We start from the raw sequence: 236,987 nt of genomic DNA, 5'->3' as shown, positions 1-236,987 counted from the left end.
GGTCAACCTACTAAAGACAAAAGAAGGTCCCATCGTCCTTGTTTGCCCTGACGTGCTATCAAAAAAACGCTAATGCACGTGAATCATTTTTGATGTCATGGTTGTCAAATGTGAGACAAATACTTTACAATTTACATTGACTTACAAACTGACATATTTTTAGGATTTTGAGGGCTCAAAGTGGACCGAAAATGCACCAAAATCCCCTTACAGAACTTATGAGTCAAGATACCTGTTCCAAAGGAATGCAACACCCCCACATAAAGTAAGCTACATTCTTTAGGGCAGTGTTTCCCAACCAGTGTGCCGCGTCACACTGGTGTGCCGTGAGAGATGTTCAGCTGTGCCGTGGGAAATTGTCCAACATTAAATACCGAGCGCATTGTAAACAGGATCGCCAAACCACAGGTCAGTTAGTGCAAGGCCTGGTCAGCCACTAGGGTCCATAAAACCATCTATATTCCATGAAATGTGAGCGAGGGTTCCATGGTGTAGTGGTTAGTGCTCTGCATTCTCAACACAGCGACCTGGGTTCGACTCCCAGCGAAACTCAACATATTTTATCATTGAAACATTTGCAACACAGTTGCTCGTGTGCTGCCCCATATAACCATTATAACTATTTGCTTGTGAGCTGGTCCATAAAATCATATTTATTCCATGCAATGCAAGCAAGGGTTCCATAGTGTAGTGGTTAGTCCTCTGGACTCTCACCCCAATGACCTGGGTTCAAATCCCATTGGGACCTCAAATGTTTTATCATAGAACATTTGCAACACAGTTGCTCGTCTGCTGCCCCATATAACCATTGTAACTATTTGCTTGTGAGCTGATCCATAAAAGCATATATATCCCAAGCAATTTTAGCGAGGCTTCCATAGTGTAGTGGTTAGTATTCTGGACTCTCACCCCAGTGACCGGGGATCAAATCCCATTGAAATCTCAAATATTTTATCATAGGGAAAAAGCTTGAGTTATCTGTGACGTCACTTGGACACTCCAAGGTACACTGTCATTTTCAAGTGTACCTAATAAAAGGCCACTTTATTTGGGAAATACCATGGTCCAAGGTCACAGGCGTCAAGCTATAGTCCTCAGGGCCGCATTCCAACATGTTTTCCAAGATTCCCTCGTTAAGTGCACCTGCGTGAAAAGTTTTAGCTCCTTTCACGTTCTGCAGGAGCTAAAACTTTTCTCGCAGGTGCACTTAACGAGGGAATCACACGGACACTCCATTAGGTACACCACCATTTTGAAGTGTACCTAATAACAGGCCACTTTATTAGGGAAATATCATGGTCAAAGGTCACAGGTGTCAAGCTTTAGTCCTCGGGGCCGGGTTCCAAAATGTTTTCCAAGATTCCCTCGTTAAGTGCACCTGCGTGAAAAGTTTTAGCTCCTTTCACGTTCTGCAGGAGCTAAAACTTTTCACGCAGGTGCACTTAACGAGGGAATCACATGGACACTCCATTAGGTACACCGCCATTTTCAAGTGTACCTAATAACAGGCCACTTTATTAGGGAAATATCATGGTCAAAGGTCACAGGTGTCAAGCTCTAGTCCTTGGGGCCGCATTAACGAAGGAATCTTGGAAAACATGTTGGAATGCGGCCCTGAGGACTAGAGCTTGACACCTGTGACCTTTGACCATGATATTTCCCTAATGAAGTGTGTACCTAATGGAGAGTCCATGTGATTCCCTCGTTAAGTGCACCTGCGTGAAAAGTTTTAGCTCCTTTCACGTTCTGCAGGAGCTAAAACTTTTCACGCAGGTGCACTTAACGAGGGAATCACATGGACACTCCATTAGGTACACCGCCATTTTCAAGTGTACCTAATAACAGGCCACTTTATTAGGGAAATATCATGGTCAAAGGTCACAGGTGTCAAGCTTTAGTCCTCGGGGCCGCGTTCCAACATGTTTTCCAAGAGTCCCTCGTTAAGTGCACCTGCGTGAAAAGTTTTAGCTCCTTTCACGTTCTGCAGGAGCTAAAACTTTTCACGCAGGTGCACTTAACGAGGGAATCACATGGACTCTCCATTAGGTACACACTTTATTAGGGAAATATCATGGTCAAAGGTCACAGGTGTCAAGCTCTAGTCCTCAGGGTTGCATTCCAACATGTTTTCCAAGATTCCTTTGTTAACCACAGCAAGAGCAAGCCTAACCCTAAGCCTCAGCACAGCAAAAGCAAGCCTAAGCCTAACACAAACCCTAACCCTAACCCTAACCACAGCAAGGGCAAGCCTAACCCTAAGCCTCAGCACAGCAAAAGCAAGCCTAAGCCTAACACAAACCCTAACCCTAACCCTAACCACAGCAAGAGCAAGCCTAACCCTAAGCCTCAGCACAGCAAAAGCATGCCTAACCCTAACACAAACCCTAACCCTAACCCTAAGCACAGCAAGAGCAAGCCTAACCCTAAACCTCAGCACAGCAAAAGCAACCCTAAGCCTAACACAAACCCTAACCCTAACCCTAACCACAGCAAGAGCAAGCCTAACCCTAAGCCTCAGCACAGCAAAAGCAACCCTAAGCCTAACACAAACCCTAACCCTAACCCTAACCACAGCAAGAGCAAGCCTAACCCTAAGCCTCAGCACAGCAAAAGCAAGCCTAAGCCTAACACAAACCCTAACCCTAACCCTAACCACAGCAAGAGCAAGCCTAACCCTAAGCCTCAGCACAGCAAAAGCAAGCCTAAGCCTAACACAAACCCTAACCCTAACCCTAACCACAGCAAGAGCAAGCCTAACCCTAAGCCTCAGCACAGCAAAAGCAACCCTAAGCCTAACACAAACCCTAACCCTAACCCTAACCCTAACCACAGCAAGAGCAAGCCTAACCCTAAGCCTCGGCACAGCAAAAGCAACCCTAAGCCTAACACAAACCCTAACCCTAACCCTAACCACAGCAAGAGCAAGCCTAACCCTAAGCCTCAGCACAGCAAAAGCAAGCCTAAGCCTAACACAAACCCTAACCCTAACCCTAACCACAGCAAGAGCAAGCCTAACCCTAAGCCTCAGCACAGCAAAAGCAAGCCTAAGCCTAACACAAACCCTAACCCTAACCCTAACCACAGCAAGAGCAAGCCTAACCCTAAGCCTCAGCACAGCAAAAGCAAGCCTAAGCCTAACACAAACCCTAACCCTAACCCTAACCACAGCAAGAGCAAGCCTAACCCTAAGCCTCAGCACAGCAAAAGCAAGCCTAAGCCTAACACAAACCCTAACCCTAACCCTAACCACAGCAAGAGCAAGCCTAACCCTAAGCCTCGGCACAGCAAAAGCAACCCTAAGCCTAACACAAACCCTAACCCTAACCCTAACCACAGCAAGAGCAAGCCTAACCCTAAGCCTCAGCACAGCAAAAGCAAGCCTAAGCCTAACACAAACCCTAACCCTAACCCTAACCACAGCAAGAGCAAGCCTAACCCTAAGCCTCAGCACAGCAAAAGCAAGCCTAAGCCTAACACAAACCCTAACCCTAACCCTAACCACAGCAAGAGCAAGCCTAACCCTAAGCCTCAGCACAGCAAAAGCAACCCTAAGCTTAACACAAACCCTAACCCTAACCCTAACCACAGCAAGAGCAAGCCTAAGCCTAACACAAACCCTAACCCTAACCCTAACCACAGCAAGAGCAAGCCTAACCCTAAGCCTCAGCACAGCAAAAGCAAGCCTAAGCCTAACACAAACCCTAACCCTAACCCTAACCACAGCAAGAGCAAGCCTAACCCTAAGCCTCAGCACAGCAAAAGCAAGCCTAAGCCTAACACAAACCCTAACCCTAACCACAGCAAGAGCAAGCCTAACCCTAAGCCTCAGCACAGCAAAAGCAAGCCTAAGCCTAACACAAACCCTAACCCTAACCCTAACCCTAACCACAGCAAGAGCAAGCCTAACCCTAAGCCTCAGCACAGCAAAAGCAACCCTAAGCCTAACACAAACCCTAACCCTAACCCTAACCCTAACCACAGCAAGAGCAAGCCGAACCCTAAGCCTCAGCACAGCAAAAGCAACCCTAAGCCTAACACAAACCCTAACCCTAACCCTAACCCTAAGCACAGCAAGAGCAAGCCTAACCCTAAGCCTCAGCACAGCAAAAGCAACCCTAAGCCTAACACAAACCCTAACCCTAACCCTAACCACAGCAAGAGCAAGCCTAACCCTAAGCCTCAGCACAGCAAAAGCAACCCTAAGCCTAACACAAACCCTAACCCTAACCCTAACCCTAACCACAGCAAGAGCAAGCCTAACCCTAAGCCTCGGCACAGCAAAAGCAACCCTAAGCCTAACACAAACCCTAACCCTAACCCTAACCACAGCAAGAGCAAGCCTAACCCTAAGCCTCAGCACAGCAAAAGCAAGCCTAAGCCTAACACAAACCCTAACCCTAACCCTAACCACAGCAAGAGCAAGCCTAACCCTAAGCCTCAGCACAGCAAAAGCAAGCCTAAGCCTAACACAAACCCTAACCCTAACCCTAACCACAGCAAGAGCAAGCCTAACCCTAAGCCTCAGCACAGCAAAAGCAACCCTAAGCCTAACACAAACCCTAACCCTAACCCTAACCACAACAAGAGCAAGCCTAACCCTAAGCCTCAGCACAGCAAAAGCAAGCCTAAGCCTAACACAAACCCTAACCCTAACCCTAACCACAGCAAGAGCAAGCCTAACCCTAAGCCTCAGCACAGCAAAAGCAAGCCTAAGCCTAACACAAACCCTAACCCTAACCCTAACCACAGCAAGAGCAAGCCTAACCCTAAGCCTCGGCACAGCAAAAGCAACCCTAAGCCTAACACAAACCCTAACCCTAACCCTAACCACAGCAAGAGCAAGCCTAACCCTAAGCCTCAGCACAGCAAAAGCAAGCCTAAGCCTAACACAAACCCTAACCCTAACCCTAACCACAGCAAGAGCAAGCCTAACCCTAAGCCTCAGCACAGCAAAAGCAAGCCTAAGCCTAACACAAACCCTAACCCTAACCCTAACCACAGCAAGAGCAAGCCTAACCCTAAGCCTCAGCACAGCAAAAGCAACCCTAAGCCTAACACAAACCCTAACCCTAACCACAGCAAGAGCAAGCCTAACCCTAAGCCTCAGCACAGCAAAAGCAACCCTAAGCTTAACACAAACCCTAACCCTAACCCTAACCACAGCAAGAGCAAGCCTAAGCTTAACACAAACCCTAACCCTAACCCTAACCACAGCAAGAGCAAGCCTAACCCTAAGCCTCAGCACAGCAAAAGCAAGCCTAAGCCTAACACAAACCCTAACCCTAACCCTAACCACAGCAAGAGCAAGCCTAACCCTAAGCCTCAGCACAGCAAAAGCAACCCTAAGCCTAACACAAACCCTAACCCTAACCCTAACCCTAACCACAGCAAGAGCAAGCCTAACCCTAAGCCTCGGCACAGCAAAAGCAACCCTAAGCCTAACACAAACCCTAACCCTAACCCTAACCACAGCAAGAGCAAGCCTAACCCTAAGCCTCAGCACAGCAAAAGCAAGCCTAAGCCTAACACAAACCCTAACCCTAACCCTAACCACAGCAAGAGCAAGCCTAACCCTAAGCCTCAGCACAGCAAAAGCAAGCCTAAGCCTAACACAAACCCTAACCCTAACCCTAACCACAGCAAGAACAGGCCTAACCCTAAGCCTCAGCACAGCAAAAGCAACCCTAAGCCTAACACAAACCCTAACCCTAACCCTAACCCTAAGCACAGCAAGAGCAAGCCTAACCCTAAGCCTCGGCACAGCAAAAGCAACCCTAAGCCTAACACAAACCCTAACCCTAACCCTAACCACAGCAAGAGCAAGCCTAACCCTAAGCCTCAGCACAGCAAAAGCAAGCCTAAGCCTAACACAAACCCTAACCCTAACCCTAACCACAGCAAGAGCAAGCCTAACCCTAAGCCTCAGCACAGCAAAAGCAAGCCTAAGCCTAACACAAACCCTAACCCTAACCACAGCAAGAGCAAGCCTAACCCTAAGCCTCAGCACAGCAAAAGCAAGCCTAAGCCTAACACAAACCCTAACCCTAACCCTAACCCTAACCCTAACCACAGCAAGAGCAAGCCTAACCCTAAGCCTCAGCACAGCAAAAGCAACCCTAAGCCTAACACAAACCCTAACCCTAACCCTAACCCTAACCACAGCAAGAGCAAGCCGAACCCTAAGCCTCAGCACAGCAAAAGCAACCCTAAGCCTAACACAAACCCTAACCCTAACCCTAACCCTAAGCACAGCAAGAGCAAGCCTAACCCTAAGCCTCAGCACAGCAAAAGCAACCCTAAGCCTAACACAAACCCTAACCCTAACCCTAACCACAGCAAGAGCAAGCCTAACCCTAAGCCTCAGCACAGCAAAAGCAACCCTAAGCCTAACACAAACCCTAACCCTAACCCTAACCCTAACCACAGCAAGAGCAAGCCTAACCCTAAGCCTCGGCACAGCAAAAGCAACCCTAAGCCTAACACAAACCCTAACCCTAACCCTAACCACAGCAAGAGCAAGCCTAACCCTAAGCCTCAGCACAGCAAAAGCAAGCCTAAGCCTAACACAAACCCTAACCCTAACCCTAACCACAGCAAGAGCAAGCCTAACCCTAAGCCTCAGCACAGCAAAAGCAAGCCTAAGCCTAACACAAACCCTAACCCTAACCCTAACCACAGCAAGAGCAAGCCTAACCCTAAGCCTCAGCACAGCAAAAGCAACCCTAAGCCTAACACAAACCCTAACCCTAACCCTAACCACAACAAGAGCAAGCCTAACCCTAAGCCTCAGCACAGCAAAAGCAAGCCTAAGCCTAACACAAACCCTAACCCTAACCCTAACCACAGCAAGAGCAAGCCTAACCCTAAGCCTCAGCACAGCAAAAGCAAGCCTAAGCCTAACACAAACCCTAACCCTAACCCTAACCACAGCAAGAGCAAGCCTAACCCTAAGCCTCGGCACAGCAAAAGCAACCCTAAGCCTAACACAAACCCTAACCCTAACCCTAACCACAGCAAGAGCAAGCCTAACCCTAAGCCTCAGCACAGCAAAAGCAAGCCTAAGCCTAACACAAACCCTAACCCTAACCCTAACCACAGCAAGAGCAAGCCTAACCCTAAGCCTCAGCACAGCAAAAGCAAGCCTAAGCCTAACACAAACCCTAACCCTAACCCTAACCACAGCAAGAGCAAGCCTAACCCTAAGCCTCAGCACAGCAAAAGCAACCCTAAGCCTAACACAAACCCTAACCCTAACCACAGCAAGAGCAAGCCTAACCCTAAGCCTCAGCACAGCAAAAGCAACCCTAAGCTTAACACAAACCCTAACCCTAACCCTAACCACAGCAAGAGCAAGCCTAAGCTTAACACAAACCCTAACCCTAACCCTAACCACAGCAAGAGCAAGCCTAACCCTAAGCCTCAGCACAGCAAAAGCAAGCCTAAGCCTAACACAAACCCTAACCCTAACCCTAACCACAGCAAGAGCAAGCCTAACCCTAAGCCTCAGCACAGCAAAAGCAACCCTAAGCCTAACACAAACCCTAACCCTAACCCTAACCACAGCAAGAGCAAGCCTAACCCTAAGCCTCAGCACAGCAAAAGCAAGCCTAAGCCTAACACAAACCCTACCCTAACCACAGCAAGAGCAAGCCTAACCCTAAGCCTCAGCACAGCAAAAGCAAGCCTAAGCCTAACACAAACCCTAACCCTAACCCTAAGCACAGCAAGAGCAAGCCTAACCCTAAGCCTCAGCACAGCAAAAGCAAGCCTAAGCCTAACACAAACCCTAACAAAAACCCTAACCCTAACCCTAACCACAGCAAGAGCAAGCCTAACCCTAAGCCTCAGCACAGCAAAAGCAAGCCTAAGCCTAACACAAACCCTAACACAAACCCTAACCCTAACCCTAACCACAGCAAGAGCAAGCCTAACCCTAAGCCTCAGCACAGCAAAAGCAAGCCTAAGCCTAACACAAACCCTAACCCTAACCCTAACCACAGCAAGGGCAAGCCTAACCCTAAGCCTCAGCACAGCAAAAGCAAGCCTAAGCCTAACCCTAACCCTAACCCTAACCCTAAGCACAGCAAGAGCAAGCCTAACCCTAAGCCTCAGCACAGCAAAAGCAAGCCAAGCCTAACACAAACCCTAACCCTAACCCTAACCACAGCAAGAGCAAGCCTAACCCTAAGCCTCAGCACAGCAAAAGCAAGCCTAAGCCTAACACAAACCCTAACCCTAACCCTAACCACAGCAAGAGCAAGCCTAACCCTAAGCCTCAGCACAGCAAAAGCAAGCCTAAGCCTAACACAAACCCTAACCCTAACCCTAACCACAGCAAGAGCAAGCCTAACCCTAAGCCTCAGCACAGCAAAAGCAACCCTAAGCCTAACACAAACCCTAACCCTAACCCTAACCCTAACCCTAACCACAGCAAGAGCAAGCCTAACCCTAAGCCTCAGCACAGCAAAAGCAACCCTAAGCCTAACACAAACCCTAACCCTAACCACAGCAAGAGCAAGCCTAACCCTAAGCCTCAGCACAGCAAAAGCATGCCTAACCCTAACACAAACCCTAACCCTAACCCTAAGCACAGCAAGAGCAAGCCTAACCCTAAACCTCAGCACAGCAAAAGCAAGCCTAAGCCTAACACAAACCCTAACCCTAACCCTAACCACAGCAAGAGCAAGCCTAACCCTAAGCCTCACCACAGCAAAAGCACGCCTAAGCCTAACACAAACCCTAACCCTAAGCACAGCAAGAGCAAGCCTAACCCTAAGCCTCAGCACAGCAAAAGCAAGCCTAAGCCTAACACAAACCCTAAACCTAAACCTAACCTTAGCTCTAACCCTAACCCTAGCACTTAACCTAACCCTGACCCTATCTTTAACCCTACCCCTAAGGTTAACCCTAGCTCTAATCCTAACCCTAGCTCTCGCCCTAACCCTAACCCCAGCCCTAAACTTTAGGGAGGTGTATGATTATATGGGGCAGCAGACGAGCAACTGTGTTGCAAATTTTCTACGATAAAACTTTTGAGTTCCCAATGGGATTTGAACCCGGGTCGCTGGGGTGAAAGTCCAGAGCACTAACCACTACAGTATGGAACCCTTGCTTACATTGAATGGAATACATATGATTTTATGGATCAGCTCACAAGCAAAATGGTTAAATGGGGCAGCACACGAGGAACTGTGTTACAAATATTTCTTTGATGAAATACTTTGTATAAATACTAAAATAGCATAAAATACTATGGAAGCCTCGCTTAAGTTATCTGGAATATGTATGGTTTTATGGAGCAGCTCACAAGCAAATAGTTAAAATGGTTATATGGGGCAGATTCCTTTGAACGAATCTTTTAAATGAACTGATTCTAAAGATTCAGTTCACTTAAAAGAACTGGAATGCACATCACTAGTTGCTGTGTGCTTTTACTAACAGTGACACTGTGACGGCTGTGGTGCGTTTTCGGTCCGATGGAAATCAGAGCAAGTAGTTCAACGGGAGGACCTGGATTGTTCAATTTTCACCAACGTAAAATACACAGTCAAGTTGAGACACCTCGACTGTGATCGCCACTCAGCCGCTGTCAGAACAGCAGAGCGTCTTTAAAAGTGATTTTGTTCTTAATGTCGCAATATTTTATAGAGCTAGTCTAAAACAGTAAACAAAGCCATATTGATTCTTTTGGATTTTGATCACAATTACTTTCAACACTGTCTAAAACCTTTTTTCAAAAACTGTCACTTTCATTTACAAAAGAAATACAATTTAAATAATATTTAGTATTCATTTTTATTCAATTATTTGACTCTCCATACAGATATAGGAATAGAACTTTACATATTTTGTTGTAATATAACTGATTTTAATATAGAAGCTGGTTTAACACTTAACAGTTTTTTGTTGGTGGTGTGCCTCTAGATTTTTTCCAATAAAAAGGTGTGCCGTGAATGAAAAAAGGTTGGGAAACACTGCTTGTGAGCATCTGGTGTGGAATTTTCAGTATCACTGCCTCGGGACTGCATTAAAGTTCACAAGTTTAGAGGTCAGACGTGCAAAGGCTTGTAAAGATACCTTATACCGAGTATAATATGTGATACTGTGCAGAAAAACACCTGCTTTCTTTCTTCTTTTTTTGTCTTCTTTTGACTGAGCCAAACGATGAGGAAACGTGTGTCACGGTCATCACATTTTATGAGCTGTTAAAGCAATGCTGCACAAGCATTTTTTTCCACCAACTTTGGGCGTGGTAGGCCACAGCAATAGTTAAGTTCAAAGTGAATGCTTAGCTTTAGAACAGAAATAATATAAATGTTGCTGAAAATTTGAGTGACCGCAATGTCTTGCTTTAATAGTACAAGTATAATCCCCTTCTGCACAGCAAACTTCAATGCATTGAATTTTACCAGACGTGACCTCTGTAAACCACCAGACGGCAAAAAGAGATTTTACTGACATCTAGCGGCGATAGAAAGCGACCTCTGCCGGGTATATGATTTTTACTTCCAGGAGCGCTGTATTCAGATTTAATCACGTACGTACTTAAGTACGACGTGAAGATACACTAATTGATAGTAACCGTATTATTTAGTAATTCTACAGCGGTTAAGACTCTGCCATAGAAACTGACCTAATTTCTTTGCGTCACGGGTTCAAGTCCCGTCGATGACTTTTCTATTCTTTCTATTTTTTTTTCAGTGTTTGCTATTTTTTGCAGCCAGTTAGAAATGCAAACGAGACGTTTCGTTGAGGAGAATTTGAAGTTTTGCAATCAGGGAAGTTCCAAGTCGCTTGTGACGAATCTGCAGCCGCGAAACACAAAGCTGCGCAACTCGCCTTACCATATCCATCGTAACATGGCGAATAAAAAAAAAAAAAACTCTTGAATCTTGAACTCGAGACGGGGAGTAAGATAACATAGGAGCAACTTGACATGTAACACCCCTTTAATTCATCATCATGGTCCCTACTCGCTCCGAGGTTTTAACAAAATGACTCAAGCTTCAAAAAGCGGCTCGGTCGTCGTCGCCGATTGGCACCGATGCAAAGACAGCAAAGAATACTTCAGCAAGATACTATACAAGAAGAAACGCAAGCATTTTGGTAACTTTCAAAAACATTGATTGATCCGCGAATGAAACGAGACTTATCATTTGTGTGGGCAGGTCTATTGGAGTCTCCGGTGATGCCGCCACACATTCCTGTGGACACGGTCCACTATAAGGTCTTCCTGTCTGGCAAGAGTGGAGTGGGTAAAAGTTCTCTTGCTGCACGTCTTGCTGGACAAACAATGCCCTGCGTGCACTACGAGACCACAGGTAGAAGCTTGTACCCAGAACATGCAGTCATTTGAGACATTCAGTTCCTCCCATAATTTCAAACAGACTTGTCAAGTTTATTTGTATAGCCCTAAATCACAAACAGTCTCAAAGGGCTTCACATAGCCAAAAATTGACAATTATTCTCAAAGCATCCCCTGATCTTAAGATCCCAAAAGGGCAAGGAAAAACTCAAAAAAACCCTGCCAGGGGAAAATGAGAAACCTTGAGAAGGGACCACAGATGGAAGGATCCCCCTTTCAGGATCACCAGGTTAACTTCATTCCATATGTATGCTGAAGCAGTCCCTTTCTCGCCAAAACATGTTGGTGTATGGGTCGGGCTTGGAACAATTACAGTACCAATATTGTCCGTTTGTGTCCAAGGCATTGAGACGGCAGTGGTTTACTGGCCAGTCAAGTTAAAAGAAAGTGGCAGAGTGCTCTTCTTCCGTTTCCAGTTGTGGGATTGCGGAGAAAATGCCTTACGACGATTCGACCATCTGCTCCCAGTATGTATGATCATCTAACAGTTTTTGTGAGGGGGAAAAAAAATCTCAAATTGATTTTCCTTTCAGTCTTGTAAGGAGAAAGTGGATGCCGTTCTCTTTCTTTTCTCCTTCACTGATAGAACATCTTTTGATGATCTTGCTAATCAAATTACAAAGTGGAAAGAATCATCTGTGGGCCCAGCTGTGACTTTGGTGGTCGGCACAAAGTATCCTTTTAAATAAATCAATCCATTTTCCATTGTGGATTACCACTCAAGTGAGCATGAGCACGTTCCAGTTGATGGCAATTTTTCCTTGATGTTTTGCTCCGATTTGACCTGTTCATGCATTGCGATGTCTCAGAGAAGGACGTGAGAAACTTCCAGGAAACGTGGCAGCTAGCAGTGTTGCGCACAGGCGGCGGGGAGGTGGGCAACGGGCTGGATGCCGCCGCACCTCTCCTCAACAGCCTGGCAGAGAATCTTTGGAATCAAGATTGCATCATGGCTGGGCACCAGATGCAGCAGCAGACAGCAAGTTCGACTTTGGAATAGTAGAACTATTAAAAAGTTGTTTTTCCTGAAGAACACTTTCTCCCTTAATGTAATTTCTTTGCCACTTTCACAATTAAAATGAATTTAATGTTTTATATGAGAACATACCATTTTATTACCAGCCAATTTGAATGTACTGTTCATTAAAATCAAACATTTAACAGTGAAAAACTGGATTATACATGCATATAAATTGTGATTTCATTTTTAAAGTTAATTCAGTCGTGATAACGATGAAGGTCTTGAAGTTGTTTTTTTTTTTTTTTTTAAGTGTGTGATTGGTCAAAGTGCACACTGGATACGTGAACAACTACAGAAAATGTGCTTCTAAATCTTTGATCTAAAAAAAATCAGCCTTCAGCACCTTCAGCCACTGCTCCTGGTCTGACCTGTGGCCAAAAGCAAACTTAAATGTACGCAGACAAACATGACAATAGTAATCTCTTGAACTATTTATGAATTCTTCTTTATGAATTCTTACTCCATCCTCTCCCTCTCATACCTGCTGTGTGCAACTAGTATCATGGCGGTCGGGTTTCCGGTGCAACTCCGAGAGAGATGTAACAGGAAGGATTCTGGCGGTAGACCAAGTTCTTCCGTCTTCAGGGGTGCGACGTGCACATACGTGGGGAACTCGGCATGGTCCTCTACCAGGAAGCGCTGCTCCCTGACATGAAAACTGAGATTTATCCTTTTGTTGTCGTGGTGTCAAGTACTTCAACAGCTACATTTGGCTAGTACTTTTTTGTAGAGAGGATCAACAAATCGTTGAAGAGGTGAAGGTGGATGTCAATGAGAAGCATTCTGGATTGAGGGCTGCTCTCCACTGTCAGGAGGCTCAAGGGGCCATTGTGCACCAAAAAACGGCCACTTACGACCAGAGGGAGTGCCTAAAATAACAACTTCAGGGTCTTCAACTTTTTTTTTCCAGTCCAAAACTGTGAAAGAAAAATCTACCTTCAGATTGCCAAAATCCAGCAACACCTCCAGGGAGATGAGTTGCTCGATGACTTTCATTTTTTTAATCCCCTCGTTGCACTCAACCACGATCTGGCCCGAACAAAATCAAAGGATGACATTTGCTTGGGATTTATTTTCATATCGCGTGGAATTAAAGCAACGGTACCTCATGTATGGCCTCCTTTGCTTTGTGAAATAATGACACGCCATCTGAATCCGCTTCAGTGAGTTTCAGGATATTCTAGGGGGACAAAATTGGACACAGATTTATTACTGTCTATTGAATTAAATCGACCTTCAAAAAAAGTGGCAATGTGACAATATAAAATTACCTCTAGAATGAGCTTAATGCGTGTGATTCTCTGGAAGGGAAGGACGAGGAAGGATTTAAGAGTCTGTCTCTGGCACACTGGCTCGCTCTCGAGCTGCTTGAGGCATGACACAAAGTCACGGTTCTGCTGCCTTGAGATGGAAGAAAAGCGGTGATGGCATTCAGATGGCAACGATAAGAAAATATGGCATGATAAGGCAGACTCACAGCAGCTGGTTGATGAGCGCCTCCTGATACATCATGTTGGTTATGTAGGGCACATAGCGGGCGCGGAAAGCGGGGCAATGGTCAAGTACAATGTCCCCAAGCTGGGATATCATCACGCATTCGCCCAGGCGCATCTCCAGGTCCATAAGAAACCTAGAAGAAGTATAAAGTTCTCTTGGATGGATATGTGCCGGCTCACTTTAATAAGGACAAGCACCAGAGAAGACAGACAAGGGGAAGAGTCAAGAAGCATCACTCTTACTTCTCACTGGTGACCTTCACGTGACGGACGTTGGAGAACAAAGTGTGGTGCTCCATTTGGGATAAGGTTTGCTTGAGCGCTTTGGATGAGAAGAAGTGATCCACTGTGACGCTCAGGCTCCTTAAGTAAGACGCCTCAGAGCTGACCAATTCAAACATGGACTATGTAAAGAAAAACAAACTTTTAAAATGACATTGGTAATATTCGGAAACAACGTTGACATTCAAGATTCCTGTAATATATTTTGCAATTTTTTATTTTATTTTAAAATATACTCATTTTTTAAAATTGATTTTGTATTCATTTATCACATTCAATAAACAACCATTGACATCTATGGAAAATTTAGAGTCATCAATCAAGTAAGAAGGCCGAAGCAGAGATTGGAACTCAGACCAGCACAACTGCGTGGCATATGTGCTGACCACTAAGACAACATACCAACACCCCCACACATCCCATTTGATCCCACCTAACTTGAGTATATCTGAGAACTAGATTGCACCTCCTGAAGTCGAATCTGTTGGACCGTCATAGTGCTGAGCAGACCGGCCGCCTTCACCTCGTCCAAGTCTTGCCACAGAGTGCAAGGTACCACGCGGATAACGTGGCAATCAGGAGGAGAGGGCGAGCTTGACCCAGAGGAGCTCTGCCGAGGCGACTCTTTGGGGCTGAGGCGAGATTGAAGACCCCGCAGATATTCGGGGGCGATCAGTTCAGACAGGAAGGTCTTAGTGTTGAGTTTCTGGAGGTCATCTCTGACTGACTGTACGCAGTAGTCCTGGTAGAGGGGGCCTGCACATTAAACAACAAAAATGAAAATAAGTCATTTAGAATTTTTTTTTTTAAAAATAAATATTGCTCAATTACCACTCACATTTGTGAATGTACTTTGACTGAAAGGTCACAATGGGCTCTCCCTCTTCATTATCCTTGTCTTCCTCTTCAGGCCTGGAAAGACAATTGGTTAAGATTCCATAGCAAATAAGTCTACTACAGGCTTTCATAGAACCTTACTCCTCTTCTGTGGTAGCCTGCGCTATTGGAGGAATCAAAGGTGTCTTGTTTTCCTCATGTCCAGGAACCCAAAACAACTTGGGCGTGGTCTGCATTTTCCCAAAATTCCACATTCCATTTGCAGCAACTGACTTGATGGCTGATGAGATGCCTAATATAGAACTAGAAAAAACACCCACAGGGAGAAAAAAAAAAAAAAACCACAAGTCATGCACATCGCATGTGCACAAAAAAGCATGTAAATAGTTCTGAATTCAATCATCATATATAGCATACATGTCCAGTGCAGCAGGTGTTGAGGTTTTATATAGCATTTTTATAAAAGCTTTTTATCTTTGCATTTTTTAAAATTTATTCTGAAAAATTGTACTATGTTTGTTTACAATACAGCACTAATTTTGCGATAGCAGAGCTCAATGTGCACAAAAATGTGACAGTGGGGTGGAAAAGTCAAGGCAACATACATCATTCAAATAAAGTTTTCTGTACAAACTAATTAAAACAAACTAATTAAAACATCACTTAAGCTCTTACTTGAGATTCTGGCTCTGGTCCACCGGGTCACTTGCTGACTCCTCCATGTTCAAGTCCAGCGTACAAGGCTGCTCCGTTGTTATAGTGGGAAGCTGAAACTTGAGGAGATTCATTCCTTCCTTACTAAGCTCTTCAAAGTACGCAAGCAATTGGGCGAAGACGTCTCCACCTATACGTCTGATGCTGCTGCTGCTGCTGCTGCTGTCAAAGTTAGCCATTTTTTCTCCAAACGACCGACGCCCGGATCCCTCTAATTTATTGCCGTCGGCATGTCAATCAAAAACAGCACAACAGGTGGGATGATGGCTTTTTCTTTTTTTTTTTTTCAAACTCTGAAAAATAAAATCACATCATCCAATAGATCTAGTTGGTATTTTCCTGCTTTCTAAACTCAACATTTAAAAAAAAAAAAAAAAAGAAAAAAAAAAGACAATTACGATTTCAATTGCACACCCGAACGCACGCATAGTATACAAATTGTAATCCCCGTTTTATTTTGCAATCTCATACAAGACAAACGTAAATAAATCATCAGAAAACATTGTATGGCAGATGACCGGATAAAGCCATGTGTTACAAGATGACGGGTAAATTTCAATTTATATTCAGAAAAGAATGAAATGAACACCCATCTTGATTTGACATACAAAAAAATTGATAAACATACATCGAACAATAACGACAACAAGAAAAGCGCAAAAATTGGATTTTTGTGTCTAACACATTTTCTTGCTCTTATTTTTGGTACAGATTTGTAAACGTGTTTAATATACTGTATCGTGGCAACTTTTAGAGAGAATTTACTTTTCCATGGGTAACATCAGAAAGATCTCATGATTGAACAATAAATGTCATTATTGACAAAAAAAATATATAAGCAGAAGCAGTGTAAATACACTGGCTGAATTTGAGCACTCTTCCCATTTTTTTCAATCAAAATCAAGCTGATTATTTGTCACAGAAAGATGATATGGATTGATAACTTCTCACCCATCTCAAAAAAAGTTCAAGACTAATTGATAACTGTGTCAAACTGGAGCATTTTCTATACTTGTGATCAGAGTCTGATTATCAGATGGCTCAAAATCACATGATTAGTTAACCCCTTCTCATCATGTCTGGTCTTTGACAATTTGAATAATTTAGATGTGTACTACGCTTACAGATAAGAAAGGTCAAATCATATATGTATTTTGCTTCAACAATAAATGACATGTATCGATATTGGATCACAAAGAAAGAAAAATCAATTTATATTAGAAAACACCCAAAAATCATTCAGATGGATGTACGCCCGAGACGTCGGTGTGCAAATATGCACCACGCATATCCGCTAATGTCAAGAAAAGGATGATCAGTACTGTGCGACAGCATATCCCTGTTAAGACACATTCCCTGCAAAGAGGGGCACGAGACATCTGGATCAAAACCCAAAAGCATAAAAAGGAAATGAGACGTTGGTGGGGGGGCAGGCTCGGAGTCTTAGGTGGGCACGGTGATGCTGCGGGCCAGGAGGGCCAGCAAAGCCAGCTCCACAACCCCATGCGCCTGCTCGAGAGCCTCTGCAGCATCGCGGGCAGAAAAACCTGCAGCCTGGATTCTCTGGATGTGTTCGGCTGGATATTGTTCTGTAAAGGTTACGGGAGGTGGGGCGGAGGTGGTACCCGAGACAAGACTGTCCGGCGTGCTTACTCGTCCGTGTGCATCCCCGCTCTCCTGGTGCCCCTCCAGGGGTTCCCTGAAGTCCCCGTCACAATTGGGGGAACTTGCTGACTCAGGATGATAAATGCTGGAGTCTCTGGCTACAGTTGGGGGTTGTGGAGGAGCCACTAACTCGGGATGATAGACATTGGGATCTCTGGCTTCAGATGGAGGCTCCAGAGGCCCTTTCGAAGAGTCTGCCCCTGCACTCTCAGAGGACACATCGCAAGCAGTAGATGGTTTGGCTTTGGCATCGCTTGGTTCTGCTCTGACTCGGGTTGGCTCCTCCTCCTGGGAATACGTTGAGGGATGGGGAGTACTGCAGTTGTTGGAGAGCAGCAGTTCATGGAGCTCCAAGAGAGCAGCGGCCAGGGACGGGATGCTGTCAGAGCTCTCGGGCTGATCCCGGCACGAGGAGTCCATTTGGACAGAGCCCAACTGGCAAGGATCTGTCGTTCCAGACTCGGCTGCCTCATGCTCCATGGCCTGACTGGGTGCTAGTTCTGGATAGGGGAGGGCTGGGCTGTTCTCTGTTTCGGATGCTTCCGTAGTCCCGTTCTCATCACCTTCTGGACAATGGAGGGCTTCAGCTGACTGACAGGGTCCTGGGGCTTCTTCTACCGAGACAGTACAATCTTCCAGAGGGGGAGGCTGGAGCTGATCCTGCTCTATAGGCAGATGAGGTTCCTGGACGCCAAGTTGGTCCGATCCTGAGGTCAGCTCCAGGGTGGACTCTGAGCAATCCGAGTCAGCTTTGTGGGGATGAGCGTTTGAGGACATTTGGTCTGCGGCTGTGGGTAGTGACAATGGCGGCGGCTGCGGTGAGGTAGTCTGTCCGTCTGCAGTGTCTTTTTGGTACAGGGAACAGATAGCACAATCGGATATCGTGAGAAGATGAAGTCTCATTGAAATCTGTGAAGTCACAGCACTTCACTTATTCCACATTTATATCTTATAGCCTTATCCCAATGGATTCATTTTTTCCTTCAAAATGCTATACAAAACACCCCATAAATTCAACATGAAAAATATTTTTGGATTTTTTTTTTTTAACAGAATTATTCACACACAATCTCTTGCCATGAGTTGTGGGGACTTACTGTATGTACATATGTGTTGGAGAGCGAAAGAGAGCAGTACAACAGTTTGTCTTTATGGGGTGTTGTGTGGAGAATTTGTTACTTTCTCAAGCTTCTCTTTTGCCATCCTCAAACACAACCTACATGCAAAAATACGCCCACAAAAAGAGTAGCAGATCCTGTGGCAAAAACCAAACCATAATCAAGGTGGTCAAAAATAATAATTAAAAAAAAAACAAAAAAAAAAAACAATGGACTTTAGCGCTGGCAATGACTGGCTTGTGATTTTTTTGCAGTACCTGATTGTATGGCCCCTCTCCAGCTGTCTCCATTTGCATCACTGCTGTTCTGCTCATGGGTTAAGGCGCACACCGCACACATCATGCAGAGGGATGGAGAAAGTTAGCAGTGGCACACAAAACATGCGGCAACCAAATCACACCTTTTTCATGTGTGTCTTTTTGGACAACATACCGTGTACTCCAGCTATTTTTGTCATTAGTTTACGCATGTACACAACATGCACACGTGACTAATTAGCACCCTGCTTATTCATTTCTCCTGAAGATGAACAACCTAAGTCCACCTACCTAACCCAAAGACCTATCCCGCTATCTACCCGTCTATCTATCCATTTTGATAACGTAAATGAAAGTAAATGGAAGCAATGTAAAGAAATGTATGGCACTCATTTACATTTACTGTAAATATCAGTAAATGAAAACAAATGCTTTGTTAAAAAATGTGTAAACATGATTCTTAATATTTTAAAATAGTAAACATCATAAGATGAGCCGTCAAACTCCGGTGGTGCTCAGCAGATCCACATCCACTTTTATCAAGGTGAAGGTATGGCATGATTATGTGACAGCATGAATAAAATGTGCGTGGCCCATGCAATTGTCATTCTAAAAGAAAGGGTGAAAGAAACCTAAAAAAAAAAGCAAGCCAATGATAACGAAGACCATACATACCACTTTCGTGTATGGACCGCTGAAGTGCCTCCGCAAGCTCCCTGTCTGCCATCTCTTCAGGGCGGGCTGCCTCGCGTCCCTCGGGCCCGTAGGCTAGCCGGGCGCATTCGGGCAGCTCGGCCTCGGACAAGAATCGAGTCTCGGTGCCCGTTGTCCCGATGACAAGGACGCTTTTCTTCAGATCGATCGAACACTACAAGTCCAAAAAGTTGAATTGATAATGCTTCTGGATTGTTTTGCATCTTAAAAATTGAAAGTGGGGAAGACAGGCAGTTCATACCTGGTGTCTCTTAAGCATGTCGAGACCGAGCAGCATGTCCATCGGCTGGTCCTCCAAGATGGAGAAAGAGCAAGGAAGAAAGTCCCCTTCGATCTGGACCTGAGCTACATGGACACAAGAGAAAGATCACGTCAGTACACGATGCAGTACTACGCCTTTTTTTTTTTTTTTTGCCAATGGTGCACGCCACAGGAGAACACCTACCCAAATGAACCCTGCCAATTATCTTCTGCGTGCCCACACCCTTGGCGATGCCCGCCCAGCGGCGATCTACTAATCGCATGATGTTGCATCGGTCTGCACAGGCTTGGCTCATGATGGTCATTTGCGCGCCTGAGAGCAAAACAAGAACAACCCTCATACATGTTGTATAAACATGCAATGATGTGTGACAGTAAATGTAAAAACAAATTTCCGAATGTGTTATTTAAATGTAAAATAGTTGTCATAGACATTGTGCAGAGCAAATTAGCTTAGCGCTTAGTGTTCACAAGCAGCCAAAGATCACAATTTCAATCAGTAAATGATAACTCGTTAGCCTTACAACCGTGTGTTCGGAGTGTACACTTTAAATTTTCTTAACAGACACTCTTATGACAAAACCATGCCATGTTGTTAAGACACCTGAGAAGTGTTTTTAAATTGTGGGGAAAAAAAAGCATACTATGTCTCCTTTAGAGTCCAATCCTCCAACAATTACCTGAGTCGACAAAAGCTTTGACAGGGTGTCCGTTGACTTTGCAATTAATGTAGAGCATAACAACCTGCCCGAAGCTTTCTGGGGCCTCCTCCATTGCAATTGTCATATTTTCTTCTACGTTGTGCTGCCTGAAACGTGTGCACATTTAAACATTAAGCGAGAATAAAAACATCTTGCATGTCACCGACGCTGGCTCGTATTCTCAAAATTAACAATGTGTAGAAAAAAACTCAAGCAAAACCTGATATCCTCCTCGATCTTTGCCTGCGCTTCCAAATCGAAAGGATCCGCAGTCAGCAGTCGGATTCGCTCTTGCTCGCGCTTGGCTCGATCCTGCTGTTGCTCCAGCAGAACTTTGGTAAAGCGCTCTGAAACCAGAACCAGACGTTTACAACCAACATCGGCTGATGTCATACACAGTAGAACGCAAAAGATATATTTGGCACTGTAAGTGAAAATGACCCATGTTAAGACAGAATAAAAAAACAATCAAATACATGAGTAATTCTGTTTCTTTTCTTCTTAGTAAGTCACAGCGTTCCATCACTCCTCAGCTCAGTACGTCAGCATATAGCTCTTTTATTTACCTAGATCTCCGCTCAGCAAGGCCTCGGCGAGCGGTGGATTTCGCTCTTTTAGGAGAGACAGCTCGTGCGGATTGGACAGGAGCATCTGCTGGAGTAAGGCGGGGTCGTCAAGCGCCTGAGAAGAGGAGCCGCGAACGGCCGGTGGGTTGATGGTGGAGGGCTGCGCGCTGAGCTGTGGTTGTTGCTGAGGGGGCAACTGCTGCTGCTGTTGCTGCTGCAGCGCCGGTGGTGCGGCCTGTTGTTGCGGCGGCCTGACAGTACTACGGGGAGCGGTTGAAGTCGAGGCGCCTGGGACTGTGATGGAGCGAAAGTCGATATGGGGCAGACCTACAGGAGTAAGGGGAGAAAAGGTTGGTAGGTTAGCGGGATATGACAACAATCAAGGCTGAATTACCAAAAATATTAGAGATAAAAAAAAAACAAAAAAAAAAAACAGGGTCTGTCTCCAATTTTATGATGGGCCCCATTCATTTTTGAGTTGATTTTCTTTTGTGGTCTCCACCTTTTTAGTCAGGAATTCCATGATGTTCTCACCTGGGAAGGCTGGCTGAGTGGGTGGCGGCCTTCTGTCGGCTTGCCTGAGGACCACCACGTCTCCATCCTTCACCCCGTAGGTTCCCAAGGCACGAGTGGGGTCTTTTAGGGGCTGCTCTACATAGGAGATCTTAAAAACAAAATGTAAAACACATCCGGTCACAACAGCACAACTAACTGCTGGTAGCATCAAATAAGCTGCATGAAACATATATTATTGTGGCTGCCCAGTTCTTCACTGTGTGGAACTGCACTGCACCATACACAGGCAGCTATGTTGACTACCTGGTCATTCAGCTAAAAGGGGTAAATATTCATTATTATCATTAGTATTTTGTTTTAACCAATATAGTTATGAATTAATTTACAAATCAAGCAGTTGTCCATTAATCGATTAAGAGTGACATGAAGACATTGTTGGTCAATATCTGATTAACAGTTTTGTATATTTGACGATGCTGCTTTGTTCTAAATACAATATTTACATCAGAGTTTACAAACCATTTGAGTACGGCATTTTCCCCCACTCATATATTTACTCAAATAATTATATGGATTACCTGTTAAATGTAACTTGACTAACATTATACTTAGGACCCACGGGTGGCCTACTACTGCTTATTACACCGTAACATGATTGTGTTGTTTGTTTAGGCGTTAGCCTTCGTAAACAGACCTAGTCTGACATGAAAATTCATTGACATCAACTGACTACGTGTTCTTACTGACGCTTAATGACGAACGGCCTGCGTATGGCGAATTTGCCCGGCGCTTGGGTCCTAAAACGCAAGCAAAAGTATGATTCATGCTAGCAAAGATGACTGGGCTAACTAGCCACGAGCTAGGTTAGCTCAACAGTGCACCGCCGCCGGGTGTCTTTACCTGAATTTCCCCCGCCGGGATTCCCGATTCCAGTTCACAAAGTGCCACAAAGTCTCTCAGCTCCAGCTCTGGGGACACATCGAGGGCGAATGTGCTTTCTGGGCGATCTCTCGGAGCGCAGAAAACGGTGACCAGCATCGCTTAATTTTGGAAGCAGAATCAGTTGGCAAACCGCTGCAACATAAAAGCACTGACTGCATTTGCTTTATTCACACACACAGAAGAACGCCTCATGCTCATGCTGGATTTGCGACACTATTCAGTCGTATTTCACGCCACGAATCCGTCAAATGGAATACGTGAAGCTTAACTGATGATAGTGAGTGTTGTGAACTTACTAGTATGCGTACGATGTGACAGAAAATCATTCAAAAAACTCCGACATCAATAAATCTAGTATTTTCCCTGCGATGCCGTACCTCGCCTAGTTGCTTTTTACGACATGTCGTTAACGGAGATTGGAGTCGTAAAAACTCATTTCCAATCTTCACCGTTTCCTATCACATTTTGTGTCATGTAATAAAATGAAAATATTAGAAATGCATAACTTCAACTGCGAAGATGTTAAAGTAACAACACGTGTGCAGTCTAGTATTATTTTTCATGTTTTTAATTTCTTCATAATAATTGAAATGCATTTTATTATTACTGTATGATTAAACCAAATGCAGATCTCATCTGCAGTTGGGGTACAATCAAGTATTTAAAAAATAGACAACTAAGCAAACATCTTCTTCTTCTTCTTTAGGCCTTTCCATTCCTTTCGGAACATAGGCCATCGATGAAGAGTTTCCACCCTCGTCTGTCTTGTGCCATTTTCTCCAGCTGTTTCCACAACAGTCCCATCTTCTTGACATCCAGCTCTGTGGTCCTTCTCCAGTTGTTTTTGGGTCTCCCTCTGCTTCTTTTGCCTTGTGGGTTCCATGTTAACGCCTGCTTGGTTATAGCCATGTTGTTTTTTCTAAGGGTATGTCCTATCCAGCTCCACTTCCTCCTCAAAACCTGTATCTCTATTGTTTCTTGTTTGGTGCGGTCCCATAGACTGGTGTTGCTGATGCGGTTGGGCCAGAAGATCCTGAGGATGCGTCTTGGGCAGTGGTTTGTGAAGGTTTGCAGTTTAGCGGTGATGTGTTTGGTGGTCCTCCATGTTTCTGATCCATATAGCAGCACTGTTTTGACGTTGGAGTTGAAGATTTTGAGTTTAGTATTGAGTGAAATGGTTTTGGTTTTCCAGATCTTATCTAATATGTTGAATGCTGTTCTTGCTTTCCCTATTCTTCAAATTAAGGTGATGATTTGATATTGGAGTTTCAAATTAGGGTTTCAAGTCTAGGTTAGAGTGACAAATTAGCATTTGAAACTAAAATAACACACACTCAACTGTGTTCCGATTTCTGTGCAGCAAGTTTAATCAGCAAATGGACACAAAAATGTGCCACTTAAAAAAAATAAGAATACCTTATGGCCTTAGAAGCAATAACTAAGACATTATTTGATGAGATTGTTCATTTTTGTTTTTACTTACCCTGAGACAATTGTAGCAGGTATGAAACAATTACAATACTCCTGATAAATTAGGGGAAAAAAAGCAAGAAAATGTTCACATAAAAACCTATGATTTGAATTAGTAGTTGTAAACATCTGTACATTGCAGAGGTCCATGTACAGAATAACACAAAAATGACTGTAGGCACTTAAAACAGTGGTCAAAATGTAAATATCTATACATTATCACACCAGAGTAATGAAAAAGCAATCATCGACAAAATAAGCAGGCACCATTTAAGAAGGCGGGGTAAAGCCCTTGTGGTAACGTACGAACAGTCACTGAACGCTTCATAATGGAAGAGGTGTTTTTTTTTTAATATCCCAATAAACGCAACCACTTCAAATTGGCTGACATTTCTCACTCACGGAAAAAAAATCGAAGTCACGGTCCAGCGGAAACCTCTCTGTTCACGTGGTAGTCATAGTGTCTCCGAGCAGACTCAGAGAAGCCCTACCATTTGATCAATTTGCCTCATGTAGACGCTCTTCAGAGGAAGCGTGTATCGACGTACATCGGGGATCCGGATGCACTGAGCGAGAGGAAAACCAAGACATGATAATGGTTTGAATCCAAATTGTTTAAAAAAAAAAAGAAAAAAAACTTAAGATGGCGATTCTTACATTGCTGCTGTTCCGGGAGGGCTGCTCAGTTATCGTCGTCTGCAACGCCGTGTCGTCTTCACGCGCACACTTGCCGTTCCACCTTTTCTCCCGGAAGCGCTTGTCGACGGGCATCACGTGACCCTCGGTGGTGAAGATGTACTTGTTGCCCGATTTGTGAAGAGGGTTGTCCTCGTCAAATAGCTGTGGTTAAACAACAGGACGTAACATTAAAGAGGATTTTGAATTATTGAATTGTCAGCGACAGCCGGTACCAGATAAAGGTATTTGCAGGTCTCGCTGAGGAAGAAACTCTCCATGCGATCTTCTTTGGATTTGTGTACAACGTGATGGAGGGTGGCATAGCCGCATCTGCAAATCACACACATCACATCAATACAGAGAAAATAAAGGAGTGGGGAAGAACTAAAATGCACGCACCTGACTTTGGCATTTGTTTCAAGGCTCTGGAGAATGTCCATTCCAACATGTAAGTAAAAAGGATTTTTGGTCGCCTGTAGAAGTGATCAAGACAATAAACACAAAGCTGAAATTTGAAAGAAAATGTAACATCACACAAATTTCAGATAAGTTGACGACAAGTCACCTGGTAGAGCAGATAAGTGGACTCCACCAACTCGGGTCTGAGTGGGTAAAAGAGAACATCGGCAGCTTGCCGCTGCCAGTTGTACCTCTCTGGTAACGCCCCAAAGCGTTTCCAGATGGCATAGTAGAAGGCGTGGAGGCAAATGGCGTTTTCTACATCACCATTTAGCACCTAAAAAAAAACCCAGTCGTTTTCTTCGGACTAGTACCACGAATTTCACAGTGATTTTATGTGACCTGCAGTCCGGGGAAAAAGGCCTGCAGGGAATCTATCCACGTGTTCATGATCTCGCCACTCATCATGTTCACATTGACGTAGATGGGAGGGTCGCCTTCTCCTTCGTTGCACGATTCTCGCCTATGGGAACGTGAAGAACGGGCTTGTAGGACAGCGAAGAATTTCAAGTGTTCTAAACGGGGGAGCCCTCACCCTCGCCTCAAGTGGTTCTGGATGCTAGCATAAGCGGCTTGGAACATGGCGTAGTCCTCCTTCTCGCCAAACAGGATGTATGACTTGAGCAGATACTCGTAGAAGGAGTCCATGCCAGCGCCCAGACCGCTCTGTTTGCCCACCCAGTGACCCGTTTGGATGTTGACGATATTGCCTGGTCAGATGATTGAAAAATATTAAATATATTACACAAAAAATATCATATATAAAATATTTTCTGCAAACCTGTCAAAAATACCATTTTAATCCATGAACATAAATTTATGAACCTGCATTGTATTCCAAACAGCTGGAAACCAGTTGGGATAGGTGAAATGCCTTCAAATAAATGTGATGAATGCTGTAGTGTACCTAGAAGACCAGTTTCACTGTTCCGCAGCTTCCAGAGGGCTCTGACCGCTCGTCGAGCCACAGACTCAAACGTGGAATCTCCGGTCAAGCGGCTCAGGATTCCAAACTCCACCAGCAGGGATCCAGCTCCTGCGGTACATGTCTCGTTAATACTGCCGTACGGGACTCCGCTTTTAAGATTCACCTGCAAAAACAAAAAGGAATCCGAAGTAAGGAAGATTGAACGTGAGTGCCCGAGTGGCGTGGAACTCACCCTGGGGTGCGGGATGCCTGTGCTGGTGTTCTCAAAGGCAGGCAGCAAGCGCACGGCCAGGTCGTGTGCCAAATGCAGCAGCTGGTTGTCGTAGCCCTCGAAGCTCACCCTTCCGAATGGATGCTTGGAGTCCGTGAGCAGAATGTGAGCTGAGATGAGGCTACCTAATATCCTGATGTTGGCCTCAAACACTTGCACCGTTGAATCCTTGTCAAATGACACAGTGTCAATGACCAGCTCGACGGCCCGCCGGAACTCCGTGACATTTCCAAGCACCTGAGGGAGAAACTCCCAGTGAGATCTTTGGCTGAACGGCATCAATCCAATTCCAAACAAAACACTTCATGTTCTGAGTGAACACTTGAATGACTTACCAGTAGGGTGTCTAAGGTGTCAATAAGTGTCAGCGAGTAGTTTCCCAGGACATCATTGATGTTGATGTTGGAACTGTAATTCAAGGCAAAATTGTCTTAACTACCAACCACAATAAAGGCACAATATACAGTATGTAGTTTTTCTTCTAAATATTTTTGCTTTCTGTGTTCTTATTTGTTTAGCTAGGTCCACCACTGACTACATATATATAAAATATGCTTAGATAGTACATTGTATGTAATATACGGAACATGAACATTGAATATAATATCATGACTTGTTAGTATTGGAAAACAAAACACCAAAGCATTTTGGGTATTGTGATAATAGAATAGATTAAAGTTCCGACTGATAAAGAAACACTTCCGCCTATTCTTCGAACATGTGTGTAAGCAAGTCATACAAAGACTGGGTTGATTACTTTTTTTACTTTGGGTTTTCTTTGACTTTTGCTTCTTTCACTTTGTATTTCTTGTTGAGCTGAGTTGAATTGAGCTTGCTAATTTGATATTTTTCCCCTCACAATTGTTTTTATAATGACACTACTTTACATGCTCAAAATAATAATGAATTTAGAAAAACTTTGGAATCCTGTACTTAATAAGCTTTCAGTAAATACATTTTGATATACATCTGGTAATTGCATTGTTGCCTTAATTCTGAACAATGTAATGCGTGGGAGCCTTTATTATTCCCTAAGACTAAGCGTGCCACCCCAAAATGACCACTGGACATAATGACAACTCACGGGTTGTGTACGTCAGGACCCCTGCCCTCGCAGTCAATTGGGTTGAGCTCGTCTTTGGGGAACGCATACTTCATGTAGTTGTCATAACCAAAGTAGAACATTTCTCTGGCCTTCTCCTTCATGGTGGCTCTCAGCGTGCCCGGGAAGGAGCTGTATCTGCGGACGTAATCGTCCTTATTGCCGTCGAAGAAGCTCAGGTAGGACCTCTTCGGAGACTCCTCCGCCAACTTGGCGCAAGTCCCGGTGGTCTCCTCATGTTTGTTACCGCTTATCTGCTTGGACCACGAGTCGCCGCATTTCTTCTCCCCGGTCGAGGGTTCCTCCTCCGTGCCGTCTCCGCCGGAGTGACTGGTGCCCAAGCTAACGTACGCTCCAAGTCCAAAGGCGAGCCACAAGCTGACAGACAGTCTCACGACGACCACACCGACTACCAACGACCGCCATTGCATCTTTGCTCTAGCTCGCTGTTAAAACGCATACTTTGAGTGTGTACGCCTGCACGAAGGAAACTAATCTGATGTCTTGGGGTTTATCTGAAATACATCATCTTGCTGGAAGTGCCTTGCATCGAATGACACGATTCCTGTCAACAAACCAGTTAGTCCCAAGAACCGCGCCTGTGATTGGATTTCACGCTATGACGTCCAAACATTTTCGTTTAATGATTTTCCTCTAAAAAATGTCAATCATGTGGGCGTTGTTTTGGGACACTGCTGACGTATTACTATGCTGGCCAATAGGAACAGCAAACCATGATGCAACAGCCCAGTCAGAATTGAAGTCACCAGCGGCCATCTTGCGTTGCCACTTGCTTAGTACGCCTTACTCCCACGAGTTCTTAACGGCATTTTCACGTTGTTTTCTGACTCCACGGCAAAAATGCCACAGTGTGTGGTGTACAACTGTAAAATATATAAGATTTCATTCCATAAACTCAAAAGCATGCTGTTGTGTATTTTGGGCTAACTCATGTTCCGTAGTAGGAAAACTCCAGAAGTGGGAGGGGGAACTTTGGGGGCGTTCTGTGTTGTGGTGAACTCACTGCGTTGAATGAATAAAGACGTCGTTGTCCGAACAATTCTTGCTACCTAAGAACCTGGAAAATAGTAAGGCTATAACATATTCATTAATCTTGTTTGTGGTAGCGTTTAACTTACTACAGGAAATATTACAGGGCTATTTATTAATGCAAATGCTCAGTGCACCAAATTAAAGAACAGATAGGGCTTTCTGTGGCCCCAGGACCATACTTTACCCACCCCCAAGTTAGCCATGCTACGCTTTAACAACAAAATAAAACTCAAGTTTAGTTCACGTATTAAAAAGCAAGCCTTTATTTGAATACATTGAAGTGATTGGTGTCTTTACTTCTTCCTTGGCACAACACCTCGCATGCAGTGTTGCTTCAGATGAAACATTTGCGCAAGGCACTTCAAATTTCGCCATTCGCGCAACACAAAACGGATTGCTAGGAGGCTTACTTTTTACAGAGCAGAGTACAGTATACACCCTACAACTCTGCAGCAGACGTCCTTTTTGATCATTCAGACTTTAAATAGAATCACATATTCATACACGCAATTGCTGTTAAAAATCATACAAGCTGGATACCTAACCTTCGTACAGACCTGCTTGACTGCATAATTATCACAAATATACAAGGTGGGAAAATGAATCAGCAACAAAAAAGAAAAGAAAAAAAAAGCTGCTTTACCATTTAAACAAAAACATTGTCAAAAGTCACATCGTACAAATTTACAGGACAAATAATGCCAATTACATGTCTTCATTTGGTATCGGGATTACATTTTGGGGTAGTGCATTCCCAAAGAGTTTGGAGATGGTTGTAGGGGTACAAATGGAAAGAGGAAAAAAAAAAAGCAGAAGAGTGCATGTGGTGAGTTAAGGACACGTCCGAAGTGGCATGATGGTTACATGGCAAACAGCTGGCAATCAACATCTGCCCTTCATCGTTTTCAGCTCCTCCGGGACTTTGAGTGCTGAATGAGCCACTGAAGGGTGATATCTGAACACAAATACAGAAAACAAACATTCTGAATGATTGTTTTATTTTGAAGAGAAGACCCCCTATTCCTCAACTCACCAATGTTGTCTTTTTCTTTGCAAGAGACGGAATAGCAGCATATCTCCCTGTCCTGAATGGCTGCCAGATTCCTAAAAACGGAAAAGAGCTCATTTGGACAAAACCCCCCCAAAAATGTGTATAATGCTTAAATGATGTACGGCAGCAGATCATAATGGTGATCTGTGACTTTGGATGAGTTTGAGCAAAATTCCATTGCAAACAGAGATGCCCTCTGTAGTGTGGACTTACATTTTCTCAATAAGCTGTTTCTCATCTAAAGCAGTAGGGAGGTCTCTTTTGTTCCCCAGCACCAAAACCTACCAAGACAGTCACTTTGTGGAACAGATTGTCACAGTTGATCACGAGGAGCCGGTGTGAAAAGGAATACTCACGGGGATCCCTTGCAGCTGAGGTTTGTCTAATAGATTGTGAAGCTCGTTCCTCGACGCTTCCACCTTGTCTCGGTCTGCCGCATCCACCATGTATCTGGAAATGAGCGCCACAGTTTTAGGTTTGAAGAAAACCCTTTAAATGCATTTTTTTTTTTTTTTAATCACACATAATAGAATTTTTAAAAAAAAGTTTTATATTTTATTTTGACACCAATATTTTCAATTTCAGCTCCAGATACCGGTTATTGGCCTCCTTGTTTGCAACTAGCATTAGCCTAGCTAAAAACATTGGTCTATCTATATGCTGTACTTACACAATAGCGTTGACACCCCTACAGTAGCGCTCCCACATGCTCCGAAACCGTGGTTGCCCTCCGATGTCCCAGATCTGCAGAGAAAATGCGTTGCCATTGAATACTCCTTCCTCTTTGTAAAATCAACACAAGGATTGATTTTCAAAAACAAAAGAAAAAAATCAGGAAGCTGGAACCACCTACCTTGATGGTGACATTTCCTTTTGTGACCTTCCTCATATTGAAGCCAACTGTGGGAATCATGTCTTCGCTGAAATGGCCTGACTGAAAGGAGACACGTTGATAGATTAAAGGCAAACTCTTTACTTTGGCTCTTTGACGGACTATGGGTGAAGTTAATCAATTGGTCATTGACTATGGCTGAAAATAAGAATCACGTAATCATACATTCATTTTGTATGGCGCTTGTCCTCATCACATTGGAAAAAAAATGTGTTGGAGCAAATTTTAAAACTTGCGATTGTTAAACTTGCTAAATTTGTAAGCACTACTTAAACTCTCACTCTTGTGTCGTCAACAGAAATGGGTCATTCGTTTGTTTTGGCCTGCATGACCACGACATCTAGTGTGTGTGCGCGCGCATACAAACACACACACACACAGCACATGACCACATGTGGTCACCTGACACAGATAAGTGGAAATGAATTCAGCGGTCTTATGACTGAAGGAAATCCCACAAGTCCTTGCAGGGTGGAACAGAACCCCAATGAGACCAACCATTTTAGGGTTGGAGTAGGCTACTTATGATGACTTGGACAAAAAGGTGCTCATCCTTGTCATTTTTTTTTTATATACAGCAGAGTGTAAATTGGACTTTCCCATGGCAGGATTATAATCAGAATAATAAATTGAATTGACATTAAAACCAACAGCATCACTTAGAATTAAAAGCAGGCCATGTCTGTTAAAAATGACTACTACTAAAAGTAAAACAATTGAGGCATCATAGAAGTTCTAACAGTGGCAAGTGGATTTGTGTCAGTTACAATAACATTACGTGTGCATCTTGCATCTTGTTTTTACTCTTGTCATTTATAATCGTCTTGTAAATGTACTACTTTATAAAAATATGTAAAACATATTGCAAGAATATTGGTTGTAAAATTAAGTATAATTTCGAAAATATTCTAATACTAGAATATTCTAATATATAATATTGTATAAATTAAGACTTGTTTTCATTGAAAAATGCATTTATCTCCTAGAAAAATTACAACTTAACTACAATTTTTTTTTGCTTCACTATATACAACCAAATATTTAATGGAAAAATATTCCATCATCTCATGACAATGACTAAATATTTAAAAGAAAATTCTGAAGAGATGTAAAGATACTTTATTCGCATAAGACTAAGCTTGAAAATAGAAAAACAATTCTTAATAATTGACATTCTTCTCATAAAATTACGACTTGTTGAATATTTACAATCGATCACTCAAAACTACGCACATTCGCAAACAAAATTAAATAAATAAACAAATAAATAAAGATAAATCTAACCGTTTACTCTCGTAAAATGAATCAACACACTACACTACTATTGGTTAAAATGTATATTAATTTTACGTTACATTCACACTTAATATGTCATAAAGTGAAAAATGTGTTTTCCCAAATAAAAATGGATAGCGATGCAGTCGTCATAAATACAAAGCCAAACACTAGCTTGATCGTGCTAGCCAGCCTTACTCATTCAACTCGTAGCAAGCAAGGATTACTTTTTTATTATTAAAATCCAGTTTTTTAAAATGACGATAGCACTACAGCGTGCTAATATTACATGATGTATGACCTGCGGAAACAAAGGTTAAAGCGATGACTTCCTCCTAGTCATCGCTCTCCCATCATTAGCGCTGATGCTATTAGCATTAGGCTAGTTAGCCCCAGCTAGCAGGTGGCGACTTACGGCGATTACGTTGACGAACGTCGTTTTTCCAGAATACTGAAGGCCGACCAGGGTCAGCTCCATCTCTTCCTTCCAAAAGAGAGACTTGAACCAGTCTAAAAGCCGGTTTATTAGCGCCAGCATCTTGGGAAGTCGTTGGTGGTTCGCCTCTTCCCTCCCTGTCAGATGTTTGGTTGGGCTTTTCCAGATAGGGAGGGGAAGGAGGGCGTGGCAATGGGAGCCGGCCAGACCGTCATGTGATCGTCGGTCTGGGGCAGAGGGTGTTTGCCAGCGCCCCTACAGGCGGAGGGTGGAAGCACCAGGGCCGAGCAGTCCACATTTCAATTTACCACAGTCAACAAATGTAAAAACATCAATAATAACAATTGTTACAGTTGTTAGAATAATTAGTTTTGCAGAAGCGCCGGTCGGCCTGAACTGGAGGTCTCATATCTTTGCTCAAGCCAACATATCTGTCTAGCTTTAAGGAGTTCTTATACTTCCTTCCTTTTCTTATCTGTGAGAGGCCCTCACTAGTTATGAACAGAACACCTTTGTTTTTTGTGTACTTCAAGAGAAGTTCTTTCTCTTTTATACCCAGTAGTTTCTATTCATAAATTGTTGTTGACCGGGACAGTTTTTAAGTTAAATGAAACTTCCGCTGCCCTTTTCGACAAGTCATGCAAAAACCAAATGTGAAATGAAGTTGAAAAAAGTGTTGATTATGTACTTGCTGAAATAAACAAAGGAAATTAAATTCCTCGTAGTCCTGACTGAATGTTACGGCAGGATGACTTTTTTTGACGTTACGACAGGATGCAGGTACCACACCATGTCCTTTTGCATCACGCCATAACTTTGTTACACATGAACATTTTTCATAAATTTCAAGTTAAAGTGATCTGTGTAACAGTAATTGCTTTTTTTGTGTTTTTCTAATTAAACCAAAATGGGCCATACCATTGACATTTGTTTTGTTCTCAAAACTTTGCTGTTCTCTGTCTTCACCACCTACTAGCCAGCTGCAACGCACATAGTATTTTCCATACATAGCAAGCATGCATCGTGTGACCACAGGAAACCATGACAACAGAAGACATCATGTTTGTGGTTGGAGAATGGAGAACATATCTCAAAAGACGAAAGAAATCCAACCACTTCCTGTCAGATGTCCCCAGCCGGTGAATGAACAGCGAGAGAGAGAAAAAGAGTAAAAAACTAAATAATATTTTCATTACATTTCTCTCTAGAATGGAGATTTCTAATATTGAAGGCCCTTCCATAAAATTCCAAATCCACCCATCCCTATGACAAATTGGTGACAATTTCCTGGAGTTGGTTCTTCGAATCAGCCTGGATGAAGAGCTGCTGCTGCTGCTGCTGCTGCTGGAGCCCCCTTTCTTCCATGATGGACAGGGGTGGGGGACATGGGGTGGCGGCAAGGGTTAGAGCTGAAGCACACGTAGAAGGAAACAGACTATAAATAGACCTCATCTCTGAATCAAAGTTACAATCATGAAAGAAAATTAGTAAAGATTTAAAAATTTCATTTAAGAAGTTCACAACTGACGAAGATTTTAAAATCAACATGAAAATTGGTTAAAATGTTAAAAGCTCAATAATTATGTTTAAAAAAATTGTAAATTTTAAAAGACTGCCAAAGTCTTAAAAAATGTTTTAAAAACTGCTACGAATATTACAAACTGGACAAAACGGTGGTAAAACTGGTAAAACATTAATTGCAATACTTAAAGAAGTAAAGATGGAAAAGTCAGTAAAGAAGTTAAAAATCCTTACAGTTACAACATAACAAACAAATCACGTCGGGTTGGATAGTCAAACATTTTAACACACAAAATAACCATAAACCCACCTGCTCTATTTTTCTTTGCAATGTTTATACAGGTGTGAAACAAGATCATCAGAAGAATTACAGCCAGAATACCATATCCGATGCCAAGGATGATACAAAATGGATCCTTTTCTGGAAAGGAATCAAGTCAAAGTTTAGCTGAAAATGCATTATCAACACCCATTTTTGCAAACCTAGACATTGTAAAAACCAAGTTGGAGAGAACATGAGATGAACCTTTACAAGATTAGAATTAAAGATTAAAGTCACTGGCTAATTTCACCGTGAAAGTGAAAGCAAGAAGAAGGAAAGAAACTACATTGTCTAATACATCTTGTTCCCACAGAGAAAAGACAAAATAGGCCTGTGAGAAAACCATATGATTTGCTTGAATGTTTTGGTGTTTGATGCTTGCGTTAAGATAGCAGATTTCCATTCAACATTTTGGTGTTTAAATATGAAACATTTTTAATTCTCGTTTTTATCCATGTACTGTATGTACTCTTTTACAATAAACCTCAACCGTGAGTGATTAAAAAAAAAAAAAAATTGGTAAAATGTTCTTTGGAAACCCCAATGTGGTGTCATATGACATTTCTTGACCGCAAGTTGCAGGTGCTCAGAATGCATTTTAAGTCATTTTCGATAAGTGTGGAAGAAGTATAACAATATATCTTAAAAATGTTTTTTTTAATATACTCTAGTATAAAATGTTTTACTCTGTTCATCTGTCACCTAATCATCACTTCAAAATAGGCCTTACCTGTTTTTTCCATCTCCTCACCAACATGACGTGAAGGTTTCACGCACTCTGAGCACGCGTCATCGGAACACAGGAAACCAGGGCGACACAAACACCTTGCGGCTGGAGAACATTTCTCTTCATATTCTGTCCAGATACAATAAATCCAACCATTTCCTGTGAGATTTTATGCACTGGTGTTTTTGATCATCGTACTGTGTTTTGTTTAATTGTCTTCTAGGACGATCTCGATAAGCTCTTACCTTGGCACAAATGACATGGAGTGCATTTGTTGAAGACATTATACTTTTCAGAGAAGGAGTTGTTAGAACATGGGCGACAGATTGTTTCTCTCGTTTCTGTGCAGAAATCCTCCAGATATTGTCCTTTGAAGCAGAAAGTGATTAAATATTTGATTCACTTTAAAGGCATCAATTAACCTGTGGAGAAAATGTTTCAAGTTGTTTTCTTACCTGGAGGGCACTGTTTGCAGCATCTCCCATTTATAAAAACAGTCTGTGATTCAGGACAGTTTGATCCAGCGACATATTTGACAACCCAAATGCACAAAGCAAAAAGAGCAGCTAAGGAGAGGTGAACAGAAACCATTATTGACAGTGCTCCACCTATGCGTGAAGTTTTTATAGTGGCGGTGGGAGGAGTCTTGGCTGTATGAGGCAAGAGATGAATCCTCTTCATATGACTGTAAAAGTATATATACAATTCTAAAATTATTTGATAATGGCATCCCTACTTAAAACCCATAATTCTATTACACTTGGCATCAAACCCCATTTCTTGTTTCTCATTGGAAAAAAAATAAACGGACACATAATTTGTTCTCTACAGAAGCTTTAATAGTGGATTTGGGCATGGGACTGTTTAACACTCAGCCTAACCCAGGCTTAAAATCCTAACTTGGAACACTAACCCTTAGGTCTGTGTCACAGAGTTTTATTTTTAAATTTAAAGTGATTGTGTCTACAAAAAAATAAATAGTAATAAATAATCATACAAAGCCATTGCTAGTCTAATAGAGGTTGAAGTGTGAATGTGCATCTGAGAGAGAAACTCGTTTGGATGTCTGCTACACGTTGCAGACGGCTCGTTAGCTCCACTACAAAAGAAAGAAATGGGGGAATTCTGATGGTTTGTAGTTTCTGTTCAGTCCACAGAAGTCAAAGCGACGACTTCTTGCTCGTGTTTTGAGAGGTTGGTTTGTTGTCCTCAGTAGGTGCCTTGGTAAACAGAGAGTATTCTTACACAATCCTAGAAAAAAAGATGAAAAATCAGTCCTAACCCAGGATTGAAACCATAATTTAAAAACCTAACCCTAATTGAAATGTGTTCCAAACCCAACCTTGCTGTAAAACCCAAATATGAAATAAAGCCTAGAATTCACATCCTAATTTCAAAGCTTAAATGTGGCTTCACACCATTTAGTAAAACCCCAACTTTAGTTTGAAACCCTAAGCCAAGCTTAAAAAAATATTTTACAAGCCTACCCAGAACCCTATTTGGACTCACGTGCGAAGCTCCTTCAGAAGAGACCGCAGTCTTTCAGGTTTTCCTTGATGATGATATCGGTGACAGCGTCAAACACAAACTTAACGTTCTCTGTATCGGTAGCGCAGGTCATGTGCGAGTAAATCTCTTTAATGTCTCGGCGCATGTTCAGGTCCAGGAACTGCACTTTGATGTAGTTGCCAGCATCCTCGTATGTATTTGGACCTCAAAGAGGTGACATGGAAGCAGAGTGTAAAACTACAGATCAAATTCAACTTTTGTAATAAAGTGAAACAGTACTAACGTTAAGGTATCGTGCAGTTTCCTGAAAAATCGACTAAAATACTATTTTTTTGTTTACCGTCATAGTCGGGGAAGCACATGCTGAGGTGAGCCTTCTTGATCTTCTCCACAAACACGTCCTTCTTGTTTAAGAAGAGGACGATGGAGGTGGTGGCAAAGTAGCGATGGTTGCAAATGCTGTTGAAGAGGTGCAGGCTCTCATGCATTCGGTTCTGTGGAGAAAATAGACTGCCTTGCGGACCCCCATTTTAATAGTTGGCTAAGATGCTAAAAGTTGCTACGTGTATATCCTGCTGTGAAGGAACACAATGTCACACATGCAATGTCCAAGCCTCTCACCACTTCATCATCCTCTACCAGCACCATGTCGTAGGCACTCAAAGCAGCGATAAAGATGATGCAGGTGACCCCTTCGAAGCAGTGGATCCATTTCTTTCTCTCCGACCTCTGACCACCCACGTCAAACATCCTGCGTAGAGACACAGAAGATGAAAAACGTATGACCATAGATGCACTTTACAGTATACTGCGACCATGCAGTCTCCATACTCGATTTGGCAGATGCGCCCTAGTACTGAGAGATGTGTCAGGTCCCCAGACAAGGTCAAATGTTCTAGTTCCCAGGGAAGGTTCTAGTATTGAAAAGGTTTAAATCCAGAGAAGGTACTAGTCACAGAGAAGGTTGTAGTCCTGAGAGAAAGTGGGAAGGCTTAAGTTCCAAGCAAAGGTTGTAACACCAAGAGTTGCAGTCCAGAAAGTAGGTTTGACTGCAAAGAGAAGTTTGTCTCGAGAGGGTACCAGTCCAGTGAAAAGGTTCGAGTATCAAGAGAGTTTTTTTGTATCAGCAGATTCTCATCCCTGGAAAAGATTCTAGTCCAGAGAGGCTTGGGAAAACCAAATCGTTCAAACAGAGTGAGGGAATTGCTGTATTTGATTTCTACGCTTTTGAAACCTCGAGTGTTCCATCCTCTCACCTGAAATTCAGATCTTTGAAGGAGAACTGGGTCTCGATAATACCGGTTGTTTTCACCCTAGATCGTAGCACATCCTGCTCAGTGGGGACATAACCTGGTTGAACCAGACGCTCCAAGTCATTCAGGTAGCTAAAGGACAGAGAAAGGTGAAATGAACTCAGTTATTTTTTCTTTTCACTACTTCCATCTTAATTTTGGGACTAGGCGTACTTACTATCCGGCCGAGTCGTTGAGTTGGTACTCGGAGGCCCGGTCAAAGCTTGCCTGGATGCCCGAGTCCTTCCACAGGCGGAGGATAATGTCGGACAGCTCCTTGGGCATGGTGCCCTCCTCGATCGTATCGGCCAGGTGCATCAGTTTCCTGGCGTCATCCTGCAAACAAACCAAATGATCAACACGGGGTATGTAGGGCACCCACGGTGCGGTACGCCTGGATTTTCTACCACCTGCTGATCTGGGTGGCCGTAGTTGATTCCGAACGTGGTCATAGCTTTCACGATTGCCATGATAGACTGAAGGGTGTTGCTGTAGATGATAGAGATGAACTCCAGGCACTCTTCAAGAGAGTAGCCATCTTGATGGATAATTCTGAAGATTAAAAAATGTGCGTGTTTATCTGTTGCCTGATAAACAATTTATTAGTGACTTCATTAGGAACATAATAGTCAACTTCTTGTCCAGCCAATTTTGTGCGCCGCGACTGAGTGAGTTTTTGGTTGTTAGGGTTTGCTAAATTAAATTAAAACAAACAAATTACAACCAATTGTGGATGTCATGATTTGGTGCGCCCAATCGACTTTGTAATGTAGTAGAAGAGTGAAATTCTTACTTCATCTGTTTGACAATTGTGCTTTTTCCTGATTCGCCAGCCCCTACAAGACACAAACATAATCACTGACAAAAAGAACACGAGACAAATGCTTCACATATTATTTTGGAAAGATGATGAGGTCATGGTATTCATACGGAGGATGCCGATGGCTCCTAATGCTTCTTATAGCACATCTAATCTGCTTCAAAGCTGATGTCAGGACAAACCTGCGTGTGTCCCTGACCTACATCGTCATGATGATCTCACTAACTATAATACAGTGGAAGGATTCAATGGTAAAACAAATATTTTAAATTATAATAATAATACATAGAAATAAAAAGAGTTTACAGTCAGAAAATTATTTTGAGAAAAAAATATGGTTTTTTTTCCCCCCATTGAAACGCTTGAGAAAAAGTTAAATGGCCAGAATTTTTGAACGTTACTACTTATTGATAGATTTTTAAAATTCCATCTTCTCACTTAAAGTATTTGATATAATGTATTAATTTTTCATAGTCAAAAGTTTTATATCAGATTCAATTCAAAAGAAATGGATGCTTCCTTGTTTTATTTTCTTTGATCTATTATAAGCATTACAATGCAAGTTGGAACATTTGACTTAAATTTTCTTAATTAAAATACTGATTGCTGCACATGATATATTGTAGTATTTTTTTTATTAACAATGCAATGCAACTTTTAATTTTGTACCCTCATTGAAATACTTCCAAAATTTAACCTGAAAATTACTGATTCATATAGTTTTACGTATTTTGATGTTAAATGTTATATTAAGTTTATTTTTGTTTGCCATTTTTTTCCTCTTCTTATCCTTTATACACATTCTAATGTCATCATCTTAACAATACTGTATGTGGCCCCAGCTCCACTGTGAGGCCTTCAGTGTGTCGACTTTACCGAGCAGAAGCAGCTTGACGGTCCTGGCGTCCTTGTCGGCGTCCTCCTTCAGCTTTTTCTCCAACTCCCTGGAGCGCTTCTCTTCTGCACTCGCTCCCGCCCCCATACTGCTTGTCCCGGCTCCGGCCCCTCTGCCAAAGCCAAAAGAGCTCAAGAGAACAAGTGAAAAGCAGATCGGCCCTGTGCTCTGACCTGGCACCGGTAAACAACTTTGCAAATGTTTTCCTTCCAAACTTAGGAGAGGATAGTGGGCGTCCTCCTGGCCCACCTGACGGGGAACCCAACCAATGGGGTGCAAGGACAGGAGTTTGGGAGGTGCGAGGGTGAGGGTCCATAGGTGAACCAGAGGGAGACGGGGACTTTGCTGCGCTCAGCGGAAGATAAACATCGGCTCAAGTGCTTATCTACGATGAGGCTGCACACAATCGCTCCCAATGAGTCCATACGTAAGCGGCGACCCTCTCTTGAAACCATCATTTGAAAACCAAAATCTAATTTGGAACTCTAACCCAGACTTGAAACCCCATTTTCTGCTTCAAACCCAGATTTGAAACCTTAACTTTTTTGTGTACCCTTAATGCTTCAATCTCATCGTGCTGCTCCTTATGGTGTGCTCAGCCACCTTGGTCACCGAGAGGGAATAAATTACAGTCATGTAGACGCGCAAAAACTTTTGTTCAATAACTACAAAATAGAGACTATTGATAAGATTAGAAAACTTTTTAGTACATGTTTAGTATGTTTGTACGGGAGATGTGAAGTGTCTAAAGAGCTTTGTGGGTTCACCTCACAGATCTTGTTGACCTTAATCTAAGGCTGGTTAAGCATCCTAATCTACTCACTTTCAATTATGTGCATCTGTATGTGTCTGAGTGTGCTTGAGTCATACCTCACACCTTTTTTTTGCTATAGCCTTAATATGACCCCCCCCTTTTAGCATTGAAATACTAACTTGTTTGAACCCCTAACCCAAAATTGAAACCATAATTTGAATCCCTACTCCTGCCACGAAAGCTTAATTTCAAACATTTGTGTGCTTCAAGCCCTAATTTATAACCCAAGCTTGAAACCCTAACTTCAAACACCGACGCCATCTTAAAAGTTCAAATTGAAATGCTAACTGTAATTTCAGACCCTAATTTGGAAACCCCCAGACTATTTTGAAACCCTCTTGAAATCCTATTTTGCACCTGAACCAGTTTTACAAAACACTTGCCGTGAAATTCTTAAATTCACAAACTATAGTTTGAACCACAAACTTGTCTTAAACTCCAAATTTGAAACCATCGTATTAAAATGAAACCCCAATTGGAAATCCAACATTGACCTTAATTTGAAGAGCGAATCTTAATTTCCAAATTTCACACTTCCTCACCAAAGGGCAAACATGAGATAGGATTTGTTATAATAAAATATAGAGCTTTTATTTATTAGTCAGCAACATTGATGGGGAAGAAGTCATTATTATTATTATCATTATTATGTTTACAAGTCATAACAAGTGTGCGTCTTATCAATGTCATACTTTACACCAATGACCCAGAGGGAAGTCTGCAAAAACACATGAAATAAGATTTCAAACATAAGTACAATCTGGACTCTGACACCCTCTTAAAAAAGCTGAGCCCATATTTATTCTTTTTTTTTTTTTTAACATTATTTTTATATTCCCGCAATGAGAAAGACATTCACCGACATCCACAGGAACAAAACCTCTTTTTAGACAAACACTTTACATACACTGTACATGCCATGCACCATGAAAAGACACCCTGTCCAAATTGCTTTGTACCTTTTCTATCAATCTGCACTCTCCCCTCGCCAATTATTGAAAAAAATTAAAGATGAATCATAACGCTGACATAATTCATTCTCAGCGACGACATCATATAGACTCAATGAAACCGAACCGTGAAAACGGCAGGAATGCAAAGTTGACCTTGTATGAAATCTTACATCTAAAATGTAAGCCGTCCATATCTAACCGCACTCTCCCTTTTTCTGACTGTGTGTGTGTTTGTATTAAAGTGCATCTGTGATTGTGTGAGCATGTGTTAGCAAGTGCTAGCGGGTGTGGTACTTGTATGAGTGTGTATGTGTGTGTAACCCTTGTCAAACTGCAGCAGCGACTATATTGCATGTGCACATGAACAAAAGTATTGGGACACAAGGTTTTTACAACGACAGTACAGGAAGCACAACAATGTGTTTGTACACCACATCATTCTTTTTGGGGACCCTTCGACAAAGTCGGATGCTTTGAAGTGTTCGAAACATCTCCAAAATATCAAAACCCCCTTTAAGCGATGTCTCACATTACGTTTAGTGACAGAAGGTGTTTTGTTTTATTTTGTACAGACTCAGTTAAAAATAGCTGCCTGCTGGAATCTGCATTTTGGGAGGTGAAATTGTCACATTTATATTCCTTAAAGTCTCCTTCAGTACAATGATCACTCGGTACTGAAGATGCAACAATTAGATGGAAAAATAACTCAAGTGGGCGACAGATAAAGTGATAATCAAAAATATTATTAGGAGTGATTATCCCGTGGTGTGGGCTGTGGTAAGAGTGATTTTTTTTGTTGTCATGAACACTCAGGCCTACTATGTGGCAGCATTTTAATGTCATGGTGGTGAGCTAAAGGCTTTTCTTTTAGGTGCTACTTGGCGTAAAAGGCTGGAGAACAACTCGTATGACAGACGTTACAAAATGCCAAACAGATTCTTTGCATCTCAGTGAAGATTTGTTGGCATTCACTAATTATTTTGCAGCGGAGTACTCTTATTTTTTTTCAGAGCTGGATAGTAGCAGCAAGAACACACTTGCCATTTTTTTCTTCGACTGTGTGGTTTTTTTCACATTTTAAAAAGTGTGCACCAGTTAGACGAATCCAGAAAAATATGGCTAGGTGGTGGAACATGAAGATAATTGATTTACGTGGTCCTGAAAAATGTTCCTTTTGTGCCGTCTTTGAAAAGCTTTTGAGAGGAGCATTTTAGTCCAAGTTCCACTTTTCAGTTGTCGTCCATGCGGCGGTGGATGCTCCCAAAACACCAAACATAAAAAAAGACAAACTGGACAAAATACACATTGTCAGTAACACTAACCAGAACATTAGAATAAAAACAACAGCATCCTATTCACAAAAAACATTTTTTTTTCTAGATAGGTACAAAGAATTACTTTTTACAACCTACAATAAATATTGTGTGTTTCATCCAAGAGTTTTTGTCTTTTCTGCTGTATTGCGTCCATTTTGAGGCACTCCTCAACACCGGAGGAATAGTGTAGCGTTTATGGAGTTGCGGTAGACTCACGACTAGTCGGTTCAGGCGCTTCATGTCTCCGCGGGACTTGTCTCGTCGTCGCGATGCCGGCGGTTCCGGGGCTTCTTCTGCTCCTTCAGCTCCTTCAGGCTCTTGGCTTTGCCGTCCCCCAGGCCGCCGCCGCTGTCTCCCAGCTGCCAGTAGTCTTGGCAGTACTGGTTGATCAGGCCCATTTCCGGTTGGCTCAGGATGGTCAGCAGGTCCTTGTACTGGCCGGCGCTCGGCGTCCAGGCGCTGGACTGCAGTGGCGCCAGGGCGAGGGAAGGCGCGCCCGTCTCCACCAGGACATTGTTGACGGTGCGGCTGGAGAGTACCACCAGCTGCAGCTTGACCAGCGTGTGTTTGAAGTTCTTCTCCGTCGATGTGCACTGGTAGATGCCGCTGTCTGATGGCTGCAGGGAGCGGATTAGGAGGCCCTGGTCCGTTTTCAGGATGCGGCCCTCGGAGCGAATCTGGGAAGTGACAGAGGTTAAAGCACAGATGGACATCACAAACGCCAGTTCCTGTTAGTATTAAAATACCTACACCCCCTCCAGAAAAAACAACAACAGCAGTATAACTAATAAGAAAAATATTACTCACCTCTTTCCTCCTGTCACTGTTCTCTTTCTGAAGATGCCACTTGAGAGAAACATGGGGGGACCTGGCCTGGCACTCCAAGAACGTGGTGCTGCCCTCTACACCATACTGAACTGTCTCCAGGGTATTCTTATTGGCTGGAAAACACAATGCAGAAATTAGTAGCTTTAGGTTTTCAATTAGATCATCAGTATACCGATGTCATTGATATAATTTCAGTAGATATAAACTTTTAGTTTGTTGATGGACCATGTGGCTCTGTATGTGTTTGGACAAGTGCATGTGTAAAGCTATTTCTAGACTCACTAATGGAATTGTAGCCTCTGCATTGGCGGATGGGGTTGCCGTACTTGACATCCTGACGGCGGCTGCGTCTAAAAGGATCAAAGTGTTTATTTAACACTTCACAGTATTGTACTTGATAGAAAACATACAATTATAACACAAATAAATACAATATGAAGAATATAGGTATTTTCTGACATCATCATGCTGCTCTTTTGATTGTACACATCCCTGCCACTCGGGGGCAGTATGAAACAGACATTGCTACACATGGAGAATATTGTATTATCCATCAATCTGATTTGCTTGTTTATATCAAAATGCCCATTACCCAAGATGTTTATATAACATACCAATTGGGTTTGTCTCTTATCTGCTTTCTTTGTTAACATTAACTAAACAAAGCGTAGCAAACTCACACAAGTTTAAAGTACAACAAATTATTTGTGCACATTCTTAAACGAACGCACCTCTTCTGCGACGCCGAGTATCTGGAACAGGATTTTCCATCCCAGGCGCAGTACGGGTCCCGAGCCAGGCAGCAGTCGGCGCACACCTCGCCGTACACGTCGCAGCGGTGGAGAGCAAGGTGCGTCACGCCCAGTACCGACGCCACGTACAGTTGTTGCTGTTGAAGGAAGCAAACGTCCGTTCAATGACACCTTCTGCGTCACGGTCACTTTGTGAGATGCTCCTCCTACTTACGCGCTTGGATGAGATCTTCATCGTGGTGATTGGGGTGGGAACCTGCCGAAAAACAATCAAGACATTGGGACCTCACACCTCAAATGAGAAATCAGAAGACGATAGGGAAAGGCAGCGAGACCAGAGCGACAAACCTTAAAGACCTCCACTTCTTCCAAAACCAGCTCCTCGGTCTGAAGGTCATCTCGCGGCAATACGATCACCTTCTGCACTGTTCCGCGATCTAACAAGCACAAATGAGGATAACATTCAGTGCTCATCAAATTTTAACATTCAGTGTTCATCAAATTTTGACGCCATCCATCATAAGATGACGTAGTAGACAGACAATTTGGTCCATCTTATAGCCAAGAATTAGACGATTTTTGTCTTAGTGGCTCAACCTGAAATCCACCCATAAATATAGCTCATTTAAATCAAAATGCCAATTTTAATGAAAAAAGGGAAGCCTTAACCCACCACTGAAACCTTAATGTAAAACCCCGACTTAAAGTTAAAGTCCCAATGGTCATCGTCACACACACATCTGGGTGTGGTGATATTTGTCCTCTGCATTTAACCCATCCCCATGTGATTTTAATCCATCCCCTAGGGGGAGAGGGGAGCAGTGAGCAGCAGCGGTGCCGCGCTCGGGAATCATTTGGTGATCTAACCCCCCAATTCCAACCTTTAATGCTCAGTGCCAAGCAGGGAGGCAATGGGTCCCATTTTTATAGTCTTTGGTATGACCCGGCCGGGGTTTGACCCACAACCTTCCAGTCTCAGGGCGGACACTCTATTACTAGGCCACTGAGCTGGCAAAGATTGTGAGCAGCAGTGGAGCCCCACGCAACCCCTTACACTGAGTGCCAAGCAGGGAAGACATGGGTACCGTTGTTATAGTCACCGGTATGACCCGGCCGGGGTTTGAACCCACGACCTCCCAATCTCAGGGCGGACACTCTCCTCTCCGGCCACTGAGCTGGTAAAGTCTAAGGCATTCAAACAAAGGCTAATTTGAAGCCCTGACCTTCCGTTGACACCTTAGTTTGGAACCTAAATTGTGTAATGAATAATAATGATAATAATAATAATAATAATAATAATAAATATGGTTGATGTCTTTCCACTGACCTGTTCCCAGGAAGAGGACCTCATAGCTTCCGTCGGCGGCCGTCACTTGGTCGACGGCGATGGTGGTGAACTCGTAGTCCACGTTGGTCCGGACCACCAGGGGCCGCTTGTGTACCGGGTACACGGCGTTGTGCATGGTGGGGTGGTTTCTCATAAAGTTGATCACCTCGTCTGGGTAATCCTTGGTGGATTTCATGTTGGGGGTGAACGTTCCTCCGGGACACTGGGTTCACAAATGGGACAGTAGAGCATGTAATGGTTTGATTGTAAAATAAGAAGCATTCAAAAAAACTCAATTCATTTGAATTTGGAATAAAAAAAATTAAATCTCATATTTCAATCATATTTAATTATTTATTGGGTGATTTTCTTTAATTGCTGGAAATGCCATTAATGTTTTCCCATCATACTAAGGCAGGGGTGTCAAACTCATTTTTTTCACGGGCCGCATTGTAGTCATAGCTTCTTTCGGAGGGCCATTTTGACTGTCAACCCTAATAAATATATGAGCACCTCATATTATATACAGTAAAAGCTACAAAACAAACTGACAAATACCTCGCTTTCAAATCAGACGAGTAAAACTGGTCAAATATAAAAAAAAAAAGATATTATTAAAAGTGAAGACAGTTTGCAATTCTAGTAATGACACGAATTTGATGCACAATTTGTCTTCGCAGGCCACATAAAATGATGTGGCGGACCATATCTGGCCCCCGGGCCTTGAGTTTGACACATGTGCTCTCGGGGGAACCCCAAAGCCAAAAATCAAACCAAAAAAATGGCCAAAATATGGCTGTATCCACTGTATATGTTTTTTTTAAGGTTGCAAGTTTTAAGTCTTGTCGTGTCTGTAATCATATTTGTATGTTCCTGCGGTCCTGGGGATATGTTTACCACTCACAGTGCCAGGCCTGGGGTAGGGAATCTTCCCCGTGTAGGCCACCCACTGGTAGTTGGGTCCTTCCTTGTGGGCGAAAGGACCGTTGAAGACCATGCGGATGTCTGCCATGGAGTAGACGCACACCGCCGAGCCTTTAAACACAGATCTGGACGGGAGAACAAGCCATTGAGTGCCGAGATAATGACAGAGGGCGCCGCATGCGATGGGTAGAAGCTACTTCCCAGGAAACGCAAACATACTCTCACAACCAAGAGCCGTCTGACACACTGACATAAAAAGACGCCCACGTGCTGCCAAAGAGTCGCCACGAGCACGGGGTTCTCGATGCTGTTTGTGTCTAGTGCGCCTCCATGATTAGCAGTGCTTTTATCATCTTGCTTTCAACATGTCTGATGCCAAACCAGAGGAACAGTATGTAACTCATACATGTCTGCCTCTGCTGTGTTTTCTCCTCAAATTTGGAGAAGTTGCTATCAGGCCCAGACAGCCACTTGTCTGTCTGGTCTTTTTGCAAATGCAATCAAGACACCCACCCCGAAACTGAGAAGACTCCATAGATGACAGGATTCTTGGTGTCTTGTGTTGGCTGGATGTAAACATCCCCTGGAAAGGAAAATAAAGGAAACTTCAACTTCGAATTTGACTAAGAGTAATTTTCTTTGACGTGGAAAAAAAAGTAAAAATAAAACAAAATTGTATTTACTGGCACAAAATAGTCTTTACACTTTTTTATTTATATTTATAGTATTGTCTCATATCTTTATCAATTAATTGATTGATTTAGAGACAATTGTACCCCTAAAATGGATCCCAACATGATGCGGCCTTTTTTGTTCTCAGGTCCAGGAAATCCTGAATCTAAACTCATTGGACACTAAAACGAGAGTTCCTACGTGTCGTCGGGGAATAAAAGTAAAACATGGATGTTGTGGTGAAACATGCCTCTAATAGGAGCCATATGCAGACTGGAGGCTCCAGGCCCTCTACATCTCCACTGATGGATTTAATGAGAGAAAAATGCAAGCCAAAACCCAAAAAGGTGCAAAAAAAATTAAACACATGAAGTTTGACATGTGGCGAGGAATGATAGGTGAACATATTCTGCTGGTCTTGTTAATATTGCGCAACAATCATTTGTTCACTTGTTTTAACTGGCCTTGAACAGTGAAGGACAGTAATTGCCCTAAGCGAAACACAAAGAAAAATAAACATGACACGCTGTCCTCTCCTCTCTAACTTGTGATCTTTATCAACAAGTCAGACATCAGTTAGCGCTTTTTTGATCTTTGCACAGATTTATCCATCCAATAACACAAACTGGAGAGTTGAACTGGATGTATTGAACTGAAGATAAATAATAAATACAACTCAGCCCTCATTTCTCATTCTACACCCTTGCTTTGATCGGAGGGAGGACAAATCCTCACACGCCGCCGAGGTATGAAAATGATGGCTGCCTTCGTTGCAAGGGAGAAATTTGTGAGTCATCTGTTTGACAGGCAGGAGAAGCGCAGGGGAAATAAATTGGAACAAGTCAGCGTAACTTATTGTTTGTCACGTGCCAGATAAGATGGCAGCGTCGCCTTCGACGCAATAGCAGAAAAAAAATATATACCCATAGTGGAAATACAATATACTGTATGACGCATGTCATGACTTATTTTGTGGTATTTTGTGAATAACGGACAGGCCACGATGATCCATTCTAGCTTTTTTTTATTTTGATGAGTGCAGAAGTACTTGGATTCAATTTCCCCTCTTGTTTTTCTTTTACAATTTAGCATTCTCTTGTTCACAGGAGAAAGATAATGGCTCAATCTGTGAAGGGCAAGATAGTGAATCCGTCAAGACCTGTTGGGACCTTTGGGCTTTGTTTTCTTACTGTTGTGGTTACAAGTCATACAACAGAGTCGTCGCTTTCCTATCAGGGTACGGGTAGGTGCAATATGCGCCAAAGGCTAAACTCTTAACAGATGCACATTTTTTTTATTTGCAGCAGGCTGATCATTCTGTTGCAGGCCATTTTATTGCTGTCATTCAGTCAACGGGTTCCTTTAGCTTAAAAAAATGCTCTAGACAATTATTCGATGATTAAAATAGGAGATGATTAATTTGATGATTGATTTGTTGTTGATGAATCAATTAATTTGACACTTCCATTTTGAACCCTGTGACTTTAAATGTGATGCAGTTTATTTAGAAATGTTAACGGACAAAATTCATGCCGCTAAAAGATTTTGTGAAGAAAATGACACTGAAGTTTTGTGTGCGCGTGCTTGTGTATGGACTCACTGAGCTCGTCAAAGTGCGTCTCGACACCGTCGGCTCCGGCCACCGAGCAGATGAGACGGGCCTTGAGAAACGTGCTCCACTTGTTCACTAGACAGCAATGGCCTCCGTCGTCATTCTGCGGGGACGTAAGGGCGCATTGGGTGATCCATCCCGACAAATCTAACACATATCTACATCGGGCTCGCAGCTGTGCGAGTCAACGCCGTTTGAGCTAATCGCACCGCTGTTGCTGTTGGCCCAGTAGAACAAAAAGAGCACCGTGCTTCAAAAGGGCCCATGTGCGCAAGGGAGGTCGGCCAACTTTTACTACTGAGAAAGGGAATCAAAATGATTCACGGGCTGGAAATTATGAACTTTATTCACGCCTTTCGCCCCATCCAAATGATTTGCACGATGTACTTGCTGTGTCTCGGTGACACTGGGATACAAAATTTCAAATCACTTTGCCTTAAAAGGGAAATTAAAGGATCCTCACACTGACACAAGTGTTTAGTCAAAGCTGTATTTCATTGCATCGTATAACTTGTCCACAAAGAGCCTTGAGAACACACGGCCAAAAACATCCCTAATAAACCATTTGTTGGACAAATACAATCATAACTTTGCTTGCTTATTACCAAGCTGCAAGTGTATGAATACACTGGGTTAGTTTACTTGTTTAAGGAATCATCGGCAAAATAAGGTTTCTTACTCACCAAGCAGATCCGCCCGATTCTGGACTGGCTCATGGGACTCTGACCCATCTCGGTGGCCTTCTCACGGAAGAAGAAATACAGCTTGTCGTCATTCTTTTCGGCGCTGTCAGGGATGAGGTGTGCATGGATGAATGTGGGGTCTAGAAAAAAAAAAAACACAACACGGACATTATTATTATCTTTGATTATCCTTGAACAGGTGGCAGATAACCAAGACCAAGATATCAATAAATGTGATGGTTCATAATTCTTCTAGGATAAAGTATCTTGCTATAATCCAAGTAAAAGGAAGTTTCTGACCAAAACATGTTTAGGAAAATGGCTCGATTTTTTATGACACAGGATACTACAAGCATCTTGGATTGGACGTCAAACAGAATCAGTAGGCTTGCTTTGACATACAATAATACAAAGATGATTGTAACCAGGAGACAACTGACAAGAAACTGACCAAACCCAAGAGCCGAGCCCAGAATAACAATTTACTGGTCCAAAGGAGGGAGGGTTGAGGTTTGGGTCGCTGTTGAAACACGCTATTTGGCCCCAATAACCATTTGTACGATTACGGAGTGCTGCGGAATCATCCGTGTTTTTGCTTTGCACTGCACCCTATGACACCAATTCAATTTGTCCCACCCAGCAGTGGTCAAAATGGCTTCCTGGTGTGCACTTACACACAGCCACTTAATGGGACGGACACCCAGGAGAAGGTGCCCCACCCATCCACCCACCTATGCCAATACAGCTAAACAGCAACGTTATAGGACAAAAAAAACCACACACACACATATTTTCCAAGCACTTTTGAGATCTATTTCCAAGCGCTTACCAACACCTTGCACAACTATAGTAAATGACATATCATTGCAGTCTGAGAAGGACGTTTAAATATTGTGGAATTGCGCCCCCCATCCTAAAAACAAAAAAACATATTTTTGGACACAGCATTGGACAATAGATGGTTTACGCTGGACAGTAACGTGACCGGTAATTAGTATTTAGTTTAGCTCTAGTGGTAAGCTGATGTTTTTTTTAATTTTTTTATTGTTTTTTTTTAGTTTAGTTTTTAGTCTATTTGGAGATGAAGTGGTGCCTCCGTGAGTGAAAATACAACTCATGCTTTTACTGTCTTTAAGGGGATTTGCATTTGAATGCATTGTTTTAATACATGTCGTGTATTGAATGAGAGAGTTGTGTTTTGAATGTATTATTTTTTTTAGAATAAATACTTTGTCGATTTAGTTGACAACATGGGACAATATGCACATTTAACCACTAAGAGGAAGTTTTGACAAATTTTCTTGAGTTCTCCTTTCAAATACTCCCACTTGTGAACAGCAAGCATCATATGACTCATGAGTGGGACTCAGGTGTAGCGATTCCATGGACGAGGTTCAAAGGAATGCTGTCGGGGGTAACGGGGTTAGGGGAAGATTTGCGAGAAGTGCGACGTCGAGGGGCGAGGCTAAAATTGATTTGGCAACAATCATGATGATGCTTTCCCAATTGTGGCTCATCAGCTCTATGTATGAGTCACTATTGATGCACTGTCAAGTTCCCATCGATGCCGACCTCGCCGTGGGCTTCTGCAGACGTGCGCTCAGCAATTAGCAAAGAACATTTAGGTACGTACACTTACATACGATAAAGACGATTAGAACTAAATTGTTTTTGTCACATTCTTCATTTTTGTTGGTGCGTGAAACTTGGCATTGAAACTTTCTCTTGGCTTATCAGTGCGGCAATAGTATTTGTTGTTCTTTGCAGAGGATAATATAAAGATATAAAAACTATTCGCCTGCGTATTCTTATATGGTCTTTCAGCAGCATCATTTGTGTTCAGATATCTGTTGGTTGCTACTCCATAGATGCTAATTGTTAACCTATGATGCTTCCCATTGTATGTAACCATTAGCATGTCACAGGCTGCGTTATGTTTTTTTTTTTTTTCTTTGACAGTATCCTTCAGGTGAGAGTGATAATAAACAGACTAAAGCTTCTTTTTTTTAAGAATATTTACAAATGTTATCTACCAAATGGTTGCTTGTTATGAAGTGATTTTCAACTAGCAGCTATTAGCCCATCGATGAAAACTGTCCACAGATGTGATTGTGTGTACCCTTATGTTCGTTTGTTCCTAGGCCAAGATTCAAACCCAGGACAATTCACCTGCAAGGCAGACATGCTAAACACTGCAGGGAACCAATTTGTTGAATTATTGCTGGCTGTGGAACAAACGTCTCGTCAGGACATTACCGTTCAACCATCTGGAGTTGTACTGATCGGTCCTCATGGCTGTCTGCTTCCCCAGCGTACGGAAGATAGCCGAGTCGGTTCCCATGAAATCAATGTAGACTCCCGCATACAGCTCTCCATCTGTCAAGGCATACACACACATAGAGAACTGAGGGCGTTGCCAAGGTGAAGTCATCACGGACACAAAAGCAAAATAACTCATCATGTGATCCGCATGCTGCAGAAAGGCTAATCACTCAAAAGTGGTGTCACACCCGCCACATTTCATTTAAATCATCTCACAACAGCGTTCCAAAATGTCCCTGGTGCATGATGGTGGTGATTTCCCCTCAAAAAGATCAGCACTAAGCCAAATTAGATTATGATCTGCCTGTAGTGCCACGTTTGGGTCAAACCTGTTGACCTGGCGATACTTCCGCCAAAAACACGCCTATCACCCCCATGAGGGTAATCAGCGATATTTGGAAGAGCAACAGGATATGTACAATCAATTGCAATCAGCGAGATTAACGAGGGTGAAGACATTAAAAGTTTGAATGGCAGCTCTAACTATCCTGTCAAATTGCGGGTCAAATTGACCCTTTAAAAATGAGGCAGATTAAATCTGTGTGTTCAACCACGATCTGATCATTGCCAAAGTTGGCGTTCGAATATTTACAAATTCTGACACCATACGAGTAAATTCCTCATGTAAAGTGATTGCGGAGTCTCTTGTGTGTTTTATAAAAGTATCAACGGAAAAAATATCATTTTCTTCAATGCTCAACAGTTTAGCCTGCCTAAGTGGCAACTGAGAACTTGCACACACGCGCAGTCACACACACAAAGGTCACCAAAGGTCATGTCCGACCACCTGCACAGTGTACACCGATGACCAGACCACCCGCAAATTGGTAAGTAGGACCTTCCATCCTCTATCCTAATCTGAGGCTTTAAAGTCAGGTCAAATCAAATTTGCGCTATTCCCACTCTGTTATTTGGATTTCCACGCCGTACTGCGGCATAAGGAGAGCAAAAGATTGTCAGTGGTGATACGGGTGTGGTCATCTCAAGTACGCCACGCTGGGTACGAACAGTAAGCACAAAAGATTTCTTTTCTTTCATTATCTGGGAATCCCGCACATTCTGAAAAGTTGTTAAAAATGTGTGCGGCAGGCTTAAGTGAAGCAAAATTCAACATTTACTTACTGATCAAAGCGGAGACGCTGTTCAATTTGGGGTCAAAAGGACATTTTCCCTTCCCTGAATCCACTTTGCCCGGCTCAAGGCGGAAAATATATTCCTGTCGGGGGAATAAGAAAAAGTAATTCTTTATTTTCTCACTTCCCTTGTGACTTGCTAATAGATTTATTGTGTTTGGAGAATAGATTTGGGACAGGGGCAAAAAAAGTTCCTCCTTGAAGTTGCTGTTAAAGGCGGAGGGTTTTGGAAACAACATGAGTATCTAACTAAACAATGTGGAGTTAAGAATGCTTGGCTGCAGCCCTGCGGGCACCACTGGATCTGCTGAGGGCAACCAAAAGCACACAAAGGCGGTTTTATCAGTGAGATGAAGGCGGCTGAGGGGAAAAATGCTGAGAGCCTTTCAAAAACCGCCCTCCACTGTGCCTGTGATGTTAGTGGCTCAAAAAAAAAGAGAACTCGTTATCCCTACAGTGAAAAGAGGACATCTTTAACATCTGTGTCAACACCGGATCCGGGTGAACCGGCACCTCGGTCGAGTCTTCAAAGCCAGTTGGCCACGCCACCAGCCATGTTATTAAAATGTATTAGGAAAGTGAAATTTGACATTCATTTTATTACGATGGTGAGTGTTGTGTGGAAATGTTATCTTCGACTTGTTAATATTGATTGCAATTAATTAATTATCTAAATAAAATAAAAACTTTATTTTGTATTTTTTTCTGGACTCTGAGGAATAGTATGCCTGTAATACTATAAAATAATGACATTAATATTAGATCTTGATTTGTTCTTTTTTAGAATGAAGACTGGTTACGGAACAGCAGTTTTCCTGCACCTTTTTGGTTGACTTCCTGTGACCTCTGTTATTTGATTTTCTCATTTTCACCCCTGAGGTAACTACGGTATGTCATGGAGGAGGCTGTTTATTTGACTTGAAGCCATGTCATCGCTACTCCGAAAGTGAGCTCTCCAGGTGGGCACCAGACTTTTAATTTGGTTTCTTTACAGAGCCCCCTTCTCAAAGCCCACCTTGGCCTCCAAAAGCTCTGACGTGGCACTCTGGTCTGCTGCCCGATTGGTTCTCCCTCCAGATTTGGGGGCCTGGAGGTAGTAGGAGCCCTAAAAGACAGACATGGCACATTTGGCCGTCTCGTTACTGACGCGTGAACAAAGACGGATTTGTCCGCTGGACGATAATGACACAAACAGAAGAGCGGAGAATAGACGAACAAAATTTGGGAACGAGGAAGGATTTAATGAAAAAAAAAGTATTGAAATGTAAAAGTGCATGTCATGCAAATTTCATGCAGAAGGCAGAGCAGAGCCTTTGTAACAGCAAGTGGATCTTAAGCATATTGTAATTCTTCACCCCTAGCATATTTCAACCAAAATTGGCCAGACTGTTTATTAAGACACAGGGGAACTGTTTTATATTGTGATAAAAGCATAATCTGTCTCCGGTAAGGGCTTACTTAAAAAGCTGAATAAAAGCAGGCCAACTGATCTTTAGAATGAAACGTGACCCCGGCCCCATTTGAAGGGTGAGCCTAAACAGGCAAGCGCAAGGCCGGCAGCTGCGTCCCGCTCGCCGTCGGTTATCGTGGCTGCGAAGTGGGCGGAGTTAAGAGGGCGATGATGGGTGAGAGGCTCCGTCGGTTGTGATGTCTTTTCAGAGGCTTTTAGCCAGATAGAAAGACAGACCTACAGAGTCTGCTCTGTATAAACAGGTGGATGGGGAGATTACGGGCAAGGAATTCGCTGCATGTCCCGTCACAGCAATCACTATTCCATAATGTGTCCCCCTTAAAATTCCTTCTTAAATTCATTTGCTGTCAACCAATAAACTAATATGATAGCACTTCTCACAATGCCAACAACTGTGTTGTTTGGTGTCTATGATGGAAGCCCAGCCATGCAGAAAATGATGGAACAAAACCACAGTGGAACCTGAGCTCCATTGACAGACAAGACTGTTAAAAGGAGAAAGCTTAAGGTGGAGTGGCACAAGGAGTTTGCGGTTACCTGCGACTTGCGTCCACGGTCCACGTATGTGCAGATGGGGTTGTACGCTCCCGTTCCGCACACGTACAGGTGAGTGCGGTTCCACGGTTCGATCAGGCGGATGAAGTTGCCGCATTCGCCCTTTGGGAGAACACAATTGTGAGCACTTTTGTTAGGATCTCTTCAGATGAAACAAATACAACTGAATTAATTGTCTACATTATTGAGTTCATTTGAAAAAAAAAGCAATTATTAAATACCAGTTTGAAATTGCCTCTTTAATTGTTATTAAATCCTGCGTGAATAGTATCGTCACCTTAAAACCTCACCGGAACCTCATTTTAGGGACATCACATCACACCCGCTTACTTATTTATTTATTTATTTATTTATGTATTTATTTATTTATTTATTCCATCTTGTTTATTTATTTAACTATGTATTTTCGAGAGTGAAAAGAAAATCGCAATTTGAAAGAAAAAAAAGCAGAAAGAAAAAGGAAATATCTGCATAATACGCAATGCCCCACTGGTGGTTAATAAGATCTCTGCCAACCTAGTAAGCCATCCATCATTTCCGCTGCTGGCTTGTTTGGCAGCTCTGTTCCATGCTCGGCCCCGGGCGGGAGCCTAGATCACTCGACGCTGTCAGAGAAAATCTAAAGAGCAGAACTGCGCAGCGTGTCAGGGTCGGGACTGTGGGGAAACCCAATTTTATTGTCCTGAAGATTTCTTTGGCACCAAATATTTGAGTACTGGCACTCGAAAACATGAGTAATGTGGCTTGTTCCGCATGCGGATGACCTCAATGGTAACGATGGCCACCACAACACTTCCACAAGCAAATAAAGAGGTGCTGCTGGCAGGTTCTTCCCTCAGTTTGCTAAGCCAGCTGTTTCCCTATGCACTCGGCCACGGGAATATTTGCAATTTGAAATTTCCTGATTAAAGTCCCAATGTTAAGTGGCCTTGAATAGCAATACATTAAAAATAATTGATGCCCCCTCTTTTATGTTTTCAAATGCCTATATTAATAGCTTACCACTAATATGCCGGACGTTGGAGGAGCATTTTTGGCAGCTCTTTGCAACACAACAGATGCATGGGATTTCCTGGGGAGTGTGTGCTAGTGTGTGGTAACGTGTGTGTCTAGTTGTGCCCCCCCCACCGAGAACACAGCAGGCTTGATTGCCTTTGACCCCCCGCCTGAACTGACATCCACTGTCAATTGCTTCTGAATTGTCATCATCTGTCTGGCCCCTAAAAAGCAGGTGAAGATTGCAGTTAAGACTCATCTCCTGCCAGCCGACGTTATTTCTTTTTTTTTTCTGATGAAATTTCAAACCTGCTCACACATACAATAAGCGATGGGAGGCTGATACCAAGTAGCCGGAGGCACACGGAGAGAGAGAGAGAGAGAGAGAGAAAGAGGGAGACGGGTCAGCGAACATGCACAAATGAACATTCCAGTTGGATAAACAGCAGGCTGCTCTCTCTACCTCTACCTCCCCTCCACTTTGCTCCTTCCGATGAAATGTGTGGGTGTACCTCAAAAGCAAAGGGATCTGCTTTTTGTATGTATTTCAATGATCAGCTACCACCCTATGCCGGAGTTGAATGCATGTGTGGATCATATTAACACTTCAGAGAAGTCTGGAAGCTTCAAAAGGCTAACACTCTTTTTGTTTTCTGTTTGCCTGTTGGTTGGAGTGTGAAAATTAAATGATTACAAGATAATAAATTGACTTCCTGTGCAGTACTGAGGTGCCTTCTAGCTAGATTTTATACAGAAATCATTCCATAACTGAGGAAGCAAAAATACACAAAAGCCAGCAAATTCTACCCCGATCGGATAAGATTTGACAGAGAAAAAGCTATCATGTAACAATGGGGAGTTTCCATGTTTTAAAGTGAAAATTGGAAGGAACTGAACTGATTTGAATCACGGCTCCATGTCCAGCATGTGCGTAGCAAACAAAGCAATAACAAATCTCCATGGGAAAATATGTTTACAAAAAGAAAACCCTTGTGGGTCGAATTGCCACATTTTAAATTCTGGTTGGGCCACATTTAGTTGAATTCCCTATACACCAAAATGACTCCTTTTAAAATTGGCATTATTGAGTGACTTTGGGTTCGGGACCCCAAAAGTATACATATACTTTTTTGCCGGATACAGGCGGTCTTGACATGTTGAGCCCACCCCAAAAAGACGATTCATTCATTGGAAGAATAATAAACCGAGATTCCAAGAGGGTCTTCACCCCGCCCGGGCCTTGAGCCCTCAAGATACACACATATGTGATATGTGGAGACCAGGAACTGCTCCCTCGAGCGTCATTGAGAGCAGCTGTTCACAATCAGCAATCAACGCTGTCGCTATCCTGGATGAGAGTGTGACAGCCAAGTGGAATTTTGGAAGAAGACCCCCTACCCTCACATTACAGATGACCTCAGCGTAGTAGCAGTCACCAATCGGTGACCCAGCGAAGCCCCGCCGAGTCACCATTCAACATTGGAAATCTCAATCGTTTGCATTTGCACCAAATTTGACAATGTTGAAAGGTCGGATTATCTGATGTCTCCAAAAGATTATTCTGAATGATTAACCTTTGGTGTGCAGTATTTTAAGCGTGATTTAGGCCAGCAGCAGAACATGATTTTTCCTGTTGTGCATTTGTAACACTCACATTGGTGTCTTTTCCAGACGAGACACATTCAGACTTCCTCTGAGGGGCGACGGGCCAGTGGATCTTTAAAAAAAACAAAAAAAAGATCAACAGATTCAAACACAGAACTTTAGCCAAACCGTCTCCGGAGTTCTTTCAATCCACGAATCCTTACAATGAGTGGTTCCTTGTTTATGTCGTGCAGATCCAGAGACAGGATGTAATCTTTGCTGCCCACATACATGCGGTCGTGGTCCTCGTCCATGCGAAGAATTCGATAGTCGCTGGAGTTTAGCAAGAAGGAGAAGTGGTGAGCAGTGCCGGTCGACTTTAACTCTGTCAGAGAGAGAACGAGAGGGAAAAGAAATGCTTTTGTTGGAGGCTGTGGTGGTGAAAAAACATAGCGTAAAATTGGGAAACACAAATCACAGTCGCGGTCATATGGGATGCTGTGCAGGCTGCTCCGTTGTGGCGCCAAATCCTGGATTTATCCTCTCATTTGGATGGGCCGTAAGGTTATCTTTACCATTCGGAACCACCCGCATGCACAAGACACATAAAATGTTGCCACATGGGCATACGCAGTAGTAATGAGGCACAGAACCCTCAGACGCCCTGAAGTTATTTTACACAATACGGTTCTTATTTTAAAACAGCTAAGCGACGACATGCGTCTTTTTTGGGTAAATATAAATAACTGCGTATTCATGCTCAGTGCAGTTGAAGGAGTCGGATATTGACCCGTCTATCCGTCACATGGAGCTGGACCTTATCCCAGCTGACTTTGGGCAAAGGATTTTTGCGTTAGAATTTTCCTCTCAAGCTGGAGTGGATGTTCTTCCCACATTCTAAGATTATATATTGTAAGGTTTGTTGAAGACTCCAGATTGTCCATAGGTGTAAATTGGAATGGTTGGTTGTGTATAATGACTGGTGACCATTCCAGGGTGTAGTCACTACCCTGCCTCTCACACAAGTCATCAATCACACACGTAATTCGATCTGCCCTTGGTGAACAGTGACAGGAAGAGTTAACATTATAAAATCCAGATAGGACTCAAGATCCTGGTTTTCCTCCGCCTCGTTTTAGCTCCGTCACAGAATGACCGGTCGTAAGAAAGTTCTCCAGACCTGCTCACTCCCTAATGTCTCTAATCATATCACGTGGAACGTTGCAACATCCGGACCCCCTCGGCAGGTGGGAGACTTGCCGGGAATAATTACGTGGCGGAAAGATAACCGGTGTCCGCCCAGTGCCTCCCAATCTCTCGCTCCCATTCATTCATTCATTCATTCATTCATTAAATTGATTTTCCAGAGAAAACCAGAGGACCTGCTCTTCAGGAGGAGCACACAAACACCCCTGCTGTTCCCTGGCTCGCTCACGAGGAATAGGATACACAAGATAAAAATCCACTTTCCTTGACCGTGAGATGCCAGAACATCTGCTTGCTTTACTTGGGACTGGTTGTTTCCACTTGCTAAAGGACATGTTCAAATGGTAAGTTGAGTGCCAGAAGGCCTGCAGGCTTCTCAACTGCTGGTGGGAGTTCTTGCAGGAGGTAAAACGATATATGTGACTGGATGCTGACTAAAAGAGAATCAATCTGTCACTTGCCATGACACCTCACACCGATCACATCTGCACGCAGCAGGGGTGCGAATGGGAACGAACCGCTACTAAATACGATCCTGTCTCAAGAGGTTTACGGGTAACTAGCTCAACTGACGTTGAACGTGTGGGCGCTTTACCAGCATCTGTTTAGTAACTGATGTTCTGGTCGGGTGGTTTTCTCACAATTTTCTTCAAGGTGGTCTTGAATGGGTTAGCTTTGGTCTGCGTCCAAGTTAAATGACCTGTGTTAATACCTGACCGGACGACTAAAAGGTGAAAGCATTACAAACACACGCGTATTTCTAAATGATCTTCATTTAAACAATGACATACTTTTCCGAATAAGTCGCTCCGGGTTTCAGCATCAAATGCAATCTACAACATATAAACAGTATAATTGCTGTTTGGACTGACTTTAATTTATATCCATTCTTTCCAGGTTTTCCTGACCCAAAGCCCCTCCGGCGAATTGTGTTAATGATGTTATGCCGTGCGTGTATGATATTAAATCATACCAAAAGCAATAAAGGACAAGGAGGTCTGCATATTTCTGATAGCTTAATGTTTAGTAAAGAAGCAAGACTGCCTGGGGTGTGAAGGAAAAAAAAAAAAGACTCAACACGTCCTGCGTGTTTGCACATGTTCCTACTACCACCCGTCTTCATTTGCAATCACGGACTCTATAAAAATACAATATACAGTAGTGTAGATGCTAATAATGTCTATGGGAAGCAAATGAAGCATAAAATGCCATGCAGGACACTCAATAATACCACTTAGGTGAAATCTCGCCTCAATAACAAAGCCTGCAGAAAGATTCATTGCGCATTTAGGTGGAATACAATAACGCTATTAAAAGACATGAATGGGTAGAACTGCATCAAGGGCATCCGAGAGACACGTAATGCTTTTGCATGTCGTGGAGACACAAAAAAAATGTCTATCAGTGCTTGTATACAAAACGCCTGGGAAACAATAAGGCTTTGATATAGTGTTAGAAAGCTCAATTCAAAAGCCACTGGTGAATTCAACAATGACAGTGTGTGTCTATGCAAACCACAGAATCTGTTGCATATTAGTGTTTCCAAAGCGGTGAGCGAGGACTTGAAAATGATTACCAGACAAATTGAAGCCAAATGCATTTTCTTTCCCTCTGATGTTTGTCTTCTATTTCATGCCTTTTGTGTTCACCTGCTGGATGGGCTCACTCTCCTTGCTAGTTAAAATCATGTTTTTCAGAGATATTAGTGGCTGAGAAAAACTTGCAGCTTCCCCACATTCTGAGTACTTCTCGTCAAGCCGCTAATAGCCTCCCAAATCGAGTCTCTGCTGAAAGATGAAAGGGGCTTTGGGGGGGGGAGGGAGAAAAATCCGACACACTTGTCCAGGCATCTGTGGCATGTTGCTTGAATTCTCCTTCGCTTGATGTCAAGGCGTGGCTCCTCCGTGCTACGGCTTGTCTGCAGCCGTGCGTGCACAAATGAAGGAAGGCCCCGATGAGTGAACCATATGTGTCGTTTTTCAGGTGGAAAATGTGAGGTAACTTTGCTAACCACTTGTACGTTCATACATATATATTTCTAAAATATGTTTTATTACAGGTTCATTAATCATAATTATTATTGACTCGGATGGATGTGCACTTTGTGCATTCAAGGCCTGAGGTTCATGTGTCGTTTTTTTTTTTTTAGAGTTGACTTTGGCTATCAGACAGTCCTGCCTGTGCTTTGTGTCGGACTCGTAATCACTCGCTGGCCTCCCTGCTGGAGGTCGGGTCTATTGACTCAGAACACGCCTCACGGGAGCTGATTGCCGCTTACCTGCGCCTGTCAAGCAGAAATAATTGCAAACAGATTACACCTTATCTCCGCGCTTCCGGATACTGTCGCTCAGATGCTCTTCACGCTCGTCTACCGCTGATGCACAGAGTGTGCGTGCGTGTGTGTGCACTAAGAAATAGAGTTCTCTGATCCCCACATCAAATCTCAGACACCTGCCTGCCTGACTGCCTACACGACTGGAAAGCAGAAGAAACATTGATTCAAGGAGCCGAGGTGACTTCCTGAGCAAAAATAGAGAGAAGAGATTAGAACAAATCTATCGCCGTCGTTGCAGATGACAGGAAAGGTTAATTAAAAGCTCAAGGGAAGATCGGATGGAGTTGAGGAGAGGGGAGGTCACCGAGTTTTGCTATCAGATCAAAACGTAGTCTTCATGATGTATTAGAGCGAATATGTAAGGATTAAAACATGAAGAGGAGTCAATGAAAAAAAAAGAATGCACAATTTCTGGGAGGTTTGTTGGGTCTCTGGAGTGTGAAATTAAATTCAATTGAAAAATCATGTCACAAAATCATAATAAAGTTTGACATTATTAAAAAAATATATACATGCAAAGGACAGCTTCTTTTCAAAGCTATGAGACTACAAAGGTTCCGGGGTGAAAGCTCATCCTCGGCCTGTCACACCCATGGACATAATCTGGATTATCTCCAGGTCAGGAGAAAACATAATGATACCTCGGAAGGAGAAACACTTGAAAGGTGCCAGATATTTTTTTATATCAAAGGTAGAAACAAACTATGGATTTTTTTTCTCTGGAGTGTTGTTGACCTTCAAGGTGGTTGCTATTTCTTTTTTTTTTTTTTCAAAGAGCTGCGTTTTGTAGCTGTCTCGGCGTGGTGGCTGTGAGCAGTCAGGCTAAAGGGGATTACTGAGAAAGTCTGAAGAATGAAAAGGAGCTGCTTTAAAAGAGTGAAAATCCTCCTCTTCCAAACTAACCTTGCACTCAGGACAAATGCTCTTCGTCTTCGTCAGCTGTGCTAACACACACACACACACACACATGCACGATACTCTCTCTCATTTCGTATTTATAGATGACTCCGAATCCCCTCTTCCACCGACTTTGATGAAGTTAGTCCCAAGAAGAGCCAAGCTATCAATAAATCAATTTCTCATTCATTTGGAGCATTTTGTCCATCAAGTTTACGTCTAGCTGGCGGCAAATGAGATGGAGGGGGGGCAATTAGGGGGTAAATTTAGCGAGACCATTAGACCCGAGTGTTGTTGATTCAAGGTCCACCAGGGACAACAGCCACCCCGACCCACTTTCCATCCACGGAACTCCCCGCGGTCATTTTTCACAAATGGTTTAGAATCTGGAGGAGTCCCACTGTCAACTTTAAGGACTTCCATTTGTCAAAAGGGCCCATAGAGAGCACCGAAAAGAAACTTTTAAACATATACGAACAGCAGCGAGGGGTGAGAGGTTCCTCAAGGTTCTCTTTCCAGTCCCCTGCACTTTTACAACAGTCGAGGTAATTCCAAGAAAATGTCAACGGTGTTAAATACCTGCACTAAGCACCACACAGGGTTTTGTTTCCATCTGTTTATGTGGAGGTGGGGCAGGGTCCTGCATCATTTTAATGATCTCATCTATGGGTTGAATTGTCTACGTTTGAACACAACTGGATAGCTAATTATGTATTGATCTGTTTTCTGAATGCTTTTCCTAATTTGGTGTGCAACTAATTTGATTGTATTAAATGTATGGCCAGTTAGCATTTTTAAATCGAGAAACTCGACGCTAAGTTTTCCTGGTTAAAACATTTAATTTATTCACTGAATCATTTTTGGGGGAGATGTGTGTGCCAAACAAAGATGTTAACTTTGTCCTCTATTTACAGAAAGATGTTTTTGGTATCTGAACAACATTCATTTTGTTTTTATTCTTTGGACTTGCTCGGAGCATTATTTCTGCCAGGCTTGCATACCAGCATTTAAAAAATGTTATGGCAACCCTTTTTTTCAAAATAATAATAAAAGAATCTTTTCACTCGGCCCCTCTCTTTGCATGTTGATTTATTACCTTGGGCTTCCTCTCCTCTTCGGCTTGCCTGATTTTATCATTTACAGCCAGTCTACATACCAGCGCGTTGAGATAACGCACCTTTTGCCGTCGGTGCCTTTACTCTTTTCTTTTAGCACCCGGCATGCCACGAGTGGGAGGGGGGGAGCGTGCAAGCATGATATACACAGTGATGACGCCTCTCTGACATTTTCATTTGTACCAAGATGTCGAAAGGGGAGTTTATAATAATGGCAAGTGGTTAAACAAAGCATCCAATTGCGTATTTTAAAAATTGAGGTTTGTATTAAACGGATGATTGATTCTGGGGGAATTTACATTACGCCCGTCACTTGCGGTGTTTGAAACCTTTCAGGAAATGAATAATGACTAATCTGTCATTTTTGTGGGTTATTCTGATCAAACATAGTTGTGTCATAGTTTGGTGGTGTAAATCATTGGCGTCAAGAGCTTCATTGACATGAACTGACTTATGAGTTACATCTTTGTAAAAAGCAAAGAGGCAAAACCTGGCAAAAGATACAAAAGTAAATAAATACTACAAATAAATCAACAAGTGGTTCCGCGTGACTCATTAGTTTACCCCCATGAAAATTAATTCCACAGCGATTCCAAATGTGAGGGAAGAGTTTGGGGAAGACCCTTTTCTCTTCCAGCATGACAAATCTAGGCAAACCTGGATGAGCTTTTTTGAAAGAATTTTAAGAAAAAATAAAAACTCCCTAATGTTCTTCTGGGGCCAAATTTGACTTCCTAAAGATATAATGAGCGATATTTTACTCCTTGTGATGTAAAGCGTGAAAATGGTGATTCATAAGAATGATACAATTACAAAATACTCTGTAGAGCTCATTTCCCGCACTAACAGTGATGCATTATTTTCACTTCTGCTAACTTCCCAGCTATGATGAAGTTTAGTGTTCAATGAATAACTCTTGTGTCCACACACACCATGTGGTGCATTCTTACCAAACCTGGAGACAAAAGGCAGGAAGACATGCACATAATTTACAGCGCTGTTTTTTTTTTTTTTAACAGTTTCCTTGTTTTCCTTTAAATGGTTTGTACACAAATATGGGGAACCGTCTAAATTTGTGGTATAAAAAATGGATAAAATAGCTGGCTAGTCCAATAGGGCTTAATGAATTCACTGGCTGTTGATGAATGTGGATGGCTCAACTTGTACCCTTGACTAACTCAATCCTGCATTGGGTGCCAAGCCTAAAGGTCACTGAGAGGTCTTCAATGTGCATCTAAGCCCAGCCTCAGTCCCAAATGACCAGCTAATAGTGCGCATAGCCTGGCGGTATCTGTGAAGTTGCCGGCCATTAATGGGCCCCTGGCAGAGACCCATCTGCCCCTGCACGGTCAACATAATACCGCTGGGTCTAATGCTGCACACGCCCACTTGACCCCACAGTAGAGGAAAAACAAAACAGGGGTCACCACGCCTCCCTCCATCTTCAACCGACCAGGTAGACATTCTAATGCTATATGACAACTGCGTAACGCTCAATTATGGTGGCTGGGTGTCTGTCCGACAGCTCTCTGTGGAGCTCATTTAGCAGCGTCCCAGTTGGAGGCCTGGGGGGGAGAAGCTGCTCATTTTTGGAGAGGAGGAGAGGGGGGGGGGGGCAATTTATGGATTCTCACCAACAAAAGACAGTAACAAGCAGAACATCCAAGGGGGCGTAGTGAACAATCTCACAGTCAAAAGTTTCACATTTGTCAGACAAGTAAGGTTGCTAGTACATGATCTTTCCATAATGAACCTAAATACAGGTAAATAGAATTTGACTTTTTCCAAACCATTTTCATTGTAAATAAAATAAATTTGTGAGAGAATCAAATCAAACCATTGTGGCCCAGCATGGGTCTTCATGCAACCCGGCCTACTGTAAAATCAGCAACCACCAGCCCAGACAGAACAAATAAATTCCCGATCAACTCAAGACTGTCTGCTCAAAGAAAAACACACAGATCTTAAATTCCCCGGAGCAACCCAGGAACAATATTATGGTTTCTGTTTAAGGCCTTGGTGAGAGCAGCTTTACATGTGCGTATTTTCTGTACCCTGAATGGGACGAGAGTCAAACATGCACATACCGACAATCAGGCCAAGTATTAGCATTTTTCCTCCCTCACAATCAGAGTCAGCAAGTATAAACATGATTCTGATGATGATCCCATGGTGTGATGTCTTTTTGGAGTGCTTATCCTGTGGTCTGATGTGTGTCAAGTGTATTGTTTTACCTTCCCTGATCTGTTCAGAAAACAGCTACGGCCCACAACTGTAATGTTAAACCTGATCACTAATTACAACCACAAATCCCCAAATGTGCATTTTTTAAAAACAAAATTCCTCTCCCTTCTGATCATAACTCAGCAATGGTGCGATTGTTGGACATCTCTAAAATCTGATGATTATCCTGATGTGGTCTACGTTGAGAGTGATTTTTATTGAAAAAAAAAATACACCCCCAAAGAGATTTGGATTATTCCAGTTGGCCACGATGTGAACACCCAGCATTCGATGGGAGAAACAGAACATCATGCTATGGCGCATTTAATCCATCCGTCAAAGTGGGGGTTGGCGGCAAAGACATCCATCATTTCTTAACGGGAGAGCGGGTGATGATGGAGCTGACGATAGTGGGAATAGTGGGAGGTGAATTGTGGGGAGCTGTGGTCAGGGGGAAGGGTGACGCCATTGGAATGCCATTATCCTTTCGTTGGGAGGTACTTTTGGATGATCAAGAATTAGGTAGTAAAGCGTAAAGTAAGGCCATGATCGCAGACTGTTGATGAATGCCATCTTGAAACAATTGGAGCAAAAATGGAATGCAGCAGGCGGCTACAAGTAGCGGAGCCGCTGATTACGGTCCAAAGAAACATGTCATGATTAAACAACTGTTTAAAAAATGTAGAATTTTGAAATTAACATAGCACGTTTTTAAAATGTTGAACTAGATGAACTCCAACCAGACCAAAGCTCCAATTCCCTTGAAAACAAACTAGTCTGGGGCTAAACGAGCGTCTGTATTTCCGACGCTTGCTTTGACTGCGAGAAAGAAAATGTCACTCAAGTTGAAGTGAGCTGGCAGCCATTACGTCTTTAATAGGAATTGTCTGCTCATCGAAGGGCCTCGCGCTCTCATCCCGGCCGGCGATTAGAGCAGAGCAAGCGCCAAGGTCAGCCTGACTGACAGACCTTTAGATTACTGTCTGTCTGTGTAATCCAGGCTCTTTTTTCACTCCCGGTGGCTGAGTGACATTCTCACCCCTCCCATTCCCCGAACCCCCCAGCGCCTGTTGATTTGCTGGCTTTCACATTTGACGGACAGATGGAACATCCTACCCTGTGACCCTCTGGTCTTTGTTTCACCCGTGACCACAAGGGTCAGTCTGAATTGGGTAAGTTGGGGGAGGAAAGGGCTTGCAAAAGGCCTTAGTTGGGAGGGAAAAAAAAGTCCAAATTAATAAGGGGAAAGAATGACTAGAAAGGGATTGCAACTGCATAAATTAGGGTTAGAAGAGGGTGATACACTTACGTGGTGTCTTGAGCAATACATTTTAGTTACGCAACGTCCTTCCTCTCAGCTGGGGAGATGCTCACGTAGGTATGACAAAACAAAGTACTAGCTGGAACTAGCTGCTTTTCATTGAAGATAAAGTGAGAGGGAAGTGTCTTATCGCTGGTGAGAAAGGAAACATGCCCGAATGATCTGGCTCACAGTTCCCTCCATCCAACTTGCCTGACAAGAAGGAGGCCAGTGAGTGCACAGACACACGGAGGCTAAAACCTTCTTATCTTACACCGTCATACCTTTTCATAAATCTGCGCTTTTCACCGATAAGACAAACAGAATGATCTTGCAGAAGTCTCTTCTATGCTACTCTCTGTTTCCATCCAATCTTATTTTTTTCATTTTGTTTTTGAACTAATCAGATGTGAAAAGTAATGATGTCTTATCCCAACTTGTGGCTGGTTTGTTTGCAGTCTGTCATTTTCAGCTCAGGCAACTTTTCAAGTGGTCAATTTGGAGTGACTCATTTGCAACATGAACGCAAAAAAATGAGCAAGACTGCAAAATGTTATCATCAGAGCTCCGCAATGAAAACAAAGTTAACAATGCTCCTTTCTTTTCAAATCCTGGATTGATTGACTTGTTTGGACTTTTTACACTTGACAATATATTCAAAAGGAAGTTAAACAATTAAGTGCACTGACATGTCTGCAGTGACATGCCCAAAAGTTGCTCTTGGGTTCACAGTCTAATTGCCCAGAACGCATTTCAAAGCTTTGTGACTAATTAATCACGCACAGATGCTTTAATAGGACAGTGTAATCCAGATACGCTATTGAAAAGCCACATTTCATGCTCTGCACCAATCCTGATGCTGGCACAATCAAAAGCCCGACCACTGAATGAATTCCCAGCGTGTAACGCTCGCTAAATGGGATTACGCATCCACAAAAGGACCATTGTCAAGTTACGTCTAAGACATTTTTCTTTACGGCATTTCTCAGCAGAATCAACAACATTAAATCCAGATATGTCAAACATTTGTTTTGTCGGGTCGTCCCGTCAGCTCTAAGGGCCAGTCGTTCATCACGGTACAGAGGAGGCCGATGTCATCAACAACGTTATTGATGATGTTTGAAGGTTTCTTGGAAGGAAGTGATGAATGAGAAGCGGGGTACACGCATAGAGACGGTCCTGGTGCGCTGGGTATTTGGTTCCCTGCAGGAACGAGAGACTTAACAATAAACTTTGAATAAAATAAACAAAAACGTCTTTGGAGAGCTTCTATAGAAAGATGAAGAAAGAAGAGATTTTAATAGGTAGTAGAAGAAGAAATAAAAAAAAAGTTTGGAAAACCTTCAGCTTGTTTGGTAACTACATTGTGCTTGCAGAACTTGTCGCAATTTGTCAGATGAGCGGGCCTAGATCGCGAGGGAGAGAAAACGCGGAAATGTATCGTGTTTGTCGGTATGCGCGTACCCCGCTTAAGATTCGGCCAATGCCAGCGTTGTAGGCCACTCCTCCTCCGCTTCCCAGGCGGCATGAATGAAGTAAATTAATGACGGTCCCAGCCTACACAAACGCCCCTCGTCTATTGAGACCATGCGGTCCATTCACGGGGATGAGTGAGGCGTCGACACAAACAACAACAATGACAATGGCGACACAGGAGGCCCTCCTTCCTCCCACTATTCATTCATCCATATGCATGCGCTCATACGCCACAGACGCCGCCGACCTGTGTTGCCAACATGCCATCGGGGACACCTAGAGAGGGTTCCTGAGAACAGGATGGGCGAACAAAGCTCGCAGGCAGAAGGGGCGTGAAGAGGGCAGGCATGGAGAAAATCTTGGCATCAAGTCTATGCCAGTGGCCACAATGACCAGGCATGAGAGGCCATCTCCTCCCCTCCGCAGTCAGAACATTATCAGGGTGCCTATCAGTGCATGAAGCCAGAAAACAAGGCCTGGAAAAGCTCACGTTCCATCGTATTCTGCCTGGAAGGGTTCAGGGGGTTCTCGCCCCTGAGGCATGACCTTCAGACTTGATCGCCGCTTGCCAGAAACCACAGCCGCTAATGCTAGACTATCTATCTGAAGCAAGAGACATTCAAATGAAGATACGGCAAGGCTAGCATGTACCTCAAAACTCGAAGGTAATGACGTTAGCATCTGACCGCGGCTCGGTTTTCAGCAATTAAAGCATCCTGTGTGGATAAAAGTCAAGGCGAGGAGTGTACTCCATACGATGAAATACAGCTCTGACAGCAAGGAGGAATGTTCCAGCTCTTTTCTAATCCAATAGTGGAGACACCAATTTTGCAAACTCCCTAAGGATCATGGTCAGGCCTCATTTCTCCCACAATCCTAAAGACAGTGTACTGGTCTTCAGCCAGGACTTTAGCACACGCCGGACATCTCTCACCTGAGACACATTTAAAGCAGCGCTTGAGGTTAGCCAGGCCCAGGCAAAACATTAAAAAGCACTGACGTCTCATTTAGGACGGAGATGTTTCCCATAAACGTGGACAAGGCTTTGAGTTTATCCAAACTGACTGCACAATTAAAGATTATGTTGCGCTTTTAAAACATAAGACGCAAAAATGTATTTGAGAAAATCCTGATGTCAGATTTAAACTTTGAGGGCTGAATGCAAAGTGGAGTGTCTGGGGATACTCTTCATCATGTCCCATAAACAAATCATAAAAATTCCAAGCAGCGTTAACCACTTGAGAATCAATATTCATAGCAGTATTTATTCTGTAATGTGGCTTTGTTCTTCATCCATATTGCTGATACCATCTTCTACGACGAGAAGCTCCTCGAGGCCATTGAAAGGGGCTACTTTGGAGCCGTGGCAAGAGTCCAAGTCCGATGAGGAAAACCATCTCGACCCAAACTCATCCACAGTTAATAGGAAACAGACGCATAATCTATCCTCAGTATTCCCACGTACGCCTACGCTCTTTCTCCAATCCCTCCATCTATTCACTCTCATAGGCTGATAGCAAAAGTGACACAGGTGCCCTGCAGTCCATTAGCGCTCTTGGAGCCCCCGCCAGCTCACCTTTTGCATTTTCCTCTGAATGCCTTCCACTCCTTAGTTTCTTACTATGTTCCGGAATATGGTTGTCTGTCCATACCAGGAACGCACAAAGGAACAAATACTGGTCATGATCCATCCTTTGTTGGCTGAACTGAATTTGCTCGGAAAGGTAGTTGATATGATTGAACTTGTTGCCAAGAACAAACAATACAGTAGATCCCGGAATTTCGATTTACAGTCAGTTGTAGAAGGCTGGTCGATGTTCAATTTGTCCACTATGTGTCCTTGTATCTTCTTCAAGTTTTGAGCTTCATATAGTTACAAGTCAAACGTGGGTGCATTAAATCTCCTCAGACAGATGCCAACAATAGCTGCACACTAAACGCTCACTGGACTCTGAAGCAACATTGCTTTCGTTCTTCACGCGCACCTGTTGTCACAAGATGACCGATGTTCCCCTCCGATGAGCTTCCGGCAAGCCGTTACAGAACCAAATACAGTACGTGACCTACTTTACGCAACAACAACGTTGACATCGAGATGAGTCAGAGAAGAAGCACATGTCTATTTTATCGGCTAATAACCTTTACGTTTGGTCTTTTAGGATATCAGGCCCGTATTTTCAGGGAGCTCGTAACTTATTTGAAAACTCGTCAACGAAGGCTCTCCAAAACACACTGTGTCCTTAACACTTAATCGCTAGTTAGGACTTCCAAATCAAGCCATCACAAACTTTTCTTTTGTGTTATTTTAAAAAGTTCCACACGCGCATGATGATCTTTTCAAACTGCTTTTATTGCCTAACTTTGACTCATACCGACATAAAATTGATGAATTCACCAGATGTTTTGTTTGACTTGGGAAATGGGAGGGGAATCCTCGTGCCTCAACTGGAGCTTTAACTGACATGTTTGACTATTCCAAAAGTGTAAACCTTCACATATTTTGTAATTTATTTTCACAATTTACAGCACTTCCTAAATGTCCAAACCCCAACACGTCACAGTTTTTTTACTCTCACTCATATTCAACATCTTTCAGTGAGTGATGCAACCTTTTTCCAAAATGGATTTAATTATTTTTTCAGAGACATCACATCCAAATATTGCCATATATATCCTTTTAATAGAGTGCAGCAACTCTAGACGTTGGGCTCATGAGTTAAAGCGACACTACTTACAAACATCCATATAACCGACAGGGCTTCCATTGCTAGTGTCGAAAAAGGTCATCGCCATCGCAGAAATAAGATCCCGACACTGACAGACAAATGATAATGAATGATCGCTGTCTGAGTAAACAAGTAGAGAAGTGCCCTTGACCTGCTGTCCACTTAATTTCAGCCCAAGCTGCAACTCCCCCTGGGACCCCTCCACCAAAAACATCTGGCTGACACCTCCTCCCGAGTAAAATACCAGGGTTAATGTCACACTTCTCGCACAAAAACTTTTCACAAATCACACCTGTCTAATAAACACTATTGTGTAGTTCCTCGGATGGTCACCCGGGGACTTTCTGTGCGAAGACATCAACGCCGGGGGAAATAAGTGTGCTATGATTACAAGCCACATCTCCTTTGGTTGCTGGGCAGTGACAGCTCACAAGTAATACAATTCAAGCGTGACTAGACCAGACTAGTGTACTCATTTTGTCTTACCAGTGACTTTTTCTTTCTACTAGAAGCACGTTTGACCTAAACTAGACCTACTACTGACCATAAGCTTGACATCCAACACAAATTTTATATATGTGTCCTCACTAGCAGTTTTATGGTAACTAAATTATCAAGGCAAAAAGACTGGAGGGCATTTTGGTGCGACTAATAGGGTAGAGTAGGTTACTAGTTGGGTCTAATAGTATTACCCGTGCAGCACAGCAAATTATTAGTAAAGTTTCATTGTGTACTGGTGGGCCCAAAATGGTACTAGTTGTGGAAAACGGACAAAGTTGTCCTCATAGTGAGGATAAAGAAGTACTAGTGGACGGCTCTTAAGATGGACCTCAAGGATATAAAAGAAATAGAAATGAATAAAATGAATGAAAATAAAAAAACAGGTTTATTCAATATCGTTGATATCGATAGATATTATTAACCGAAGGACAACTACATGTTACGCGTATGGCAAAACTGTGAACAGGTAGCTGCTGTCATGGCAACCAAGCCAAAGTCGCACCACGTGCAGTTTACGTATATAGAAAGTGCCCTGCAAACACACACATAAGCGCAAGTACTAGACATGAATATTAAAAAGACTCCCTGTTATGCTCATCTGTCACTTTGAATCTCAAGACAACCCGTTCTTCTAAAACCCATTTCCATCTCGTTCCTCACACTCACTACCGGAACCACCATCATCCTCGGCCTGTCGGCGCCTGACATTAATCGCAGGCTACGTAACAATCTGCATCAAGTAACGAGGGGCTTGGAAAAACATTCCGGCGGACTTTAGCGGTCGCTACGATCAGGTTTGAGGTAGAACAGTGTGTCCGGGGATTATTTTTATCATGTCTTCCACATATTGATCTATAAAAAGGGCTGCAGTGAGCAGACACACACCTGCCAATCACATGCCGGCACTCCGCAAAGCATCTTCTGCTCCCCTGCTGTGCCATGTCCCTCTTTACACAACACACAAGTGCTAGGATAAATCATGCCAATGGAAAACCAGGCATACACAAGCTCCACAAAAACAATAACAGACAAAGCTGGTACCCTACATACAGTGGCATAAAAGTCTACACGCCCCTGTACAAAGGCCATATTTATTTGAATAAGTATAAATGGTCATTTTTCCTTGAGCGCTTATTCAAGGAAAATGTATTTACCAACCAGATGAACCAATCTGAGCCATTGTTGCACCTAGTAACCATTTCAATCACACTCTTTGGAAATCTCCTCCTGCTAGGACAGCTCAGCTTGGCACAAAAAGCGTACCCAGGACGTGGGTGGGGCTCGCCAAGGAGCAGGAGGCGTGGGTGCACGCTGCTGACGAAGCAGTGAAAAAAAAAAAAACAGAAAGAAGCAGACAGCGAGGACACTATATTTAGCACTGTCGCCTCCTTTTTCTGTCTTGTGAATAATCATAGTTTGACAGCATGCATCCAGCAAGAGTGGAGGTTGTTGGGGATGCGGTGCTGCACTCCTCCTCCTCCTCCTCCTCCTCCTCCTCTTTTTTCTCCTCCAGCAGCATCTCCGGAGATAAAGTAGCAAAGTCTTGTGATAACTGCTGCAGGCTTGCGTGCCACAGTGTTGCTGTGTGGGAACATGTTTCAGGGCCTTGACATTCACTAATGGGGATTTAAAAGGGAAGGGAAAGCATGGACAGTTTTGGACCACCGTGTTGACGCCGACAGGTACAACGCCAGCTGGGGGGAGGATAGCAGGGGAAACTTGTCCAAAAAAACATGACGAGTTATTTGCCAAAAGCTGAATTGGAAAGGCTGACATTTGTGCTCCTGAATCCAATTGGGGGGGCGGGAGAGAAATGTAAGCTGGCAGGAGGATGGCCACAAACTACTAGACAATGCAGAGTGAGCTGAGTCATGTACCCTGTGCAATAAATAGGATTTTTTGTTTGTTTACATGTTTACTTCTCATCAAACTGATGAGGTGCAGATTAATAAATTACAAAAAAACTGGCTGGTTCAATTAAAAAAATGAAGCATTCAGATCAATTAAAAAAAATCAGGAAGCACTTTTCGAAAGGGCAATTACGACATACTTTTGTCTTTAAAATAATATCTAAATTATAATAATTACTATCTAAAATCCACATAAATGTACCATGTAACTGTCAATTCACAACTGATAATCTTGGCTATAACATTTAAAATGACATTAAAAATAAAATGATTCAATGAGACAGTACATTTAATAGCCTTCTACTCTTGCTACCGTCATAGCGCCACAGTCACTCATTGTCCTGTCTCATTAGGTTTAGCGAGGGCAATACACTTTAGCGGGCCATGCTGCCCGATGACACGGGCAATCAATTACATGACATTGCATTACTGAGTGACACGAGGATTTATGGATTAGGACGACAATGCACTGACGGAATGATCGCATTTAGCATCTCGTCAACAGTCCAGTTGCTGCGCTAATGCGCAACACATGCACATCTGCGTCTGCAATATTCCTTTGGCTTTTTAGCGACACAAAAGGGACAATAAAACGAAGTAGTGCATCACTGGAAACTGGAAAAAAATATCTGTCTCTGAAAATGTTGTATTATCATCTTTATCAAGGCAGACTTATGGACAGTACAATACAAAACAATACAACTTTATTGAAGTGTGCAAGTGTACCTAATATAAAGCTCTCGCTTGTGGAATAGAAGAGACATCGTTTATTGAACAGAACCAACAGTCAAACACACAAATCCCAAACCAAAACATTTGCAAGGAACTTCTGTAGGCTACAGCTCACACCCAGACGCTCACATATATCATGCTTTTATTTTTAAAATGTGCTATGTTTTTATTTTTAAAAAAATCGCAATTTCTTTTACGGTTTGGCCAACAAATCTGTTGCACACTTAAGTCAAAATGATCAAGTCCCATATAGTTGGATCTTTTCTCAGGCAGGCCAACCTTGTAGCCAGGTGTTCCCCTTGTCGACCAAAGACGCTGGGAGGAAAAACAAGGCTAAACACTTTCAAATGTGGCCCAAGGATTAGAGTAACAAGCTATTACTTGTTAATATGTTGCCACTCTCCCATAGTTTGAGAGCAGTTAACCTCGACTCTGACGGGCTTCTGTTCCCAGGGTCACAACCTCGGCCAATTTTTGTGCACTAAAATAGTGTGCGATTATAGAGCTGCTTTCAAGGTAAATACGGAGAAGCTAACTTAAGCCAGGATCTTTTGTTTTTGTGGTACACACCTCCATAACTGCACATCAATGTGGTTCTTCAATGTGTGATCGCTTCATGTAATCTCAAATCAACGAAGCCTGAGACCAGAGCCCGAGGGATGCATTTGCACCTTTGTTAGAACCCGCCGGGATTTGAGTTGATGATCTATCCCTGCCTTGCGCTGAATGGACATTCCTTTAGCCCTTTGTGTGGCGCTACTTAATAACAGCCTGCGCTTAAAGTTTTGCAAGCTGAGACTAAATGATCATTGTTAGTTTAAAACAAGGCCTTCAGGTTTTTACGAGCTCTCCTCATAAAGGGCCGCCAGGCTTTGGGATGGGTTTTGACTTTGAACAAGAACGTTTTTGTCCTTTTGGTTTTACTAAGGCAGGTTCAAATGGACAGTTTGGATTCACTGTCAATGTCCTTTTTTTTTTTTTTTTAGCAAATAAAAGGGACAAAGGTTTTACGATCAAAACGTTAAAAAAAATCCCACAGCAAGCTTAGTCATATTTATTGCACCCAAATATGGAACTAGCATCTAAAAGCAATTGTGAAAGCTCATGCCCCATTATTTAGTTCAGTACGCTAGCTCATTAAAAATGAATAAAAGCGCCTCTAAGAGCTATTCCCATCAGCGTGGTGCAAAAACCAATACAATTAGTCAGCGCACAGCTTATGGGCATTTCGATCTATGTGAGGTTGCTCCGCGATGCATAAAGTCTCAAACTAATTAAAAAACAAAACGGAAATTGATGATACGTAAAGGACAAATAGATGATCTCTTTCCAACTGTGTACATGCGCGAGTAGTAGCGGCACACAATAGGACGCGATGGATGAAGAGGGCAAAAACAAAGTAAGCAAAAAAATAAATAAAAATAGAGACAGGGAGGGATAACATGAGCAAAAAAAATGAATATGGTAATCAATTAATTGATTGTGACAGATTCTGTCAATTTTGGGGTATTTGACAATATGTGCATGACTTTGCAACAAGCAGCATTTGCACTGTTTATTTAGTCAAAATGAGTTTGATTGTCCTGAGGAAGAAAATAATGACCTTTCTTGCCTGCCATCTAATATTAAATGATAAAAAGACATGAATGCTTTTTAATGTCAATTTTACCCCACACTCGATCAACAAAATGCAGTCTGCCACACATCACTACAACACTGAAGCCCATTTTAACAGGAGACTTACACACACAAACACACGCACGCACACACACTCACACTGAAAGGGTCTCATGTGGCAACTGGCAAACATTCATAACATGTTGGATGTCGGCCTGAGTGAGGGCCCAGCCAAGTGTGAAATCGGACTTGATTTCAGAAGGGAGCCGAGGCCACACAAAGGCCTGTTTGGACAACTAATAGCGGTCAGGCCATTAAAAAAAAAAAAAAAAAAGAAAAAGGGAAAAAAAAAGGACGGGGTCTATACCATATTCTTTAGCTTTCAAAAGGAGCATCAACAACATCTGACTAGTCATCCAAGAACTGCACTGAAACACAAATGCTTGTCAAGCCTTCAACTCTACTGGCACCAATAACATAAACAAATACATAGAAGTGATTCTATTGTATATAAAGCTGCAAGAAGACCCTTTTTGTTTGAATTCCCTTGTAGGAGTTTTTAAAAGTAATTACCACTGCTTCAATCCAAAATGTCCAACTTCCTGTTCAATTTCACGCATGCATCCTTGGGAATTTCTGTCATGATAAACATTTTCCATTCAATTTCATGTTGACTGGTAAAACTGCTGGCAGAAATGTCTTTTTTTTTTGGTGTGGAAAGTTTTGAGTGAGGGGGCAGCATGCAAATATTTTCTATAGGTTACACTGACTTAACCATGAGTATGTTAAGGGTCCTCAAAAAGGCCATTGAATCATAAACATCACAATTCCAAGTAGGCTTTCACACCGCCTGGTGCTCAAGCCCTAAAAATAGCCCAGCGTAGCATCTCACGCCAACACAGCGATGAAGACTCACCTTTGAAGGACAGGAAGATCCTGGGGGCGGACAGAGGCTCCAGGGCCGGAGGCAGCCCCGCCGATGACAAGCCCAGCAGGGCCAGCAGACAGCACAGGCTGTCCCACAACATTGTCTCTTTCAAACCGATAGGGAGGAGAGTCCGGGAGCTGAGGGACAGAGATGGACGGACATCAGACAGCAGTAACATGACATCACTTGAAATTTCATTACTGTACATTACAGTTTAAATTTGACCGACAAATGTTTCGACTCTAGTTTCGATACGGATTTCTTTTTACGGCTTGCATATTTGTCGCTGGACACCAGTGTATTTATTTTTTATTTTTTCAAAACTTCAGGTGGAGGATTGCCAACATCTTGGGTTTCAATGGCTGCGGTTACATTCTGGGATGAAGCTCTCACTTACAAAGAGCTTCTCTCCGCTCCAACCACCCACAGCGCTTCCCGCTGCTCCCTGCACTATGTCTCGCAAACAAACCTGCTGCAATAAAGTGTGACATCATATCAAGCACCGCATTTTTGGTTGTGTTTCTTTAGCAGTTGCAAGGGCTCCAAATGTTGGCTTGGTGGACAGTGTCCAAATGCAGCGTGGCAAGTCGCTGTGGAGGACGAGGAGACAATAAAACAAGTGTACCTCGGCACTGGGAGCTATAATTTACGTTGGCACGACAGCGAGACACACAGACACTGAGACTCTTAGACATGGGTCTGCAGTCTGAGGTCAAACTGTCAGTCAGGGTTTAAGATCAAGTTCCATGCCGAAGGCCTTGAGGCAAAACTCCAAAGCAGACCTTTTAATCGAGATTATGAAAAGTGACCAGGCTTTGAACCATATGTCACCAAGTGAGGCTAATTGTTTATTTTTGTTTTTTTGTGTGTGGATGACGGACACCATTTCAACACATCAAATCAAATCAAATCAAATCAGTTATTTGTTTTATAACGCCAACTCCAAGAACACCAAATGAAGCACAGATGAGCAAGGACTTGGCAGCCCCAGGAACTGGGGGCAAATTGGTTAAGATGGGAAGAATAGTGGAGGGTAGATTGAGAGAAAACAGGATAGAGGGATTTGATGACTGGTGGAGGAATAAAAGAACAATGGGCACAACCACAGCCATTGCCTCAAACTGACAATGTGGAGCTCATTAATTCATAAAAAGAAAAACAACATTTTGGCAATGGGTGTGCAACGTCGTAAACCGAGGACCTGTGTCATTAGCTCTGGTATAGTAAATTAAGTGCACTTGAATTAATGTATAAAAACAGAGGAGCCTGTTGCTTAGGATAAACGTTGAAAGGCTTCTCCGGGACCAAGTAAAGGACTAAACTTGTAATATAAATATGATTTATGGCGTGGCGCGCATGCATACTATTTTCTCCGCACGGGCAGACGCGCGTTGATGAAAAGGGCGCATCTGCCTCAAAGCTCCACGATTCGCGACACATAACACACAAAAACGACCCACTCTTATTGTCTTTTTACCTTGCGTTTAGTTAAGTCCAATGCAGTTCGCGATAGAAGCGGTCCAAAAATTGTACAAGCATCCAGCAGCCTCCGGTGGTCCTCGGAGCGTCTGTGCGCGGGCGGGCGGGCGCACGCAGTCGTGTGCCCTCCGCAGATCGCGCTCGGTTATTCCGACTAACAAAACTCGGATGGATTCAATTGAACTTAACCGTCTTAAGTTCAAGCGCCTTCCGTTAATAGTTGTGTACTTTCCACCGCGATGCAAAAGAAAACGAATGAGTTGATCCAAAAGGAGCGAGGCTACGAGACAGACGAGCTCCCAGCGCTCAAGTGGCTGGGAAGCGGCGTGTGCAGGTGGATAGAGGAGACCCCCACCACCCTCAGGGCGTGGACACACCCATGGGGGAGTGCACCTACCATCCGCCCCAAAATTAAAAATATAACAAGACTGCAGTGTGTTTTCTTGTACTCCAGGGGGAAGAAAATTGTCAATTGTCTATTTATTGACATTTATTTATGTAAAAGCAAATCTGCATTCCAAATATTTAAAATAAACTCTTTGGGACATAAGGTAGCAATGTCAAAATCCATGGTCATATCTTCTAACCTAAAATCAGTGTTCAAACTATTTGGTGAAACTGAACCTCCCTGTGAATAACAAGTCATTATGATGTGGGCTCCAGAAGGTGGCAGAGTGTTGAAATGAGACGGCGTGGCCAAACCAGAGGCTCAAAAGCCATTTGTTCAAATTTCCTCCTGCGTTTTGTCTCTGTCATTAGCAATTAGACAGTTCAAGCGTCAACGAATGGCGTAAAAACGAGCACGGGGCATTTCAGTGTTTCAAATAACGCAACGTTTCTAATTAAAATATTCTTCTAATGACTTCATTGCAGGATAAACACGCATTTAGCGCGGAACTCGTGGGACTCGTTTGTGTTCCGGCAATGGTTTCGTTTGACTGATGCAATATTCTCACGTTCAACACAGGTCATATGCGCTGAATTATGATGTGACATGATGTCGTCCATATAAACTGTGAACACTGACCAGATGCATATGAGGTCCATTTCTTCCCAACACCTCCAGAATCTGCCTGCCATTCTCTGGCCCTGGCCTCAGATATTCATGAACAAATGGAGCCTTAAATCTTTTAATCTCACTCCATCCCTCGCCTGATCACACTGGCTTATTTTGCTTCTCAGCCCGTCAGCACACAAAGCAGATGACGCATGCTTATTATTCCATAAATGTGTCGTACTCTAGCTTGGGTTTCAAACATTTGCCATTTGGACTCGATGGATCCGATGAAAGGTTGCCGGATGCAAAGGCTAATTTGATAACTGCAAAGGACGGTGTAATGATTTTACAGTGGTGACATAATTTATACAAGTATCATTTTGAAAAATGTCTAGCAGGGACAGTGATGAAATTGTTGCTCTTCACTTTGATGCTCACAGCAGAGAATGCAAAAAAAAAAAAAAAAAAAACGAGCTCTGCATCATGTTTGCCATTAAATGTGTTAAATTTCCCTCGATGCCATCAAAGACTTGTGTGAAACACTTTCTCCAACACACACGCGCACACACTGTTTCACGCACTGGGCTCAGCAGGAGGAGGTATTGATATGTTCTCTTCTTCTTGGAATCTCGGCTGATCTTGAAAAGTCATCACGCTCGGTCGCACGCCAACACGCAAAAAAGCAGAACACATGCAGGTGGGCGTTTGCTTTTGAAGGGTGGTCCCGTCGCCCAAACAAATAGCCGCTTTCTCACATATATCCGTAACCCTGCTCGGTTCCGTCCGGATGCGAGCGGGAATAAATAACAGACAGTTCAATCTCCTTCCCAAAACTTCTCAGTTCCAGTCCTGGCTAAGTTGAAATGGTATCATTTTTTGCCTTTTTCTCAGTTTCCCCCTCTCCCTTTTCTCCCCGTGCCAACAGCTGCATGTTACTTCTTGCTGTATTTCTTTTTTAATCAACAATATTATTCCCACATTCGGTCCTCCGGTGGTCTCGCCATCTGTCACTTGCGTGAGACAAGAGGAAAGCAATTATTGCATCCTGGCTTCGAGGAGCGCCTGCCTGCCTGCCTTCTTATAAGTCCCTCATGCTTTTCCATTGTTTCCCCTTCCAGTGCTGCTCCTTTTCTTTTCTTTTTTAATACAAGGGCCATCTAAGGAGGAGGAGGAAAAATTGCTGAGATTATGTCAACGCCTCAGCGGCACAATTTTAAAAAATGATATAAAAGAGTTCCTAGTTGCCCAACATGCTTATAATAAAATGAGACAAAGATCAACTTCAGGCCTTCGTTTTGCACCCATCTATTTTCAATAGCGCTGTTTTGCTATTGGGTCAGAGGTGAGCTAGAGCCTTAGCCGAGTGACTTTGGACGGATGGTGGCTACACCCTGGAGTGGTCGTTATTTATTTATTTATTTATTTATTTATTTATTTATTTATTTATTTATTTATTTAGTCAAAGTCAGTTTTATTGTCAATTTCTCCACAAGCCAAAGACACACAAAGAAACCGAAATTTCGTTCCCCCCTATCGCACGGTGACAAGACATGGCCCACAATAGACAATCAAGTAAACAAGTCAACAACAGCGTGCTGAATAAATAATGAATAAATAACACAACAAATAAATAAATAAGAGGAGCAAAAAGGAGCAAATGAGCGTACAGCAAACAGTCCAGAAAATAGTGCAACAGTGCCGCACGCTACGCAGAAGCAGCCTGGAGAAAGAAGCTGTTGGCGAGTCTGGTGGTGCGGGAGCGCAGGCTCCTGTACCTCTTCCCAGAGGGCAGAAGGTCAAACAAAGAGTGACCTTAAAAATAAATGTATTTATTTATTTGGGCATTCCACTGAGTTTCAGAAATGGTGTGATTAAATACTGGATGGCTGCACAGGCTCCGAAAAGACCAAACTCTTTGTATACAAGTCATTTAAAATGTACATTATATCCTCCTAAAGAGCAATTGCCTGCATTCTTTTCTTTCTGGCTTAGAATTTCAAATAACCCATACTAGATATGACACTTCCACCAAGGTATGCTGATCTACATTAAAAAGGCTTTGCTTTAGGGCAAATGAGGTAAAACACTGTATAATTATTATCACTTTTACCGTATGCCCTAAAGTGGGTTGCGATTCTGTAATAAGCGCAGGATGCACTTGGGTGCTAATGTAAAGAAAATGTCATCCTATGAAATGAATGATATGATGGGGAAGCAATTAGCTGCTTGTCAAACTGAAGTGGGTGAGCTGAGCGATGCAGGTGGTGTGAAGTTACACAATGGTCTCGAATGCTGCCACGGTGTAGAAATTAATGAGAGGAACACGCATTTCTCCCTCCACCTCAGTGGTGAGTGCTGTTACCATTTTTTTTTCGCCGCGATAAGATATGAAATATTCACACGGTTTCCGCAGCACTTTGACTGTGATGGCAGCTCGCTCATTAGCATTTAAATGGGAAAAAGATAACGCCGCACTTCTGAGAAGTCTTACCTCTCTGTCAGAGTGGAGAAACTTGGGTTTGACTGAAACTTTGCTAGCTTTTAATTACTCTGGAATTGGTGACGTTGTAGTGCTTCACTTGGCACTGAGTCGCCGTGCAAATTTGATTAGGAATGGTAGTCTGTCTCTTTATATTTATCCCTCTCCTAGAATGACAAATATTAGTGTTGTACCGATGAGCTAAAAGAAGGTGATATTATGAAACCCACTCCAACATCTACATATAGACGCTTCTCCAATCATATTGTATAGTCCTGCTTGTTCTGTCTGAAACTCCAGTGGAATTGATGATAACAGAAGAATCTCAATTTAACGGACTAATTGGGCGCAGGTTTCAAATGGACTTTTTTTGTACAAAATTGCTGTTTTGTACTTTTTTTGCACGGTTTGCATTCCTAATCTGGATTTGTCTTATTGTCATACATTTCTGCTCCTATTTGTTCCCTATCGATCTCTATATGACTCAGCTGGATCTTTGCATGGTTAAAAATGAGACGGTTGTCTCATTTATTTATTTATTTATTTATTTATTCGTTGTGTTATTTATTCATTATTTATTCAGCACGCTGTTGTTTACTTGTTTACTTGATTGTCTATTGTGGGCCATGTCTTGTCACCGTGGGATAGGGGGGAACGAAATTTTGGTTTCTTTGTGTGTCTTTGGCATGTGGAGAAATTGACAATAAAGCTGACTTTGACTTTGACTTTGACTTGCCCCCACACCCCGTTTTTCTTGACTTTTGAATGACACAAGTTCATCTCTTTGTATCTGGTTTACGTCTCCTGCTCACCAGCTCAGAGAGGAAAAGGGCAGCTGTGGAGGGATGAGTTGGGATGAATTAAAGCCGTTTCCCAACAGGCTCCGTTGGGTCTGATCCCTCCTTTCGGCTCGGCTGCTGGATTTTCTCGGCGGTGATCAAACCGAGGAGGCCGTGTTTCGTGTTACATCAGCCCCCCGCCTCTCTAAAGCCTGTGCTTATTATTGCACATCCCCGCAGCAGCAATAAGAGCGACTTTGCGGATGAAGGTGCCATGCTGCCATTGAACAGTTTTCCCATGTAGCTGCAGTGTTGACATGGGGCCTCCTGAGGCAGCGGTCTGTCAGTGTCATTCTTCACGAGCATTGGACCGCAGGTTCCTGACTGAAGACAGAGCGAGGAAATGACTTTGCTTTTTGTTTAAACTGCACAGACTGGACAGGAAGGGGCACCTTTGTGAAAAACTCCAACTCGTGGAGTTAATTCTCTTCATATGTTGACCTTTTGGCTTTGCGTTATAGCTTTTAGTGAATTGAAGTGAACTGAAGTGGAAGAAAGTTTGTTGTTTTGTCACGTGTTCCCAGTCAGTAGTCTTTGCGACGAATGCTGGCAAGTATGACCCATTTGCATACATACATATGCTTAGAAATGACAAAATATTCGGCCGATTGTTCTGATTTGTTGAGGAGCTGTCCAAATCCAATTGGGTGACAACTGATTAGAGTTTTGCGACATTAAGTAACGCAAGCTGATGTGACTGTCACGAGTGCCAGTCTACAAGCATTTTGCTGGGTGGGCACGGCCCCCTATGGCCCCCTATAGGGACGGGACTGGTTACTGCCGTAATGAATGTTTTTTAATTGAATGTTTTAGATTTACTGTATGTTCTAGAAATGCATATATAAATATTTACCACTGAAAGCAACAACAGAGTCCTAAAATCTCGTGTGACCCCCACCCCATATAAAAACATCCCTGGACTGGACTGTGAACACCCCATTGTCCCACCCCCCCAAGCCCCCAGTCTCATCTTCCTGTCATCACTTGGTCGGATGAGTCCCTGAAACAGGTGGCTAGAGAATTCAAAATGACATAGGAGCGATGGAGACCAAACAGTGTATGTGTCTGTGTGTGTCTGCGTATGTGTGTAGAGAAAGTCAAGCATGCATGACAGCAAAAGCAATTAAACGAGTGACACAATGCATATTGAATCTAAAACACGTTTTATTTTTGGTAACGGTTTGATTTCTGCAACACATTTCTCTTTGAATCTTCGCGCCGAGTTATTTCGTGCAATTACAGCTTCTGCCCAGACTCCTAATCAGCTGCCAGCCGCACGCATAAATCACATTCAAACTAATCAAGTCCATCTTGCAACAAACTGGCTCGCGTGCAGTGCAGAGGAGGAGGCGAGAACATCCGGAGATGCTTCGTGCGGGCGCGAACGGGACTTTTCAAAGTACTGTCAAAGCAGCTGTAGCGACGACAACGGGCTCATTGGGGAATTTGGGAATTATTTTTTCTTCCAACTCCCATGAAATAAAAATCCTTGCACAAAATACAAAAACATACACTTGTTTGATTCCTGAATGTTATTGAAAACATCAAATAGCTTGGTCACTTATTAATATATTTACAAAAAAAAATTCTGACTCAGCAGAAATAGCATCACTAACCTATTTGTTCTTTTCGTCAAGACTTTCTAAATTCTAGAATCACCCTACAATTTAAATAACATTTCCAAACAATGGCTGTAGAGAAAGCGAGCAAATCTGCCGGGACATCTGTTCAAAGAATCCCCCGCAGACCGTCTGGAGACAGTGTGATGCATCAAACGCATCGTTTCGACAACGTCCCTCTTTGTGGCTTAGCTGTCAATTGAATTAACGCAATAAGGGGCGTCGCAACTGTTCCCTGTCAGTCCTTCGCTCTTATCACCTGCTTTCCCATCTTGCAAAACACATTTGGCAGATATTTGCTCAAATGTATATTGTTTTGCAGACATCTGATCATCGGAACTTTGGCTGAATTTGATCAGAGGAGGGTAAAAATATCACATCCATATCCTTTTTGTTCATGACATCATTAAAGGACTAGAAAGGGTAATTGAAGTTAATGAACCGTATGTTCATCATCCACGGTTCATTACTTGATTTATTCAAAGTCTTGCGTCCCGAGTCCGTCCATGTTATGGAGCTCGGGAAAAAAGTCAATGACGCACTCAGAGGTGGAAAGAGTTTTTGTTTGTTTGTGCTGTCTTTTCTTTCTTTTCCTTTCAAATGACATTGCGAACAGTATAAGCAAAATCACAATCTTCAATTTTCCACAAACACAAAGGTGGAGCTTTAAATACTCAGGATATTTTGAAAAAGTCAATGGCAGTCAATCAGAAACATGAGAATATCGTTTAGAGTCTTAACATAATTGCTCACTCTATTGCATCTTAGTGAAGGAAACCCCCAAAATGTGTTGAATTGTTTCTACAACAGTCTCTTTTGTTTGGAGGACTTCTAAAAGATGCGTGACAGAGGTTGCACAAGCTCCAAGCTCGATGTGTTTCTGATGCAAACCATCCGGTGGAAACGGCGGGGCCAAGGCTTGGATGCTTTGGCCACTTTCTTCAAGATGCATGATGGATATTGGCCCGCGCACATACGCATTCCACATCAGGACTCGCATCCCAAAGCATTCTTGACAGATTGAGCAGTTAACTAGATACTTTGGGCCACCGCAAACGTTGGGGTAAGATTTCACCGCTGTTGCACAATGATCAGCATGTTTGCTTTGTTTGTGCTACCTGTCAGCGCTTACAAACGGTACGTACAGCTGGGGTTTTTTTCACACCAAACTAGAATAGCACTTGGTAGAATGCAGACCTCCGGCAAGGTTGAACTGGTAACGAAAGATAAATTGAAAAGTAACATTGTAACTCATGCAACTGTTCAGTGTTGTTGGCCACACATAAAGATTTGTCATTTTAAATATTAAACGGGTTTGAGGTCAGCCTCAAAAAAAAAAGTCAGGCTGACCACACTCCACACCATGATGATAATCAGTCAGGATTATCGTTTAGACGTAACCGATAATCAATCCTAAAAATTGTCTTTATCAGCTCAATTATTGATATGTGGGTAACCTGCTTAGGATGTAAGCATGTACCATTCTGTTTCTGGGACAGGGCTAATAAAAACAACAACAAAAAACACTCAACACCATAGGATAATCGGGTTGGACAATCTTTTAGAGACTTTCAATTGATTGTAAATAGTGTAAAATTGCTCAAATTAAATTTATGTGACTCCAGTGGAGGGTTATATTTTTTTGCGAGCAGGCTACTTTCTGCCTCATATGGAATGACGAGGGACCTTGCACACTGATGGACTCTATAGAAACAGATGGATTGCTGTAGCAGGGGGAATCATTCCACTCACTCAGAAAAAAAGGATCAAATTCCACATTCCACACTTTTCCACAAAATATTATGACAATAGCTATATAGTTTTTTTATGCATCGTCCCGTGCGCAGAGGCGGCAAAAGTACTCATATTGTGTTTTTACTAGCGATACAGATATATCTATAAAATAGGTTGGTAAAATTCAAATACAGTGAAAGCATGCATTCAGCGCCTTATGCATTTGCACTTGCTGGCACTCAACGGTACAGTATCTCCAGCAACGGTCTTGTTCTGTTAGCGAGCTAAAGACACGGTCTAAAGCAACAACACATGCAGGCAACAACCTGACAGACAGCCCAGGGAGAGGTGGCGCCTGTCATGTGGAATGGATCTCATTAAAAGTACGCCCCGGGTCACACTTTGATGGACAGCCAGACGTCAGTCAATCTGCCAACCTGATTAGGCGGACCCAAGCTTTGGCCCCCTCGAGAGGGACAGACTGGGTGCCCTCCAGCCTCGGTCCAACCTCTCACCTCCACGGCGGGCCGGACGGAGACGGGAACGAGCACCTTCGCTCAAATGGAAAGGAAATAGCTCCGCACACCTGCTGTGTTGAGATTTCTTTGCCACCATTTTACGTTTCTCTCCGGTTCTATACGATGGAAACCTGAATTGCCAAGCCATATTCAATACAAGCTACTGAAATAGATATTTTTCAATGACAAGTTTGTTTTTAAGCAGATCAATGAGAAGGTAAAAGCAAACTCCAATGAAGCCAAACTATCATTTCTATTTTCACTCAAGGTGGCAGCGCTTCATCACTAAGATGCCAAATTAAACTTTTCAATTAGTGCATGTGTGAATTCATAGCCAAATTGCCAAACACAAATAACAATGGCCCCACAACAACAACAACAACATTGACGTATACACATGAAGACTCCACTTTGATTTTGGGTGGAGAACCTCTGCCGTGACGACCATTGTGTCAACTACTCTCGCTTTTAAGTCACAACATGACAAAATCCAGAATGACTCACTTGAAGATCCATTTTCCAAAACAAGCAGAAAACAAAGGATTTATTTAGTTGTTCATTTTCACACTCCATGGGCGGGCTGACCCAACTACTTGGATACACCACAAGCCAACTTTCTGGAATATGTTCTTGTTAAATGTTTTCTTCCTTGTATCCTCCCCTCTTGTAGTGTGACCAAGCGTTCACATCCTGACATTCCCAAGAGTTCACATCTCCAGCAATAGACCTGTGGCCCGATGCCCGGGACACCATCCATTGAGGTGGGGGCTCACTGGGACAAACGTGCGAGAATAGAATTCCAAGCAATCTGTGACGTGCTTTGACGTATGACAAGTCTTTTTTTCTTTCAATGAATAAAGGTTAAAGGCGGAGCTGGTCAAAGTCATTTAGGTCATTTATATGCTTGAGGACGGTCGTGAGGTAACATGTTTAATAACGCTCACTGGCAAGTGTGACAAGCGGGGCGAAATTTCCCGCATTGCACCCATGCTGGAGTGTGACTGGCACGCCGCGTATCATCTCGCATGCATCTGGTGGATGTTTGCTATTCCGCCATATCGAGACTCATGTCAGGCTACAAACTGCGCGCCTAGAGAGGAACCAGATACTCAAGCTGAATGGCTCTTTTTATATATTGAAGCATCAGGGAGTAGGTTAGAATGCAGCGAGACACCTCACACTTCTGAGGTCTGGGTTTGAACCCTGGCTTGTTTTTCCTCCTGGTACTTTAGGCTCCTCCCACATTCCAAATACATGTATGGATTAATTGAAGACACTGAATGACGCCTTAATAATTGAAAATAAATACTGTGCATGTGGCACAGTATTCATTCACATTATCATTCACAAATAGATATTTACCAAGCAAACCAGAAATTAGCGCTGTTTGCTATTGCTAATATAATACACACGCATCTGAAGAAAATGCAGCTTTGCTTAACAGTGGCTTTGGATCTTGGCCCAGCTTAGATGATTATATCATGAGTAAAGGAACTTCAGGTCATTAATAAAACTGTCCTTATAAGGCAAATATAAAGACATTTGTCATGGTATGTGCCCTCTTTTACAAACAGGATTATGACTTTTTGCCATCTTTGCAATATGATCAACCCCAGTGTGCCTTAGAGGGATTCCCCACCACATCGCCCCCAAGACCTGGGTCATCACTGGGCTTGGTAAATCGATACGTATGGGAAATGTTAAGTGGTGCTGGCGTTCGCTTTTAAATGTCATTTCGGAAACTCGAGGTTTGATCCTTTGTGTACGAGACGATTAGATGTGGTTATTTCTATGACAGGCTACATGTTCATGCCATCTGTGGGTGAGGCGCCTGAGGAGCCTCACCATGTACGTACATCGCATTGTGACAAGGAAAAACATACAGTACCCTCCTGAAAAGAGTTTAAGAAAGCCATGCAGATCTCCTTGTGGTATAAAAGGAGCCTGTTCGATGTGACATTTCCGCTGAAAACTTTGATCAAGTGTCGCTTATGAGATCCTAACACTGGGGGCTAATTTGTGTATCTAACAAAATTTTTAGTAATGTGAATGACAGTTTTTGGGGAATCATTTCAAAACAATGTTTTCTCAGTGTAGCATGTCTGCCATGTTGGTAGACATGTTGCTTGTGCAAAAAAAAAAGCAATCGCAGCTGCGGTCACGCTCAAGTTACATGCCGATTTATGTATCGGAGTAGATATAGGCTGCAGCAATGTGTGTATTGTTATGCACGGTACAGGTTATCAAATGTCAGACACAAATAAATATATTCTGTGTGTATTATAAATACCAAGTCAATAAATAGTCTCCAATTCCTTAGAGGTGTTTAATTTCATTGTTCTGTTCCCGGACCGCAAGATCCTAACATGGGTTAGAGAATTGAATAGTATGATAATTGCTTCAGCATTTATTGTTGACTGGCAACATGTGCATATCTTTTTTGCTCATTAGAAATCGCTGGGCAGACAGCAGGAGTCCGCCGTCGGGTAATTAAGCTCCCGCTTCTCCTTCACGTTGTTGCCTTAATTGCATTTGACTGTCACTCAGTGAGACCGTATGCTTCTCTTTGGATCTTTAATTATCCGTCGGTTCAAGCAACTGTATTGTACTGTAGGTTTAAAGAGAGCTAGATCTTCGGTATCTTGAGATTTTTTTTTTTTTTTAGTCGTGTCAATTATCAGTCAGGCAGTAGCTGAGGATTGGGAAAACCACTGGGTTGTTCTGTTCCTACATAATTTTATTGGTGGTGAAATTTTAGGGCTCTATTTTTATGTAAAATGCACGTCTGGTATTAGGTATGGTGTGAATCTGTGGAATGGCAGGCTTGACCAAGTTTAGTTATTTTCATAGAGGCACAGCTTTGTGCAGTTAAAAACAGACTCATGCGCCTTTGTGGGCGTCAATTCAGGTCGATTGATTCATTCTCGATCAAATTGTCCCCTCTCATTCCCTTGTCAGCACACGAGAGACGCACTGTCGTCGCCGGGTCGAACCCAGAACTTGAGAATTATGACTTGCTGGATCTTCCAAGTTCAAAACCCAAGCATTCCCCATCTCTCAGTCACAGCAACCTGCTGCGAGACTCAATATACATTGTTTTTTTTTTTAAATTAATGAAGCTGTAGCATGTTCCAACCTGACACTCGCTCGGTGCTTGGCTCTCAGCTCAGCATGGAGGTGGAAGCAGACTGACGGGCCTCGTCAAGCGTGCATGCTGTGCTGTATGTGTGTCAGCAGCAGGCCTGCATGTCACAGCCTCAAAGCCCCTGTGGGCTGGTGTGTGCTGGTAATCTACTGTACCCTAATGGGACTTGATCACTCCCATCTGACTTCTGTTGCCATGGCAACACAAACTATACTACATTCTGTGGTGTGCTTGTCTTGCAAACACAGCATACGATGGACTGCACTGTGTAAGTACTATATTAAAAAAAAATAGGCTTGTTGCAATACCTTAACGGTTTTAAATTGTGAAACAAATTGCATCATATCACCTTAAGATGAAATCAGTATTTACTTGACTAAATTATTTATTTTTTCAAACAACTTTTGCACCATATCTCATTGGCTTGTGCGGGTGTACCAAGCACACTAGTGTGTACTTGCAACAGGCTTTCCCAAGAGCACAAACGATGCATGTTGAACTCTGAACCCTCTCCCCTGCATGATGCCGTGCCATCCCCTCCACCACCCAGCAACCCCTCCAAACCATGCGCATGACATTAAGGCTGGCCTACATATTAAAGTGGTCACGCTCTGAATTGGGGTTATCCCCGCACCCACTCCCATAGCAGACCACCCTCTGGTTGTTTCCTGCCCTTGTGCACAAACAACACACAATGTTGCGGTAACAAGGCCACTCACAAATGGATTCATTCCTCCTGTTGTCACACAAGAGGAAATGCCTCGGGACTTTTTCTGACTCTCTTATAATACCTTCACATCCTCTCTATATTAATACACTTTTCTTGTTGTTGCTTCTTTGACTTTCCCCTCAGTCACTGCTTCAGCATGAGTTTCACAAATCCGCTCTGAGGGTTCGTGTGAACATGCTTATTGAGTTATTTTGATAATCCTTTACTCACATGACCCAGATACGACATTTCGTCAGCATTCGTACGGCTTTAATATGTTTTAACATTTCAAGTAAATGTGCTCACTTTATCTACGGCAGGGTCGTCGAACTCGTTTTTGGACGAATTTGTCTTAGTTTAATTGTAGACTGATGTATCAAAATGCCTGGCGTATAAAAAGACATCGAGTCCTTTTGTGAGACCCAAGTTCCAGTCAGAAGTTGCGCAATCGCTCCGCCAACACTTCATTGCTGCTCTCCGTATGGCCCCCAGATGCCATGAGATGAACATGTGTCTGTTTTGTTTCCTCTCTGCACTTTTAGAATCCATCTTAGATGTCGCTGTCAACGCTGCTAAGGTGACAAACTTGTGTCCTTGGCCTCATCAGCGCATTGGCGACACATCACAATGTGTGATTTAGCCGGTGACGCAAAACCGCTTGTGATTATAAATTATACAGTGAACCCCATTTTTCGAGGGGTTAATGTGTTCCAGACATTCCGTAATAGCTGAAAATTTGCGAATTGGAGAGACTATATAAAATGATGCTAAAAAAAACACAAGAACATGGTGCTCAATATGGGTTCCCTGCTGGCTTGACACAACAACCATTAAAACAATTTAAGAATAGTGGTTTGGGACTGTTTTGCTTCCTCGGGCCCTTTGATCGACAAAAGTACCCAATAGTGATGCATACATGACCTCAACAAAGATTCACATAATATTTTTCAAGAATATTGCTGAGGTCAGCAAAAATACATTTTTAGACTATATGCCTTTTAATATCAACGAGTGATGTTTTCATTTAAAAAAAATGAACAAAAACAATGCTGGCTTTTTTGGGAGCCATTAATCTCAGTGGGGAAAAAGAATTTAAATTCCACTTGAACCAGAAACAGCTGACCCTGGTCAATGGGCAGCAAAGTTTCCTTTGGCGCTCACACATTTTAATTAGCTGTTAAGGAAAATCCCCCTTAGCGACACAATGTCAGAGAAGCTGTTTTCTCCATTTACACACCTTTTATCCAGCTCGGAAACCAAGTCGAGTCATCAAAGACCTCTAAGCGGACCCAAGTCGTGCAACCAACATGAGCTCCGCCATCTGTGGAAGACTCCAAAATGGGCTGAGTGAGCCCCCTCCTTGCAGCGGTCACAATCGCTGAAAATGTCCTGTTAGTAGGAATGCGTACGTGCATGCGTGTGTGGTGAACTTCCTCTTCCCAGTCAGTCAGACACCCGAAGGATTTGTGCTCCATAAACTCTGTGGCCTTTTGCACCCAAAAGGAAGTCCATCTGTTGAGGAGAGTGTGGCGCAGGCCTGCAGGCAGTGAGGATGCGTGCTTGACTCTACGGGTCAACTGTGAACACTGCGCATGGATTTCCACCTCCTAAACTAAAGATGGGAAAAAGCTGTCCCAATGGGCTGCATGCCTCATAATATTTGTAACATGAAATTGACCATATTGTCCCTAAACAATACATCACACTACATTGTGGATGGATTACTGGAATTTATTTTGGAGTCAGCCTGCAACAATAGCGGTAAGGTGTCAGGTGGATTGCGGAGGCTTACGAGTCACAGCTGATGGTTGACCTCGGCCACATCTGCTTTTTGAATTGAAATACACGGAAGTTGACCGTGAAGAAAAGGCAAGGAAGTCCCTGCGTACCTCATAAGAAAGCGATTAGATCGCGTTAGTGATTCGCTTTTCTGACCTTTGTGCTATTTGGAAGGAAATCTTGTCATTGCAAGTATTCAATGCCAACAAAGCTAAAAGGCTTTGAGTATCTAAAACGTGTTTCTAGTTTAAAAGCTGCAGTGGTGCACAAGCCGTGCATGCCAGATTGTCATGTTTGCCGACGACTTCTCTTTTTAATTCTCTCCAGCCCGCAAAAAGCGAACGTGATCGACTGGGGCTTCACGTGCGGCGCTTACAGCCATCCATCTACGAGCCACGTAAGATGTCGAAAGCTTAACGTGGCTGTCAACACCACACCTTGTTATTTGCTGTTCCTAGCGTGGCATAATCCCTGCAGATTCTTCCACGGCCAGGTTGAGCTCATGGGAGCCGTTGTTGTTTTTATTATTAAGTTTGCTCCCAAATTGCCTTCACTATATCGTACATGTGCACGCATGACACGACAGCAGGTTCTTACCAGTGTCTCCTTCTGCTATGTAAAATTTTAAAAAATGTTCACTGAACCTGATGTTTGCCAGCATGTCACAATAAACTTGCGAGGCCTTTTTTTTGAAGATGCCACCCAGCATGTTTCCTAATTACAGAGGCTGGCCTTCCACATCTGCAACGCTCTGCTTGCCCTCGACCATACATTTAATTATGTCCCGATGCGTCATGTATTTTTATTTTGTCACGTTAGCACGTCCTCGACAAATTGTTCATAATGTATAGCAGCAGTGTTTTGACAATTTACAAACGCAATGCTAATCTCTAACAAAAACTTTAAAGCCACTGTTTCAGTATCACCATTTAATGCCCCGCTTGCTTATGTTGATAAACACCTCCTCTCTCTCTTTCCTGTGGCCCATCCTGTTATTAGCAGAGGCCCGGTCAGAAGGGTCCAATCTGTTCTACGGCGTCCTGATGACTAATGGGCAGAGACTGGGCCTGTTTCACAGCCATCAAGCTAAAAAGGGGGGGGGGTACGCTCAACAGCAGAAAGGTGAGCGCTTTAAATGCTCTCCAAGGTCCTCCCTCGCAGAACATGCGGTAAAATACATCACGGCAGCTGGAGAACTGTCATCCCGTGTCAGGGTTAATCAACCTCTGTGCACTCGGGACCCCACACACATATGCAATGGTGCGCGGTAAAGTCAAATTTCCAATGAGAGTTAAGTAGGAATAATGGCGGCCAGTGCATTTAACACAAAGGTGAGAGTCAGAAGGAAAAAGGTCTATTCTTCTGAAGTGTTTACAGAACAAGTGTAGGAGCCTCCCAGCACCAGTGGCACCATCGTGCACTGGGGGTCTCTAATTACATAGTCCTTCACATACCCTTGGCATACTGTCTACTCCGAGTCCCTTTCTTGGAGCGACCTCCGAGCTGAAAGAATAACAGGGACAGCTGTCGAGACGTCATCGTTGGCTTATACAGAAGATCATGTTAACCTGAACGTTTTCTTTTCACTTTTGGGATGTACAGCGATAAATAGCTTGGTACTATTTTCAGTTGGAAAATACAAATATTGATTTACATACAGAGTAAAACTACCCGCAAGGCCTATTCCAATTGTGCCACTTGAAAGCAAAATAAAATAAAAAATAATAGTTTGACTTGAACCATGCAGTGTAAATCTAGCCTTAGGGAATTCTACTGTGAGAATACAAAGAACAAGCAAATCCGTCATGTCAGGTCACGTATCATCTTGTTTTGCTTTAGAGGAAAAAAAAACTGCTTGGAAGACCCTGGAGCATTCTTCCCAAAACGAATAACATGTCTCTCTTGACCCCTGAACTCTCCAATCCCCCTGCCGTGCTTCCACACGATTGTTTTGCTCGCGTCGAAGAACAATTACGTAAGGCTCTTGATTTTAGCAGACCTCAGCTCGATTTTCCGGCACGTCTGCAGTAATTTACTGGACCTTGACGTACAGTTTGCAAAATGACATTAAGGAAACAATAAGCATAGCCATCTTTTTACTACTTTATGTTTTTAGAAAGTTGACTGCAGCACTCTGGTGCATTTGGATGATGGATTTGAGTCACAGGCTTGCTTGTTTGAATTTCAGCTCAGGTTTCTCACCAAATAAGGCGATTTAAAAACGAAATTTCCCATTGTTGTGAATGTGGGTGTTTGTTTCTATATATTTCCTGTGATTGACTAGCGACCTGTCAACTGTGCTTCTCTTGCCAAAATTGAGCTGGGAAAGGCTCCAGCTCACCCATGAATGTTGTCAAAAGTGTAAAGACAGAGAAGGTTCATGATCATGCAAATTGACACATGTGGACCTTTGCCTATTCAAAAGTATCATGGAATGATAGTTTGAAATCTTTACTGTAAAGAAAAAAAAATCGACAACAACAAAGTTTCCGTGCTATCCTTAGACTTGGCATCCTCCGGGGAGCCCTTAGCTCATGTTCAATCTAATTGGTCATTGCTTTAGATTGGGATGATCTGCTTCCTGCGGGCTAATTACGTCGTGTCAGTCACTAAATGAGGGCTGGAATGAGGCTACACTGTGTTGGCTCTGCTGCAGATTATGTCTGCGGCCCGGGCGTTATCTTGCTTCCTCTGTCGTCCTTATCTGCCGAGCGTGAGCTCGCCGAGAAACAACAGCCAAAGCAGGCCGATATTTGGAGTACCAGGCATGCAATGCAAAGAGGACCAGAAGCCGGTAAATATACAAGCACGCACGACTCATCCCTTTTGGCTATTGTGTAAGCCAGTAGGACAATGTTGCACAATGTTCTCGCAAGAGAAAACATTTGGTTCAGAAACTCTCAATACGTCCTTTGTCGTTATAAGATAATTATTCAATTGTGGATTTGTATTGAATCCATGTTGTGACCGCAAAACCAAATTCAAGACTATCATTGTGCCACTATTGTTTGACATTCATTTGTTGACAGAGTAATGCTTTTTAATGCATAAGGGAAAAGTGGTCAAAAACATCTTTGAAATATATGCTCAGTCTTCTTCATACATGTGGGTTTTCTATGTATACAGAAGGTCTTGTCTGGAGCCTCAAATCGCATGAGGTCTTTATTCCTAAACTGTGAATCACTATTTCGCTCATATTGTCTGTTTTTGTGGTGGCAGGATATCTTAATAAACGATGACAAAGCCAACTCTAATGTCGAGCCAATTTGGACCTGACAGACATCTTGGCATAAGACTTGATTGGCGGTGACGGCTCAGTTCCCAGTCAATGTGAATGTTTGTTTCTACACGGGCCTTATGATTGACTGGTGACCAGTCCAAAGTGTATCCCGCGGCAGACGGACGGACGGACGAACCATGGGCCGGTCGTCACTGTTTATGAGATGAATCCAACTTGCCTTCACCACACCAACAAATAAATACTTGGGAATCAACACTCCATTGTCCCATCAGTCAATGACCAATAGCTTCCAGGTTATCTCGTACAAGAGGATTGTCAGCGTCCAATTACGGGAACAGTAAATAGTGCCTTCTTGTTCAGTTCGCCCCACGTCCTAATCCGGGAACACATACAATAGAACATAATCTCGACTCATCATTTGTGGATGCGGCCTCTATCCGTCATGATGTCATGGCCTCGGGTCTTTGCACGCTATCTGCTTTACGGGTGTCGCTGGACTCTCGTGCTTTCTCATCATACTTATCGTCCCTTATCTTCCACTTCAAGCAAGAGTCACCCATCTTCGCCTGCCCTCCCCCCAATAAACATTGTCTCAGGATGCTCCTGATGCTCTCCGCTTGCTCGTAAAAGCAACCTCCTCCTTTCTTCCTCCAAAGCCGAGGCACGGAATGGAGATAACCAGCGGAACATACCTTTGTTGTCACATGGATGGGATGAGGGTATTTTGTTAGATCTTCTGGATAGCATTGCAAGCACCCAGATTTTGTTCCACGCAGAGCTCTTTCATGCTGATGTTGATATGCGTCTTCTGGTATTTGTGAAGGTTTGAGAGTATAGCTTCACACTCAAACTTCAGCATAGTTAAGGAAGCATTTTCCACCTATAGCACCTGTCGTCCTCAGGGTCATGGGTGAACTTCCAAACTCCAGAGAGGATGGGCTGGAGCTGACAACCCAACCTTGACCATGCAAGCATTTTCCACTTGGGAATACCAGCTAGTTGCCATTCACATGTTAGTGAATAGACAATTAATCCGGCATTTTAGATTTCATTTCATTCTTATTAGAATCTCCAATACTTCACTGTATGGACATCTTGACAGAGCACTCTTTTTGTTGAATGAGGGATCCTTACTTATCGGCGACCATTCAGTTAAAACTGAAGAGACGGAGATCTGATGAAGCTTTTTGTTTTGATGCGCTCAGACTTCTTATCTACCAGCGAGTTGGGTGGAATCCAACCGCAGACGTAGCAGTCCAAAGAAAGGCGACAACACAATATAGGGTAGCGGTTATCATCTCGCTGCAGTCACGCTTGTCCCACGTTTGCATCGGTTCTTGTCTCCGTCACTATAGTTACCCCTATAGACATCTTAAATGACCACATGGAGACAAATTCTGTATATGGAGGAACTCCAGGAGTTCAACGTCTGAATTGATCCCGTGGAAGAACCCCACTCGTCCTTCAGCATTCACCGATTGCTCGACATGCAGAATGTCAGAGACGGCGGTGTCCTCTTAGAAGTGCGAATGTACTCCTCTTGTCTTTCTCCCGGCCATACCACTGTCAATTCCAAGGGAATGGCCGACGTCAGGCAATCCTTCCGGGCCTGTCGTCAGAGGACTCTGGCGGCGGCGCCTGTGAAACCGGAGAGCAGCTGGACCGACTTCACACGAGGGCCAAGAGGTGACGGAGGGATGGTTTAGCAGCGCTGTAGAGGAGGTAACGCACACCCCAAGTTGTAGGGATACCGGGCCTTGGTGTCCAGCCATCGAGGCTGCCAGCGTGTTGAGGAAAGCCAACCCGCTGCTTCTGAAACGCTCGGGTTTCCTCACAACTTGTTGCCTGGTGCTATATAAACCCCGGCATGCAGTGTTGACACCTGATCTGGACTAAAAGGGCCGCTGGAGGGGTTGTTTGCGCTCACCATTCCCTTGCTCTTTCAAGTGCTCTCCCCTCTCATGCTGCCCACATAAACCCACTGGCATGGTCACCCTTCAAGGGACCCTGGGGTGAACCTCCACGCACAGCTTTCACTCATTTTCACTCATCGCTGCTCTGGTAATGAGGGGCCACCGGGGACATCATTGGGAACACTTTGGGTCCAGGGAGTTTCCTTTCGCTACTGTAAGAAGGAATATATTTTCACTCCTGGAGGTTGCACTTTTATCGTTTATTTTCGATCAATTCCTACATTGCACTTCATACTCTGGTCTGTTGATATGTTGCCAAATATAACCAGACACTTTTACAATTGGGAACAGAGATTTGTTTTCCTTCAAGTACTGCTCCATTTTCACTTGCGAGTGCAGCACTTCATGTTACTGCCAGTCAGTCACCAGAAGACCAAAAATATTTTGCAATTTGCTCCAGCCCAACCCCAACTAAGTATGATCTAAATTGAATGTGTGGAAAAATGCTAAGCAAGCTGAAAAACCTCTCGAGCTTGAAAGATTCCAACCTGTGACTACTCTCTGACTGCAGCTTGCTGCAAAGGGATTATGAGCTGCAAGCAGTACCATGTGAGTTTGTTGCTGAGTGAGGTCCACAGTTTGCCTCAAATCCATCACAACACACGTAAAGATCAATACCGCATATTTCCAGAGTAGCCAAATGCACTTGTTTATTAAGATGGGATGCGGGGGAAAAAAAGGATGTTAACCCTCTGCGTATTTTAAGAGCTTGTTTCAGGTTTGTTTGGGTGTCCCGTTTTGTCCATCTGTGATGTTTTAAGCCGTTTGGAGTGTCACTTTAGATCCGAATTGCGTGTGTGTATGGAAGAGGAATGTGGTGTTTCCAGCTCTGAAGGGAAAACTGGAAAAGGAGCACATATTTCTCAGGAGACACCACAAAGGGGGCCCTACTTCTTTTTCTCTACTCACGATGTCGTTTATGATGTCGACACGCAAGCCCTCTTATTCTCCCGAAGTCCGTCCGCCTTGCATTATTTATGAGCCTCGTTCACAATGTTGATACCTCATCATGGTGGCGCAGTAATGAGCGGGACAATGAATTGAAGCGCTGTCAACGGCCACTTAAGTGAACCGGTTGCCCCCTCCCACACCAGATCCTTCTCTGTGTGTGTTTTGGATATGTTTTTAGTTTCGAGGCCCAGTTCACAATGGAGTTTCCATTTCAAACCCCCACAGTTGAATTTCCACATTTATCTTGTGTCATTTTCATATGGCACAGTGGTGCTTGGCCGCATTATGCAATGGGTTATATATTGCCATGTGTAAATTGTAAAGAGCAGCAAATTACACTTGTTAATTTTTTTCCCTGGATTTTTTTTTTCTGCTTAGTGGTATTTCTTTTTTCTAAACAGAACCACTCACGTTTGTGTTTGTGCATGTGTTGGCTTTGAGCATGTGCAAGAACACGTCTGTGTATATATTGCACAGCCGACAAATGAACATGTTGACGAAAGAAAAGACAGGAATGTAATGAAAGGTGTGTTGGTGGTCTTACAGTTTACAGCCCAGTGCATTACACTTCATTTAATTTGGCTGACAACAAAATTTATGTAACAACAACAATTTGTCCGATGAAATGACTTTATGGGCTGAAATCGAAAGAAATCCATTGAGAAATGAGCCTTTATGCATCCACACAATTAACAATGCAGAGCGACTTGGAGACAGCTGTGCACTGGCCATGCATCAGGCCTCCTTCTTCCAGATGTGCACACTATTGGTTTCCTGTCTCGTTTCCACGCATGCGGCAAAATAGGTGCTTGGATGAAATCATAACAGGAAAGAGCAGCCGTATACAAGCTGAAGGAAAACGTTCCGCCGTGTTTCAAAGACACCTCGTTTTCTCAAATGATGTTTGGGGGGGCCCCGAGGTAAACCCAGCCGTGGGGTTCGCACCCCTTACCAACTGCAAACACTTTGAATACTACTGGTAATAAACTAAAAAATGTGAATTCACTACGAAGTGAAATTTGGATTTCTCAGCAACACTGGGTCTCAGTTAACAAACAGGAAGATGGTCTCAGAAGGGGTCGCGGTCATCCCGGTCCAGCCAAGCCCAGCCTGATTTCATTAGAAGGCTTAACCTTCAAAAACATAGCCCTACATCAAGCTTTGCCCTCAGGTCTGTTTTGACTGAAAGGAACCTGGAGAAAGGCTTGGGTATTCTGTTGAGGACCAGCAAAATCGGTTAAGTGTGTCGCTTGAACTGATTAAATGTTTACATTTGATGGAGTAAGCTAGTTAATTGCTTGCGTCAACCTTTCTTACGTACTGAAAGCAGACATATGTATTTTCTTCACAATTTTAAACACTTGCCAGATGTAAAAGGTTTTGACATTCTTTGGATAAAATACACAAAGGATAAACAATTACACTACCCATTACACATAGGTTGCATTATCATGACAACTTTGGGGACGGAGTTATCGATACAGAATATAAACTAGTTCCAAAATAATTCCTCATGTTTCCAGACGTTTAAATTGCATTCATGCGGTTGAAGTGAAAATGTAAACGAACAAGGTGAGTGTCTCATCCAGGTGTCGCACCTTTTGCGGCCCTCATTTCCTCCCAGCCGTGCCCCTGCGATCAATGCGAGGCTTTTTCACGCCTCCTCTTCCACGTCTGCTGGCTTGATGAGGGCCAGATGTGGTCCACGTGAGGGCCCGTGCCATCTGATGCTGTGTCGCCAGAGAAGCTGCGCACTCCGCGGGGGGGTGGCATCCATCAACGAGGACGTGTAAAGTACACTCTGAGAACATTTGGCCTATTAACCCTTTGTCGGACATGGATGCGACAATATTTGGTGACTGGGAAGGAGGTTCCAAATGGCCCCTCCATACCTCATTGTGTACTTCGAGGTTAAAAGCTACAAACGTAGCACGACTCCTAAAATTTTATCGGGTAAACACACGCTTGCAAAAATTGGTGAGTTTTCAAGCATTTTGATTCATTTGACAGATAAATGCCAAAATGATTGCAATAAACGACTGGTCATAACGTTTTGCTCATGTCAAAGTGCCACCATGTACATAAAGTAAGTGTGCAGGCAAAGCTGATTGCTGGCAAAGACTAAGTACAGCCGCATAGCGACAGCTGCATGATGTCATGCCTCTTGCGGAGATTGCACAGATGTGATTAAAAGCATGCCGCAGATTAAGCATGTAGTCCTTGACAGAAATTCCAAATGTTAAGTGGAGCGGTGGTCTTCAACCACCGCGACATTTGGCACTGGGCCACACAGAGTGACTGAGCAAATGATGTGACAAGTTGAATATTAAAATTCAAGTGCATCCACTTGTGCCTCTCTATGTGATGCAGTAGTAAAAAAGTACGACCAACATTTAAAAGTAAAACGTCTCAGATTGAAGACACTGACAGCAATTTTTGGCCTATAGACAGAAAATACACAAAAAGGCCAAGATTCGAAACAGTGAGGTACGCAAGATAACCGTTGCACACTAGCTAACCGTTGCCCTGTCCTTAATTTTAAACTCTGAAATCAAATCCCCACCAATGGTGTAAAGCAGCACTGTCAAATTCCAAGGCTTTCATTGTGTAAGAACACCACAAGGATGCGAGTGAAGACTAATGAATGGGCTGTCACAGAGTCGATGTCGCAGCGCCGCCGCAGACGACGTATAAATTGCTATGTAATTTCAGACCCCGACAAATGATATTCAAATAAAGGGTAAAGGGCCATGAGGCGTAGCACGCCATCGAGGAACCCATTTGACATACGTCAAAGATGTATAATGGTAGAGGACAAAGTACATCAGACCTCCCTCTTGGGTTTCACCAGAAGACAAAGGAAGATATGAGAAAAGCTGCAAATGTGGCATGAATACCAGACACAAATAAAGCCACATGGCGGGGTATTTTTTTCAGGGGTTGAGGGCGTTTGTTTCTGTAATACAATCTCTACACTCCCTCAGCTACCTTTGCTTCATTGTAATGTTTCATAGAGATATGAAGGCATGTTCAGACCACAGTGAAAAAAATCAAAACAAAAAAAAAACTGTACAAGAGTAAAGTCAGATTTTACAAAAAATAAGGTTGGAATTTTACTAGAAACATTTATAGTCATCGTTTTCAATTCCCACAAGAAGACTGTAGCATTAGGAGAATTAAGAATTAATTTGTAATTTTAGAGTAGTAAAAATAATGTAATATTTCAGACAATTGTCATCAGGAAAGAAATGCAAAAACTATGAGAATGTAGTTTGTAATACTAAGAAATGTAAATAATTACTGGAAAATTGGTTTAATTTTGTATGTCACCAGGGGGGAACTAACTATAGTGTGAGCTGCCTATTTCTCAAAATATGTATCTGTCTGTGACTTGGTTGCCATGGCAACTTGGTCTTGCAATAGAGCATACGGGCTGAGCAAGTGAATCGTATATACAAGAGGACTGACCAGGTTAAAAAAGAAATTAGTGGGTAAAAATGGGCTGTATTTGTCTTGGTCATAATTTATGACAATAAAGTTGTGATATTAGGAGAACAAAGTAATACATTTATGAGATTTTATAATCCTACGAGAAATCTTAATTTTACATGAATTGAAAAAGTAGTAAGAGGGAAAATATTTTTTCTTAATAATGAGGAATTGCCTTTCTTTGTTTTTTCTATAACCACTGCATCTACTTATTAAATAAATACATGCAATGTATGTATTTTCTTTCCATATTAGGCCATACAGTGAGTGGGAAAATGCAGGACACAATCATCCAACTTTTTCTTATGCTGCTGCTGCATTGTGCCTCCAGGACACAATGAATAACAATGAATAATTTCCAGACTATGTTTTTCATTTTCACCGCAGGAATTGGCTCCAAAGCGAGTGATTGTGTTACGGTACTTGCAAAGAAGAAAATAACCTGAAGCTACTTTTAACTGTTGGCTTGGGTTGTTAGGTGAATACAATGCCTCTGTCTTGCTCACTCCAACTTGACGCTCTTGGGACCCAACATTTCCAACCAATTGTACAGAACAACCTCCGAATTGTGACTTGAGAAACAACAGCATCATACAATAAGAAAGTAAGTAAGGACAAGTTTGTTCTTACCCTGGAAATCCCTTGAAAAAAGGCCTTGGTCCATCATTAGAACAACTCAGATGAGATCTCAGGTCACATCCTGGTCTGTAGGAAAATATGGCCATCCTTGGCACCTGACAGGAAGTTTGGTGAATTGTCCTGTTGCTGTTTTTGCTCTGCCCCCTGCAGATCTGGAGGGAGTCTATTCTAGATAGATATTTTGTCTCCTTTGGACAGGGCAAGAAATGGTTATGTTCCTGATTGAAACTGAATTCAGGTGCTGAATTTTGAGTTTTCTGGCCAACCGATACCCAAAACCAAAATAGCTGACTTCCTGTTCAATTTCAGGTATGTTGTGTCCCTGACACTTTGTCAAGCAATTCAATAAAACATGCAGCAGACCACCTACCAAATTTCATTTACATTTTGGAAGGTAATTTATCTGGTCCAAGAAAATCCATCCACACATCCAATTTCTAATAAAACAATATTAAGACATTTCAGGAGGGACTTCGCACTGCCTTCAATAATAAACAGTGGAATGATGTATTCATCATGTTAAAGCCATTACACACATTCCCACGGGTGGTCATAACCGGGGCAACGATATGTTGACAACTTTACCTCCAACAGTATGGAAATCTCATCAAAATATTCCCAGCTATGTACGCATTTACCTGGATTGACAATATATTATCGTTTCTGCCTCATTGCTCACTCCGCCTAATATTGAATTAAATATTTAATGCGGGCCATTAATAATACACAAGGGTAAATTTGAGAGTACTCAAACTTCATGAAAAATGAGATTAGTTTGACGTCATGTCATAATAATTGTACCATAGCTTTCAACACAAAGTTTTTCTCATAACTTTATGAGATGGGCTATCTTCAAGAATATTATGACTTGACCTTCATATGTCCTTGGACTAAATGGCACGCGTTCAAGACAATGGACCGTTGTCAATTTGATAGGAGCTTTCCGACACTTGTCGCTCTGAAAGGATCACAGGCCTCCATTATTTGTAGGTTGCCGTGTCCTGTGGCGACAGTCAAACAAACAAAGATTGAGACATGCGCTGTGTCTTTTGTATTTACATATAAATGAACTATTTATCGCTGACATCCACACGGGTTGAGCTCGACTTCGCTTTCCCTTCTCTAGACTTCAAATTGAATCAGTTGGGGGATGGTGAGAATTATGCTCCTCTTCTATATATACTAGATTATATACTACTTTAAGCGCAATTTAATTAATTGCAAATTAATTAATTGTAGAACCTCTATGGACAACCATTCACAGCGATGTATAATTTAGAGTCTTCAATGAACCTAAAGTATGATTCCGGAATATGGGTATTGACATTATAACCCTAACTTTGGCTTTAAATCCTGATTTGAAGCCACAACTTGAAAGCCTAACGCTGACTTGAGACGTCAATAATATGAAATCTTAAATCACACTTGAAACTGATTTTGGATTGAAACCCTAACATGGTCTGACTCCCTAATTTCAAGCTCAAAAATTGGACTCAAACACAAATTCTGATTTGAAACCGCAAGCTTGAAGCCCCCTCCCCAATTACAACCCTGATTTAGACATCAAAATTGAAATCTACCTGGATTTTTTTTAAGTGATCTAAATTGATTTTGAATTCATTTCTATTTATTTTTTCCTTTACTGTTGTGTATGAGGAAGGCCCCATCAGTCTGTGTGGAATAAACATGGATGAAAAAAAAAACTCCATGTAAAAGTATTGCCTCATAGCGCTGGCAAACCTTTGACATTCGAGGGGAGCTTAATATGCTGAGAAACTGTTGAGTCTTGTCATACTTTCCTGCAGTGTACAAGCGGTGTGAGCCGCTTCCTTGATTCATTGGAACTGGTTTAAAAAATGTGTGGGTTGTATACTCATCTAATGCTACTAATGTATACAAAAAAGCATTATTGCACACTGATATAGTATTGCCCTTGTAGGAAAGTAAAAACAGAAATATCCCTAGATAGAAACTAGAGAGGCGGAGAAAATAGGCTGAGACTGAAATATTGGATCATGCTGCCACCTTGTGATGGAGAATCAAGTCTTGCAGTACAATAACTGCCATGTGTCCCTAAGGATTGTTCTCATTTAATTCCAAGAGTGTCTGTGTTGGATGATGCAAAGCAGGCCCAGAATGATTGTCTTGACATAACATAACAGAAGCACCACAACAAAAGACTACACCTATTTTCATATTTGTGGTCTGACCCAAACCCTATCCCGTGCAAGTACACATGCTTAGTGACATGATTTTCACTGAATTCATTTTATATTGGTATTTAGTAGAAACATTTACAAAATCACGACTACTACTGTTAGTAATCGCATGCAGAAACTAACAATCTTGTGAAAACACTAAAAAAAGAGAACAAAAGTTGAGTTGTTAGTGTTTTTTTATGTAGAAAACAGTGCATATATAATACTACATCCACAGATGAAAAACGAGGAAAGGAAATAATAAAAACAAAAAAAAAGTTGAAGCTTTAAAACAAACTTTAACCGTGAGTCTGTGGGTGATTTCATATTTAACAAGTTCAAGAAACATCGCCGGCACAACATCCATCCATCACTGTCTTTGTGATGTTTTGGTTCACAATGTGTGACGGACAAGGGCGAAGGATCGGCTTTCGAATAAGGTCACTCCAGTTCCTTGAAGCGCGCAAACATGGCCTTTCGCACTGCTTGTTTGTAGGTGGCGTGGTCCCAAGCTACGTGATCTTTCTTCTGGCGTCTCTGTGGAAATGGAATCGAAATGGGTGTAAATAAAGAATCAGTGCGGGACATTAAAGTAATGGATGAGAAATAACACTTACGGGAGGTGGAGGTTCTGAGCCCAAACCAGGTCTTTCACTGACTTTCTCTCTAAGGACAAAAAAAAAAAAAAAAAAGTAAAAAAAATAAAATAATTCACAGATAGTGAGTAGAGAATGAAAGAGCCAAGTGGAGGTGGTGTTGAGTCATACCTAGATCCTCCAGCCCAGCTGTTATAATGCTGCTGCGGCTGTTGATGTTTTCTCCGCTTTTGTTCTGGTGACCTGACAACTTCCCTGGTGGTCAGCTGTGTAGGGAATGTTTGGGAGACATTCACACCCTTAACTGGTTTCTAACCAATCAAAGGGCACATATTGAAAAAACACCATTCACAGTCACATGTATCCACTGAGGGAACATCCAAACTTTACGAGACCGTGCTACATTTCACTCACTTCTTTTTCTTGGTTCTCAAGTGCCTCCAGTTCTTTCTTAGACCTCTTGATCTTCAAGTGGATCTCCATGTTTTGCTGAAAGTACAGACAACCGTCAAAAAGAAAGGACGTGTGCCATGTTAGCATTAGCAGTGCTAGCAGGCAATACTGTACTTTATGCAGATCGGACAGCTGCTGGTGGCGGACGAGTGCGTCCTTGTTGGGGAACTGTCTCCTGCACAGTAAGCAGGCCATCTTCTTCCAGTCCGTCAGCTTGTCCTCTCGTACGTTGGGCGGAGCTTTGCTGATCTGACGTGCTACCTCCTCCTTGTCCTCCTCCACCTCCTCGTCGCTTCCGGCGGCGTAGTCTGACGCCAGCATCCCCAGAGAGCCCATCAGTCGCTGACAACACAAAACCACATGCTGAGTTGTGGGAAGAACATTCGGAATAAATGGTTTACTACATTGCATTTGATCATGGAATGTATCTCTCCTGATGAGCAGGGGTTCAGTTGAACATCTTTACCTTTGATTTTTCCTCTTTTTTAACTGGAGCAAGAGGCTTCTTGAAGAGATCCTCACTGCCTGAATTCTGTGGGTGCACAACTACGTGAATGACTTGTAAATAACGAGACTTAAAGTTGGCGAAAGGCGTTCTCCTCACCTTCCTCTCGAACACTGCAAACCCTGCATCAGCCGTCTTGGATTGCTTCCTATCATCGTCCATGCCGCTTCTCAACAAAGGTGACGGGGAGCGCACGCATTCCTTTTGCCGGTTCTGGATCTTGGCCCAGCGCTCCATATCCTTCATGATCTGAACAATAAGCATTCATTCAGTCACCCATTCTCCTATACATAGACATATTTTGGAGGGGGGGCATTCATTTTGTAAACAACCTTGACAGCAGCAAGGCTTCTTGGTCTGTCGTCCCTTCTTGGCGAGTCGTCATCATCTTTCCTCTCAGGAGACAGACTTCCCTGGTTGTCAGCAGAAACAGGCGGTTTGGTGGAGGCCACTGGGGGCGCTGAGGGTTTCTTCATGTCCAGAGGAGCGTCAGCTGCCGGGTTAGAGAGAATGGCTTGGTCTTCGGCCGTCATGACCACAGGTTGGTGCCCCTGGTTGCCTCCGGGCACCGGAACGTATGCCTTTGTTGTCGTGTCCCAGTACAAATACTCTTGGTTCTGTGCGTTGTAGAAGTACTGTGAAAAAAGATGTTAGGGTATGAGATTTGATTGATACCTGGATTTGTTCCAGATCCCTGGAGGTCTCAAAAAACACAACACCTATAATACTTCAGTAGTGTCTACTGCAGGGGTCACCAACCTTTCTTACTTCCTGGGTACTGATTAAGGCAAAGGGCTACCAGTTTGACACACACTTCTGAAATAGCCAATTTGCTCAATTTGGAATTCACGGTGTTATTATTGTCATTTCTAGTTCACATGTAAGTGTGATTTTAACAAGAATAGCAAAAATACAGTCAATCCTTGGTTTTGACCACAATCCGTTCCAGAAGGTGGTTCGAGAAGCGAATTGGACGAGAAGCGAATCAGTCGAATTCCGAATCTATTTTTCCCATTATAAATAATAGAAAAAAAAAGTATCCGTTTCAAGACAAAAACACCCTTCCTTTTTTAAGCATTTTTTCATTTGCGCATATTTGTCCGATCGTGCAACTGCAGCGCACCGCCGAACGCGCAACCGTAACGTGTCGACCACCGTGCAACCTTCCCCGCGCTGGTCGCATTATTGTGCTATAATTTAGAAAACATTTTTAAAGTCCTGATGTACTTTAAAAAATTTAAGTGGACCTCAGTGCGTAGGGAGCTTAATTTGGTCCAATCGCGCAATAATAGATGCAGCTCACTGATAAGTGCCGCTATTTGAGCTAATTTTAGAACAGTCCTGCGGGCGACTCATGCGGTCCTCACGGGCGACCTGGTGCCCGCGGGCAACGTGTTGGTGACCCCTGATCTACTGTATGCTGACGCATTTGTATCATGGTGTCTTGCAAACTCACTCTTGAGGCAGGGTCATAGTACAGGGTTGTCTCAGGGTCATAGTAGAAGCCGGATGTGGCGTCGTACAAGTAACTGGACGTATCTTGCGTCTCTGCATCTGAGAGGATCATAAAGAAAAGACTTTGTAACTGATGAACATGCATTCAAACACCTACTGGTATAAAGCTGATGTTCTCACCAAACGACTCATTGGCAGTGGCTACAGTATCATCAGGCACATGTGCTCCGGTCGACTGGTAGGACGGATCCACGGCTTGACTGGCGTAGTCAACTCCCTAGATGTGATGAGATGTTACAAGAAGTCTCATGGATGGTACTTTTTTTTGAAATTTTTGAACAAAGCATCCAATCCACCTACCTGGATAATGTTGGCATCTACTGACAGAGGCGGCTCACTGCTACCAGTCGGCAAACCGGCTAGGGACAAAACGGCACTATTTCAAGTGCATTTACGCTCAAGGCTACTGAGAATCACCTTTATATGGGTAAAAAGACGAATGAGTAACTGTATGCGTAAGATGTCTCACCTTGCATTCCAGGAGGGGGCTGCACGAAAGGTTGCGGGTAGAACTGCTGCTGCTGAAACACCAGAGGCAACATCAACTGACAGGTCCGATTATTTCCGTCGGCATAAATAGGAGCGCAACTGACCTCCATTGTACTGCCTGCGGGCTGATAGCCTGGAGTCAAGCTGTTTGGTTTGTCAAGCTCTCTTCGGAAACTACACCGGACAAGAAATGAAGTCCATTTGCCATAAGAAATAGTGTGACGAAGAACAAAATCTGACCCGACGACTTACTTCTGGTGCTTTAGGGGTTTGGCAACTTCTGCATACACTCTGACTCCATCAATATAAAGGGGATTGGGTTTGTTGAGGAGTAGGTCCACCAAGCGCGTCACTTCCTACAAAACAAAATACTCGCTACACAAATTGTAGAGCCAACATGGCAAGATAAGCAATGCATGGCTAGGCACCTCGTGGGAATCCATGTCAACAAAGCAGAAGCACTTTGCTCCAGGGGTCTTGGCCTTGATCAGACGAACATTTCTCTCATCCAGATAAGCAAACGGATCCAAAGCTTTGAGAATAGCATCTACTGTTGTGGTGGGCTTTATATTTTTTATGATCATGGCTGTTCAGGGAAGCAAGGAGAATGCAGTTATTATATGAGTAATGGTGACTAACAGACGATTCTAACACTTTACGGTACATACTTTTACTGTCCTTAAAGATTGCTTTGGACTGAAGGGAATTGTGGTGATGGGTGTTTTGGTTGCCCCAAGACTCTGCTTGCGTCTCACTTTCCTGCTGCTGAAACTGCTGGTCAACCTGCTGCTGCCAGGCCTCTGGTGTCAGGTCAGAGTTGCGCTGCCACTGGGTGGAAGGCAGCGGCTTCGTGGGGCCTTTAGACGCCGACCCATTTTGGCCGGACTCAAATTCTTCTGATGGCTGATCGGGTCTGGACAACTGTGACTCCATGGGTGGAGTCAAGGTGCGATGGGATTCCTTGTTAAAAAAAAAAAAAGCGTCATTTATAAGATCGACATTAAGGCCTGGTCGTTTTAAATGACACAATTGACAGGACTTACATTAACACTTCTTTGACTGTCATCTGGATGAGAGTAGCTAAGGGAAACTGTTCTAGTGCCAACCTTGAGGGAACCCTGCAACAAGAGCACACACACGCAATCAAAACGAGCCCTTAAAAGGATGCCTAAAGTAAGACCAGTGACACCCAAAATGCACTGTGGCGGGGGCACTTGGGGTGCTACACTGGTCCAAGAACTGGTACCATCCTTCAAACGAAAATAAGCCCCACTGGCGTACACTACAGTATTGTGGTAGCTACAAGCGAAGGCTGCATGTATTGATTGTTGTTGTATTAAATGAATCCCATTAAACTGTTTATCAAATGAGCCATCTCGGATATGCCAGACAATTGAATCAACCAACACAGCCTCAAGCTGTCCTTTTCATATTGCACATTTTGTCAGTCTAAAAGTACAAAAATCAGACTCACAGAGAACATAAATTGTCACAAACAGAAACTTGTTTTGCCTATTCAGCAAGGCCACTAATTCCTCCGACTGCCAACTGAGGATTCAGGCCACGGAATACTAAAAATGTCATCCCCAAATCCTTGCTGAAGTCTCAGTCTCATACTAGCATATAAAAACAACTTTGTCTTTCTCAGGACTCGAAAATCTTGAGTCGGTCTACAAAATGTATGCATAGTAAGCCACACTACATGCTATTCCCTCAAGTTGCATCTCGAATGAATGACACCACAAACTAAGCTTTTGTGTATGTGTGCTGAACACGGCAAAAAAAAAAAAAGTTGGGAAAAACAGCAGCACCAAACAATCAGGAAAATCACTCAATCCATTCACTTGGATCCCCACTTGCTTTAGATAGGAGGGCAAGTCCCAGCCAGCGCATTCCATGTGTCACCAATTGACTTAAAATAAGCTAAGACAAACTCCAGTTTAACCATTTCCATCAAATCCTGCATAAAATAAAGAAATGGTTATACAAAAGCAAATTAGAAACTAAACACAAGAAAACAGAAGGAGTCCCCAGCCACTTCAGGGAATATTTTCAAATTTGACCGGATTTTGTGTTTGTGTGAATACGTATTTAAAAACAAATCATCTATGTACACCATCAATTCCTAAGGCTAATGGTTTGTATGGTAATGCCTCCAAAGATGCTGAGAAAATTCAATCTGAAGCACAGTTGCAACACCAATTTAGGAGAATTCCCATGGGAGCCATGGACACAAGAAACCAAAGTGCTATTTTTAGGGCAACCTTCGAAGAAGTTCATCACCAAGTCTTTAGGCCTTGCCATGAAAGATCTATTCTGAAACACCCAAAAACATCATGAACCCAGCTTGTGGTTCGGGTAATACTTCACCATTCCCAAGGCAAGACTACTTTCTACATAGCCTCTATTAAAATATAACCAATCCCCACAGACAAGAACCTAACTGCAAGGACAAAAAAAGAAGTACGCTTGTTTCTTGCTTAAATGATGGATAAGGGTCAACAGAGTGAGCACAACAACAAAGTCACTACGGACTGAGTGACTTGATCAGACGAACGTTTCTCTCATCCAGATAAGCAAACGGGTCCAAAGCTACCATGGCTGTAATCGACCTGATATCAATTAATCGATGTTATCAATATTTTTTTTCAACTGTCAACTCGCTGTGTAAGCTTTCACCTCCAAACAAGCTCACTCACATTTCCCCCATCGTCCTCGTTTGCAACGGTGGGGTGACTGCAAGAGGGAAGAGCTTGCCATGTTTCGTCGATGACAAATTTTACATTATCAACCGCCGGTTGTCTCTACAGTATATTGTCTGTCTTTGGTGATTTCGCTCACCGCTAGCCGTCACCGTCCAGAAGAGCAAAGACTTCTTCTCCAAGCAGTAATAAGACCAAGGCCAGAATCTGCTGCCTGCGCCAATAGATTTCATTTAGATATTTAAAAAAAAAATAGATTTTTATGTTTTGCGCTCTTGTTATATCTGAATGATGCCCCTGTGTTTTGCAAGTGACCGGTTTAATTTATTTTGTAAAATAGCTCCACACTCTTGTGAAACCGCTGCCGGTTTGCAGTGCCCAACCACCACTTGTTAATTTCGGATACATGTCCGGGTTGCTCTTGCAAACGCACGTGAATGGCATTACAATTTCCATTTCGCAATGACAAAGTGTACATATCAAATGATCTGAGACGTTAAGTTTACTTCATTCTGAATGTTCGACATGTCTAGAGTTTTGTGGCAACAGACTTTTTTTAGCAGTTCCCTCAACATGAAGAGCTCAATACTACATCTGGCGCTAGTAGTAATAACTTGTGCTTTGTGAAAATAGGGTTGCCATTCTTCAGTCATCATTAAAAATAACTAAGACCATTGTTGGCATGTCCCACTGGGATGAGGCCCCGGGGAAAACCCAAGACACGCTGGAGGGACTTAGGATCTTGGGATTCTCCCTGAAGAGCCAGACAAAGTGGTATTAGAGAGGGAAATCTGCCCTTCCCTGCTAAAGGCAGGGTAAGCAGAAGAAAATGGTTGGATGGATTTAAAATTCTCTAGCTATTTAAAACTTTGTCTAGCATTTGTTGAAGAAAAACAGTTACAGATTCCTCAATTTCTGACGACCTAGGAAAGTAAAGCCCACCCCCTGCCCAATTCTCTTTGTCCACAATCTACGAATTGCCCTCTCAACCCCTCGTAATCCTGTCGGGAGAGGCGGCCTTGGTCGAGTGACGAGGATAGGCCACCTTGTTGGACTCCATGAAGCGGACTGCATCCTCGAGGTTTAAAAACTCCACATAGGCCGTATCAGAGCTGTAACCTGGGGACAGCATTTGAAATACAAATGGGTTTTTGTTAGTCAGTTCCAGTAACCACAGTTAGCCCGCTATAACATGAGAAGATAGCAGTGCGTTAACACATCGAAATGAATGAACATTTCTCTGCGAGGGAGTTTTAGTTAGCCACCAAAATACTGTACCTTCTCGGGAACACTGCATGTTTATATCTCCTGATAACTGACAATCTTTGGCAGGGAAAGCTTCGATTAAAGCCTTCAAACGTTTAAAAGGGATATTTCGACAGCAGTGGTGTTTGGGTTCATTTCCTTTTGTTCAGTCAAAACAAAGAAAATATCCCTAAACAGTTCCGAGTATGCGCACAAAAAACATTTACTCTAATCTAAGGTCTGACAAAACTACATAAACGTCTTTGAAGGACACACAAACACACACATGAATCACTCCGGCTGAATGTTCTCCAATTGCTGCCCAACATCCCCAGAGATGGCAAAATTGGCTTTACAGACCACCGCCCTCCCCGCCCCGCCCCGCTTTGTAATTGATCGAGGATCACACAGGCCAAAAACAACAAAAGCAACCATGAAGATCAAATAAGGAAGCGTGCAGCGGTGCGAGCGTCGAAAGAGTGTAAAAATCGAGGGACACGTAAGCGATCGATTGCCCCAAAACAGTTCCACAAGTTCAGTCTTTACCTGGGATGTTTTTAATCTTCATCCCTGGTTGTGGCACCCCACCTGGCACTGTAATGGCACCTAGAATCTAGAAACAGAAAAATAAAGCAAAATACTCTAAGCACCTCAACACACAAATCTTCCAGTATGGTAAAAAAACAAAAATTAAGATTAAAAACAGATGAGTGTGTTTGATTACCTGCTCCATCGTCGCAGTCTTTGGAATGCCAGTTATGGATACTGTTGTGGAAACTTTGCCTTCCACTGACGAGCTTCTGTAATCTTGATCCTTTTATAGAGGTGTCCAATAAAATCCGTTATGATCAAAATAAAAGCATGAGAACTGATCTAGAACTCTGACATCTATATTGAACTGATAGTTGATGAGTCGTCTATTCATTTTAATGATTAAAAACAGACTTGCCTTAGAACCTGATGCAGTGAATTGCGGATGCTCATCTGGTTTGGATTCCTCAATCAGTGGTGTCCCCTGCAGATCCTCCTGCTTGTACTCAAACATATTTGCAGGAGCTGTCCGGTAATCAATGTCTCTGTAGTCTTGGTCCCTGCTTTGAAAATGCTCCATTTCTGCCATCTTACCCAGAGTCTGTCCTTCACTGTGTGTGATACCTTCAAGTCCTGTAAAACTATTATTTGGCTCCACAGTCTGACGAGTTGACTGGTTCTTATGGAAATTTTCACCAATTGTCGAGTTACCCTGACTCTGTTCCGTGCCTCTTTTTGCGAGCCAGCGATTACTTTCAATTCCTCTTCCCGGAGCGACAGAGGGTGGAGTTCTTTCTTGTGTAGAGTTTCGACCAAACGGAGGGCGATCCATTTCAACAAAGTGATCGGCACGAGGGAAGCAAACATCTTTGCCTGGAAAATTAATAGGCGGTCTATCCTTGTCATGAAATGCTGGTGGACCTCCACTGGTGGCATCCCTCCTAAAACTTGCTGGGTGGGTGGGCTGAGAACCACCTTTCATACCTTCATCTGAAAGAGGAGGTTTATCCTTTTGTCGGCTCTTCCATTCCTCTGCAAGAGTCATCTCTTCACCGCTCCTATAGTCCATGAGGGGACTACCACTCGATTCTGGACCCTTATTAATTCTGGGCTGGTCTTCGGGATGCTTGAAGTCGGATCTTTGTGGCCCGCTAGCATTGGCAGGTGGGCCAGCGCTCGGCCTGTCCATTGGAGGGGCGTCATTTCCAAATCTTAAAGGAGAGCGATCCCTGTCTCGAAATTCAGGCGGTGGACAAGGGCGATCTCTGAAGTCCATATCCGCCTCAAATCCACCTCTTGAATTCAAAGGCGGTCCTCCTCTTCTATCTATGTCCCCCATCCTCCGTTCATTGGGAGGCATGTCCATGTTAAAACGACTGTCATCATCAATACCCATTGGAGGCCGCATTCCCCGAAAATCACTATTGTTCTCTGTTCTGTCGACGGGAAACCCTCTTCTCCCATCCGTGTTGGGATTATTGAAGCGAGGCACATCACGAAACATGTCCCTATCCCTCATGTCCATACATCTGTTGTTTGGCCCCCATGTTGGAGGATCTCTGCCTCCTCTATCAAATCCTGAGATACCCTGTGAATTCATCATATTGTCTCTGGGGGTTCCGTCAAACTGCCCTCGGAAATTTAAATTTGGACCAGGGCCAGATCTAAAATTATCTCTGTCCAGACCTCTGCCACGCATACCGCGCGGATCCATGTCATGTCCCCACATTGGTGGACCTTCCAATCTTCTCATGTCCATCGGTGGTGGTAGATCCAAGGGACCCATTGGGCCCATGGGTCTCATATTCCTCCCATCTCTACCCCAAAAATTAGGCATGGGAGGATCTCTTCTCCCAAACATTTCTTCACGGTGATTACCTCTGCAATGAGGTTGATGATAATTAATTGGTTAACAGCAAAAAAAAAAAACTGTTTTCTGCTTAGTGCATCTTAAAAAAACTAATTCATAAGTTTGATACTAATATAATGCTTAAAAACAGCCTTTTAAGTAATTCATAGTAAAGCGCCCTCTGTTTACTTATTTATTTTTACCCCTACATGAGAACCAGAATTGAGAATCGTTAGGAACCGGAATTGGATTGAAGAACTGGAAGCGTAACCTACATCTTCCAAATTCCAACAATGCCCAACTCTATTACTTGTTACATTTCATAACCACAAAATGTCAAACGTTATAAGCCAAGGACCTCCTCTATATTTTTAATGTTTGCTTTGGAGTCATATTAATCTATATCATACAGAGCAGTGTGGCAACATGGTCAAAATTACAAAAGCAAAACTGAGACACTGGCTTTTTAAATATAGCAAAGAGCAGTTTGCTTACCTAAACGGAGGTCTTCCCCTTGGTCCTTGCCCTGGTCCATTCCACATTTTCTATAAAGGGTTTACAGATAATCTTCATTGTGGGGGTATGTTCCAAATCCTCAATACACCATTTAATAAAACAAATTCTAAAGATAAGTATTGAGCGTCCCCAAATACTTGCATTTGCTCTAAATAAATTAAAATGAACTAAAACGTAATGTTGCTAATAATGGAGTAACGTATTTAATTTTAACATGTTGCAGAACAGCCACATAATGTTTAAATCGCATATGCTATTTATACACAAAACTTAAGTGCTTGGGCATGTGGACACACAACAAGTCGACGTTCGTATGAATATGAGTGCCACGCTCCAGTGAGGCTTAAGTTGTATTTATTTGAGGGTGTCTGCTCGTGTCAATCATTGCCTGCGTGCTTTGCTAGCAGCGAGCTAAATTAGAAAGGCCCGCTAACGGTTGATAGGGCAATCAAAGCGTGGATAAACGGACTTAAACGCCACAATTTCAGACGTGATCGATATTCGCGTGGCGTACAACTACAGTATGACTATTTATTGTATATTCACGTGACGTTTGTGTGAACATATACGTCGCGAAGCGACCAGCGTTAGCATTAGCTTGGCAGCTATACCCGTTGAAACGCTCGGTCCCTTGAGCTACAATGCTCACATTTGGAAATGGAAAAGACGAACTAAAATATTTCTGCGTAACTCGACTAATTGTAATTATGTTTATTCACTCACCTCAGCCGCTCTCACGGGTCGTCGTCAATGAACTCCGCGCAGGGTTTACGGCGATAAGGTACCAAGAGCTGCGACAACCTGCAGGGAGTCACGTGACTGACAAACGCAGCGGGAGACTTCCGGTAGTCGTGTGAGTTCTTGGGTTACGTCATTAGGAGGTATCTATCTATCTATCTATCTATCTATCTATCTATCTATCTATCTATCTATCTATCTATCTATCTATCTATCTATCTATCTATCTATCTATCTATCTATCTATCTATCTATCTATCTATCTATCTATCTATCTATCTATCTATCTATCTATCTATCTATCTGTCTATCTACCAATCAATCAATCAATCATCCAAACAGCTAGCAATACATCCAGTTATCCAAATAATGAAAAGTTGGTATCCAAATATTGAAAAGAATTTAACACGACAACCGGAGAAATATTGCTAATTTTATTCTTTCATAAGCGTTGTAGCAAGTTGGTAACTCAGCTAAACGTCGCTAAGTACACACAGAAACATCAACATAATGCAGATACAGCATCAGGAATTAAGCAGCACTTAACAAAGATCGACAAACACAACTTCAGCAAAACGGCTAAAACAATACTATGCATAAATCTTAAACTGCATTGATACAAAGAAGAGGCACATTTGAAAGAAAAATACACAACACTAATAAAGTCATATTAGGAGACTTAAGTGTATTTTTGTTAGATTTGAAAGTCATACATATTACAGATTAAAGTCGTAATTTAGGAGAATAGAATTGTTCACAGTATTTGTAGAAAAAAGTGGTAATTTTACGATTAAAAAGAGTAGTGCATATTTTTTGGATTAAAGTCACAATATTATGAATGCTGTTGTGCTTTTACAATGGGAAGCAAAGGAAGGATATCATCGGACCTTTGATAAATACTGCTGTAAACTGATCTTGATTTGCCAGAATAATTGGTATTTCATTTCATTTTCATGGAAGTGTGACTAGATTCTGAAAAAATAGATCCAATTAAAAATACTTTAATTATGACTTATTCTAAACATATACAACTGTCTCAGAAATGTACCCTTTCCCCTTAAAAATATTCATCTTTAGATGAAAAAGAAATGACTTTATTCTCATGAAACTACATAAGTATTTATTGTAAAAAAAATACAATATTTTTTTGTTTTGAGAATATACCAATATCAAAAAATGTTGACTCGTAAATTTTTGACCACAATCTTTTCTGCATATTGTATGACTTTTAATCTAAAAAATATACGAAGCCTTTCCTCAAATATATGTAATTTGTTTTTGTTAGATTAAGACGTTAATCTCATGGGGTATTTTTTTTCTTTTCGGTTTGGCCCCTGTAACATTGGTAAAATGGAGGGAATTCAATATTTATTTATAAAGCGGTCTGAACGACTCTAAAAAAGAAGAGCAAGTGCAGCAGCTAAAAACATTTCAAAGAAATAATAAATAGGTTATTTAAATGGAGCTGTTTCTTCTGAAACATTTCACTACTGCAAACAATATTAAGGCACTTTAACTGAAAGGGAAAAAAAAAGCTTTCTTGCTGTCATTGTTATAAAATATTTCTCATTGCAGCTACGGTCAAACACAAATGAATAGGGCATATACTAATTTGACATAATTGCAATGAAAATTGTATTGTCTGTCTTATTGTCTGTATTATTATTGTATTTTTTTTCCACTCATTGTATTTCTAGACACAATTGTCCTGCGTTGCCGTTCCAGCCTTGAGACCCACAAGGCCACATAAACAGGTGTCTGGTTGTTATTGCAACACATAGCAAGGATAGATTTGACTTGCATAAACTGAATCAACTGATATAATTTAACGCCTTCCTGTTCCTGGGTCATATTGACCCGTAGCATCTTTAATTATCCTGAAATACTGACCAATAAATGAAATGAACCGTTACAAGCTGCATTGTATAATGATTACACTGAGCCAAGCTGACTTTTGACACAGAAAAACAAACATATGACAAATTCGAACAATCTTACTATTAGGTTTCTAACGTATTAATTTAGATAAAGTCTTTTGAAATAAAACCTCTATGGCATGAATTGTAATCTGAAGCCTACCACTAGACATTGCATTGAAACAAATGTACGCTATTTACAAATACACACAGTCAGTCCGTTGATGACTATAAATGAAATTGATTTCACTAAATTACACTTTTCATTTGTACAATTAGTCGGGCAGGGGGCACAAAAGTGGAGCTACTTCAAACTAAATGTATTTTTTTTTTAAAGGGACCTGCACACAAAGTAAGAAGAGTGTCAAATACTACAGAACAATCAGTACAGAAGGCAAAATGAATGAAATACTCAACAGGATAAATCAGCGGATTGTTGGACAACATAAACACCACAAAGTTATGCCAATCATATTGACTGTACTGCTCATGTGCTCATTAGTCATGACGAATCTTCGTCTTTGTGTACGTTATTCCCAGCTCCTTCTTTTCTTTACAGAATATCACCGTTGCACCCTTCCTCCTCCGCTCTGGCTGTGCTCGGCTGAGGGTCCGCGGGCTTGGTGGGAGTCTGTGTGTCGGCCGCGTTTGCGCTAAGAGCTGCCTTTAAGCTGGCGGCAAGGCCGAGGCCACCGGCAGCCGCTACTGGAGCAGCAGCGGTGCCTGCGGGTGCTCCGGAATCAACTCCGGAGGCTCCCGAATCCCCCTGTTCAGATGCTCGAAGTCTCTTCATGAGGGTGGTGACTCTGACAGCTTTCTGTGAGTAATCAAACACAAGGTAAATGAATGTTTCTTTGCCTTAGTTGTGCGCAAGTCTTTTACATTGGGAATTGCCGTTTTGTGACAGAATAATTCTCTGCACGTTTAGCTGAACACAAATCATGTTTTTTAACGTCAAATAAAATTTTATACATTTTAATATATGTATTGTTTCAATTAATTAAAAGAAAAATCAGGTAAACATATTTGTCAACTGTCAATTTTGAAATATTATTTTATTCTCCATTCAGAATATAAAACCTACTGCCCATAAAATCTAGGAATGTATACCTTCCACTTGGCTTTTGCAAAGTTCTTTTCTATTTGTGCACAAACACCATCTTTGATGTTCTTATCCGAAGCAGCATTCCCAGAAATCCTGAGGAAAGACAGCACAGATTAAACATGCTACACACAAAGTTAATTTATTCATGTCGTCAGATTAATCTATCGTCCCCCCTTTCAGCATTTACACTCATGAAATAAAACAAAAAAACAAAATGTTGTACCATTCATGGGCAATAGCCTCCTGTGCAGTCAGCCGCTGGTCTTGGTCCACCTCCATTAAAGACGCCACTAAGGTTTTGGCTGAAAACCCCCCCAACAACAGTGAATTATTGACAGCTCTGTGACACAAACAGACTGGAATCCCTTACCAGAATCAGAAATATCATCCCAGTACGGTGAGTCAAATTCGTAGTCGCCCGACAAAATCTTGAGGAAAAGGTTCTTGTCTCGATTGTCGGGATCGTCTTCGTCTGTGTCATCGTAAAAAGGAGGGTTCCCGGACAAGCTGTTGAGTCAGCCAAAATATTGTTTTCAACAGACGAGCATGTGATTGTTAGGCCACAAATTGATTTGAGAGTTGTTTTGACGTATTGCCCATGTGATTGTCATTCCACAAATAGCTTTGAGTTATTGTTTTGACTCGACAAGGGTTAGTGTGATTGTTATGCCGCACCTCGCAGCTTTGAGTTGTTTTGAACGGAGTGTTTATTAATTGATTAACCCTGATCGGTGGGACTCACAGTATGTACATGATGACCCCTATGGCCCAGCAATCCACAGGTCTTCCATATCTCTGCCTGCTAACAACCTCAGGAGCTGAAAGTAAGAAAGAGGCTCTCATAGTTTCTCATAATTTTTGGGGATATTGTTCCGCAAGTTAAACTTGACCCACCGAGATACTCCGGAGTCCCGCATGGATCCTTAATGTGTCTGTTTTCCAGTTTTGCAAGCTGGAAATCACTGATAACAATTTTGGAATGTTTCAAGCGGTTGAAGTACACTAAGTTCTCCAGCTGTGTGAAGAGAACAAGAATTTGTTCATAGATTGAGTTGATTTTATGAAGTTCTCCTCACTCATCACTGGATGTCAGCAGAGCGCCGTACCTTGAGATTTCTGTGGACGATATTCAGAGAGTGCAAGTATGCTACTGCCTCCAGCACTTGCCTCATCACATTGCTGGTGTCCCTCTCTGAATAGTAGCCCTGATCTAAGATCCAGTCAAATACCTCCCTCCCTGTTGCTCTGCAGATTACAAACATAATGATGAAAAGACAAGGCTCATTTTCACTCTATGAACATCAAAACTTACAGTTCCAGGAAGATGAAGTACTCTTTCTTTGTTTCAAAAGCATCAACCATCTGGAGGATATTATGATGCTTTATCCTGTGAAAGGTGGAAAGAAAAAATAGATTGGCACAAAAATGTGACCGATTCCACCACAGTAAGAATGGGGAACACAGAATAACTTATAATACTTATGATACAGTATATTATACGCATTATATTTATTATTATTATAGGGAAAATGTGGTGAACTGAGTATTTTGTCCACTTGGGGACAGCATAAGCATTGTGACAACTACTCAGCCAGGTGTGAATTTAATTTATGTGAGGTACGGTCATTGCGTCAGACTGTTACATAGCAACACTGAGGTGAACAAAAAAGTATTGTGTAACATTTCAGTAAGGACTGGCATGTCATCAGTTTTTGAGAAAGTGTTTTAATGAGCCTTGTGTCTGAGTTTTACTTACATCTTTAGGATCATTATTTCATTCTTGGCTGCTTTCCTCACATTCCTGCCATCCTTTTTGTTGAACTTTTTGCAGGTGTACATTTTCAGCGTGTTCCTATCCTTCGCCCGGAATATCTCGCAAAACTCCTCTCTGCAAAAGAAAAAGGGGTTCATATTTTTTGGGGGGCAGTATTCTCGTAAATCAGGCTTGCTTACGTTTTAACGACTTGTCCCAGGTCATATTTGTCGCTGACTTCAGCGGGATTGTTGTAATCCTTCTTCTCCCCGAGCGTCAGACAACCAAATGGCATGGCAGCTCCTGCCCTAGCCAGGGAATTTCTTGCGGAACAACAACAACAAAAAATAATGAGAAAATTTAAAGCTGGAACCAGCAATGAAAAAGCCTTCACATCGTTTTCATGGTGAATTGTCAAAAGAGTCTTTAAATTTTGTTGCCTTTCTCTACTAACATTAAATATCTTAAGCAAAACAAAATCATCAGCCATCCGACCTGGCTTTTTTTTTTTTTTTTTTTCAAAAATATAATTTTACAGATTAAATTTTTTTTATATTATCATTTTTTAGAAAAAGGTATTGAGTTTGTTTTTGTTTACATTTTTTTTTATTTTTAGAAAAAGCTATTGAATGTGTTTTTGGGGTTGCTCACTGGCCGCATAGACAAGCTAACTTATGTATTTGAGCAACAAAGCACTCCGTTTTGAATTATAGATACGTACCCAATATTGAGCATACGACTTAGTTAAAAACTAATTGCTGCTCCATGTTTTTACTATCCACTGAAAACAATGCGGTCCATCACGCCAATCTAAATATCGTATGCTTTTATGGTAAACAGGCGCTTTCTTGGCAAGCACAATGATACAAACAGCAGCCGGCAGAGAAGAGTGGGAGTCAAAAGAGAAATCCGACTGAGCTTGCCGCTGTCTGGAGCCTCGGCCGAGACCCCAACAAAAAGCAAAAGATTGCTCGTGGCTGTAAAAGCTCCGTCATATATTATGTTTCTTGACAAAAGAAAGACAAGAAATGGACTCATAGGAGTGAAGATGCGAGAAGCGGCTTGCTTTCATACTGTTTATTGCCGGCGAGCAGGTTGAGAGTCATTGGAGGGTCGGCAGGGGGGCTCATTACTGAGACTGATATTTCTGCTGATATGCTTTATTCCTTATTTTTGGAGCAGATAAAACCTTTATTAGCCTCAGTATGTTTACATTTATAATCAGAGTTGGGCCCGTACGACTGTGAACTGCAGCTATAATATAAAACAAATTGGTAAATGGATATCTATAAATAGAGTATCTATTTGCTCACTAATTGAATTCCAGAGTGATAATGCTAGTGACATTGTGACGACACCAGAGGGAATTTAGTGATTTGTAGTGTTTGATAACCACTGGAAAATTCCCTCTCTCTCTCTCTCTCTTTTTAAATTCATGGAAGCCAATATTCATATTTTTTTAACAAGTCACACTAGAATCGACATGATAGTGCTGACTTTTGTTAGCCCCATTTTGGCAGTTATCCATGGCCAATGCCTCAGAGGTTTTTCATGTTTATGCAGCAGCAATCTTTTAAAAGCACACCAGGCGCACATCATTGCTGAGAATAAAGTGCAGCTGAAGGGAGTAAGGGGCTGAGTCTCCTTGACTTTTCCACAACAACTTAGGCAGATTGACGGGGCTGTTTGTGTTCCTGATGTACTTACTATAAAGACAAGTATTCCTCAGGGTGCGTATGAGTAGACGAGCTACTCAAAAAACCCGTTCCACATTTGCCCAAAAATAATGCAAATTGTCTTTGCCCTCAAGGGGAGGGACTTTGTGTTCAACTCTAGTCTGAAGGATTGTCTGAGTCACATCCAAATATAAAACCCAGTGCCACCATTATTGTTTGGCGTCTACCCCTCATTCATCATCCATCTGTGCTGTTGGAATTATTTATTTTCATAACATGTGCCCAGATTCTTAGCCAGTGATAGTTAGTCTCCCATCCATCCATTTATTTTTACCAGATGGCCATTCCTACTCGCATTCAGTTGAAACAGAACCTGCAGGCTTCCTGCACAGAACTGTCAGTGAACAATACAAATGATGAGATAATAGATTATATTTAGAGCAGCATAAAAGGTGGTAAACAAGTCTGATTCACAGATCTGAGATTCAGGGTTCAATACCCATTTCCGACCTGCCTGGGATTCAAGGTATCTGAATGTGATTGGACGGTCAAGTCGGGGGTGGAGTCAAGTGGGTCTGTGGGCACACCATTAGTTGATTGACAGAAAAATATACTATTTTTATGACCCCATCATTGACTATCATCACTTAAGCATGGCATTGTCAGCTGGAACGGCCTCCTGCGACCCTAAATGACAATCTCTTGAATTCAACATAATGTGCATGGCCAATTATATCTCCCGTCTATCGTGATTAATCATCAGTCCCAAATGCTTTTGCCCATCTTGCAGATAAAGACAGTTCTCCTTGATAAAGACAACGGCAGAGAGCATGTAATGCTGACTCAAGACGTCTTTTATCTGTGCCTTTTGGGGAAGATCTGTATAAAGAGCTCTTCATTAATACTTCGGAATTCACTTGCAACCACTGTGGACACCCTTGAGGGGGGAAGAGATAAAGTCGTTTCCCCAAGAAGCAACTAAAACTAAATGTGTACCATGTAAGGATACTCCGAGAGTGCATGAGAAATACTAGGTGTCTGTTTTACTCAGCAACAAAAATGCAGATGGGAACGGGAATCGGCCCCTTTGACGACCATTCATGTCCGTTTCTGTCATCACCGGCTCATCTGACCAGCTTCTCTCTGATGTTGTTAGTTGCCATGGTAACCCAGCGCTACAGTATGCGGCCGCGCTGCTGTCGATACAGCATCGTGCTGATGACTGCTGCTTGATGGGACTGAAAACTGCGGCTCTCCGATGTGAGCTTTTACATAACATCAAAACAATAGGGATGCCTGGCAACTTTACACTCAGTGATTAAAGTTAAATGTCCATGCTGAATTTTGGCAGATTCGACCAACAGTCAACCCACACTGTTGTGAGGTAGTCTGTTTTTGCCTGCATGTTGAGACCATGCCAAATACAGAAGCAATGATGGCACATTTGCTTCATCAATTTTTTATAGCATCTGTCCCAAAGCTCTGGTTGGGTCATGAGCAAGCTGGAGTGTATGGATTATCAATCAAACAATCAATCAATCAATCAATCAATCAATCAATCAATCAATCAATCAATCAATCAATCAATCAATCAATCAATCAATCAATCAATCACAGGGAAAATCCATCCAGTCATTGTTTTATGGCGCTTGTTACAATTAGTGTCTCTTCTTGCTGACTTTTAACAAGAGGATCATGGTTCACCCTGGAGTGGTCACCAATCAAAGGGTCGTGGATGACCTGGAGTATTTGAAAAGAGATTTTTGACAAGAGAGGTGCGTGGGGTGCAACCTAGATTGGTCGCAATGCAGTCAATGGCAGGGCACATATATACCACTGACACTCTCATTCACACCTACGGAAAATTTCCAGTCTTGAATGAACCTAACGTGCATGTTTTTGGCTGGGTGGGTGGGTGAGGGAGGGGTGAGGATTATTCAGCGAAAACCCACACAAGTAGATTTAAACCCAGAACCTGAGAACTATGAGGCAAATGATCGATTCATCGGTTAATTGTGCTGATCATGAAATGCATGCATTATTTTGTTTATCATCAACAATATTATTATCAACAATGCAGTCGGGTCAAAATATTGCCCAACTCCCTTCAACTCTTCTCTCTCTCGCTCTCTCTCACGCTCTCGCTCCTCATCCGTGCAGCCTCTCGGGATGCATGATGACTTTTTGGGTGCGAAACGATGACGAGTCTTGCCAATGTCGCGGAGGCACGGACACTACGATACTGTGAACGCCGAGAAGGAGCCTGATGCCTCTGTGTGAAGTTTGGCCAAAGTCTAGGGCTAGAAATTATTTCTGATGAACAAAGTAAGGAAGTACATAAGCCCTGTTTGTACTTTTATGCAAAATGACACTAATATTTACAGACACTGAAATTTCATACACAAGCAGTCTTCAAATGTCTCATGGTTTTGTATAAAGGATGCTCACTTACCTTCAAAGAAGTGAATCGGTTATGTAAGAAGTATCCAACCCTCTCTCGTTTTCCTAATTTCCCTGCACGACTTTTGAGTCCACTTTTTTCCACTCAACGTAGAGGGCACCGCTCAGATATAATAGACTGCTCGCAACATTTCCAACAGGTCAGCTTGCTGGCGGGAGCGCGCACGTGTAGCAGCACACACAGTGAGACGCGGAGGGAGGAGGGGGGGGCGGTGCACGCTCGCGCAAGATGCACGACTAGTCCGTGCGTCAGAGGCTTTGCGTTGTTCCAAGTTTCACCGTCATGAATGAAAACAAGTGGAGTCCTCGGTTAACGGCGGAGCGGTGCATTAGTGGTCAACACGTCAGCGTCACAAGAGGTTCTGTGTTCGAATCTCGGCTCAGGTCCTCTTGCATCTCCGGCTTCCTCCCCCATTCTGAAGCCGTATGGCATGCTTGTGTGGGTTTTCTCTGCTTCAGCTTCCTCCCACATCCCAAAACATACATGTTCATTGAAGAAGCTCAATTATTCATAGGTGTGAATGTAACTGGTTGTTATATGTGTCCTGCAAATGCTCAATAATACATTCAATGGGAAAGTTATAATTGCCCGGGGTAAATGGAATAAAATTGGAGTGTTGGATTAGTAATATGGTGAACTACTAGCCTCACAGTAAGAATGATCTGGGTTTGATTCTCAGCTCAGCTCACGTCAGGTCGTCCTCTGTGGAGTTTTAACAACGTTTCCCTCACATATTTATCCTTGTCAATCAAACTGTGTTTTGACTTGATATTCAATTTGCAAGCCAGTGAAGTTTATATGCACGTTTCCCCTAGATCACAGTCAAGCAGTTCTGCATTTGAATTTCTATTTTGTATTTTCTGCTCGCGTTCTCCCACATCACAAAAAACTAGCACAGGGGGAAAAAAGTCTTTTAAATGTTCATACTTTGTACCCGCTCATGCTAAAACTTAGTTTGAATGGATGCCAGTTCAGTGGTGACCCAAATGAGGATAAGTGCTCTAGAAAATAGATGTATGATAAAGATCTGCAGGGATTTTTTTGGGTGGTAGTCAGACACTTAAGCCCTGCTTTATGTAACACAAGTGTTCCTGTATCTGTCCCACAATGAGTAATGCTGCAAATGCAATACAGGTAAAACAGCACAGGGAGTTTTGTGGAGCATCTTGAACCTGCTCCTCACCCATCTGCAAATCCACCTACTCTCCATTTTCTAGCTGCTCGTGCATTCATGCTACTCCAGCATTCTACTTTCTACTTATCTCTCATGTCAGCCTTCATTTTATAGAACGTTGAGTTTATATATGGCAGCTAGGAAATAATCTATCTTCTTTAAGAGTAATTTTGGAAGGAAGTGCACCCGGAAATGAAAATAAATTTACTTCCCCACAAAAAGATTCGGAAGACACAAAGCTCCATTTTAATCTTTGACCAAATAAGTATAACACATGAGCAACTGTCTATTGTTATAGAGTCGCTAATTATGATGGATTTCTGTTGAATTGTGTGGAATAAGTTCCAGGAATTGATTACCTTTCATTCCATGATTACTTTCCAGTGACTGTACTTTGTAGAACAAGACACAACTACTAATGTGTGATTTATGTCACCATAGCAACAGCAAGGGACTTGGCCATTGTTTGACATTAATTCCGTACAAGCAAAACAGTCCGTTCAGTAATTTAAAAAAAAAAAAAAAAATCAGTATGGAAAGGAAAGTGTGCTCCTTATGAAATTGTCAACCCTTGTATCAGGTGATTAACATCATGGAACGCAGAAGTCATTTTTCTTCTTCTTTCCAATTCTATACTTGCGCATGTAAGAAATAAGTCAATGTATAGTTCAATTTAGTTGTCATGGCAACCGAAAGCATGAGAGCAAGTTCTCGATTTGAAACCACTGACGAGCTCAATGTTTTATTCTCACAAGCATCAGCGAAAGACCTTGACAGTTTTTTTTTTCCTGCAGTGGAGTTTTTTTTTTCTCTCTTTTATTTATTTACTTGGGGGTAATATGAAACCAATCTTAAAGGAAACTGCATCCTGAATGATGCCAAAGGTTTCTTTAATGGACGCATCTCCAGTATTGGTTACAGCTGCAACATTCAAGTGAGGCACAGTTTTAATAAAGACAAATTATGTTTCCAGAAGCGCAACAAAAGAGAATTATTGTACTGCGTCATTCTGAGAGTTGATTTAATACTGGATTGTGCTCACCTTATTTAGTAACGGAAAAGTTTTATTAGAATCAACTCAGGGGATGACGCGGTGCGGTTGTACACCACTGCAATATCGACCACACGTAAAAAAAAGTGCAAGCAGCGAGAAATGGGCTTTTGCGCCAGATTTTTCACGCCCAATCTTGGAAATGGTCATCAATCTTTGACGCCAAGCTCCTCTCGCGTGAGATAGCGTCGGCAAAAATGCTTTGCAAATTAACGTCAGCCATCTGTACTTGAGGTCGATTGGAGCTCAATTAGGTGAATTCCCTAGTAGGAGTGTAGTAAAATACTTTACCCTAAATGACTGCTTCGAGCCAAAATGGCTGACCTGTTCAGTTTTATTGAGACTATGCTGTCATGATAGACGTCCACCTAATTTTGTGTCAATCCGTGAAACTGGTGAAATTTTTTTTTCTAACTTTCTAGGGGGAACTTATGAGTGAGTTTTAGGTGGTGTCATGTTCAGAATAATTTTGTTCCCCACAATTCAAAACTGGTGAGTTTTGAGGCATTTTTGAACAACCCCTTAGCTCAGACCCCGGTCGTCATGGCAACGAAAGCCATACTTGGCTCTACTGTCCTTGGATTTACTGTCTTTATTGGAGATCATATGTGCTTTTCAGGTAACTCTCACTTTTTATAGAAACTAGACTTAACAAGTAGTGCTGACCCTGGTTGTTATGGCGATAACAGCTCATCATTAACCTCCCAATTTTTCGAGCAGTGGCTCATTTACATGACACGACTGTCCCCTCGAAACAGGCTCTGTGAGCCTTATAAAAAAAGGAAATATAGTGCAAAAATTCCTCATCTTTGGGGTAGTTTTTATGATATAATAAAACTCCCGAGAACATTGTGGAAAATAACATACGGTAAATTCATATAAACATTGCTGTACTTATTTATACACAGTTGTAAAAGTTACATGCATTTGGATAGTTGTGCCTCTGCACAGTGTCACAAATGATACCCTCACACTTTGGAGTAGAACATTTGGTGCTCTTTGAGGTAACCATAGTTACCGCGACATTGCCAGACCGGATGTCCATAGTGTTGATCAGTGTGCATGTATGATTTCTGTTGTCAAAGCAACCACTCCATTTCATCCCGTGGATTACTGAGGGGAAACAAAACGACCTCATAAATCATGAGATATGCACTCGTGCAAACTCCAGAGCTGAACTTTGAAACATGAGACTCTCAAATCACCGGTAAAAAATCTGCACTTTAATTGGATTTTTTTGTTCACGCTCTCTGGACTGAGTCCCAAGTTTCATATGATTGTGATTACTTAATCTCTGGCCATAAATGTAATTTATCTCTGCATTCTCCTCAGCTAATTCAGAGTTTATAAGAGCTGTCTGTCTTGGTGCTGCCGGTTAACTGCTTTATTAAACAATGAAGGCGCCTTTCAAACGTTTGCTAGAAATGCCCGTTCTTCTTTGTAAATTTTCATGCATTCAGTCTAAACGTGAGTATTGTTCTATTAAAATGTTTGTTTTTGTTTTGCTTAAATTGTGTTTGTTCTTACTATCCTTTTGAGGGAAAAAGAAAAGAAACGGATTATAATAATATGCTTTAAGGCAGTCATCAACATGGTGCCCTAATGAGTAGCGCCTGCGGGGCTGTCTTAAAAATAGCTCAGCAGCCATGGCACATTATGATTTCCTAATGCACAGTTGTAGTTAAGAAAAAAAAATGTATTTTAATTTTGTATTAGTTTTTTTCCCAAACTATCCTATAAATTCTCCTTTTATGGCTCCACAAGACTTGTCATATACCGTAACAGTGTTTCGGAAGAAAAAAAAACGCATTTCTAAAAATAAATAAATAAATAAATACATAAATAAATAAATAAATAAATAAATAAATGCAACTCTTTTATCTGAAGGTTAGTATCTACACATTTTGAATATGTTTAAGCAAACCCTTTGACACAAATTTGCATGCATGGTTTCTTTATTGAAAAAGCGATTAAAATGCTTTGTATATAATTTTAGTTTTACAAAAACGGCAGGGATAATCACGATACAGCAGCTAGCGATAGTCCTTTGTTCCAAAAACCTTGGTAGTGTGCCTCCAATGCTTCACTCACCACCACCAAAGTTTGCAGTGGTGAAAGAATCTATGTGTGAGTACAGAAAATGCATTTTTAAAGTCATGTGACAGGCCTGAAATTCATTCTGGCTCAGAATGTGTTGAAACCGCTCGAAGCGGAGTTATTTCCTTTGTCAGCACCCTCCTCACTGCAAGAGTGGCAAGCTCATCTTCGAGAGGTAATACTGCAGGCATTCAAGCGTCATGTAGATCAGGTCGTCACGCTCAGCATAGATTTGGCTAAGCAATCTTCATTTTGACCAAAATGACAAAAGACAAAAATAATCATCTTCAAAGTTTTTCAGATCTTATGCGATCGCTCATCTTGAAGCTTTATGCATCCACTCACATAAAAAAATATTTTTTATACTTTCTTGCCATGAATATGAAACTTAAAATAAATTTTCTTGTTTATTCAGCTGACACAAACAACTAAAAATGCCTCAATTAAATCTAAACGCCTGCCACATTTGTCCTCATCTTCTTCTCTTTTCAGGATCTCATCATCATACAATGCGTAGTAAAATTCCTATTGCACATGCTTTTATTGGTCAAACTTGATAAACAAAAATGGCAATATCTCAAAAACTTGATGTGCTAGAAAATGAGGAAAACAATTACAAAAACACGTTTTGCTAGTATTTTATTGTTGTGTATTATTGTCTATCGCTCAGAGACCTGTTCAACTATATATCAATTTGGAACATGCAAAACCCAAAATTACTGAAGGAGCGACACTTTTTCTAATATTCACTTCAAGCTAAATGTGCTCTGAGCCAGGAGTGTGAATACGCTCCACATGACCTGAATGGATGTCACGTTCTAGATGTATTTACACACTCATCTCACTAACACGCACATATTAAATAGATAGATTATGGAGTGTGCATAAGGCAGTTTGCTAATTTTTAACCATATTTCTCTTGCCTTCCTACACACCTCTGCTATCAAATGATGGTTGCCATAGAAACAAGCGCACAAGCCACAACATGGCTTTTGGAGGACAAATACAGATCAACATAAGAGAAAGTCTCCTTTTTATTTTCAGTCTTTACCGTCACTTTTTTCCCTTCATTCCCTGTAATGAGAATAATATCAACCTGATTCAATCCAAAGTTTCCGTGATTTAAATTGTGAATTGTGTGTGTACTAAAAAAGCCATAGATCACACATAAAATGCTCGAACAGCAAAGTGGATTGAAAAACACCTTTCTATCTCCCTTTCTTTCTTGAACCACTCAATTGTATTATTCAGTTCATTCACCAAGAAACAAATCCCATCCCATGCTCGGCTGCATCCGAAGATGGAAGCTGGAGTGTAAATAACAACAAAAGGGTCCCAGTAACAGTGCAAGTGTTCTTTTTATGGCAAGTCTTATATTTATGGCAGTAAGTAAGACGTTTGTGCAATTCAGCTTTTGTGTTCGAAATAATAATAATTTCAAGCAAACCTTGCTGTATATTTGTTAACCCGTTTGGGCCCGATAGTGACTGAAAGCATCAACGTTTAAGGAGATATATTTCACATTTTGGTCACAGTTTATATGCTTTTGTCAAAATAACCCAAGGATCAAGAATTATGGCACAAATTTGTCTCGTTGAAATCGGCCATTTTGAAAAGGGTGGCCTTGTCAAACCTACCTCAGTTTTATGTCACACTCACAGAGTCTGTTGCTTGGGAAAACTAAATGTTGCCAACACACTTATGCATTTACTATCATAAATATGTCACAAGTTCAACATTTACCAATGTCAGCCAGGCCCAAATCATTTTGCAATTAGATTAAAGAGGTCAAATGACTCTAAATACACCCCACTAGAAAATCTCGGGTCTTTGTTGACCGTTTCCAGGAAACATCCCTCTTAAAATGCTCTAATTAAGCCTCATTATCTCAAGTGTTACTGTGCAGCCTACTTTACAATTGTCACTTGATCGTTTTCTGAGCAGAACAGGAAGGGAAAAAAAAAATCACTCGTACAGCCCACACAATTGGCCTTGATAATCTTTTCGAGACATCCAACGGAAAAGCTGAAATTAGACTAATCGTCATACTATGTGTGTCGCCTGATTCATGTATTGTCTCTCGTGCCTTGCGGGCATATTGCTAAGAAGATGGATGGCGATTAACAAGTACAGTTAGTAAGCGATGTGCCCGCTTGACAAACACTTTGACTGCTCTGCACATTTGTCTTTCAGCACACTCCCCATGTGTGAAGACGCTCACTCAGAGAGTGTGTTAGAGCGAGAGAACGAGAGAGTCGGGAACAAACATAACACCTCTTTCCATCTGTGACCTCCCAGCTCCTCCATCCACACTGTCAATGCAAGTGCAACAATGGAGGAAGATTGCCTCGTTATTCAGGTATGTGCGAGCTCAAGGATTCGGAGGGGGGAGGAAAAAGCGAAGCCAAGCAACTGATGCAGATGTGATCAAAGTTTTCAAAAACAGAAGCACAGCCATTCATTTCTTATGCGACATAACGCCCACATATATTGGCAGTATGAAGTCAAATCCTGGATTTGTTTCGAAGTAGATTTCATATTTGAACGTAATTGCTGAAAGATCGCTGTAGTACAGTTTCATTACGTAAGAAATAAATGGAATGATTGCTGCAAATTTGACATGCATGCCATTATAAAATAAAATAGTCTGCACCATCATGGACTTATACTTTCAATGGGTGAGCATTTGGTATGTTTAAGATTTCTGAAATGAAATTACATTTGTAATATTTATTGATATTTTCTCATGAAAGATTTTCCAACTTATTTGTGTATGTTTTTTTTTTAACTTACTGTGGATAATAATTTGGAACATTTTATTTTTCAACGTTCTTGGAATAATTGTAATTTTGTGTAATTAAGTACACCGTATTACAGATGACGGTATGATGTTATTTATTATTTTGGAAAACAAATATTTCTGTTTCTTCTTATGTATGCCAATATTTCGATTTGGACAATTTTTCAAATCAAGACCCAGAAGCAAATCTAGTCATCTTTTTTTTTTTTATGTAACAGGTGCCGCACTGCAGAAAAGCATGTGCGAGGTACAGCCTCAAAGGCCGACATGATCGAGCTGTAGTCCAAATGTGGTGGATTCCTAACACAGCTACTGGACTGATATACTGAAGTCTTTGTTAAGTGCCTGAATAAGAGAAAAGAAAAAGTAAGTTCATCTACTTTGTTGAAAAAACGTACAACAAATTGTTGTCGTGTGGTATTTACAGCATAGCGCCGTTTGTGAGTGTGTAAGTGTAAAATATTTATAAATATGTAGACTCAAAGACAACAGAATTAATATTTGAACAGGCTTTAGGGGGTTTCCTTCTATTTTTTTTCAGCTATTGCTCATTCTGGGTTGGCCCCTGGGTCCCATGTGTGTGTTTGTGTGTGTGTGAGTTGGTGTGTTCTTGCATAAGTGTGTGTCTGCGTGTGTAGTGATTTAGATATTACTGGAGTTGGGCCGAATTCTGGTATCCTCAGAGCTGTCACGTTTCATTCAGGGGAAAAAAAATATTCCACTGAGTGGCAAAAGTTTGCAAGTGTTTGCAAAGATAGTGAATGTTGATTTTTCATCAAGCTTTGTTCAAAGTTGCAAACGCTCACAAAAACATTCTCCAGATGTTCGCCAAACTTTCTATTTACAACCACTCCAACTGTTGTCAACAATGGCTTCTGTTAATAATTCCAAGGATGAATTGTGCAGACAGTAAAAGCAATTGTATCCTTGCTTGTGGATGCAGCCCTTAATCCCCAAGCCACTGAATTACATAGCCATTGAATAGTCTTCACTATTAAAACAAATACGCACGTGTATATGAAATCGATTTTGAATTGCAGCAGCAGAATTTTCACTTTGTGTTTATTCAAGATTCATGGGGGCAAATCAAAGGGAGAGAATACCAAAAAAAAAAAAAATTACAACAATGTTATTTACACTTGAACCTTTACTGAAGGGAAGAGACTGCAGTAAGAAGGGGCCTGGAAATAGTCCTTAACTTGAAAAATTAGCCTTGAAAGTCATTACTATAATAAAAAGATGAGTTGTCCAGCGGTTTAGCAGATTTTGGATGCTTGGGGGTGTTTGTGTAACACCTTTGTTGTAACGTTGACGTAGTGAGGCGCATCACTGCGGCAGCATCACAGCAGTAACGGCAAAAGACAATCTCGGGTGCCCTCTACTGCTGATTAAATATACTGGTTCAACCTCAGGCGTCGCGTATAAAGCACACCACTACAAATAGAGTTCATCTTCATCCAGTGGACTGCTTTTCACATGTAGATATGATCCCTCCATATTGCTAACTATATCCACAAAAGTTGTTCCCTGAGTTCAAGGTACTTAATGCCACCGTACTTACATAAATGGTTAAAAATCTACGTCGAGACAAAAGTTTACATTCACTTGGCCTTACTTGTATTTCACATCCGTTTTTGTTTTTTATTTCAAGCTCTATTTTGTCTCAAGACCATTTGTTGTAACAGGATGTGGAACTTTCACAGTCTTACAAATCATTTGCTGTATTTATACTGCATGTCTAAGAGGCTTATTCAAATTTGATTTAAATGTGTTTTTTGTAATGACAGGCAGAATAATTCAATGCTCTTCACTAGACGGCAGAAGGTAAAATTGTCATTCATACAGAAGAATAAAAGGTCATAAAAGAATAAAAGGTCAAAGGTTAAGTCAGGCCATTATTTTAACTACTAATTTAAATCATACAGTGTAAATCCAGTCTTAGTCCTTAGCACATACAGTGTCTTTTAATCTCGATAACACATGATAAATAAGCAAACTCCCGATAAGTCTCTTTGTAATCCCGGAGAGCTGTATTGTGTGTTCTTATCAGTTTTAAAGGTCCTTAGCTGCCATCTTGATTGCTCGTATCTGACTCCGAGCCCTCGGCCTCGTCGGCAGATGCAGTCAGTGGGGGGTAAGCCCTGGCCTGGTCTAAGTTGACATAGTTGACCTTCAGGTTGATGTAGTGCTCTCCCGTGAGACAGGACAGGATGTGCTGCACGTCCCCGACCAAGCTGTGGAACGTGGGCCTACATTCGGGCTCCGGGTCCCAACATGCCAGCATGATGGAATAACTGTGGAATGAAAGAAAGCGTTAGAGGTGATTGTGCAAAATCTTGATGCTGAGGTTATTTGGAAGAGTGTCTTACAGAGCATTAGGGCAATACTGGGGCTGAGGTAGGCGGCGGCCCCTTAGTAAATAGTGTGTGATGTCATAGGGGTCCACTTGTGGGTATGGACTAGCTCCTCTGGTCAGCAGCTCCCACATCAACACGCCATAGGACCACTGGAAGAAATGTCATAAAACCCAGCATCCAGTGCTTTCTTATTTATGATGTATATTTTTTATAAATTCGTGGATGTGGTTTGAGCTCAAGTGTGTCACAATTTTGAGGTTCCAGATTCAAATCTCAGCTTCATCTTTCCGGTGTGGTTTTTGGCTTTCCTGTTTGCGTGTTCTTTGATTAATCTGCCCTCCTTTCATATTGCGATAACATGCATGTTAGGTAAATGAAAGACTTTAAATCAATTTCCTTTGTTGTGAAAGTGAGTGGCACTGGCTGTATCTTTATGTGCCTGAGGTAACCTTCAGCTCATCCCTGATCTGAATAAATTTGTTTAGCATTGTAAATGTTTTTTTTTTTTTAATGTATTTTTGTTAGATTGGGTATCAATAAAAATTAAAAACTAGTGGACATGTAAAAATATACTCCTATGTAAAATCAAATCAATCGATTTATTTATTTATATTATGCATGTGTGATGAGTGAACTCGGGTGTCTCGTCTACTCACCACATCCGATTTGGTGGTGAACTTCTGTGTCTGCAAGCTCTCGATGGCCATCCACTTGACCGGTAACTTTGCCGTCTTGCAGTCTTGAATACTGTAGTACTCCTTGTCGTAAATGTCACGCGCCATGCCGAAGTCTGCCACCTTGACAGTGAAGGTCTCATCCAGCCTTAGGAGTGAGCCAAGACAACATAGGAGAAGTTATAAAATGTCTGGAAGATGGACAAAATGATTAGTCTCAGGGACCAAATACTCGGACATCATTTAATAACTTTTATACTGTGAGTTTTTTACGCCTTTTGGACTGATAATCCGACTGATAACAAACTGCCAAAACGTTTTTTATTACTTTGCAAGTGAGCAAACTATCAAATATTTACTAGCCCCAATGTTTGTGCAATCTAGGCTTCACACTCACATGCAGTTCCGTGCAGCCAGGTCTCTGTGCACAAATTTCTTTTGCGCTAAATACTGCATCCCCTTGGCAACCTGCAGTCCAAAGCCTATGAGGTCTTTAACGGTTGGATTCTGTGTAAGACAAATGTAAATGTCAGAGTGCACTTATCCAATAATTTAAAACGTAAACAAACCCCCACAGGTTTGCAGAGCAAACATTTACAGTCTAAGGTCCCAGGAGGTTTGATTGTGAAACATTACCCTCTGTGGCGAGCGAATAAAATGGCGAACGTCGCCATGTTTCATGTACGGCAGCACCACCAGGGGGAGCCCTTCTTTGGGTAGCGTGATGCCAAGCAGAGACAGAATGTTGGGATGGTGAAAGCCCTTCATGATGATTCCCTCTCTGAGAAATTGATCCACTTCCTTTAGATCGGTGATTCCTGTCGACACGTTAAAGCCTTAGAAAAAAAAAAAAATCTCGTTGACATATCGTATAACCCTGTTTACATACGATTTAGTGATTTAACAGCACAATGGATCTCTTGATTATTGCTGTCCTTCAGATAGCCATGATACACAGTTCCAAAGTGACCTGCATGAAAAGGAAAACAAAACCATGGGATGTGGGTAACTCTTCACTTTGAAGACTTTTTTAAGCCCCATAAGCCGTTACCTTTGCCAATGCTTTGGCTATCTTCCATCCTGAGCATCTCAGCAGGGATAAGGACATCCTTGACCTCGTCCAGCAGGTCGGAGCTGAGGCTGATCATTGAGACGCTGGATCGTGGAATCAGCGGAACAGCGAGGTGGTCATAGCTGGCGGCGTACATCGGACCTTGAAAGGCCATTCCACTCGCGGACGTTTGGTTGGAATCCACTGAAACACACACAGATGAAGGAAAGTTGTCAGGAGGAATTTGAACCCAAACTCAGTCACTATGCTGCTGACTTTTCTCTTACCCTGCCTGTAGTCGCCTGTCGAGGACATTTCCCCGTGGCTGCCCATCCGGCTTATGGACAACCTGGTGCTTAAACGATTCTCGATGGTAGCTGAAAGCACAACGACGAAACGCTTGAAGCTGAAATGATGACAAACGCTTACCAAATGCCGAAGCCTCACCTCGCTTCTTTTTCCTCAGATGAATCATAACGAATGCAATTCCGGCACCTGCCACCAAGGCGAAGATTACACCCAGTACGATGGCCGCGATGACCGAATCGGCATTGTCGTCCTCATAGCGGACAGTGCCCACGTTGTGGGGTTCGCCGTTCACTGAGACCTACAATAGTAGATAGTATCGAGTTTTCAGCTACAAAATAGTGTACACCTGCTTATGTCCATGCATTGATAGTATTACTCTCTCACTCTGACAGGCAATCCCTCGATGGGGATCACTTGGGTCTTAGGAATCCTGCAGGTCAGCTCATTCACCAGAACCTGGACGTTACAGTCCATGTCCCCGATTTCCATGGTGATCTTCATGCACTGGTCCACCATTTTCAGTTTGTCGTGCTGGTTTAAACGTGATATTTACAGATTGGTTATTATACGGTTGCCGTGCTGGCTGGGCGGAGTCCCGTAACTGCGTAAACATACGTGCAGCGAAACTTCGGTCTGTCCCGGTGTGAGGACCAATACGTTGTTTTCGTGTTCAAACGGGATGACTTTGGCATCGGGGTGGTAGGTGAATCGTCTCCTCCACAAGTTTTCCATGCCGTCCATGTGAATGAAAAGCTCCCCTGTGTCTGACCTGTCTTCCGACACATCGAACGGAAAAGTGGGAGCCTGGCACGTCATGTTGGTAGCGTTCCCTGTACCGTTACATTCCTGAAAGCAAATGATCACGTTTAAGAGACAAGAGCCACGCCAAAACAAAGAAAATTGTGAGGGCCTATTTATCATTGCTTGAAGTTAAATGATCTGATTCATCGGTGAATGGACAAAATAATCGACGCATTAATCGATGACTAAAATAATCGTTAGTTGCAGTCCTACTTACCAGTTTGTGGGGTTCCAACGGGGAGTTTTTGGAAGTGTACTGAAGCACAGTTTTGTGTGCAGAGTCAAGATTCTGACCTGTAATCACTAACTTGGAGCCACTGAAGGACAACATAAATAAGCAAATGAACAACAATTCGATTTTCAGGCTATAGATACTGTGATGTGCATTGTATCACTTCTCATCGGTTCATTCCATTGTACCTGCTGAAACTGCATTGAGGATTCACCGACGTCACAACAGGGTTTTTCTTGTAGATAAACTTCTTAGTGGTAGTGACCTCAAAGTTGTCGATGACTACTTTGACAGGAACGTGGCCAATATTTGTGGCAGCCGCTGTGAGGCACACAATTGAAGACAATGTCCCACTCTCTTCCAGAGGAACACTGGACAAAATCATTACACATTACGCTAATTGTTTTAACCTCACAACTATGATGACATTGATGCTTAGATCTTGTTTGCCTTACTCTTGAATGTGACACATTTTGTCTGCGATGAAAGCTTCCCTCCGCATACCGGAATCGAGGTTCCGGCCTGTCAGTGTTACAAGCGTACCGCCAAAAACAGGGCCATGCTCGGGTCTGATTTGATTTATGCTTGGCTCCTGATAAGACACATGAGAATTCCTTTCATTCCAATCACTGACCTTCTATTTTATAACTTTTAGTCATCTCACCACAACAGAGAAGCCAGACACCCGAGAGGTGCCTTCGATGGAGTACGCGCCCCTCGTGTTCCCCTCGTGCACTTCCAGAGTTATTGTCAGATTGTGGTTTGACACTTTTTCCTTCAGCTTGCATACGAGCCTGCATCGGAAAAGTATGGTATGACCTTAAGTCGAAGAGGGAGAATCCAAAGATTCTATACAATGGGTGCAATGAAACCTTAAGACTATGAGGTCATTCTGTAATGTGCAACCTGGTCTCAGAAAGCTTGGTCTAGGGTTACACTATGTTTTGACGCTGCTTTCCTGGAATAGCAGGTAATGTTTATTCCATTGATTTTTTCTTTGTATGTATGGTACTCACACTTGGCTCCTGCTTTTGTCAGGCAGGACAGCACACAAGGTCCCTGAGCCCACGGTGACTGTGTGGGTGACACCGTTGTTGATGGGCGGTCTCTGAGGAGATCGAAACTCTCTCCCGCAAAGCGTCAGCTCAGTTTCCCCGCCAGCCGGTGCCGTTTTGGGGAAAAACTACAGATACATAACAATCAAACTCAATTGAGCACTCCGGGGGATGTCGTCAACGCTGTCATTGTTTTGAACTACCTCTGTTATGACTGGCGCACAAGAATGCTTATTCCACAGCGAGGCGCACTCATCCTGCCTTGAGCACATTCCCGAGCACCAGCCGCAGTTCATGAAGCGCGGAGACATCAAACACATAGAGCACGTCACGAAATGCGTGCAGCCTGGTCCAATGATCGGCACCCTGAACAACTGGATAGGGGACAGTGCGAGACATGGGGAAGAGAACCTACAACCATCATCCATCCATGATGGACGGTGCAAAAATATTACCTGATTTTCAGCCACAAAAAGAAGCGAGTCATCATTAACGACAGTTGCTGTCCTAGATATTGGCATCTCTCCAAGTGAATAGTTGGCAAAAACAAAGGGTGTGTCAATTGTAAGAATGACCTAAAACCAGACAGCAATCAATTAGTACAAGCATTCAAACAGAGTCACTGTCAAATATGAAGTTCTCCACCTGGAGGATTCTTCCGTCTGAAGTCCCAAAATGCCCAAGAGTTTGTTTCCCGCTGATGGTAACCAGGATGGACGTAAAGAGGACATCCCTCATCTTACGGTTGAAGAGGTCTATTCGGTAGTATGGTTTGGAAACCAGCGTGGGTCTGTCTGTGCATGTGGCGTTGCCCAACTGGGACAAACACAAAAAGAGACAAATGACTTTTTGCTCATATTAAATTTCCTTCCTTAGACTATTTTATGATGCAATCCTCTTTGGCAAATTTTCAATTTCATCCACTGTCTCGCAACCTTCAAGCTATGTTCCTGACAGTGTTCTTCATTGATTTCACATATTTGCTCTTGTCTGTTGTGTTTATTTACAGATTCAACCTGTTTTGCCCTTTCAGGGATTTGAGGCCCACCTAGCACAACCACGGTAGGGCTTTTCACTCATTTACTTTTGTCCGTATGTTTCCCTCGGTCTGCGTCAACATTCACATACACTTGTGTATCTAAAAACATCTAAAAAGGAAGTGTTCCAGCCACAGTCAAGCATGCCATAAAAACTCATGGACACACTCATCACGTTGACTGAGTGTCCCACAGTAAGTGGACCTTTGAAGCTTTCGCACATAAACAGAGACTTAAAACAAATGACGGTTAGAAACATGAAAACATTTGAAGCTTTCCAAACAAGTTCTAGCATGCGACTCTTTTGGTCGTCTCTCCACTGTGACATTTTTGAGGGAATTAACTCACGCTATTTGAAAATCTTGAATTGAACATTACATGGAATATTTTCCATCGTCCTCCAATTTCCTGTTTGAGAGCAGTCCCTCCCTCCCTTGAAATTCCACCTTATTATCAGTAGGATTTATTGCACATTTGTTGGCAGGCATTCCCGTCTGTGTACGCACTGCTGCTCAAAGGACACGGGTTGAACTCCATAAAAAAAAAGGAAAGACCGCACCTTCAGGCAAAACCTCTGCTGGGAGATTAGATGGCAAGCTGGACACTTTACTTTCCATGTTCCCGCAAATTTAGGACAAAGGTTTTTATATCTGGTGTCTGTCCCGTCTGGTGTTTGTTGAAGAAAACCAGAGCTTGCTCATGTGACTCATGCACCTCTCCCAGCCTTGTCGTTTGCCTCGTACTCTTTCACACACCCTCATTTGTTTCTCTTTCGAAATTTACTGCATGTAATTTACACTTAGTGGCTACAACTTTAAAGTTTGATGATATTCAGCACCATGACATGTTACTACAGAAAATATACTTTTTAACTTATTGTTTACAAATGTCTGGAGTGAATCACACAATCAAATAACTATAGTGGCAAGTGCCTATTTATAGAAAAATGTACGCGTGACTGAATCACTCAGAATTTTACAGGATTGTGAAAAACAGTTTAGTTAATTTACACAATACCATCCCTCACAGAGTTTCTCAACTTCCGGGTTTGATTATTATAAATTTGATTGTTATTCAGAACTGCAGTGTTGGAAGCGTCAATTTATGATTGATGCTTGGTGATGTTTCCTCCTCAAGTGAAAATGCAACTGAGTGATTTTTGTGGTTGTTTTAATCAGCATCGTGGTAATGAAAGCTTCTCCCGCTTTGGGACACACTGAAGTAGTTGGGTGAGCTGTGAGAGGCAGAGTTTACCGTAATCTTCTCAAACCAAAACTCTTGGGACCCAATTGAAACATCTCTTTTGCACATTGTCCCCATGCTTGCAGAGAGTAAACGCAAATCCCACACAGGACACCTAGAGATTTGAACTCCAGTGTTGTCCTATTATGTCATATTTACGTGGAAAATCTGGCACGACTAAGGCTGGATTTACACAGTTCAAGGGTCAGCGTTCCAATTTTTTTGCCCTCAGGTGGCACAATGAGAATATGAATCGTGGCGGTGTAGAGCGGAAAAGAGATGTTTTTTTCGCAGGAAGTTGTTGATACGACTCATGTTTTGCATTAATCGACTCTGAAAGTACGTCAAATGTTTTGGTCATGCTTACTTCACTTGTGGTCAAGAACTGGTAACTTCCCGTCTTGGCCTTACTCACCTCATGTGGGCAGTTCTCACACGTCTGAAAGTGACACAGACCTCTGGATAATTGTTCTGGTCCGGATCTGCAGCAGTCCTCCACGCCTGTGTCAATCTTGCTGTTGACGTCGTTCAAAGAAAAGGCGCACAGGGCTGAGTTCTTTTGGGGTTCTCCCTGCAGGTTCACCTGCGCAAAGACACCATAGAGGATATCTTCTGTCTCGTCCACCCTCAGCTCCAGAGCCAGATCCTTTCCCGCGTGACCAAAGTGGGCCGCCATGAGTCCGTTGTATACGATATCCCTGTACGGCTCCCTTCGCCGCCTCTTGGGCTCGTATCTGCACTCTAGAACCAGCTCACGGTACGTCCAGACCTCGTGAGTCTCCACGGGTAGCCGCCCTAGTCGGGTCTGAAAGGCCGAATCGCCTTTGGAGGGGTTCTCCCTCTGCAGGGATAGGAAGTACACAAACTCCCGTGTCGAGAAGCTGTAGATGTAATCGATGCCGTACGAGTCCCTCAGATGGGGCAGCACCGTCAGGCCTTCCATCACCATTTGAAATCCGTCTTCGGTAGAGAGCGGTCTAACCACAGACACCGACCTACGGGGAAACTTCTGGACCACTTTGTCATTAACAGAGGCCGCCACAAAGAAGTACGATGTGGCCGCCTGTTCTACAATAGTGACCTTGGTGCCCAATGGACTGGCCAGACAGTCCGGACAGTAAGAGGGAGAATTGTTTTTTTTTTTGTATAAACACTGAGGTTCTGGCGGCAAGAGCTCAACGTCGATGAAGAAACAGATGCCGTGTTGGGTACTGCCGCATACGTACAAGTAGGGCGGGATAGCCACCCCCGCATCCAAGAGCAGCACCTCGTTATCCGTATCCACCGGCTCGCTGGGATCGACTTGAATGTCGCACAAGCGACAGGTTTGACACTCTGGACTCCCAATTGGCCCTGTTTTCACCTCCCACACTTTGCTCAGCTTGTCATCCACCGCCTCTACAATGTTCCGCGAGGCGATATAAACCTCAGGATTGAGTGGCTTGGCCACCACGTTCTGTATGGGATGCTCCGTTTGGAAACGCGGCACCGTGTATTTGACCGAGAAGTCCACCTGATGGCGGGGATCCGTAGGGCACGTGCGCTCTCCTGGGGAAATGTCGGCTCGTATCCAAGTGGAAAGTGTCAGCAGGGTGGCCGCCCATGCCAACATCTCTGCGGCACGGCCCCTCATGTTCGGTGGGGGCTACGTAGAAGAAGCCCCTTTGGACTTTGATGCCATTCTTGAGGAGTGGAGCTCTGCTGGAAGATATGTTGAAATTTTATAGGCAATGCATTTCCCCTTTCTGTGCCATAAACATTCATCCATACAGTGTCTATAATCCATTTGTCAACAATAAGATAAAAAAAAAGAATCAAATAAAGTGCATCTCTGAAGTAACTTCTATTTCACTAAAATTTCACTAATAAACCATCCATTAATGTTTCACATGATTTTTCCTCATTACAGTGGCGGGTGAGGTGGAGCCTATCTGAGCTGACTTTTGGCAATAGAAGCGGAACTTACTCTGGAATACTCATTGGATGACATCAAATAAATCATAAAAATCGATGGGAGGTGCCGGGGCGAGTCTATACCAAGTAAGTGTTTCATATTTGCATTATTCAAGCATTACTTTATTTTCTCCACGAGTCTTATAAAGTGTTTCAATGACGGGGACATATGTGACACTTCAGTTCTTGCTATAGTTATTCACATGAAATTTGACCATCCATGATGTAAATGCAGCCAAACTGAGAAGAGAGGAGAAGATATCAGGTAGCATTCTCCATGTATGCACTGACGCATGAATGTGAAGGCAATCTGAAAAACAGCAGAGCTAAGTTGTTTCGAGGCAAGCCATGACTTGCTTTGACAGTGTGATCATCAGCAACCATGGTGACTCTCGGGTCACAACCATGAGCAAATCCAAAATTTGCATTTTATTAACACGGGGGAAATGCCAGCAAGTTGTTGTTAACGGCAACCTTAAGCCTTGCATATGCCACATTGGGTATACTTTTAAAAAGTGAAACTACAATTAAAGTCATCCTAAAATTGTGTAATATTGTCTGATCATGACCAATCTGTTTCAACTTTAGTTTTAAAATAAAATATTAAAAAGTGAATGAGTTGAGGCTCACCTGACAGAGGATGTCTGGAAATGTACGTACTGTAGTCCGAGCAGAGTTCAAGCTGCCACGCAACTTTAAGTGTGTCAAGCAGGCTGTAGTGATGGTTATAAAACCTGGATGTTTACTTTGTTCACCTTCAAAATAAAATAAGACAAGGTGTACACAACTCTTGTTTGGCCACAATTCATTAAGTATCCATCCAACATTGTAGGTGTGAAAATATCATATCGGTTATATATTAAAGCTGTTGTTAATGTACAGAACATTGTATAGCTGTCATGGTAAAATTGTACTTTTTAAATTACTACTTCAACAGCTAAAGCTAGTTCAAAAATTCCTCGTATTTTTTATTGTTTATTTATTGTTATTTGAACTAATCACAATGCAATAAAGTTTCTGTTCCAATTGTTAAAATATTAACTAAACAATCCCAAAATACATACATGTTTTGATAAAACGTGAAAATACATGTTAGTTGCATTTGTAAAATATTAATTAATTAATTTAATTCAAATATTGTTAAAATATTAAATATTAGATAATACTGAAATCATTAAAAGATCATGTTCAACATTATTTCATTCCTGCTCAAATGTAGATTAAACGATCAGCTATATGGATTTTAGTAACACCAATTTAAAAAGTGTCAGAAACATCTATGATGTTCATTCAGAAATGTACAAAATGTTCTGAGATTTATTATGAAAGTTACTGACTGGAAACACTTCACTCACCATTTCACTTTATTTGATCGTTGTGTGAGCTGGTGTGTGTGTGTTGCCCAGTGTCAGGCCGCACCCGCAATGGAAACAAGACACAATTGCGCAACATGAAAACCAGCATGGTTTCGTCATGTGTGTCATTCGTTGATGTCATGTGTTTCCTGTCAGATTTGTCCTATATACATTTGATATTATTAGGGAAATAGTAGATGCTCCTCAAACACCTCTTAGGTCTATGCTTGTTTTGCCAAAAAGGAATTGTGCAAGATGAGTAATGATCTCTTTCATTTTTCTGTCTGGAAGGTATGGCAAGAATGTCTTCCTTCTCACAAACCCCGCCCATAGAAACAGACAAGAGTGTACACATTAACAACTATTTGAAGTTATTAACAGAGATGGAAGATGATTGGTATGGTCACGGAAGTACTTTATTGATTGGTGATGTGGTTGATGAAGTGATTCATGACTGGCATGGTGATTTGTTTTCTCCGTTAAGGAAAAATACAAATGATCACTTTAATATATTCTTTAAGGCATTGGATGATTCATGCACAAAATGCATTTCCGCATATTTAAAAAGTTAAACATCAACTCAATGAACATAAAGTTCACCCATTTGGCTGGAAGAACAAAGCCCTAAAGCAGTGATGTTATTAGTCATTGTGTCCACTTCAAGTTTACCTAGTGTCTTTTTAGAAGCTGCAAGAGTATTTTTTTTTTTTTTTTTTTAGAAAATGAATGCATGGCTGTTCCCTGTAATTTATGACTGGGGTCCAGAGTGGATCCCACTTCTCTCACCAGCATCAGTTGAGATAGACTTGAGCTCCCCTTTGACACTAATAAGGACAATTAAGCGCTATGGAAAATTGAGGGAAGGATGCTACCTGTGGTTTATTTATAAGGCTAATGTTTGCCAGATGATGTGATGGACATCATTTATACGACAACACCCCCTTGTGGTTTACAAACGCAAGTGATAATAATTGTCACCAGCAGATGGCTCAAAAAACTCATGATGTGTGATTACAGAGAAAATTGCAGAAATGATGTAATACATAGTTGATGCACCAGATGGCAGTATATCGGCACAAATCACATCTCCATCCAGCTACAGACGTCACGTTTAATAGAAGCGGTTGCTTAGGTCCCGTGAGTCGTCACCTTATCGTGGTGGAGGGGTTTGCGTGCCCCTATGATCCTAGGAGCCATGTTGTCTGGGGCTTCATGCCTCTGGTAGGGTCACCCATGGCAAAAGGGTCCAAGGTGAGGGGCCAGATAAAGCACGGCTCACCCAAGCCCCTTATGACGAAAAAGACATATGGCCTTCATTTTCCCTCGCCCGGACGCGGGTCACCGGGGCCCTCCTCTGGAGCCAGGCCTCGAGGTGGTGCTCGAAGGCGAGCGCCTGGTGGCCGGGCCTTCGCCCATGGGGCCCGGCTGGGCATAGCCCGAAAATAAAACGTGGGTCCCCCTTCCCATGGGCTCACCACCTGTAGGAGGGGCCAAAGGGGTCGGGTGCAAAGTGAGCTTTGCCACACCTTGGGACCCCCCGGAATGAGCTGGATGAAGTGGCTGGGGAGAGGGAAGTCTAGGAGTCCCTCCTAAAGCTGCTGCCCCCGCGACCCGACCCTGGATAAGCGGAAGAAGATGGATGGATGGATGGATGGATGGATGGATGGATGGATGGATGGATGGATGGATGGATGGATGGATGGATGGGTGGTTAGGTTAGGTTAGGTTAGGTTGATTAAGGTGATTTCTGTCTGCTATACTGGAGTCACTAACTATGCTAAACCTTGTTTCCACTCGTGAGGATTCTGATTCATGAATCCTTTTTAATTTTCCTTTGACTTTTTTTAATGTGACAAACAGGAATTGTATGATGATAATCATAGAACAGGAAATGGAACGTTTGGTAACAGGAATAGCAACACAAGTAAATAGGTGTGTTTATAAAATAATAAAATGATTATTAGTTAAAATATTGTTCAGCACTGTAAAAATCATGACCACAATAAAAATGTTTAAATATGATTTTGTAATAATTTGAAGTATAGTCATAGTTACTACTATATACATCAAAATCAAAAAATAAAACACTAGAATCAAATTATTTTCAATGTATCACAATTTGTTTGACACATTGAGTTCATTTGAACCATGTTATGCTCTTTTCATGGCTTTGTCACTCTGTATCCTCGCTCATGTCTTCATGGGGGAACATAAAGCAGAAGAGAAGGTTTTTAACGGACTTACCGCCTCACTCTTGTCCATCACTTTTATCACTGTCGGTACAGCCTCGTTGGGGCCTTTAATCCTGTTAGTAGTTGAGAACCGGTGTGACGATTTTTAGTTGTGAAATAACACGCCACCATCCTCCAGGCTGCTTCTTCTTCCCCTCTCTGTGGAGATGTAGGAAGAGAGCTTCTTATGTGCCTAGCAGGTGGGCTGGAGACACATCAAAGCTCTCGCTACATGTGGAATGTCACCTTCAAGTGTCTGGATAGATGCTTGACAAGTCCTGCCAGACATCAACCAATTAAGGAGCGAAAAGCAGGACATGTCTGAGCTAAGGTCAGAGGGTTCAAAGTCCTTTCATTACAGCAAGTGGTTGTTTTTCTCTCTGGCGACATTGACCGTGACTTCTTACCTTGAAGAAAACATATTTTTACATTTTAATTTGTAAGATTTTTTTTCCACTCATAATTTTAATAATTACATACTTGTGGAAATTTTGTTTATGAAAATAAAAAAAATTGAACCGCACATTTTTTTAAAATTGTACATATACACACACGCACATCGAAACACATAACTGTGCACATACACACATTCACACATTTTCATGGTCAGATCAATTAAGAGATTGCATGGACAAAATGGAGGGTGAGGTGCAGTGTAGGATATCAAATGTATGGCTAATGCATTCTGTGCAGAATATGAGCTTTACCATCGAGGGAATTATCGACAAATTTGTGAAGGGGGGTAGGGAGCTGATGATATCTTTAACCTCCCGCCTCCCATTTCCTTTCTCCACTGTATTGTGATACCCACATCCTCCTTGCAATGAACATCAGATGTTGAATTTCCTAAATTGGCCTCTAAATGAATATTTCTCAACAAGCCTAAAAACAAAAGACATTACTCCAGGAAATGGCTGATGCTGCCCTTATTTGGCCATGAGCATGTGTCATCATTAGAGCGGTTACACTTGATAGTAACTGTAAAAGGTACGAGGGCAATTTCACGACCAATTCCACTCCCAAGGCCTTCCTCCCCCATCTTTACTCTCACCTTGTCCTTGCCCCACTGTAATGAAGACACCGCGCCTGCCACTGGGATTCATGTTATTGATTCTTCCAGTTTCACTAGTCTACACCTACAATGTACTATGGATGGATGGATGGATGGATGGATGGATGGATGGATGGATGGATGGATGGATGGATGGATGGATGGATGGACTGACAGACGGACTGAGTAGTATAGATAGAAGTGAACATCCAAACTCCCCAATGCCTCACCTTGTATCGGATCTACTGTGCACAAAAAGTATTGATTTCTTACCCTGACAAAGGAACAGAGGGGGGCTCATATGATCACATGGATTACACACAAGCACAGACGCACATTCGCACTCATATCAAATCCCCATCTCAAAGAAGAGCCGAAGCCCCTCCACCTCCTGTGCACACATGCGCGCACACACGCAGACACACTCACACACACACTTTCATGTCTGAGGAAAAATGGCCAGTACAATGTACAAATCCATCTAGGCGATTGGTGTGTGTGTGCGTGCGTGTGCGTGTGTGTGTGTGTGCTGACTGTGAGATTTGAGGTGTAATGAATACATTGTCTGGGCTTGTGGGGGCTGCTCTGTATTCAGCTCAAGCATATCCCAGCTTCTTGATAAAAATGCATTACTGGCACGGCTACGTGGGGGGTTTACAGTGCTGTATATGGAGTTTGTGTGTTTTTAATATTAATAATAGTATTTTTCTGCATGAGTGCCCAACTGTAATAAATGGAGCCCTCCGGAAAACTCATTGGAGATGTAATTGCTTCCACATCCACTTGTCACTGGGGTTTTGATGTTTAATTACACTAGGCCTTTGCTGGAGTAAAAAAAAAAAAGACAAGCAAACAAAACCCAGTACAGTACGCCATGTTTGCACTGCACAACATTCTTTTCTCTCTCTCTCTTTCCAGGAATACTGCCATAAGAAATTTTTACCCGTTCGACAGCGCTACTATTTATATTACGTTTATTTTGTTGAAACATATTCAATAGTTCAATTATATAAATATAAATATGTATATTTTATATGCCTTTAATTGTTTGTTAGTACATATTTATTTAATTAATTATGATTTTATTGTTATTTTTTAATTCTATATTTATTCTATCTGTCATAATTTGTTAAAAATGTACGTTCATATGTAGCATAATATGGAAGTTTCACACAAACAACAAACGATACGCTCATTCGTCACCACCTGAGTCCTTCAACACGATACGTGCGTGCACACACACGTACACGCATATTACATATAAGCACTGAGGTCTGTGCTAAGCACTGAGCTGCTTATTGGAGCATGATGTCACACCAGAGGACGCAAATAAACACTTGAAATTTAACATGGATGAGGAAGTGCGTGACATCTTAACTTTAATTTGATCGTGTGCCGCTCTCACAAATAATTAACAAAGCCCCGGTAAAAACGAAAATGTCGTGTTTAAAAATATATTTGCAGCCATGCTGTTCCACTCCAGTCCTACAGGGTTTGCTAGTGATCACACACACTGTGACCTCCTCAAGCAGCCTGAGGTGCTCACTTACAGTCATAGCTAATTGCACTAGTTGGTATTTTAACACGAAATGGCATCACCCCCTTGTTGCAAACCTCGCGGGCTCTTGGTACTCTGCTTGTGCAGTGAGTCAGGAAATGTGTGTCATTTCTTCCGGGCCACATAAATGAATGATTTCGTCCACCACCGCCATCGGCGACCATCTGCAACAACTGCAAATTCGGCTCATCTGAGCCAAACGACTAACAGAAAACACAGTGGAAGCCAATGTCTATTTTTAGCATCAATCGTACTAGTGAACTGTAACCAAAATCTTGCAACATAAACCTTTAAAAAATTTAGTTTGAATCCCTCACAAATTTTCATTATTCATTGTCGGGCTTTGCTCCCTAATCCCTGAGTCCTCTTTGTAGTTCCAAAATTTAGAGCACTCCTATTTGTTTCCTGCTAATTTGCCAACATACTTAGCAAATATAGTCAAGCAAAATAATATTAGCTTGCTCCTGTTTACTGTGATTATAAAAGTACACAAAATGACACTTTTCATCATTGGTCTGAATTGGTGCTGGAGAGACTCATTGAGAAGCTAAATTTAGCAACGTTGCGTGTGTGTATGGGGTGACTGTGTGTGTTCCTGCAAATGTGTATCTACAACGCATTCCTATATCAGTCCGTGTGTGTGGGTTGTGGAATCAGTGGCCCCCTTGGGGGTCTCGTCACAGACTGTCCAACTGGTTTTAGTGGGCAGTTGCTCCTGGGCGTCTCAGAATAACACAGTGGTGGTTGTTTGTAGCAGACGGAGCCCCACGTTGTTGACCCCTGGAAAGGATCGTAACATGATTTCACATTCATTATTATCACGATTTGCTATAATTTACTTGGTACTTGCTTTGGCCAATGAGACCATTCATTGTGGGCCAGCAGACCAAAAGATTCGTTATAATACAGGCTTTGTAATTGATTATTTGCAAATCCACCCATTTTCTGTGCCGCTTATACTCACGAGGGTTGTTGCTAACCATTAATTTTTTTTTCCAATCTATGCACAAAAAAATGTTGAGAAAGCGTTGTGGTTAGGTGAAATTAAGGTTGAGCTAACTCAACTTGCTGTTTCGAAGAGCCATTGAACGCCATTATTAGAAATTGGGCAAATTAAATTATTTGCCCAATATACTTTTCAGTCATACTGCCACCCACTGGCGGGGCTTGCAAATTGCAGCTCAAGCAACACCCTCTTCTTTACTCAGCTGCACCTTTTTGTTCACGTTATATTTTAGCTAATGCTAATCTGTCAAGCGTGTAAATGCACTTATGCATTCAAGCTTGAACGTTAGTAGTCCATTTCCACACACACTAACGTTCTCCCCTGTATCAGCGATTCAAAAAGCTCTAACTGCGTGCAGACATGCAGCATAAAAGCAGTCCCCGTAAAAGTTTAATGTGTTTGTCAATATGTTATGAAAGAGCTTCACTGCTCAAGCAATACTTTTCTTCACTCCTCAAATAAATCAAGAAAAGATGGAGAAGTGACTTTTTCTAAGTCAGTCTTTTTTACCAACACACATGGGTTGGTCACCAGAAGGGGTTTGCAATGACATTTTGGTTGGGGGTGCTCATACTGTAGCGCCCTTTAATTGCCAAGCCACAAGCAGCTGCAAGTGCTTTGAGCTTCCAAATGCACGTTTCATTTTGGGACATGTTTTTAGGGGAGGGACTTAATCACAGGGTACTTCTCCTGTATCTTACATCTACATTGGTTTTGTCTCATTTGTATGCTTCATTGGCCCTAACCACTGTCTTTAAGTCACAATCAAACCTATTAGGGTGAAGCTTGTATCTGTGCAGGTGTCTTTTGTTCTTTATGACCCCATCTTTGGCCTGCAACAACTCTCAACTGATTCAAACAATTCCAGTATGAGAATCTCATTCGGAGCACTTACATTGCATGTTTCACTTCGACCCAAGATGAACTTGAATAAGCACTAAGATGAGCACTAAGTCAGCAGAATGAAAACATGCCAAAAGCTTGCCCTTAAATGGACTCAGCCAATCAGTGTGGACATTTTAATTCCAACTAACTACATATCTTCTGCCAAAGTTTTGATTTTTAAAAAAAGCCTCTGCAGCCTCTTCTGCCACACTAGTGCGCAGTATCTCCAGGACCTCATTTAGCTGTGACGCACAAGCTCACGAGAACTACACTGCTGTTCATCCTCAGGGGAAGTGCTGAGTGTCTCATCTTATCCCATCACACTCCTACTTCTCCTCCTCTTCCTCGGCCTAAAACGAAGAGCAGTGATGTATCGACTTTCTCGTCCCACTGATGCTTCCTAAAACGTACCGGACAGGAGAGATATATTTGAAGAAAACAAAATGGGTCATCTAAGGCTGACAACAATATACGTTTCAGTCAAGTGATACAGGAGAAGATGATGTCTGGTGTCTGTGGAAATGGTGTCACATTTTCCAAAAGTCGAGAATGGATGATGTTCGAGTATATTGCATTCATTCAAGTGTGCATATGCTGCATGCAGTTTTCATTTTCGTGCAAGCTTCCAGGAAATATTAAAACCCAATGTTGCAGTTTGCCAACTCAGCTCTCGTAATTTAGTCCATCTGAATTAGCATGAAAGTACATTTTAATTCATTCGCCTCAGATATTATTTAAAATTCTCGGGGGATGATGATTAGCTGACCTAGTGAGGAAAGATAGGAAGTCAAAGCAGATTCGCGCTGAAACTGAGTATAGGCATCAAGTCACGCATTTCACATTCGTTTAATTCTTCAGGTATTATGATTACAGGGATGCTGTCTAAAGTGAGAAACTTGGCCTATAATGATAAAATAGCAGATAAAAATTCTTTGTCCATGAAAAACTGATTCAATCATCTTAAATGTGAGACGTCAAGGATGATGAATGGAGTCAAAGATGACTTGTGTTGAGTAACGGGATGAGGCATTAAATAACAGTGCGTGTAAATTTGTGTGTGTCTGTGTGTGTGTGTGTGTGGGGAGGGGGTGATCGAAAGTGGAGATTTGTTTTTAATCTGGCTTAATGATGGCAAGCAGCCCCCATTTTGGACCACTCTTATGATTTAATGAAAACCATGGCAAGGACATTGGCACCCTGTGGCGACCACGACGTGTGTGCATTTGTGTGTGTGTGTGTGTTAGCCTATTTCATAAGAGCAACACTCTACAGAGATACAGTCATGCCACATAATTCAGTGAAGAGGGAACTGAAGAGCTTCATGACAATTCATGCGGTTGTTAGCCAGTAAGTGTCTGTTATATCACGGCATTCATATCAGACAATTCATCCAAACGTCAACACTACAATTTTTACATTTTTACCACCCAGCAAGTAAGCTGTAACCAAATTCCTGGCATTGGGCTGATGTTTACTGAACTGAATTATACGACCAAAATAAAGCATCTCATTATATTTTGTAATGTGAGTTCTACATTATCTAATACTTCGAAAGTGCATACGCACACAATTCGACAACATGGTGACCTATTTAACAAAGCAGGGGGGCTGTCAGAGGCAACATCTGCACAAACTGCTGCTGCTTCTACACTTTTGTTCAGACACTGCAGCAATGGCAGCGTTATTAATGCATTTTGCCTGCATAGCAAAATGCAGTGGCATTAATATTGTGCCATGCGGCATATTTGACTGTGCTCCGTACCAAGTTCATCGCTGCGTACATCAGCAGAACAAATGTGTGAGACTGGATCACCGGCCAGATGTTAAATCCAGCAGTAATTCGCCCCAGTTTTAACTCTTTATCTCGTGCGCCAATCTGGTTTTGTTGAGTGGGTTTAGGAAGAATATATTTACAGTATGTTTGTGTGTGTGTGTGTGTGTGTTTGTGTGTTTGTGTGTTTGTGTGTTTGTGTGTGTGCACACAAATCCTGTCGCCCAGGAGTGTTGGTGGGATCTGGGTGGTGTTTATGTGCAATGCTTCAGCATGCCGCCATTGAAGAGCTTTCATGTTACCTGTGGGAAAAAAATCAATGCTGAGTGATGATGATTCCTTACCTCTTCTCCTTAGTCTTCATGCTGACCGATTATAAAAAGTGAAATGTGAGCGCATTCCAGCATCGGGGTCAAGGCGGAGCTGGTGTGGCCACACAGCTGAAGGATCATTGAAAGATGAGTGGCGTGGTTTGGGGGAAAAGGAGAGCGTGCACGACTTTATAGCGCAATATACGGGCATGCATTGCGTAATCACCTTCCCAAGGAACATATTTATATTTTATCTTCCTTGTAAGTTCTGTAACAAGACACATTATTACCGTTTTATGTCCGAGATGATGAATAGTTCGAAAAGTTGGATTTCGGTCTTTTCCGCACTATTTTGTGAATATGTGAGCTATTTTCAGCGTTTTTGGATGTGACATTTTTTGGTGGGTGCATATTGTTATGCTCCTTCACCTGCAACATATTTACGACACCCCCGTTTTATCGAGTGGACAATATTGGCGCTATTAGAACTTGTCCATGATGCGAACATCATTTTATTTATTGTTTTTTTTTTGTTACAACATTTTCTATTATGTTTTATGTACGGCAGTTTAAGATGTAATCCTATATGCGAAGTAGATTATGTGCAAAAATTCGAGTCTTGGCCTGTGTGAGAGCGACAGCTGACAAGTCGAGGCTGGAAGGAGGGGGGGGGGCTCAATGTCCAGACAGTCCGCTGCTGGGATCCCGGGGGAAACTGAATTAGATGAGACGACGGCACTACTCTTGCAGCTGTTGGTCTCGCTCTTCAACACATGCACACCCATGCAAACTCCTTTTTCCGTCTGGTCAGTTATTATCTACAAGAAAAATAAAAAATGTTCTTGGCAAAACTGGAATTGGGAGATTGCAGATTGGCAGAATGCTCTCGCTTGTCGGTATATTTTGTATAAATAAACATGACAAAATACATTTAAAGGCAAAAAAGAAAAGGTCATCTTTGCTCTATTATGTTGGAATCGTCACAAAAATAGATGGCATGCCGCTGGCTGATTAGCTTTGGATGCAATGGAAGAGAAGGAAAACAAAGTCATTTTTGCGGTTTGATATTGAAGTGCTTGGTATGCTGATGTTAGGAAGCAGATCGAGATGGAAATGACATGTGTGCGTAAAGTATGTTAATAACATCAACTCCGCTTCATCTCTACTAGTGCAACAAGCAAAGCTTTGTTTGCATGAATCCATTTTGACAACCGTGTATGATATCATCAGAGTGAAGCCAAGAGAAATTCGTGACAAAGCCTATTTTTTTTTTTTTGCCCTGGAGGCACACAGAAGCTTTCGCACAGTCTTGTTTTACTTATTGAAGATGCTGTCTGGATCCTGTTCCATATTTAGAAATCAATTTAGAGCGGAGCCGACGAATCGGCTCAGTCAACTTTTTAGATAATAATAGCACATCGTTTGTATCCGTTTTAATTAATGTATGTATCCGTGTCTTTACACGTCAGCTCTCAATTTGCAGTCTGTGTTCCAACATTGTCATATTGTTTGTTCCCAATTTATTTATAGTACAAAGTTGCCACACACAACCTAAAAAGTGATGCACAACACTGCTCTGTTTTTTTTAAAGTTTATTTAGAGTATACAAAAAGTCAAGCGACAAGTCTACAAAACACAACATATTTATCACTTCATAAAAAAGCGAAACATCAAAACAAAAACTCTAGAAATGTACCCACGTCATCCGCATAGACTGAGTGAGGCCATTTTGCAAAACGTGTGTGTGACCTGGATCCTGAGACTGCACCATATGGATCAACTGGCCAAGCGACTGCAGAAGAGCCGAGGCCTAATCCCCGATGGCTCCTTTTGATTGGTCAGTTTGAATTTTTTTTTTTTTTTAAAAGATGTTATTTATAAGATTGCTCTATTATCAGTGGTCCAAGTGTAGGTAACATGTATATAAGACATTTCAGAATTTTTTCAAATATATTTAGGTCCAGTCTTATTCTCTACACAATGTCCCTATAGCAGATGGCAATCAGTGCGATGTTGTGCCATGCTCGACCCCCCCCCCCCATTCTGCCAGTGGCCCATTTGGACTGACAGTTAACTCAGTGTGTGCACACAAAAAGAAGAGTCATTAACAATATGTGACATGACAGCTGGCAAAAAGAAAACAGCGCCACAAATTTAACTGAAGTGAACTCGTCATGCACTCTTTTGCTTTCGTTTCCTGCTGGGCCCAGATGATGCAATGATGGGATGGTCCAAAAATGGATGGTCCACACAGTAACCTGGTTGTAATTACAGCCTCATGTCAAAAAAAAAACTTTTTTCAAGTTTTACCATCCCATGTGATGGTTGGTGACACTGTGGCTCACTTTTGAGAGAAGACCTTGGAAAGAGATTGCAAGCAGTCAGAAAACCCAAAGTGTTTAAGATGTGAGCGTATAGTCACATGCTGCTCAAGTGTGTAGGAAAATTCTTTAAGGTACCATTTTCTGAGATAGTCAGATCCAGTCCGACTTCCTGAAACGAGTGAAAACATTTGGGATTGTTTTGAACATTTCAATGATTGTATACCAAAGACATGGTTTCTGATTGTCAGACAAAACCCGATCACCAGGATCGCAGGTGTGAAGTTCATGTTTTGGAAAACAGTCATTCAATCAGCCTGCACCCGCTACCGGGCCAACATGGTGCCAGCCATCAAACCCATACAGCTGTGTTGTAGTCAAACAAGGGCTGCATTTTCCGCAGTCTACCCTCTGGCGGTCTCCGATCCAAGTAAATCCCCGCAAACGGCTTCTCATGGAACTGCTGGAAGTTGATTTGGCTACTCGGATGCGTTTCCGACCGCCCTTTACTTTGCTGTCCGTTGGCCCAGAAAGGCAGGTAGAAGCTGCCTTTTGAGCTTTTTGGAGCTGCTTTTTTGGGCCTTTTAACCAGGTCGCCTTCTGAGATCTCCGGTACCATCCAGCCGGGCTTCTCCTTGAGCAACTTGTCCCGGTCGGGACGGACGCCTCGGAGGAATTTCTTGAAGATGTTGGTCGTGAGTGAGAACTTTCGGCAGATCTCCTGTGATCGGCTGAGGCGTAAGGGGTGAGCCGGGGTGTCCGCTCTGTCTCCACCCCCCTCTGCCACCCTTGCCTCACTCTTCTTTTCTTCTTCCCCGCCTTCTTCGGGCTCTATTTCTGGCAAGTCCAGCCAGTTGCCTACGAGGTCGGCGAAGACATTGTCACCGAGTACTAATGGCTGGCGATTGCGGCTTTGGTTCATGAGCGACGAAGTCCAGTCGCCAGCATCGTCCGTGCTGTCCTGAGAGTAGTCATTGTCCAAGGATGGACCTTCTCTGGAGAGGCTGTATAGGATGCCTGGCAGATCCACCGGTTGGTTGCACTTGGGAGGCTGCATGTAGGGCTCAGGTGGAGGGTTCCCTACCGCGGGTCCATAGAAATCCACCTGCGGTGCTTCATAACCCGACCATCTCCGCGGTACAGCCTCCAGGTCTCCTTCTTCGCTTCTTCCCATCTCCAGACTAGAACTAGACGAGGACAAGGTCCCTTCACTGTATCTGCTTTGTGACAACTCCGTAGAAGGCTCTGGACTTGGGCTGGGGTCGTCGGACAAGCACAACCTGGGATCTGTGTCTGAAGCACTCATCGACATTGTGTCAGAAACTGTCACGTCCTGCAGATGTCTCTGTCCTCGAGCTGATAGGTTGAGGTTGTCTAGAGCGGTCTGGACCTGAAGGAGCTTGAGTTCTTGGAGAGCACCCATCATGGAATTCATCTGAGCATGGAGACCATCTCCCGCTTCCTTCATAGACACCTGGAGAGTGAAGAGAGTCATGACAAATCAGAAGATGTCCAAACCTGAGCCACCAGCCGTTCCTCTTTTTAATCCAATTACAACAGCATGAATTGACAGAATGAAATATGACAGAAGGTCTACAGGCTGTTTTGGCTGAACGTTCGCATTGACCCATATGGCTAGTAGTCAAGAGTGAATTCAACCCATGACAGCTGCAAAACAGACAGGCTTTGCTCTTTACTTTCATTCGGCCTTTACTTACCAAAACCACGACAATACTGCATTATTTAAAAAAACTATATATATATATATATATATATATATATATATATATATATATATATATATATATATATATATATATATATATATATATATATTGAATGCATTAATATAATGTATTACATTTCATTTATTACAAAATTAATGTTTTATAAATTCAGCCCATCCCAGCAGTCTTTTTTCACCCTGAACTGGTTGGACACTAATTTGTTTTTCACGCCTACTTTTTTGCCGGCTGCTGCTATAATCATACTCGTCATCTTCCTCCCCCTCCTCCTCTTTGCTTTCGCCTCTCATCTGTTCTCAAGGCTGACTCACGTGATCCAATATCTTGACTCGAAGGCACACATACAGACAAAATCTCCAGTGGCCAAGTTCTGAATCATTTGCACTCTCTGACCCACTTTGTGATCACCAGCATCACAAGAACATTTAATGGGCATTGTAAATCTGATACATAAGCATGAGTGAACTTGGAAAAACATAGCTTAGCCAACTATTCAACAACATAGTCAAACCAAAATGGCTAACTTTCTATTCAATTTCAGACGGAGGTATTTGAGACTTTTTCATGCATCTTATTACAATCTGCATTTCTTCACATTTTTCCCAAAAATTGGATTTTGCAAACAAAACAAAAATACCTGACTTCCTGTTCAATTAGACACCCCCAAAAGACAAATGATTTACCGCAAGAATACCAATTGTTTGAGTATTTCTAATGATAAACAACAAGATAGCAATGAAACACCATTCATTCTTACCGTTGATGTGTCAGTCTGTCACTGTCACCAACTCACCAACCTAAGTGGCCCTCGTGTATGGATGCATATATATATATGTACTGTAGCTGTCTCACAAGGGGGGGGCAACCAATCAGAGCTGCAAGTCTAGACTAATCCCCTAACTGTGTGTGGGACGGGGGTCACTCGGGCGTAAACGGGGTGACAAGTCTGCCAGTGAGAGTCAGTGGAGTGAGATTGAGGGGGCCCTCGGCCATATGTTTACATGGTAATGAATGACTTCAATTATAAATGATTACATATGGAAGATCGAAAAGGTCTGTCATATGTGACACCTCTTGTAAGCCCTGTGAGAGGACGACATGTTGCATAATGTTTGTAATGTGGGAATACCCACAAATGTGATGTTTCGAAATTGAATTGTTGCCGTGAGAAAACAGCCCCTGGCTAAAAGATAATAATGAAAATAATGGAATGCATTAAAAAAGATATTTCGAAATGCAATGTTAAAATCTTGATTGTTATAGGGTTTACAATCATGAGCACAAGATAAAATAATTTAAAAAATGCATTTAAAAAATAAAAACAAATTCACATAAAAATGTGATTACATTGAAATTGTCATTAGAACTTTTGAGAATGTGAAAATACAAATATTTGTAGGAAGCGGACACACAGACCTATTTTTGGTTTTCAGAGCCAACATTAATAATTGATATTCCACCACAAAGTAAAGCCCCATTATCCCACATGTTAGCAAAGTTGCGGTTGTAGCGAGTGGCCCAAATATGTCAGCCTCTTCAACCTTTAGCCGCCTGGCATTTATTTGCTTTAAAAAGACTTGAAAGTAAAGCGCAGATGTTTTCGTCTTGTTTAAGAGGCGCCGACAGATCGAGAAGCTCGTTAGGAAACGTCCGTCCGTTCCAGTTTAAAGGAAAACCGAGGCCGCAGGGAACCAGTTTACTGCCCTGGTGAACATCTTGCATCATCAGTCTGCCCTTGTGATGTTCAGACGAGATAAAACCTGCTTGCGTGGAGACTTGGCAGGATTTCAATAAACTTTGCGTGATTGTTGATTTTAAAGCCCAACTGATGCATGACGAGTAATTATAGTATTATAGCAGTATAGAGTGGCTATAAAAAGTCTACACAAAGCTTTTCAGATGTCACATTTTAACAATATAAAACGTTTTGGAATTTTATGACAAACAAGCTGTGCAATAACCGTTGATATTTTTGGTTGCACAAGTGTGCACACCCACTTATAGCAGGGGTTCAGAAGTTACCGCATCCATCCAAACATGTAAAATGCAAGTCAGCACACATCTGTCACCATTTTAAAAAGCCTCTGATTAACCCAGGGGTGTCACAATAATTTTTTTTGCAGGCCGCATTGTAGTCATAGCTTCTTTCGGAGGGCCATTATGACTGTCAAACCAGGGTTAGGGTTTCAAAGTAGGGTTTCATACTAGAGTTAGGATTTCAAAGTAGGGTTTAAAGCTAGGGTTAGGGTTTCAAACATGGTTTAAAGCTATGGTTAAGGTCTCAAACTAGGGTTTCAAACTAGGATTAGGGTTTCAAAGTAGGGTTTCAACTAGTAGGGTTTAAAGCTAGGGTTATGCTTCAAAATAGGTTTCATACTAGGGTTAGGGTTTCAAAGTAGGGTTCAAAGTTAGGGTTACGGTTTCAAAGTATAGTTTAAAGCTAGGGTTACAGTTTCAAATTAGGGTTTAAAGCTAGGGTTATCTGGCCCCCTGGGCCTTGAGTTTGACACCTGTGGATTAACCCCACATAAAGTTCAGCTGTTCATGTGTGTTTTTACTTTTATATTCTAATAATTAAAATGGATGAAATGTACCATATTTATCTTTCCATTGTTTCCATTAATTCTTATAGACAATTTAAAATTTAAAATCACAAGTTAATATATGCATGGAATTGATTGTTGAGTTGTCAACAATACAAACACACTGTCATTTACATGTCCAGACATGTTCACCGTGAATGGTGCGAGTCAGTTAAATGAGTTCTTCTCTTCTATATTTATCTACTACGAATGCACAAGCCACACTTTTGTGGCTCTCACGCAAAAGGCTTGTTGTTTGTTTGGTGGGTGGTAGGGGGCTTTATAACGTTGAGGTTATCGGACCCCTTCCTGTCCCTCCAGCCGGCTCATTAAAAATGAATGGTGCTGTGTGTGCGTGTGTGTGTATCTGTGTGTGTGTATGTGTGTGTGTGTGTGTCTCAAGGGCACAGGAATGGAAGCTTCTGTGGAGCACATACACAGAGGGTGTTTCTATATGGAAGAAGGTTAACATCAACAGGCTAATAAAAGTGTGAAGCAAATAACAGCAACGCTCTCGTCTTTAACAAGCGAAGCTTGTTTAAGGCCTCGCGGTGAAGTTCACATGGATAAATATGAAAACAGCCTTCTATGTGGACATGTTTTGAACTTGATAGTGAGCCCCAGCAATTTGAAAAGTTGGCGCGTGACCTGCCGTTATCCCGCAGAGCAAGTGTTCACACTTTAATAGCTTGTCAACGCTCAGGCCACCTGATGGTCCTTTTTAAGTGTATCACCTTGTCACGGTATACACATGCACTGATTAGCAAGCCATTAAAAAAAAAAAAAACATTTAAAAAAAACATCTTATTTGGCACCACAAGTTTGTCAGACATCCATCCATTTTCTGTAGTTCCTCATCAATAAATACTAACTTTATCCCAGTTCACTTTTGGTGAGAGAAGCTGGATTCACCCTTTTAATCACAATGACCAATATTAAAATACTGAAATATAGTGTTGAAATAAACTGCTTTGTCAAGCAAAACTCACCGGATCCATTTTAACTTGATTTCTCTGATGGGAATTATCCCACATATCAGGAATAAGATAAATAAATAGCAATGAAGTAAATAAGAGTGTACAATAAGTTGAAGAAAAAAATAGAATATGAAGAAATTCTGTGAATGTTTTTATATACATTCATACGCAATTTAAAACAAAACAACTGAAAATATAATCCGTAATAATAATAGAACGGTGGCTAGAAAACAGTGTGAACTTATTGCTTGGATGTCGCATGTGCACGCTCGCGCACGCGAAAATCCATTCGTGCGTCACGCCTGTGCCAATACATGTTGGTCAAATATCACATATCTGTTCACATGAATCTAAGCATTCATCGTGAGAATTATTATAATTGAATGCGTCATTTGCGCACGTACACAGGATAAACGCATAAAAAAAGCAACACTTACCAGCTCCTGTTTCAATCTACGCAGACAAACATCCATACTCCTCTTCTTTGACATATCTTAATTGAATTTAAAAAAGATGCAAATTGTCACGCAACTCGTCGCATCATGTTTGTGGCACGCTGAGAATATGTTTGCTCTGATACAGCAGCGTGGGGAGACCAAAAGGCAAGTCTGTGAAATCCTCGCTTCTTGTGACGCCAAACGAGTGACGATCGAAGTGCGTCTCTGCGTGCGTGCGTCCATTCAAGAGGGAGCCCGTTTTACGCTTACATTGCTTATCCAATCCTGAGCCATCCTCGTGGGCGTGGAATTGTTCTCATGAGTAACCACGAGGTAAATTAAAATGTGTTTATTTTTATTTCGGTGTACAGTATATATGTTTGTGCTTGTTTTTATTTCACAGGAATGTTCTCCATAAAAAAAAGAAAAAAAGCATTTAATCATATTTAGCCACTCCAATACAAAACAAAAAATCATATTAAATCACCCTTTTTTTAATTTGATATACAGTACATCAGTCTGAGTTAATTATCTCTAACGTCAACATATTGTTTTAGCAGACGTATTTACACGGTAGGTCAGTGTTGATATGAAATTGTAACATTAATTCTTATTATGATAGTGTGGATGGAGCCTGCAGCTGCTGTTCCTGCAGCTTCCGCTCAGCTGTCACGACACAAAGGAAACAGGAAACGCACAAACACATACGTGAGCGTGCATGCACGCACACAGACACTATTTGCTAGTCACTGCAGTCGACATAGTGTGAGATATAAAAATAAACTAAAAATAAATTAGTTGTCCTGGCAACATGGTGTTTTTGTGTGCCTCACAACTCTGAAGTTTGGATTCATATCTCGGCTCGGCTCTGTGAAGATTCAAGAGTTTTTATTCGCCATGTTTGAGCGTGCCAAAGAAGGAATTTGATTTCGGTACATCACAGCCTCTGTACAACATTTAGGTGACTAAAACACTCATGTGAAAAATGACAAATATTCTCACACATCCCCTGAGCTTAAACTCTCAGGAGGGCAAGGAAAAACTCAAAACTCCAACTAGAGGAAATGAGAAACCTTGAGAAGAGACCACAGATGGGAGGGTCCCTCTTCCAGGATGACCAGGCTGCAATGGATGCAGAAAGGACACAGTACAAACAGTGTAGACAACTTAAAAAAGGTGTGGAGAGCAGGAAGTTTGAATCTTTATTGGCTTGCTCGAAAAGTAAAAAAAAACATTTGTTAGTTAAGATGAATTTCTAATTTGTCATATTTACTGGACGCCACTTTTGTCAGAATAGGCTGCAGACAAGCGCGTGCGCCAAACGTGCGCCGCGTGTCACACTACCAGCGCACTCGAGTGTGCCTTCGTTTGTCGTGCAGTTAACTGATGCAGAGATTTGAGTGCTACGACACTTCCATCTAGTGTTTATAACAATACACTGCACCACCATTTATTTTGGTTATGGCTTTATGAATAGAGTTCTATCAATTAACCCTAACCCTATATCCAATCCTAACCCTATAAGGTTTAATGGGGCCGCACACGAGCAACTATGTTGCAAATTTTTCAAAACTAAAAATCACCTCAGGTCCCTCTGAAATTCGAAGTCCAATCCTCGTGCTCCAAGTCCAGAGCACTAACCCTACTGAACGCTGGCTTGCATGGTGTGGAAGACATATATATATATATATATATATATATATATATATATATATATATATATATATATATATATATATATATATATATATATATATATATATATATATATATGGTATATATATATATATATATATATATGGTATATATTATGTTGTATATATAACCGAACCTGGGGTTAGGGTTAGAGGTTAGGGTTTCGAAGTAGGGTTTCATACTAGAGTTTGGGTTTCAAAGTAGGGTTTCATACTAGAGTTAGGGTTTCAAAGTAAGGTTTAAAGCTAGGGTTATGGTTTCAAACGTGGTTTAAAGCTAGGGTTAGGGTTTCAAACCATACTGAAAATAAATCTTAATAATTTGATTAAGCACTAATGATTTTGTTACATTTTTCTTTGTGTATACATATTCATACTTTAAGATTTGGAACCCTAGTGTGAAACCCTAAGTCTCATTTGAAACCCTAGTTTAAACTCCTAACCCATTTACAACCCTAGTTTGAAGCCATTATTATTATTATTTTATTACGGGTTGTGGTCCCAAGTGAGACAGAAGACACAAATATTGACACTTGCAGCATTTTAATGGTCATCAAACTTCTGTCAGAACAAACATAGGCAGTCTCAAACATCCACTTGTACACACACGCGCGCACACACACACACACACGCACACACAGATAAAGAACAGCAACACAAAACATTCAAGCCAAGACCTTCACAGAAACGACAAGCAAGATGTTCATTCACTTTTTTGCATTACAAGTGACAAGAACTATTATGTAGTTTGATTTTGGTGGCGCGTTCAAGGAGTTTTGTCAGAATGTTTTCTCCCTTTTGAATTTCAACCATAACACAGGAATGAATGTCACAAAAATGAATACAAATACATACAGTGAATGACGTTACTTGTCCTCTCGTCATTATTTAGTTAAAAATCATACTCAAAATGACTTTTTTTTTTTTTTTTTTTTTTTACAAAATCCAACTAGATTTGTGCTAAACTCTGACAAAATAAAATAAGTTTCAGCGCCCTTGGAAATTAGTTACACTTTATTGGCTATAAATAATGAGATGTTCCCACAGGAACAAAACCTAAACAACAGCAATATTTATGTGCTCATTAAACTGTGCCTTTTATTTTAGCCGCATTTGCTTTCAGGAGTTTTTAATGCATTTTAAGCTTGCTGTCACTTCAACTTGTATAAAATTGTCATCATTTCAAAACCAGTCAAAAATCACTCCAAATGTGTATATTTTTATCTAACAAAGGCCAAATTTGGATGTTTGTTGGAAAGCAAACCATTACAAATTATGTAATCATTGGGTTTTTGCAATAGCCAATGTGACGCAAATACACACTTTACATGAACAACATACAGTGAGAACAAGTAGTGCCTACACAAGGTCAATTGGATGGACCAGAAACATATTTTTTTAAAAAGACATTTTTTCACTTTCAGTAGATGCAACTATGACCCAATTATTTTGTCCATACATCACATTGATTGGCTTGTTCCACAAATACATAGTTTTTAAAAAATGCAAACGGTAAGTTAAGAGGAAAAAAAGGCATGAGTTGACTAAAACACATTCATTTAGCTCAACGTTTCCACCTGAACAACAGGTTTTTTTTACTGAGAGAAGTCGGGGGCCATCATGACCTGGTTGCAGATATAGTTTTATAAAACAAAATTTCAAATATGAACTTTTTTATTTTCAAATTGATGCTTTAAAGTAAAGGCATTTTGATGACAACACAAACACAGAAAAATAACATTCATGTAAGCACAGTCAACAATTTTGTGACAATTTTTTGACCTATTGAACTAAACTGTAGAAGCTGAACACGGCCACCTGCTGGACTGGTATGCTAATTGCACCGCAGTGTCTCAAAGCTTCCACTGTGACGTGGTCACCCGTGTCCATCGCATATTTACAAAAGTCTTGGTGGCTAAAAGCGTCACAGGGCCGACACTTTGACGACATTGGCTGAGCTGGTGGTGGTCTGGATGCTGGGCCCTGGGGAGGGAGTCTGCGGCCTGCGGGTGGGGGGACCGCGGAGGTTGTTGACGTCGGGCGTCCTCAGGGCCGGCGGCGACGGGAGACTGACGATGGCTGTGGTCATCCGGCCGCCTTTGCAATTGAGCCTGCCGACGTCATCTGGCTTCAGGTTGAGTTTTGAACGACTACGAGGAGACAAAGCACATCATTTATATTTAATACATAGCCTACTATTGTTTTGACTTAGATTTAAGTTCTGAATTTTAATTCTGAATCTGTTCAAATGAAAGCTCAAATCGGCAATGAAAGAGTCTCATTCGCTGTTAGGGTGAGGCTCTTTCTTTTATTTCACCTGGTAGAATGCAATGGCCTATCAGCACACTGGATGTGGATGGCGCTGAGCTCCTGCAAGGGGCCCTGTTGGTTGGGTCCAGGTTGGAGAGCGGCATCAGGCAGGGTTATGTTGCTCTTGGCCCTGCGGCCGCAGCAGGTCGGGGTTGAGGCCTCACAGCTGCTCACTGAGGCTCTGTGGGCGGGGAAGCTCTGCATGACAGCTTCTAAATAGTTCTGCTCATACAGTTGCTCATCTATGAACTCATGAGCCTGTAGGGGAACATGTGTCAGAATGTTTAAGACCTGAGGAGAAGGCAGGAGGAGACAGAATTTTGAGGTGTTGCACCAACAGTTGTTTTTTCCAGACAGTGCAGCAGATGGTGGTGTTGGCTCTCCAAAAGACACGATGACTTGGGCAGCTTCTGCTCACCTGCATTTGCACCCTGATGGAACAAAGTTAGCAGGTGTTAGAAAAATGAAACATTGAATGTTTTTTTTAAAAACATCTAGTTTGGGTGGCACAGTGGCTGAATGGTTGGCACATCCGCATTCACATATATATATATATATATATATATATATATATATATATATATATATATATATATATATATATATATACATATAAATACTGTATTTACGAAGATACTCCGGTGTGTTTAGGGTTGACGTTAGGATGCGTAGTTACTAGGGTTCAAACTTGTTTGAAATTTACCTAAAGGCTTTCAGACGTCAGCGAAACAAAACAAAAACAAGATTATAGATTACGTTCTCAAACGAGACTTTCAAAAGGTTTGAAAGACAAGAACGCTTTGTCTCGAGCATTGCCAAGTAAGATGAAAAACAATGAAATTGTCTCCCAGCACGTGTGCTCAAAGGGTTTGGGTGGCGGGCGATAAAGCCGCAACGATCCTCATTCACATTCCGCACGCTCGTGAAGCAAACTGGAAGAACGTGGGCTGAGCAACGTGGCAGCTTCTCTGTGATTGCATTCCTCCTTTCAATGCTTCAAGCCTCAATGCGAGGCTCTAATAATCCAAAATCTACAACATTTTGGTGCATTGCATTAATAGTGTGCCTGACTCCCGAAAATTGCCTTTTTTATATATTTTTCAGAGGCTTGGGAAAATTCCACCCCAAAGCCAGTCTCACTTTAGGAAGACATAATTTGGTAGATATGTCTGTCATGAGATCGTCTAGCGAAGCCAACACCTGAAAAGACACAGAAAGTCTGCCATTTTGGTTTTGAAGTGTTAATTTGTCTGTTTCTAACAGTCCTTTGATGAAAAAATTGTTCTAAGGAATTTGGGATCAGCCCGGAAGCCAGTTTCACAGAGCAACATGAAATATAGATTGTCAGTCTGTCACACAAAAAAGTCTCAAGAAACTTTGACTGAAAAGCTATTTTGGGTCAGTAGTCCTCGTCCTTTTTCTCTGAAGCCTATTTCACCTAATAACATTAAATAAGATGGGCAGGTCAATCATATCAGCCATGACTGAAAAGAAAGGAAATCTGCAATTTTGATTTGAAGCAGACATGCTTTTTGTTTTTTTTTTAAACAAAAATGTCATTAAGATTTGGTCCTATAACCCAATCGGAAGCACAAATACTAACCGTCCGGATGAGTGTGTTTTCCATTTCCATTACTTTTTTTTCTGGAAGGGGGGGCTGTTATACAATAAAGACAAATTGAAGGCCATGTAGCTCAATAAGTTCACGCAAGAAGACATTTAATCTTGAAATGTGATGAAACAAGGACATGAGCGCCAACTAATCTAACAAGGCCTTGGAAGTTGACAGAATATCCAAGAAGACACCTTAAATGATAATGAGCCTGACGTGAGCCGCTAATAAACTCCGTCAAAACAAATAAAAATCCTAATAGGGAGCCAGGAGGCGGCAGTTAATTTAACTGACGGAGAAAAGCGTCACATATCGCTTCAGCGCCACTGACTGACTTGACAGCCGCCGCCGTGCCGCTGTAATTTGACTCGCCGACAGCCACGCGGCAGATTTGCCGAGAGCCACTCGCAGATGGCATTTATATGGTAATACTCAAGCGCCGGCGTCGACTCCCGATTCGATTAGATCCAAATGGATTTGAGGAAATGGAAGGATATAAGCCATGTGCAAGTGTTAAGAGATGCAATGTAACGGCGGCGGAAGAAGAGCAAGAGAAGGCGGATGAATGAAATGAAGCAAAACACAAGAATCAGATGAGGAGATTGATACATGGATGCAAAATTTGTTTGACACAAAAAATTTCAAGGTTAGAATCAAGAACCCTGTCTTTTTTTCCCAGTGCCATAAATAGCGCATATCATTAATCGATATTCCAGTAGTTGGCATATTTTTACTGGCTGTTTTTTTTTTTTTTTTTGCGATTCTGACAGGCAGAAATCAGGCAAAGTTTGCAAAGAAAGTGAAGAAGCAGCTCTGAGGATTAGCACCACCCCCACGTTGGCTGCCGTGAACCTTCAACTGGGTTTAACCCCCACAACAGACATTTCAACTTTCAAGCTGAGCTCAAGATTATTATTGATCTTGTCATGTCTTCGCATGAAAGTGAAAAATATATATTTTATGTCATATCTATGCTGAACCACATGGGGCCTTTTTCTCTTTGAAGGAATACAAGTCTTGTTTTATTATAGTCTCCCCCCCTTATCCCTTTGTTATGGAGTGAAGAGCCACACAGGAAAATTTTAAAGTGTTTTTCTTTGTTCAGGGATAATGTTGTATTAAAGGAAAGGTCAAATCCCAAAAACTTGACTCATATATTTTTCTCCCCGCGAAATAAAATTAGATCTTTTGTTTTTCAAGATATAATCAAGCGTTAGCCTAATGGCATAATTGCAATTTTGTCACGTCTCGTCCCCAGCCGTGTTACTATGTGTCTCTGTCTTGGTTCGTCGGATCATTGTGTGTTGTGGTTGTCTTGATGTCTTTTGGTTCCTGTTGTCTTAATGTCTTCACGTCCTTTGTTTCGCGTCCCTGTCGGTTAGTCCTTTTGTTATTTCGTTAAGTCATTTCAGTTTGACGAGTCTATTAGTTTGTTTTGCTGAATAAACCCTGGTCCAGGCTGCATTTGGTCGCCCAGCTCCATCTGATCCATGAAAAATGTAATGTTTCTGTCCTTAGCTTTCAAGTTCTCTCTTCTTGGAAGTGCTTTTTACGAAGATACCAAACACATAAGTTGCATGCGTCATTTGTGATTGTTTTCCAAGAATCAAATTCAGCGAAACATCCAGTTGCCCCAATTCAATCTTTACAGATTACCCTGACCGTGATGATTGACGTTCTGCACAAATAGAAAGAAATAACAATTTATACTAACAACATTAACATATTAACATTAACAATTTATAATCAGCACAGACATTTGTATTATTTTGGGGGGGGGATTGCGCATTAAATTAAGAATGGCTATTATTATAGTCATTGCAGTTATAGTATTAGGCTAATATACAGCAGGATTATTTATTTATTTACATTCATTAAGAATTTCTTTTTTTTTTCGGATTCCACAAACCATCTATTTTTGAGGTGTGGAACAAACTTATTTTTCGAGGGGGAAAAAAATGGGAATCAAATAAATGGCTATTTTTCCTGCCCTCAGAAGATACCAGTATTTTTGTAGTACTAGTACTGCAAGTATGTGTTCTCTTGGGGCCTCCTTTGTACTTTGTACATTGTTCTCCTCCTGCACACTCCTTTCATGCACATGATATTTAATTATCACCGGGAGCAACTAAACAAGCCAGATAAAAGTTTGAGTCTGACTTTAGAGTTTTGCAGGCAAGTGTGAAAAGTACTGCGTGTGATTTTGCTCTTATCACTTCTGCCCTGACAAAGTCGTCATTTCCACTTCTCCTTATAGCCCTCGGAAGGACTTTTAAATTGGTAAATTAAGGCAGTAATTGTCATGTTGAGGGCATCTAGATCAGTGTGTGTGTGTGTGTGTGTGTGTGTGAACTTCTCCATTATTCTACTTCACTGTTGGTTTGAAGAGTCAGAAGTCATCCCTCACCGTCAGCTCCAGAAGCTCGTTTAGGAGTCCATTGCGTTTGCTCAGCAGGAAAGCGTTGGCGCTGCCGGACTTGGCTAAATGTATACGAGCCAGTCGAGCTTTCTGGACACAGAAAACAGGTGGACAAACTTGAATGTTACTTTAAGCTCTTTGTTACTGTCGTTGCAATTATTTTTAATGGTATTTATCCACGAACTGAATGTGCCAGCTAGTTAGCTAGCATCACTAGACTACTTTCTTGTATCCTCGCTGCAGCTCTAAAGATGGTGAAAAACACTACTGGAGATCAACACTTTAAATTCTTTATCTCTTGCGCTGTACTAGAATAAACGAGTCAGCCCCTGGAAAAATGGATTTGATAACTCAGCAGAGGAAGGCCGATGGAGAATGCCACAGATTGAGAATTGAATTTTGCTAAAATGAAGAGGATATTAGGGCAGCTGCGAAGGATATGAAGCCGCCTCAAGTGCTTGTAAAAGTGAGCGATCTCCTCGAGCGGGTTCAGCTCCTCACGCGGCCCAATAAACCAGACCTGGCATAAGTCATAAAGTCAGAGAAATAGTTGGGGAACTTGTGGAAATTGTATCTGCCGAAACCTGCCAAGCGATTTAATTATCACGTTTTATGCTTTGCACGCGTAATGGAAAGTGTCCGTCTCGGTTGCGATAAGTTAATGAGAGTGAGTTTGACAGCCAGAATGCTGCCTCTTGCTCGTCTCGGCTGATCAAAGGTTGCGCTTGACACGAGGAGGAAGAATGAGAGGGAATAACTGACTCTGATACAGCAGGAAGTCGATTGCGATTGGTCAGGCTTGCGAGCACCTGTCACTCTTTTGACGGTCGATTGGGCCCAAATGGAGGTTGCGTTAAGTTTACTCAGCTCTGACTTTGCCTGCGGTCAAGTTCGGTCAAAATCACTGTCATGTTGTTTACACAAAATCTCAGTTTGGCCAATGGAATATAATGGAGAACCAAACTGGAGGCTAAAAAGGAATTTGAAAATTTCTATGAATGATGTCGGAATGTTGTGAGAAAGTTGTCATATTACGAGAAAAGTTGCAACGTTATGACAATTAAGGAAGGAAACGTCCATGTGGTGAAAAAGGAAGTCATAATCTTGCCGCAATCAAGTTTTAACATTTTGAAATATGAAATAATAAGAACCGTTTGGATGTAATAAGAATAAGAACCCAAGATAAAATAAAAACAATGAATTTAATGAAAGCATTATTCTGAAAGCTATATTTCTTCGATGCCACAGATTAAATGGTGCATGTTTTGCGTTGGCTGAATGAATTTTGCCGGCGTCTACTGCTAATGATGACGGTCTCTTTACCCTTCTGTCAGGGAACGACTTCTAATAAGGCTTATTATATTCTTGTGAAACTTTGCAAGCTCAGAAAGTCAGTAGAAAGTATTCTTATTCAGAAAAATCCAAATGACTGGATCTTCTTGCCACTCTGCAAAGCGTGTCGCTAACCTGCGATAGCCGGGTCCTAAAGTCTTAAGTAAATAATAATTGTATGCCAAACACAGATATAAAAATATATCAAAAACGAGTGTAAATGGCTGTTTGTGTATGTCTGCTGTCTGATTGGTTAAGGACAAGTGCTTAAAAAATAGATGGATGAATTCATATGAAGTAGAATTTCATTTTTTAGTATGCCCTAGTTTTGCCCGGATTCCAACGACCAAACTTTTGTCCCACTTTTCATTCCGCTACTGTTCTTTTGTTGATTTGTATTCATATGTAAACTCAAGTTGTGTCTCCTTGTGTGCTCTTTTCTCATTTGATAGAGGAAGCAAGATTATTTAACAAAGCGTCCGGTGACTGTTGTGCTGAGACTAACGAGGGTCACGACCCATCAAATACGTCAACCTCCTCAATTTGCTTCCAGCAGCTCTTATCGTAATGCTTCTTTTATGGAGTCCTGTGGAAAAGGTCACGCTCACGAGGTGAGAGCACTGAGTGGATAGCTAACATTTGACACTCGGCTGTGAAGTGTGTGTGTCTGTGTGTGCGTGTGTGCGTGTGTGTGAGAAATGTACAAGAATGTCAAATAAAAGGGCAGTGGATTTGTGAGTTTTAAGGTGTTTGTAGCTCTGGGTGCTGGTTGATTGAGGTCAAACATTTTGTCCTTGGTCCTCTATTTTGACTCAGTCCATAAAAAATAATCATGTTCAATTAAGAGAAGTAAATTAAAAAAGCTCCAGAACAAGACAAGTTCAAATAAACAAAATCATTTTTGTAGAAGATACATGTAAGTCTTTACCTTCTGGGCACGGCGTTTGTCCGCCCTCTGGTTCTGGTGGTAAATGCGACTGAAGTTGGAAACAATGACGGGCACGGGCAGGGCGATGACAAGCACGCCGCTGAGCGAACAGATAGACCCGAAGATCTTTCCGGCGATGGTCTTTGGCACCATGTCTCCGTATCTGCAAAGAACATAGATCACAGGTTGGCATATATTAGTCTTTTGTGGAGGTCAGCCTTCAATAGTGACCTGATAACAAGTATCTGGAAAACACTAATCCACACAAAATTGGATGATAAAATGCATCTCACTGTGCTTTGACACTTGGTATCCTTCAGCGAGACAATTACTCCTGTTAATGAACTGTGACTGCAATAATGGCTATCTCAAATATTCACATGGCACCATCGCACGCTCTGGTTTGATATTGACTTTGGAGGCATTTTTGCTGTTTTTATCCTCCCTGACACGATAAGACTCGTAAGCCCAAGAAGCAGGCAGGTGTCGTACTTTCTCCTCAGCCCCGAAGCTCTTGAGTCTTCATGCTGAAAAATGCACTGAGGACTGGATTATTGGATCGACTTCCTCCTGCGCTGTGTGCTGCTTCCTCTAAACTTCAACTACAAGGATCCTGCTTCTCCATACACACACAGTACGTATCCAATCCGTAATCACATAATTATTTTGTGGCATAAATAATCCTGTAAAATAGGGCTGGGCAATTAATTATATGGTGTTGAGTTGTAACATCACATCTGTCCACTTGATGGCAGACTTGTGAGGATGTGTATGGTAGCATGTCACCCCTTAGTGGCACTAATAAAAAGTTGCCCATAGCTCTTGTAGATTCATGACTGATGCAACGACATGACAATATGGCAAAATGATCGTGAACTAACAAATGCATAACCTTATCTTGAAATGTATAAAGCGCGTGACAAAAAATAAGAAAAAGATGTAATCTCAATTGCGCTTTTTTGTTGTCTTTGTCAGAGACGCAGAAGGAACAGCACGCTCTGAACAGATGATGCAACGAAAATAAATTCAAATCTAATGAGAAGAAGAAGAAGAAGAAGAGGCAGCGTGAAACCAAAGAAATCAATCCGTCCGACTTGCGTTTTACTCCCAGGAGAGAGAAAAGAAAGCAGTGGCAAAATCACACTTTGTTACAACGGCGATGAAGATCATCAACTATCGCCGTCGCAAGGGCGACCAAAGGACGACGAAATGTTTGTGTTACTGTTGCCTTGATAGGTGTAAAGAGCACACACTGTAATTTGTCACTTTTATTTATTCCAGCAAGATTGATGACTTGAATGCCAGAACGTGAAAATCCGCTGTAAACACATAAAGGAGCGGTGTTACTCGACCTGCAAGTCATCAATCTCTCATAGCCACTTGGCAGTTTACCTCTTAAACCTTCCATCAACAACATATTAATTTTACTCAACAATACCTTCCAAACCAGATGGCATATTACACTTGCGTGTAATTAACCCTGAGATGCTCGAGTGACTGCACCCAAACTTTTATGTAAGTGGGTCACAAATGACTCATCAATTTGGCTAAAAATAATCATTTTTATTCAAATGGGTTTGGTGCCCAACCAATTAATCAGCTGGATGATATTAACTGATTTAAAATGGTCATATTTCTGGTTTGGAGTCCAGTCCCGTACCTTATTAAATAGCATCTGTTGTATACCTCGCATCCACGATGAGAAATATCGGCAATGAGGAAGAGAATAATTTGAATGACAAGCAAAACTTGAACGACATTTAGCTATAATTTGTAAATAAATTAAATTATAAATACATAGATATGTAACTAAACACACCCAAAATACATCATAGTAAAATAGCCATATTTGTCAATGATTAATGCCATTGGAATTAATGTGATACGGGCCTGGAATGAATTAACAGCAATTCCATTCTTCTTAATGGAGTCTTATGATTTGACATAAGTGAAAAGTGGTCATTTCACTGATTGCAAAGCAGCGACACAAAGCAGCATCTTCACACTTCTGGAGCATTATTTTTTTTTTCCATCTGCGAGCCATTACATTTGAAAGGTAACATAAAATGGGCGTGAAATGATGTTAGTGATTTGTGATCATAGTTTGGGCTATATTCAGAACTCAAGATGGTTGGATGGATGAGTGGGTGGATGGGAGAGTGGATGGATGGGTGGGTGGATGGATGGGTGGGTGGATGGATGGGAGGGTGGAGGCTATTATTCAAAAATGTTCACAGTAATGCGGGTTTGCTGTAGTTGCCAAATAAGCTAACAGTTTCATTTTCTATTTTATGATCATCATTATGAATGGCTGACATTATTGGTCAAAATAAAAAATCCAAAGCTAAAGCCAACCCAACTTTCTCGAAAGGATTTGTGTAAAAGTGAGGAGCCACGTGACAGTCGAGGGTGATAAATGGACTTGCTGTACTTGGCAGCTTGTGGACTGGATGAATATTAAGTAGCACAATGTGTGCACTTTTGGGAAAAGTTTGGCTCCAAATAAGAAACGACTAAGACAAATGTCTTAATTCTGAGTCCAGACTGTTGTTCAATTGTTGCTCCCTCCATCAGTCACATGGCCTCATTGACTGCTTTAAATGAAGTGTGCGCAGTTTGGGTGGAGAAGGTGACGTGAAAGCCCTCAGCTTCGTATCTAAACGCGGCTGGTGATGGATGGCGTTCGCTTCTGCAGCAGCTTTAATATCCCCGGTGTAAAAACAGAGCACTTTGTTTCTTTGCCTCCCCTTTAGTAACAGCCCATTCCCTCCTTTCGGTGGCAGCGAGAATATCAATACGGCAGGTGGTCCGCGGTGTTGCTTTGCCTCCGCCTACATTTGATTGATGGTCAAGCATGCCATTACTCATGTTCGCTTTTGTTGAGGTTTACTTTGGTTTTAAAACCGATGAGAGTAATAAACAGGTCGTGCTGTATGCAATGTTCTTTTGCAGGTTGAGTAGGGAAATTACATTTAAAAAAATGTAATCACTTTATAAAAATGGCAGGCACCAAATTGCATTAAAATGCAAATTTTCCATAATGTCACAATGTTTTCATCAAATTTGGAATATTTGTATTCGTACGTTTCATAAAGTGCATTATGATATTGTATTGTTCTTTATATCATATACACAGCTTTTATTTTCATAGATAGCGCATCTTGTTTTCACAAATTGAAAAGTGGAATAAAAATAAAAAAACATTTCGACCATAATGAAAATGCTGTTGACTTTGATTCAGTTACGCTCTGATATGATGGCTGGCAACGTTGAGCTATTCTGTCATTCACATATGAGGATGTGTCCAAATGTCACAGTTGAATTATGGCTAGATTGGATTTCCTGATGCTATGAAATAATACAAGCACTAAATTGCTCTACCTGTAATGGTCTTAAATTGCTGCCCTTTTGCTTGCTTTGTTTGGCTGCTCGCCTTTAAAGTGGACTGACATTTTCCACTTTGCTTCTCCTGGCCTTATCCAACATGGATGCCGACCCCAGTTTGAAGCAAGCGATTATCAGATGTGGATTTTTTATTTTTGGAGGTTAAATCCTTCAAAGGGAAAAAGAAACAATCAACGTTCCTGTTCAGTTAGCTAAAGGTTAATCAGGCGCAATGAGCTAATTAAAAAGATTTGTCGAAAGCCGTCTCATGGCAATAATTCATATGGCTGATATGACAAATGTTTTTTGTTTTGGAGCTTCAAATGCGTCGCGCCAGAGTCCTTAAGGAGGAGCATTTAAGGAAAACAAAAGCAAACTTGACATTTCTATTTATATTAATTGCGTGCTTAAATTCACCGAAAGATCTCCTTACTGCAAAATTAGTGCCGCTAAATCAACAAATCCGCTTAATACATAATATTGACAACTGCTTTTTCCCACAATTGGTAGTAGTCGTAATAAAATTTAGAATAAATATACTATTAAACTCAATTTGTCCGATTTTTTAAAAGTATTTACAGTATGATTCAACTTGAATCTAAATATGTCTAAATGTGTCTAAATGTGTGATGTGTTGAACCAGAATGTTCATTAGATGAGACTATTAACCTCATTTGGCCCGTCGCTGTGGATTTCTATATTTTGGCCAGTTTGTCAGTCGATGGACTTTGTCTACGTTTTGAAAACTTTTGCTGACAACTTGACAATTTGCTAACCACACACCGTCCCCTGTAGAGGTGAAGGCGAATTCCTGTTAAAATAGATGATAGATCAATCTTTTGTGAAAAGCACAGAGAAGCACTCGGGCATTGAAGGTGAGAACGGCACAGAGGCTTTTTTTTTTTTTTCTCAGAAGCGGATAGCTCTTTTGTTCATTTTACCTTGTATATTTTCATACGTCTTTTCTTTTTCACTGCACTCACTGGTTATCATTAAAAGAAAAAAAAGATATAATTCTTGGATTTCAAACTATGACAATTTGAGGCTGACCGTTTCTTTCATTCATCAACCTCTAAGCCACCCAAAAGTAAGAATTCGCATGGCTGAATAGCGGACAGATTTATCGAGCTGAGCGGTTAACATTCCAATGTGTGTGAAACATGTCAAGATGAAGAAATATTCTGTAAATTCAGAGCAATGTTTTGCAAGGTCGAAAAGAGCTTTTCAATCTGGAGCAGATGTGTTTAAATGCTTGATGACTCAGACTTGTTACTGGGAGCTAAAATGGTGTCAAAAAATGTTTTCACCTCAAACGTACAGCACCAAGACCAGCACTACTTTTGTCTAGTGATTATCTTCTGGCAAAGCACTAGTTTTGTCTAAATGAAGCTTCTTCACTCACTTCCAAGAGGCCTTGAGTCAGATGTACATAAAGTACAGACAAGTACTATTGAAGTTCAAGTCATATTTTTCTTTTCTAGCTGCTTGTTATTGCAAATCATAGAGAATGGAACTTTTACATTTTACCTTGTAAAAAGACAGACAAAGTAAGAGCAGGTGTGATTGATGGCTTCATATAAAATGGCATGTAACCTTTATACAGTGGCGCACGGCTCTTGAGTGAAGACAACTGCATGGCTCATTAAGCGCAAACTTTGGAAACTTTCTGAAACTCCAAACAACTTCAAGCTCCCCAAAGACTGGTAAGTATTATATTTTTTGATAGTAAGGTGTTTGTGCCACTCCCTCCCTCATGGCAGGAGAATCACTGAAATATGATCATATACAAGATGATAAGCCCTCAAGAGAAGATTTTTGCAGGGAAAACTAAAAGAAAATAAGAGAGTCAGGAGTTTTTATCCTCCTCAGATGCTTAGGAGCATGACAGCATATGAATGTGCTGAGTGCTTTATTACTTTATAGTGACGCCTGTGGACAATTTAACTCTCCAAGCAGCTGTTTTCAAAATATGTGATCCTGACCATAACTGGGGATGCTAAGGGACTGGCTCAACAAATCGGAGTGCTTGGGGCTAAAAAAGAAAATTCCAAATTCTTTCATGACTGGGATGGAATCTAATTGGGAGATGACAAGGGATGAACAACCTCTGTTAAACCTGCTGCACTGCAGAACTGATTGATTTCAATGTGAACTATTGAATTACAGCAGTGTCTGCCTATAACACAAGGAGAATGAGGTTAAAGTAGAAATATGAGAAAATAAAACAGCTTCAAATTCATGTGGGTGGTACACCAGCATATACCACACAAGCCATGGTTCCATAGTGTAGTGGTTAGTACTCTGAACCCAGTGATGTGAGTTCAAATCTTAGTGGGAACTCAAACTTTCTACCCTGAGGTTGGGGTTGGGTTAGGGTTGGGGTTGGGGCTAGGGCTTAGGGTTAGGTTAGAGTTGGGTCTAGGGTTAGGGTTGGGTTGGGGTTAGGGGTGAGGTTAAGGTAAGGGGTTAGGGTTGGGGTTAGGGTAAGGGGTTAGGGCTAGGGTTTGGGCTAGGGTTGGGTTTAGGTCTAGGGTTGGGGCTCGGGCTAAGATTGGTCTTAGGGCTAGAGTTTGGGGCTAGGGTTGGGTTTAGGGCTGGGGTTAGGGCTAGGTTTTTTTTCCTATGCAGCTCATGACCCCAGGTCAGTTCTATAAGTATTTATTTTGATAGCTAATTAGCTGTAGCATCAGTTTCTGACTGCCTGAAATAATAAATTATTTCACCAAATTAGTTTATTCGTAGAATGCACTTTAGAGTTGGAGTCCGTGAAAGGAAAAGACAATTATTCCCGACTGTCACAGAGTCTTATATCATAATTCAATTGTAATGGGATTACTTTTCAGAATCCCAATTCTGCCATATCCCAAAAAAAAAAAAAAAAAAGACAGAGACAAAAGCGCTATATTCTTACATAGGATGGAGACGATGAATGCCAATGTCTTCACGCCACATTACATACTCGACGTGCATTTTGATGACACTGCCACAGAAATAAAGACTCGACGTGCATTTTGATGACACTGTCACAGAAATAAAGATAATATCTTTATGGAAGACAGTGCTGCAATGCCTTGCTGGGCTCACATTATACAACGTGGAACTATCAAAAGTATCAGGTAAAAACGTGTGCATGTCGATTGTTGTACTTTGATGTCATGAAAATAATCGTCTTAAGTCGAGCTTGTGCAGCAATAAGGGAAGACGCATGTAGATTGCTGTACTTTGTCATAAAAATAAGTGAATTTAGTCAATGCGGTGTATGATGCGCAACAGGAAGAAATTAAAATGTTTTTCGGAATCAGGTGATTGAACTACGGAAGGAATGGCATATAAAGACAAAGAAAAACGATATGGGATGCAGAATTTGTCCGGGATGCTTAATGTATGGACAGTCAGACTTTTATGTCGCTGGAAAACCGCATCTTTATTCATGCAAGTGCATCTTATGCTGCTGTGCCTCACTGAATAGAAAACGACAACAAATGCAATAGCCATAGTCAGGGAAATTGTTTTTTTATCCAATCATTTAAATTGATTCTTATTCCTCAACCGAATTGCATGCATTGAATCTCTGTCTGTACTAAAAATGAATCGGCTGTCCCACTAACTCGCCCAGTGGGCTACCCCACACCGACGGTCTATCCCTGCTTACGTCCCACCCTCCAATCAGCTGTCTTCGCCGGAGCACCCGGAGATGAAACCAGAAATGAACAAGGCTTTCTTTAGGATCTTTTAAAAAGCTTCCTAAGTAGGTTAGAGGAGAAAGTAGGCTGCCCAAGAGGCTCAGGTGGCCTGAGGAGCTCCTGTTGCATCGCTCCAGAGGAACTTTGCAGCTCGTCATGAGGGAAGAGAGCAGGTTGAAATTGGCCTCAAATGTTTCTTGGAAAATATGTTTGGGGGGATGAAGCCAGGGTCTGAGGTCAGCGTTTTGATCATGGTATTTTCTTCAAGATGTCATGAACCATGAAAGTTTGATGACTGTTTTAAAACTGATTCACTGCCAGTACAGTTTAAACACATCTTCAACGTCTATAGGTGTCAATGGCAGTGAATGAGTTAATAAAAAAAAATTGTTTGTCGCTCCTTCCTCCACATGGACTCTCCGGGGTTACTGGATAATCTGGCTCCCGTCTGCTCCCATGAACCTTTTATCCTGTACCGTCCCAAACCCAGAATTAAATGTAAACGTGACTCCCATCCCGTGGAATTCCCCCCAAAATGTCAGGCTCTATTTGAAACATCATAAATTGGGCTCATAACCCCTTGTGGGGAGTCAAAGTGAATAGACACCTCATTTGCGGCTTGCAACCAAGCACTCCAATTTCTTCAAGATGCCATTAATTTATTTTTACGAAATCAATCTGTCAACTGATTGACTATTACGCCCTTCTCTAAAAACTGTACAAGCATCATATCATTTAATCCGCGTCAAGTTCAAATACGCTGCCTGTTTCCTGAGTCTGAATAGGACAAACAGCAAAAGGTAATGTTTTCACATTGCAAACACGGCGCCATAAAAAGAGATTCCTAATTATTGTTTGTGCTTACGTGCACTTGAATGCGCCATAAAAACTAGAGTGCCATACGAATGTAAAAGTCGTTACTACCCATGCACTCAAACATTAAACCTCCTCATGATTTAAAATTGTTCTTTCAATTTAATGATAGCGTGAGGAAAACTAAGGTGTTGCCAGCTCTGTTGTTCCACTTTTGTGTCTACAATCTCATTGACGACTCTTACTATCGTTTTAAAAAGGCGGCCAAACACCCCAGCAAAACAAAAAGAGGGGCTCTTTAATAAGACATCTTAATTAAAGTCTGGCGTCAAACATGGAATTTAATTAAATGATAACAGTTATTTGTTGTTGTTTTTTTTGCTTTGTTTTCTTTTTATGGGGCTAAAGCGCTAATGAGAGAACTACATATACACAAGAAAAGCAGGGCATCACATCTGAATGCTGCAAACAATGAGCTGCTTTATTAACAGACGCTACAGTAAGTAGTTCCATGGGAAGGTCTTTAGGATTGTTACTGCTGTAAAAACACAACAGGAGTCTCACTTTAATCAAATGTAAAATATCTGTAAATGAGGTTTGTCGTGCTGGGGGCAATAACACATTGGATCAAACAAAATACAAAAAGTACAGTACATTTAAAAAAAAAAAAAAAAACGTAGCCCACAAAAATCTATGAAGTCTGTTCACAAGAGAAATAATCCCCTCTTCCCTGATCTTCTTAATTAAGGCATACTAGTTTACAAGATCTTTGTTTTCCCAGTAAATTTAGCCCTGCAGCTTGAAGAGGAGGAAGCAAAACTTTTTTTTTTTTTTAAAGATTCTGTTGATGTGGTTCACATTTGATATAATGGCTTTATCTGCAGGATCAAGAATAACAAAAAGAATGAGATTCACAACAAGGAATTCGGTCACGCATTATTCATACATGTTTGCGCTGGCTGCTCAATATTGATTGCGGGGTTGTTTTGAATATTTTGACCTTTATTCAGGTTTCCTTTGACGGAAATTGAACCGATAGTTGGCAATTTTGGTTTCATGCTTTCCTTATGATTTTATCATTCACTTGTTTTATTTTGACCTTTCCTCAATTTAGTTTTGTCTTATCCTTCCTTACAAGTTTTGCCTCATTTGGTTCAGCTTTATTTTCTCTATATGAGCTGTATTTTGAGGTTTTTTTTTTTTTTTGCCCCAATCGGATCGGATAAATCAAGTCGATATTTTTTTTTTTAAGAAGTGACAATGCACATTAATCACATCATATGACGTAAATGTGCTCAAGTTAGTTACTTTAAACTAATCCAGCAGTCCCTCGGGCCGAAGTACAAGCCAACCAAACATAGCAAGCATTAAAATCAAACAATATAAACATAAAAAAGTCATGTACAGAGAATATTTCAAGATTTTCCGGTCTTACTACAGTATATCTAACAAAACAAATATTAATACAATTCAAGTGAACACTTGACACGTGTCACGCTTGTAAGCTTGTTTACACAGCATGCGCTTTACATGTTGTTGCTATATTAGTAGAAGGTAGCCAGAGACAGCTCTTGTCCTCCTCAACACATTAGTGGAAAAACACATCATTGCTGTAAACATATTTTCCCATGCATGTTTCCAGCACAGATCATTATTTCTGATGGATGGATAAAAAAAAAAGGACTCAGCCAGGCATAAAAAACATGTCTGGAATAGGTAAGGATGGAAGACAGTTCGTAATGAGAAAAGTGCAGATGAAAAAATTCTGCCGACCCTTCGCTACGGGATGAGGTCAGGCAGCAGAAATTTTCGAACAGGTTGAATATGAAGCGTTTAAGTCACATTTGGGTCATCCGCAGACAAGTTCCATCTGTTTGAGTCTGTCTCTCCACACACTCGACCTTTACTCTGACAACAATCCTTCCGCTGTTTCCCTCAGCAAACATCTGCTCAGCCGCGATAGGTTTTGAAATATTAGGCGGCCAAGCCTCCCTGAGCGACCCGCCGCTTGCAGAATAAATTACATAGGATTTTTTTCCCTCAGGAGCGATTGTGAAAGGAATCAACACCACAGGAAAACACTTTTTTCCCGGTGTTATTTACACACCCGTTGATTACCTGGCTTTTATTTGTTCTCTCTACATCGTGCTGACTGGGAACTCTCAAGGCAACTTAGAATGAATGAGCATGCGTTTGGAGTTACTGAGCACCCTGTGATTTTAACCATTAACTCTTATGGTGGTTCAAAAATATTCACATCACGCCCCAGTGTTAAAAGCATGACATCTTTCAACTGTTGACAGTATCAATGCTGAACTTGGATTGCAGGTTCATTCATCTTGAAATACCTTATCCGGGGAATCCACTAAAAGGATTACTGGATTTTTTTCACTAGTTCAACAAAGAAACTACTTTTTAGAGACATATCAGATAATCGGGGCTTTGCTGACTGAAGGGAATGCTAAAAAAAATTTAAATGTCAATCTGTTACCAGTGATGAGCATTCTGTCAGTTTGTTCCAATTTCACGGATGGAGGACGAAAAGTTATTTTGCATAAGGCCGACTGAGTCAAATCAGAAGTGGGTTTTCGTCCATCGTTGTAATCGTCCCCTACAGGGTCAAGTACGGACTGACAGAACAAAACAATGAAAAGTGAATTAGTAAATTGGTAGTGACCTGTGAATTTATCCACAGGATTATTGTTCTAATCTTTATTTGTAGAATTTTTAATATAAACGACTGTAGCAGATGAGTTCTGTGTGTTGGTTCATCCTCTTAATCCTGCGTTCTAAAAACAAAACAAATGTAAAACCATTTCCCGTGAAGTTGCACTCAACTAAGCCGCGAGAGCAGCGAGAGGATCATCGCCAACTCCACAACGCTTCAAATCTCATGCTTTCTTCTCACTGCCTTCTCCTTACTCTGAAAAACATCTCCTAAAATGTAAAAGATGAGTCAAAGTACTTTTCAAATGATGCCTGGTTTTAGCAACGGCACAACAACTGACAAATGCACCTGTAATCGGTGCGAAACAGAACAGGCCAAAAGTATTCAATAAAAGTCATTAGACGCGGTTCTGCACTTAAATAACTTGCTCAATCTTTGTCATTCACCTACGGAACGGCCGCCCTGCAATTTACACATCACTTTTCTTTGCTGTCATTGGGCGCCATTAGCGTTGGACTGCAAAGGGACGTGCGGTCACCACAATCACGACAGAGTCCACAAATTACTTTCCTTAGCTTTGGCGTACCTGATTTGCCTCTGGTTTGTTGTTCCAAGAGTCTCTAGTGGCTAGAGAGGACTCAACTTGAATAAGTTATTTTCTTGCACAACACAAGCTGCAAAAATCAATGTCAGAACACAACGTATGGAGGAGGGAGAAGTCACTGTGGATTCTTCTTGCGTTGACTTTTTTTGCTTGCTTACCTCTGCTTCACACTTTCTTATATTACAAAGGAAGAACTTCTACACCTTGTGCTGGCTTGAGGAAAGTCTAACTTTAACCAAGTCAAACTTTTAAGGCCACTTTGATCAAATTTAAGGGCTCAGTATTTTATACTTTTTATTTTGCTTTTTCAACCATTTTTATATAGTGTATAAATTCATGCATCAAAATCATGTTTAGCAATATTAATATATTTGTACCTGTAAACATTTTACTTCTGGATTAAGTCTTCAAAATGACTTCTCCCACATAATTGATGGGTGAAAAGATTCATTAGCTGGCTAAATTCGTTTGCGCGACTTAGTTGTTGCATTCACGATTCACTTACATGACATTGTGCTAACTTTATTCATATTTATTAGTTTTGCCAATTTTTGAACTGTATTAAACCCAACACACTAATTTGAACTCTTTCAATCCATCAATTTCAATTTTGCAAAGGTCATCTGTCATCTGACATTATTGTGGGCTCCCGGTCTCAATCTACTTATTCCGTCTTTTTTTTCTTTTCTCTTTTTATTGTGTATCCACTCAGGCGTCAAGGCTGAACATATTTTCAGAGAAACATGAAATTGTCTTTGAGGTCTTAGGTCAACTTAGCACTCATTTGTACACGATGAGTCTACGTGGGTCTTTGCAGAAAAGGTGACATTGTGTGTTTCATGTCAAGGACGATTGCGCATTGAAATTTGGCCACACTGCACTCTTGGTGTTCATGGACGTCAATGGGGGGGAGCGCTGAAAACGGAATTCTACTAAGTCACCCTCAGTGTGGAGCCATGAAAGTGTGTGAACGACTAAAGCAATGTGAACAGATGGCGTTTAGGCAATGCCACCGCCATTCCCAATTTTATGTTTCATAATCACTGTTTTGGAAAGGGTTGGTGCTGTCTATGTTGTGCAGCTGTTAACATTTTGGACAACTATGGTGTCACAGGCAACACAATTAATTCTAGTTAAAGGCTAGGCAAGCGAGAGTTTCTGCATTTTTACAGATGTTCAGCGGGACTCAATTGCATTTTATAGGAATCAACTCGCTAAAAGAGACCAAGTAGCTACTCTTAAAAGTCACTTGCTAATGTTGGCCTTAAATCCTCTTGTTAGTTGTGAACAAAATCACCAAACAGCCTCCGGTTCGAGTGAACAAACACAGATGGAACAATTTCTGTGTAATTGCGAAAAAGAATTAATCCAATTCAAATTGACATTGTAATGTAATAGAATGCAATTTTCAAATCACAAAGGCTGGAATTCTATTATTACTCAAACACATCATCACATTAGCATTGATTACACAAAAAAAAAAACATTTCAAATCATTCAACCCCTAGCACCGTGTCATAACGACGCGTAGAAGGCACCAATGTTCTACACGGGATTTTTTATTGAATATTCTGAGCTTCTGTTTTCATCCCAGTGGAGATTCTCCCATCCCTTATAAAGTCGAATTAATTTGCCCTTTGTTTTACGCATTGTCGATCAAGGTTGTTACGATAATGCCCTTCCGCAATCGCTCTATTTTTTTCCCTCGTTATTTGTTTTTTATAACGTGTGATAACCGACATTGCTCCAGAAGCACTTAACCCGCTGCATGTATCTTCATAATGACATATCTTTAATTTCTTTTCGAGTGCTGAGTTGAGATAAAGCAAGCACAGGGCCATTGATTTTCTGCAAAGACATAAACATTCCCTGAGGTTTTGTTTTCCAGCTCGTACAATTAGTTTGTGATCTTCCCACCACAAATGTTGCATATTCTTTGTTTTAAATACCCACTGGTAATTATATAAATATTGTGCGCTTATATTTAGAATTTTAATACATTAATATTAATTAATAAAATTAATATTTTAATTCTATGAGCAAATTAATGACTAATTTTCAAGATTTTTTTTTCATGTCCTTACGTATTGCAGATGGCCAATATAGCTCAGGTCTAAGAGTTCTTATTCCATTTAGGCCAAATTTTTAGTATTACTGGACGCTGTCAAAGGACCTGATTGATTTCCAGGAGTCGCTAAACCAAGATCTGACTGAGTCGAAAGGTCGAGTAAAATCGATATTTGTTCCTTTTCAGCAAAAACTCTGCGACTGCTGATCAATGTCAAAGTAAAAACACGATTGACTCGATTGAATATTTGACCCAAGATGGCCGAGGTTGAATGCAGGATCGTTCTGTGCGCATCAGCAGATTGCAGGCCTGATCCCCAATCATTTTTTTGTCAAGCTTTAAGGAATTCATTTACATGAAAAATAACAACCATAGTGATTTTTAATGATGGTGGCCATTTTGAAAGTGTGCTCTCAAGTTACTTTCATACAATGATTATCATATCTTATACAATATAAAATATAATGATATATTTTAGCCGTACTACAGAAGGACCTCTTTGGATAAATCCCACTCTAGCTAATGAAGGCTTAAATGTCAAACTTAATTGTTTCTGGAGCACGGCTGCTTTGTCCACCTGTTTGCACAAGCGACTCGTGAAGTGATGAGGCTTAATTGGAGAGTAAAATGGGAACTGATTATAAAAGCGGGCCGACAAAACAAAGACAGATGTGGTGAAGAGCTCGATGGGCTTGCTGATTTCATCAGAATGCAGAAACAGCTCCTGCATTGGAGTGGTCCTCTAAACAAGGTTGAACCATTAGCGGTGTCCACTCCATCTTTTGCAAAACAACTGCCCGTGTTTGTAGCGCTTAGCGCTGACATTTGGCACACGCGAGTGTGGCGACACGAACGAGCGATGTGGAAAAAATGGCTCGTAAACAACACTCCAGGGCTTGTTTTGTACACATAAGGACAATAAACATTTGTCTAGTGGTGAGTATTGAAACGAGGACAATGAATGGCTGATGTTTTTCAGTCAAGGAGCAATCTAGCAAACATGCACGATTCAATCCTAAAATACAGTATAGTGGGGCCTAAAATGTAAGTAGAATCCATTCAAAGCTATGTTGGTACTTTGGCTTGTATTGACTAAAAGGATCATGAGGGGAGGCTAAACGTTTTCAGACAACAACATGGCTTCAGAAATGTTTCAATATTTCCATTAGATTTGAATGTTGAGGTTGCAGCTATTGTACATATACTGTTTTTTCTATTTGGTTGGATACAGATGGCAAAATCAATCCCAAATGGGTTGCCTGCCAAACCTTTCCAGGAAAAATGACACAAAAAGAGTGTGCGAGTGTTTGTGACTATTGTGTAGAGAATAGCGAAAGGACGCGCCGCACACAATTCGAGAGAATGAGGCACTGTGTTGTCACTTTTTCTTCTTCTAACCATACAATGACAGAAGAGAAAAGGCTCTCTGAGTTGTGGTTGGTCTCCATGGTGATTTGTGAAGCTCTAACTCCTCCAGTCACGCACTCACTGTTGAGCAAAACCTGCTTGGTTCATACACTGGTTAATCACTTTTGGGGCTCATTAAACTGTTCATGATGAAGAATTATCTTAATTGCCTCAACTAATTTCAAGCACTTATTTTGATGTTGTACATGTAGAGGCTTTTATTCATTGGGTAAATTCTGCTTTCGGACAGCAGTTGGATCTTGTTGCTCCTGTTTAAAAGTGTAGCATCGAGCTTGGACAACAAAAATGACAACGGGTGTTTAATTCTAGAATGGACCAATAGATTTCATTTTGACATCAAGAGAACACCTAATACGCAGTCATCAGACTGTCACTAGCATATACGGAGACGTGGGAGGGAAGAATCTCAGAAATGCATTCAAGTGGACGACGTCCTTGGAAATGTGTTGGCTCAAGTACATTTGAAAGTTTAGAGAATTTAGAAAAAATAGGTAACCAAAATCTTATATATTTTTTTCAATGTCAGTAAAATGATACTACAAACTTGCAACATTTTTAATGAATTACCTAATTAATGCTTTATGATGGAAATGGTTACATTCCCTTCCTTCCAATTTTAAAAGCAGTTTTCAAATCTAAAATAATCACATATTCACTTTTAGCATTTCCCCGCCAGCCACTCACTCAGTGCTGAAAGTGGCACTATGCCTTATTAACTAGGACATACACTCAGCAGGCGCAGGGTACTTCCATTGAAAAACGGCCACAGGAAAGCTTGAACACAGACGACAGATGGACATATTAAGGATCATAAGTTTCTGACTAAGGACTACAAAACCAATCAAACCGTTTTAATTAAGAGTCCCGGTAATGGAGCTCATGATCACAAAAAGTCTTTTCTCTGAGAAACATTTATAGCTCTTTAGTGGTTCGTATTCTCATTCGTATTTCAATTCATATTTATTCATTTCCGATTGCGTTTGTTGTCATTTGGGTCACCAGTGAGTTGGCGTCTATCCCAAATGACTTGAACTGGTCGCTAACCCAATCGCGGCACAATTAAAATATTTAAATGAGGTATACTTGCATCGGCTTCCTGTAACATTGACACGACAATCTCTTCTAGGGGGAAAAGTTAATAAATAATCAAATTCCAAAATGAAAATCCATTGCATGTTTTGCCCTCCCGAAATGTTGAGCGCAGGTAAATCGTTTCAATCTCCCACAACTATTAACCAAACAGTAATTTGGATGGCAGATATAATGGAAATAAAGTGTGCACTGATTTAAAAAGATTATAAGCCTGAGTGCACATAGTTTGGGTCCTATTTTGGCAGACAGGTGCACATGCATAAAAACGAGCATATTCATTTTTGTGCCGTGGCAAGTCTAGTTTATTGTGCTCAAAAATGTGGCAGACATGTTATGTCAATGGCACCTCTCTCTCTTTGCTGAATTTAAAGTGGATGAAGGCAGCTGCTCGCATTAAATGGGAAAAAAGTCAGCTGTATCCCCTCCCACAACGGCGCAAACATCCCCTTCTACCAGTTTCGGAAAATATTTTAAGTTTTTGAAGTGACTTGATGGCTATATTTCGAGTTGAGCAACCCTTTCCAGTGCATCGACGATATCTCCTAATAGGACTACTTTATGGTTTCTTTATGAAGCAATAAATGGAGCGTGAAGTTCCAGCACGTTGTGTTTAAAAGTCCATCACATTCTGTTTTTTTCACCACAGCAGAACAGAGTAACGTGACATTGTGACAAGCTGATGTATTTCATTGTTGGCAGCCAATACTAGCACCATGACACATTATCACTCTCTTACTCATTAGAGAAGCAATCTGTCGATCCAGGCATGAGAATTAAAAAGAAAAAAAAATAGCTGTCGCGGCCTGTTGCTGTTTTCATGAATCTAGCTAATACAGCAAACTCTAACCTACCCAACTTTTATGTTCTCCTGAATCACTCGGCTTGTGATTGGGTTTGCGCATTCCTAAACGGTGGGCATCGAGCGGAAGAAAACAAATGGCTGAGAGCTAGGCATAAATCACACTTTTTTCCCGACGTGCGGTGTTGTAAACATCTTGGCGCGGCAATGAAGCAGCAATTGGAATTCATTTGTGGTTACGAGTCCTAGTACATGAGGAAGATTTCACGTCCCTCCGGTGAGCATTTGTTCCCTCTTTTCACACTCCAGATATTTGAATCCCCCCCAAAATAGATTAGATACACGCTGAAGTGAATTCCACAGAAACAGTTTATCATGCGTCAAAAAGTTGGCACTTTGAAGCCTTTCATGGTGCCAGATGACAAATGAAACGGATTATGTCTCCACTAATAAAATAAGTGGCCAATCTTCACCCCAGCTGTTTATCAAAAGTAATCCCACTCTAATCACTACATTGACACCAAACTTTTTTAAACCGCGCACTGCCTTCAACTGTCTTAAATTTAATTTAAAAAAAAATCAAGTACAAAAACGCCAGCATTTTAATTGATTATTCACTCATTCGTCTAATTTTGTTCATCCCACCGAGGGTTACCCGAGGGTGAGCTTTTGCTTTCAGACTCTTAATGAATTGACTATAAATATACTTATTTATTAAAAAAAAATGTCATCCCTTATTTATTGAAACTGAACACAAATATGGAACACGGTTGTCTTGTCATATTAAATAATCACAAAATACACTTCTTGCTTTCATCAATTCAGTGAATTATTGGATGAAAAGGCCGGTCGAGTGCTAAACATGAAACACATCCTGATACGACCTGAATTTTATGGATTTAATTTTCTCTTCCTGCCGCAGTCGGTACATCCGAGATAAAAACCTTTTAGTAAACAAATAAAACAGCAGCGTGGATCCATTAGGTTTATTGTGGAACCAATGTTTCCATAAACGCCTGAGTGTCAATGAGTATGTGATTTTAAATATTACTGGATGGACAACTGAATTGGAACAAACACTTTTCTCCTGATATGAAAATGTGCCGTCTGCGGGCGTACAGTGCCAAGTCTTCCTGCTCGAAAAACAAAGCAATTCAAAATCAACACAAAGAGTCACGCAAGCTGTTGTCGCTCCCTGCGTACTGCTACCGTATCTTGAGTCATGACGTTCAAAAGCGGGCCATGAAATATGAGCTTATTTTTGCGTATATTCTTCAAATGTGTTTTTTTAGAAAATGCAGTCCGTTTCATCAACTTGATATGTCCCGTTATGGACGCTTTACTCTGCACGGAACTGTGAGGCGGTTATCAATTTTGATCAGACGAAACATATTGTCGAACAGTAAAGATCTGAACTTGAAGCAGAAGTCAGTGCTAACCACACACGACCGACCACTTGTGACGACTCATTGTAAAGGTCACGGAAATTCATCAAACCGCTAGCGCTAAGGTTTACCTTCGACCTTACATCATCCATTTAAAATACCACTTGAAATTGAAAATCGCCCAAAAAATTGGGGTTCATGACCAAACTGAGAAAGTCGTGTGGAATTGAAAAATCACGAAGGTGGCCAAGCTCAAGTAAAGCCGTTGACCCCATCCAGGTGTCCTTGAGGAAGACGCTGAACCCCCAATGAATATCAAATCTGTTCTTCTTTCTCCACTACTGTATGACGACCTGTCAGTATCGTCCATCACGTGCGTTGGGTTATCAGCAGGTTTTCTACAGTATTCCTTGTACGCAGCCAAACCTTTTGCTGCCTGCATTTGGAGATAAGGCCCAAGCTGCTAAAAATACGCTAGAAAACAGAGCACGTGGTGTCATTCAAGGTCCTTCTTTGTATCCTGACGCCAACCCCTTTTGATAGGAAACTTTGCCAGGAGGTATTAAAGGCTTTTACTTCGTCACAGGCCTTCATTCTACAATTCCTGACGTGTCTTTATCAAAGGTCCTCCTCTCATCTGTATGCTCACTTTGTCTTCTGATTATAACCTGTGCAGTTGGATTTTAAAAAATGTTCCGCCTTGTCAGGGTGAAACCTCATCCAAGGAGGGAGTCTTGAACTTCTGAGCCAACTTCAGATTACTCATTCACTAGGCCACTCATGTACATAAATTGGAATGATTTTGGCTTGCATACAGTTAGTTGAGTGGCAGGATGAGAAAAACAAAAGAAGAAAGAAAATGACTTTTCTTCACCGTCACACAAAGTATAGTAGTTGAACGTGACAGCAGCATTCAGCTTTCAGGGGACTCAAAGACAGGAAACATAAATCCAGGAAAAGAGGTTTTAACCTCCCTTTTATCAAGCTCATCACTAAAACGTCAAACAGAAAGAAACATGAGTTGAGATTTTTTCCCCCCGTTTTACTCCCATTAAGGATTGTCCTGTTACTAAGCCAACCTCTAAAACCTTGCCCACAAAGGAACTCAGGAACACAATGGGTTTTTTTTCACGGTCAAACTGACATTTCACTGCCATTAAGTATAGAGCTGAATTTCCTTAACCTTCTCGATGGAGTCTCTTGCGAGGAAGGTCTTGACCTTGCCGTTACTAAGTTAACAGCCAACACCTGGCCCACGGATGAACTAAAACCTTTAATGCTGGGATCCAAAGTCAGCACCGTCTCCAGTCGGCCAAGCAGTCACGCAATACTTCAACCTTCCTGAGTTCCTCAATGGAACTCGCTCACAAATTCTTGAATGAGACATACTGACCAACATAGGAAGAAGGAAATCTCATCTGACACAAAGAAAACAAATGCTATGTGGCTTGGGGGTTTCATTGAGTTTGTCCAACCAGAGATCTTACGGTGCAATTACGCTTTGGTCATTTAGGCCACTTAGTGATCCTGTAGTCCTTTACAATAAATCCACTTTTTGGTGTGTAATGAAATAAAACTGGCACTGTGTTACATTACATTGCTATTGTTAGAAAGCAGCATCCTGGCAATTTGTCCGCAAGAGCATTTTGGCCCAATAATGACGGGAATATATCCAATCTCCTACTAGCGGAACTCGTTTTGACCTCTGGGTTCAACGAGGCGACGAAATCATCCAATTATTCATGCCACTGGGTAGCTACACAACCTCTGAGGAGAAAAAAAATAAGATTCTGCTAGCAGAAAAAAAATGAACTCTTCTTTAATGGCATTCAAAGAAATCATTTTCTTTTCTACTCGTTGTTTGGAATTGTTACTAAAAGATCAATAAATCCCTTTCACAAAACTAAATTGCTGCAGTGATGCTGTTTTGCTTTTTGTGCTTTCCAAGTACAATAATACTTGTAATATTTTAAGAGAGGAAACAGCAATTAAAAGCTTATTAGGTCTTTTATAAATTCCATTTCCCTTTTACCAATCTAAAGTCCCCGTCGAGCACCCCGTCGTTGTTTGTTTAGCAATATCCGAAACAGCTCGGGCTTTTTCCAACCCTCGGGAGCCAAGCTACATTTCGGAACAATGGACGTCGCTCTGCCTTTCTCATCTTCCGTCTCCCATTTTCTTTTGGACTAAGGAGGTCCAATAAACATCTGACCCCTCCATCTTTCTAACGCTGGCCTCTGGGCTCGGTCCACTTAGTCTAATAGAGACGTGGAGGCGAACGCACAGAGGGAGGCCATCCTAAAAGTCTCTCAGAAGAAAGCGGATTATATATAGCCACTGATTAAGGCAGCGATGGGAACATGACCTACATGCATGGCAACATCTTTTTTTTTTTTTTCCTCACTTTGCCACTACAGAACAAACCTCACGTCCAGGTCCGGGACTCTCCAACTGGGAGGCTCACTCTAATTATACCAACCGAGTCAGATTTCACTGCACACCTCATTAATATTTTCTCATTATTGGGTTAATCATGTGGTGTGGAAGACTGGGTCCAACATCCACTCTCACTGTCATGTAGGTATTGTCCGGATCGTGTATCAAATTAGTAGATTACACTTGAAATGGATCACTGCCTTCCACATTGAGCAAATGCCCCTAAAATTAGCTGGTGAAGAAGGAGGACTCGTGTGGATGAAAATTTGTCTTTTAGAAGACATGCCACTGATCCCAGCAAGCAGGTTATCCGGCCGGTAGAAACCCGCAGGATGCAAAACCTTTTATCAGCTACCCGAATCTGATTTAACACCCTGGACAAACCTTGCGTCGAGCTTCCCTCCATGGGCCCATTCCTCCCCCAGAACCGGCCCATTACCCAAGGCACGGTGAGGAGGCCCATAAAAGCAAACAAGACCAGATTTAGTACGAGCAAATAAGTATGGGAGACATCAGCACATCTTTTTCTATGACACCAGTGATGGCGAAGAGGGAAAACTGCGACGATCATCAGAGAAAAATAAATGACCTTGTAAAAGAAGCACCTGTGGCTAAAACCAAACTGAGTTTTTGCTTTCTGGACCTGGATTCTCCATCTCTGAACTAGAAATGGATGGAAAAGGGTCTTGTTGAAATAACGACCAAGAAATTCTTTCTACACTTATATTACGCCCACCCAACAAATTCTTTTTTGAGTGTACTGTACAGACATACTGCCGATAAACAAAAAAACAAAATGAAAAATGGAAAGGAAAGTATGTGGTGTTTCTGAATTGTAATACATCATCAGGAAGAAAGGGTTTAGTGAGGAATTATCAGATTCTTCTCCATCTGCCTGTCACGAGCTCTCCAACTTTATCCAAAAGTAACAATATTTTACAAGGCATGTCCAAATCACATCTTACTATGATCATGTGATGGATTTTCAAACAAGTTTCAGTGTGATCTGAGAAAAGTAAAATGTGAACAAGTCAGCCGAAGCAAACGGTGGTTCAACAGAGCCTGAGCTGTGTTTGATTTTTTTTCCCCTGAGTTTTTCTTGCCTCTGTCGCCAAGTGCTTGCTCAAGTGAGGTTCACATTTTTTGGTCGACAGTGAACCTGTCACTCAAGGATTTGGTTTGCGTGAGAAAGTAACAAAATAAAAACCATGGTGACAACCCGGAACCTCAGAACTGAAAAGCCGACATGTTAACAGCCAGTCCGCTAGCTGCACTTTTGCAACTCAGTGCTTGATAGAACATTCTGTGTTGTCGTCACAATGATTCGAAATATATATTATATTGACAGATGGTCTTATTTATGAACTTATCCCCCATGAGCATATGCGCATGATTGGAAGATTTGCTATTAATTCCAAGTATCAGCCATGAATCATTTCTACTTACACCTACTGCTGTTTTTCTTTGAACAGCTTGGCGTTGGGAGATAGCTTTGAAAAAAAAAAAAAAAAAGACAACAGTACAAAGTCAGCAGAGAAAAGAAGACAAAGACATTTTAGTAACTACCATCAAAGGCGGGTGGAGAGTAGTGGGCTGCCAGAAACGGAATACTGAGAGGATATTGCTATTATCGGTTAACGTGGGGGCTGCACTGGCACTAAGTTTAACTAAAGATGAAACAACATTAGTCTATTTAGAGTCTTACCTCCAGGCTAATAAAAAAAAAAAAAGATTGTGAAAGTTCCTTGTTATTGTCTGTCTGTATGACTTAGCCTTGAACACGCATCCAGTATGATTGAACGGCAATGCGGCTGTTTTTTATATGTATTTTTCTGAGAATTTTGATAGACGCTATTGTTGCTTGGACTTGATGCCATCTCTCTCAAAAACATTGCTTGCAGAGCTCAATGGTGCATAATGCTTTCACCTTGGTATTTCTCTCCCTCTGTCTCTCTTTTTTTTTATGTATGATATCAAAGACTATGGAAAGGAACTTGCCAAAGTACAAAAAATGGGAACAAAGAAATTCATGCAGCCCTCAACTCTGCAAAAAGGTTTGATCTTAATAGATTTTCCTTGACTTTTGTAAAGCAGCATTAACTTGCCTCATCTTCCACAAACATAATGACAGATAATGGTAAATTGTAAACAGAGGTACTTATATGACGCTTTTGCTGCACCATATGGTGCCCTAAGCATTTCAAAAAAAATCTGAAAACAGGTGTTTTTGTCTTGACAAAATAAAATGTCCCTTTTGTCAAAACACATGCAAACATACAACCATATAAGGCGCTAAAAATCTTTTTTTTTTTTTTTAAAAATCAACCTGAAAAAAAAAAACATTGTTCAGAATCAAGCGCCACTATGGTAATTCTCCCCAACATATGCCGGGCAGTTCAGTTCTGCTGATCATTAGTGACATTTAATTTGATCCAGAAAAGACAAGCACAGACAATGCGGAGAGTTCTAAGTCTCTAAAAAGTTACAAGGGCACATCATACCGTTTATTTCAGACCAAATGAGGCTCAATGTGACATCTGGACTGGCGGCCCAGTAACGATTTGGACCTCCACCTATTTTGGCTTTATAGCTTTGGGAACAGTTAAGCTTGAGATGTTAAATTATGCAGTATAAGAGGGGGCGAGCGAGGAGGGTTGGCACACTCCAGTAAACAGCAGCAACTTTGCCGATCACCACGCTTTGTGTTCACCTGAATCACTCAAAATAATATAATGTAATGAAACAGTCCAATCTATCCATCTATTTTCTACACAGCAAGAATCCCGTTAGAAACATGAGAACAATAGCCCAAAAACTAATTGGAAGGGTAAAATTCCTTCTGTACCGCTTCACAAGCTAATGAGGTCCATTTTCGAAGTTGATGGCATAAAGTGCTTTTAAGATAATCTTGTATTGACCCTGATTAAAAGAAAGTAAGGGATATCATTCTTTTCACTTTGCCAGAAAACTTTAGCAGCACGTTCTGGTTTGCCCCGTGGGTCACGGCCGTGGAGCTCTGCAAGCTTGTGAAATATTAAGCGTGTTGAATCATAATAAATGTGACAGAAGGAGCCTCCTGGGACTCTTTGCCTTCAGGCTCCAAACACAATGCTGGGTGGACTTTATGATGCCTTTAAATCAATTCCTCACAAAGCAGTAGTTGTTTTGTTAGACTCAACACCTCAGCCGTAAATATGCTCCTTGTGGGAGGCCACTGGTCGAGATGAACCACAATAGATAAACAACCACTCTTATTTCAGAAGTGCGTAAGACTGTGTATTGACTGTTTTTTGTGATGCTTAATGAAAATTTGATTGTAATGTATAAATCCGTAAGTTTTCAATTTAAGGTGCACAATCACATTGGAAAATGTGATGCTTAATTAGAGATATGGACAAATCAATGCAATTGTAAAAGAGGTTTATGGGTTTTCTTTCATATTTTTGAATAATATTCATGCTTTGGAAACTTGACTGCTAAGAGCTTCAGTTAAACGCAACAATGTGGGAATGACAGAACGCAATTCTCCAGATATTTCCCGAGACGTGGAAGTGCCTGGAGAGTGGCCAATGGTGGCCATATATAGCTCCCACTTGGCTATACGTGATATGCAGCATGTGGAGTATGTGATGCGAGTGACTTACCCCAGCGTCGTCATGGTTACGATGGTGTACCAGAAGGATGCCGGAATGCTGGTAAACTTGCTGGAGCTGGAGCCCTTCTCGGCGTAGAACATGACGGTGGCGAAGATGATGATGGCCATAGTAAGCGAAAAGAGCAGGAAGCCCAACTCCGAGGCACAGCTCTTGAGCGTGTAGCCCAGGATGCGCAGGCCCTGCGAGTGGCGCGAGAACTTGAAGATGCGAAAGACGCGGAAGACCCGCAGCGTGACAAAGGCGCCGCTGACGTCCTCGTTGTCAGTCATCACCAAGCCGATGTAGTACGGCAGGATGGCTACCACGTCGATGATGCTCATCACGGAGCGCATGAAGCGGTAGCGGCTCGGGGCGGCGAACAAGCGCAGCAGGTACTCCACCGTGAAGATCATAACGCAGGCCGTGTCCATGCAGAAAAATGCTACCGTGTAGCGTTCGCCGCACGGCATGTCCTTCTGAGTGGCAGTGGAGCCGCATGGCACCGTCTCCACCACGTTGGTGATGACGGAGATGGCGATGAAGAAGCCGGTGACGTAGTAGAAGACCAGAGCCATGGTGGAAGTATGAGGGTTCTCAAACGCCCGCCACATGGTCTCTCTGAAGTTCATATGGGGCAGCTTGACATCCTTGTTCTCCTCCTGGTCATCTTGAAGGCGCTCCAGGTTTTCTCGCTTCCGGTCTTTGTACTCTTCGTAGCAGCAGTCGCCGATGATTTCCGGAATGATGCCGAAGAAGGTGAGCTCCTCGTCGTAAGCCGAGATGCACTCGTGTCGCGGGTAGTGCAGCTTCCCGGTACGGTAGAAATTTAGGATGCTCCGGAAGGCGTCAGGGTCTCGGTCAAAGAAGTACTCTTTGGTTTCCTCATTGTAGAAGAAGTCCTTCTCTGAGCTGCCGAGCAAGGTATCTGGATACCTGTCCAGTGTGGTCCTCCAGGTTTGGAATCGACGGCCACTGACATTGAGGACAATGAGCTCGTCCTGCCGGCGGCGGTGGTCTCGTGGCGCCACCGGCATTGGGCAACTGGCGACGGGCATCCATCCGATGGCGGCCGCCCGGGCGAAAGGGAGCCACGCGGCCACTCCCGCAGCCATGGTGAGTCTTGGAAGAAGTTCTCCTCTCCTTCAGGCTCCCTTGAATTCAGCTGACATCTTCAGGATGAGGGGAGGGGACCAACAAATATTAGCTGCTGCACAGTCGAGTGATTATATTTTGTTGTCGTTGAGGGATTAAGAGTGAACCTTATTGTGAATATTGAAAAGACAAAAGTAACGGACACCCCCCTAAAAATATCTATGATCGTACCTGAGAGCGGTAATGTCATTTCAACATAGTTCTTCAGCAATTTAGTGAGGCTTTTGTCGCCATCTTGTGGCTGTTTAGTGTATTACCCAGGGTGGAGAATAGCATTCAATTATCTGCAATTTGATTTACCCACAAGACTGGGATTGTCAATTTTCAGAAGAGCTTCCTTTCTTTTCCCTGGATTGTCTATCACTTGTCTTGCAGACAATTTTGGAGACAATTTCTAACTGATTTATGTCAAGAGAAGCAGGGTCCATGCCGAACTGGTTGTCAGTCAAATGCAATTAGGCATCTCCAAGACAAGAATTACTGAGAATCACATTCACAGGTATGAAGCCGGACTACCCGCAGGAAGAGAGAAAACCAGAACCTCTTGACTGTAAGGTATGACGTTCTGTGCTGGCCCATCTGTGGATGGATGAAACCAAAGTCCCATTTGTAAGCACAATGGTGAACACGCAAACTCCTCGCAGGAAGGACTGAGAATTTTTTGGGGGGGGTGAATTATCTCCTCTGCTTTTGAACAGAAAGAATTCAGCTGAGGTTCACAACCTGTTGAAGTCTGATGTAAATGTCTATGGGCATTTTTAGAAAGGCAAATAGTTACATTTGCTTATCTAAGTAAACGATAGCAAATTTGCTCCAATAGGTTAGTTGCAAATATTTAAAGTTTTCCATCGCCTGACCCGCGTTCGGAGCAATACCTTTTCGGATATAGAAGAAGCAATTCTCTTACCGTCTAAAAGTGGATGGGAGTCAAATCCAAGTGAGGGATAATGAGACCAAACGGCAGTCCATCTAGCGGGAAGAAACGGCAGGCTGCACCTCTCCTCCTCTGCCGGCAGATCAACAGCCAGTCTCCTGCGCTGAGGAGCAAAGCGCATGCAGGCAGCTGGCTGGATGGATGGAAGGATGGAGAGAGAAAGGGAAAGAGAGATACTACCACAGTCTGTCCGGTGGGGAGGGCAGGACGTGGTCTGTCTACATCCTGACTTTTTTTTTTTTTACATAATTTTTTTTCATCAATGAGTGCAATGAAAGATCACGCTGCGCTTTTCTGAAGGCTGCCTGCCCAAAGTGAAAGTGTGTGCACGTCTCTCTGTGCCTGATAGTGTCATCAGCAGCTCTTTTCCTCCTCCTTCTCCTCCTCCTTCTCCTCACGACACAGTCCCGTGTGACACAAATTACACTGTCGCTTTCGATACATTCAACAAGTCACTACAACAGAACCATTTTATACTGATACTACTTCACTATGAGACGGTTTTAAACAAAGGCGGGTCGCTCTTAGTTAATGTACATTTTCTCTAAAAAGGAACAAAAGTCGTTTGAGATTTGAAAAACTTCCATTTCTCAAATTTCTCTATAATGAAGGAAAGGTAGGCAACACTACCAGTTATTTGGGTGCTTGTCAAAAAAAGTGAAAATGATTGGATAGATAATTATACATTTTTAAAAAATACATGAAAATTTGCTGAATATTTATCATGAGGAACGAATCTAAGCAAAGCAGCCCATCTAGGTCCCTGATCCACCAAGAATCCCTTGTTCTAATTTGCTTTTTAAAGGTCGTGGAGATTCAAGAATGGAATGCTAGCCTCCTTCATCCGACCACCAGCCCTCTAAGGATGCTTCTGTGAAGCTTTCATCATCAAGTTAAAACTAGGCATTGCCTGAAGTCTCTGACTTCAATCCCGGGCAGGCAGTAGTGGGCGAGCCAGGGACCTCCGGGGAATGCTCTTGAGGGATAAGAAGGGCTGCCTTTGAATGGATGGCCTTGTGTGTGTGTTCCAGGAGAGAAAGCAAATAAAAGTGAGAGAGCCAGTGTCATAAGACAGAAGGGCCATTGATGCTCAGTGCATTGAGACGTTCAAATCAGCTTCTGGCGCATCATAGTAGACGTCAGGGAATTGAGATCTGAGCTTGTGCGAATTTCTCACCCATTTATTGGGAGGATTGAGCCCAGTCTATAAATAATATGTTTACCTGAACTGGTTGTCTTCTTCTTCTACTCCTTTTTATTCATAATATGAGAGTTGTCCCTACACGGAGTTGTGAGTTGCTTTTAGTCTCGTACCTGACACTGTCGCTGATGAAAAGCCGAATGTTAATAAGAGAAGAAAATGCAGCCACCCTGCGAGAGCACGCAATATGACACGGTGCTCAGCTGCACCAATTTGCCTGAGTAGTTGTCTAGTTTCCAATTCAGATTCTGAAATATTTTAGACCTTCAGATTGCTTTGGAACGGGGAGGGATTTTCTCTGTGATTTTGAAGGGCTCGCGTACGGCTCTGGAGGAGGCACTAGGTATGGAAAACAAAGTCTTCAAAGCCTTTCCGCGGAGCTTCTTCTGCAATTTGCAATCATTGCTTTTCTTCAGCGCATGAATAGCTCCAAAGATGATGAATGCCGTGCCAGATGAAGCCCAACACGGCTGACTGGTTAATCAGATATGCTATTGGCATCGGGGGAGTGGTAAAGTCAAAACAAATCAAATACAATGAATCCTGGCCCTGACACGAGAGGCGGAAGAGGTGAACAAAATAAGCCTTTCACCCCCTCCGACCAAAAGCGGCTCTGTTGCTAAATTTATATCGCGTTCAAACAAAATCAATCTGATAACAATGCATCAGCAAACGCCGCGCCACGCAGCATGCTTTGGTTGGGCGCCAGTGAAAAGATCAGCAAGAAAAGTCCACATCATCAGCAGGATATGTTTTTAAATTGGTGCCATCTGTCTCCAGACTTGTCATTTGGCTTCACCTGCAAGTCAATAACTTGGGAGGGCACCAAAAAAACCTTATTGAGAAAATTCAAACTGTTACAGACTCCATGAAAGACTATATTGTGAAAGAGTTAGTGAAGTTTTTCTTAAATTTAAGGCAATTAACTTATCTTTTTGTTATTATGATTGTCTGTGTAAAATAAATAAATACATGGAAATGGACGGATGGATGGATGGATGGATGGATGGATGGATGGATGGATGGATGGATGGATGGATGGATGGATGGATGGATGGATGGATGGATGGATGGATAGATGGATGGATGGATGGATGGATGGATGGATGGATGGATGGATGGATGGATGGATGGATGGATGGATGGATGGATCAACAAATAAATAAATAAATATGAATTTAGTGTTATATAATATTATTATAATATTAGATATTCTCTGCAGTTTTGCAAGGAATTTATTAACTTGGAGTAGTTGACGTTTTTGAAGACCAAGAACCTTCCTGATTTGTTGATTTCCTTGAATCAGTTCAAGTGTTCATAGGTAAATCTGAATTACCACGTGACTAAATAAATATAAATGCGTGTAAAATCAAAAGCTCAAAAGGACCCAAATAAGCCCGGCGTAAGATTTCAATTTCCCAATATGAATAAACCCATAAAAATCTGGAAGCTTAAATGAAGCTTCTGTCACTTCTAACAAAATTTTTTAAATATTATTATTATTATTAAAATCTACCCACACATCCATGAATAACAAAAGCCTGCTTACAATTCATCTTGCAACATCTCACATGGAATAATTTTAGGGAAAAACTAAGACCCCTTGCTGTGTGATCCACGAGGACTGCACATGATCTAGTATCCCGTTGTCTTGCCGCCAGGCCAAACAGGCCTTGTGAATATTCATCACTAGCGAGAGCGCTGCTGTAAATATTGAGTGCCGCTTTATCAGCTAAGACGACCGAGCCGACAGGTCCGATCACGCGGCCTCTTCGTCAACCAAACGTCATTTGCCATTTTTGTCTGAAAGTGACTACAATGGATGGAGTGCCCTCGCTCGCATACAGTAGCTCTGAGCCTGTACAGATTCTCAGTTATCCAGGTCATACTAATCCGCACAACTGGGCTCTGTGTGACTTTGAAAAAAATATATCTCATTTAAAATGACTTAATCCTTTTTTTCATGTATATTCCAGCTATTCTCCATACGGCTTTATCCTCACTCGGGTCGCAAACGTGCCGGAGCCTATCAAAGGTGTCTTTATCCATCGGCAAAGGTTAGCGAGTGTTTGAGCACGAACCCAAATGTTGATTTTTCATCAAGCTTCGTTCAAGGTCGCAAACTGTCACCAAGATGTGTGCCAGATGTTCACCATTTTGTAACAAAACAGCTTTTCTTTTCCGCATTGCAAAAACAAAAAGGTTTGTTATCATTGAAAATGTTGGTGAACAACAGCTTTGCAAACAGCTGTGACCTTGAATGAATCTTTTCATCGCTTTTATGAATCTGATGACAAAAACTGAAAATATCTCTAAACCTAATGTGCTAGAAAAAAAATTGTAAAGATTTTTTTTTTTTAAACAGCATCAAAAATACCTTTAGGGACACATAAAGCCATCTCAGATTACAATTTGTTGTTGATTGATGTTGTTGGTATGTAAAAAAAAAAAAAAAAAAAAAAAAGACGAGTCGACGGGTGAACCTCAGTTTATCCGCTTAACAAACACTTTGGGGAACAGATCCAAGAGCCTTCAAAAAGTCCCTGACTGACTTTACCCTACTTCTACTAAATTACCACAGCATAGCTCAAAGATGGATTTAAAATCATCTAACAACCTATCGATTGAGAAAGAATGAACGGATTAGAAAAAAGCCGGAGGGCTTTCCGGTGTGACTCATGTGAAAAGCAAAGTGGGGGGGGTCTAAGTGCTCCCTATTAACAGGTTTGCTACCTTGCACCCCCCCCCCCCCACACACACACACACACACACCTTGACTGCTTAAGAGTCTCTGGCTTGCTGTTTTTTCGTTTGCCCTGCAATTGACTGTCAATCAGTTGTACGTGTACCCTGCATCTCTCGGCCAATGTCAAGCGGGACAGCGAATGAAGAAAGGCGATATGGAAAAAGGTGCCCTGTGATTGACAAGACGATCCAGTGCGTGTCCCGCTTCTCTCGTCAAAAGCCGACTGCGACGGACCGCGGCTCACCCGTGACCGTAATGAGAACAAATATTATATTAAAATGAATTCAAGGATGTGCCTTGTGATTAATTAACAACAAGTCTGAGGTGTAGCCTACTTAAATTGCCAAAGGTCATCTGGGAAGGCTCCAGCGGTTCCTTGTAACAGTAATGAGAAGAAGTAAGATAGAATTTGGAATGACGGATATGCACTCCGATTGACCAGTCTCGGCTAGGACGGGAAATGAGGACAAGTGATGTGAAAAAAATCAAATACATTTATGGATGTGCCTGGGATTACGGGTATACCCCACTTCTCGCGTCCCAAATCAAATGGCATGGACTCCAGTTACCGGCGACCTCATTGGAACGAGCAGTATAGAAAATGAATGGAGCTGGTTTATTTGACCTGGTTGTGGAAAAAAGTTGTCCTCAAACGATATTAAAGAAAAACATTAAGAACACGTTAGGTTCAGGCAAGTTCTCAAGAGGCAATTTTCTGCATGTAACGTTAATGGCTGGAGAGATTAAAACTACAATAAAAAAAACAAAAAAGCCTTGCTGAAGATGAGCACAATGGCCCAGATTTACCAGTAGAAACCTTGGGGACCTCTGCAGTCAGTTTCCAAATTGCTTCTCATGCTGCGTCATCAGACTGTAAATACGTGCCGGGTTACAGAGCACGCTCGCTTCCTTCCGTTGATGTCATCAGGCAAGGGACGCAATGTTCACACAATTTTCCTCATCAGGCATAGATCGGCGGTTCTGCAAGAGATGCCAGAGGAGGTCAGCAATGGCATTTGCGAGGATATTTTATGGGTCATTTTCGCTGAAACATTACTTAATCAGTGTTGCAAAATTGTTCTCTTGAATTTGGAGGGCAAATGTTCGTGTCAGTGAGAAGTGACAAGAATAGCCTTATTAATGAGTCTCTTTCAAGCGGGTTCTGGAACGCTGGCCAAGGAGGGCCATGACATCACTGTCATTTGATTGACTAACACACTCCCATTTCCTGCTTTTAAGAGAATGAAACATCGCTGCCTGAGTCATAACAACACACACACTGCAGGATGTCAACAGACTGATTGCTACAGAAAGAGGACATGGAACAGTATTTCATTCACCGATGCATATGAAACTGTAAATATGGTTAAATATTGTTATAAAATGTTGTATTTGTGTACTCCATCTATTTTCTTGGCAGCAGCCAGCAGCTGGCTCTGTCTTACTCGATTAAACCCTAAAATGGATTTTTTTTTGCCTTTTTGAAAGCATCTGTGCCTTTGATAGGCTATAAATTGCACTATTGTGCAACTGCAAATCTTATTTTGACTTCCTACAAAACCAGTGACTGAGACTCAGCCTCTTGTGAAATCTGCAGCAGCAGATCCCGCATACTTGCGAGTGTACAGTGGAGACTTGCAGCTGAAAGCGCCTCAGCCCCGCCCAAATTGATCGGTGCGCCTCTTGTAATTGACAAGAAACGAAGGCCAGACCAGGCCAGGACATGTGAGGCTGGGGCAAAGCGCGGCCAGGCTGTTCAGAAACCCTTAATGGAGAAGCTTTTTTTGTCTGTCGTTAGCCTTTCACCCGCAGTCCGTTGGACTTTACCTTCCCTGCAAAGCTAAACAGGATAGATGGATGTATTAACGGCATTGTCCGTGAAATTAATGCAGCAAATATACTAGCGTAATGGTCAACAACTAGGTCGCCACATTTTCGAGTACCCGAGTTCTCAAATGGACTTGATTATAGCATTACATCCAATTTTCATTCATTACACCGCAGCTCATTTGTCACTGTTGCGCTCTTCATTCCGAGGCTTTCATTTCCAGCCCAATTACATTCGACCGGATGGAACACGACATTTGGGACTTTGTACAATGTTCTTACCTAAAAGGAATTACTTTGATTCTTCTCGATGTTTGGTTGCTGTGTTGTGTTTCATGCCTTTTCTTGAATTCTCTTTGATTCAACTGCAAAGATATTAACCTCTCATTCACTCAAAAAAAAGTTTTTTTTGGCTTTAGCCCGAAAGCTTGAATCTCTCGACACATACAAACAGCACACTTCAGCGCCTCTGATTGGCCCAATAATTCATTCTGTCAGATGCATGATAATGAAAAGCTAGAAGTGGAGGAACTTCACATGAAATTTTGTAGTCGACAGAACGATGCACACCTTCGTAAGCGAAAGACTAAAGGCATGAGGAATTTTAAGAAGGGGGTATAACTAACTCGCTTAAGAACAGATTGACAGAAGCAATTGTCGTTGTTAGTTGTAGTTGAAATGTTTAAGGAATTCTGGAGAGTGTGGAAGAAGCCGTCTGTTATGTGATTAAACTACCTCATCCATTTTCCGTAGGCTAAGCTACTTTAAATTCTGGATGTTTGCCCGTGTAAACACGTCACTTCAACGACCTTACTTAGCACGTAAAGACAAGGATTCCAGGTTGATTTTAGAGCTGCATTGCTCTATTTTTAGTCTGTTACATTGTCCTTTTCTGTGACATACTATACTGTATATTTTTTCCACAGTTTACGTTTCATTTTTTCAAACACCGTCTCAGAATCCTAACACCAAATAACCATATGTACTTAAGTATAAAGTTGCTTATTTTCAGGAATAGAAAATTGTGATGTTGAGATTTGTTGATTTTCTCTGTTTGCGGGCTATCCACAGTTTTACGTTGCAATATCGCCATTGACCACTAGATGACAGACATGGCTTTGTTGTGTTTGCACTGGTCATACTAGTGCTATGTAACGTGAGTCGGCGTAATAATGTTTGGTGGATTTAGAATGAGATATAAGACAATCATAGTACCTCAATATTTTTCAAATTGTGAGTTTATATTTAAGGTCAAAATGCACAAAATTACTTCTTGCACTTAATGATTTAGTTTTGTGCTGTCCTTGAATTGTAATTTGTATGCATATGAGCCCTTTGCACTGGGGGGGGGGCAAAATCACAGTATGTGGTTATCTTCATATTGTTCAAACACTGTTGGTGGAGGTTGGATTTTTTTTAAATGCATTGAAAAAAAAAAGTGTCCATATTACTGCCACACAGTTGGTTAGGATGCACGTGAATGCCACAATGACACTCTTTTCTCCACAGGTAGTCAGGTGAGTGGCACTTAGACACATCCACTAATATATTGAAAGGCCTCTACACACGATACGATTAAAAAAAAAAAAGACAGATATGGAGCAACAAACTAAAAAGGAGTGGGAGCATGCCAGCCAACAGAGTCTGATAAGTGTCACAAATGAGGTCCCAGATTGTAGTTAGCTGCAGATGCTATATTTACTACTCTTGTCTGATTCTATGTGTGCCACCGCCGCATTACGTCTGGCATGCATGATTGGTGCAGCAGGTGTGAAATTGAGATGAAATATTGATTTAGAATACTTTCCCTTAAGTAGGGGAAACGGTATGGAGACGTGAGAAGGAATTTATGCATCAGATGACTTTGTCGGGCAGCAGATGTTTGGATTAATGTAGATTTATCCAGTTTTAAGAGAACTTAACTTCTGGGTGGAAGATGGAATCACTCACACTCTCGAAGCAATTTCTTTTTTCACCTTCTTGCTCATTAAAATTGTTGTTTCTGCAGTTAGTCTTTACTATACTGAGCTTTGAAATGTTCTTTGTGTAAATGAATATTATCAGCCTATTAAAGTATTTATTTTTTTTTTATTTAAAAAGGTTTGTTAGATTCCAGTTTCCTCCAGGTGTAGCTTTTGGTCTTTTGACTTGAAGTCAGTGAAATTAAATACATTAAAATTTGAAGTCTAATTTTAGCATTAGTAAGTCGGTAGTATTTTCAATTACATGTTTAGCATTAAAGTGGAGGGCTGTTAAGAAATTGGTTGTTTTACACACAAAATATGTTGTTTATTTCGTTTTATGTTAATTCTAACAATAAACCTCAACTGCATTTAACAGTTAAAACCTTTTTTCTGGTCAATTGTTTACTATGCAAAACTGCAGCTGGGATTTTTATGCAGAGGCAAGCTTCAAACCGACCGTGCTGAATGGCCTGTCATTGGATTGCAATTTCTGTGTGTTTACAATCTTTTCAATGCAGTGAATATGTTTTTCAGCAGGTCCATTCTCATGAACGTAATGTAAAATTTCCATCCTGGTGAGCCACTACAGTGTAGTTCAATTAGAGTCTAATTGATAACGAGCAAGTACTGCCCTCTACTGGCAACTCTCAACTCTTGAGCTGTTCAAGGCCAAGCCGAACAAATGATGTCGCATTGCATGCGTGGGCCAGCTGCTTAATAGCACCAACATAACAGATGTCAAAACCAAGCGCTAAAACCTCTGTAACTCTATAATTTCCCTAGTGAGAGCACATACATATTTATTATTTACCCATTTTATTTTCTACAACAAGCGCAGACGTCTTCGGATGACTGTTTTGTCACATGAAGGCAGCCAACAGTGATTTTTTTAATAGACTATTCTGGATTAATTACACATTCAGGCGTGACGACTGACTGACATTGGAGTATAAAGTTTTGTGAGCCATGCAGTTCTTTAAACATTGCGTAATCTATTCATTTGTGGTCCTCATTAGGGTTTGGGCGAACTGGAGACTATCCCCAGCTGAGTTTTGGCTGTAGAGAAGCAGGGTATATGCACATGCAGAATTTCTATGTTGTTCTCAATATTGCATGAATACTTATTCACATTCATATATTTGCATGGTTCGTGTTTTTGCATTTGATGACTAAGAGTGTAACTAATGTTGTGGCCACAGGGTTTTCCATAGAGTAAGTACAATGGGTTCCATTTAAAGTCCAGGCTTTTGGTTCGTATGGACCTTCTATGTGCTCAAGCATTTGAATATGCACGTGAAATTTTCAAAGAGTCGTCCAAATAATGTATATCTAGATCGAGGTTCTTTTCTTTTCTCCGAGGAGCTCAGGAATGCCTAACAAAGAACTCAAACCAAATCCAAGGGGGCGGGACGTTATTGTCCCGCCCATTTTTCTTTGACTCATCGCTCATTGGTTACTGCTCGGTGTTTGCTTTCGCCCATTGGCTAGGACAACTGTCAGTTAAACGACACTTCCATCCAACTCCGGGATCCGCTCGCTTCGGAATCAAGACGACTCAAATCAAGGTGAAAAGGAGGCGAAAAGTTCATGTCGGACTTTTTAACGGAACTCTAAGGACCACATGAAGGTAAATCGATGTTGAAATGTCGCTGCAGATGATAAACGCGAGTGTTTTCTTATTGCACGTTCGCTTGATCGTTTTGTTTGGTAAAAAGAATGAGGCAAGTTTGTTAAGTTAGACAGCGAGGCAGGCCGAAACCGTTTGTCTGTCTTTTCTGCACATTTCTGCAGAAAAGAAAGCTGATATCAACAAAGGCAAGAAAAAGTTTGAATTTGACTGCTTGTCTAATTGACCCACCGCGGACGTCCCAGTTGTCTCCATCTGGACGTCAACAAGTAGTCTTGAGAGAGTATAAGTCAATTATATTGTCTAATTCCAATTGAGCTGGGAGACATCTGCTTATGCCTGCTGCACAAAAACAGGTTTGTTGTTGAAGAACAGCAACAACAACAATAACAAATAATGATTATGATGATGACAACACAAATTTACATGCTTGTGTATATCAAACATGAGCTTATGCCTCTGGAATCAAATGTGTGACAAAATGCCATTTCTCGTTATTAAGTTATTACAAAAGTTATTATTAAGAAGTTACAAAAGTAAAACGTCATCCAGGCTTCTACCAAGACTAAATATTCCTTATTTATTGCATCTGCTTCAAAATACCAACTTCTAAAAATACTTCAAAGTGGTTAAAATAGTTAGATTTCTTTGGAGCACAAAACGAAAACAATAGAATATGACTGCCTTGGCTGAGGTAATCATAACATCATCATAAAACTCACTGAGAGTTGATTATGACCTGATTATGTAACTTTTCCTGAATGTGCCAAATGCAGAGGGCAGAATGGTGGCAGTTGAGAGATTCCTGGTTTGAATGGTTGGAGTTTCAGCATTCAGCCTTTTCTCTCGGTACTCTACTTCCACTTCCCCAAACTATGCATGTTAAGTTCATCAAAAACTCTAAAATGCCACAATGTCAATCTAAGATTGACTGGCGACCAGTCCAGGGTGGCCCTTGCTTCTGGATAGGCTCCAGTTCTTTTTCTTGTGCTGCCTTACAATGTGATCATTTATAGACAACGCTGCTGTGTGTGTTGTCAGTCACCTGGCCTCAGACAAACCCCCGATTAAAAGATTAACTTGGCGGGAGCTGACGGGCGGAAGTGAAGGCAAGAAACACGCAGCAATATTTGTGTGGATGTGTTCAAAAGAAAAATCACAAGATTGTTTTTGTGATCAGGGAGGCCTGTGAAATAAGCAAATGGGGCTTGTAAAAAGTAAACGCAAGGGCCGTCATGCAAAACGGCATTTAATTAGCATTTCGCCCTGCGGTTGAGGCTGAGTGATGGCAAGAACACTGCGGGCCTTCTTTTGGTGAGTGGGATCAGATTTTACGGCGTAAAAGAAAACTCATAGACGGAGTGTCACTCAAGCAACTATATGCAGTCATCGGATCTTAAACTAACAGCTGGCTAATCATCTCCATGCTTTGCTGTCTTGTAATTTGGAGCAGATCAGTCATGGATTGCTCAGAGTGGGCCAGCCGGGACACCTCACCCAGAATGACCTTCTTAAGGTTTCTGAAATTTGGGGATGAAAATTGAACAATGGAAAAAAAAGCCAAAAAATTTCACTGAATTCCGTAAAAATACATTTCCCAAAAATTGGGGAGGAAGAAAAACATTGAAATATATTTTATTTTGAAAATTCTGAAAATTTTGAATTATACTGTTAGTTGGCATTTGTTTACAGTTCAGAATTTTTATGATATTCCCAAACTATTTTCTGCTACTATTAGCGCCCATTTGTTATGGCATCACATCATAAAAAGACCGTATTGTTCAATTTTGGAGATTGCTGGACCACTTTGTGCTTCTCGTAGGGACATGAACGTTCAATCTCAGCAAAGCTCTTCATACCATGTCATTACAAAATATGCCTGGGAAATCTTGCAGCTTTCATATGAAGTGAGGCCGGCTGCCGCTGCTGTCTCTCATTATGCAACCGCCCCCCTCCCACCTTCTCCTGATGACTTCATGATGTGGAAAGTTGCGGAGAAAGGCCTCGGCCCCAATCCATGCTTATCATCCACGCAGATCCATCTCCAGTGCCATTCGATAATATTCTTGAACCTGAGCCACTTGCGTGACAGGTGGCAGACACGGTCAGCGCTCAGGTAGTTGTCGTCGGAGAAGCCGTGGCTCTATGGGGGAGAAAAAAAAATGTCAGCCCGCACATGCTTGACAGCCTTGGAACCTGGCGGGAAGTTTGGTCTGCAGAAGCAACACAGCTGTGAGATTACAGCGCGGCCACGCTACAAAGAGACCACACGGCATTTTCACACACGCACGCAAAATTGTTACTGTAACCGCTCTGAATGGGACGAAGAAACCAAAATGATGTGATTTACAGTCTTTTCTCATGCAGTGGTTGAGGGGTGTTTATTTACACCATGGCAAATTGTGCCAGGCGTCTGTTTGGGGCAAGTTGGGAGTCCCACTATAAAACATTGTTCATGTAATATGTAATGCTTGGTGGGAATGGCATATTCCAAAGTAATTACACCCACACCTGTTACATCATTTTCCCACAAGGGTAGGAGGAAGCATTTATTTGCAGGGCGGTGTGTATTTATTTAAGTTTGATGACACTTCTGGCAATTAATCAGTGCAGTGCATCTATTAGAAGGGTTAACTGTATTTTCTTACACAACGTCTGGAAAGTGATTGCTCCTTGGCGTCTATTTGACGGGAGCACAGAAACCATCTTATGGTTGCGGGTGTTTATTTATTTGACTGCAGAGACGACCAAATGTCTGTTCGAGGAACGATGTTAGCGGGAGCCCCTTTTATCTACGCAAATAAATGAGGATTATGTAACTAAATATACTACAGCCGTGTGTCTTTGTTTTTACTCCTTTCCACTCAGCTGCAGTTAGTGGTACAATCTTTACTAATTGGGAGGCATTTTCTTTGTGCAAATACAATTTTTCATTATGTTCGTTCCGCATTGGTGAAACGCTCTGTGCAGAGCTGCAATATTTAGAAGATGTTGTGACGTTATTTGTCTTCCTAACAGTCCAAGCTGAACATGGACACTTTGACCAAGCCGGAGCTGCTAATGCTCTTTAGCATCCTGGAGGGAGAACTGGAAGCACGAGACATGGTCATTGACACTCTTAAGGTACTTAAGCTACTTTTTCGCCCGTTAAAAAATATTGTATCTCCCAAATGTGTTTATTTATTTGTTTATTTATTTATAATTATTTAAATATATACATTCATATTTATTTATTCATATTTGTTTATTTTAATGCAATCAGTGGTGGGTTTGGGCAAAAGAACAAACAAACACAACTAACAAAAAATCACAATTTGGAGATGGGCCGCAACGACCTGATAGTTTTACTTGAACAATATTACTAGGCCCATTTGAAAGACTCCGAATTCCCCTTTAAATACGTTTCAACACTCGCATCCGGTTTATGCTCAGTTCCAGCCAAGACAATTAGGCTAAGTAGCTGTAAAAACTGCCTCCACTTCCTGTTGTTCCTGATGCGTTGCAACAAGAAGATTGTCCAATCAAAGCCGCCTATGTTTGAGTGTTTGCATCCTTGGAGATTCTGCCTCATAACTGCTTAAATCAGCCTTCTTATGAGCTTTAATGGGGAAACGTGGCTCGGCCGAGTGCAACAAAGCCTCTGTCGTGTCTGACGCATAGCGGCTCGCCCCGACCTGGCTGTGTCTTACTTTGAGCGGGATTAATGCTGCCTTTCAATTAAAGGATTCCCTGCTTATTTCCCACAGTCCTTTGCTCTGCTGTAGGCTCACACGCTTGTCTACTTAAGAGATTTTCTTACCTAATAAAAAGGAACTAGCAAGAGAAAGAGAGAGCAATGGAAATTCCACCAAATAGTGCCCACACCTCCGCGGAAACGTTTATTCTAATCCCCCCGTGCTCTGCGAAAAGTGTTTGGAGTGTTATGTCTAGACCTCCAGACCGCATTCCTGCTTCCCTCCCGGGACGTGGCCATCTAAGGCAAGAAGAGATCCAGTCGCCGGGTGTCCGATGACTCCGAGCGAGCAATAAACATCAGCCAAACTGTTAACCCATTCAGAGCCGGTTTGGCATCAATGAGCCACTGTGGAGGGTCCAACGACTCCTGAGAAAGGCTCTCTTGAGGAAAAGTGGTCACCACTTAGCCTGCGGCGTGTCACGAGCGTGGACTTGGAGCTCTACTGGGACCACATTTCAACCTCTCCCAAAGTTATAAGCCTTTTTCTTGGTTTTACAAAGATTTGAAAAAATGTTTATTTAGCTGCTATGTTATATAGCTCGTTTTTGGCACATTGATATTTTCAAGCTGGAACTATAATATAGTATTAAGGTTGGTTGTACACTGCAACAGATCCCTGAATTTTGAATTGCTTTTATGCATCAACATTATATTTTATTTAGCTGTTTTTGTGTTGAATTTTTATATTACACTTGGCCTAATTGGCTTGCTGCTGTGTGTGCTGTTTTCCTTTTGAATTTCATTTATCAAGCACACTTCTTCAAATTTTCTCTCCATGGTGTAGTCACCTGATAAGTCATCCACTACAATTTATATAATGTTTAATTTCTGTCATATCTTGCAGTAAAATGACTGACAAGATTAGTTTATGCAGTTGCTCAAAGTAAGTGTCAAACATTTATTTTTTTTTTGCTTAGAACCGGTATTCATTTTAATATTATGTTTGACCTTGTTCTCTCTCTAATTGATATTTTCCCTGGATGTGAAGATTAAATAAAAGGAAGAGAACAAACTTCCTGCCCTTTTTTAATTTTTTTTTTTTTTTTTTTAAATACCATTAAGGAATGCTTGGCGTTCTTTGTGCTAACAAGATGATTATCAGGAGAACAACATCAGCCCAAATTCTTTTAGACCATCCCACGCAGTTAAAAAAAAAAAACCCTACTTCTGATAATAGACCGTGTCGTTCTCATGTGAGAAATGGAAAATCCACAAATCACCACAATGGCAAAAGCTTCTTTTAGCTTTGAAAAAGAAAAATAATTGGTAAGTAAGATGCAGTCAAGTTACTGAAATTCATTGAAAAAAATAATTCACCTCTCTTTGCACATGTATGGAATTGTAAACTATTGCTGCATTTTCTTTCCCCCTTTCATGAGTCACTTCTGCAGCTGCTCGACTTTGAAAGGGAAGTTGTTGGGGTTTTTTTTTTTCTTTTACTTCTCCTGGCAACGCTCGTCTTTGGCCCACAGATCTGCAGTAGCCACTGAAAGGGAATATTGGACTCATTTGTGCAAAATCCCAAACACGCATATGAAATTTCACATGGCGGCTATTGCTACCAGTGATCCAGGCGTGAATTATAGCACTGATGTTTGGCTTTGCAGTTCATACCTTGGATGATTCCAAGAGCAGACACACAAAACCTCAGATAGAAAACACAAGTGCTCAGAAATTTACAAGTGCGTAGTCTAATTAATAATTTTCGACGACGAGATTAGCAAGGTTTTCTATGTCATGTTTAACATTGGTTTGTCCTCATCGTAATTTTAAATTATTTTACTTTTCAAATGCTTTTTTGGGGGGGGGGGTATTCTGCCAGTCCCTTGCTTTACAGAGCAGACGAATGGAAATAGGTGCAAACTAAGCATGGATTCTTTTTTTTTTTTTTTTGTTCGAGTCGCAGTGATGAACACCGTTCATGATTAAGGGTGTCCTTGTGCAACACAAACACCCAGAATGGAAACTCTGACCTAAGATCTTTGCTAAAATGACACATAAGCACACTGACAGGATGTGGGCCGCTTTTACAGAAAAAAACAAAATTTGTCATCTACTTTTTTTTAAAGTGACCTCCATGACTAATTGAAAGAGAAAAAAAAAGATGCACTCAGCCTTAACTTTGATGAATCTGTAGAAAACATGGAAGGATTGTGAGAGGGGAGACTCTTCACGGGACGCTTCATGTCCAGTCCCGACATCTTCATCATCTCCGCCGCATTTTTCAGTCACTCAAATTACACAAAATAGGAAAAGGTTTTCAGTTTTATTAACAAAATTAGCAAATGTTGAATTAAAAATATGTGGCGCGCTTATGGTCTGTTTCTCTAGTTTCATTTCTGATAAGAAACAATCGTTGTGCCCAGCTAACCTCAGACGTGCCACCCACCGTCTTTTACAACGCTGTCCACTCCGTCGTCACTCTTCCAAAGAGGATGGTGTTCGCTGTAATCTCTTGATCCTCTTTTGTTGAGACCTGTTCACGCCGTGAACCATCTCGGCGCTGCGTCACCTGCTTCGAGACATCTCGCCTGGCTCTCGGCCCGGAAACAGGCCCTGGCCATCTGTTGTTTCATCCTCGTGTCACCGCTGCTCTTTTGTGAAGTGTAACAATGAAGTACCTGTGTCATCATCAGGCTCAGCGCAAAGAGTTCTTCGTGCAGGAGCGCTACGGCCGCTACGACCTCAGCGACCCCTTCCTGGCTCTGCAGAGAGACGGCGAGGTGGTGGGAGATCACCGGGGCAAGGAACACGCGGCCACTTCCAACCCGCTGGTGGTGCTCAAGCTGGTAGTTAGCCACTGCAGGAGGATGCAGGAGAAGATGCTGGCCCAGTTAGCGGCAGCAGAAAGCAGGCACAGAATGGTGGGTCTGTTTGGATGGACAGTACAGTAAAGCACAGGCAATGATGAGTACAAAAAGTTTTTTTTTTCTTACACTTGCTGTCCATTGATAATGACGTTCGTTGAGGTGGATAAAAACAGGGTGAATTTTGCTGCTTAATTGATATTCTGCAATATTGATCAAAATGCCGTGTTCACCTCTGTCTTGTATTTAGGTGATCATGGATCTGGAGGAGGAGAAGAGGAAACACGCCGAGGACACGGCCGAGGGCGATGACGTCACCTACATCCTGGAGAAGGAGCGGGAACGTTTACAACAGCAGGTGACTCAGCAAAAGTTCATTTACCATCATATGTCACCATCAACAAGTTGGATCATGTGGATGACTCTTGTCTTTCTGTAGCTGGACTTTGAACGTGGCCAGGTTCGGCGCTTGGAAAAAGAACAGCGGCGCGTCACGGATCAGCTGGAGGAAGAGCGAGCGCAGCACAAGCAGCTCTCCTGCGCCCTGGCCAAAGAGTGCAAGTGGGCCAGCGCCAGAGCCCTGGAGGAGGGCCACCGCCTCGCCGAGGCCGGCCGCAAGCTGGACAAGGTGGATCTCTCTGTTATAAATTTCAATTCTAAAATATCGTTTTTGAATATTGCCTCACTTTATGGGTGTTGCTCAGGAGCGGGAGGCCTTCCAGGCACTGAAGGAGGAACTGGAGGAGGAGAGGAGGCGAGCGCTGAGGATGGAAGCCAGGGTGGAGGAGCAGCTGGCCGAGTTCGACACGGAGCGAGAGCAGCTACGCTCGCGACTCAAGAGGGAGGAGGCACACTGCGCCAGATTGCAGCAGCAGGTGGTGCAGCAGCTCATGTCAACAAATCATATTATTATTATCGTCCCCAAAGGTGGAGCCCTATTGATCATCATTGTTGTTTGTTTGGAAGGTGGAGGAGCTTCAGAGGAAGCTGAGTGACATCAATGTGGTGGCAGATGTTCAAGAAGAAGGCGTGCAGTGGGCCACAAAGGTTCCTTTAAAAAAGAAGACCACAGAAGCCAAACTGGAACACAACGAGGACGAAGGTCACCGGGGAGCCGGGGAGACAAAAGTCAACGGGCACCATTATGTGACGGAGGCCGACGAGCTTTCTAGTGGCGGACCCTCAAATGGGAATCCTCCAATTCAGCAGAGTTCCTCCCCGTGCGCTTCGCCCGTCCTATCCAAACATCCCAGCATGCCGACGGGTTGTAAGTCTTCCTACCAGGCTGGAATCAACCAGCGCTTCCACGCCGCCCGCCACAAGTTCCAAACGGCGCCCAATGACCCCGAGCCCACCCAGCCAACCACCAGCACCTCCCCTACACCTTCTCCAGCAGAGTCCAGCAAGCAGATGGCCCGTAGCACCGTCACCCAAGTCCTTTCCCGCTTCACCACCACTACGCAGCAGGCACCCAAACTCTCCACAGTCAACCACTCCCCCTTCGGTACCGACTACCGCTGCTTGGCGGCCCCCCTGTCCCCCACCGCGGGCCGGGCGGCAGCCCCTCCTCAGGGTGTCCGCTCGCCCACCATCCCCAGGGCAGACAGGGGAAACCCTCCACCTATCCCGCCCAAGAAACCTGGCCTGGCTCAAGCTCCGACTTCACCGGCTGCCGTCCCGAGGTCGGGCGGCCATTTTAACGACGCCCCCCATTCGGGAGGCTGCGGAATCACTTCCGCCCAAGACGGCGTCAAAGAACTGGACGTGGTTCTTTCCTCTAATTAACATCAAACACTGTTATATGACCGTATGATTTTTGTATTTATTATGTCAGTCTAGAAATATGCATGGTTGTTGATAGAGAAAAACAATAATCCGTCACTATTTGCAGGATTACGCTGCTAGCCATGAATTGATGCCTCCTCCCCCAAATGGTTAAGAATTACCTATAGATGCCACAAAACAGGGTTAGCAAACAGCTACATGAAGTTCTGTAACTCACTTCAACATAGTTCTTTGCTCCAAAAGCAATACTTTCATATTGCTTTAGCCTGAGCACAAAGAGAACTGTATGCAAGTTTCACTAACAACGCAGGTTAAAATCCCTGACATGAAGAACTCCTTTCACAGTCTAGATGTATCACTTCCACATGCCTCACAGGGACCAATTAGCATGCTACTTTTTGTTTAGTGCAGAGTTTCTTAAACCTTTAAAGAAGGAGCAAAAAAAAAAAAAAATGCAAATAGGTCAGTTTTTAGAAAACAATTGAGGATAGGCTCTCAACAGACAAATTTAAGTTTAATTAGTGAACCATGAATATTTTCTATATTGTATGTTCTATTGCTCTCCGTAACAATGTACATATATGTATTCTTATTCTTAATATGCAGTCTTTAATTCTTTTATTTTTATAAAACTGTACAGTTAATTTTTTTCCTGTAAAAGGTTCCTTATCTACTGCAGTATATGATAGAAATATAGTTTTATATGACTTAAATGTATATATAGTTATGATGAAGATCATACATATTATTATACACAGTCACAAACACAGTACAGTTCTATGTATTTTTAAGAGATTATTAATATTACAGCCAAGTTGGTATTTTTGTGCACTCATTGTATCACATTCCTCTTCTATATACACTAGAAGGGTTAATAAATGAAACCCAACGACGTGTTTGTTATTCAACTGTGGTCAGCATGTAAAATGTTTAAGAAAACTGTAAAGCCGCCGCAATGGAATATATTAAGTGCTGTCACCTGAAACTAGTCTTTAAGTGAAATTATTTTCAGAGTACACCAAAAAAGACTTTCCGCCCAATTATGTATTATTTATGCATTAAAAAAAGACCTGTTCAGTATTTTTCATGAATGTATTTCCACATATAAAAATATAAATATTGTTAAAAGGAAATAGTAGCGTCAGGAGCTCAAATACATTTTAGCTGCACTTCTACCAAATGTCCTCTAGGGGGCAGTATTGGATTTAGTCACAAACATTTTTCAAGCAGCCTCAACAATACTCAGATACTTCTGTCAATTTTACTTGTCCTAATAAAGGTCATGGGTCAATAGGAGCCAAAACGCAGACAGACTGATCGACAGATAATCAAGGCTGGCAAGGAAAGCCTACTAGAATATCTGAATTTTGATTACAGTTAATCAGCAGGTGTGCACTACCTTCGTTTGAATGGCAATGGTCAATTCTGAACACAGGCACATTCTGAGTTATGAGGGTGTGTGCACTTTTGCAAAGTATGCAAAATGCTTTTTGGGGGGCAATTTCTTTTAATATCACAAAACTGTGGCATTTGGGCAGGGGCGTGTTGACTGGAGAAGAACTGATGAGAAGTACTGTTATAAATAAAGTCCCGAGAAGAAGATCACCACTGTCACCATTTTGCTTTACGACTTTGCACAATAGCTGCTCTACAATGAAGATAAATGATGACACTGCGGCGAGTTCAAGGAGGTCTTGTCATTACTGTCCTCCCTCTCCGCCCCACCCGTCTGACATTCCCAACATCCGACGGGTCTCCCTCCGCCCCCCAAATTTAGCTCAGGGCCATGAGAGCAGCCCAGAATAGGAGCTCTTGGACCCCCTGCCTGCCTCTGGGAGCCCCTGGAAGAGCGCAGCTGGCGGTTAGGATGAACAAATGATGACGTCACGATGTCACATCACAGGACATTACCCACACGATGACGAAAAAATTGTCTTATTAGGCAATCACTTGGGAGTTTTTGTAGTCATATTATTTGTTTATTTTATAACATTTATTAAATGTTATTCCATGGAATATTCGCTTTTAATTTGGTGATGCTTAGTTCTTATTTTGATGATTCCAGTTAGATTACTATGGAAAACAATATAGAATTTTTCTATTATGGTCTTGTTATTTTGAAACAATATCCATAATTTATTTAAATTACCTGTTTCAAATTTGTTTGAGTCATTTTAAAATCTACAACAAAACAAAGCTTTTGGCTTCTTATGATTGTCATATCTCCAAATTGTTTTCTCATTGATTTTTTTGTGTGATCTCTAATTTAAAAAATGTATGTATTATTTTTGATAAATACTTGATTATTTCTTATTGGTAGTGATATCTTTGAAACTATAAGAAAAAGGGACGTGGTGGGTGGTGGGCTCGGTTCTTATGTGGGCTGGTCGCGGGGGGGGGGGGGGGGCGGAGAAGGTGGGTGTGTCAACCCCATCACAAACGTTTGACACGCAGGAGCTGCGCGTGTGCGCGTGGTTGCAGAGTATTTGCGCATCTTCTGTCGCGAACTACGGATATACATACAGTATATATCATTAGATTTTTTTTCCGATTCTATTCAACGTGCGCAATAATTTTGATGACTGAATCGCGCTTTAATTGCAATTTGATCCTGACTTGAATTACGCGGCACCTTACCTACGCACGGAACACTGGGACCCGCTAATGGAGCTTCATCACAGTATTTAAAAGTCTTTTGATTTGATTTTTGGGGGGGGCGTCATTAACGATGGACGTCGGATTAGCACCGAGCCGCGACCAAACATGAGACTACTATCTCCGGACTCTACGATGGGCAGGAGGACGCTGCGTGGAAACTCCAAAGCCAAAGTGTACATGCTCATTTGGCTGCTGCTCGTCTGCACGCCAAGAGTGGATTCCTCCTGGTGGTGAGGGACCATTGAAATCGAGTTGAACGAGCTACAGAATATATTTTTATATTTATTTAACACTTTCCGATTGCATGTGTGATTACATGGATCTACAAATGTGTAGGAATATTCCGTCATCCTATTTGCATGCTGAGAAGACAATTTCAGGAATATGCACTTGGAAAGTGCATTAAATTAAATAGTAATTATTTATAGTATGTTAAAGGAATACTAGAAATTAACATAGCACTGAAAAAATATTATTTAAAAATAAAGATTACAATATAGCTATAATATTATAATCGTATTATGATAAATTACCCAAAATCTAAAACAAATGAGGTAAAATAGACAAGGGATAATATAATATATAAATAAATAAATAATACAAATTAAATACTTAAACCAGTAAATGTAAGGATTTTCTGAAAAAAATAGCAATGATTAAAAAAAAACTGATAAACCGAAATAATATTAATTATTATTAAACTAATATACATTAATCAGAATTTATATTATGAATATATGATAAAATTTTCAAACAAACAAATGAATAGTTTTAATGACAATGAAATTAAGGGCTGTTCCTTATATTTTGGTTTACTCATTGAGTTCCACGAGAGGGCCCTCAAACACACGCACAATAAAAAACATCTTCATAAATCTCAGCAAGAGTGTGTTCAGGTGTACCAAATATTTTGGCCCATCCCTTGATGAAGATGAATGGTGTGGTGGAGGATGTACATCATCTCCCCTATCCTGTCCCATCCATCTTTAGCGTCAGGTGTGGGCGCTGGTGCGTGAACAAATGAGCCTTGATCAGTTGTTAAATGGCCTGCCTGCAAGACAAAAAAAACCCACAAACACAGTTCAGTGAGCATTAAAGCGTGTGTGTGTGTGTGGAAGGGGGAGGTTGGAAATGGTGGGACATTGTCGAGTCACTTGAAAGTGGCTCTGGATCTGAGCTGAATAAGTCATGGGCAATGCAACACAGTGTGTGGTTATTATGTAAACTCGCCCCAATGTTACATCACAATGAGGCCAAAGTGTATTTTCATATACTGTATAGGCAGCTTACAAACAATTTACTTGGTTGTTTAATTTCACACTTGGATGGTAGTCAGGCACTTGTAAACACACCATCCATTCCGTCAATTGCCACCACCATTAGGCAGGCGCCTCTCTCTGTCCAAGTGTGTGTTCTCAAGTGTCTTTTGGCTCAGCTGCTGTGAACAAGACAATAAACATAAGTAGCGGCCCTGCTCAACTTTTAACATGGGGCCACACGGTTATGCTCCGAGGAGTCACAGCCATAACGGGAGTGGAAACTGGGTGACGCGCAGCGATTCGAGGGACTCTTGTGAGGATGTCGTCTCGAGTTTTCGATGGTTACTTGTACCGTACAACGGTATGGAATTGGCCCCTTTCAAGCATTGCAGTTGAGTGAGTGGAGAAGGAAGCAATAGAGGTACTTGGTCACTGAACAGGAGAATTTCATAAGCTCTCTTGAATGTGGCATCCACCAAGGGCCGTTTCAGGGCCAGGAAACACAAGCACCAGAGTCCGGTTTAAAAGTCAACAATAGGAAAAAACTGAAGACGTGTTCATTTCAATTAAAAAAAAAATGCTTTAGCACTAGCATTCAAGGGGAACCATGTGAGCTATGTGTGAGCTGTTTTGAACTCCCATCCTGCTGTCATGCAACTCATTTACGTAAGACCAGTCTCCAAGAGGTTTTCTATCTTTGATTTGGGTGGGTGAAGATCCAGAGCCCCTTTCAAGCGATGTCATCCAACTTGAGGCAGGTGGCCATTTGCCTCCCCTACACTCCAATGGTGATTGATTTGTGATTGATAAGACTTCCCGACAGGCCTCTGATCGTTACTAAACGTGATAATATTCAATCAATTGAAGTAGAAAAAAAATACAGATTCCTATTTGCTTTTCAACTGTAAACATTTCAACGCTTTCTGCAATGCCACAAAATGACCACCGCTCGCCGTCACGCAGGTACATCGGCACGCTGGGTGCTCGGGTGATTTGCGGCAACATCTCAGGCCTGGTCAACAAGCAACGGCAGCTGTGCCAGCGCCACCCGGACCTGATGCAGTCCATCGGCGAAGGTGCCAAGGAGTGGATCAAGGAATGCCAGCACCAGTTCCGCCACCAGCGCTGGAACTGTAGCACAATGGAGCACGATCACACCGTGTTTGGCAGGGTGATGCTGCGAAGTGAGTCGGCGCAACTGGGATGTGGAATGTGGCTTTTTTCCAATGTGTGTGAGACACTCCAGTTGATCACCCTTGTAAATGTCTCTGCTACAATCAGATAAGCACATAATGAATGGATGTCTCATGAATAATTCCGCTGTATAAACACAAAGAGGTGTTTTTTTTTTTCTCCTCCTCGTGGGGATAAGGGAAAGCGGGAACATGTATTTTTTTTCTTGGAAAAAAACAATTGAGAGATCCACACTGGTAATCTATAAACCGTAATAGGAGATGTAAATATTTGGGGAGATGTTTCTGGCATCCGGACAAAGCTTGACGGCCTGACATATCGCCTGTGTTCTGCTTGGTTGCGTGAGCTGGAATAAGGACAGGAGGTGGAGGTGTGTGTAGTGGGGGGCCTGAATAAACCCCCAAATCTTCTCAAATGAAAACAAAGTTCAATGACTGAGAAAGTATCCACATGTGCACACGAAGAAAAGGGTGAAAGGAGAGTCGGCCGTGCTGTGATGTCACGGTTGACATGCCGCTTCAATCCTCCATACATGGACTGATTTCTCCATGTACTGGACATATGCTGCTGTAAGGAACTATGGATTGTACTAAAGAACCAACCAAATCGGACAATTCCAACCAACTATTTTGTCCAGACTAAACTACAATCTGTACTATGTCACCCAGTGCCACAACACTAAACCAACCAAACAGTATACATAAAAAGGTACTCACTGGTAAATTTACGGCATTTAGTCCCACTTGTTCCTCTTCTGGACAGGCAGCAGAGAAGCAGCCTTCGTGTACGCCATCTCGTCGGCAGGGGTGGTCTACGCCATCACCCGTGCGTGCAGTCAGGGCGACGTCAAGAACTGCAACTGCGACGGGCACAAGCGCGGTCAAGGTAGCGACCACCGGGGCAACTTTGACTGGGGGGGATGCAGTGACAACATCAACTATGGCATCAAATTCGCCAAGGCCTTTGTGGACGCCCCAGAGAGGATGGTGAAGGATGCCAGGGCACTCATGACTCTGCATAACAATCGCTGCGGAAGAATGGTGAGTTGTTGTAAGGTTCTGAGTTGTTATTAGCTAACATTAGCATCTTTTGGGGTCTGCCAATAGCGGTTTTCTAGGACTGCACGCTTCGGAAGACCCAATCTGCGTGGTCTATGCCAATGACATTAGGTGTCGACCCTTGATAACAAGTTGCGTTTGAGTTGTTGACTAGTTTTGATAAAACTGCTGTTACGTTTGTGTACTCACTATCCGATAGCTGTCATCCAAATCTGGGGTGGAGATGACACATTCGTAGGAAGCTCTGAAAAAATATTCATACCTTGTTAAGAGACCTCGTTCAAGAGCTTTCTACCCTTACATGACGATGGCAGATGGCTTCATGTATTAACAAACATAACTGGCAGTAGCTGGAGCCTTAACTTGTTGGTCTCGTACTTGCATAGACCTTTACCCTCACGCTCTCATGTATACGTCCCATAGCCCATTGTTTCCTCTCGAAAGAGGATCTCTATAAGAAGAAGTGACCTACCTCTTAGGGTCATTCACACCTTGGCCGCGGGCCAACATGGCAAGCTTAACGCCCCGTCAACTCTGACCTCTGCTGCAGGCCGTCAAGCGCTTCATGAAGCTGCAGTGCAAATGTCACGGTGTCAGTGGCTCCTGCTCCCTGAGGACCTGCTGGCTGGCTATGTCCGATTTCAGGCGGACGGGCGACTACCTCCGCAAGAAATACGACACGGCCGTGGAGGTGACAATGAACCAGGATGGCACAGGCTTCATGGAAACTGACTTCAAAGGGAGTGCCAAGAATGAGTTGGTGTATGTGGAGAACTCGCCGGACTACTGCCTCATGGACCGAGCGGCAGGTATCACAAACGTTCGGCATACACTTCGACTAGCACATCAGGAAAACATGGATAGTATTATTTGAGGTGTGGGATTTGTTGCTAAAGAATAATAGTGACTTGAGATTGGAGGTGAAAATGCCATCGGGAATCTGTGTGAACAAATGTGCAAATTTGTTTAGTATGGGATGAAGTGTCGCTACTTGAGCAGAATAACCGATAGTCGAGCTGGTTTTCCTAGAAGTACCTCAGGAGGTGTCCATTAAGTTTGTCATTATTGACCAGGGTAGTTTTCAGGAATATGTTGCTACAATTGGCATTTAGGGTTTAAGACTGACTTTTTGCGGTTTAAACAGGCACTCGCTTGATGCCACATTACCGTGGAAAACAAAATGAAAACCCAAGGCGTCAAGTGAAGGTTCGCATTCCATCACAGCTTAAAGTCCATCGGTATGCCCTTTCCCATCCGCTTTAATTCCTGCCGTTTGCTTTGCCTTGTTAAGTATCCGTCTCCCTGCTCACATGCAGTCTCTTCAACAGAGCGTGAAGGCGCTCACCAGTTCTTTGCTTGATGACGCGGTGCACTTTTAAACTAATACCTTCACTCCTCCTTGGCTTTGGGCTGACACCTGATGTAATGACTCAAAGGACAGGTTGTTAAAAAGTGATCTTAAAAGGAGCTTATGATGCCTCCTCACCACTAATCTCTATTGTGTAGGAATTCACTGCCCGAGGATACATGCAGGCTTAATTTTCAAATCCTTCCTTTGGTCACTTTTAGGCAGGGATCCCTTCTCAGCCTGAGGGAAATATCTTCTCTTATCCCTTCTCTTTACATCAGGGATGCTTGCTCATTATTGGTGGCATCTGATCTTCACACCTGAGCACAGTTTGGGTTGGGGTCAGTCAAATGACCTGTCTGGGAATGTAACCTCTGTGGGAAAGCTGATAACTGACTTCAGTCATGGAGATTTTGAGCGTCTTGGTTTGACATTGTGAGATCATTGCCTGACAGTCTGCAAAAGATTACTTTACAATTGTGGCTGCAAGAGGACAGACTCCAAAAATGGCTGACGAACCCATGAAAACAACTTAACACCCCTTCTGGCCTGTCTTTCACAAAATGATAGATATAAATCTTGGTGTGACATTTTCAAATCATTCTATTCAAGATTTGAAGAAATTTAAGAATGATGACCACGGCAGCGTCAACTGGAAACAGACTCTGACTGACCTCAACTATCTGAACAATCTGGTGTCACATATCTTCCAACATTGACACTGTGGACAATTTGACTAAACAATGAAGAAGTGGAGAAAGAACGACTGCTCGAGTTCCATCTAGAAACAAACGCCGAGTATTTCTTGGGTTATCTGGTGTGAAATATCTTACAGTGTAAATAGTTTGACAGTAAGTAGTTCCACAAACTACTTGACTGTTAAGAGTGCCGAGTCCTTGGATGACATAGCGAGTAAATTCTATTAAGGTCTAAGGGAAACCGTAACTGCTACAAACATTTCGCTGTTGACTGCACGTTTTTGTTCTCACATATATTCCAGTATAAATAAGATTCTTGGTCTGACAATTCCGCCCGTGAATAATGAGTGGTAGAGTGGCGATAAGAAACACTCAGCGGTAGTTATTTTGAAACGTCAAACTGGAGATGTGAGTGGATGTGACCCCATGATATTAACCGACATATTTTGGCTCGGTAGGCTCCCTGGGCACGGCGGGTCGTGTTTGCAACAAGTCATCGCGGGGAACCGACGGCTGCGAGGTGATGTGCTGCGGCCGAGGTTACGACACAATGCGCGTCAAACGCCTCACCCAGTGCGAGTGCAAGTTCCAATGGTGCTGCACAGTCCAGTGCAACGACTGCGAGGACACGGTGGACGTTCACACCTGCAAGCCCCACAAGCAACCCGATTGACTTGACCTCACCTAAGGTCATCCCGCCGTGGTGTTTATTGTGGGATTTTTCACAAGAAACATTTGGCCAAGGATCTTTAATGACTGATGCTAAAACTGGAAAATATGTCCAGTAGTGGATTGTGAGCAGCTTCAATGTCTTTAATCATTTGTGGCAATTTTGAAATATTTGCTGAAAATTGTATTATACATACTCAAGCAGTCAACCCCCAGATTAAGATTTTTTTTTTCAATGAAGATAATCAGAAATACAGTCTAGGTTAACATGATAGCAAACTTTCTTTGTAAGTGTACCTAAACATTTGAATGGTAGCGCACAGTATATCTGAATCTAGCATCTTACGTTGAGTAGTTAGCAGCTGATCAGATGGTAAATTCCACCACCGCCAATAACGATCTGTAACGTTCTCTTCAACCCTGCAAGGAGCCTCCCTTGCCTGTAGGGAATCTACTGGAATCTTCCACCCCGCTGCTGATCAGTCACAAAAATGTGTTTGTCAGCGAATAGTTCTCTAAAAAACGATTGCAAACATTGAGCTGAGTGATAATAGCCCTGATGTTTAGCAAATCCATCTTATTCTAGGCAAACATCAACAGACTTTCCATTTAATAAGCAATAGAGAGCTTCTGGAAACGGCTGCAATTGTTTCTCCAACAAGTGAGGACTTCTTGGCGAAAATCCCCAGGGGAGAGAGCGAAAAAAAGCACCGTCTTGTGTTGATGTTGGACACTTGTTGTTTTTGCACATTCACTTCTGCCGCCTCATTGAAAACCTTGTTCGTTTCTACCTCTGGTCCCTTGTCTTTGTTTCCATCTTTGCTTGTTTTCATTTGCACACGCACAACCTCAAGCCTCATTTTTTTTTTTTTTTGCTCTCGTTCCATGCTTGGATGTTTTCGTTGTGGTCACAAAGTAAATTTCCAAATATTCAGAGTATTTCGGTTAAGAAAAACTGCAAAACCTTGGCAGGCTATGTGTTGGCCTCGCAATTTCTGCGTTGCAGTGAGAAAAATCAATGACTTTTTTAAGTAGTGGGGACAGAATGGTTGGTATACCGGTGTGAAAGAAACCCACAACCATCACGGAAATAGTTTGAAATGGACAAAACTTAAATCCGACAAACCACAGAGCTGTGAGTATGCCATTCAGATAATAATGAGCCAAAACTGGAGCTTCTTTGGCAATTTGCTTACGTTCTGGATCTGAGTTGCCACATCTGGCATAGGCTGCCTAAAATCTGTGCAGAGTACAATGAAATCTCAAGATACCAAAGCATTCTGGAGCAAAACTGTACAGTCCAGTGTCAACCTGGACAACTAAATGAATGTACATTTGATCATTTCACCTCATCCACAATCTTATATCACGCAAAATCAATAGACTTCTCAAAGTACAGCAACTCTCTCTAGAGTTTGAATGTAACAAGGTTTTATAAGGCAACAAAAATGAACAAAAATTTGGTCCTTTTGTTGATGCACTGTAAAAAAAAGAGATGTGCTGACCAAAAATACATTAAAAAAAAAAAAAGACTATTATGAGTCACTATTTGCCGGAATGCTTTACAGACCCGCATTCCTGTTGAATTACTTTGGTTAAATGTGACCGCTCATCTGGCAAAGAAAAAGACATCTGAAATAGTTTCTGACAAGTTAGAAAGTCTTTCCTATTTCAGCATTTCACACATATACATATGGTTATAAATATGGTTTGGAATAATGGAGTTTTTTGTTTACAATCTTGCATTGTTTGTGATAAATCATGTAAATTTCGTTGCAAGATTGTATTTGTTGATGAAATACAATTTTCTTTGTGCAAAGTATTTTCTACCTGAATATATAAAGGTTTCCAGTATGTAATATAGTTTTTAATGGTAGGAACATGTAATTTTGATGGCCTAAGCTTACATATTTTGTTGTAAATTACTTTCATTAGGAAATCAAGTGTTTTGGGGTAAAATATGGAAAACATAGTCAGATTGTTTTTTTCCTGGACAGTGCAACTGAGCGAGCATTCCTTGAACTCTAAATAGTGTACAAGAAATGAAAATGAGCCAAGACGGAGCCTCAAATTGGGACTTCTCAACATCTGGTTAATGCAGCCTGAAGTCATTCTAAGCCCAACAGAGAATCTCTCAAGGGGCTTTAAGAGGGGTTACTAAATGGATGTGACAAAAAGTGGCCAAATGTGAAGCATCGACATTTTTTCTGAGGAATAAGAGCCAACGGAAAGTATGTGGTTTCTTTTTTTCTTTTTTTTTTTTTTACAAGAGGCCAAAACAAGTGAAACAATACAGAAATAATGTAAATGATGACAGCGTGGGTCGTGTTTATTGTATGAAATGCTACTTTTTTTAAAGGGGAAGTCAACCAAAAATGTTTTTCTTTAAAATATGTTGTATGTGCCCCGAGTAGTTGAAATACAGTGTTCTGATTAATATTGCATTTGTTGAACATGAGGTAAGTAACAAAATTCATCCGTTTTTATCCATTTCAATGGGCGGCAATTTTGTAACTTATACTGTCGGCTGAAAATGACATCACAGTTACCGAGTCTCAGGTCACAACCAATCACGGCACAGCTTCAGAAAACCGGTGAGCCATAACTGGCTGTGACCTGAGTCTACTTTAAGAAATGAAAACACCTGCACACACACCCTTGCGTGACATCACAACCGGCGAGTGTCTTTCACCGATTTCGCGGCACATTTCCGCCCAGGAAGGCTTTGATTGCGCCGCAAAGCCGCCACAGTGCATTCATAATAACGCTGATGATGATATTTCATATTTTGATGGCGTGACACTGGATCATAGCCTTTTGGTCGGGGAGATATGTTCACCTCGCCAATGCAGACCTTCCTGCGTCTATATTAAACCTTGTTGATCCATCCGGTGTCACTCCTACGAGAGCATCGACCCACTCTCCTCCCACTCGGCTACTACATGCCATGAATGGGATGGAGACAATGCGAGCACCTACAGTAGGTCGGGCCGCGCTAAATAACTTCAGCGGGTTCAGTGTCAGGTGACTTTCCAGCCAAACAGTCGACAGTCACCGCATAGTAACAGCGTGACAAAGTCAGCGGGATTTAAACATGGTTCTAAAAACAGGTCAACCCCAGTTGAAAATGATACATTAGAAATAAAACATGTACTCACCTAATATCTTTGAGGATGTGCGACAAACACTTTGGTGTTGCTGACTTAATCATAATGTACTGAGCAGCCTGGACAGAAATGCATGTTAGAGAGAACATTGGACTGCAAAGCATGCAGCTTTTATGGCAAAGTCAATCATTTCCACTTAATAGCATAACTATATTTGATTATGTTCAGAAAAATAGGATAAAGTAAAAAGTATAAAATAGCAAGTATGTTGGTATTTTTTGGTTTTAATTTGTTACATATTAAGCAAACAATATGGCTTTTAGGAAAATCATGCCGTTTACTGGTAAATGATGGCGTTTTCATCAATTGAGTGATTAAAAGATTAATGTTTTTGCAGAACAAGACAAACATTTTTGTAAATGTGTACAGGATGATGTGATGGTTCAACATTTTTATGCAACTCTTAAATACACATTGTTCATGAATATTTTGGCTGTTTTCTGAATGGTATGATACCTTAACTCTTCACAGGCTGTGCTGTAGTACAGTTCAACACACTTCAAATCTAAAATGCTGTGCATTTGCTGTGAAAGCAATAAAACAAATAAATTTCCCTCTTCTAAGACACAAGGTGATTTAAATGAGGGCTCTATGTGATGTCAGGGGTGTCTGAAAGTTTAACAAAACTAAAAACAATCCCAGGAGAATTTATAAAGAGCTATCTGTAATTTTTCTTCACACTAAACATATTGGGAGGGAGGAGAGTGATTTAGTGCTGCGTCCCTAAAAACAGCATGTTCAACTCTATCACATGATAAATATATGAATATTTACATCAAATTGAGAAACATCATGATGTAATTAGGCCATTCTTGTAAGTGCATGCAGCCCATATGGCCTCGCTGTAATGAAGTCATTCATTTTAGCTGTAAGCCATACCAGTGACTGATGGTACAGATATTGAATAATCATTGCCTGCCACAGTGTGACGCAGAATAAATGAACATTTTGATGAGGTAAGACACAATCTTTACATGTAATGATTTGAAAGAAAGCAGACACTGCAGAGGTAATTTTGAATTTTCAAAGACCTTCTGGGTATATTTTTAGTTCGTAAATATGTCCCGTTTTGGATAAACCAGAGAATGGTGATACAACGATCAAACACAACTGAACCTCCCGTAGAAAGATCTGCCGTTTCCGATCGGTAGGAAAATGTAGAGTCATGTGGATGAAAAACAAAAGGACGCATAGTAAAAACAAACCAAAACAAATATTCGACTTTCACAGGAGTCATTTTATTGTGAGTTTTGTTTCAAGCACTTTTCAAACATGGGGAGAGTCTCCTGTCTTCAGCATGTACTTTTACACTTCTGATTTGAATTTTTTCATAAGTAAGCTTCAACACGTAGCCCTAAATATTTTGTGTCATTAAATAGAATTAAAACAATGTCTGTCGGTGATGAGTCAATGCCTGGTTAAGATTTTTTTTTTTTAGAACGAGACTAAAAAAAGGCACTTTTATCACTTGTAATTGTAGCGAGTTATGAAATGATATATTATTACCCCGTGGCTGTGGATGCCTTGTGTTTACTAGAACCTGCAAATTGGTTTGTTCCACAAATTAATTCGATTTCATTATATCCTGAAAATTGTAGGGCTTTGGTCTCTGCGGTCTAGATTTGCTCACCTATTGAAAATGTGCTTAAACATTCCTTGGTGCCTGAGACACTCTTGAAAGTGGCGTGTGAAATCGTCACTGACCAGAGAGGAGAAAATGAGCCTGGTCTGAGAACCACAAATCATTGACAAAGTCTGAGTTGACATTGACTTTCGGAAATCAAGTTTGGACCCCTTCGGCTTTAGAGCTAAAATTCTGATACTTAAATTTATGTTGCCTGTAGTGTAATATTATCATTAATATTCTGCTATTTTACCGCTATTGAGGATGACATCAATGAGTGCTGTGCCAAAACGGATAATGGCTACACATGAAGTATCAAACAACTTGTTATTGTACCACCGGTTAAAAAGTGATGCAAACCATTTCAAATTCCCCCTCATGACAAATAAACGTAAATGCCGAATTCTTGGACATGCTGCAGGCAGCTGGAAGAGCGAGTGTCTTAAGAGTGGTACTGACTGCTTTGTTGATACGACCCGGGCCAATATAATCAGTAACAAAGCGACAAGTAGACAGTAATGCTGAGGGCAGGAGAGCAATTTTGTTTTCCCCCAGTGTGTGTATGCGTGTTGGGGTCAGATCCGAGTCAGTTGGTGCCAAAAACTGGACGGCATGAAGCTTTCCATCTTGTCGGCGAAGAATCCCAGTGGCGCGAAGAGTGTGCTGAAAAACTGGAAAGGGAGGGAAGCTGAATGCCACTGTACTGGATAACCTTTAGAAAGTGACATTCTAACCACCGTTACAAATTGGGCTGGATTCATGCAGTGTGTCATAATTAATTTTACACCTCCCCCCCATTTGCATAAATATTTCACTTTTGTTCATAAACTGACAGCTAGGCTTTCCGTTCAATATACAATTTTTTTGTAATCCACGAAAAATGATCGCGTCTATTTAGAAAAACACAGGTCACTACAAAAATAATATGTGGGAAATAATCATGAGGTGTTCCATTCAAATGAATGGACCAGCAAGGCATGGACCACTCAAGTATTTTTCCCACGAACTTTGCTATTGTATCCACTGGTACTTATGAAATTCTAAATATGGTTAAGTATGGTTGTAAAACACAATATATGTATAGTATGTGTTCCCGTGGCTTGACAGCACACAGCTGTGTCTCACTTGCTTATGACAGAAATGCGTGTGTGCTGTGCGTTTGTGCTCATGTTGGTCGCTTTCTCCCTCTAAATGGTGGTTGGCCTGACCGTACTGTTTTAATTTTCAATATTAATGTCTCAAATGCTCATACGATGTCTAGAAGATATCGATACGATTCCGACATATCGCCCAGTCATCGTAGTAAAGTGTAATTTCGTCATTGTTCTTCAAATAATATAATTACCGGTATTGTTCACCAATTTTGAAAATATTTAAAACTGGGGCAAAAGAGTCATTCAATGGAAATGTATCGGATTCAATCAAATTTATTCGCACAAACTCCAGTTAGGTCTCATGGAAAAATTTGAAACTTTCAGAAATTTAAAAAAAAATGGCGATTTTGCCCTGACATGGATGTTCGTGTCAGGAGCGTAAGAAAAAAAGTGTTTTTCCTTCACAAAAAAAAGAAGCCCTTGTGTCTCCCCTAACCCCGTCACATTTTGTGAACATTTACACAAAAGCCAGCTTGCCAAACTTGAAATCCCATCTGCGCCTTATCTTTTCTCAAAACAAAACAAAGAAGTACTCGATGTTCTCGGGGACCGTGTTTCGGCCTCACGTCGGTTGGACTAATAAACATGACGGCCGTGAAGTGAGATGCCCGCCAAACAACACCTTGGCTGTAAATAAACAGCACACGGAAGTCACGCACATAGAATTTTATGCGGCTGTGTTTGCAATTGGCGGCCGGCGATACCTCCGCTTGTGTTGGCAGGGGAAACGTTTTACGGGCCTACGACTCCCATGAGCTTGACAGTAATGCAAGGCGGTAATTACCGCAGGAGGCTCACATTGCAAATAAGATTATTTAAACTCGTAAAAGGAAAAAAAAAACAGTGGGGGGTCAAGCGGAGATAAGCTGAAGGAGTCGCGATCTGGAGGAGCCTTTTAAGGCGAAGAACGCGAGACATGGGGATACTTACTGCTTTGGCGAAGACGCCCATGAGCTCGGGAAACTGATGTGTGAGCATGGCCAGCATGGCGGTGAAGGAGCAAAGGCCCGCGGTGAAGAGGATGAAGAAAGGAAGCTCTTTCTTTGGGTAAACCGACACCTCGTGGAATGCTGCAGGGTGACAGGGTAGAGCCAGGATATAAAATTGACAAAAAAAAAAAATGTAATGGAGACAGTGGTTCTTTGATTCTCGACCAAGCTTGTAAATCATTTTATCCGTGTATCAAATCACGGTTCCAGGTTGAAATGAATTGAAATGCCCTTAATCCGTTTCAACTACTGCACTTCTTTTTTCATGCTGTTAATAAAGTAAAATAACAATATACTGTAATAAAAAAAAACACACCTAAGAGAAAGTAAAAAAAAGTTATGTGGCATCATTATGGGAAAGTGGCAGCAAATGTACTAGTTAATATCTCCTCTTATCAAGCGGTCTCTGTTTTTTGCTTACATGGCAGCAGCTCCCGATCTGCTGTTTCTGTGCATCCTGGGTAGGGGTAGAACAGGTGACCCTTCTCTAGTGGGTAGGGAATTATCCGGAAGGCTGTATATACATAAACACTTTAATTAACTCAAAAAGAAAGAAAAAAAAACAAAAAAAATAAAATAAGAGGAGAGAAGTGATGAATCCCTCTTCAGATGCAATTTGTCATTAAAAGTGTGCAAGCAACAGAGATGGAGGAGGTACTTACTGCCCTCCCATGTGCAGTGGAGAAGATTTAAGGCGCCTTCGGCCCTCTTCCAGTGCTGCAGGTGGAAGAAGGCGTACGCCACTGCCTCGCTGTCACCCCTCTTCAGGATGTGCTCTGGTGGCAGGATCAGGCTCTTCATTTCTAATAAATACTAAATAATATAGAAGATAGAAACAGTTTGCCTGTTTTATTCATATTCCACGGAAGAAACAGAACATATGATGTAAATCGATGAAATTGATTTGACTTACATTCCTACGAAAATGGTTGTTGATTAACGATAATACACTTTTCAGTCACGAACACGTAAACTAAGTGTAAAATCCATTTTTAAAAAACACACAAAAGGCATAATCTGTTTCTATCGGGTTTTTTTTCAAGAGCACCCAACAGTGAAAATGGATTCCAATGCAATGATGCAATCTACTTCCATATCATCCTGATGTAATTTAGCTTTATAAAAGGAAAAAAAGTCTTCCCTTTGTGGTCAAATCAATCTCTTTTGGTTTCTCCCTCCCCTATAATTCCTTTTCTTCCGCCTCACTGACTATATCCCATTGTGCAATTCCCTCTGGCAAACTCCCAGCAGACTAAAAACATACTTTGCTCATGTGAGGTATTTAGCGAGAGCCTTCTTTTTTGCTAGGAGGGAGAGAGGGTGAGGCTTCCCAAAGAGAGGTGTGTTATTGCGATTCCGTGCATTTGCAACTTCTCACCCACCCGTCTTGTTGTAACTTTGTCCTAGTGACTCAGTCGTCTAACCGGGCTGACAACCCAATTCCACATGTAGACCTTCAGCCGTCTGTATCAAAGATGTACCCCGTAGACTTTGATGAACACGCCAAGCTCTATCTGTCATGTCTGTGGTTTCAGGAGTGGCAGGACTATATGTCAAACAAAACCCGCATTGCAACCCCCCTTGTATGCCCCCCAAGGCTGGATTCCCGGGCGGCCAGCTTCACAGCGCTCCGGATCTCAAACACTTTGGGAAGGTTACCCCCGTCGCCCCTTCCCGAGCTAATCCTGTCTAATCCCCTCCCATGGTCACAGGCTCATCCAGCCAACCAGGGCGACCATGCGGCCCACGCTTGGTTTACCATCTGACTCTCGTTCATCCATGTCAGACGCGTCCTTTTGCCTTTATTTATCCCCCTACTCGAGTCCCACGTCCGAAGAACCTGAACGATACGGAATCTCCAAAATCTGACCAAAACAACTGTTGAGTTCAACCGATATTCAATTACGCTTCAAACCAAAGTATGTTATAATGGCAAATCTCGCAAGACTTCACCTGAGTATCTACAAGTGCGAGTTCACAAATATATATACTTTTTCTTTGACTTTTTGCTATTTTAGTGATGCCCCCACACAGTAGTGATATAAAAGAATGGGTTAAATTTCAAGTTAGATGATGCATTGCAATATCTTTGATTAATTTGACAGTCATTAAAATGTCCAAATGTATTTGTGCATAAAAATGTATCGTTTTCCAAAGTTATATCTTTTTTTTATTGGTGCAAAAATAAAATAAGAATCATTTTAAAGATGGTGAACCAAAAATGGTAAAATTGGGTTTACCAGGCCAGACTTTTGGGTATTTCCCAATTTTTCCGGGAAGTTTTTTCAACATTTCTACCCGTCCCCTCTTTGGGAGAATTTCTGGGGTTTTGTTTTGTGGACCCCCCCAGGATAGCCTTATATTATAGGCTATTAGTGTCATGATAAGTACAGTACATAAGAATTTACGTATTATTGTTTCATGACACACAACAGTTGAAGTGATAAATATAAAGACAGATTGTATTGTCGACAAAATCGCAGACTATTTTTCGAAGTCATTGCACCCGGGCCCAAAACACAAAGAAGAAAAGGCCAACACAGCACGCTCAATGCACATGTCCGAAGATTGATCATTGCAAGAGGCTCAGCTGTCCCTGCTTGCATACCGCAGCATTAAACCTGGTGACACCTCAGTTCTCTGCACTGGCCTGCACCCCCGTCCTCCCTCGCTTCTCTTGTTCTCAGATCTGCCTCTTCGCTCACCGTCGCCTCTTTGATGAAGGGATTGAGTTTCATGTGCTCTCCTTTTATCCCTGGGCACTTTTAAGCCCGGAGCATAACTCATAAACTGCCTTCTGACTCCAATCTGCAGCCTCTTCTACAATGGAACCCGGTGAGGAACAATACCATCGGGGCCTGTAATTAAGACACTTGTGTGTGAAGTGTCACAAAACTGTCCTAAAGCAGAAACCCTTAACTCAACGAGTGCCGACTTGATACTCCGGGTCCATTTACGAGTGAAAAGAAAGCCAAGCCTTTGTAGGCGAACACATCTGAGCTCTTGAATCCGGACAAGAGACTGTCAGCCGCAATGAGGTGAGAGGAGAAACTGTCAACTAGCGAGGAAGACGGGGAGCCGGACTGCAATGGCTTTGGAGGCCAATGTAAATGTGAAGCAGATCGGCGTAGCCGACACACTTTTATCAGCTTAACCAACAAGCCACAGGATGTCAGCTTCCAAACCACGCGGATAAATAATGACGGATTGAAATGTTTGGAGGGAAGAAAAGGAAATACTGGGGAAACGGTGTCCTTTAGAAGATGAGTACATTTTGCGGTGTGACCCGGCTGAGATGCTCCGTTCTGACATCTTGCGTCGAGCCACGGAGACAGCGGTTAAAATCATTACAATTCCCGCTTTAGCATAAAAAAGAGAGCACATTTTCACTCATGGAGGCAGCGTTCCACAGATAAAGATACCAAAGGGCCCTTTTTGTAAAGCCGACACGATTTTCAGTCTGCGTTGGGCTTGAGCAGGTGACGAGAGGGGGGGGGGGGGGGGGATGAGGGAACATGAGAGGCTAAGAAACGAGATGAGGGTGTCTGATGAGAGGCCTGTGGGCTCACAGTTCTAAGGGGGGGTAGAAAGATGATGAAGATGAGGGCCCTCACATGAAAATCAAAGGTTGGATCAAAGAGACTCTCTGACATCTCCAATCCCCCAAACAACCTCACCCGGCCCTCGCTTTTCTCTCACTCAGATATGACATCGGACTTATGAATCCACCACACCTTGGCACAGAAGTTAGAGGCGAGGATCCAATTTCCTGGCTCACATGCATGTCCAATAAGTCTAACAGTGATGTGTTTTGTAGCAAATGCGTCAAACACACTATACGGTACGTTTTGGTATTTTATAGTATTTGACTGTTTATTTGAAAGCGACAAAGCACATGATTGGTAAAATACCTGCATCAACGTGGCAAACTGAGCAAAAAGCTCATTTACATTCGTAGTCCCTTGGCAGGTAAACAAAGCATAGACATCTTAAAACTTGGTAATTCACACGTTCGGAGATCAGGAAGTATTTAAATGTAATATAATCAGTCAGGAGGGAATTTAAGTGATATCACACTGCCCTCTGCTGGACCGAGAGTGGTAGGGAATACGAAGACGGATTCACTGACCTTGGGCACGTGCGGATTGAACTCCACGGCTCTGTGAATGGCCTCCACGGCGTTCATCTCGGCGGTGCTCAGCCCCCGCCGCGATGCTGCCTCTGGGGAGAACCTGATGAAACAAAAGCGAGCTGTAATGAAAAGCCTCAAATGTTTTTTTTTTCCTTGCTATGACAGGGAAGGCTACGTACTTATCTGACACGGCCCGCGCTTTTAGCAGGGCCGATGTGTAGCATATAGTGGCCGATTTCGGGAGGCTTATGTCTGAGGTGGAAGCAGAGAGGATAGAAAAAGACGTGAGCGAAAGCGGAGATGCGGCTGGGGTGCAGTGCGGTTATACCGTCGTATTTGGCGAGGACGGCCTGCACGTCGGCGTACGCCTGAAGCTCAAGGAGCGCCTCCAGGAGGTTTTCGTGTATATTTAACATCCCTAATAATGGGAACTCCTTCATTAACTGTCGAGGGATACAAATGAATCAAAACAGGCAGCAACAGGACAGCGCAATGTTGTGTTTCCCACTTACGTCTCTCATCATTTTCACGGCTTCTTTAATTCGCCCGAGCTTGCGAGCGCACATGGCCAGTCTGCGTTTAATGTAAACCAGCAGGTTGATGTCTTTGCCTGCTGCAAAACACAACAGGTACTAAAATGATTGTTCATTCCTAAAATTGATATAAAACGCCATATTTTTACACACAGTTCACATCCATTGCTTACCTATACTCAAGGCTTTTTTAAAGAGGCGCTCAGCTTCTGTGATTGTTGTGGCTTCTTCCTCTGCGAGAAGCACGTAGGCTGCGGCACATCTGCAGGAAAAGAAAAGTTTTCAGTACAGTACTTTTGTTGAAGACAATTGCATTTTCTCAAATAGAGATTAAGAGGTGGCAAGTTCAAAAGATGATCCGACAAACATCTAGCCAGTATGTGGTCCTTCCACATTGTTGTGTGGTTCTGCCTTTCGCCACAATAGTCCCTCTTATATTTGTTTTGGACTCCACTTTCACTTGAAATCCAATGTAATGTCACACTAATTTAATTGAATTTCATATGATTTCAAAAAATGCATTCAGGCAAATAAAGGCCAGCCCCCCACAGAGCTGTAGCACATGCACCCAGTAGTAGGACTCACTCATGGTTCATCTCTATGGCCTGGTAAGCTGCTCTAATCCTGGCTTGAGGATTTCTTTCCCTCCAGGCCTTCTGCATGACTGTAGGGACAAGAAGAAATTCATATCACAACATACTCACTGAATCACATGTGTTTGTGTGTGAGTGTGTCTTTTAGCATGTTTGTGTGTACATCTATTGTTTTGTTTGTGTGCATTTTTGTGCGTGCGTAATAATGATATTGACACGCACCCGAATCCTCAGGCCTGAACTGCTGTGTGTCTCCTGTGAAAAAGGTCTGATGGTCTTGAGCCGACAGATTCATGTCATAGTACGTCAGTGGTTCTTTTCCCGTCACCCACGTGTACCTTAGTACCACAGGAAAAAAGTTATGAAAAAAATTATATATAAAAAAAAAAATTTCTTTCCAACGGCTCAAAAACCAGAGCTTATTTATCCGTTTTTGAATACCTGTTGTATTCGGCTCCTCTGAACAGATTCAAAGGATTCCTCCAGACTTTGCACTCTATGGAGAGGAACACATCAATACTATTAGTAATGTTAGCATTGAAGATGTTACGGTTTGAATGTGTGTCTGTTTCTTACCTGACACGCTAGGTCTAGGCTCAGCCTCCCCATTGACAGATGAGAAGAGGCCGGTGGTGGAGCTGCTTTCCACTCCGCCGAGGAGGGGACGCAGGTGGCTCACGGAGACCTGCTCAATGAAGGACGTGCCGTACTTCCGAAAGTACCACCACTCAAATATCTGTGACAGGGAACATTTACAAAATCATCAGATGTCAATGCTGTCCAATGTAATGTAAGCGTGATCTATTTTTTAAATATTATTGTGCTTTTTCATTCCAAGTGGTGAACAGCGTGAAGACTTTAAGCTTGGTCATTTGGATGTATACTTCTACGCTACTTAGTATTTCAAAATAAAAAGGGGGTTCGCGGGACCAAAACAATAATATTCATTTTCAACTCACAAGGATGAGTCCAGAGATGAGTGAAGAGGTCCCGGTGAGAGCCACGTAAAACTTGGGGGTCAGGGTATTCAGAAACACCGATGCTGAAACAGCAAGTACAGATAGGTCACAAAACTAGAGACACAAAACCAACACATGAACACAAATAGACAATTAGACAGATGGACAGACAGAAAAACTGTTAAACACTGAAAAAGCTACAACAGAAAAATATAGTATCACCATTCAATTGTTCCAAAGTTAAATACCTACAGAGGTAAATAACAATCAACTGCACGTCTGTTATTAAGGTCAATTTTTAAGAATACAAACAAAATCTACATCACAAAATATCAGGAAAGTAGCATGAAATTCGTGCTATTGGCTGTAAAGCGAAAATTACAGAAGGAAAGGGAAAAAGTGATAAACAAGCAGGTGTCAAAACACTGCAACGTCTGTCTGATGGCAAATAGCAGAGGCTAGCGGAAGGCTAGCAAAAGCTAACAAGCAGAGACGTCCATTCACCCGAAGTGAGGCTCTCCTGCAGTTTGAGTGGGCTCCACAGCACGTAGATCATGATGACCACCATGCCGAACCACACAAAGCACACGTATGTCCACGACCACGAGAGCCACGACTTTAACTTGTCTATGAAACCGGGAGATTGGGGATTACTGCCAGTGGAGTCCTCCATGTTTTCTCCCCCCTCCCCGGATGTCTGTAAACACACGACCCACGTGACCAGAAATAAAGACGGCTTTTGTTTTTATTTGTTTTGGTTTTATATTATTATTATTATTATTATTATTATTATTATTATTATTATTATTATTATTATTATTATTATTATTATTGCCGGTGTTTTTATGACATAAGGGCGACAAGCGAAAAGTGCTGTCGATTAAAAAGGAAACAATTATGAGACACAAAATAGTCAA

General features: G+C 42.0%; 16 protein-coding genes and 3 long non-coding RNA genes across 31 annotated transcripts; 5 read left to right on the top strand and 14 right to left on the bottom strand.

The window, feature by feature from the left end:
• The first annotated feature begins 10,810 nt into the window (after positions 1-10,810).
• Positions 10,811-12,546, top strand: cplane2 (ciliogenesis and planar polarity effector 2). 3 transcript variants are annotated; one of them, XM_088390303.1, is made up of 5 exons: positions 10,811-11,106; positions 11,169-11,321; positions 11,708-11,832; positions 11,899-12,038; positions 12,175-12,546. In XM_088390303.1, exons 1-5 carry the CDS (start codon positions 10,995-10,997, stop codon positions 12,392-12,394), a joined length of 750 nt encoding a protein of 249 aa, XP_088246429.1. In that variant the 5' UTR covers positions 10,811-10,994; the 3' UTR covers positions 12,395-12,546. The 3 variants fall into 3 exon arrangements, 2 of the variants coding, with proteins under 2 accessions (XP_088246429.1, XP_088246428.1); XM_088390302.1 differs by having other exon boundaries at positions 12,143-12,546; XR_015861380.1 differs by having other exon boundaries at positions 10,812-11,106; positions 11,952-12,038; positions 12,143-12,285.
• Positions 12,431-15,915, bottom strand: LOC148391040 (rho guanine nucleotide exchange factor 19). Of its 3 annotated transcripts, none has more exons than XM_088390298.1 (12): positions 15,677-15,915; positions 15,143-15,304; positions 15,003-15,076; positions 14,631-14,920; positions 14,126-14,286; positions 13,864-14,016; positions 13,658-13,787; positions 13,492-13,566; positions 13,323-13,415; positions 13,107-13,255; positions 12,868-13,044; positions 12,431-12,754 (listed from the first exon to the last, which is right to left on the bottom strand). In XM_088390298.1, the coding sequence occupies exons 1-12, from the start codon at positions 15,892-15,894 to the stop codon at positions 12,706-12,708; spliced, it is 1,731 nt and encodes a 576-aa protein (XP_088246424.1). In that variant the 5' UTR covers positions 15,895-15,915; the 3' UTR covers positions 12,431-12,705. The 3 variants fall into 3 exon arrangements, with proteins under 3 accessions (XP_088246424.1, XP_088246425.1, XP_088246426.1); XM_088390299.1 differs by having other exon boundaries at positions 12,868-13,032; XM_088390300.1 differs by lacking the exon at positions 13,107-13,255 and having other exon boundaries at positions 12,868-13,032.
• A 227-nt stretch (positions 15,916-16,142) lies between these two features.
• ddi2 (DNA-damage inducible protein 2) lies at positions 16,143-22,860 on the bottom strand. The gene is made up of 10 exons (XM_088390307.1): positions 22,752-22,860; positions 22,414-22,587; positions 21,532-21,661; positions 20,998-21,324; positions 20,652-20,778; positions 20,411-20,538; positions 19,915-20,043; positions 19,711-19,814; positions 19,431-19,623; positions 16,143-18,225 (listed from the first exon to the last, which is right to left on the bottom strand). Exons 2-10 carry the CDS (start codon positions 22,549-22,551, stop codon positions 17,159-17,161), a joined length of 2,343 nt encoding a protein of 780 aa, XP_088246433.1. The 5' UTR covers positions 22,552-22,587; positions 22,752-22,860; the 3' UTR covers positions 16,143-17,158.
• LOC148391038 (uncharacterized) lies at positions 22,214-24,488 on the top strand. 2 transcript variants are annotated; one of them, XR_015861381.1, is made up of 3 exons: positions 22,217-22,540; positions 22,635-22,732; positions 23,162-24,488. It is a non-coding gene; the product is annotated as an uncharacterized LOC148391038 (long non-coding RNA). The 2 variants fall into 2 exon arrangements; XR_015861382.1 differs by lacking the exon at positions 22,635-22,732 and having other exon boundaries at positions 22,214-22,540.
• edem1 (ER degradation enhancer, mannosidase alpha-like 1) lies at positions 23,799-28,013 on the bottom strand. The gene is made up of 11 exons (XM_088390297.1): positions 27,346-28,013; positions 26,597-26,669; positions 26,223-26,498; positions 25,970-26,153; positions 25,598-25,772; positions 25,405-25,525; positions 25,169-25,339; positions 25,003-25,076; positions 24,837-24,933; positions 24,583-24,765; positions 23,799-24,491 (listed from the first exon to the last, which is right to left on the bottom strand). Exons 1-11 carry the CDS (start codon positions 27,792-27,794, stop codon positions 24,402-24,404), a joined length of 1,893 nt encoding a protein of 630 aa, XP_088246423.1. The 5' UTR covers positions 27,795-28,013; the 3' UTR covers positions 23,799-24,401.
• Positions 28,014-28,650: 637 nt separating this feature from the next.
• On the bottom strand, positions 28,651-32,289 carry arl8ba (ARF like GTPase 8Ba). Its single transcript, XM_088390306.1, has 7 exons — positions 32,050-32,289; positions 30,321-30,401; positions 30,138-30,211; positions 29,824-29,917; positions 29,681-29,748; positions 29,450-29,520; positions 28,651-29,371 (listed from the first exon to the last, which is right to left on the bottom strand). The coding sequence occupies exons 1-7, from the start codon at positions 32,170-32,172 to the stop codon at positions 29,322-29,324; spliced, it is 561 nt and encodes a 186-aa protein (XP_088246432.1). The 5' UTR covers positions 32,173-32,289; the 3' UTR covers positions 28,651-29,321.
• Positions 32,290-32,944: 655 nt separating this feature from the next.
• On the bottom strand, positions 32,945-35,259 carry tnfrsf18 (tumor necrosis factor receptor superfamily, member 18). The gene is made up of 5 exons (XM_088390305.1): positions 35,096-35,259; positions 34,886-35,008; positions 34,644-34,769; positions 33,902-34,012; positions 32,945-33,479 (listed from the first exon to the last, which is right to left on the bottom strand). The coding sequence occupies exons 1-5, from the start codon at positions 35,229-35,231 to the stop codon at positions 33,334-33,336; spliced, it is 642 nt and encodes a 213-aa protein (XP_088246431.1). The 5' UTR covers positions 35,232-35,259; the 3' UTR covers positions 32,945-33,333.
• Positions 35,260-35,457: 198 nt separating this feature from the next.
• gnat1 (guanine nucleotide binding protein (G protein), alpha transducing activity polypeptide 1) lies at positions 35,458-39,373 on the bottom strand. Its single transcript, XM_088390301.1, has 9 exons — positions 39,138-39,373; positions 38,235-38,277; positions 37,852-37,993; positions 37,620-37,777; positions 37,406-37,534; positions 36,771-36,900; positions 36,490-36,643; positions 36,150-36,353; positions 35,458-35,891 (listed from the first exon to the last, which is right to left on the bottom strand). Exons 1-8 carry the CDS (start codon positions 39,241-39,243, stop codon positions 36,163-36,165), a joined length of 1,053 nt encoding a protein of 350 aa, XP_088246427.1. The 5' UTR covers positions 39,244-39,373; the 3' UTR covers positions 35,458-35,891; positions 36,150-36,162.
• Positions 39,374-40,535: 1,162 nt separating this feature from the next.
• sema3fa (sema domain, immunoglobulin domain (Ig), short basic domain, secreted, (semaphorin) 3Fa) lies at positions 40,536-101,763 on the bottom strand. 2 transcript variants are annotated; one of them, XM_088390295.1, is made up of 19 exons: positions 101,647-101,763; positions 76,053-76,201; positions 57,323-57,483; positions 57,169-57,231; positions 54,501-54,620; positions 53,508-53,597; positions 52,482-52,575; positions 51,294-51,413; positions 49,038-49,177; positions 48,343-48,457; positions 46,584-46,653; positions 46,051-46,195; positions 45,147-45,369; positions 44,168-44,256; positions 44,034-44,075; positions 43,799-43,956; positions 43,350-43,417; positions 43,047-43,180; positions 40,536-42,916 (listed from the first exon to the last, which is right to left on the bottom strand). In XM_088390295.1, the coding sequence occupies exons 1-19, from the start codon at positions 101,739-101,741 to the stop codon at positions 42,476-42,478; spliced, it is 2,517 nt and encodes an 838-aa protein (XP_088246421.1). In that variant the 5' UTR covers positions 101,742-101,763; the 3' UTR covers positions 40,536-42,475. The 2 variants fall into 2 exon arrangements, with proteins under 2 accessions (XP_088246421.1, XP_088246422.1); XM_088390296.1 differs by lacking the exon at positions 101,647-101,763 and adding an exon at positions 77,542-77,854.
• Positions 101,764-104,032: 2,269 nt separating this feature from the next.
• rbm6 (RNA binding motif protein 6) lies at positions 104,033-115,132 on the bottom strand. Of its 3 annotated transcripts, none has more exons than XM_088388700.1 (23): positions 114,978-115,132; positions 114,234-114,283; positions 112,308-113,769; positions 112,083-112,172; positions 111,905-111,971; positions 111,159-111,232; positions 108,455-108,529; positions 108,080-108,371; positions 107,840-107,997; positions 107,664-107,767; positions 107,516-107,585; positions 107,392-107,440; positions 107,223-107,281; positions 107,043-107,139; positions 106,864-106,961; positions 105,740-106,042; positions 105,507-105,656; positions 105,369-105,434; positions 105,017-105,244; positions 104,864-104,938; positions 104,621-104,760; positions 104,471-104,519; positions 104,033-104,390 (listed from the first exon to the last, which is right to left on the bottom strand). In XM_088388700.1, the coding sequence occupies exons 2-23, from the start codon at positions 114,278-114,280 to the stop codon at positions 104,295-104,297; spliced, it is 3,849 nt and encodes a 1,282-aa protein (XP_088244826.1). In that variant the 5' UTR covers positions 114,281-114,283; positions 114,978-115,132; the 3' UTR covers positions 104,033-104,294. The 3 variants fall into 3 exon arrangements, with proteins under 3 accessions (XP_088244826.1, XP_088244825.1, XP_088244827.1); XM_088388699.1 differs by having other exon boundaries at positions 107,392-107,443; positions 114,978-115,131; XM_088388701.1 differs by having other exon boundaries at positions 104,621-104,715; positions 107,392-107,443; positions 114,978-115,131.
• LOC148391028 (uncharacterized) lies at positions 114,640-160,768 on the top strand. Of its 2 annotated transcripts, none has more exons than XR_015861165.1 (8): positions 114,640-115,135; positions 117,468-117,727; positions 130,419-130,584; positions 131,244-131,391; positions 138,514-138,566; positions 141,693-141,823; positions 160,112-160,299; positions 160,589-160,768. It is a non-coding gene; the product is annotated as an uncharacterized LOC148391028 (long non-coding RNA). The 2 variants fall into 2 exon arrangements; XR_015861166.1 differs by having other exon boundaries at positions 117,468-117,746.
• Positions 115,412-124,185, bottom strand: camkva (CaM kinase-like vesicle-associated a). The gene is made up of 11 exons (XM_088388703.1): positions 123,895-124,185; positions 119,967-120,089; positions 119,770-119,901; positions 119,326-119,400; positions 119,120-119,258; positions 118,908-119,028; positions 118,756-118,831; positions 118,384-118,520; positions 118,237-118,315; positions 118,019-118,106; positions 115,412-117,725 (listed from the first exon to the last, which is right to left on the bottom strand). Exons 2-11 carry the CDS (start codon positions 120,059-120,061, stop codon positions 117,462-117,464), a joined length of 1,206 nt encoding a protein of 401 aa, XP_088244829.1. The 5' UTR covers positions 120,062-120,089; positions 123,895-124,185; the 3' UTR covers positions 115,412-117,461.
• mst1ra (macrophage stimulating 1 receptor a) lies at positions 132,071-142,440 on the bottom strand. Of its 2 annotated transcripts, none has more exons than XM_088388697.1 (21): positions 142,367-142,440; positions 140,199-141,484; positions 138,150-138,320; positions 137,960-138,079; positions 137,708-137,878; positions 137,466-137,632; positions 137,114-137,243; positions 136,905-137,041; positions 136,638-136,820; positions 136,435-136,534; positions 136,032-136,262; positions 135,801-135,947; positions 135,555-135,714; positions 135,395-135,484; positions 135,108-135,311; positions 134,946-135,026; positions 134,693-134,874; positions 134,454-134,563; positions 134,039-134,204; positions 133,395-133,531; positions 132,071-133,319 (listed from the first exon to the last, which is right to left on the bottom strand). In XM_088388697.1, exons 2-21 carry the CDS (start codon positions 141,414-141,416, stop codon positions 133,088-133,090), a joined length of 4,137 nt encoding a protein of 1,378 aa, XP_088244823.1. In that variant the 5' UTR covers positions 141,417-141,484; positions 142,367-142,440; the 3' UTR covers positions 132,071-133,087. The 2 variants fall into 2 exon arrangements, with proteins under 2 accessions (XP_088244823.1, XP_088244824.1); XM_088388698.1 differs by having other exon boundaries at positions 140,199-141,481.
• inka2 (inka box actin regulator 2) lies at positions 153,480-160,219 on the bottom strand. Of its 2 annotated transcripts, none has more exons than XM_088388705.1 (2): positions 159,967-160,219; positions 153,480-155,699 (listed from the first exon to the last, which is right to left on the bottom strand). In XM_088388705.1, exons 1-2 carry the CDS (start codon positions 160,018-160,020, stop codon positions 154,578-154,580), a joined length of 1,176 nt encoding a protein of 391 aa, XP_088244831.1. In that variant the 5' UTR covers positions 160,021-160,219; the 3' UTR covers positions 153,480-154,577. The 2 variants fall into 2 exon arrangements, with proteins under 2 accessions (XP_088244831.1, XP_088244832.1); XM_088388706.1 differs by lacking the exon at positions 159,967-160,219 and adding an exon at positions 156,728-156,755.
• Positions 160,769-162,186: 1,418 nt separating the features above from the next.
• LOC148391027 (A-type voltage-gated potassium channel KCND3-like) lies at positions 162,187-198,654 on the bottom strand. The gene is made up of 7 exons (XM_088388702.1): positions 196,316-198,654; positions 194,266-195,425; positions 170,262-170,424; positions 167,990-168,091; positions 164,309-164,401; positions 163,978-164,228; positions 162,187-163,810 (listed from the first exon to the last, which is right to left on the bottom strand). The coding sequence occupies exons 2-7, from the start codon at positions 195,366-195,368 to the stop codon at positions 163,585-163,587; spliced, it is 1,938 nt and encodes a 645-aa protein (XP_088244828.1). The 5' UTR covers positions 195,369-195,425; positions 196,316-198,654; the 3' UTR covers positions 162,187-163,584.
• A 6,907-nt stretch (positions 198,655-205,561) lies between these two features.
• Positions 205,562-215,635, top strand: LOC148391025 (CTTNBP2 N-terminal-like protein). The gene is made up of 7 exons (XM_088388575.1): positions 205,562-205,707; positions 208,726-208,830; positions 212,080-212,307; positions 212,501-212,608; positions 212,690-212,878; positions 212,955-213,125; positions 213,217-215,635. The coding sequence occupies exons 1-7, from the start codon at positions 205,702-205,704 to the stop codon at positions 214,033-214,035; spliced, it is 1,626 nt and encodes a 541-aa protein (XP_088244701.1). The 5' UTR covers positions 205,562-205,701; the 3' UTR covers positions 214,036-215,635.
• Positions 207,327-212,865, bottom strand: LOC148391026 (uncharacterized). Its single transcript, XR_015861151.1, has 4 exons — positions 212,646-212,865; positions 212,484-212,575; positions 212,065-212,313; positions 207,327-212,007 (listed from the first exon to the last, which is right to left on the bottom strand). It is a non-coding gene; the product is annotated as an uncharacterized LOC148391026 (long non-coding RNA).
• Positions 215,636-216,463: 828 nt separating the features above from the next.
• LOC148391024 (protein Wnt-2b-A-like) lies at positions 216,464-226,681 on the top strand. The gene is made up of 5 exons (XM_088388579.1): positions 216,464-216,923; positions 218,916-219,136; positions 219,909-220,186; positions 220,755-221,013; positions 222,709-226,681. The coding sequence occupies exons 1-5, from the start codon at positions 216,799-216,801 to the stop codon at positions 222,921-222,923; spliced, it is 1,098 nt and encodes a 365-aa protein (XP_088244705.1). The 5' UTR covers positions 216,464-216,798; the 3' UTR covers positions 222,924-226,681.
• A 621-nt stretch (positions 226,682-227,302) lies between these two features.
• On the bottom strand, positions 227,303-236,771 carry LOC148391023 (suppressor of tumorigenicity 7 protein-like). Of its 2 annotated transcripts, none has more exons than XM_088388578.1 (15): positions 236,575-236,771; positions 236,071-236,153; positions 235,688-235,847; positions 235,553-235,607; positions 235,334-235,449; positions 235,104-235,182; positions 234,692-234,780; positions 234,498-234,598; positions 234,314-234,428; positions 234,165-234,237; positions 233,983-234,085; positions 230,516-230,666; positions 230,275-230,367; positions 229,795-229,934; positions 227,303-228,398 (listed from the first exon to the last, which is right to left on the bottom strand). In XM_088388578.1, exons 1-15 carry the CDS (start codon positions 236,741-236,743, stop codon positions 228,297-228,299), a joined length of 1,629 nt encoding a protein of 542 aa, XP_088244704.1. In that variant the 5' UTR covers positions 236,744-236,771; the 3' UTR covers positions 227,303-228,296. The 2 variants fall into 2 exon arrangements, with proteins under 2 accessions (XP_088244704.1, XP_088244703.1); XM_088388577.1 differs by having other exon boundaries at positions 227,303-228,381.
• Positions 236,772-236,987: the final 216 nt, after the last annotated feature.

The sequence above is a fragment of the Syngnathus floridae genome, chromosome 11, assembly GCF_059516105.1.
Source record: "Syngnathus floridae isolate MCC-2025c chromosome 11, RoL_Sflo_1.0, whole genome shotgun sequence".
Taxonomy (NCBI): Eukaryota; Metazoa; Chordata; class Actinopteri; order Syngnathiformes; family Syngnathidae; genus Syngnathus; species Syngnathus floridae.
This window is presented reverse-complemented; position numbering and strand designations above follow the sequence as displayed.

Bases quoted from the DNA above. Each gene is read 5' to 3' on its own strand.
- cplane2 (XM_088390302.1), top strand. From the start codon at position 10,995: ATGACTCAAGCTTCAAAAAGCGGCTCGGTCGTCGTCGCCGATTGGCAC. The intron at 11,107-11,168 runs GTAACTTTCAAA...TTGTGTGGGCAG, and splicing joins GAAGAAACGCAAGCATTTTG to GTCTATTGGAGTCTCCGGTG. The intron at 11,833-11,898 runs GTATGTATGATC...TTTTCCTTTCAG, and splicing joins GATTCGACCATCTGCTCCCA to TCTTGTAAGGAGAAAGTGGA.
- LOC148391040 (XM_088390298.1), bottom strand. From the start codon at position 15,894: ATGGCTAACTTTGACAGCAGCAGCAGCAGCAGCAGCATCAGACGTATA. The intron at 14,017-14,125 runs GTAAGAGTGATG...TACTTCTTCTAG, and splicing joins GTGAAGGTCACCAGTGAGAA to GTTTCTTATGGACCTGGAGA. The intron at 13,256-13,322 runs GTAGATTTTTCT...TTGTTATTTTAG, and splicing joins TGGATTTTGGCAATCTGAAG to GCACTCCCTCTGGTCGTAAG.
- ddi2 (XM_088390307.1), bottom strand. From the start codon at position 22,551: ATGCTGGTCACCGTTTTCTGCGCTCCGAGAGATCGCCCAGAAAGCACA. The intron at 20,779-20,997 runs GTAAATAAAAGA...TTCTGGTTTCAG, and splicing joins CTTGCTGAGCGGAGATCTAG to AGCGCTTTACCAAAGTTCTG. The intron at 19,624-19,710 runs GTATGAACTGCC...TTGGACTTGTAG, and splicing joins ACATGCTTAAGAGACACCAG to TGTTCGATCGATCTGAAGAA.
- edem1 (XM_088390297.1), bottom strand. From the start codon at position 27,794: ATGCAATGGCGGTCGTTGGTAGTCGGTGTGGTCGTCGTGAGACTGTCT. The intron at 26,670-27,345 runs GTGAGTTGTCAT...CTTGAATTACAG, and splicing joins GGTCCTGACGTACACAACCC to TTCCAACATCAACATCAATG. The intron at 26,499-26,596 runs GTAAGTCATTCA...TTTCTCCCTCAG, and splicing joins ACACCTTAGACACCCTACTG to GTGCTTGGAAATGTCACGGA.
- arl8ba (XM_088390306.1), bottom strand. From the start codon at position 32,172: ATGCTGGCGCTAATAAACCGGCTTTTAGACTGGTTCAAGTCTCTCTTT. The intron at 30,402-32,049 runs GTAAGTCGCCAC...GTCTCCTTTCAG, and splicing joins CGTTCGTCAACGTAATCGCC to TCAGGCCATTTCAGCGAAGA. The intron at 29,521-29,680 runs GTAAGTCCACAC...TTCCGTTTTTAG, and splicing joins AAACAGCTTATTGAGAAAAT to GAATCTGGCAGCCATTCAGG.
- tnfrsf18 (XM_088390305.1), bottom strand. From the start codon at position 35,231: ATGGTTTCTGTTCACCTCTCCTTAGCTGCTCTTTTTGCTTTGTGCATT. The intron at 35,009-35,095 runs GTAAGAAAACAA...TCTGCTTCAAAG, and splicing joins CTGCAAACAGTGCCCTCCAG to GACAATATCTGGAGGATTTC. The intron at 34,770-34,885 runs GTAAGAGCTTAT...GTATCTGGACAG, and splicing joins TCCATGTCATTTGTGCCAAG to AATATGAAGAGAAATGTTCT.
- gnat1 (XM_088390301.1), bottom strand. From the start codon at position 39,243: ATGGGGGCGGGAGCGAGTGCAGAAGAGAAGCGCTCCAGGGAGTTGGAG. The intron at 37,778-37,851 runs GTGGTAGAAAAT...GTTTGTTTGCAG, and splicing joins ACGGCCACCCAGATCAGCAG to GATGACGCCAGGAAACTGAT. The intron at 37,535-37,619 runs GTAAGTACGCCT...TCTGTCCTTTAG, and splicing joins CTCAACGACTCGGCCGGATA to CTACCTGAATGACTTGGAGC.
- sema3fa (XM_088390295.1), bottom strand. From the start codon at position 101,741: ATGGCCATATTTTCCTACAGACCAGGATGTGACCTGAGATCTCATCTG. The intron at 57,232-57,322 runs GTAAGGATTCGT...TTTTTTTTAAAG, and splicing joins TAAACAAGGAACCACTCATT to ATCCACTGGCCCGTCGCCCC. The intron at 46,654-48,342 runs GTGAGTCCATAC...TTTCCTTTCCAG, and splicing joins GACGCACTTTGACGAGCTCA to GGGATGTTTACATCCAGCCA.
- rbm6 (XM_088388699.1), bottom strand. From the start codon at position 114,280: ATGTGGAATGGACCAGGGCAAGGACCAAGGGGAAGACCTCCGTTTAG. The intron at 105,245-105,368 runs GTAAAGATGTTC...TTGTGTTGTCAG, and splicing joins AAAAAGAGGAAAAATCAAAG to CGACTGATGGGCTCTCTGGG. The intron at 104,761-104,863 runs GTGAGTGAAATG...TTGATTGGTTAG, and splicing joins TTGAGAACCAAGAAAAAGAA to AAACCAGTTAAGGGTGTGAA.
- camkva (XM_088388703.1), bottom strand. From the start codon at position 120,061: ATGCCATTTGGTTGTCTGACGCTCGGGGAGAAGAAGGATTACAACAAT. The intron at 119,029-119,119 runs GTACGGCGCTCT...CTCTTCACACAG, and splicing joins TCGTCCACAGAAATCTCAAG to CTGGAGAACTTAGTGTACTT. The intron at 118,521-118,755 runs GTGAGTCCCACC...CTGACTCAACAG, and splicing joins GGGGTCATCATGTACATACT to CTTGTCCGGGAACCCTCCTT.
- mst1ra (XM_088388697.1), bottom strand. From the start codon at position 141,416: ATGAGGGGCCGTGCCGCAGAGATGTTGGCATGGGCGGCCACCCTGCTG. The intron at 135,715-135,800 runs GTGAGAGAGTAA...CTACTATTGTAG, and splicing joins TCGAGGGATTGCCTGTCAGA to GTCTCAGTGAACGGCGAACC. The intron at 135,485-135,554 runs GTGAGGCTTCGG...TTGTGCTTTCAG, and splicing joins TCTGAGGAAAAAGAAGCGAG to CTACCATCGAGAATCGTTTA.
- inka2 (XM_088388705.1), bottom strand. From the start codon at position 160,020: ATGTCAAAGAAGAGGAGTATGGATGTTTGTCTGCGTAGATTGAAACAG. The intron at 155,700-159,966 runs GTAAGTGTTGCT...TTCACTCTCCAG, and splicing joins GTAGATTGAAACAGGAGCTG to GTGTCTATGAAGGAAGCGGG.
- LOC148391027 (XM_088388702.1), bottom strand. From the start codon at position 195,368: ATGGCTGCGGGAGTGGCCGCGTGGCTCCCTTTCGCCCGGGCGGCCGCC. The intron at 168,092-170,261 runs GTAAAGACTTAC...TTCTGTGTCCAG, and splicing joins ACAAACGCCGTGCCCAGAAG to AAAGCTCGACTGGCTCGTAT. The intron at 164,229-164,308 runs GTTGGTGCAACA...GTTCCCCTACAG, and splicing joins ACTGTCTGGAAAAAACAACT to GCTCATGAGTTCATAGATGA.
- LOC148391025 (XM_088388575.1), top strand. The intron at 208,831-212,079 runs GTACTTAAGCTA...TGTCATCATCAG, and splicing joins TGGTCATTGACACTCTTAAG to GCTCAGCGCAAAGAGTTCTT. The intron at 212,609-212,689 runs GTGACTCAGCAA...GTCTTTCTGTAG, and splicing joins GGGAACGTTTACAACAGCAG to CTGGACTTTGAACGTGGCCA.
- LOC148391024 (XM_088388579.1), top strand. From the start codon at position 216,799: ATGAGACTACTATCTCCGGACTCTACGATGGGCAGGAGGACGCTGCGT. The intron at 219,137-219,908 runs GTGAGTCGGCGC...TCTTCTGGACAG, and splicing joins TGGCAGGGTGATGCTGCGAA to GCAGCAGAGAAGCAGCCTTC. The intron at 221,014-222,708 runs GTATCACAAACG...TTGGCTCGGTAG, and splicing joins CCTCATGGACCGAGCGGCAG to GCTCCCTGGGCACGGCGGGT.
- LOC148391023 (XM_088388578.1), bottom strand. From the start codon at position 236,743: ATGGAGGACTCCACTGGCAGTAATCCCCAATCTCCCGGTTTCATAGAC. The intron at 235,848-236,070 runs GTGAGTTGAAAA...TCCCTGTCACAG, and splicing joins TCATCTCTGGACTCATCCTT to ATATTTGAGTGGTGGTACTT. The intron at 235,183-235,333 runs GTGCGTGTCAAT...TTGTCCCTACAG, and splicing joins GTTCAGGCCTGAGGATTCGG to TCATGCAGAAGGCCTGGAGG.